Source organism: Vanessa cardui, chromosome 5 (assembly GCF_905220365.1).
Source record: "Vanessa cardui chromosome 5, ilVanCard2.1, whole genome shotgun sequence".
NCBI lineage: Eukaryota > Metazoa > Arthropoda > Insecta > Lepidoptera > Nymphalidae > Vanessa > Vanessa cardui.
In genome coordinates, this window is record NC_061127.1 from 4942511 (window position 1) to 5220564 (window position 278054).

Genomic DNA, 278054 nt, shown 5'->3' on the forward strand with positions numbered 1-278054 from the left:
TCAATTTGAAACTATATGAATTAAAGTTGCATTTCAATAGTGCCTGTAGCTTTAGTAAGAAACGTAGTAAACAATCAAACTTTATTACATAAGTAATATGAATAATAAATATTTAATAATGGGAGTGATTTTGTCAAATATAAGGTACCAAAATAATGAGCGAATAAAATGTTCAATAATTAATAAAACACAAACCCAGATAAGATAGCTTTTCGTAAGTATAAGCTTCTAAAGGCGAATAATGCCCTCTTGGCCAACATTCGGTCAATGACAAGGATTAGTTTGCACAGGAATTATACTGAAAGAGTGTGAGAGCAATTTCTATTTCCTGACTCGCATAGACAACATAACCCGAGAAAAATTAAACTTAGCAAATCCTTTGCATGACGCCCAAAAATATGTCTAATTCAGTTACCTAATTTAATTCAGAGAAAAGTAATTTTATTTTAATTAAGAAAACGAATTCGATATTCGTTTGATTGCAGCCACTCTACCAACTTTTGTAAGATTATAACTACAATAATTTCAGATTTTATTGACGTCATGATTATGTCAGTTACCAAACTTCGGCAAATCATGTATTGAAGTAGATCGACTGGCACACACGTGCGTAAAAGTGCTATAACTTGAGGTATTAACAAAGAGACACGTAATTTCCCACTGCCATCAATTTGTATTCGCTTTTGTTGCTTTACTTCAATGATCCGTACGCTCCATCTCCGTCAATTGAAAAGATCAAACAGGAGAAAACATAATGAATTATTTTCTGTGTCAAATAAACAAAAAAGAATCGTATTGAAATACTCAACCTTGTCATTGATGATTTAAGTGCCAAACGTGCCTCTGGTAACATTTGTATGCTAATCTGCCACTTTGGATGGATGAAAATGGAAAAAGAAATATTAATGGTAGATAAACCCTTTACACATCAATAACAACCAGTCGACCATAATAATCATTAATAATACCTACGAATTCACGGATCTTGAAAAATACCAGATGTTTCTGTAAAAAAAATTGGTGATAAATTTTCGACAGATAATAAATAATGGTCTGTCTAAAAGCGATAATATTTTGAAAGACGACGCTATTAAGTAAAATGCTTCGAGTTTTGCAGTGAATAATAACATCGTTAGGTTTAGACTCTTAGACGTTTTAAGTAGAATTCATCCTTTTGTTGATCCTTCGAAATATCATCGACTTTTCGAACCGATACTGGTTTCGATTGATCAAGTCGTAATACTTAGAAGACTTCGGATAGCAAGTATATTTTCAAACTTGCCTGTTACTTTTATCCAATTGGAATTATACATGTAATTAAAATCTTTACAACAACTACGTACACTTGTTCCAGGAAGAGAGCTGATATAATTTTCCCTCGGAACAAAATTTTACCGGTTTAATTGGAAAATTAATTTTAATTAAATTAATTATGATGTATATATAACACCTCGCCTCATTGCCTCCACTGGTGACAGGAGGGCTGGTTCCTTTTTTGCCCAGAGGATCGGATTTGCGATTAAACGGGGAAATGCTGCTAGCATTCTTACCACCATTCCAAGCGGTCAAGATTTATACAGCAACTAGTTTTAGTTCATATTTGTATATATTTAAGTATTTAGTGATATTAATTCTTATATTAATAAATGTTTTATTATGATGTTCATTATGTTTTTATTTTCGGCCTTTCAACTGTTGCTAGCGCAACACAATAGTAACTACAGTGAAATAACGCTCCTATCTTATCTCAAGAGCATTTTGAATAATCATGCAAATACTGATTTAGAAGTAAACAGATATGTTCGCAAACTTAAAGTTGTTACAAGTATTGATAGATTCGACAGATTTAGATGATTACTCTAAACAGTTTCATGGAGTTCTCCCTATAATAATCCAATTCATCTGTTGTGTAAAATTGCGGTAATGTACGTAAACTTTGAGTTGTGACCTTTGGTAGATAAATAGAGAAATAGTTCAAACAGCGTTTTGGAGATTAACGCGGGCAAACACACAAAATAAATATTATGGCAATATTGATATTTTCGTGTTACAAAAGGTATACTTGAAACAATAGAGAACGTACTTCATTCGATTTTTACTAATTGTGGTAGTGACTCATGAGGAAGATTTAAGAGTATAGATCGTTAGGATTTTCTGTTTATTGGTTAAGTATAATGATGATTGTTGAAGTTGTCAAAAAATATTATGCGGACCAATAGAGATGTACATTATGATATAAATATTTTAAGTAGATCTTTATTGTACCAGTGCGAGGACAGTTTGATATCGGATATAATATATGAATTTCCAAATCTAAACGCAAATTATGTAACAGAAAGTTTAGCCCCGCTATATATTCATAGAGAGTTCATCTCGTTTCGTAAACAAACACCCTATTTTGCTTTCTGGCACCGTAAACAGTGTTTTACATAAATATATATAACAATGGGATTTTAGTTTCTTACATATTTGTATTATTTTGATATTTTAATAATATTATTATCATCTGGTAAATCAAATTTATACAAATAGGTAATTCTAGAATATTTTCAACCGACTTCCAAAAGGAGGAGGTTATCAATTCGTCTGTATTTTTTTTTTTTTTATGTTTGTTACCTCATAACTTTTCACTGGGTGGACCGATTTTGATATTTTTTTTTTTGTTTGAAAGGTAGTGCTTCCCGTGGGGTCCCATTTTTTTTATTTTTTTCCGATGATGGTATCCATATGAAAACGACATAAGTCTTAAATTTGCATTATGTATATGCGCGACAAATAGGTGAATAACTGAAAATCACGTTAACCAATTTTGATAATTCTTTTTTTATTATAAAATATATACTTCAAGGGTAATTTGGTGAAAGTTTGGTAAGGTTCTGAGCACAGGATCCATGACAAAGTAACGGAACGGAAGGGAACGGAACAATTCTGAGGAGCACGTTAGCGATATTCTGTCGAATCTTTTATTTATAGGTTATTTGGATATTTGAGTCACCTTCCTTAATGTGGTTATGTTTATGTAATTATCATAGTCGAATATTATAATCAACTAGCTACCCACCCCGGCTTCGCACGGGTGCAATACTGATACTGAATATACTACAGAATTTGTTTATTTACGACATCACATCGCAAACTTCTAAAATTATCAGTGTTTCTTTACTATATTGTTCATGTATTATATACACAAACCTTCCCCTTGAATCACACTATCTTTTAAAAAAAACCGCATCAAAATCCGTTGCGTAGATTTAAAGATATAGGGACAGAGAAAGCGACTTTGTTTTATACTATGTAGTGATGGAACTCCTATACGGCTCGCAGTTAGGGTGCGATATGGGGCAGAATTTCTTACTATCTTTAATCAAATTTTGTGTATGTGATGTGATGTCATATGATGTACGAAATATAGTTGGTCTTTTTCAAAGTTTTTTTGCTGAGTTCGATTACAGCTCTTTCGAGGGATCCTTGTAGTTTACGCCGCGTGACGTATTAAATCCGCATTTTCGAAAGTCTATTTTTGCTTTATTCGCAAGTTTCTTTTGAAATTGTCCTCGAAGTAGTTTCTGACTCATATAAACGGAACGCTTAATCTATCCATATTAAAAAAAAAATAGTTAGTCAACATCAGCTTCACTTAAAATCAAAAAATAAATAAAAATTTTAACAAAAACAAAAACCGACTTCAAACAAAACACAATTTTAAAACAAATGAATATGCACGAAAAAGTAATAAAAATAATTGCGTATTCAACATATTTTTTAGAGTCTATAGTTGAATTTAACTATCACAGGAAAAGTTAAGCAGCGATAAATTAAACGATATAGTTTTTACACACATATATTTTCACAAGCTATACAAGAAAGATATAGCGAAGGTACAGTTATAGCGTTTTTGTAAGAAAATAGAACAATCAAGAAATAAGAGAAGAATTAAGCGTAATAAGCAAAAGCGTTGCATAGCAACGAGTATCAAACGGTGCGCACGCAGCCTCTCGGCGTCGGTATCAGAAAACGACTGACGAACGGGGTAAAGTCGACGTCACGCATAGCGGTGCTTTGACCAACTATGCATGAAGCGAGTAATGCGTTTATTCAACGCTACATCAGCCCCCCCGGAGACCGTTAAGGTCGAAAAACGTCGGGAAAACGTACTCTTCGACCTGATCGAGTACGGCGATCTTCATTACTTCTAACTGTATTCTCTGTCTGTTTCATCCCAACTTCCGTGCGCGGCGCTTGATCACTCAGTATGTACGCTGGTTTTAATCTGTCTATCGAAACGGTGGTAGGTTTCCCTCGAATGTCGATCTTGAAGAATTTGTCTCCTCGTTTGATGACGGTATATGGTCCAGCGTACGGTGCCTGTAAAGGCTTGCGAACAAAATCTTGCCGTATAAAAACTTGTAGTGCAGATCGCAAGTCCTTGCTGATGAAAACAGGAGTCTTGCCATGGTGAACTACTGGTGTAGGTTTAAGTTTTCGGATGTTCGCTCGTAGTCGTGCGAGAAAATCTGTGCAATCCACGATTTCAGTGGGAGAGTTGTTGAAAAATGCGCCAGGTAATCGTAAGGTCTCTCCATACACTAGTTCAGCTGATGACGTGCTTATGTCCTCCTTCCATGCTGAACGAATTCCTAAAAGGACTAGCGGAAGTACTTCAACCCAGTTTTCGTCATTGTGGCACATTATCGCCGCCTTGAGTTGCCGATGGAACCGTTCCACCATTCCATTCGCAGCGGGATGGTATGCTGTGGTCTGTATATGATTGACACCTATCAGCTTCGAAAGCTCCTTAAATAAAAATGCCTCAAATTGTTTTCCTCGATCCGTTGTTATCTTCTCGGGACAGCCAAAACGTGAAATCCAACCAGCAACAAAAGCATTTGCCACTGTGTCAGCTTTGATGTCGGAGAGTGGTATTACCTCTGGCCAACGAGTGAATCTGTCCACGGCTGTAAGACAATATTTATATTCTTGTGAGGCTGGCAGAGGTCCGATAAGATCAATGTGTACATGGCTGAATCTGTTCGACGGAGGAACAAAATGCTGTACAGGAGATCGAGTGTGTCTGGAAACTTTCGAGCGTTGACGTGACAGACAGCTACGAGTCCAATCGGCACAGTCCTTTTTAATATTAGGCCATACGTAGTTTTGCGTGACCAGTCTGATTGTTGCTTTAACACCTGGGTGACTCAATCCGTGAAAGCAGTCGAACGCTTGTCGGCGGAACTCTGGAGTCAGATAAGGTCGTGGTGATAAGCAGGACATATCGCAGTAAATCGTCTTACCGGAACCAGAAATGTCTAATCTCTGGAGGTCCAGACCAGAAGTATTGCTTCTTAAAATTCCTTGGAGCTCGTCGTCATTCGCTTGCGATAAAGCTAATGCGTCCAAGTCGATGGCGGTGGTAATTGCATCCGTGCGTGAGAGAGCATCGGCTACCACATTGTCTTCACCTGCGACATATTTAATATTAGTTGTGAATTGCGACACAAAATCAAAATACCGAAATTGGCGTGGTGAGCAATTCTGTGAGGCCTTTCTGAACGCCGATACTATTGGTTTGTGATCGGTATATATGGAGAAGTCTTTCCCTTCTACCATATGACGGAAATGTTTAACACCTTCGTAGATAGCTAGTAGTTCTCTGTCGAATGGACTATATTTTCGTTGTGATCTACTGAGCTTTTTAGAGAAGAAAGCAAGCGGTTGCCACACGGAGTCTATTTTCTGCTGTAGTACAGCGCCGATCGCGTTGTCTGAAGCATCTGTCCACAGAGTTAGTTCAGCTGTTGGATGCGGGTGTGCTAAAAGTGTAGCTTGAGCTAGACTTGCCTTACACGCTTCGAATGCCTTCTGAAGCTCGGTTGACCAAACAATACGTGTACTGGCTTTGATAGCTGGACCAGACAGTAGCTCGTGCAATGGGGCTTGTATCCTTGCCGCGCTAAGAACAAAACGACGGTAAAAATTTGTCATACCCAGAAATCTTCGTACTTCCCTAATGGTCTTGGGTTGCGAGAATTTTTGTATAGCTTCCACTTTTTGAGGATGCGGCCTTGTACCTTCTGCAGAGACGACGTACCCCAGAAACTCCACCTGTGGCTCCCCTAATACGGTTTTCGAAGCGTTGATCACGACACCGTGGTCCTGTAAACGCCGAAAAATTTGCTTCAGGTGTTCTCGGTGCTGCGTCTCGTCCTGGGAGGCCACAAGGATATCATCAATATAGGGATAACAGAAGTCCAAACCTTTGAGTATTTCATCTATAAAGCGTTGGAATGTTTGAGCAGCATTGCGTAGACCAAAACTCATATATGGAAACTCAAACATTCCGAACGGAGTAGTTATAGCAGTCTTAGGTATATCAGCAATGTTGACCGGGATCTGATTATACGCCCGGATCAGGTCAATTTTACTAAATACTGTGCAGCCGGCAAGATTATGTGCTATATCACCTATATGGCGAACTGGGTATCGGTCAGGTATTGTGCGCGCGTTAAGTGCACGGTAATCTCCGCATGGCCGCCACTCATTGTTTTTCTTAGGCACGAGATGTAACGGGGATGACCACGGGCTATCGGATCGCCTTGCGATACCTGCTCTTACCATATCCTCAAACTCCTTGATAGCAATCCGGAGTCTATCCGGTGCTAAACGACGAGGACGGCTGTATACTGGAGGTCCGGAAGTCGTGCGTATGTAGTGAAGTGTGTTGTGCTTGACCTCACGCGGAGACAGGTCTCCAGCGGGTCTAGTAATATCCGGAAACTGCGAAAATAGGTCATGGTATCGCGAAGTACCTGTAAAAGATTTAATTTGGTACACAACATGTGATGCAGGTTTAGCAAGAGCACTTAGTGAGGTAATATTGTCTATTAAGCGATGGTGTCTAGCGTCCACAAGCAAATTATAATGCGATAAAAAGTCTATGCCTATAATAGGTTTAGTGACGTCAGCTATGACAAAACGCCACGTAAAAGCACGCCTGAGTCCAAAGTCTAAAGAAAGGTTCACCCAGCCGAAAGTATTTATTGTGGACCCATTGGCTGCGAACAGCTGATAGTCTGTCTTTATACGCTTCCTATCTCGAATATACTTATGTGGATATACACAAAGGTCAGAACCTGTATCTATTAAATACTGCACTTTAGTCTTACAGTCCGTTACGAAAACGCGGCCACCAGCTACACTATCACAGTCACGCGTTGCCGCCTTCACTGACTGCTTGGTTCGTTTCCCGAGTGAAACGAACACGGGGAGCGGCACTTCGTCGACTGGTTGCCGAAACGTCGATGGTACCAGCAATGCCCCGAGCCAGCATTAGAGCGGCTCCGGGACCGTCGACGCCAGCGAGGAGATCGCGCTCGACTTCTCGAACGCGAGCGGGACCTGATGGATAGCTCCGCAACTTGCCGTGACAGGTCGTCGACTCGCTGAACAAGCTTTTCTATGAGTGTCGTTGGACATCCTGACGGTGTTGAAGTCGACGTCGATGTTGCTGCTACCTGAGGTTGCAGAGATACCTCGTGGATCTTATCTACAATTTGCGCCACCGTGTCGAGAGGGAGGTCGGCTTGAGCTGCAATAATCGCCTGAACGTGACTAGGCAATCGGTTTGTCCACAGCGAACGTATGAATTCGTCCGGTACATCAGCTCCAGCTAAACTTCGCAGATGTCGAAGAAATTGAGAGGGTTTCCGATCTCCTAACTCTTCATGGGTAAGTAATTGTCTTACCCTTTGCTCCTGCGACGCCGACAACCGCGAAATTAATTCTGTTTTTATTTTTTCGTATTTATTTTCTGCCGGCGGATTCGTGATTACATCTTTTACCTCGCATACATATTTGTAGTCCAAATTGGCGATAACGTGGTAGAACTTCGTGCCATCCGCCGTTATATTAGACAAGGCGAATTGTCCTTCTAATTGTACAAACCACAATGCCGGTTCGTTCGGCCAAAATGGCGGCACCTTGACGCCGACGCGGCACACTTCTTCCTTCGCGCCATTGTTTGCCATTTTAACTTATTACTGTTAATTGCAACGTACACAGTCTATAATAGTGCGAGTGTTCGTACGGGTCACCACTTATAGTTGAATTTAACTATCACAGGAAAAGTTAAGCAGCGATAAATTAAACGATATAGTTTTTACACACATATATTTTCACAAGCTATACAAGAAAGATATAGCGAAGGTACAGTTATAGCGTTTTTGTAAGAAAATAGAACAATCAAGAAATAAGAGAAGAATTAAGCGTAATAAGCAAAAGCGTTGCATAGCAACGAGTATCAAACGGTGCGCACGCAGCCTCTCGGCGTCGGTATCAGAAAACGACTGACGAACGGGGTAAAGTCGACGTCACGCATAGCGGTGCTTTGACCAACTATGCATGAAGCGAGTAATGCGTTTATTCAACGCTACAAGTCTTCCTAAGTTAAATGAAATGAAAAATATTAGACTACTTAAAAGTCGACTTTTAAGTAGTCTAATATTTTTCATTTACAGACTCTAAAAAATATGTTGAATACGCAATTATTTTTATTACTTTTTCGTGCATATTCATTTGTTTTAAAATTGTGTTTTTTTAAATTTTTATTTATAGGATCGTCATTTCATATTTTTTTCAAAGTTTTTTTTATTATATGTTTTATACTTTAAAGTAACAATTACGACTGTTGGTTATACTTACATACTAATTATATAAGATACATATTAATAATAAACCATCAAGTTACATATAGTTTAGAGATTAACAAGCATTTTGATACGAGAATTTAACTGATGACCGTTGGTTCTGTTAACACAGGCAAGTGCCACTCAATATTTATAATATGTTCGTATATTAAAATCATTTTAAAATAATTCATCTTATGTTTGGCAATAAAACTTACATTTGCTAAATAAACCTATTCTGTAACCAGCAAATATAACGCATTGGAGCTGCGGGAATACTCCAAAACTGCTGCTCAAGACGAGAGAAGACCAAATAAGTTTTTGTATATTATGGAAGAAAAATAATCAAATGTCATGCGTTTGTGAACAAGGGTTATGTTTTTTATAAAATGAATAAAAAAAAAAGTTGAATAAAATTGAAGAATAAGTCCCGTAAAGGCATCACAGCCGCTGAATCTGCTCATACACTCAAGTACCGCAAACACTCGCTCTTATCTAACGAGTATGATTTTGCGGCGTTGGGCTTTGTAACGTTACGTCCATGGTCATCAGATACTGAACGACTATTAAAAGACTTCTACACAACTTGTATATTATACGCGGTAGTGCTAACCTCGCCTGAAGCGTATACTTGAACCTAGAAATCTAGATTGTAAAAACGCCGGCGTCTTGAAGAACAAAGAATAATTTAAAAAAAAGTAAATGTCAAAAAAGATAAATAAGGCACAATAAAATAATTATGTTATAGATAAAAAGCGTGGTTTAGTATTTATTGATTTAGTTTAACTTTATTGACATACTCGGTAATTGAAATCGTGGAAAAGTGTAACTACTGAAGTACTGAGTTTCTTGGCGGTTCTTCTCGTACGAATGTACTTTCCGAACCGTTGGTAACATAACATTTTATTGAACACTATATATTTTTTATGAGTCTATTTGAATAAAGAACATTATTATAATCATTATAAAATATTTTTTTAAATCTTTATCAAATAAATATTAATATTTACCTTAATATTTACTGTACCAAATTTCATCCAAATATCAATTTATTAGATAGAGAGAGTTACTTTCACATTTATAATAATACTAGTAAACATAAGAAATATTTTAAATATATAAAGCTTAGTGATAAGGCTAAAAAGTATTTAGTATAACCAGACCCATTTAAATACAATTGGAATTATTAGAACAATTCAACAAAACAAAACAAGATCTTTTATAATATGATCTGTATGGAGAAGTGAAATACAGTTAGAATATAAATCATTTGAAAGTTTTAATTGAAACTGAACTGTTGAGAAGTTACGCTGGGGTCTGAGTGGTATTACTTTTATAACAATACAATGGATGAATTAGCTTTTATTTAGATTATATACGTAGCATGGTGACATTTCAATAATACTTTCTTTAGGGACTCTTTTGAAAGTACAAATATCATAAAAAAAAGTTACACAAAATTAGTTTCGATATTTTATTTGGCACCCCAGTTTGATCTTCTTAGATCCCTCCAAAATATTTCTTTAATATAGATTATTTAATGTAAAAATACGATACGATACGAATATAATGTAATTAAACTAATACTATTGATTAATTGCAGGACTTTCACATTGAGTTAACTCTTTGGTTCGAGCTACGAACGTGACAAGATTCAAATATTCGTTTCAGTAATCGATTAAAATAATCGATAAAATTTTGCAGTACAAAGTTGTAAGTTGATCTTGTTAGTAGTATGTGGTCAAAGCTTGTAGCTGAATATTAAACCAGTTCTTATGAAAAGGTTATAAATGTAACTGATATTATTAAATAAAATGATATAGTATTTGAGAGCTTTGACGTCGATATGAAATTGGCGATTTTCGACGAAAACTTATCAAAAATATATCAACGACACTTAATTTATGCGAACCAAAGCTCGGCTTTGATAAATTCCGAGATTTCAAAATATTATTCACTTTCAGCATCCGATATAAAATCGTTTATTTTTATTACAACATAAATTATTTTAAATAAACGTGTGTTTTGCAATACTTTGATTGCTTTTATTTATGAGATGAATTTATTTATTTGTTTGTTCGTGTCTGATGTTTGTTATTGAAGTTTGTGTTTTACATTTATCAGTGAATAAATTTAAACCTTATGTTGAACAATTTGAATATACGTATAAATAAAGTTAACAATAAAAGTTCTCTTTTTTGAGTTTCGCTACCAAAAAAAATATCAGAAAAGCGCGGTATTAATATTTAATGATTTTCATAGAGTATATATTATAGTCACTTATTATTTATTATCATTACATGTATATTCGGCAAAGATAATATTAATTTTCTTTTTGTTACATGATACATTTATAACGGCTTATTCTCTTGACGTCCTCTTTTGAAATGAAGTATCATAACTTTTTATTAACATTCTGGATATGCAATGAAAAAAAATTATCTTTTTTTTAAATATTTACTACAAAATCTGAACAAAGTGTCCCAGATGTTCATATTCCGTATACAACATATCTGATAACGATAATGCCCTAATCTATTTCAGCTAGGGCACCGCGATGGCAATGTGTATGTTAACGCAGCTGCACTGTTAATACCATCACTTTAATCAATCTGAGCGGACTGTAACCCATTATGACTGGAACGAGATCAAACAGAATTGGTCAGATGAAATATAATAATATAATAAAGTAAAAGATTTTTTTTGTTACAGTGCCCTAGTCTCTGGAATTATCTGTCGAATTAAATATTATTTATGCATTTATTTATGACAACCTCCGTGGTCGAGTAGTGTGTACACGGGTTTTCATGAGTACGCTGTCCGATGTCTCGGGTTCAATTTCCGGCTGAGTCAATGTATATTATCATTAGTTTTCTATGTTGTCTTGGGTCTGGGTGTTTGTAGTACCGTCGTTATTTCTTTTTTTCCGTAACACAAGTGCTTTAGCTTCTTACATTGGGATCAGAGTAATGTATGTGATGTTGTCTCATATGTTATTCATATTCATATTTAATAGCCGAATTGTTTAATAATATTATAGACTTTTTAAAGTTACGAGCTACTTCATATAATGAGAAAACTGAGTCTGAAAATATATATTAAGAAAAAGTGTAATTCATCTGCATGATATACAAAGCCTGGCAATTATTGTAAGGAAAGCGATTACTTACGCGCGGCAACAAATTTTCACAATGTCCCAAGTGACTCATACACTCGACTGATTTACTCGCTATAACTTACCCTGTCTAATTTTTTATTCCATTCACGCCAGCGAGAAAGGGAAAACAATGTGATTTATAGACAAGGCCCACAAATAAAAGGACGTTTTAAACTGCAAAACGATTCGACAATTCCGTGACCCAGAAACTCTGGGAAAGTTTATACGCCGAATAATAATTGTAACTTACTGAATAATCTGTTGTTAATGTTGCCAAGAGAAAATAAAAAATCATTAATGTTTTCGTGGCAGTATTTTTAAATCAACAGTAGAGATGGCTCAGTGGTTAGAACGCGTGCACCTTAACCGATGATTGCTGGTTCAAACCCAGGCAAGCACCGCTGATTCATGTGCTTAATTTGTTTTTATAATTCATCTCATGTTAAGAGGTGAAGGAAAACATCGTGAGGAAACCTGCATGTGACAAATTTCATAGAAATTCTGCCACGTGTGTATTCCACCAACCCGCATTGGAACAGCGTGGTGGAATATGTTCCAAACCTTCTCCTCAAAGGGAGAGGAGGCCTTTAGCCCAACAGTGAGAATTTACAAGCTGTTATTGTTGTTATTATATATTTTTTAAATCATTAACTTGTTAATTTTTACCAGAATAAAAAAAAGATTCGAACAATTTTCGACATCAATATTTTATTTAAAAAAAAAACAATATATAAATGGATGGAGAGATTTGATTAAAGGAAGTTAAAATATTTTATAACAGGTAGACGGACCGGCAAATAGGCATCGGCGCTCAAAGTTATATTATCTATTTTGCCTGAAATTACATCGGCTCGCCCCTGCGCGGACACTTTTCACTTGCGAGATAAATATTATTCTTCTATTATCGTAATATTTATGTATTCTATTTACTTTAACGTGAAGATATATCGAAGTATATGACTTTATTTGTAATATAGAAAAATTTAAATTTTGTAAAATGTCGATTCAACAGTGCTTACGTAAGTGTTATAGCTTAGTTATATAAAGTATATTAAGTTTTCTGCTATGTTAACATTTTATTCCGTCACAGTTTTATACACATTTGTACTAATATTACAAAGTGTTAAAATTTGTTTATTTGTATGTAAGAAGGTAAAGACTGTGAAGTAATTTTTAAAAAGTTTTCACTGATAGAAAGCTACACTATTCTTGAGTACTTTACGGTGTAAATTGTATTTGTCTGAATCAATTTCTTTGATGTATAAATTAAAGCCGTGCGAAGCCGGGATGAGTTGTTAGTAATCAATAAAAATATAATGAAGGTCACCATGGAAAGATGTATGCCTAATTGACATATACTTAACCTTTACATTTTATAATTAGCCCGCCATTCATTGAATCAGTCAGATAACAAAGTCATTACATACAAAACAGTAGGTATTGTTATAGAGTAGAAGTGATTAGTTGAAATCAATACATAAAGTAAATTCACATTAATTGCCTTTAGGGTGAGTCGTTTCACGGAATAGTTGTTTTCGAATTGTCAAAATAACGTAAACAAAGCTATTATCCAAAGGACGTGTGTATCCAATATCGATCACAGCCCACTATTCCGTGATGACAGATTAAGGCTTTAACTCACAAAGCGTTTGTGACAATTGTGACGGAATTGTTAAACTACTGTTCAAAACCGATGCCCATTCGGAACAGTTGGTTCGAATATGGATTTAGGACGATCATCTGTCTGCGGGTTATGCACAGCTTATGCAAGCGTAACATGCGTTGTTATAGGAGACTTGTTTGATGTACATATTACTTGTATAGCATACTAGCAGCCGCCCGTGGATTCGCTCGTGATTTAGGGAGTTGGTTGTCATGTCTCAGGCAAAGAAAGTAGCCTGTGTCCGTTCTTGGAGTTCAAGTTTGCCTCATATCAAATTTCATCAAATTCAGTTCAGCGGTTTGGTCGTGTAAGAGCGATAGACAAACAGAGTTTCTTTCACATTTATAATATTAGTATCGATTATTATTACTATAGCTCCAGTCTTACATTTCATTATTATTTTTATTAATTTCAATCAACTATTTTAAAATACCGTATTGCACAACACATATTACACAGTAATTATGGATAAATTAAAGAAACGAAAAGTAACAAATGGTCCGCACATACGGTCTTATATTTTATAGCGTTCTCTCAAAAACAAAATTTTGTGAAATATGTAGGTTAAAAGGTAAATTATGTAGGCATACAGGGAAATAGATATCATTGGTCAATAATCATTACTCGCACACATTAGCACTCTGAGAAATATTAATCATTTCCCTACATTTCCAATGCGCTCGGAACTTTTGGAACTAAAATTTTACCTCCCTTGTGCCTACAGTTACACTTCAAACTAGTTGAGTCACCTTTCAAACTAGAACACGACATTAATAAGTATAAATTACTCCTACTGTTTGATAGTAGAATATGACATGTAGAATTGGTGGTACTTTCCTAGGCAGACCTGTGGCTTACAAATCCGTACCATCAAATCAATCGAGGAATGACCGATATGATTAAGGAAGACAATGGTACACAATTCATTACCAATAAATAAGGGTTCTAATATTCTTGTTTTATTTCAATATATTCTTTATTAGCGTTATATTAAATAACTAAATATGAGATAACATCACATACACTACTCTGATCCCAATGTAAGTAGCTAAAGCACTTGTGTTATGGAAAATCAGAAGTAACGACGGTACTACAGACACGTAGACCCAAGACAACATAGAAAACTAATGATAATCTACATTGACTCGGCCGGGAATCGAACCAGGGACCTCGGAGTGGCGTACCCATGAAAACCGTGACCTCCGTGGTTCACGGAGGTCGTCAATATATTATATTTGTGTATCGTTCATGTATCTATTATGTATTTATAGTAAAGCATTTTAAAGCGTCTTTAATCCGCTAACTGGAGTTACAGGATATTATTTAGTAATTGGGACGTGTTATTCAGAAATGTAACACATCTTAAAACATTATTAAATATAAATAAAGTTGAATTAAAAGGCTTTAAAAACATAACATACATATTTTCACAGTGATACGAAGACTAAATAAATTGTATTCAACATTGAATCTTAATAACAATTATCTTGGTGCTGCTATGAGTACATTTCTGCACAACATGGCTCAACATGCCTTCAATTAACTTACTCAACTTTCAAAGCGAAATATAACACGGTATTAATCTCGGGCGGTAGAATAATTCTGTTAATTATCGAGTAACCTAAACAAACATAGAAACAGTCCGCAATTTTGCTTATATTGTATCTATAAGGAAAATTGCGGACACCAACCCGCATTGAAACAGCGTGGTGGAATATGTTCCAAACCTTATCCACTAAGGGAGAGGAGGTCTTTAGCCCAGCAGTGGGAATTTACAGGCTGTTGTTGTTGTTGTTCTATCTATACTAATATTATTAAGAGGAAAACTTTGTGTTTTTGTTTGTAATGCCTCAAAAATTTCTGGACCGATTTAAAAAAAATCTTTCACCATTCGAAAGCGATATTATCCAAGAGTAACATAGGCTATATTAATTGCTAGAAAAGTTAAGGAATCCTTAGTAAAACTAAAGTAACGTAACCCAAGGTGGATAAAAAGTTATGTCCACCTGTGCGAAGCAGGGCTGAGTCGCTATTACACTTATAAACGTTTGTTTTATATTGTACAGAACTTGTACAGCTCTATCTTTACAAGGCTATTTCCTCTGTTCCAAGATTGCTTGGAATAGATTGGTTTTTCTCGATAATCGCCCTTTGTGCCATACATGATTTTCATTTTTGTTATTTTCACTATTTTATCTTGATATACAAACTATATAAAATAAAGTTTATCATTATAATTATATTAAGATAATCATTCGTACATAAATATTTATTTATGTACGAATGATTTTCTTTGAGGCTTTAATTATCTATATACTTATAATAAATCTGTAGGGAGGTCAATTCTGTACATGAAATAATTTTCCAAAATAACTATCAGAGGTTGAAAAGGGGTCGATACTGAGGGAAAAAATGCAATCAGTAAAATTTTTGTCTGTCTGTCTGTCCATATAACCGTTATAGAAACAAAAACTACTCGACGGATTTTAACGAAACTTGGTATAATTATTTTTCATACTCCTGAGCAGGTTATAGTATACTTTTCATCACGCTACAGTCAACAGGAGCAGAGCAGTGAAGGGAAATGGAGAAGTTACTCCACATTTTAAGCTTCTGTCGCGTGTACAACCATAATGGTTAAAGCTACATAGAAAATGTGTATTACGGAAATGTTCTCCTTAAAATTAAGTAAAAAAATATCCTATGGCAGCCTTTGTCTATCTTTTATGGTTGACTCACAACACGTGTCACTGCCAATAGGTTAGTAGTTCGAAGCTTTCTGATTATATTTGTCTATTCCTGCGTTTATAACACTCTCAATCATCCCAAATTAAAACAGTATTAACTATTCCATAAAAAAGAAGCATAGAAATCGGTACAGAAAAACCAAAGTTATACATTAAATACGCTAATAATAAAGCTATCGCACGTGAATACTAAATCTATATCTACAATATAAATCTCTAGAGTTTGTCTGTACACTTATTTTTGTCGTAATTCGTCATAAGTATTCTTTTTTGATTGACTGACATAATTTTTACCATTTTTGACATTTTTGTCTGTCTGTATGTTCTGCTATAACTCGAGAACAGATGCACCGGTCTTTATAAAAATTGGTATACAGGAAAAACATGTGCTTGCGCAAATGATAGGATATCTATATACAAAAGTGGATGTGTTTGTATGTGTGTCATCGATAAACTCAAAAACTATTTGATCGAACATTAAGATTAAATGAATAAAGAGATTATGCTATCCCCATTGATGTAACTCGCCACCAGGTAGCGCTGAGATATAAATATATCTGGACCGTTCAACCGATATTATTTCGCGTATATTTTTTCACGGAGAAAGTGATTATTTCATCCGTATCATTAAAAATAACCAACAGATGGACCCTTACAAGTATCACGTTGCATTTCTATGCCGAACAACCGATAAGTATAAAATATGAAACAAAAAATGCAAATCATTAATCATCATTGAATCAAATAATTTATATAAAAAGAAAATACCATGCCATTGAAGAAACAAAATATCGGAACATCAACAATATATGCGCAGCGTCATCCAAAAGAGCTACGGAAACAACACACCAACAAGAAATACGTTTAGAAACAAATAGAATCCGAATTTCTACTTTGAGAGTTGCCAAAACAGTTAGTCAACGTAATGATCAAGTTCAGATCTTCGAAAAAGCATCTTCATTAAGAGATACTGAGAAACCTGACGAGCGAGCCCAACGACTGGATGATCAACGATTAAAATAGACTAAGTCAAAAACTAGAACCAATCTCAATAAATCCCGATGTGATCATTGGTTCAATAAATATAGTATGCCCATATGTCTCGCTATGATGTTTAAAATAAACTGCTTAGTGCTACTCCACTGGCAAAATGTATTTACCACAACTGGTTGAACCACCAGAACTTCTTCTACAAATTACAATTCTTGCTTTGAAATGAACATCATTTGTACAACAAATATTGTGCAATACAATAATTTCGCTTCTAAATTTAAAGTGTATCATATGATTGGTTCACTTCTTCCAGTATCTAAATAAAATCTCCAGTTTCTGGACATTTATTCCATGGACAACGTAGAAAAAGATTGATCTTCGATGCATGATCAGTACCACAACTAATCGAGAAATCATCGATAAATTTAGGATTATGCTTTATGAAAATAAATGTTTAGTTAAAGATTTTAAAACTGCTTTAGAAGATGATTGTGACAAATGATTCAAAGTCATTATCAATGCAGATAGAACGCCATTGAATGCAGAACATGAAATTCGTTTTAACCGTAGCTCCTGAAGTCACAGCTGTAGTTTTTCGTACAGAAATTACAAAACGAGGTATTGTTATCACTAAGCGACACAAAAACAATCAAGGTGTCGCTGAAACACATCAATCGTATGACAATTATTACAATTATCCAATTATGTTTAAGCAAGCAGAAGATGGATATCATCTCGGACCGTATGAAAATATTCTCACGACAGGCTCTGTGACATCGAAGAGTTAGTTGCTAGATTTTTTTGCCTATCGCAGAATGATTAAAGATAATAAATAATCAATCTAACCATATTCTGAAGTGTCGTCACCGTTTTAACAATTAATTGTTGACATGTACGCTATGGTCGAGAACGAACGATTAAACTACATTCGATACAACCAATTAAAACTCTGAGCCAAAGAGTACATTTATTTACGAGATACAATATCGAATGATATAGTATCTCCTGATATTGGACAAAGATCTTCGTACAGTAGAAATCCAAGACATATGCACGAATACGCTCAGGATGCTTTGACGTACGTTCGCAAGTATTGAGTAGGTTGTAAATGTAATAACATCGATATTCGATAGAACCGGATGAAAGGACGTGTTGGTTTGAACCAAACTTTTACAGACTATAGAAATTTAATTAAAAATTTCATCGTACCTATAGAACATCGTATGAGTTGATTGATGGGTGTTATGACCAATCTGCAGCCTACGAATATTTTTTTTTTTTTAAGAATTTGATTAGATCTCGCATGTTTTTATCTCTTTATTTGTTACTTATTTATTTGTACACTGTTGATGATCAGTAATTAAGTGCAAAATTAAAAATTAAAAATTTATTTTTCTGCGACTAATGCCCAGCGAAGCGGGCGGGTATAGCTAGTAAACAAATAAAATTTATAAATAGTTTTTTTATATAACTATGAATAGTGGTAAGAAATCTAGTAAGCATGTATTATGTTCATAATCTTTACAAAAGCTCTTTCTCTCTCTAAATCGTTACGTATCATAAATATATTTTTTTATTTATTTTATGAATACCGATAAGCATATATTATGTTAAGTTATACACTTCGTGCATAGACATTAGGGAGCAAGAAGCATAATTACACGGTCACTACGTGATCTACCCTGTGACGTAATTTCTCAAACCTGTAATGACATTGTCTCACTCACCCTTCAAACCAATATAGAAATACAGAGTATTGATGTAGATAGAATAATTTATGATCGGAGTCCACCCAGACCTGCCTGTCTGTATAAAGCGTTAGAGCCAATCCAAGTAATGCTCCAATGTCGGACTTTATTTGAAAATATAATGACATCGAAATAGATTTATATGAAATTACAAATAACATATTCTTTATCTCATTACAGTCTCAATCAATTTGTATTAGAATAAAAGAATACGAGCTGCTGTCGTTGTTCGTAATTGAATAAAATGGCTATTCAATTTTTTTTTCAAATTCGAATGCAAACTCTAAATTCAATAGGGACCTTACTGATTTTTATCCGAGTTTTAAAAAGTAAAAAAGTAGTATAAAACGAAATCGCTTTCTCCTTTCTGTTTGTCCGTGCGTTTGCTCATATATTTAAAACAACGTAACTGATTTCGATATTTTTCTTTTAATAGATAGAGTGATTCAAGAGGAAGGTTTATACATATATATTTTAATATAATAGACAAATCTATATACAATGGAGATTTCTATGTAATATCATAAATGAAAACATTTTTGGGCTTACATATCAAATGCTGACTAACCCCTTTGAGATAGATCAAAATAATGCAGTACAGTATTGCCCACATTTAAAAGGTGTACAAAAAAGTCCCCAATTTCACAGGTCTATCTCTTAGGGATAATTCACAATAAACATTTTTTCTCATTGTCTTTTTACGAGAAATAATGGCTTATTTTAAGCAGTACAACATTAATCCTTATTCAATAAAGTACCATAAATACATTGTGCATTTTACAGACTTCTACAGCATGTATTTCAAATGAATATTTTTAAAGATATTGCAGATTTAAAATACAGGGATATAGCGGTTGTTATTATATGACAAAAAAGCTGTTTACGTTGTATATAAAGAGATTATATAGTATATTTATTATTAGCATTGTAACAATGCGAAGCCGATATAGGACGCTAGTAATGTATAATAGTATCATAAATGTGAAATTAATTCCCTCTGTCTGTTACTCTGCGAAATCACTGAACCAGCTTTGATCAAATTTGGTTCAGAGTAAGCTTGAGCTTCAATGAAGGACTGGCTTTTATACCTAATAGCATATCTTCAATCTCCAATCCTGTAACATATACAATCAATTATTCTAAGTGACATTATTTTCAGTCTTCTGAGATAAAGGAAAATACAATACGTTTTTGTAAATAGTGTCACTATGTAAACTCACTAATTTATGTAGGCTTTGACTTATAATAAAACTATCTATACATACAATCAAATTGGAGTGTCTGTTTGTAATATTACAATAATCGCTTATTAATAAATATAAATGCGTCTATATATGTGTACCGATATAAGATATTTTTCAATTTTTGTCTGTCTGTTTGGTCCTGCTAATCTCTGGACCGACTTGGACGTGACTTTCTCTGGTCCAAGCTGATGTAATAAGGAGTAACTTATGATGCAATAATAACTTTTTTGTTGCAATAAAACGCGGCCAAGTCTGAGGTACCAGTATTATATAATTATAAAACATACTAAAGAATACAATCATTGCATGTAACATCCCACATTTTACCATCATCACGACTAATTCCACGAGGCTTAGTAAGAGCAGGAAAGTGTATGGTAACAAGTGCCTATTTTAATGTGTAAAAAAAACAGATCAAAATTACTAAGCGAATACAAGATTTAAAATGAAAACGCTTTTGCTCCTAATACCTTCATATCTATACATATTAAAACGGAAATATAAAATATTCACACCGTAGATTTATTGCGAAATTAATTTCCTCACTGTCTCAAGTGGATATGTCGACCTTCAATGGAATGTCTGCATCTATATGTAGTTGAAATGGGATCCGATTATAATAATATCATTGTGTTTCTAGCTTAACATTTCTTTTACTCAAATGAGTTGAGTGAACCTCCAATAGCGCCGTAGCTAGAAGATTAATCGTTTGCGGAATAACTTAAGGCGCCACTGATTTTTATAGTAGTATGCTATATTTATAAATAATTCATCTGGAGTTAATTGGTAGAGCAAAATATATTTAATCTGTAAGTGTCGAATGGAAACCTCTCACATTTGTATTTAGAACCCGAAGTGAAACAGCGTGGTCAAATAAAAGTCAAACTTTTCTCATCTGATTTAGCTTGGCAATATCACACCCATAGACAATTTTTACTAATTTACGACACTATAAATATTCTTGCATAACATTAACACATTAGTCATATGTTAGCTATTATTATATCGCTCGAGTAACAAATAAATATGATATTACTTCCGTATTATGATACTGACATTTGTGGTGGTAGAGCTGCGATGACTTAGTGGTTACACCACATACATATTTACCGATGATTACGCATTTTAAACCAGGGAAACAACACTGAATCTTCAAGCACTGAAAATTTGGGTTTTCATATTTATCAGCAGTGAGGGAAAAATCACGAGGAATCATAATTTCAAGTTTGGCGACCTGTTTAACCTCCAACCCATATTTTGGAGCCCAGTAGTGGAATATTTATAGCAATATTACAGTATATTGCTTTACGTTCTTTTTATTTGTGGTAGGGTTACTAACACTCATTTGACTCATCTCTCAACATCAAATCTTTTAAATAATAATAATTTGTGTAATGTATTCCAATTTCAAAGTTGAATGTTCCAGAAATATTACATTTACAAATAATATATTATCACTTTAGTGATTGATGGCATATTGACATCAGCCTGCGTGAGGAATGGCTTATATTTCTTTAAGAGCCCAGAGGAATTGCGCTGGGTATCAACCTTTTTATGTCCTCTGTCTCTTCACTTTAAATTATAACAGAAAAATATTTGAAATTTACTGAAGAAAATCACTATGTAAGTATAAAAAATAAATAGATATTCAAATCTTTTCAAATATACATGGTGGTAGGGCTTTGTGCAAACCCGCCTCGGTAGGTACCACCAACTCATCAGATATTCTACCGCTAAACAACAGTACGCAGTATTGTTGTGTTCCGGTTTGAAGGATGAGTGAGCCAGTGTAACTACAGGCACGAGGGACATAGCATCTTAGTTGCCAAGGTTGGTGGCGCATTGACGATGCAAGGAATAGTTAATTTCATTTTACAACGTCATTGTCTATGGGTGATGGTGACCACTTACCATCAGGTGGCCCATATGCTCGCCCGCAAACCTATTCCATAAAAAAAAATCAAATCAATTTATTTGATTTATTGATGCCTTACTATTGACGTTAAATATTTAGTTAAAATCTACACGATGTTTCATTGAACAAAATAAACTGTTCACTATGTATATTTTTATCAAAAAATCACTATTATTTATTAACATTGGAATCCACGAATAGTAAAAATCTAAATTATCTAAAATATTATTTATAAACTAAGCTTGATGTAAGAAATAACACGTATTGACGCATGCATCATACATCTGGTAAATTAAAATCACGAAATCACTTATAATGAATGAGACACACTATGAAACATAATATAAAACAAAAAAAAACTTTTAATTTATCTTGATTTTAAAGACGACAGACGAGTTCAGATTTATTAATGTTTGATTTCTTTTAATTTAATATAGAAACTTTTCATAAATAGGAACTAAATTTTTTATTATAAGTTTCATCTATCGAGAGAAACATATCATGTTTTGGGAAGGCTTCGAATCCCATTATAATGGAGTGGAACAGCTACTTAAGGCAGAGTTTTATAATACAAAAAGGAAAACGCTGTTAGTATTTAGGGTAATTCAACTTCATTTATCGATGTCACTACATATAGCTAAACCGTCGTTCAAAGTATTTGTCAGCTCTTGGTTCAACTTGATGAATAATTTTGACCTGAAATAAGAACCTTGGTGAGAGTGTGAACCTCCAAGGTTCAAGCGTTTTCGCTTCCTTTCATTTTGATTTTTTCCATGTTTAAATCTAAAAATAGCGTCAAAACGTTTATATCGAATACTTTAGCTGGTAGATCGGATCAGAAAGTAAAGGTAAAAAATCGATTAATCTCTGTTCCCTTTTGAATTTAGAAGTACTTCTAATGAAGTAGTGTATCGAGATAACCTCTGCCTTGTCAAAGGACTTCTCGAATTCGGCAACAGAAGCATTTTGTGACAAAGCTATGTCATTGTGTAAGAACAATACCTGAGATAGCATCGCTTCGTTTGTGAAGTGTTCATGTTCAATAATGATTTTGTTATTGAGTTTCCGAATTTATTGCTGATCATTTGTTATTTATTCGTAATAAAATAAATAACTTTTTCTTAATTTTTATTTATTATTTTATTAGTTAAATAATAATCTTTAAGCAAGTCAATTTAGTCTTCTAAAGCAGAGATTCAGAAGACCTTTAAATTTACATATATAAAATGCATTTTGAATTGATTTCATTTGAATAATAAGTTTGGTAGAGTATAATTACAGCAGTCTATGTAATTCATATTTATTACTATTTGATTAATGTAAAACATCATAGTTATCTGTTATTGCTCTAAATTTATTTTAATATTGTTAATAACAAAATAACATAAAAACTTATTCAAAATATATATAATTATGTACTTAGCCCTACATTTGTATCCTTAACTCAATCATGGAACATTTATAACAGACTACAACTAATTATACTTTTAAGCATCGATGTTTAATGTAGACGTCATATTTTAGAAAACTTCATATAATTTCATTAAAACTCATTTTTTATTAAAATTGACCTGTTTATATATATACATAGTACAGCTATGTGACTTATCCTTGATTTCAAACGGTGAAAATAAAATTTCCTCCATGATTAAAATGTTCTCTACTAGCGAGTTTTAATTTAGTATTCTCAAGTTTGAAGTTCAAAGTTTAAAATTTCCAACTACTTAAGGGGAAGTCTTTATTGATATAGAAACTGCTTTGGACAACATAATGCCTTGAAATCTTTTAAAGGAAATTTCAAACGTTAAAACTTTTGAAAATTAATTTAACTTATATTGGCACCGACGGCAGCTCTAACGCTTTCTAACACTACATTGTACCTATATCCACCATTTCTATTTCGCGTGTTTCACCCGCGTTAAATTTCCCGCTACAACCCATGAGGCAATCTTAGGTAGCCTATACGTTCCTTAGGAATTAGACTATGGAATAAAATTTTTTTTTTTTACATATCAGACCTTTACCGAGATTTACCTGTAGAAACATAAAGTCAAAAAATGTTATGTTCCAAATGGTGATATATGACATATTTATATTTAATCTTAGATTTTATAATTTTAAGGTGGGTTTACAGTCGATTTATTTCCTAGTTCTGTCATATATCGAAAGTCTGTCCTACGGGCGTACGAAGTTATTGACTTTTGGTGTGTTCATCGGACCTTTATTGGCGTGGTTTACTCGATAAATCTTTGTATGGATGTATGATATTTGAAAACCTAAAAAAGAGCAAAAAGGTTCGATTGGAATATATACACAGTATTTATGTGTAGTTTATACTTCCATATTGGGTTTTTTTATTCTATTATAAAATATCTTGTAAAAATTAACAAGTACAGCGGGTACTTGTAAATTTTTACAAGATGAACCTATTTTGTGGTATTAATTTCACGATCTTCATAAGAAGATAAATCCCTTAGCCCAGTACTGGGAACATAATATGTAATAGGTTTTTGAGATTAAAAATTCGTAGAAAAATAAGTCCAAATTTATATTTATGATAAAAAATACATAATTATTTATTAATAAGTGTTGAAACTTTAAAAACTAATTGTCAAAATTATTTTAACATCGTCAAAACATTTTTTTAATGTGTCTTGTAAGCGGAAAATTATATTTGTTGATCTTAAAGGTAACCCAAAGCTTTTAAAGTCTATTAAGAAATACAATAAATAAATTGATCTGGAAAAACAATGGAACAATTATTAATGATCAATAGATTTTCAGACATTTCATTCTACTACTATTATTTTGTTTTAATCTACATTTTACTCACGTCAAGTTTGTCAGATGTTAGGTGTTAGGTACTATTTGATCTTTCCTGTACTCCTCAATACGAGTATGTGCAATTTTATGATAATCGGTTGAGTAATTAATACATAAGTAACGAACTCACACGAATTTGTAATATTAAGTGATTAAATTGATAAAGAAGCAATATTTCAACTAATACTATAAATAAGATGTCCCAGTCGTGAGGACTCATCTTAACCGATGATTGCAAGAAACCAAGACAAACACCACTGAATTTCTAATACATACGTACATAATTTTTAATTTATATTTATAAATTAAATTAAATGAAAATTAAAAATTACAGTGACGATATAAAATAATTAAAATTTTGAGAAGTAACAAACTAATTAGAAGAATATTATACTTAGATAGGTATTAGAGTCATTTTACTTAACTTATCCAATTTATTGTACTAATACAAAACAATGAGTATCATAGAATATTAAAAAGACAAAGTGTCCTTTATTTTCATAAGCTTTAATGTATCATATGTAAAGATAATGTACTAAAAATGGTACATTTTGTGGGACTAAGTTTACCGAATTTTTCATTTCTTATTGTTTCGTTTAATCGATGTGATTTTTTTAACGATATCAAGCTCGGTTGGTACCACCCTTAAATTGTAAATTTAATTACAGCAATAAATAGTACCGTTTTGTTTTGGATTGAAGTGTAAGTGAGCCAGTGTCACTAGAGACATATCATTCAGTGTGTAAAGTTCGCCCCATAAGTGATGGTAATTTTTCTGAGGCTGCCAATAGCTATGCGCGGCGCGTATCTGGCAGTTCGTGACCACTTACCATCACATGTAGCCCATTAGTCAGTTTGCTTACCTATTTAAAAAAAATAGAAAGTTATATCTGAGGGTTCTATTTGTCAACTGCGTTTTTTCTATTACGATGTGTGTTTCAGCGAAATATTTTAAAGACAAAAGTTAAATGCACAATTATTAGGAAAATGGAAAGTTAATACCACAATACTTCGGGGCTTACAATTTATTTCATTCCGCACGACTGTATCCATTCGAGACAGATCATACCCTCATCACTTTCGTGGTTTTCTGAACAATACAATAAGGTACATATTTCTGTGTGGATAATTCCAACATATTCAGAGTTGGTGGACCGTAAATGCGATATTAAAAGTATGGGCAATAATATTCTCAATATCATTTTTTGGTATTTTATTATCGACGGATTATTTCATTTAGGGACTTCTTATATATTATTTAGGAAGTATATTATTATTGAATTATATTAACATGTCATATACAAAATGATCTCATAACTATGCTTATACAATTAAGTTACAATTAAGTCTGTTTTGACAGTTGTTAATTGATATAATACTATTTTAGGAATTAAATTTACAACAGTCAAAAATATTTTATTTTTTTATGATTAGTTTCAAAGCATGCCGAAGAAATACAAAAATAGTCTAATTGTTTTAGCGTTAAGTACCAAATTTATATAAAATACAAACTTTAAAACCTCTGTGATTCTTGCTACATAGTTCCCTCAATAAAAATCGTCTGTGAACAATCATAAATTTAAAACCAATACTTATTTTTATACCATAATGTCAGTTGGCATTAGTACCCCAATCCACAGTGCTGACCCTGATGTTTCAACTCGGCAGTCTTTCCGCTGTGTAGAAACTCTGTTCTCTACAACTCGCCAACTCTCAAAGGGATCATAGGTTTATTCCCACTGTTTTACTCTTTTTAACAAAATAAATCACAAGTGGCAGATTTTGAAGAGGAATTATTGTCACGATGACACTTGCTTACATTGTCAAAGGAAGTGACTAACCTATATAACATCGAAAACTAAAATAGGACGTATTTAGTTTGCAAAGTCACAAAACATTAAACAAGTTTTTCAATAATATGTCTTAGTCCTCATACATAAAATTCAATTTTTGTATACCTCCTTATTGACGACCTCCGTTGCCGAGTAGTGTGTACACCGGTTTTCATGGGTACGCCACTCCGAGGTCCCGGGTTCGATTCTCGGCCGAGTCGATTTAGAAAAGTTCATTACTTTTCTATGTTGTCTTGGCTCTGGGTTTTTGTGGTACTGTCGTTACTTCTGAATTTCCATAACACAAGTACCATCCCAATGTAAGTAGCTAAACTACTTACATTGGGATCAGCGCAATGTATATGATGTTGTCAAATATTTATTTATAAAAAGATAAATCGTCTAACAATAATAATAAAATAAAAATGGTATAAATAATACGGATATATAATTTTAGGTATGACACGAATGCTTATGCAACATAGCCCAGTAAATCATGTTGACTGTTCGTATATTATACAAATTTAAATTGGTTTTTCATCATATAATAAATATTACAGGAATAAAACGTCGATTATAAACAGTTCAAATAGCAGTTGCATTAATTCATTTCTACGTTGTACCCACGTTTCGACCAAAAATGCGGTTACGATCTATCCAGGCGAAAGAGTGATTAAGTACGGCCGTTTCAAACAGAATATCCAACGATGTCACTTTATTGCCTAGCGAATGTTATGCGGAGTTACGGCGAAATTTTATAAATTAAATATTCATAAGCTGTTCAGTGACATTTGTTTGTTTTTTAAATATTACGTTTTTGTTTACAGTACTTTTATGTTGTTGTCGTTATTTTTGATGAAAGTCCGTTTAGAACTTCACGGATTTGTTTTACAAATGACGATTTTAGGATTACTTTGTCTAGTCTGAATAACGCGTTATGATATTCGTTTATTAATATACTTTACTATTATATACTTTAAATATTTTCGACTACAACTCAACTTTAGCATACCATTGCATTCTTACCAGCACGAAACGTTTCAGAACAATCATTTGCTTTTAAAACTACGTTTATTGATATGTCAGAAGGCTCTGATAAGCAGCAGCAGAGCAGAACAGTAAAAATCAAATACGTTATAATGTCTTCAGACTACTACTTCTCCTTATACGTAGTTATTATTCATCAGCAGCCCAGGTTTGCCCACAGCTGGACATAGGCCTCTCCAAATGCACGCCACTGTGGTTGATCTGCAGCTACTAGCATCTAGCTCCTGCCTGCGGTCTTGCGTAAATCGTCACTCCACCGTGCCTGAGGACGTCCTACACCACTTTTGCCATTGTATTTATTATTAATATCGATTTTGCATTAATGTTAATCAAAGAATCGATTTTAATAAAATCCTTTTTCATTTATGTTATACGTGTAGAAATTAGAATTGAAATATGCGGTTGTAATAACGGACCCGGGTCAATTAATGTTATTTGTAACAAACATTCATTTGTCAGTTTCAAGCGTGCTAATAAAGGCGGTTTATCGAACCGCCGTCGGCATAATTGAAACACGGCCCAACTCATATTTAATTTTAAAGCTCGTCGATTTATTTCTTGTAACGTTGATTTTTTTCAATGAACGTGAATTAATTTTAATTAACTAGCCCTTTTTGAAATAAATAAATTGAATCGATAATGTTGCATTGCCGTTAAATAAGAAGGCTTTGTATTTCTTCCCTAGGCCCTAATTTTATTAACGAATTGTCTGTTTATTTCAATCGAAACGATACGTTGCCAGCTCAGCATTATACAATTACGATTAAGCTGAAATTAATTTTTGTGAAAAAAAGTCGAAGTTAGATTGGTGTTAAGTTAGTAGAATCGACCCCAGGTTACCTTAGCGAGGTTTCTCTTAAATATAAAGAACAAGTTTAATATTATAATCTATACATATAACAAAATTCGATTATCTGTTTCTAAGAATAAATTCTTCCGTTCTTAAATGCATATATATACAGATACATTTTTTGTCTGTTTGTGCCGGCTACTCTCTAGAACGGCTGTACCGATTTTTACGACACTTTCACTGGCTGAGAGCTGTAGATAAGGAGTAACATAGGCTATTGTTATGTTGAATTACAAAAATAATAATAAAGTCACTCTGGAATGTTCAAATACTATTCAGTAACCCACGCCACTACTGCAGTAGTATAGGCTGGGCAAGCGCGCTTGCCCCTCAAACTACATATATACAAACGCGAGCGAAGTCGCGATCACGGTTAGTCTTAAATACAGTACACGAGGTATTATGATATTCATTAATATGTTAAAAAAAAAACATTTTTGCTTTTGTTTTATGTTATGGTATTTATTATTTCAACTGTATCATGTTTTCACAATCAGTATTTTTCTTTTAAAGATACACAACACCACTGATTCTCAAATTATATAACGAAAATGTATTTATAGCAAAAAGTTTAAGGAGCACTGTGTTTACTTCTTTAGGCGTCGTTCGTTAATTTACTGTTTGTCCGTTCTTGTTCGTACTTAAAGGAAAATATTGGGCGTTTGCTCGTTAAAAATTGTGTATTACGTAAATGTCACGTCAGAATAGACTACACTTCGTTTTTCTCGGAAAAAGTTTTAATTAATTTTAAGGCTTTAATGAAGATATGTAAAAGAAAACAAATTTTAAAACTAATATTCGTCCGCGGCTTCTCTCGCGTTTTAAGGTGTTGGTTGACATGTGTCAGTCAAAAAAAGTAGCCATATCAGAACATATCTTTCTTGGAATTCCGAATTTCATCACATTTGGTTCAGTGGTTTGGTCGTGAAAGAGCGACAGACAGACAGACAGACAGACGGACAGAGTTACTTTCACATTTACAATATTATAATAATAATAACAATGACTTCCTAAAACAAAAAGTTTATGCATGGGCGAGCCGCATCCGTTGGTACAGGCGGCGAGTGGACCGTTATTACTTGAATCGCATGTTCCAGAGCGATCAAAGGTGGGTGTACAGAACGTGGGAGCGACTCGACGAGGGTGTGAGCGATGGGTGTCGCCCGGATGATGATGCCACGAATACATTTTGGCGCAACATCTGATCGGTACCCGTCGACCACATAGAAGGTGACTCGATGCGGGAAGTCAGGCAAGCGTGCGAGCCTTTGGAAATTTCTCCCATCGCTTCTGAAGATGTAGCCGCTGCAGTTCGGTCCGTTCCAAACTGGAAGTCTCCAGGACCGGACGGGCTTCATAGCTTTTGGCTAAAATGGCTGCGCAGCTCGCATGAATGCTTGGCATCTCAGTTCCAGTCTGCTCTAGAGTCTGGGTCGCTACCACAGTTCCTAACCACCGGAGTCACCCACCTGCTCCATTAGTCAGGTAGTGCAACAGATCCTAAAAACTATAGACCGATTACTTGTTTACCGACGGTCTATAAACTCCTTACCTCCATTCTGAGAGATAAGATTAATAGTCACATAGAAAATAATAGTATTTTGTCTGTCTCTCAGAATGGATGTAGGGGTGGATCACGAGGCACTAAGGAGCTACTCCTCATTGATATTACCATTAGCCAACAGGTTCGTCGTTCTCGAAATAGTCTGTCGACATGTTGGATAGATTACTAGAAGGCCTATGATTCCGTGCCGCATACATTGCTCTTGAGGGTGCTGGAGTTGTATAAATTAAATACAACTCTATGCAGTTTCTTGAGATCATGTATGGGGCAATGGCGGACAGTCCTTCGCTATCCAGGATGCCGAACGATTCATAGTAATGACGAACCGATAAGGATTGAGCGGGGAATGTTCCAGGGCGATAGTTTGAGTCCATTGTGGTTTTGTTTAGCATTGAACCCTCTAAGTACTCTGTTGAAGAGCTCAAGGCTGGGCTATTGTTTGCGGAGAGGAGGTAAAGTAATATCCCACCTACTTTACACGGATGACCTAAAGCTCTTTGCACCTTCAGGTTCACAACTAGTGGAGTTACTAAAGGTAACAGAAACTTTTAGTAATTCTATTAGAATGGAATTTGGAGTTGACAAATGCGCGGTTATGCATGTAAAACGAGGAGAGATTATGGAATCTGACGGATTACAACTTTCAGATTGCATAAACTTTAAATCACTGTCCGCAAACGAATCATACAAATACTTGGGTATGTCGGAAGCGTTAGGCATCAATGTGACCGACATGAAACAATCATTGCGGGAGCGTTTCTTTGGTCGCCTGAAAAAAGTACTCAAAAGTCTTTTATCAGGTGGCAATAAGGTTCGCGCCTTCAATGGTTGGGTCATGCCGGTCTTGGTGTACTCTTTCGGCATACTCAAGTGGAGTCAAAAAGTTCGAACAAGACGCCTTGGATAGGAGAGTCCGTGTCCAGCTGACTACATATCGAATGCATCATCCTCGGTCTTCGGTGATGGGATTGTATATCCCACGGAGATATGGTGGCCGTGGCTTTTTAAATGCTAGGACCCTACATAACCGTGAGGTATACAAACTCAGGAAGTACTTTTTCCACACTGACTTGGATATGCACCGAGATGTAGTTATAATGGACAAGGGGCTAACTCCACTCTCCTTAGGCAAAGAGAACTGGCGCAAGCCTGTAGTACTAAGTACTGAGAACCGCAGGGAGGTATGGAAGAGCAAGGAGTTACAACGGACGCTTCTATCGGGCCCTTCATGGACCCGATGTGGACTTTATGGCGTCCGTATCTTGGCTACGGCTCGGCAACCTATTTGGTGAAACCGAAGGTTTTGTCTGTGCGATTATGGACGAAGCTATCATGACGAACAATTACCGGAAGTATATTGTGAGGGATGGCACGGTGGACATATGTCGGGCGTGTCACACTCCGGGCGAATCCCTTAGACATATTATTTCCGGTTGTTCTCGTCTTGCTAACGGAGAGTATTTGCACAGACATAATCAAGTGGCCAAAATTATCCATCAACAACTTGCACTTCGATACGGTCTTGTGGTATCAGAGGTACCATACTACAGGTATGTGCCCGACCCAGTTCTCGAGAATGGTCATATCACACTGTACTGGGACCGATCTATAATCACTGACAGGACTGTTGTCGCCAACAAGCCTGATATAGTGGTGATAGACCGGTCAGAGCGCCGCACGATAATTGTTGACATCACCATCCCTCATGACGAGAATCTCGTGAAGGCTGAGAAAGATAAACAAATAAAATATCTTGACTTAGCTCACGAGGTTGTCGACACGTGGGATGTGGATACAGCAGTTATTGTGCCGATAGTTGTTTCAGCGAATGGCCTGATGGCCATGAGCCTCGACCAACACCTTAAGAGACTCTCGTTAGGTAGCTGGGTCAAGGGCCTGATACAGAAGGCTCCTCGGCACGGCGCGTATTGTGAGGAAGTTCCTCTCTCTGGAGCCCTGACCACCGGTGACTTGGACCCTGTTCCCGCCACTGGTTGGCCTCTGTATCTTATATTTTTAAATATATTTTATATGTTTGTATTTTATATTTAAAAATGTAATATTATATGAGTGAAAATAAATAAAAAATCACAATAATAACAAAATAATAAATATTAATATAGATTCGTATGTGGATCTTTTATACAGTAATATGTGGCATAACGTTTACAATGGAACAATGCAATATACATACATATTTTCAACTCTTATTAAAACTTAGAGAGTAGTATAAAAATTAGATGTCTCCCCGAAATTTGTAGATAAAGGAAAACAATTTAAATAATAATAATCCTTTTATTTACATTACAATTCATGTTTTTATAAGAAAGATAATGTTATATAATATTTATTACTTATATTGGACGCTATATGCTTTGACACGCTAGCCTCTTCTCATATAAATAAGACTAAGAAATGCTAAGAGCCTGAGCCGCCTCGAAAAAAGCTGATGCGAATACACGATCCAAATCTTTGTCCCTTGTTTCAAATGATGTCTTCGTCTAACTTGACTTAAAATTATTTTACAAAAACTTTTATTAACAGTAACACACCTCGCCTAACTTATTTAGTCCCCAACGGTTTCGAATATTATGAAACGAAATATGATAAAAAATTAGCAACATGTATCAAAGGTATATATTTTGTTAATATAATAATAATACATGTATAATATTATCATCATCAATACCTAAACACGAAATGGGACTCACCTCAATGTTGTCTGTGAATAATTTATGTGATATAATAACAAAATATTTGAATTCACATAATATACATACTTTACAAAAAAAACAGCCATTTTTATTGATGATCACGTCCTGACCTATGTCAGCCACGGAAAACTATCTCAAGGGATCAGAGGGATCAGATACACGCAGGATATATTATAGTGTGTGCGTAAACACAGATGCACTTTTTATTCCCCACTTTCATAATACGAGGAGGAAAGAGTTTCAGGACAGGAACGCGATCTGTGGGCTGTTAGTTAGAAATTCCACTAAATATTAATCGGTCGATCCGAGCTTTGATCTGAGGACCATGGAATCTATATCTAGATGAACGATGTAGTCGATTTCAATTTTCATTATAAAGATATTCATTACAAGTTCTATGAACAAACATTTAAATATAATCTCATTTTTAATTTATTATTCATTTTATTAAAAGGAGGTTGCGGCAAAGGAGTTTTAATAAAAGGTATAAAAAAAATTATGATAACTTTAAAAACATGCTACTGGATGACATTTGTTTTTTTAAAACAGTAGGTACTTAAAAAGTACATAATAATAACATGTTTGTTTACTCCAGTTTCGCGAACTGTTCAAACTTTATACGACATTTGGCTGACTCATATGCTATTGTTATTTCGGTCACTGGGTTGCTTCCCTAATAAAACGAAGCATTTTTGTTAGCAATTAAATAATAAAAAGTTTAATTCTAATTAAGGGATTCAAAAAAAATGTTTTAAAAATCCCTAAAATTATTATTTATGAAATTGGCCGTTTTTTTTTTCATATATAAAGTAGGTAGACCGACAGACAAACTTAAACTCAAATAACTTTATTCAATATAGAAGTATTACACTTTCTTATTGATGGTCAATTGAAAAAGTACCACAACTGATAACTGATGGTATATGATCACTTCCATATTGTATTATTATCTGTAAAAAATATTAATATTTTTAGCTATCGGTTACACGTATTTGTAAAAATATTGAAGTCATCGAAATTTTTAACGTCCTACAACAGTAAGTACGACTTGAAATACATACAAGTAATCGAAATATTAAAAATATACCCAAAGAAATAATAAATAAATATAATGTTTTACAAACATTATAATAATTTAAAAACGTAAAGCTGTATCGTAGGAAAAAATTACTTAAATACGCTACATCTAAGGTTTTGCAAAATCCATGAAAAAAAAGGTGAATCATAATTTTGTTTCAGCAAGATACGGATTAAGCGTTTTAATTTAACTCCTGTGGTTAATGCATCTCCGGTGCAGATGTTACGAATCGTTATTCAGCGTTTTGTGATCTCAGTCGCCATAATTGCTGCTTAAAATAAATTACTTCTAACTTGTTGTACAGCAACAATAAAACCGGGTCAGATCGCTCTTTACGACAGATTAACCGTTTTCCATACCTTTTGATCTCATACGAAGGATTTTTATGAATTTATCAATATTCACGTGCCTTAATTTTGTATTTAACTATTTGTGCCTGGGAATTCACCCGCGTTTGGATTTAAAAAAAAAAGTTATTGTTGTAGCCTAAGTTATTTCTTCTTAAATCAGCTTAAAAATAGTGCAGCCATTTCAGAGATTAGCTGAAAAAAAACAGATGACAGATAGACAGACAAAAGTTGCGAAAAATGCTGTTTTGGTATATATATCGTATGTTACATACATTTAGTATAAAGCGGTTATTTTAATATTACAAACAGACACTCCAATTTTATTATATTTGTAGATGTTGATTGGCTATTCCTAGATATAGGATTTTACCTTATAATTGAATATTTTATCTGTGTTATTTTTTTACTGTTCTGTTTTTGTACTGTTCCAATAATCACGTAATCGTAAAATCGTAAAATAACGATGCGTTTTTTGAAATATTTGGTGATACTTATGTAGTAGAATATATGAAATTTTATTCAAAAAATGTCTGCACTTGATACAGAATGGTTCAGATTTAATATAGCGTCAATGTTTACAGGCCGAAGTAACTACATACTGTCAGATGGTTATAAAAAAGGAACTTTATATATTAAAGTATAACTAAAGAGTAATATGTATGGTTTATCTTTATTTAGTCCGTATTCAAACGTTCTCACCGCTAGGCTATGATGCCTTTTTGGAAAGCTTAGGTATATTGTTTGTTTATTCAGCAAATATGCACAGATGTACATCAAGGATTCAGTAATCTGTGAAATTGAATAGCAAACATGTATGTTGTCAGTGTTACGTGTCACATTATATCCCGTCTATTTGCTTCGTCTTACATTATAGATCGATTCACTTACGAAGGCGCGCCCCACCACGTTAAATGTGTATCGACGTGCATTAGCATGTGTGAGTGACACACGTGCGAACATGTCTTAGTGTGCGTGAGGTATCTAATGGTACATATAGATAAAAAATACAATTCGATTGGTTTTTTTAAGTTTAAAGTAAAAAAGTAAAGTAACAGCCTGTATAAATCTATGTTATTTTCTTTATAATATACATAGAGGAACAAGTACATCTGATGGTGAGTGGCCACCATGACGCATATATTGCGGTTGTAAGATATTTATACATATATACATTTTTGGTGGTAGACAGACAGGCACTTGATGGATAGTGGTGAGCATCGTATCACATATATCGTAAACATTTATTATCGTTGTAAAAAATATTAATCATTCTCTAGATCACCAATGAGCCCACAACTTTGAGAGCTAAGATGTTACGTCCCTTATGCCTGTAATTGTACTGGTTTACTCAACCTTCAAACTGGAACACAACAACAACAATAACAACAGCCTATAAATTCCCACTGCTGGGCTAAAGGCCTCCTCTTCCTTTGAGAGAAGGTTTGGAACATATTCCACCACGCTGTTCCAATGTGGGTTGGTGGAATGCACATGTGGCATGTGGTAGAATATATTATGATTGGGTTGAGACGGGCTTGCATAAAACTTGTACCAATTTATTTTAAACCATCTTTGACAATATGAATGCTCCGGCAACCTGAAGAAACCCGAGAATCGATAAAAACAATTCCAAATTTAAAATTTATAGTTAGTGTTATTCACTTTTTGATTACGAATTCTCCTCAATACTTTTTTTATGGTATAGGTTGGCGGACGAGCATCTGGACCACATGATGGTAAGTGATCACCATCACCCATAGACAATGACATGAATCCTTAATCTTAATCTCTCATCGTCAATGTGCCACCAACCTTGGGAACTAAGATGTTATGTCCCTTGTGCCTGTAGTTACACTGGCTCACTCAGCCTTCAAACCGGAATAGAACAATATTGAGTACTGTTATTTGGCGGTAGAATAACTGATGAGTGGGTGGTACCTACCCAGACGGGCTTGCACAAAGTCCTACCACCAAGTGAATCCTTTAATTTAGGAGAAAGTAGGTATTTAATGATATAACAATTAATACTATAATACATGGTATTAGTGGTTAGGAATTAGTAACGCGTAGTTCGTCGATCATATCTACATTAACGTAATTAGATTTCAATTAATTGCAAACGTTTCAAGCTCGGGAATAAATATTTCACAACCGAACGTTGAATTAGATATTAATATAACAACGGCGCAGTTAATTAATGATACTCAATTTTAGAAATGGTTATTTCGATAATTAATTTCCTAAATGCAATGCAGAAGTATTGAGACCGTCTTTTCAAATCCTATAATCATATTTAAATTTCAATATTACAAATGAATTACTATATAATATATATTAATGTAATGATACAAATAAATATGTGAAATTATATTTGACAAAGTTTTACGAATGATGTGTTGATATTCAATCTGTGCCGCAAAAAATTTGGGACCGGATTAAATCAGGAAACAAACTTACTTATACTTTGACCTACATTAATCACCATCAGATAACTTTTCTAACTAAAATATTTTCTAAATAATTTTATACACAAATAAGTAACTTGGTATATGTTTAAAGATCAAATGAGTAGACTATTAAAGTAGTAAATATTAAAATATTGATTTAGAATGTACGCGTTATTTTGAGACACTTTTTTCCTTTAAAAATGCAGTTGGTAATAACAATGAGACCCAGTTATTGCTTTTCATGTTTAGGATTATAGGACTAGGTTTCTGTTTGACCGGTCGTCTTAAATTTGATATTTTATACGGAGAAGGTTTTTATATGTATCATGCTGTAACTCACCACTACATAGCGGATCACATCATTATTAATGTACAGTCAGAGTAAGCAAACCTTCGTCGGTTTTTAAATTCATTTCTTTATCAAGTCTCAAACTCTAGTACCTTTTGAATCTAAACATTGATTCATTGCGACGCAATATGTCATTCTCGAAGCAGATTGTCGCTCATACTGAGCACACGAAAATAGACCTTAAGGTGACGAACCTTTTCTTACCCCGACTGCACTTATTTACCCAAACAGGAGTATGTCAGCTAACAGTATTCTTTTTTTATAGTACAGGTAGATGGACGGGAAAATGTGTGACTTGATGGCAAGTGTTCACTACCACTCTTAGATGTTAAAAGTAAAGTAGTAGTAAAGTAACAGCCTGTAAATTACCCACTGCTGGGCTAAGGCCTCCTCTCCCATTTAGGAAAGGGTTTGGAACATATTCCACAACGCTGTTCCAATGCGGGCTGGTGGAATGCACATGTGGCAGAAATTCTATGAAATTAGACACATGCAGGTTTCCTCGTGATGTTTTCCTTCACCGCCGAGCGCGAGATGAATTATAAACACAAATTGAGCACACATATATGTATATAGTGGTGATTGCCTGGGCTTAAACCCGAAAGCATCGGTTAAGATGCTTTCTAACCACTGGGCCATCTCATATAGATATTAGCTCAATAAAAAATATTACACATTCCTTACATTACTAGTTCGCTACGAACCTTGAGAGCTTAGATATTAGTCCCTTGAGACTAGATACAGCTTCTCAATCTCTCTTCAAATTTAGACATAATTATTGCTGTTTCGTGGAAGAATATCTGATGAGTGGGTGATACCTACTCAGAAGGGCACCTTATCATCTAGTAAATCTTAGTAAAAAAGGAATGTATTTAATGACAATTAATCATTGCTATACTTACTTATATAAAGGTGAACTCTAATTCCTAAAGACAGTTTATTCAGTGATATAAAAACTTACTTAGGTCCATCTTCTCAATCTAATTCAATCAACCTCTTCGAAGTGTTTTTTCTGGTAATAACTCTCAGACAAATAGCCATCGTAAATAGAAATAAAGTAGCACCTGATGATTTTGGAAATAATTGCATTCAAGTCGGCGTAGCCATGGAGGTATCCTTACGATTTTTTCCTTTACTGACGAACATGGAACGAATTGTAAACAGAAATTAAACACATGTCAATTCAATTGTCCATCGATCCTTTGCCTTCTAAAATACTCTGCTCCGTCCTATTCTAACGTATTTCCTTTCATTATACTTTTTTAATTCCAATACGTACATATACACTACCCAAGTAATCTAATTATTATGTATCTGAGTTCTCCAAAACGTCTCGACCTATGTAGATTACATTTTTATATGTGCTTAATTGGGTCTATATTGAACCTTATAAGTGGTGCTGCGAAAGAGCTTAAAAAATATCATGGTATTATTAAGTAAAGAACTAAAAAATATACTGAAATATTTTTGATATTAATAATTTATACTTTCTAGTATAAGTTGACTTTCATAACATGTGGCATACTTTCGTCCTTCGCAAGTAGTTTTCTTTATAAGTTTTTCCTAGACTATACTATTAAGCACCTCATAATTCAATGGCGCTTCCTCCAAACCACTAGGTTAAAATTGCGATTAATTATAATCGTATTGTTCTCTCCAATGTGTAATCAAGTTGACGGTAAATATATGTTGGCATTTTTTAACCGAAGATTTAATTAAACATGAGTTATAAAGGAAACAAGCTTCAGTCATCATACTAAGCGCAACTAATTATTTTCGTAATTATCATTTACTAGCGCCTCACCCGGGCTTGGCAAGGGTGCATTTTATTTAACAAAGATAAATTTATGATATAAATATAATGTACAACCGTACAGCATTTACAGCTTTCAGTTAGTGTTTTTTTTAGATTCGGATCATTGGTTCTCTCAAGATTGTTTTCTGAAGATTGCTGTCAAAACAGCATACAAACAGTACAATTTTATCTCGTAACATACTAGCATAGATATTATCATCGTATAAAATTACTGGTCCCAAAGTAATGGAAACTTAAAGATCTAATATTTAAGTTATTAGAAAATAATAACGTGATGTAATAATCGAGAAGGATTTTCAATTAAAAAATCATTTTCAAACACATGCGATAGTAATGTTTTCTCGTTACGTATAAAACATTCGATTTTATCGAGCAAATCGAATAAATATCGTGATCTTTTATTTAACTCGATATGTCTGAAGTAAACTTTGTTCAAAGGCAAACAAGAAATTGTGACATGCTTCGAATAAGCGTAGCTGGCTAGGCTGGGAGGCGGTTGTCGAAACTCGTTTAATTATTTATTCTACTGGCACAACTTACTTGTTACGCTTTATTCGAAATAGTTGTTCGACTCCAACAAACATTTAAACTTCATTCGTAACTCAATATAGTTGATTGTGATAGCGCAATTAAGTTCTCGTTCTCGTATAACTTTGTTGTACATTAGCTTAATACACATGCTGTATTTCAAATGTGGATCTTTAAAACCCCTGATTAATATAATATTATAAAACATGATAAACTCATAATTTTAACTTTGTTTTTTTTTTTCATGTTGATAGATTTAGTATAACTTAATAAACTTAATTTATATATTTCTCACAAAATTTTAACTTTGTTTTAAATATATGAACTGGTTTTTCATTTTATGAATACAATTGATGACACCTTTTTTTTTTTTCGCTGGAAAAACGCTTGACGCGCTTCCCCCACGTGATGGAAAGTGGGGGGGGAGGGTGTGGGACTCCCCGGTTTCCTGAATGACTAGTGCGCCCAGGTCCAACGGGTTTACCCACTAAAAAACCAGCGGTACCCTCTCCGTCTTTCGGCGGACGCCACGGGATCGCTTACGCATGCTACCGTGACGCCCTGACGGTCGGCCCGCCTATGCGGGCCTCCAATACCTAGGGGGGGTTCCCAGGGTACTGAGACCCCCCTAGTCCCTGCGGCGCCTATTGGGGCGGGAGGAGAAGGTGCGCGTAGCGCCTCTTCCTCCTCCCCGGTCTTCTACGGCGGAGCGGGTCTGCAGCGGCGTCCTCTTCCCGCTCCCGCTCCGCAGCTTCCTTCTGCGACATCACGCTTTCGCAAAAGGAGCGCATCTCCGACCAACACGTCCCGCTGCCGAGCATTTCGTTGACGATGCTCGACAGCGAGAGGTCTCCGCCCATAGACGTCGCCAAGGAGTGCCTCTGGGGCCCCCACGTGGCACACTCACTCAGGGTGTGATGCGCCGTGTCCACTGGCGCACCACACTCGTGGCAGGAGGGTGACATCTCCCGCCGCGCTATTCCATGCAGGTACTTACCGAAGCATCCGTGCCCGGTAAGTACCTGCGTCATCCTGAAGGTGAACGTGCCCTTCTTCCTCGCGACCCAACGACTCAAGTGGGGACGGATCGCCTCCACTGTCGCCAGGCCCGCCGTGGGTGACCCCAGGTCCTCCTGCTATCGGGCAATCAGGGCTTGCTGGGCTAGAGCCCTGATCTGCCCGACCTCCGCCGACCCTGGACGGTCGCCGCGGTTCCTCGCCTCAACCCGGAACCGGTACACCTCCGCGAGCACCTCTGCCTGGAGCTCCCAGGGCGGATCGCCCGCGAGAAGTGTCGCCGCAGTCCACGACACCGTACGGTACCCTCTGATGCCTCTCACCACTATGACCCTCTGCGGCTTCCGCAGAAGAGCCCGATTGTCAGCGGTGAGGGCGTCGATCCAGATCGGGGCACCGTACAGCGCCATCGACCTCACTACGCCGGAGTACAGACGCGGGCATAGCGATCCCGGCCCTCCCACATTCGGAAGGAGGCGGCCGAGAGCGGCGGCGGCGTTGATGATCCTCGGGCCGAGATGCACAAAGTGCTACCCAAAGCTCCATCGACCGTCCAGTCCGTGTTTTGTAGTTGTGAGGCCGTTAATAAGAAAATCTTATCAAACCTTACATCAGATTACTTTGGCCAAATGGTGTCAATAGGTATAAAAAAAAATCAAAAGAAACGAAAAATCACTTGTAGGCCAATTACTGTAAAAGGTTTAATCAACTTTAATAATGCTTTACACTGTAGCCTTCCAAAATTGAATCTTAGCTCAAATGATCCCAACTCTTTATATAATTCTCTTTTACAAGTAATTAATAACGAATTCAATAAAATATTTCAGTTAAAAACCTTTTATCAAAACAATGAAATGCAGTTCTCAGACTGGGCCACTACCGGTATCTATATAAGTCGAAATAAATTGTATGAGCTATATGAACTTAAGAAATATAATCGTGATTGTAAATTTATCAATTTTGTTAAAAAATATTCCAAGTTATTTAAACAAGTTTGTCAAACAGCTCGTTCGTTGCATATTAAAAATAAAATCTTAAAATCTAATAATAAAATGAAAACTACTTGGGATATTATAAGTTCGGAAACAGGTAGGTTGAAGTTTGATGCAGGGCAGTTATCCCTTAGTATAAAAGGCAAAATTGTAGGCAAAGATCTAGATGTGGCCAATGAATTCGAAGAATATTTCTCTAATATTCCTCTGAATATTACTAAAGGACTTAATGCGTCTCCTAATGACGCTTTAGACCTACTCAAATGTTATGTTCCCCAGAATGAGTTAGAATTTTCTTTTGAGAATATAACTCCGTACGAAATATTAAAAATATTTAAAACATTAAATCTGAAAAAAACCTGTGATCTTTGGGATTTATCAGTCACAATTATTAACAATGTAATTGTTGACTTGGCTCCTTATTTAGCTATAATCTTTAATAAATGCGTACAATCTGGTATTTTTCCTGATATGTTGAAATTAAGTAAAGTAATCCCATTATTTAAGTCCGGTGATAAAAACGATCCAAACAATTACAGACCGATCTCTATTTTGCCAGTATTAAGTAAAATTTTTGAGAAAGTCATGCTTAATCAATTGCTATTATACTTTAACTCGAATAAGCTATTGCATTCTCAACAGTTTGGTTTTACTAAGGGTCGCTCGGCTACTGATGCGGGTGTAGCATTTGTTAAGCACATTTATGATGCGTGGGAAAAGTCACAAAACGCTATTGGAGTTTTTTGTGATTTATCAAAAGCTTTCGATTGCGTTAGGCATGATATTCTCCTAGAAAAGCTTAAATATTATGGTATCAGGGGCCCTGCATTGAAATTAATTTCCTCCTACCTTAGTAAAAGAGTTTTGAAGGTTGTGGTTAATGGTGCAAAATCAAATGGCGCTGTGGCGCAAATGGGTGTACCACAGGGTTCAATTTTGGGACCTCTCTTGTTCTTAATATATATAAATGATTTACCTTATTTCGTAAAAAATACTTGCGATATTGTACTGTTTGCAGATGATACATCCCTCATTTTTAAGCTTGATAGAAAAATAAACAACTATGACGTTGTAAGCAGTGCTCTGTCGCGGGTTCTTGGTTGGTTTGACATAAATAATTTAGTACTAAATGCTAAAAAGACTAAATGTGTTTTGTTTTCCTTGCCAAATGTCAAATCAAATCCTTCTGCAATAACTTTGAAAAATGAAAGGCTTGAGTTTGTTGAGTCGACGGTCTTTTTAGGGATAACCCTTGACTCCAAACTGCAGTGGGGCACCCATTTGTATGCCCTGGCAAGAAAACTAAGTAGTGCCATTTATGCAATAAAAATAATTAGAAAACTTACGGACATAAGTACTGCTAGACTAGTTTATTTTAGTAATTTTCACAGTATTATGTCATATGGAATGTTGTTATGGGGTAATGCAGCAGAGATTGAAGTTGTTTTTATTCTACAGAAAGGAGCTATCCGATCTATTTACAATATTAGCTCCAGGACATCATTACGCGAAAAATTTAAAGAAATAGGTGTATTAACGGCTGTTTCACAATATATTTATGATAATATAATCTTTATACAAAAGAATATTAAAAATTATTCTATCAATGCTGATGTACATACTATTAATACAAGAAATAAGAATAAACTTGTAACCCCCAGTTTCCGTTTGCATACGGTAAATAGAACGTTTTTGGGCAATGGTATACGCATATATAATAAGATACCGGAAAATATAATCAATTTACCATTTTCAAAATTTAAAAATATTATTAAGACTAAATTAATAAATAAATCATACTATTCATTAAAAGAGTACTTTTTAGAAAGAAACGCCTGGAGTTAGGCTCGGGTTCCATGATAGGACGCTAATTACTGTCAATAACAGCATTGTAAATGTGTTTATTTGAAAAGAGCAACTATGCGAGTTTCTTGCCGTTTCTTCTCGCTAGAAGCTGCTTTCCGAAACGGTGGTAGTATTTGATTATTGACGATTCAAAAACGCTTCATTGTGAAGTTTACTTGAATAAAATTGATTTGATTTGATTTGATTTGATTTGATCAGGATGAGGCCCAGATACTTCATCTGGGAAGTCGAAAGTCCCGCACGGTCGCCGTGACGAAGGTGTCGTCGGCGTAGCACATCACCCCCATCCCGGGTAGGACGGGAGCTCGTAGGAGCCAGTCGAAACCGACGTTCCACAGAATTGGGCCGACAACCGACCCCTGTGGAACGCCGCAGCCTACCCGATGCCGGACCAACCTCCCGTCGACCCCCGCCCAGAGGACCTCCCTATCCTGGAGGTACGCCTCCAGCAGCCTCCTCAGATAGGTCGGCACCCCATGGTATCGGAGTGCCTCCCGTATCGTCTCGAAAGGGAGACTGTTGAAGGCGTTCGCCACGTCAAGCGACACCGCCAGGACGACCTGCCCCCAGGCCACCGCTCTGTCGTCCGAGTCTTCAGAGCATCCAGGGCGTCGACCGGCCCGCCCTGAACCCGAACTGAGCCTCTGAAAGACCCGGACCGACCTCCTCGAGGTGCTGAACGAGACGGGCTACGAGGATCTTCTCGAAAACATTTCCCGTCTCGTTCAGCAGTACTATTGGCCTGTATGCCGAAAGGGAATCTAACGGCCGACCTTCCTTCGGCAACAGGACCAATTTCCCTTCTTTCCAAGGCTTTGGAAACTGAACAAAGTTATCTTAACACGCTCAGTACACCGTGCAAACCTTCGGGCCAGCATGTTACAGCGCACGGCCAGCGCCCTGCGCTCTCGCTCCAAGTCCTCGTTATCGCTGAGGTTGTCTGAAACCCAGTGACCCAGATACTTAAACCGTTCTACTCTTCTTAAAGCAGTGCCACCAAGATATAAAGGTGGAACATTAGCATAAACTTTCTTACCAGCTTTAAACACCAAGAGTTCACTTTTTTTCGCGTTGTATCTCAGTCCATGAGCATCAGCATACCTCTCACATATACTTAATAATTTCCGTAACGCGCCGATTGAGGGACTTTCAATACCATATCGTCAGCGTAACTGATGTTATTTACGCAGACGCCCTCCACGTGACAACCGATACCGCTATTACCCAGCTCAGCAAGCAGCCCATTAATGTACAGGTTAAAAAGGCGAGGCGAGGTAAGGCCGCCTTGTCTCACACCGCACTCCATCCGAGTGCTCGCCTGCCCATTTTACTACATTGCGTTGGTTGTATAATATTCATATTAAATATTTTATTATTTTTATATTATGTATGTACATTCGTATGAATAGAGTGTGCCATTACAAATAAAATATTAATTATTATTCAATTAAATTCTATATTCCGAAGTTGCCCCCCAAAGTACATCCCTGCATCATTAGACGTTACACTGCCACCGTGTATCGACGTAAACACACGCAGTAAACATTATTAGGAGATGTGAGAATATGAGCTACATAATTATTTGATAAACAAAGGGATTGTTTTCATTTCGCTTTTCACTCTTTCCGACGATATTATATGACTGGTAAGTCGAACAAATTGAATAAGAATTATTATACGAACAAATCATGTAGTTATTGTTTGTTGTGCATTGATTGTGAGTCAGGAAAAACAATCTATACGTTAAGATATTGGACTACATAATGACGATAGTATAACTACTTGGTTTCAAATAAGCAATCAGTGGGAATGCAGATATGCAAAGATCAGGGTTTAATGAATAACAAACGTTCTACACTATTTGCTTTAATATGTTAGTAGGAAAGTGATTATTAGTAATTAAATTAAATAAGTTACTTTTAAAGAAGTAGTCTGTGTCGTTATCTTGAATATAAGCTATTCTATTGTGAATAATATTAAAATAGTTCGGTGGCTTATGCCTCATTGAAATATACATTTTCGCATAAAAAATCCTAGTATCGATTTTGTTATTTGTCAGTTTTCAATGGAAACACGGCCCAGTGTCAACAGAAATGTTTGAATTCATTTGTAAATTTCTGATCATTCTGTTGAAATTAGCAACTTACAAGCTATCTTCTTAAATATGTGTGCTAAGATTTGCATGAGAATGATTAGATACTACGATATTAGTTTTCCTAGTATATTATAATACTTTTTATATGCTATACTAGCAAAGCTTCATAACATTTATATTATTTTAGTAAAATATGATATCAATACAGAGGGGACAGGCAAGACAGCCAGAAAACCCCGTAATCTTTGTTGTCAAGTTACATATACTAAATATGTATATTGTACTTATCGTCATATCACATAATAACATCTTTGAGTGACATTAACATCATATGTTTAATAACCTACACTAAACAGTGACGTGAAATTATCTTCAAATCTACTAAGGCCCACTTTGCCAAGGATTGGTATATTTAGAGGCTACATTTATAACTTTTAATATACCTAAAATTACAAAGGGGGATTTGTTTTATTTGCTATGGATAGCCCCCTAAATTAACTGTGGAACTAATTATAATGATTCTTTCGCCATTAAAACAAAATACAGAAGTAACATAGACTAGAAATACTTCAGTATATTTACTGATACTACTGATAAAGCAGCGGGCACATCATCAATAATCACATTAATAAATGATTATATCCATCGTTAAATACTTATTAAACGTTTAAATAATAAAGCTTAAACCTGTGAGCTATAATGCACAATGAATAAAGTAGCGTGCTATTGTCTAACCAGCTAGTAACTACCGTAAGACAATGGACTACCTAGCAACAATGGTTTTAATCCTCTAGAGACAGTACCGTAAATGTTCACATATAATATATTGCATAACATTTGAATAGAGGATATGGAAAAACAAGGGAACATGTTAATTTAATTAACGTTTTCGGTCATGTTAATGACATAAAACAAAGAAATACATATGTTATTATTTTATGTATATCATATAATTACATATTAATTGCGTAAGCTGGTTTTTGCATCAGTGTTTATGGGACGATAGCTAGACCTAAAAGATCTGTTATGGCCTTATTTTGAAGATTTATTGTTTTGAATCAGCCTTACATGTGCAAAAAAATTAAAGAAGATTTTATTTCGATGTAGTAAATTGTTACGATTTATAAATAATTAGTTTTTGAGTGCTAAAGTTGCTTGTAAAAAAAAACTATTATAAAACGTGTTTAGAATAAAATTAAACCAAAACAAAACCTATCATAGGTTTTGAAACCATCGTTTCGCGTGCGCTCAACATCCATTGTAGATATTATTATTTATAAAATGTATGACATATAATATCTGTAGTTTTTTTCTGAAACGCGTTTTTTTTTGGTATCTGTATCTTTGGTGTATTATTATTTGAATCGTTTTGTTGCTTTTTAAGTTATGTAATACAAAAAGCGTCAGCTTGGTTATTAATTTAGATTACTAACGACCCGCCCTGGCAAACGGGTGCAATTTATACGTTACTGGTTTATAATGTATATCACTCAGGAATAATGTAGCTTTCTAGCCGTTTTTTTTTTAATTGAACCATTAAAGTAAATTTTAAATTTCCAAATTGAAAAAAATTTAAATGAACATATTCCACCACGCTGTTCCAGTACGGGTTGGTGAAATGCACATGTGGCAGAATTTTAGATGAAAATAGCCACGTGCAGGTTTCCTCACGATTTTTACTTCACCGCTGAGCATGAGATGAATCATAAACACAAATAAAGCACATTATGTATGTGCACATTATATAATAAGTGGTGCTTGCCTGGATTTTTACCCGAAATCATCGGTTAAGATGCACGAGTTCTAACCACGTGGCCATCTCAGCTGTATACAAACAAACAATTATATCTCTTTAAACTATTTAAATATACATTTAGATTTAGAATACAGAAGTGAATTGAAAAATCTGCTAACTATCTTGTATATTAATTACGTAAAGCCGATGTTTTGCCCAGGGATTATGGAATCGGTAGCTGCTCGAAGAAGCGAAGTGAAGAACTTCAGCCGTAGATGTGCAGAAAATGTAATATAATTATTCATTGAAATTTATTAAATTGTTATAATGTACCAAAGAATCGATTTTAAAGTTACGATGAAATCAAATCAAAACATTTGGTTTTGAAATTCCTCAAATTATTTTTTGAATAAACGGAAAGTTCCGCGTCTGCTCCACTAATAAATAATTATTTAGCGGAATAGTTATAATTTACGTTTTAAGAACAAAATACGAATTAATAACTTATGTTTTATCTATATTTTATAATTATCGTATCGCTATCTTAAGTTCGATTAAAAAAAACTACTTATTATCTTCTATGTCCATACTAATGGCGGAGAAATCCGTCAAATAATTACCCAGTATTAACATGTAATGATATTTAAATTGCATTGCAATGTGTATACTCGTATGACGTACATAATAAATTAAGCAGGAATAGGAATCATATGAAATGTCGACACACGTCCTTTTAGTTAGCGAGACATCTCATTTAAGCATTTGAGCTAAATTTAGAACTTGTTGAGCTTCTATAAGCACCCTCATACGTTTAAATTTGAATTTAGATATGAAAATTAGTTTGAAAATAACGCTTGACATAAACTTTGTTATGAAATGGTTTATATAATATTTGTTATTCAGTTTAAACACTAAGATAATGTCGTTGACGGTTAGTGCTGGCCACCAATGTCAAATACACGCCAATATACTCACGATCATCGCCAATAAGCTGGTCCAATACCAGCTTATTGGTTTGCTGTGTGCTACGATTAGCTAGCATTTTGAGATTACCCAAACCTTTGTAAGATTACTGTACGTATAATAATATACTGATCAAAAATGTGCGGAAAGAAATAATAGCATCTATCATCATAAGTAGACATTCAGAGCTGAAAGCACTTTGCTATAGTTCAATGGGTTTTAAAATTTTTTTTGTTGTTTTAAAATTTATAAGCATGATATATGTTATGTTCATCTGTTGCAAAACATACGCCCCATTCAAACATTTGGACCTCATATTGAAAACTGCTCTAATATTTAATGTTTTGCATAATGAATTGGAATTTATCTAAATATAACTTGGAGATATTGGCGCCATTTTTGATGCATCACATGTGTACTTAATATGGATGTTAATAAAAGTATTTATTGTTTATTTTTAAATGGAGTAAATCTATAGTTTTTTAGTAATAAAAAAACCTTTCCTTTTTCAAATATTTTTGTATGTAGTAAATTGAAATACAAGTTGTGATCATCTTAAAGAATCGCACAATTCATATGTCATTGTTTTTATGTATAACACGTGTAAGAGTAGTGACTGCTGATGGATCTTAATAAATAAAAACAAAACACTCACACATACGTAAGCAATAATTAATCTTTTCGAATATTACAATGTTTAATCACTTAAAGCCTCATCCAACTTGATAGATAGTCTTCAGTTTGATGGCAGTGTACCGGGAAACATGAAACCCCCTCCCGCCGCACCGCCACCGCCCTGTAACCTGCCCATGATCACGCCTCGTGACAAAGTTATCCGGATTAGTTTATGCGTATGTTTACCCTTACCTAAAACTTGTGGTAAATAGATTTATTATTATTGAATAAATAAAAACAAATCCGATTTGTAATTCATGAGTGCAAAATTAAAAGTAATGAATAATATAGGTCATAATAAATCTAATGTATCCTATCTTTGGCCTTACGTGTCCCCGCTGTTAAGCTTTTCTTGGTAGGGTTTTGTCATTACATATTCTATGGCCTAACAGCAATACGTAGTATTATTGTGTTCAGATTGGAAAGCTGAGTAAGCCAGTGTAACTACAGGCGCAAGAGACATTGTAGTAATTTATAAGATTGGTGGTATTGATGATATAAGTAGAGGTTAATTCTTTACGGCACCAATAGATGGTGGTGTCCACTTATCATCAAGCATATTTAACCGTCCACTTACTTATAATTAATTAAGTAGTAAGTAGTAGTAAGTACTATAAATATTCCCAAATATTAAATAAATAAATAAATATTAAATAAATAAAGCTTTTGATTGCTTTCCCTTTGTGGAAATGGTTTGGGAGGATTTAAGCTAATTACCACGCATGATTCAATATATAATGCTATTGATATTACAGATTTTTATCCAGATTTAAATGTAAGAATTACATATAAATATACCTGTTTTTCTTTCATCTGTATTCCATACTCTATTTAAAACAAAAAAAAGTCACACACTCAAATTAATATGACGTAATTACGTTTCGTAATTACGAATTGGCTGCGAGACTAATACAATGATCGCTACGAACATATTAATTGTGTACGTATATTCGCTGTTCGCCTGTATACGCACGTTCGACCAACGCGCAACGCTTCGGATCAGCGTTATGATTCCAACGAACTGAAATCCTTTTTTATTTATAAAAAAATCCCTATATATATAATATATACACACAGAAATGGTAGGTGAATTTCATTTACCTATCGATGCGTATGTAAGCGAAAAAACATTTCTTGTTAAGTATTTTACGTCGTCATTTTATACAAAAACACTTTATGGTACATAAAAACTCCAAGAAAGAAAGACAAGAAAATAAAGCTTGCAGCAATAGCGGTCTTACGGGTATTAAAACAGCAATATTTTCAAGAAAAACCTTCGGATAACGGACATTGAATATTAAAGTACGCTAAGCAATGAATACATAAAAACTAGTAAAGAAGAAAAAAGTATTATTATTATTAGGTAAATAAAAACAAATCTCCAATAATATCCAACGACGACGGAGCAAGTGTTTTCACACTTTTAAAAATGATTTCTGCTTATTCGATTAAAGTTTTATTAGGTCGATTAATAAAGGTACCATCGTTTATTACAGCACTGTCGGGCCTTGGTGATCACTTACCATCAGATGGCGTATTTGCCCATTCGCCGCAAGTGGTCAATTCGACTATCATTTTTTTATGGTATAGGTTAGCGGACGAGCATATAGGTCACCTGATGGTAAGTGGTCATCATCACCCATACATACATCTTCAATGTGCCACCAACCTTGGGAACTAAGATGTTATGTCCCTTATGCCTGTAGTTACACTGGCTCACTCACCCTTCAAACCGGAACACAACAATACTGAGTACTGTTATTTGGCGGAAGAATAACTGATGAGCGGGTGGTACCTACCCAGACGGGCTAGCACAAAGCCCTACCACCAAGAAACAAAATACTGTTACTGCAGGTATCTCTCTGTCATAATTGAGACGATAACAGTGTAATGTTAAATGTTCTTTGAGCCTTTTGCAACACCGGCTCGATCACCCTTAAAATCGGAAAAAATATCTTAAAATAAATAAATCGATTTACATACATTTTTTAGTGTGTGGTTATAAGTTGTTTTGTTATGTGGGCAACATTGAAAGGGCTTGCAGAAAATACGTGTATACAGTATGTTTGTTAAAAATCATTTACGAGATAAATGATCGAGAAAAAGTTTGCACTTTTTATTGAATGTCAATAAGTTACCTGTACTTATAAATAAACGATAGTCAGAAGGATCAATAAGGTACAGGGTAAAACATTTTGTTCATAATCTATATTAATATACTCTGTCTCTCTGTCTGTCTGTCGCTTTTTCACGACCAAACCACTGGACCGAATTTGATGAAATATGCTATAAAACAGATGACCCAGTGGGAAAGCTGAGATGGCCTAGTGATTAGAACGCGTGCATCTTAACCGATGATTGCGGATTAAAACCCAGGCAAGCACCACTATATATATGTATATGTGCTTAATTTATGTTTATAATTCATCTCATGCTCGGCGGTGAAGGAAAACATCGTGAGGAAACCTGCATGTGTCTAATTTCATTGAAAGTCTGCCACATGTGCATTCCACCAACCCGCATTGGAACAGCATGGTGGAACATGTTCCATATCCTCTCCTTAATGGAAGAGGAGGCCTTATCTCAGCTGTGGAAAATGTACAGGCTGTTGCTTTGCTTTTGCTATAAAACAAACTTAAGCTCCAAGAAAGGACATTGACTTATTTTATTGCCTGACACATGACAAGCAACATCCTAAAACGCTAGTAAAGCCGCGGGTAACTACTAGTAACACATAAATATACCACAGTTGCCGTAGAAGGGAGACCCGAGTTTGAACTTTTGATCCTCATCTTCCATCAACTAACACATTTCGGATAACACATATTCACTCAAAGTTAATTCAAATTCAACAGAATACATCTGTTTCAAAGCAACCATATTCTTGTTCCTTGGAACTGTACTTATGTACTTACATCAGTTTACGTGAAGTAAACTTCGTAGAGGTCCTGTTATTGCTAACATTGTTGAATTGAGTGAATATTGAACAATATTATACTTATACATTTAATAATGCTTAGTTTTTAAGCATTTTACAGTTATATATTTAATTATAATAGACTAGCGACCAGCTCAGGTTCGCAAGGGTACTTCATTTACATAAAATCATCATAAAATATAGTATATGTGTGATTCTCATACCTATATTACTGTAATGTAATGTCATCCAAATCAATTCAGTAGTTTTTACGTCAAAGAGTTACAAATATCACATACATCATTTTTTTTATATAAATATGGGACAACGTCACATTCATTACTCTGATCCCAATGTAAGTAGCGAAAGCACTTGTGTTATGGAAAATCAGAAGTAACGACGGTACCACAAACACCCAGACCCAAAACCACATAGAAAACTAAATGAATTTTCTATATTGACTCGGCCGGTATCGAACCCGGGACCTCGGAGTGGCGTACCCATGAAAACCGGTGTACACACCACTCGACCACGGAGGTCGTCAAATTTCGCATTTATATTATTAGTAGAATTGATGTAATAGTGGCGTCAATGAAGCCTTTGCTTCGAAAGTCCTCAAGAACAGCTCCGATTTTGATGTTTTTTTTTTAAAAAATTTTGTTTTTTTATATTATTTAAAATCAGAAACCTCTTAGAGCGGGGACGGAACAATTTAATATTAAAATAAAAAAAAATTCCTTTTTTTTTAAATATATATGTCAAGGCGATTTTCTTCACTAATTTTTTAAATAGAATTATTTAGCTAAAGAAACAGCGCATCCGGAACAACACATATATAATATTGAACGTTGCATTAGAAAGTTTTGTGAGGTATAGGTACTATTCGTACAATAGAAATTGACCTTTTTGTCGTTTAGGTAGTCCCTACCTGATGAAAGAATTCAAGGTCTGAGAGCAGATGTTTGACTAGTTTTATATTTTTACTGCTTACTTCACGCAGTATTCATTTACTTTTTGGAGTAACTGCACGCTCCGTCAAGTTTAAAGTATTGATTTTTTTACTCACAGTGAATTATTTATAATAAAAATAATTTTTATCGGAGTGAATATTGTGTATCAGCATAATGGAGAAGGTATTTATTTATAAGTTAATACATATAAATATAATTGTCAACAGTATGTTAGATATTTACGTAATAATTATGGCACTAATGTTAAAGATGTATTTGATGGATATAGTAATGATGGAACTAAAGTGTCTGAGAGAAATCGTAGATACATCGGCAATACTTCCATTGATTATTTATTTGAAGAAGACATGCCTTTAAACACAACGAAAGAGAAACTTTTAGGTAATAGCAAAAATAAAAATAGGTTTATTAATCTTCTCTGCAGAAAACTAGGCGAAAATAATATTGAGTGGAGTCAAGCCGAAAGTGATGCTGATCGATTAATTGTGCAATCTTCTATAGATTGTTCCTCTCTTAAAGTAGTTGTTGTAGCTGAAGATATTGATGTGTTAGTTTTATTAATGGTTTTAGCACCTGATGATAAAGAAATGTTTTTTTTAAAACCACTAAAAAATAATATCTTGCAACGAGTTTACTCAACAAAAACAACATTAGAGAAATATCCAAATATTAAAAAAACCCATCTGTTTTTTATTCATGCATTCACTGGATGTGATACCACATCCGCTTTCTATAACAAAGGAAAAAATAGTTTTATTAAAGTTTTTAATGATAATCAAAAATTACATGCAGCAGCAGAAAAATTTATGATTGAAAAGCAAAATGAAGAAGTGCTTTTTAATGATGGTATTGATTGTATTCTTACAATGTATGGTGCTAAAACTGCCAAATGCTTAAATGAACTGCGATATAAACGTTTCATAGCATTAGCTTCAAAAAATAAAAGCGTACAACTTAATTCCTTACCCCCGACAGAAGATGCAGCAAAACAACATATTAAAAGAGTCTACTTACAAGTTCAGCAATGGAAAAATAATTTATCGATACCACCTGAAGAATGGGGTTGGCGAAGAGAGAATTATTTAAAACCAATCAAAATGACACAACCAGCAGCACCTGACAACGTTTTAAAATTAATATTTTGCTCTTGCAAAACAGGATGCGGTTCAGCGTGTGGCTGCAGAAAAAGTGGTCTTCATTGCTCACCAGGCTGCATAGTTTGCAATGGAAATGACTGCAGTAACCACCCACAACTTGAAGAAGATGAAGAAGTCTCCGAAATGCAAAATGATAATTTTTTTGTATTTAACATAATGAATTTTCTATGGTCAATAAAAAATTTATATTTTGGTTCACAAATTAATTCCATGTCATTACTACACAGAACAAACTTATAGATAATTGTTTATAACATTCATTAATATATTTACAAGTTTTTAATGGATATTGTATAGTAGAAATTTTTTTTGTGCATAAATATCGTTGATATTGTTTAAACAATATAAATAGTTCCGTCCCCGCTCTAAGAGGTTTCTGATTTTGAATAATATAAAAAAACAAAATTAAAAAATATATATATATCAAAATCGGAGCTGTTCTTGAGGACTTCCGAAGATTGCCTGTTTTATGTATTCATTGACTCCACTATAAATTAAACTTTTGTAAAATGTTTTTGACAACCATCTTATAAGATGATAAAGAAAAACAAAAAACAAAGTTGTTTATTTTAAATAAAAAATAATTGTCAACAAAACAACTATTAATGTTCGAGTAAATTTGAAACTTATTATTATGTAAAAATGAATGAATGAAATGTTAACTGAATTTTTTTTTTTGTATATTTTTATTTGAAGCAAAACATGTTTGTATCGCGACATTGTGTGTTCAGAAGTAACACAATACATACGAGCGTGAGCAAAAAAATAAAAACAATAAAATATTATGATTATCTTATACAGTAAGAAAGTATTGCTGTTTGTTTGAAAATATGAACACAAAGGTCGAGATAAATAATAAAGTAGATAGAACCCGAATACTGCGGATTTATAATATTAACCTACGAGCCACTTTTAGGAAAACATGTACAGTGGGGTAAGAAAAGATTCGTAGCCTTAAGATCTATTTTCGGGTGCTCAGTAAGAGCGATGATCTGCTTTACCGATTGAGAATGACATATTGCGTCGCAATGATTTGATGTTTAGATTCAAAAGGTACTAAGAGTTTAAAACTTGATAAGGGAATGAATTTGAAAACTGACGAAGGTTTTCTTACTCTGACTGTACATAGGTCGTATATTGCCCTATCGGATCAGGGATATAATAAAACCTAACCTTTTCCTTTAAGACAAGACTTTTGCCCAACGTTGGAACTAATTCGAGTAAAAATATGTGTGTTTGTGTTCTTTTATTTGTCCAAGTCATATCGGAATTAAAGTAAACACCACTTTTTGATTATTACACTTATTAATAAGGGATATTTACGATGTTTTTTTAGTTGGTGAAGTCTCGTGAATAAGACATTCGTAGACAATGTCGAAATATCTCCACCAACTACAAATAATAACGTGGTAAATATCCCGTAATAAATAAATCTAAAAAAACACCTCTTGATTTAAAAATATGGTTTTTACTATAACCAACAATAATTATACAACGTTTGTCAGTGCATTTTACTATTAAAGTACATTCATATAGAGCGAGAAAGAAGATAATAGTTATCTCCTTAGTAGCGAAGTGAATGAGACAGCTATAATCGGTAGTGGCGATGTATTATGCATAAACAGAACTGCTCGTAACCCTGAATAGCATAGTTGTGAATATGGCTCGAGTTTGTTGTGTCCTAGTTAAGCTAGCAACTAGCTTTAAATGAGCATTTGCAATGAAAATGCATTTCTGCGTGACAACCAAGATGTAATAATACATATATATACATGTAAATAACCTTGTATTTAATTGGAGATTTTTTTTTGTTTATTTGCATTAGGACAATGGTTTGGTGAAGGGGCCAACTAAGGATGGTCAGCACCGCCATTCCAAGGCGCCACCAACTTTAGGAATTAAGTATCACATCCCTTGTGCCCAGGCTGACTCATTAACCCTTCAAAGAGCAATACAACAATGCTAAATAGTTCCCTTTAGGGGCGGAATATATTACGTGTTAGTGGAAGACTCCGGAAAGGATTTTCTGGGTACGTACCCAGTACGGCTTAAAGCCTTTTCAAGAAGTAAGTTATTATTAAGAGTGCATTATAATCACTTTCATAGTTGTCGTAATGCGTTTAATAATTAAAAATAAATGAATACCTAAGTCATAAAAACCTATTGCCATGAGTAACTAAATGTAAGTAACGTAAGCCTTCTATATATAATAGGGTAGCGGTTTGATTTAGAATACAATAGAAATCATTGATGTAAAAATACAAAAATGTACGTCTTGAATTTTATTCCTAATACCTACATTGTTCCATTTAAGTTGAGCTGTTATTTATGTATCAAATTATTAGGATATAATAAAATCCGAATGTGAGTTTGTTCGTTACTCTTTTACATCTTACAAAAAATGCATATGGTATCTAACCTATAGTACCGTAGGGGTCCCTGAACATACGGATAAAGTCACGAGTTAGAGAATTGTTTATTTTGTTTTTAAATGGAAATCATAAAAATCATTATCATTCGAAAATGATGTCTTGTAAATGTTCATCAAATGGTCTTCATAATAATCTAAACTAAAATTTAAAAACATCACCCACAAGCGATAATAAACATTGAACAATTTGAAATTCTCACTAAAATAATTAGCTGTATTTAGTTTGAGTTTTATGAATAATATAGCAATTATTTTACAAGCAAACCCGGATAATCTAGTTAGTACACTCATTTTATATCTGTGAAAATTCGGTCAGGCTAAATCCGTAAATAAATAATTAAACTGCACTCGGCAATTGTTCTCTCCTAGGATTTTCTGTCGGATTCTCTAAAACGGACGGGGGTTTGACTCGGGTATGTAGAACAAAGCAGGTTTTTAAGTAATTTGTTTTTTTTTTTTTTTTTTAAAAAGAAAGATTAATGTACCTTAGGGCTTTCGAAATAATTCATTAGCCCATAAATATCTAACTGTTGGGATTAGGCTTCCTTTGTACAGTTGTATTTTATATGTTATTAAGAAAATTAGCATTAAATTTTAATGTATTTCATTTAGGTTCAAAATTAAAATCATGCTTGAAAAAATCGTAAGAAAACTTGAATGTGACGAAACAAATTCTATAATTTATGTATTTGTACAATTGGTACGATATCATGTTTTATTCTTTGTATACAAATTCATAATTTAAAGCATCATTTTCAGTATCAGTTGACATTAAACGTGAAATTGGCTTTTTATCTTCAGAAACTGTCATAGCAAAAATTCAAAATATGGCTTTAATTCGTAATTTTATATTATTTCATTTAACTAAGAGAGAACTTGTCCAAAGTGTTGAAGAATTGTGTTTGATAATATACATATATTGATACTTAGACCCGACAAGTACTTATTGATAAAAACATCTCAAAAATATTTGATATAAGAATTGGGATAAAATATGATATGCTTATTCAAGATATGTATTGCTTATTTATACTATCTAGCTACCATTTCTATCATCAAGTGGCCACAAGAGAATGCTGAGTATTAATTTGAATAGTCAGTGAGCCAGTGTAACGTCAAGCATAATGGGCATAGTTTTAAATTTGATATACATACAACAAGGAGCACTCATTCTCATAAAAATGCGAGCTACAATTTTTCGATTCCATGCAATGGTTATTTTATCGTGTCACACGAAAAGTTTTATGAACACTGGAGAAGCATAAATGAAACATACCAAATATACATTAAAAAAAGTAGTAAAATTACAGTCTGTAAATTACTCACTGCTAGGCCTTAGCCTTCTCTTTCATTAAGGAGAGGGTTTGGAACATATTCCACCACGCTGTTCCAATGCGGGTTGGTGGAATTCACATGAGATGAATTATAAACACAAATTAAGCATAAGCAAGCAACTGTAATTATATTGTGGTGCTTGCCCGAAATCATCGATTAAGATGCACGCGTTCTAACCACTGGGCCATCTCAGCTCGATGATACATTACTTATATATATATATATACATTGTCGCGGGGACAAAAAAAACTTTTGTTGGTTAAGCAAATTTAATTGAGAGAAAAAAAAAAATTTTATAAAATAATCTAATAAACAAAATGATTTTAATTTACATAAAAAATAATCATCAGGGGGTGAGGTCGTTGACGGTATCTGGTCATGAACATCAACAATTTAAAGCTAATATTAATGAGTTGGCATCTCTAAATTAAGAACGGATAAAGCAAGCTCAAACCCACGAATGGAATGCATCAATAAAAGCCGTGCAACCAAAATAGCGGCAGCAGCAGAAGCAGCAGCACTGGACATGCAGCAATTCCTCCGACGAAGCAAATGCTCGAACTCAGAAACAATTCTCAGCTGAGTCCGCCCAGCAACACCGTAGTACTTCAGAATATACTTTATTTGAAAGTATATATGTATATAAATACATATAAAAAAAAAACACTCCCTCAGGAGTGTTTAAATAAATAGATATTCGGCAACGCCTGTCAAATAATGCACGTGGCCGGTATTTTATGACGAGGTTTAGTAGCCTAAACCTCTCAAATATATATAATATAATAGCTTGACGACGTAGGTAACCCTCCGTTTACGTAAGTATATAATTCGTGTATAATGAGTAAAAAAGAATATATCGTTTTAAAATACACAAGTGTCGGTATGCGACCGGCGCCTGCACAACGATAGAATGACGACGCAGAAAACGCAGTGTTGCCGTTCCACGAAATTGACAGATAATAAAGACAACGACGGTTACGGTTCAAAAATCGAAGTTTTGTTTTAAAACCGATAAATGTTTATAAAAATAAATACTATAATTTATTAGAAATAAAATATTGAAAAATTAAAATTTTTAGGGTTACAGTACCCCCTTCCCCTGTTAAAGAATTCACGCAGGGAATTCGTCGGATGCCCTCATCCGCTTCATCACCACAGTGTAAACTGAAAAAAAAAGGAATAAAACACAACATCTTCGAACATCAACATGGAATTGATAATTCCACAAAATCTTCAAACATCAACATGGAATTAATAATTCCATAACATCAACCAACTGAAACAAGTATAAATTCGAAATTCGCTAACGGACTGCGTAACAGAGTGAATTCAACTTAGCCTAAGCACAAGAATAAGAATAAGAACTGAAAACAACAATCATGTTTGCAGTCTTAAGCAAAACAACAATGATGTCACTTTAATACTGTGAACAAGTCTATACATGTAAACAGTTCAAAAGCAAAAAAATACTACCGCAAATACACCTAAATTAAAAAAACAAATTAAAATATGCTAGTCTTCTACACTACAGCAATTTACTTATAAATCTAACAGTTCTACTGATGGTTCCATAACTCACTGCTAGTGAACCATAATCACTGAATTCAGAATAACCTAATTAAACAAAGAAAAACTTACTGCACTATATTCAAAGTAACAAAACCTAAACACAATTCAAACCATTCCAAAGAAACCATTCATCAGGGCAAATCTTACACACTAAAATAATCTTTATAACCCGGATTTACTTTATAGTAACGAAACCTAAAGACAATTCAAACCATTCCAAGGAACCAATCGTCAGGGCAGATGTTACACACCTAAATAAACTCTGCGGCCCGGACTATTTTATACTAACGAAACCTAAAGACAATTCAAACCATTCTAAAGAAACAAAACGTCAGGGCAGATGTTACACTCCGAATAAAACTCTGCGGCCCGGACTATTCTATAGATCAACTACTTAGAATAATAAAAAAAAACGAAACAACTATTCAACTACATCAGCACACTTAAAATCTTTTATATGCCACTTTCCAAGGTACTTTCCCTTATCATCTTCTAGCTCATACACTAAAGGAGATAATTTACGAATAACTTTACATCGTTCATACTTAGGAGCTAGCTTAGCGGAAAAATATTTCGGAGCTGAACTTTGTTTGTATGTTCGCTTCCAAACAAAATCACCAACCTTAAAACTAATATCCCTACGACGCTTATTATAATATTTAACGTTTTTATCATGAGCTTTCTTCAACTCATTTTTAACATTAGCAAAAACATCTTTCAAACTACACAACTTATCAACATAATCGTTACGCGAACCAAACGTCAAACTGTCTAGTTCAGAAAAATCTGAATAAACTTGACCATCAACAATAGCTTCACGACCGTGAACTAACATAAATGGAGTAAACGAAGTAACATCGTTCACTGAAGTATTAATCGAAAATTGAATTTTCGGTATATTGACATCCCATGTACGATGATCAGAACCAACCAAAGAAGAAACAGCAGTCATAACTGTACGGTTATAACGCTCAACAGTATTGTACTGTGGGCAATACACAGGACCTAAATGAATTTGCGGAATATTATATTTATTAAGTAACGATTGTAATTCATTACCTACAAACTGCGAACCATTATCAGCAATAACTGTTTGGGGAATACCATGAACCAGGAAAACATGATCTTCAAGCCTTTGTGCTATAACTTTGCCCGAAGCTCGCCTCAAGGGGAAAAGTAAACAATATTTAGTAAAACAACAGACCACAACAAACAGAAAAGTATTTTGTTGTCGAGACATAGGCAGTGGACCAACTAAATCCATGCTGATACACTGAAAAGGACGACAACAAACCTTAGGGCTACCAAGCAAACCCGGAGTAGCTTGATTGGAATATTTATAAGCTTTACAAATACTACAACGTGACACATAATCAGATACGTCCTGATACATACCAGGCCAATAAAAACGAAGTTTAACTTTTTTATAAGTTTTTTCTATGCCAGGGTGAGCAGCTAAAGTGGAATCATGGTTAGAACGAATGACATCTTCTCTTAATTCTTTTGGTACTACCTCCTTCCAATTAAAATCACTACTAAGAGAAGTTTTACCTTTAGTGTAACGATAAAGTTTATTATTATTAATTTGAAAATTTGGACAAGTCTGAGGACGCTCCTTACAACGAATAAAAATATTATTATACCAAGAATCATTCGTGGAAACAGAAGTAACACTAGAAACAGGAACAGAACGTGATAAAGCATCTGGTACAATATTTTCAGAACCACGACGGTGCTCAATTGAAAAATTATATGGAGATAAACGACATCCCCAACGCTCCAAACGACCAGTAGGATTCTTCAAATTTAAAAACCATTTTAAACTAGCATGATCCGTAATAATTTTAAAAGGTTTACTGCCTTCCAAATAAGGTCTAAAATGTTCCACAACATGAACGACTGCCAAAGCTTCACGTTCCGTAGCTGAGTAATTTCGTTCTTGACTATTTAAAGACCGACTACAATATGCAATTGGATGTTCTTCGCCATCAATATTTTGAGTTAACATGCCACCTATACCAAATTCAGAAGCATCCGTATGAACGATAAAAGGTTGAGAAAAATTAGGACAAGCTAAAACAGGTGCAGTTGTTAAAGCATTTTTTAACGCATTAAATGACTCTTCAGCTTTAGGTGACCAAGAAAAAGGTAATGCATCCTTACGAGTGGATGTTAAAGCATTAAGTAGACCTGCAATATTGCTAAAATTTCTTATAAACCGTCTATAATACGAAGCTGTTCCCAGAAATCTCTTAACATCTTTACGACAAGTAGGAGTTGGAAAATCTATAATTGACTTAATCTTCTCGGGATCAGTTCTTAAACCTTGTTCGTCAACAACATAACCTAAATACTTTAATTTCTTACGAAAGAAACAACACTTCTTTAAATTTATGGTTAAATTACCAGATTTTAAACGATCAAAAACCTTTTTTAAAAGACTGATGTGTTCCTCAAACGTCCGACTAATAACAATAATATCATCTAAATAAATGAAAAGTTTACCATGAAATTCTGGACCAAACAAACGATCCATTAATCTTTGCTGAGTAGCAGGAGCAGAAGTTAAACCAAAACACATAACTTTAAATTGAAACAATCCACGATTCGGGACAGTAAAAGCCGTTTTTTCTTTTGAGGCTAAATCTAGAGGAATCTGCCAGAAACTTGATTTTAAATCGATAGACGAAAGATAACGAGAATCGCGTAAATTATCTAAAATATATGTTATATAAGGAAGAGGATATGCATCATGCTTAGAAACTGCGTTCAACTTTCTACTGTCTAAACAAAAGCGTAATGTTCCATCAGATTTAGGAGCCATTGTAATTGGATTATTCCACGGACTGTTACTCCTTTCTACCACATCCATAGCTAGCATCTCATCTAATTGACGATTCAACTCGGCAAGCTTCTCTTGTGACATCATATAATATCTTTGCTTGATGGGCGCAGCGTCTCCTGTATCAATCTTATGAGTTATAAGATGTGTTCTACCTAAACCCTTCTTCTCCGACGAAATATCTTCAAACATTTTATAAACCATATTAGCCTCATTCTTCTGCTCTTCAGACAAAGACTCGAACGGGTGTAAACAATTAACTGCAGACACAGCAAAATCCTTTGCAGCACAAAAAGAAACAAGACAGTCCTTCTCCAACAAAGCTAATACATCCGGCGCTATATTAAATACTTTCCAAAAATTAATTCCAAATATTAAAGAAGATGATACTTCGGGTATCACATAAAATTTAACAATACGTGTCACATTGTTAACGGTAACGGGCAAAAACATATAACCGGCAACATCTGAATTGGAACCATTTGCCGTAACAATACTCTGCAAATCATCCGAAGGATGTAAAGTACCTAAACCAGAAAAATAATCAACCGCATTGCCTCCTATTATAGAAATTTCAGAACCTGAATCCAACAAACCAGAAACAGATAAGTCATAAATTTTAACTTTAAGATAAGGTCTAACGCTAGAATCATTATGTAATGAATTAAGGACTGCCGACACTTTAGTTCGATAAGAATTGAAAAATAATTTTACTACACTACACCAATCTTTCCAATCCTTTTCATTGAAATTAGGATGACAGCCCTTCCTTACAAGTTTTTTGAATTGTTAGAATTACATTTGGGACAGGTCTTAATCGTCTTCCCCTTTTCTCCGCAACGAAAACAAACAACCTTAGGTGGAGATTTACAATTAGACAAAGCATGTCCCTCCGTACGACATCTAACACAAAACTTTTTAACCACTGAAGTAGCAGCACATGATTTAGATTTTGAGCAACCCTTGTAAGCTAAATCAGGAGCTACCATTTTGTCAGACATACGCGGCGGTTCAACAAAAGCATCTGCACGGTTTTTCGCATGTTCCAAATGACGGCAGTACTTCTTCAAATCAGTCCAACTATTAATCTCAGTAAAGTATAATTGGTTGGTATAAAAAGGTCTGATGTTATTTTTGACATTTTCTAATTTTTCTACTTCAGTGAGCGGCTTTCTTAATCGTGAAAAATAATTTTGCATTATACTAAGGTATACAACAATCCCCTCATCAATTCCCTGAGTCCTAGAACGAATCTCATCCAACACTTTTCTATCAAAATCAGGTGGTAAAAAATCCTCCAGTAGCAAGTCTTTCAACTCTGACCACGAAGTAACAGTGCCACAAATTCCTCTAAACCAAGACAAACCACTATCTTCAAACAAATCAACAGCTGAATTAAAAAGTTGATCAAAAGATATACCACGAGCCTTACATAATTCCTCCACGCGTTGTATAAAAGCAACAACACACGACTTACCATTAAATTTTAAATTAAATGAATTAACGTTTACAGAACGACTGCAAGAAACATTTACTTGAGGTGTAATCGTATTTTCAGTTTGAATACCTGCATTTTCAGAATCAAAATATTTTGCATGATCTTCTTCAGATGGAAAATACTTATTTTCTACTTCTTGGCTACTTTTGAAAATGGTGTATAATTTGTCAAATTTATGTGTTATATTTTTTAACATAGAACTACATTCAATTTTTGCCAATTCATCCTTCTCATTAACTGGAGTTAATCTACCTAACCGATGATAAATATGATTACCCAAAGCGTTAATTCTATTCAAGGTCTTAAGTTGTAAAGGCGACTTTGAAGTGGTAAGACTAAACAATTCTTTTAATTTTAAAGAAATGATTTGTAACTCCGAAGAGACATCACCGTCATAATCAATAATTTCGTCAGTTAGAACTTCCTTAGAAAGCTTGCGAATTTGTGAACGCAATTCATCTACAGTGTCAGCTGGAGTACCACCACGTATTTCAATCTCATAAAATAATTCGTCCTTATGTAATAAATTAAAATTAATGGGGCGATCTTCCATGGTAAAGCAATATTAAATAAATGCAATGTACAATGCAATAAGCCAAAAGCAAGATTAAATGTAATATAGTAAATGTTTAAATGAAATTATTATGACCAGAAACCGCAACACTTATGAATAACGTTCAGTTAGACTTAAAATAAACTTATAAGCTTAACTTAAAATTAACTTAAATTAACATAGATACAAAAATAAATAAATATCTTATATTATAACAAAAGCAATATTATTCAAGAAAGAATGTAAAGAATAAGAGTTTTGTATGCAATTAAGTTATAAAAGCCAACTCAAATAAGTTTAGAAAAAAAAAATTCGAAATAAATTTCTAAGTTCATGACCAAAATTTTTGGGAGCAAAAAGATCACAAAAATGCCTAAAATACCGTCAAAAGCCCCACGTTGGGCGCCAAATTGTCGCGGGGACAAAAAAAAACTTTTGTTGGTTAAGCAAATTTAATTGAGAGAAAAAAAAATATTTTATAAAATAATCTAATAAACAAAATGATTTTAATTTACATAAAAAATAATCATCAGGGGGTGAGGTCGTTGACGGTATCTGGTCATGAACATCAACAATTTAAAGCTAATATTAATGAGTTGGCATCTCTAAATTAAGAACGGATAAAGCAAGCTCAAACCCACGAATGGAATGCATCAATAAAAGCCGTGCAACCAAAATAGCGGCAGCAGCAGAAGCAGCAGCACTGGACATGCAGCAATTCCTCCGACGAAGCAAATGCTCGAACTCAGAAACAATTCTCAGCTGAGTCCGCCCAGCAACACCGTAGTACTTCAGAATATACTTTATTTGAAAGTATATATGTATATAAATACATATAAAAAAAAAACACTCCCTCAGGAGTGTTTAAATAAATAGATATTCGGCAACGCCTGTCAAATAATGCACGTGGCCGGTATTTTATGACGAGGTTTAGTAGCCTAAACCTCTCAAATATATATAATATAATAGCTTGACGACGTAGGTAACCCTCCGTTTACGTAAGTATATAATTCGTGTATAATGAGTAAAAAAGAATATATCGTTTTAAAATACACAAGTGTCGGTATGCGACCGGCGCCTGCACAACGATAGAATGACGACGCAGAAAACGCAGTGTTGCCGTTCCACGAAATTGACAGATAATAAAGACAACGACGGTTACGGTTCAAAAATCGAAGTGTTGTTTTAAAACCGATAAATGTTTATAAAAATAAATACTATAATTTATTAGAAATAAAATATTGAAAAATTAAAATTTTTAGGGTTACAATATATATATATATATATATATATATATATATATATATATATATATATATATATATATATATATATATATATCATATGAATACAATATTTAGATGAAAAAAATTAATCAACAGAACGAGTAGCAAGCATATATATAATAACAAAAAAAAGGATCGGTGTTGCTTTTATCTATATAAAAAAGTTGCATTGTCTATGGTAAGAACTGCCTAGCATCATTTTCCAGTTAAATTACTATTTGAAAAACAAACCATGTAGACTTACTTAATTGGGACTTACTAAATTAAATGATAGGTCATACCAGGATAATTTACTCCAAACAGTGCAGAATCATATTTCTTTAATACTATCGCCACTGACCACATTAAAGTAAAAACAATCTTAAAAGAAAATCTACATTGTCTAACTTAAATTCTTTAAGGTATCACAATGTATCCATTATCTGAAATTTAAAACACGAAGTGTTCATTCAAATTTATTTACCACTTAAACTGTTATATCTTAACTTTGATTAAAGAAACCGTCGACTTTACTGAAACTCGGATGTTTTTTATGTTCCTGTTTTTAATAATGCTGATTACAAGTGCCCTATTAAAACTCAGAGGATGATAGAAACGCTAAGATGTTGAACTAGTTTAGTTAGAACTTTAATTGCTTAATACTTTTTAAGTCTTGTACATTTCGCTAATGAAAACGTTAATCCTGTGATTGATCTTTTGTACGTTTTATGAACGTTTTTTGTTCATATTTAGGGCAAGGTACTAAGCTAATAAATATCGTCAGGAGTGAGTACCACTAGTTCTTTTAATAGGTATTCCGATGATTTTAGATCTTATCTCCAGTCCAGTAGTCTTTGTAATTATTAAACAATGTCTGCTCAAAAAAAATAGGAGCTTATTTGTATTTTTATTTTTAGCATATTAATTTATCTATTCAGAATCATGTGTATTCATTTAAATATAATTAATATGACTGACCATTTGACCGCAGTCATGACACAAATGATGACTGCGGTCAGGTGTTATCATGGCAAATGAAATACGCCTCAATAACAAATAACATCATTAAAACGCAATAATCCAAAAAGGTTTAATATCACCGTTTAGTGAAAAACCTTAAAATAAAAATAGCTTTTGTTTTGTTTAACTTTCTTTATTATAAACTGAACATTCAAACCTTAAAATAGTAATGAACTTTAATAGAAGAACATCTTATCTTTTCATTGATTCATCTTGCAGGTGTCAGGTCTATTGTTAAGTAAAAATATATGCTCCGATTAAGCGTTCAAGGAATCGCAAGTCCCGAGACCTGAAGGTTTAAGGGGTCTCATTTAAAGCACAATACGTTTACCTTCACTGCTCGCATAGCGCTCCCTGCAAAGTGCGGCTTTACTTATTATGCGTTCTAACATTGAACTTACTGCAGTTCTCAAAAGGCCGGTTAAAATGAGATTTCACATGTATTTTTCTCGCTTCAATTACCAAAGCGTGAAAAAATATAAAAGTGACCACATGTCAAGATTACAACATGTTTTTCTTTCTCAAAATTGTGAAAATGAAGACGCAAAACATAAGAAACAACAGTGCGAAATGATCCACGTTATTTTTACATGTTTATTCACGTCTTCTGTTTCTTCACATTTGAAGTAAATCGGCTTACATTTATTATTTAACTATAATTTATTTGTCATAAAAGTATTGCATTTTCTTATCCAATTCAGATGCTGCAGTAACTCTAGCCTCTACTTGCATTATAACACCATGATACTTGCATGAAATGTATTGAATTACCCACAGCTAGATTACGTTGTCACTTAAAATAAACATAATATTTTTTACAAACAAGTGCATAAGACTGTACTGGCATCTCATAGAATATCGTGAACTTGCTAAAAAGTTAAAACCGATACGTTAAAATGCACACGGAAACACACACCTGTAAGAACGCACACATAGGCATTATTGAGTTCTCTGACCTTGGCCTTTTGCATCTAAAATTATATATTTTTTTATAAAAAGTAGCATTTATAAATAAATAAATATGAGACAACATCCCATACATTACTCTGATCCCAATGTAAGTAGCTGAAGCACTTGTGTTATGGAAATCAGAAGTAACTACGGTACCGACAAACACCCAGACCCAAGACAACATAGAAAACTTATGGTAATCTACATCGACTCGGCTGGGAATCGAACCCGGGACCTCAGAGTGGAGTACACATGAAAACCGGTGTACACACCACTCGACCATGGAGCTCGTCAAATATATGTGACAAATGATAAATTTATATGTGAATATAGAATACTGCATTGAAATAAATATATTTCACAAGTTGAGCTGACGAGTAATGAATGTCATGATGAGGTTATACTAACATAAGTGGTCACTCGGTCGTGGAAACGAAGCTCGTGTCTTGCGGTTTTGCTAGTTAATCCCGTGACGTATTGAATTTTTTACTAACTATAATTACTGTACACATAAATTTATGTACACGATGTCTAAAATAATATAAACTTTAGTTTTAATTTAACCGTGAAAATATTCTAATTAAAAACATTAATAAGGCATTACATAATTCATATACTTTTTATTTTGATAGGATGTTATTTAAATAAATATTAGGTATATTAATATAAATATTTAGTAACGACACAAATAAAATGTAGCATCGACAAAATTCGTAAAACCGATCACATCCGAATTGAGTACGCTAGCCCAAATTATCAATATTTATTTCTCATGCGAATATGATCTTTACACAAACGTAATAACTTGTAATATCATATGACCTTAATATATTCGTCAATTTGGCACGTCGATTTACATGCAGTTGTTTTCTCGGGTTGAACTGATGCGAGAATCTATAGCGACAAATAGCGTCGAATGGCGCGATAGGGAGCTATTTCTTTTGGTCGTGTAAATCGGCAATAATCGGTTTTATATTCATTTCATTGCATTTTCCGTTGCTACATCTAATTTGTGTCATACTATATATGGTTCATGAAAAAAAATAATTAAAAAGATTCATGCTAGTTACTCTAAATTTAATTTAGATTGAGTTTCTGTCATCGGTTCTTCTCATGTCACGACATTTACTTTTCAGAACCGGTGGTGGTTTTTGTATTTGACAATCAATAATCATACTTGTAGTGTAATCTTTTTATTTCTAATCAAAGATTTTCATTTGATTTGATTTTAATGACGCCTTCGTTTTTGAAAGCTTACTTGAAATTCAATATAATTAGAATTCCTTTTTATTTCAAATAAGAGACATACTCAATCAAATTACTATAGAAGTTACTTCAACCTCTAAACAAAAGACCCATTAATTATATAATTAAATAAATACATACTATGTACAAATTACTAGGGCGTAAAATTGAGGCTTGTTTTAAATGTAATACACCTATTACATATTCAGGATTTTGATGGATTGGGCAAACACTTTACGTAATTATTAACAATGAAATGAATGACAAAATATTGATTCAAGGATTGCTAAAATAATAGTACAAGCTTTCGAATTGTAGAATAAATTTATATAAATTCACTTGGTGGTAGGGCTTTGTGCAAGCCCTACTAGGTAGGTACCACCCACTCATCAATTATTTTGCCGCCAAATAACAGTACTCAGTATTGTTGCATTCCGGTTTGAAGGGTAAGTGAGCCAGTGTAACTACAGGTACCAGGGACATAACATCTTAGTTCCCAAGGTTGGTGGCACATTGACGATGTAAGGAATAGTTAATATTTCTTACAGCCTCATTATCTATGGGTGATGGTGACCACTTACCATCAGGTGACCCATATGCTCGTCCGCCAACCTATACCATAAATAAAAAAAATTCATATATCATTCGTAAAATTTTGAAAATATTCTATTGCATGTTTAAATATTATTATTATCAATCAAGATCGTGTTCAACTGTGTTTCGAGTTTATAATTACGTAATCGCTCTACGGAACTCTCTCAACATTGTAAGAAAATATCCAGTGTGAAGCTACTAAGTAAAGAATTTAATGCTACAATTTTACATTTTGATTACTCTCTTTTAATATATGTATATTAAAAATAAGAAATTACATAACTAAGTTTCAAGGTCGTTGGGGAGAGTCTTCTTACAATCAAATTTTGATACATAAATTGAAATAAAACTAGTTTAGACAGATGTCTACCCACCCGTGACCACGAACGCTGTAAAGTGCTTGAAACGTCGGGATGTTAAAAACAATTAATATACGCGATTCAAATCCGTTTTAACTAGTTTTATTTCAATGTGTAATAATCGCGAAAATTTAAGACAACATTACATAAATTGAATCTGCTAAAGTGTATAAATACTTATATATACTTTATTATACTCATCATTACATAGTATAAAACATCGTCTGTTCCTATGTATACTTAGATCTTTAAATTTATACAACGGTTTTTGTAGCGTTTTTTTTTTTAATAGATACATTGATTCAAGATAAGGTTTATATGTATAATAAATGCACAATATAGTATAGAATGACGGAAAAACTGTGAACATTGTAAGACATTCCGCACTATATTTTGTATCAGCATTGCAATCGTAGGAAAGCCGGGGCGTATCGCTAGTACCATATTATATTATTAAACAAAATGTTATGTATTATGTGGTATATATCTAGAAACAAATTATTGTGAGCGGGAAAACTAAATAGGTATTAGATAAGTAGACTCTTCCATGCATTTTTAAATAGTTGTTTTACATAAATAAAATTTTAACAAAAAGAAAAACCGACTTCAAACAAAACACTATTTTAAAATATATGAATATGCACGAAAAAGTAATAAAAATAATTGCGTATTCAACGTATTTTTTAGAGTCTTCCTAAGTTAATGAAATGAAAAATATTAGACTACTTAAAAGTCGATTAACGATTATATCATGTAGTTATAGTTATTGGTATATTTTGAGCCGGTGTCAGCCACGGTGCCCTTGCCCCAACAATCAAAAGAAAGAAGCGATACGAGCCCCTTGATTGATCCAGTATATTATTGTGTAAAAAGTAATTTGTAAAAAACATATTTGTCAAAGTATTCTCGTATTGTTTTTTGATAGATATACTGTAGGGTTTTATTGGCTGACACCAACTCCAAATATAACAATAATTATAACTACATGATATAATCGTTAATCGACTTTTAAGTAGTCTAATATTTTTCATTTCATTTAACTTAGGAAGACTCTAAAAAATATGTTGAATACGCAATTATTTTTATTACTTTTTCGTGCATATTCATTTGTTTTAAAATAGTGTTTTGTTTGAAGTCGGTTTTTGTTTTTGTTAAAATTTTATTTATTTTTTGATTTTAAGTGAAGCTGATGTTGACTAACTAATTTTTTTTTAATATGGATAGATTAAACGTTCCGTTTATATGAGTCAGAAACTACTTCGAGGACAATTTCAAAGGAAACTTGCGAATAAAGCAAAAATAGACTTTCGAAAATGCGGATTTAATACGTCACGCGGCGTAAACTACAAGGATCCCTCGAAAGAGCTGTAATCGAAGTCAGCAAAAAAACTTTGAAAAAGACCAACTATATTTCGTACATCATATGACATCACATCACATACACAAAATTTGATTAAAGATAGTAAGAAATTCTGCCCCATATCGCACCCTAACTGCGAGCCGTATAGGAGTTCCATCACTACATAGTATAAAACAAAGTCGCTTTCTCTGTCCCTATATCTTTAAATCTACGCAACGGATTTTGATGCGGTTTTTTTTAAAAGATAGTGTGATTCAAGGGGAAGGTTTGTGTATATAAAACATGAACAATATAGTAAAGAAACACTGATAATTTTAGAAGTTTGCGATGTGATGTCGTATATAAACAAATTCTGTAGTATATTTAGTATCAGTATTGCACCCGTGCGAAGCCGGGGTGGGTAGCTAGTTGATTATAATATTCGACTATGATAATTACATAAACATAACCACATTACGGAAGGTGACTCAAATATCCAAATAACCTATAAATAAAAGATTCGACCGAGTATCGCTAACGTGCTCCTCAGAATTGTTCCGTTCACTTCCGTTCCGTTACTTTGTCATGGATCCTGTGCTCAGAACCTTACCAAACTTTCACCAAATTACCCTTGAAGTATATATTTTATAATAAAAAAAGAATTATCAAAATTGGTTAACATGATTTTCAGTTATTCACCTTTTTATCGCGCATATACATAATGCAAATTTAAGACTTATGTCGTTTTCACATGGATACCATCATCGGAAAAAAAAATAAAAAAAATGGGACCCCACGGGAAGCACTACCTTTCAAACAAAAAAAAATTATCAAAATCGGTCCACCCAGTGAAAAGTTATGAGGTAACAAACATAAAAAAAAAAAAAAAAAAAAATACAGACGAATTGATAACCTCCTCCTTTTGGAAGTCGGTTGAAAACTATATTTATCAAACTTAGTGGTAGAGCTAGTGGTAGATTTTGCAAGCTAGTCAGGGTACTCACCCACTCATTAGATATTCTAACATCAAATAGTATTGTTGTGTTCCGGTTTAAAGATTGAGTGATCCATTGTAATTACATGCACATATATATTCAAGTATTTTTTACAGAATCTAAAAATCTAAGTCTATCGGCAGCGGTGACCACTGAATATTGAGTTATCCATTGTAATTACATGTACACATATATATATTCAAGTATTTTTTACAGAACTCATGTCTATCGGAGCGGTGACCACTGACCATCAGGTCACAACATTGTTGCACAATGTCAATGAAATCAACCAAAAAGGAACCAGATTTTTTTTTTGCATTCATTACAAATAATTGAAATTTATATGTTTTGAGTGTACATAAGCAAATACTAATTTCACTGTTTTTAGATACTGGCCAGTGTAAGCTAAGATTAATCATAAATTTTTTTTATTGCCCTGATAAAGGATCGGCGCAGGGCTCTTTTCTGCCATTAACTTCTATCTTTAATCAGACTTTGAATAACTTGTTTCCGGTATCTCACATCCATTCTTTTGCTCCTTCACTTTATTAACTGATAGCTATACTTTGTATCTTCTTTATTTAATGTCATGAAAAAATATTTTACTAATATTTTAAACGTAAAATTCAGACTGAACTTTAGTTACCTCTTCTAGCTTATACCGCTGAGCAGATTTAGACAAAGTTTGCTAAGAAGATAGTTTGAGTCTTGGATACAGATGTAGGGTTTTTAATTCAACCCTCGATGTGGTAAAATGGTGGAAGACAGTTGTAATTTACGTTCAGGCAAAGCCAAGTTCAGCACTACATACAAAAGATATTAAGATTTTGTTGGTTATGTCATGTAAAATTTGAATAAATGTAACCATAATTACTTCACTATCATATACAACTTAGTATGTTTAGAATCAAAAGAGAAACCTTAAAAAATGTCAACCATATAATATAAAAAGTTTGCTATTTTAAATATTTTTATTAAGTTCTGTGCCATTGAATTCGTACGTGTTTCAATTTAACAAAAAAGTTTGTTCACAGAATGTCGTTATTATCACTTGATATATAATTTTAAATAAAAGCCTGAGTTAGTCTTTATTGTATCAGCTATCTGCCAGTGAAAGTCCTGTCAAAAATGTTCCAGATGTTCCAAATATTATCCGGAACAAGCAGACCGGTCGACGTATCGTAAAATATGTAATTTTGGTATATTATTTACCTTGTATACATATGCGTTTAGTAAAAAGAGGTTATTTCAAATAGAGACTTAAAAAAGAGAGAGAGAGAGAGCGATAAAAAAGTTTTTTCTTGAAGAAAATACATATTTATTATGTTCATAAAATCTCATATAATAAATATTTCCATTTAGAATAATTAATTATTAACGATGAAACTATAGAGCCGGTAAGTCCTTGTGATAACCCCGTTGGGTAGACGTTAAGCTGTATTCTGTGAAAATGAAATACGAATAGTTAAATACTTGAAGCAAAATTTCCGGCATGCAATGTATCTTTAATTTTCCTTGCAAGAAATGTATCTAAACAATATACAAATGTGTAGTACCTTAATGGCATTATTCTGAAATCTTGATCAAAGTATAATAACTTCTCAAATCGTATAAACGATTCCTGAATATATTGCATACGACAAAATACAAGCATTCATTTATTACAGGTAGTCATTATGTCCTCTTAAATAATTCCCGCCGCGATGGCCACTTTTAAGAAACACCATCGGTCTATACGTATAGAACACTTGTGTATATAGAACATCCTTATTCTATTATCCAAGTAATTATGCACTACAGATCGATGTCAGACAGTCTCAAGGGAGATCAGCCAAGGACACAGGTCATACCACAGTGCATAATCGTGTGCACTCAAACTTACTCTCATTACATTATATTACGGCAAATCCGACACTACCGGAAAGAGTTAGGTGTAGAACCGGCGTTACGTGATTTCCAAAGCACGGGAGTTTACCTACAGATGTCGACTTTCCTAACAAAAGGCTAGATCAACAACGCAATCACCATGGGATAAGTAATGTAATATAGATAAGTAAGTAATTGAATAAAATAATTGAACACTTTAATTTTAATAACACTCTTTGAGTTAGTTCACTTGTGGCGGGGCCTTGTGCAAGCCCGTCTGGGTAGGTTCATCAGTTATTTTAGCGCCAAATAACAGTACTCAGTATTGTTGTGTTCCAGTTTGAAGTGTTAGTGAGCCAGTGTAACTACAGGCACAAGGGACATAACATCTTAGTTCCCAAGGTTTGTGGCGCATTGACGATGTAAGGAATAGTTAATATTTCTTGCAGCGTCATTGTCAATGGGTGATGGTGACCACTTACCATCAGGTGGCCCATATGCTCGTCCGGCAACCTATACCATAAAAAATAGGTTTACTTGCACGTTACTTTTACTGTACTGTAACTTAACTATTAGTGGATCTAATTACATGTGGTAACTGTCTATGATATTTTTAACTTGCTTAATTAAAGATAAAGTTAGGAGTGTATGTTTTCTAATTACTCAAAATACTTAGTGGTTAGAAAGTGTGCATCTTAATTAAAGGTGCGGTCACAATCCCAGCTAAGCGCCACTGAATTTTCGTATGCTTAATTTGAGTTTATAATTCATCTCGTGTTTGACAAAGAAGAAAAATATCATGAGAAAATCTGCTTGTGACTGACCAGCAATGGACCAGCGTGGTAGAATAATTACCCTGCTACTGTTTACTCGAATGGCTTGACCGTTTAAGCTAATTTTTTTGTTAATTTTTATCAAAGTACCTAGGTAGTATATATATGTATTTAATTTATTTTCTTTGAGGTTCAATGTAGCGTTTATAAATTTTTAACAGAGTTATTTAATGTATGCTTTCTATTGATTTTGTTATTTAATGAAACAAAAAGCGAATAATGAAAGCCGTGAACAGCTTAAAAAGCAGACATGATATAAAGCACCTTTTTTATAGTTTTGACGCGCAATCAATTAAAAATGTGGAGCTACCGTGCTGAGCCATTATTATTCTGTACTTGCTTTTAATTGGAAAATTCAGTACTGAACTTATTTACAAGCCAAAAAAAGTAGATTAAAAGATTCAAAGATCATACATTTCGATTTTTATTTTGATGTGTCAAAGTAGGTGTTTTGATAATTGGGTCACCTGAGGTGAGTAGGGTATGTGGTCACCATTGCCTTTTTTGTGCTATAGGTTTGCGGACGCATATGGGCCAACTGATGGTAAGTGGAAATATTAATCATTTCTTACATTACCAATGCGCTACCAACCTTCGGAACTATGTCGTTATCCCTCGTGTCTTTAGTTACACTGACTCACTCACTCTTTAAACCGGGACACAACACTACTAAGTACTGTTGTTTGGCGGTAGGATTTCTGGTTACCCAAACGGGCTTAAACCTTTGTTTAAGCCCGTTTGGGTTTGCCCGTTTGGTTAGGGCTTTCCCTATCACCAAGTAAATATTTAGTCATTAGGTATTCCTTATATTACATTAAGAATTAATAATTATCAATTCAAATCGATGTGTAAAATAGTAATCATCATAACTAACATATTATTCTTTAAACACTTTATATATGGACTGAAATACATACTATTGCTGTTTCTCGGAATAATGCATGAAGAATATGCGCTATCTACCCAGAACAACTTTTTTTGCACGAAGCCACCAAAAAAAATCTAAACATAAAACGTCACCTATTAGTACTCGTAAATCGGATATTACGCCCTTTTTCAGCAAATTCGAAGCGCTATCAACTGATAATGCAGCGCTTTTATGGCTTCAACGTGGTCCTTTATGTTGTTTTTATTACAACGAATACTATTAAAAAATAATATATACCTTTTGCCGTATGAGTGAATCATATGAAAATTATAGAATAATCTATGAAGTTACGAAGAAAAATAACTTTAAAAATTGTAAACAATTTTACTGGTCTAATCCAGCTTTATATGAAAAATGTGTGATAATTTATTTATCTGGCAATGTAATGGCGATTATTATCTGTGAGCTAAGGTAGCCATAAGATTTTACGTTACTAGAATAGTTATCATGTCTAATAGGAAGGTTCGTGGGATTATAATTGTATCTTAAAATTCAGCAGATATTTTTAACTTAGCCGATTCATAAATTCAAATCATTTCTAAAAAATAATCTAAGATTATATAGACGATAAAAAATCGTGGAGCTAATACTTGTTGATTTTCAGGCAGGATATATAAGTAACGTATGTGTGGCGCCGTCATATGTATATAATTATATTTAACTAACATAACTTTGTATTTTAAATGTTGGAAACGAGCAACTACTAAGTTACTTGTTGGTTCTTCTTTAACTTGATGAATAAACTCAGCTGTAAATAGTTTTTTTAATGAAAAATAAGTTTAAATATAACATTATTGTGAATTAAACGAAACAAACAATATTGTTCTCATTAGTCATTTAAATAGTAGAATGTAAAATTAACATCGATCGCAATAATTGTACACCCAGCCACACAGCAAGAATAATTTATTAACCTTATTCATTAACAGATAAGAACTATATTTCATTAACTATTGAAGGTATCTCTGAAGCCTGCCGTATTATTCATATCACTAATGGCACTATCCGGTAATGGATTTCTCTTAGTTTTAAAATATGTATTAATGTAAGTGAACGAATCGTGTAATGTTGTGTTTAAGCATCGTGGATGAAATTTTTTCAATGAATTTTATGCAAAAAAATATCTGGCAAAAAAATTTGAATTTTTAAACCTATTGCTGTTTTCGATTAATTAAAAACATTATTAACATATAATGCATGATGGATGAATGAGGAGCATGTTGGGAGGAAGATCTTGACCATGGACGTATGATATGGACGGGGATGACCAAAGAAACGATGAATGGATTGTGTGAAAGACGATATGGCTGGAAAGAATGTTACTTGTGAGATGACGTCATAAATGTATGGAACAAGAAGACATGCATGCACCATATTAAATTGGGGTATGGGCAGGAAAATGAGGATGATTATTAATATATAATGTAAAGACCACAAAAGTGACTGTGTTATAATTAAAACATTTGTTTATAGGAGAATGGAATACTTATCCAGAATAATTTAATAATAAAAAGTCGTTTTGTTTGTAAAGACATTCCAGGACTAGTTTGTATGGACGGATTGCACATCCTTTGTCATTGAAATTGTGAAGTTTTGAAATTCTATTCCCATACAAAGAAAGTCCACTCTAAGCAGATATGTTGGAAACTCATATTTTATTATAAAAGATTCATTTTAATTACTCAGTATTAACATCCGATTCCAGGGCAGATATATTCCATACATACATATGTACTTAACTATTACTGAGTTTATTGCACGTTCTTCTTGGATTTTGTTTTCCAAACCTGTCGTAGGTTCATTTAATATAATTTGTTAAGTGTAATAATAAAGTATATTTTGATTTAGATTTTTGACCCAATAAGCATAAAAATCACGAGAAATATAAAATTAAGGAAACGAGTATCACCTAAGAAAGAGTCTTTTCTTACAACTGTAAACCGGTCCTTTACTGTAAAATTACGATTCTCCTAATATAAGAATCGAATATAATTAATTTACAATTTAACTGGCTCCAACGCAGCAAACTCAGTTTTATACTAAGACTATATTCACAGGATAAAAGGCCTCTGGCTATTTGCATAAAGAAATTTCAATTCTCAAAGAAAAAATGTATAATCTCCTACATTTTCATCATACAAATCAACCAGAAACCGTAATAGTAATCTCGCTGTTCATATACACTAATATAAAGGCTATTTTTGCGTGGAGTCGTTGCTTAACCTAATTTAACAAGTAACACAAAAAGACCACAAGCGAAACCCATTCGTACTAACATAATGATTTTACGTATTTCAGAGCAAAATCGAGTGACCAACTGAATACAAATGTGGCGAGCGAATGTTAAATACCCGACTATTTTCAGTAGAAAGTCTGTAAATTACTTTGATATGACCGGGAAAGAGCTGCGTTGTTGGGGATTGTTTTTTTTTTTACACAATATAGTTACGTACTTCTTAATATAGCAGCATTATTTTATTTCATATGCAAAAAAAACCTTTATCATAAGTTTTAAAACCGATTATATATATAATACTTTTTTTAAAAGTCCTATTTTTATTTTATCCCGTTCTTTAACTGATCTGATCTTCTTCCTAATATTATGATTTGTTATAGGTTTACTTACGTTTATAATGTTATAATTTGTGATGGAAAATATCGAGTAGAAATCAGTATATGCCGTTGGATTTCCCTGAAATCTATTCAACCAACATCGTAATAGAAAAAGCGCTAAAATATGTTTCAATCCTTACCTTTACCCAGAAGCGGGTTTTGCCAAGTTTCATCAGAAAAACGGACCACTAGATTTTTTATAATATAAACGCATAATTATAAACCTGTGTATACTGTGTCACGGCAAAGGTTCAATAAATTAAAAAAATAATATATACATATAATTAAGAATTGAAATATAATAATGGAGATTGCAATACGACTATTTATCTTTTAATGTGACGATTTGATTACACTTGTACCTCCAATTTAAAACATAGCCAAATTATATTACTTATAATATATTATCTTCCATTAAGGAAAAAGTTTAAAAAAGTCGAAAGGCGGCTAAAATATATTCCATTCAACAAGTTACCAACACGAAGAACGTCAGAAAAAAGCTGGTCATATCTTTTCATAGCTCTCCTCTATACATTCGGGCTCGAGGACAGTTTGAAAATTTTAATCGTAGCGTAGAGGAGTCACACGAGCTGTCTAGATTTTAATATCACAGTTCAAATTCAGTGCAGACTAACGACAGCAGCTAAAAGCGATGCGATTTTTATTCTTATTCCGTAAGACAAAGTTCAGCAAAAATGTCTTAATCTGTTATCCTCACTACCATTGTCGTCTACAGCAACAACAACAATAGCCTGTAAATTTCACCTTGCTGGGCTAATTCCTCCTCTCCCTTTAGGAGAAAGTTTAGACATATTCCACCACGCTGTTCCAATGCGGTTTGGTGGAATATACATGTTACAGAATTTCTATGAAATTTGATGAATTATAAACACAAATGACACAAACACATGAATATTCAGCTGTGCTTGCCTGGGTTTGAAGACTCAATCATCGGTTAAGATGCACGCGTTCTAACCGCTGGGCCATCTCACCTCTTTTGTGGTCTACGGAAGGCATTAATCGTATAATAAATCTTTGACGGATAACAAATTGGGAGGAATGACCCCAACTAGCCGGTAATGAGACATGTTGTCAATGTCTTCTGACCAATATAAGGTGATCTATATTTTATTCATCCCAAGTTGACTAAAATGGCTCCTAATAAGATGAACTGATACTGACTTATGACCTTTTTTTGCACCATCGTCTTATGTATGACACGCTCTGATCTGGAACAAATACAATTTACGTAACGTTCTTTTTTTGTGAAATAGCAATGCACTAAGCCATCTGTGTACTCGACTTCTCTTGGAACAGAAATAGATACGCAACTGTTTCTCTAGACAGTCTTGATATCTTTATGTCTATAATTAATTTACAAACCACACCATTAACATTTAATGCTACAATACCTTTGTAATGAAATATTAGAATATATATAAAAAATTGAAAAAAGTTTTAGGTTTATGCTATTTTTTAATAATATTAAAGTTTAAAACATAGTAATTGGTTTTTCTATCTAGATAAAATTCAAATATTTAAATCAAATTCGAAGAACACAAGTAATTTTGAAGCGTCATTTTCATGACTGAATTTAATTTAAACTGGTCCTTAATGTAAATTCTACTGAACTGGCAATCTACTAGTTACTTTCTTTAATCATTCATTTCATAAAAACCTACATACTTTGTTGGCTTTTTAATTTCAAAACATGCCAAAGCTACATGTTGCTAAATAATGCAATTATGTGCATGAATCTGTAAAAAAACAGACTTTTTTCTAATCTTTTTTTTTATTAAACCTTGTTAATAGACAAAGTAAAATGTCCGGTGAAATTACATAAATACTGGTGAAAATCGACATTGTCATCTGTTAATTAATATTTTATTTAAAATTCATTGGTTACTCTAATCTACTACAGCTACTAAATAACTATATACGAGTATAGCGAACATACTTTTTTACGAGATGGAATTAGTCAGAACCTATTTCAGCATAATATATAAAATGCTTCAGTATATTGTCATGTGTACTCAGATCTGAATCAATAAAATTTAATTGGTCTACCAGACCATCTTGACATTATATTGTATAATACTGTTTTCGTAAATTAACTATTTGTTCAGAATAACTTATTAGTTAGGTTCTATATTCGACAAATTGTTCTCGAAACAGGAAACTCGGTCGAAATAAGCATTCATATTCAAGACAAGGCGTCTTGTACAGCTGAAGTGAAGGACAGTTTAAGCATTTGGCGACATATAAGGAATGTCACATAAGCTATTCGATTTTTTATATCTGGATCAAGTAAGGGTACGCATAAACTAACTATTTATAACAGAGTATCTTATAAAAATATCTTACTACAATTTTATGATTACAGTGGTATTTTTTATATTTTATTTCCAAAATATTCAAGGAGGAAAAAAGTACGAATTTTCATAAGACCTAAATAAGTTCACACACTAATTTGTGGAAATGCACTCTTTCAAAAATAAAAAGTAGAAATACTGAACGACTTCGTTAGATTTTTCAAAGGCTGTTTAAAGAAAAAACTTCACTTATTTTATTTTGCCTTAAGACTACCTCAGCCAAGTATGAGTGTGCCCTAAATGTGTTTCATTTGCTGTGGCCAGATGCCGCCGTCAGGTGAAATATTATACGCAATTTGGGAGACCCCCATTTCTTTTCAGTAACCCTTACTTCTATGTAAAGTATTTTGAACATATCTATGCCAGTGAAACAATTAAGACTTAAATGTTTCGTTGACAATTAAGTTACACGTACCAAAGTCTTAAAATATAATGTTCTGAATAAAAATGAAATATATATGTAAGTTTAAAAATTGAATTTAGAATCTGTTCCATTTTTTGTAAAATAATAAGTGTATTGAATATGTGACAGTTTAAATTTAATATCATATGGAACGTGACCGAAAATTCGAATAAAAATGATGTTCGCTTTTCGAATTCAAAAATAGGTTTAGTAACATTTCGTTTTATTTTGTCTCCACAGATTAAAAATATCACGAAGATTGAATGGATAAATAAAATTCTATAAGAAAATATAATACCACTGAATCACATTAAAACTATGAGGTTGAAGGTCATGCTTCAAGTTACCCATTGTCTCTTCCACATATATCTCTTTTCTCTATTATACTATTTCTTTTCTTCAGTAATTTAAGGGTTTGTTTTTAGACTATAGATACGATGTTGATATAAGTTGGCTTTTTATCTCTAAATCCATTTTTTCAGGTCAATTAATATTACCTTGAGTATTTTTGATATTTTATGTACTCGTATGTATAATTTAAGAAAAAGTTATAAATAAGCTTATTTATGTTGTATATATATACAACTTAAATAAGCTAAATATATATATATATATATATTTATGCGCTTCAAATTTTAGTACCCAATAGAGGTTTTGTATACATAAGAATTAAAAAAAGGAAATAAATTAATACTTTCCGACGAAGTAAGGCTATATTCCATTTAAAACAAAAAACCGAAGAAAGTTATTATACATAAGATTTCATTTTGTTGGTATAAATAAATTTTCAATAATTGTAACAATATGAAAACAAATAGATATAAAGGTAAATATAAAAAAAATCATAAATGCGAATCAAAATTTTGCCCAAAATCTACATATTTAACAACGTAGGCTTATTCAACATGCAAAAATACAAATTCGAAAAAATTATCAAATCAATAATAATAAAAGCTCAGTTTTGTACACTTAATATCATAGAAACACACTCATATACATACATATATACAAACAAACTTGTTAATATGTTACAGTCATAAGCTTTGCCGTAATTGGTCAAGAATCAGTGACGTACCCAAAGTTCCCAAGTTCGTTAAATTTTAACGGTTAAGCTTTTCAGTGCCGTACTATACCGTTATACAAAACTCCAGTAAACGATTCAATTCAGCAGCATTGCATCACATATTGCAAAATTACTAATTCGAAATTTCAATATTATTTTTTAATGAATTCCATTCGTTATTTTAGGATGCCAGTTATAAACTTAAACAGCTAATCGTCAAATGGACATGTTGTCCATCAATATCAGCTACTTACCTTACCTGTATCAGGTAGGGGCTGAGGTAGGGCGGGCGGGAGAAGCAGTGCAACCGCTGCCTCGGCGCGAATCGGACGCGTTATAGTGACGATCTAAATCAGTGCCCGTTCTGAAACTGTGTTGTTCAATGCCGTTTTGTTTGGTTTGTTTTAACATTAGGATCCATTTCTAGGTACGTTTTATATTCAATTAATTATAAAATAAAAAAATCTTCATACTATAAATATTTCTAATAATTTAAATTAACAAAGAAACACTTATATTGTACTTAAGCAATTCCCATGTCATATTTATTTTAAGTAATGTAACATCGTTTTTGATTTTAAATTGGTATCATTCTCTTTTCATTTAAAATAGGTAACATTTTAATTCAGTATTGTAACGAAATAATTACCGCCAACGAGGCTCGGACTAACGTGGATTTAACTTGTTGCATACGTCGTTAATGTTCTTCATTTACAAAATTACCACTTCAATTATTTTCAGTTACACTCGTACATTTTAAATGTACGTGATTAATTTAAAAGTTACAATTAACATTTAACACTTACACATTTATTTGTATTATAAATATATTTATAATTTTAATATAATATCTTTTAACTGCTGTGATTAAATTTCATGTGGTTTTTGAAAATGTCCTGAAGGAGCAGTTTTTTTTTAATTCGTTTAAATTATTAATCACTGAGTTGACACGAGACACGAAATAAAAGAAAGAATTAGTTTTAAATATATTTTGATATAGATAAAGTGCTTTTGTTAAAACTTATTAGAAAATAATTTCGAGATTATTGGTCAATTCAATCATTGCACTAGTCCATTGGAATTAAAACACATTTCTTCCCCTTTAGGGCGTATGAAAAAGTTAAACGTAATAATTTTATTTTGTACTAAGAAGCTAATATGATCCGAAAGCTTGTTCCGTAGATTTGTTTGCGACAAATGAAATTAATCGACATTTGTAATCTGTTTTATAAGGAGCTAGAGGGTGCTTTGTTTGCTATTAAATTAATATACAATATCTCCATTATCTCCTTGAATTAATTAATTTTCTGGAATAATAAATATCTCGACTCGAATATCTAATCTTGACTATTCTACTATCAGTCTGGTAGAGTATAGATTTCATGGCTTCAGTAGATACCCCGTGATTTCAGAAATATACTGATAAGGATATTACTTTTTTAATTTTGTTTTATATGGACTTGTTTTGTCATACATTTTTTTTATGAAATAAGTAAGTAGACAGGAAAATAGACTGCCTGATGGTAAGTGGTCGCCACCACTCATAGATCAATGTCTAAAGGCGCTGTGTGAAAAAATCAAAAATCCTTATATCACACCAATGCTCCGCTAACCTTGATAACTAAGATCCCGTGTGTTTGTAGTTACACTGGCTCACCCACCCTTCAAACTTAAACACAAAACTACTTAGTATTACTGTTTTTCAGGAGAGTGTTTTTGCAACAACATATTATTTAAAAAAAAGATTTTTTTCAAAAACTGATATAGAACTGTATTTTTGTGATACTTCACGACGAGTCCTACTGGACTTGGGGAATATGAATTGCACTTACAGATGCGAATATTATTTTTCGATTTTGATTCGAATTCCTGACAGGGCTATCTCGGGGACTATCTATGTACCCAGAATAGTGCATGATTGTGTGCCATTCCGACCGTCTCTCACCGACCAGTAGTAGGATTCTGCAAAACCACTTTCGGATTAGAAATAGTTTTCATATCTGAACTCATTTCGGTACTACCCACCCTAATGTGAAAAAATATTTGTAAATCTTGACAATATATTATATCGGGTGAAGTGAAAACTGTGAAGCGAGATGTTAGTGCAACCACTCGGCAGAGTGAGATAAGATGCAGGATGTTTACGTGTTTATAAATGTGAAAAAAATAGAGCAATGATATTCTTCTCATAAAGTCAATAAAGTCGTAGTTGGTTTACGATTCCAACTTGAAGAAGAAATATTTTATAGTCATTTCAATTGACTCTGGTTTATTCTATATAAAAGTATTAAGAAATAAAAGAAATAAATTATTCGAATAAGAGGGAAATATTTCAGAGACAGTAACTTTATATTCTATGTGATTATGTCTTAAAATATTAAATTAAATATTAAACCGGTAAAATGGTCTTATTGTAATACAGCGTACAATACAAAATGTATTCAGTATGATTCTTTCGCATTTTTTATGTATGTATGAGAGATACGTTATGAGTAAATTAGAGAGTAGAATTACAATATTTAAAAAGTTTGCTCTAGAAAAGCTTAAATAATAAAACAAGCTATTATTGTTTTACTATTAAGGATCGAAGCGATTTACGAATCTAAACACATTGAACTCACATTAAGGTTCGAGGTAGACCTTTGACAAAACCAGTCTATTTAGGTACCGCCCACTCATAATATATTTACCTCCTTTTTCTAGTTTTATGGGTGAGTCAGTTTAATCACAGGTACAAAGAACATAACATCATAGTTTACTTTTAGTAGGAATAATCAATATTCCTTGCAGTTCTAATGTCTATTGGCAGTTGTGACTTTTCGCCAGTTATACCATTACTCAGTCATGACATAAAAAAATAAACTAAATATGACATTACTTATAAAAAATTAATTTCTTAGGTATCCTTTTGTTCCATTATTTTCATTTATTTTTGTGTTTTTTGGTATGGTTGGACGAGCATATAGGTCACCTGATGGTAAGTGGTCATCATCACCCATAGACAATTACGCTGTAAGAAATATTAACTATTTCTTACATCGTCAATGTTCCACCAGCCTTGGGGACTAAGATGTTATGTCCCTTGTATTAGTAGTTACACTGGCTCACCCTTCAAACCGGAACACAACAATACTGAGTACTGTTATTTGGCGGTAGAATAAATGATGAGTGGGTGCTACCTACCCAGTCGGGCTTGCACGAAGCCCTACCACCAAGTACATTTCATATAAAAAAAGAAAAAAGGCACTTTAAATATTAAAATATATGTAACTCATAATTATTTCTTGATTCCCAGGTGGATATTTAGATGATTAATGAAATAACTTCGATTTCATAACTCTCGTGAAAACTTCTCTTAAAATTATTTTGTTTGAAATTATATTGAAGATAAAAAAAGAAGACGAAAATTATAACATCGGAATACTTTTAAATTGAGAGATAAAAGTTCTATCAATTTGAGATGAAGTCGCGATCCACAAAGTTGGAGTTAATTTCTTCTATTTTAAATACCAGTCCAAATTAGTGTTATTTAAAATTTATGTAAATTGTCTGTACTAATATTAAGAGCTGAGATGGCCCAGTGGTTAGAACGCGTGCATCTTAATCGATGATTTCGGGTTCAAATCCAGGCAAGCATCACTATATATATATGTGCTTAATTTTTGTTTATAATTAATCTCGTGCTCGGCGGTGAAAGAAAACATCGTGAGGAAACCTGCATGTGTCTAATTTCATCACAATTCTGCCACATGTGCATTCCACCAACCCACACTGGAACAGCGTGGTGGAATATGTTCCAAACCCTCTCCTAAATGGAAGAGAAGGCCTTAGCCCAGCAGTGGGTAATTTACAGGCTGTTAGTTTGACTTTACTTTGACTAATATTAAGAAAAAACTTAATTGATTTATGTTTTTTTTATTTCGTTTTCTTTTAAGTGTAATAATAACTGTTTGTTTGGGAAATCACTACATAGTATAAAACTACTAAACTTTTTAATAGATAGAGTGATTCGAGAGTAAGGTTTTTGTACAGCATAGTAAAAAAAACATTTATAATTTTGGAAGTTTCTAATAGGATGTAAATAAACAAATTCTGTAGTATATTTCGTATTAGCATTGGACCCGTGCGAAACCGGGGCGGGTCACTAGTAAATAAATAAATAAATAAAACAAATGGAATATTTAGCCCTCTCGAAAATATCAACAGAGATTTTAACGACAGTGTATTCTAACATTTTACATTGTGTACTAAACTTTTCATTCAATAGTTCATGCAGCTTTTTTTATTTTCACTGACAGTGGAAATTATAAAGTAAATATTATATGTTTCAGTTTCATGCCTGTAGTATTTATTTGGACGATTTGTGACGATAACGAATATCTAAAACGTGGAACACGTTTCGATATTAAATGGAAATAAAAAAGGATATATTCACAGTCATAGGAAAATAATAGTGGCAATATATTTCCCAAGCCCTCACTAAAGCTCTCCTGACATCATACTTAAATATCAATTTATGCTAGTGACAGGGTCTTGTTCAAACCCTTCTGGGTAGTTACAACCAAGTCGTCAACAAATCTACCGAGAAACATTAATAATGTGTTGTCTGCCTCAGTTTAAAGGAAGAAGAACATTTGTACAATCTTAGATTCTAAGGATAGCGAAGGAAAGAAATTAAATCAATTGAAATCAAAAATAACTAATAATAATACAAGAAATAGAATGCGTGAGTACACCTCTATATATTATATTTTAAAACTGTATAATGTATATATTTATATCACATGAGATATTAACTCGATCTCTCTATTTTTCTGACGTTATTGACAGAAATAAAAAGAAACCCGAAAATTTCATTGTAAATAGTTCGCTGTAAAAAACCTTAAAATAAACATGTTCTTTCTTGTATAACATACATTCTACTAATATATGTTTGTCTAAATATACTAATCTTTCTTATGTCTTTGTTTGTACTTCTATATCCGCCGGTCTGGGTGTATTAAATAATAAATAATATGAACGTCGGCAAAAGCTCTGCGTGATTGATTTTTATAGGGTTAGTTATTCCTTTGTGTGACTTGCATTCACTTTATAACTGTATCTTGAATATTGTTTATAAAAACAAACTGTTTGAAAAAAAAACATAAACAACAGTTTATGTTAATATACCTCAATATATTGTTGACTACAAATACAATATATGGTAGATTTATGAGTATCAATAAGCAAGTGTTGCTATTTTTCACAGAAAAAGGTTGCTGAATTTGACTTTGATTTTGACACAAAATTATTTTTATTGATTTTAGATGCAGTACAAAACTGATAATTATTGTTGACTGTTTTCAATCGACATCAAACAGGAGGAGGTTATCAATGCGTCTGTATTTTTATACGGTTGTTACCTCATAACTTTTCACTGGGTGAACCGATTTTGATAGTTTTTTTTTATTTGAAAGCTAGTTATTTTTATTACTTTTAAGTGCATATTAATTTGTTCTAATATATGGTTTTTCTCACCTCTCGAGGGGTGAGATAGTACCCTATGACCGTCACCGGGACTCAAACCTCCATAGCAAACTTCATCTCAATATTTTCAGAGGTTTAATCGTGAAGAGGTAACAGACAGACAGAGATACTCTATCTATTTAAAAAAAACGCATCAAAATCAGCTACGTAATTTTAAAGATCTTAGCATACATAGCATAGTCAGCGATAAACGACAGTATTTTATACTATGTAATGTTGGTAAGATAGATATTTGTGTTATTTTTAATTAAGTTAATTTGGTATTTTCTTTCGTTCGTCAGTTTGTCAGTGATATCTGTGATTATACTGATATATCAATGCTGTTTTCGAATGGGTTTAGATTACTATTGATGCATTCGAACCATACAAGCCAAAAATTTACGTGGAAATTGGAATTTACCACGAAAATATTTGCGTTGAATGCATTCAATTCGCAACGCAAACTTTTATCGATAGCTCTAGATCCAACGGTTTGGAGCATATTAACAATGTTATACTAAGTACTTAAGGCTATTCCATATGTTTACTGGTATTTATCCGTATCACACATCACAGTTGTTAAGCATATATAATATGTACATATATCTATAGGTAGTATTGGATTTTTTAATAATATCAATCATACAATCAAATAGAATTAGATGGTTATTTTATTACATATCTTTGTATCTTTTTGTATTATGCATGAATTAATATATATTGTACATATAAAGGTACTAAGAAACCAGTGAAGAGATTGAGGAATACGAATATTATTTACATAGAAATAACAAATTTAATTATGTAAATGCTGCATGTTCTATTATAGATTTATATAATACATGCCGAAGCATGATAATAACCGCCTACATGGCCCGAAGCGTCGTTGTCACGTTCATGCACTACCACACTCGACGTTAAATAATTTTATTGACATTTCAAATATTACATATTGAAATCCTGTTGCGAATATAATATCAAACATTATTAAATTCATCTTATACGACAAGGATTAATGTACTTTTTGTATTATTTTATGGGTAGATAAAAAAAAGGAAGTTTGAGTAAACAAATTTATGCCGTTTTCAAGATTAACGGGCCCGAGCCCTGTGGAAAATTAATTCGTAACAGCTACCTATTACAATTTAATATAATCACAAACAAACATGTTCTGCTGTATATCAAGTTGTTGCGTTTGCTTCCGTGAGCATAATTTAATCTGATAGGAATTAGTCGAAATCGTTTAATTAATGTACATATATATGTTTAAATAATCAATTGATCTGCTTTTAAACGTAATAGTTCCGATAGACTAGGCCAAAGTGCATTTGCAATTTATTAGCGTGCCTTTAATCAACGATAAATGTACTAAAAGAGGTATATACGTGTTTAATTCTAAAGCCAAGAATTTACTTACGATTAACATTATACTCTCGTATCCATTTTATCTCGCTTTTGAATAGGTTTTGCATTTCTTGGCAGACATCGGTTAATTTGGCGTAAACGACGCTTCTCAAGTGCATAAGGTTTTGGAACGTACGCTAATAGTTAAAAAATATATAGTTGAATGTATTAAATTGTGACATACTGTCAATTCCAGCCGAAACACTCAGGCCTCGGAGCAATTTAGTGCAAAAAAAAAGACATAACGCTCCATCTCATTGCATTCACTGGTGACTGGACCCATTTTTCTCGTAGAACATCGGAACTGCGATTCAACAGAGAAATATTAGCATTTTTGTGAGCATTCCGCATGCAGATTTATTCCGTAATTATTGTTAGGTCATCATTTTATTCTTAAATTTTATTTTCTACGAATAAACGTAGACATTTATTTTGTATTTATTATTTTGTTACTGGAAGCATTTAACACTGTTATTAATTATATATTAATATTCTTTATGCTATATGACATATTTATTAACATACCTATAAAATAATAGAATAAAACTATACAGACATCACATAGGTATGTATAACATATTAAAAAAAACCCACGCCTTTCAATATTGTTAGTCAGGCAGCAATATAGAAAAATATTTTCAATATGTCGTTGATCAAACAAAATACAAGAAGTTTTTCAATTTTGTCGTATTATCATATTGACGGATCAATATATGTTGGACGATGGTTTCAAAATATAATTCCAGTTACAATCCATTATTATTATTATTAATCTTAAGCATATTTTTGCGTATAATCTTAATAAGATATTAATTTAGAATGAACAAGGTTTCCAGGTCAAGAATCGAAATGGAATCCACTTGGGACGCGAGTTTTAAACGCAGACCATTCTGATTGATTGATATAGGATGTTTTTTAAATTATAAATCATCAATTTTTTTTTGTAACAAATTATTTGCAGCTTACTGTAGAGTGAAATATAAACTGTTATATACACTCTTAAACCTAAAATTGAAGCTAATTTTCAACCGACTTCCAAAAGGAGGAGGTTATCAATTCGTCTGTATTTTTTTTTTTTTTTTTTTTTATGTTTGTTACCTCATAACTTTTCACTGGGTGGACCGATTTTGATAATTTTTTTTTTGTTTGAAAGGTAGTGCTTCCCGTGGGGTCCCATTTTTTTTATTTTTTTTTCCGATGATGGTATCCATGTGAAAACGACATAAGTCTTAAATTTGCATTATGTATATGCGCGACAAATAGGTGAATAACTGAAAATCACGTTGACCAATTTTGATAATTCTTTTTTTATTATAAAATATATACTTCAAGGGTAATTTGGTGAAAGTTTGGTAAGGTTCTGAGCACAGGATCCATGACAAAGTAACGGAACGGAAGGGAACGGAACAATTCTGAGGAGCACGTTAGCGATACTCGGTCGAATCTTTTATTTATAGGTTATTTGAGTCACCTTCCGTAATGTGGTTATGTTTATGTAATTATCATAGTCGAATATTATAATCAACTAGCTACCCACCCCGGCTTCGCACGGGTGCAATACTGATACTAAATATACTACAGAATTTGTTTATATACGACATCACATCGCAAACTTCTAAAATTATCAGTGTTTCTTTACTATATTGTTCATGTATTATATACACAAACCTTCCCCTTGAATCACACTATCTTTTAAAAAAAACTGCATCAAAATTCGTTGCGTAGATTTAAAGATATAGGGACAGAGAAAGCGACTTTGTTTTATACTATGTAGTGATGGAACTCCTATACGGCTCGCAGTTAGGGTGCGATATGGGGCAGAATTTCTTACTATCTTTAATCAAATTTTGTGTATGTGATGTGATGTCATATGATGTACGAAATATAGTTGGTCTTTTTCAAAGTTTTTTTGCTGAGTTCGATTACAGCTCTTTCGAAGGATCCTTGTAGTTTACGCCGCGTGACGTATTAAATCCGCATTTTCGAAAGTCTATTTTTGCTTTATTCGCAAGTTTCCTTTGAAATTGTCCTCGAAGTAGTTTCTGACTCATATAAACGGAACGCTTAATCTATCCATATTAAAAAAAATTAGTTAGTCAACATCAGCTTCACTCAAAATCAAAAAATAAATAAAATTTTAACAAAAAGAAACACCGACTTCAAACAAAACACTGTTTTAAAACAAATGAATATGCACGAAAAAGTAATAAAAATAATTGCGTATTCAACATATTTTCTAGAGTCTTCCTAAGTTAAATGAAATGAAAAATATTAGACTACTTAAAAGTCGATTAACGATTATATCATGTAGTTATAATTATTGTTATATTTGGAGTCGGTGTCAGCCAATAAAACCCTACAGTATATCTATAAAAAAACAATACGAGAATACTTTAACAAATATGTTTTTTACAAATTACCTTTTACACAATAATATACTGGATCAATCAAGGGGCTCGTATCGCTTCTTTCTTTTGATTGTTGGGGCAAGGGCACCGTGGCTGACACCGGCTCAAAATATACCAATAACTATAACTACATGATATAATCGTTAATCGACTTTTAAGTAGTCTAATATTTTTCATTTCATTTAACTTAGGAAGACTCTAGAAAATATGTTGAATACGCAATTATTTTTATTACTTTTTCGTGCATATTCATTTGTTTTAAAACAGTGTTTTGTTTGAAGTCGGTTTTTCTTTTTGTTAAAATTTTTATTGATTAGTTATTGTCATAATTCACGCATGATTTTAATAAAAAAAATTTAGTCGTTAGATAATTCTCGACAATTCTCAATTCATTTCGTTGTGTCTCTCCAGCCGGGTGTCCCAAGACAATTTTCGTTTATTATTTTTACGATTAATGTATGTATCCGTGGTAAATACCTGAGGGTAGAAGTTTTGTCTCATTTAAAAACATATACTTAAAAAAATGTACGGACTATCATGTCCATATAACCTATAGAGAGTATACAAATGTATAGTATGTAACTTAAAAATAAGGAAGTGAGTGAAAATAGGTTTTAAGGCAAATCTTTCATATGTAAGTGTAATTTCTGAACATTGAAATCGTGACATAATTATTGTTTTTCATTTTGTGAACTTATGCTGCCTTCTTGATATATTTTTTTATACAATGTGTAGGAAATATTACGTACGTTTCTAAATTTTATTTTAAAGCAATTTAGAATTAATGGCTATTGGTCAGTTTAGGTGTGACCCATAAAAAAACTAATAAAAGTTGTAATATAAATGCGAAATATACAAATTCATATTACATATTTCCAATAACCATTGCGGTTTAATTTCATCCAACGGATAAACATTAGGAAGTATTGATGCGCGTTCCATTTCACATATAACGAAAAAATATATAATCATCAATATATAGCGGTCTTTGTTTGAAATACTTTTTTTATAATTTTATCTAGCATGTACTTAATATTGTGTTCCCAATTAAGAAGTTTTCAGGAGTTACAGAGTGTAAATAATTATAGGTTAGTGGCACATTAGCGATTTAAATAATTGTTAATATGTCTTATGAAGCTAATTTATATGGGCGGTGGTGACCACTTACCATCAGGTTAATTCAATACATTATAAAGAATTTTATAAACACCCCCAATCCAAATTTCATACTTAGATTTAAACAATTTTTGTTATCCTGGCAGAATAACAAGTTTTAAAGTTAATATTCGGTCAAGATTTCCATGGAAATAGGTCTCAACATATACTTTAATTTCAGTTTTTTTCTACAACATACAGATTTTGTCATCAAATCTTAATCAATATATTCGTTGTCTTTTCTTTGTTTTTGATTTAGGTTGTCACTGTTCTGACTTTTTCATTTCCAGCCCGCATATTTATTGGACACTTATCTCACAACCGTCATGAGTCGTGAATTAAGTCATCCAGCCCAACCGCCACAAAGAAGAGTAACAAATGAAAGTTATTTACCGATAAAAATGTAAAGCCAATATCTTCTAATAAAATCTCAATCCCTCGCCTCGGATAGGTCTCTTTTCTACCTCATTTGTCGGCTAGATGCCGTTCTGTACCCTTCATGCTGATCTATGGAGTGATCCCATTCACAAGGGGACCCGCTAAGTGAATATATTTTTCCAATTTCGTTCACACGGCAGACACGCTCAAAGGCACGGCCTCTGGCGTTTACCTTGCGGCTTTTTTAGGAATAAATTCTATTCAATTTATGCTGTCCTGGTAGGAATTTGTTATTTTTGCGTCGAGAAGTTTATTTAAGTAATTTATAATGTATTCTTAACTTATAAAGCAACAAAATATTTGTTTTGCATTCTTATATATATAGTATAATATTCATTTATCAAAATGATTATTATTGAATATAATACAAATAGTAATCTTACAGTAATTAATAAGGTCGAGAATGGGTAGTATCTTGTCTCGTAAACATGACATCCGTAGATAATGTCGAAATTTCGAGCTCCATCAAATAAAAATATAACAAACATGGTATATATACCGTTTTTAATATCTCTAATAATAAAAATAACCATTTTCATTTTAAATCTTAAAAAGTAATATTATACTGAATAATTGTCAATTATTTATATCATTAATGTATTAAAAGCATTAACATATCTATTACAATTTATAGAAATATTAAGGTACCAATTTCATTTCGGTGAATGGAATTTTTGTTTCTCTTTTCTGACAGCTTTTTGTGTGCTTTTATTGAATAGTCAAATGAAAGTAATTAAAACCGTGATTGCCGTGAAGGCAAACCATTACGAGTTTGTAGCGTTAACTAAAATGTTTCACTAAAATGCATGTACTGAAAATCATCCATTCTAAAGATATTAGGATATAAAAAAAGATACAAACAAGGAGAAGAAGAAGATAAAGATAGAGAGATTATCTCTCTCCCTTAAGATAAAATACGTTACTGAAATAAAAAAAAATGAAAAAATTCTAATTTTAAGTATAATTGGATAATGTAGTACTACGATTAAAAAAAACAACAAACATGTCGGGACATGCCACTAATATATTATATATTCGATACTGACATACTTATATAAAATAGTAGAAAACGAAATTTTTTGAGTCCGCGGTAAAGGCATAAACAATTTGGCCTTAAATAGGTTTTCTGAGACCAAATAAAGCGTGAAATCAGTTTTACGCTCGAGGGACAAATTTCAACATCGCATCAGTACTTAATGATTGCTTATTTGTAACACACCTCAATTCACCTAGAATTGAGGCGCTGTGACTAAGGGTTGGTTTTTGTAGCAACGACTTTTATTTTAACATATAAAATATGCTTAAATATAATGGACAACAATAAATTAATCTCTACATATTATAAAAGGCCCTCGGCTGTATCTGTCTGTATGTTCGCGATAAATTCCAAAACCACTGAACGGATAACCATGCGGTTTTCATTAATATATAGATTGATTCATAAGGAATGTTTAGACATATAACTTATTCAGGTTTTTCTGTAAATAACTTGAGATAGCATGAGAATTGTTAAAGATGTTCGAAAAAATCAATCCGTCAAGGAGCTTTCATTAGAAAAATAAAGATATTATTTAAGATATAATATATTTCATAAAAAAAAAAACAAAAACAAAAAAAAAATCTTATGCCCAGCACGTACAAGGCCAGGATAGGGCCGCTAGTCCGTAATAAAACCCGAGTGTGTTGCACAATTATTTACTGTCCAAATTTGCTAACTACTTTTGTAGTAGGCCTTGGTACCTGTTGAACTTCATTTTGTGGGAGCGCTTCATGCAGTCCATTGCCGTTTTCAACCGACTTCAAAAAGGAGGAGGTTATCAATTCGTCTGTATTTTTGTTTTTTTTTTTTTTTTATGTTTGTTACCTCATACCTTTTTACTGGGTGGACCGATTTTGATAATTTTTTTTTGTTTGAAAGATAGTGCTTCCCGTGGGGTCCCATTTTTTTTTAATTTTTTTCCGATGATGGTATCCTTATGAAAACGACATAAGTCTTAAATTTGCATTATGTATATGCGCGACAAATAGGTGAATAACTGAAAATTACGTTAACCAATTTTGATAATTCTTTTTTTATTATAAAATATATACTTCAAGGGTAATTTGGTGAAAGTTTGGTAAGGTTCTGAGCACAGGATCCATGACAAAGTAGCGGAACGGAAGGGAGCGAAACAATTCTAAGGAGCACGTTAGCGATATTCTGTCGAATCTTTTATTTATAGGTTATTTGGATATTTGAGTCACCCTCCGTAATGTGGTTATGTTTATGTAATTATCATTGTCGAATATTATAATTAACTAGCTACCCACCCCGGCTTCGCACGGGTGCAATACTGATACTAAATATACTACAGAATTTGTTTATTTACGACATCACATCGCAAACTTCTAAAATTATCAGTGTTTCTTTACTATATTGTTCATGTATTATATACACAAACATTCCTCTTGAATCACACTATCTTTCAAAACTCGCATCAAAATCCGTTGCATAGATTTAAAGATATAGGGACAGAGAAAGCGACTTTGTTTTATACTATGTAGTGATGGAACTCCTATACGGCTCACAGTTAGGGTGCGATATGGGGCAGAATTACTTACTATCTTTAATAAATTTTTGTGTATGTGATGTGATGTCATATGATGTACGAAATATAGTTGGTCTTTTTCAAAGTTTTTTTGCTGAGGTCGATTACAGCTCTTTCGAGGGATCCTTGTGGTTTACGCCGCATGATGTATTAAATCCGCATTTTCTAAAGTCTATTTTTGCTTTATTCGCAAGTTTCCTTTGAAATTGTCCTCGAAGTAGTTTCTGACTCATATAAACGAAACGCTTAATCTATCCATATTAAAAAAATTAGTTAGTCAACATCAGTTTCACTTAAAATCAAAAAATAAATAAAATTTATAATTACAATAAAACCCTCCAGTATATCTATCAAAAACAATACGAGAATACTTTAACAAATATGTTTTTTACAAATTACCTTTTACACAATAATATACTGGATCAATCAAGGGGCTCGTATCGCTTCTTTCTTTTGATTGTTGGGCCAAGGGCACCGTAGCTGACACCGACTCCAAATATACCAATAATTATAACTACATTATATAATCGTAAATCGACTTTTAAGTAGTCTAATATTTTTCATTTCATTTTACCTAGGAGGACTCTAAAAAATATGTAAAATATGCAATTATTTTTATTATTTTTTAGTGCATTTTTATTTGTTTTAAAATAGTGTTTTGTTTGAAGTCGGTTTTTCTTTTTGTTAAAATTTTATATATACAACTGTCAAATAGCAATAGTATTGTGAATTTCAATTTAAAAGGTAAGATTGTGCGCCAAACTTAAATGAACAAAGGACATAACTTACTTCCCTATGGCAAATTGTTAATATTCTAACAACAGTAATGTGAATTGCAGTTATGACAGCTTATAATCAAGTGGCTCCATAGATATCATCATTTGCCAGTCAAACTAATTACTAAAAAAAAAAATCATTGTCTATGAGATTTTTATTACATTGGAGTATATGCCATTATATACATAGTAATGTATATAATGGCATATACTCCTCCATATTCTAATGAGGTATCTTTAAAGATTTTGCATATGGTGGCCAGTGCACGTGCTCTTTGAAAATACGGGTAAACTCTAATTCCTTACTCTCACAGTCCAATAAAATGGTAATCCGAGGCAAGGAAAGTTAGATCACTTACAGCATCATCGACTTTACTTTTGCTTCCTTGCTTTAGAGCGTGAATCTATCCCCTTCCAAGCTCGTGACGCTTACTAAATATTATCCGCAGTTGTTTACTCTTTCTACTAAGACAACGAGGGGGTTTATATGATATCAATACGTATTTGGGTGTAAAAACAAAATATAGCTCTCTTGTGTAAATTTTAAACGCATTTTGGCCCGTCACGAACATCATTCATCGAATGGGTCGACGTAAAAGGTTTAATGATTTGGAAATCTTTCTGATAATCTATCCCGGAGGTATGTTTTTATTCATGTAAACACGTGTCTTTTTCCCGTGTGCTAGATAACGTTTTGATTGGTGTTTTAAAAACATATGTAAATAAAAAAAATTAAAAATCCAATGAATTTTGAAATAGAACATAAAGGTTCCAAAATGATCAAGCACCAAGGAGTTCTCATATATTTAATTTATATGTATATTATAAAATTTGACTGTAAAGAAAAACTCGTAAGTCGTAATAATTGTATGGGGAAGGGTGGTAAAATCTCCAAAATGTACTCCTTAAGACGAGACGACAACTTCATCCAGTAGGATATTTATGGGCTTTGACTTTTAATGAAATACGTAATATCATCCTCTGGATTTGGATGCTCCTTACAGTCACTCTCAAAGTGTCAACGAACTCTTATTAAATTTGGTACAGAAATAAACATTAATTTAATGTTATATTTTTAAAAAAGTACCTAGTATCGATAAAAACACCAACTGATTTATTATTCCCCTAGCGTTTCAGAAAAGCTTTCTTTAAATATGTTAGATTTTTCCACAAACATTTCTTTTATATGATTCAGAAAAAGTAGGAATAAAAATAAGGCTTTTCTATGCTCAAATATTTCGGTATACACGTTTTTTTCGTACTTGGGATGAGGGTAACATTTACATTTCGGTTTCCATTCGCGTCAGCGCATACATACGACGCGTTTTTACCAATTGATATGACCTGAATGAAATGAAAGGCAATATGTGAGATATCCGGATTTTTATCATATTTCTACGAATGGTTGTGTGGTGGTATGATTCACTCAATGGTAGGGCTTTGTGTAAGCCTCTTGTGCCTCTGGCTAGGAACCACCTACACATCACCCATTTTACCGCGAAACAGCAATACTTAGTATATTTGTGTTCCGATTTGAAGGGTGAGTGAGCCAGTGTAAATTCAAGTAATATAAAATTATTTAACGGTAAGTAGTCGGAGAAGCGTGGTGAAATAAACTCTTAACCTTATACTAACGGAGACCTTAGTCCAGCTATAAATCATTTATAGGGAGGTTACTTTACTTGTTAGATGCAGTATGTTCTTGCTGTCCAATAAATACAAATCTAATTATTTATTATTAAGCTTGCATCTTCCTAGCGTTTGACGCTTCCCGGACTACATGTTCTATAAATAAAATTTTAACAAAAAGAAAAACCGACTTCAAACAAAACACTATATTAAAACAAATGAATATGCACGAAAAAGTAATAAAAATAATTGCGTATTCAACATATTTTTTAGAGTCTTCCTAAGTTAAATGAAATGAAAAATATTAGACTACTTGAAAGTCGATTAACGATTATATCATGTAATTATAGTTATTGGTATATTTGGAGCCGGTGTCAGCCACGGTGCCCTTGCCCCAACAATCAAAAGAAAGAAGCGATACGAGCAACTTGATTGATCCAGTATATTATTGTGTAAAAGGTAATTTGTAAAAAACATATTTGTTAAAGTATTCTCGTATTGTTTTTTGATAGATATACTGTAGGGTTTTATTGGCTGACACCGACTCCAAATATAACAATAATTATAACTACATGATATAATCGTTAATCGACTTTTAAGTAGTCTAATATTTTTCATTTCATTTAACTTAGGAAGACTCTAAAAAATATATTGAATACGCAATTATTTTTATTACTTTTTCGTGCATATTCATTTGTTTTAATATAGTGTTTTGTTTGAAGTCGGTTTTTCTTTTTGTTAAAATTTTATTTATTTTTTGATTTTAAGTGAAGCTGATGTTGACTAACTAATTTTTTTAAATATGGATAGATTAAGCGTTCCGTTTATATGAGTCAGAAACTACTTCGAGGACAATTTCAAAGGAAACTTGCGAATAAAGAAAAAATAGACTTTCGAAAATGCGGATTTAATACGTCACGCGGCGTAAACTACAAGGATCCCTCGAAAGAGCTGTAATCGAACTCAGCAAAAAAACTTTGAAAAAGACCAACTATATTTCGTACATCATATGACATCACATCACATACACAAAATTTGATTAAAGATAGTAAGAAATTCTGCCCCATATCGCACCCTAACTGCGAGCCGTATAGGAGTTCCATCACTACATAGTATAAAACAAAGTCGCTTTCTCTGTCCCTATATCTTTAAATCTACGCAACGGATTTTGATGCGGTTTTTTTTAAAAGATAGTGTGATTCAAGGGGAAGGTTTGTGTATATAATACATGAACAATATAGTAAAGAAACACTGATAATTTTAGAAGTTTGCGATGTGATGTCGTATATAAACAAATTCTGTAGTATATTTAGTATCAGTATTGCACCCGTGCGAAGCCGGGGTGGGTAGCTAGTTGATTATAATATTCGACTATGATTATTACATAAACATAACCACATTACGGAAGGTGACTCAAATATCCAAATAACCTATAAATAAAAGATTCGACCGAGTATCGCTAACGTGCTCCTCAGAATTGTTCCGTTCCCTTCCGTTCCGTTACTTTGTCATGGATCCTGTGCTCAGAACCTTACCAAACTTTCACCAAATTACCCTTGAAGTATATATTTTATAATAAAAAAAGAATTATCAAAATTGGTTAACGTGATTTTCAGTTATTCACCTATTTGTCGCGCATATACATAATGCAAATTTAAGACTTATGTCGTTTTCACATGGATACCATCATCGGAAAAAAAAATAAAAAAATGGGACCCCACGGGAAGCACTACCTTTCAAACAAAAAAAAAATTATCAAAATCGGTCCACCCAGTGAAAAGTTATGAGGTAACAAACATAAAAAAAAAAAAAAAAAAAAAAAAAACATACAGACGAATTGATAACCTCCTCCTTTTGGAAGTCGGTTGAAAATAGAACACAACCCTTTTTACTGATTACAAAACAAAATGCTATATAAGTCATTTATTTATTACCTGCAATTTGTACTTATATTTTGATTCTAACATTGTAATATTGATCTTGCAGTTTCAATTGTATTAAGCCCGGCTCACCGAACTCATTTAACTGGATCCGAGCGCACGAAACAGATACATCTGAGAATGCAATGATAAATCTCCACTTTGAAACACAAATACATATTGAATAAACTAAAGCGGAGTGGTGCTAATGGATAACATGATAACTAAAAGCTCGTTCACGTCACTACGTAAGCCCATAGTATGTTCAAGGTCGCTTCGGAGGATAATACACCGTAAATTTTTAACTAGCTCTTATTGATGGACGAATTATTTTATTTATTAAAAATTATAATGCAAACTCTTTTCGTATAAAAGTTATCAAAATATATATTTTTTTAAATGGTAACATCAAAGTCTTTGTTTTAAATAGTTTTATTTAGACTCACTAATAATTTATTATCATAACGTATGGAAATCGAGATATTCCAAGTAATGTATCAGACTTTTAGAAAAACGAAATCAAAATGTAAACAAAAATATCTTCTTTCATTAATTTACGTGTTATTAACTGTTTTAATCAAAGCAAGACAAAATATATTTAGTTATGAAAACCGACTCCAGAACTAACTGATTGGTATATATGAAAATATTTATATTAAATTTTAGTGTTAGAATTCATAGTGGAAAATATTTGAAGTCGGTTTTATTTTTAACGTATGTTCATCTATCTAAACGCTATAATGATGAACTATTTAGGTTACGCGTACATCATTATTTATTAAGAAATTCCCGATATCGTTAGTCAGTTCGATTTCGAGAACTTTTTCAAAATACATCGAGCGAATAACATAAGTAAATGATATGATTTATACTAACGTCATACAACTATACGTTAAGTTTGATGACATTTTATGTTGTGCGAGGTTTTTTTTAAAGTTCATTTACGTATTTCACTCAAATCTCAACTAATTGAACGCCCATTTTGAGCTTTGATCCAGTTAACAAATTAATACATTTTCTTAAAGTACAGTTATGTAGGTAAATTATTTTATTAAGTTCAATAAAAAAAAAGTTGTAATCCATCTCCAATCACAAATCATAATCGCGTCAGTTAAATAAACGCTTGATTTCCAATACGTTTATAAACTTGATAAATATTGTGTTCTTTCGCAAATGAAATCATATCAAATACACATTTATTGTATCATTAACATACTTGCACTGTAACGATTCCTTTAAAAAGAGTTTTATTTGAATACATTTAAATACTATTGATTGTTTGAACGTCCAATCAAATGAAACGCTACACGCTGTCGATTGGCAGAATGTATGTTTTTCGCACTATGCTTTTTGTACTAATGCAAATCCATATCATAAATTAAAATTGAGTGCTACAGAATAAATAATATTGATTTATTTCATTTTCAATATCTATGAATGAAACGAAACAGATTATACGCAAATAAAAATATCTGTCTCCGAATTAAAATCGTTATAAATGTTCTGTGTTAAATTTTTGAAGAAGGATCTTTTCTAATAAAAAATAATCTCCAACAATTTTGACTGCTCCTTTCTCCATAATTTATCATTAATAAAAAGGTAAAAAGGCAAGACAATCTCGAAAATAAAGCTAATCTTGAGTAAAAATTTAGACGTTACTTCTGATTTTTATTTATGTTAAAATCTTTGTTAGCAGAATACAACATGCTCCTTTTTCTTGAATAATTGATTTTCTCATTACGGCTGGAACAATCCTGTAGATACAAAGAGAATTCTTTACACGGGCATGAGATTAGCTAAATTATGATGGAGTAGTGGATTTGTGGTCTAATTTTGTATTCTTATTTGTTTTCAGTTGATCTCATTTAATAAGTTAGTAATTTTCTATTGAAATTATCGTAAATTATTCTCGTATTTTCTCTTTGTTTTTTATGAATTATAACTCGACCAAATAAAAGATAACCCTTCTTGCTTTGAATACAATTTAAACACCTTCTTTTAATTTTTTAACTACTAAATCGCCCTTGCTCTCGTTCTTTAAATAAATAATAAAAATACTAATTGTTCGATACAACTTTTTGCCCTATTTTAAACTTACTTTTTAATACAATATTGTATAGGTTTATTTTTAGTCTGTTGCATAAAATAATATTATTTTTTCTCTGTTACAGATATCCGTGTTCTGTGGTCGTAAAATAGTCTGGTTAATACTAGACAATTACAGTGAAGTGTTTGATATATTTAGTCTTCTATTCCTTCCACTAAATTAAAGGTAAGTTCTGTTATCCATAAAAAGCAAGATACCATTCAGTTAAAATAGTACTAATACATTTTCTTTTATACCCGTATAATTGTTTTATTAACTAGATATTAAATAATCATAAATAATATCTAAAATTGTAAAGATATACGTAAAAACATATATTTTCACACCATCATTCAAAATCTTAAAATATTTATAATATTTAAGAAACATTTTTATTACGAAGTCAAAAAGGGATGTTCTCTGAACACATTATTAAACGTAAACCGCTTTACCTTAATTACGTGTAAACTAAGGGCTTTACCCCATTAATGCGATTACGATCGTTCGTGTCGTGAATGGGGCGGCGCGCCAACAAAAGTGTATTGTCAACTTTATAATCGCTACGGAACCGCAAGATAAGGCCTGACGATAGCGGGGGCTGTCCTATTTTACACGCGACGAGTGAATTGTAAACGTGTCTTGACTAAAGCTGGTTATAGACTATCCTACGATGCAAACAAACGGACTTTCGTGTAATCAAAGCCTTAGTATACAAAAAATATCTTAGATCGCTATAGAACCGCAAGATAGCATGATAACGACGTTGTCTGTCCCAGTTTACACTCGCCGGAAACGGAACCGTGAAGGTTTGTTGTTTAAAACGGGCCACAGACTATCTTACTTATTTATTTATAAGGTAAAAGTGAGTTATAGTCGAATAAATTTGTTGATAAAATAAACCTCAAAAGCTTTCTACCATATATCATATTATATTTAAAGCTATATTTCTTTGAAAACGATGACAATGCAATTTTAAAGGACAACCTTAAGGTTTAATATATAACGTATAAATAAGCTTAAGCAAGCTTACTCATTTTCATGGCAATTATTCACATGCGTCGAAGCAATATATTCAAATGAAAGTAAATATTAGATTGTGCACTGATTATTATTTTCTTACTAGAATAATTTACAGAACGTTTGAATAATGAATTTATATGGACACTTCTGATTTAAAAAATCAGTCGTATTTTTTTCGTGTAGTTATTAAAAATATTATTGCTATTAAATGTTTATTATTTTTGTGACTATGTCATAAAAAAACGCTGCGATATTAATGAGAATTTAACCTTTATGCGTCTTCTTAATTGAAATATATAAAGGAACGTCTATGGCAGGCTTTATTTCAACGCCGACATTTAGCGGTGTATTGTGAAGCTTTCTTGGCTAAATGAATGTGTTGTACTCTGAAGCAGATGCTTGGCAAGACCGTGAATAATGCGCAAAATTCTCAAAACAGTCGGTCGAGATCGTAAATCGTTGGATGAGTAAAGATAACGTTTACACCAGATATTTCGTCGTAAATATGTAGGAACTATTTTCACAATGATATATTTTTTTAAATTTTAGAATACACTCTATTTTCCCAATTGCATTTTTTAAAATATTTCGTTCTTTTTTTGAATATCATGAAACTGAGTTACGTAAAAAATCCCATATTAGTTTTCTTTTGATAAAAGTTTTTACATAAATTTGTTACATAGGCTATACATAATACGCTTTGTTAATATAGATTAAAATATATGATATTAATCTGATATTGTTCATTAAAGTTTTAAAACTTTACGTAAAATTTTTTTTAAGCTATTAATTTTTATACAACAAGGCGTTCATGGAAATTTTTAAATCAAAACAAGAGGATGAATCAGGTTTTATTTCTGTGTCGAGTATGCATGATACACGTCCCAATGTTGTGCAAGGGTCTTAAGGAAATGCTAAGCTTACTCCATGCTTCAATGAAGGTTTGTGGATTTGCCGGATTTTCATTCAATACATAGAGGTTTACTCACAATGTTATCCTTCTCAGCCAATGAGAAAAATATTTACAAATTAAACCCGCAATCTTCGGTTAATATTCCTAACTGTTACATCCAAATGTTCATTCGAAGACTGAAATTAAAAAAGGCCGTTTCGTCGAAAGTGAAATTCTAATTTACGTTACGCTGACTTGTAACTGTTGTTAACTTACCCACTTAACTTTTTATGAAAAAAACTTATGCATGTTGGAATTACTACAAGTTGCTTAAGTTCATTTGAATTGTGCAGCAAAATGTTTAATTTTCTAAACTAGTATGTAGATTTAATGTTATGTTAAGAAAAAAAACGCAATTTATTCGGAAAAACAAATCTTCGAATAATATTAGTATATAAATAGCTAAAGAAAAAACAGTTCTGGGGTGCGATTCTGTGAGAATTCACTTTCCAACTCACTCGTGAAATGTTGACAATCGACCTAGAGTGATACCATCCTTAAAACGTGTATCTTAACACTTATAGAATTATTATTGTCTATGCCGCATATGACAGTTTAATATTTCACGTTCGTGGTATGAGTTTCGAGTTTCTCGTTAGAGAAAACCTTAGCTGGTTTTTTTAATTTTTGTTAGGTTAATATTGACGAGCTAACCATAAAACGTAAATAAAAATTGAATTTATTATTATGGAAATTCAAGCACTCTTGATAATAGATGAGGTGTACAGTTAAAGTCATTTTGAAAGCTGTACTACAAATCCTTTACAACTTTTCTTATCACTTCTAACTAGAAAGTTGAATAATTAAACATAAGTTTATATTCTAACGTGAGTATCACAGAGATAGAGAAGAAAATATTATTTCTTGAATGGAAATTTCAACTTTCAACTCACTAACATTGGATTTGATTTCTACTAAGTCGAAACAGGCAGTTACCAATACGATGATTAAAATGTATTGAATGGTCACAATAAAAAAACAATAGTTCCACAATACCTCAGAGCTATTTCAGGAACATAGCAAACACGCTTCCAAGAATTTATAAATGCGTTTGAAATCCGGAAACATGAAAGTAATACATAAATTATAGACATTGACTAAAACCACAGATTATAGATTTTTCATCGACCCAGTCGTAATCAAGATTACACACGAGATTTGAAACTGTTGATGCATTGTAATAATTCGATATATTATGTGCTGTATTATTTTCGTACATTTATATTAAAGCTCTATAAAAAACCACAACATATTCAAAATTCTATATTAAATATTAAAGAATATGAATTATTAATTCATTTATACTGTACTTTAAATAAATAAAATACTAATAATATCAGAGAGAATGTATTATAAAAGTGCTCCCCTTTGGTTAAAATCAATATCATGAAATTTCGTATTTCGAACAGATTTTTTCATTATATTTTATTTATAATTCTAAAGCCAAATAAAAAAAGACATCTGGTATACGGTATTAAACTGTCTTTCTATAATTACATGACTTATGCTAATGACTATTTCAGTACACATATATCACTGAAAGAGTCATTAGCAAGATTAGTTTTTATCCAAGATACTTTAGTACTTGTGGTCTAAAACGTAACAGTGCTGGTCTAAGGTCTACTTACGTGCCGGTCGGTTATAAATGTGGAAGTATTTTATCATTGAAATTAGATACATACATGTTTGCATGGGATTCTTTAACCGTTGAGTATAATATGAATTAGATACACAAGTTAAGCATATAGAAATTCAGTGGTGCTTCCGTGGGTTTAAACGCCTAATCAGTTACAGTGGACCTAACCACTGGCCATCTATCCTTTTTTTAAAAAAAAAACCAGTTTCATAGCGTCATTGATTTCATTGCGTTATTTCCATCTGATGTTTTTTTTATATACATAATATGCAAAATCTGAAACTGGTTAAATATGTGATATATAATATATGAAATACTGAAGAAGGCTGAGAGGAGTATTTCATTTAGCTGCAAGTTGAATCTTCGATATAGAAATGAATAGTCTATAAATATATTTAAGTGTTGTGTTCACCTTTGAATCGTTAATGATGTTCAACAAAATTAATTATTTAACCGCATTGTCTGAACCAATTTTCCATTGTATAAATCAACTTCGTAGAAACTTTAATTCTTTGCATTAATTGTATTTCTTTGAAATGTTTTAATTTATCTATAAGATTTTCTAATCAAATCATTCAACGAACAATTACTGATATGCTTCATCAAAATATTAATGTACTCAAACAATACATTTATAAACATAATTTAGATTGAGACAATTAATGGGCCAAAAGGTGGAAAGTGGCACCACTGACTAGACGTTGACACTGTACTGATAACTGATATTGCACCAAACTTTGAACTAACATTATGTGCTTGGCTCATCAATCGTTCAAATTAGATCACACCAATATGAACTGTTGATGTTTGGCTTTTGTATATAGTAAGTTTAGTATAATGTAGTAAGAGCCAAGATGGTCCAGTGGTTAGAACGCGTGCATCTTAACCGATGTTCAAACCCAGTCCAGAACTACATGTGCTTAAATTGTTTTTATAATTCGTCTCATGCTCGCAGCGAAGGAAAACATCTTGAGAAAACCTGCAAGTGTCTAATATCATAGACATTCTGCCACGTGTGTATTCCACAAACCCGCATTGGAACAGCGTGGTGGCATATGTTCCAAACCTTCTCCTCAAAAGGGAGAGCCTTAGCCCAGTAGTGGGAAATCTACAGGCTTTTCTTGCATATGGCGATTGTGCAACTGATGTTTGAATGCTAGCAGGAATTTCCCTGTTGAATATCAGTTCCGATTTCCATCACAATAAGTCCGTACGTTTGAAAATCGATTCAATGTAATTCCAAAAGTCATTTATGATTGACTGACATGACATAAGTATAACCATGTATCTCAAACTCCAGAGCACTCAGATGGGAACGATTCTAATTTCGGACCGGAGAAACAGATCATACTGAGATCAAAACAAGTTTAGGATTGGAATTTCGCATCGGAAATCTTATTTAGAACACTATGCGCTTGTATTATCAGCGCTCTACTCACGGCGTCTAAATATATTATATACAGCTAGTGTTCGTACAGTGCTCGAAATACGATCATAGCGATTATTTGGATTTAAAAAAAATACATGATTCGAACATTTTTTTGTTTTTTTTTTTTTTATAACACCAGAGGTCCTTATTAGTTCAGGTATTAACCTTTAGTTACAAACAAAATTAATCAAAATGAAAATATATTTTGAAATGAAATTAATTTAATTAAATGTTAAAGCACAGCTAATCCGCCATAATCTACTGGTTTGGAAAGTAGATTTTAACGAGAAGAAACAGAAAGAAACGGCAGGAATCGGATAAACGCAGGAGAAAATACTGAACCATTTTATTTACATATAGATTATGTACAGATAGGTCAGGCTAGAAGGAGGTTTACATTCAATTTAATACTGTATCGTAAATAATACTAAAATGTAAGCACTACAATCTCTTCTTTATATAAATTTATAAAAAAGTTAACTCTAAAAATTAACGAGTACATTAAAGCCTTTTAATGTACTTAAATGTGAAAATTATTTTCTAAAAATAATTTCAAGTATTCAAAAAACTTGTTAATGCCGAATGTCTTAAAATTTTCATCGCTATCTACAATAATACAAATATAAATAAACATCCCACGCTTTTTTACTTTAATTAAAGTTATATTTTAGTTGATTAAATTTTGTAAAATAAATATTTTATTTACGAAAATTGCGATTTTTTTATATGTTAAAATAAATTATTGTTTTAAATAAATTTGCGACTCTAAACTAATTATTTTTTACTATCGATGTGATTAACCTTCCCTTAGTAAGTTTTTTCTTGACAATTTTCCATTAATACCTACAGTATTTTTTTTAACTTTGTACAACTTTCATATCGGTTTTATGTTTTACAATAGATTTATTTGTACAATGTATTTTGTTTGATATTATTTTTTTATCCTTTTTTGTTTTCACATTGTGTAGTGTGTTAGCATGTAAGAATTATGTATTTTGTAATATTTTTAAGATCTGATAATTATTGTCTTATACATATGCTTCCTAAATAAAAAAAATCAAATAACTATGTAAAAAAGTTTACTTTTAAAAATCCGTCCATATTTCGACAATCTATTTCAATTACGTCCAAAGTAAATTTAGATTTCGTTTTTTTTTTTTTTAATTCCAATTTTATATAGACATATGCGTGTATCACATGTATGCATGTTACAAAATAATTAACCTATAAAAATACACCTACGATATCATTATATTGATAGTGATAATAGCTATACAATATGTAGACTCATTAAATTCACGCAAATTTGAAATCCAATTGTGTATATTACTAGCAATCCACCCTGGCTTCGCATGGGTACTTGATAGGTATGTATCATTATGACCAAATTACATAAAAAGAATTAACAACATTAAATGCTTAAATATATATATACAAATATGAACTAAAACTAGTTACTGTATAAATCTTGACCGTGGAATGGTGGCAAGAATGCTAGCAGCATTTCCCCGTTGAATCGCAATTCCGATCCTCTGGGCAAAAAACGAACCAGCCCTCCTAATTAATTACATAAAATCATTATAAATTGTAGCCTAATTGTATGTATATTCTGATGTATAATCTATATTACTGAAAAATTCCATTCCAGTATGTGTCCAACTTTGCAAAGGTACTCCTCCTATAATGAAGGTTATAATCAGGATTTTAATCTCAAATCTTATAATATAATGAGTTACGAACCTTTGCGCGAGCGTTTATTTCAATTTTATCTCTGAAATTTCAACGAATGTAAAATTATTTTCTAGATTTATTATATGCTAAAATAGTTTCTTCGTAATATATTTCATTACTATTCATATACACTAATTATATATATATATATATGCATATATAATATCATCTGTATGCATTCCATCGTCACGATAGTCTGTATTAATTATAATTTTACAGAAGTCAAAACTTTTTGAAAAAATTGACTAAAATGTAAGAATAAGTTCAATATTCAACTTTAAAAAATATTTCAAATATATTTTTAAATCTATATTGACTGATGCAAAATAAAAAACAACTACAAAATTTTGACTGTATGAACGCTTCAAATGAAAGCTTAACAATGTTCAATATCAATGAAATTGAGATGACTGGGAAATACGTAGGATACCTGCGTTACACAGAACCAAACGATGAAATATCAATTCGCGGACACACAAACAAAATATACCCGAACATCATACATAAATATATAAACATTTTAGTAGAAAAAATTAAACGTTCGATAAAAATTATTAATTTTCTTTAGGTCAGTCATTCTAGTTTTAATAACTGACGTGACTTACAAAAGGCTATTTGATTGGTTTTAAACATTCCATATTTAAATAACGCGCGAAAACGCTACTTGGACAATATGGCGCTGCAATAGGGTCGGTGACGTTTCTTGCCTATATTTTAATCTGTGGTACATATTTTCGCAAGGTTAACGAGCAAGTGACTTCATCATAAGCCTGGCCAATCAGGAGTGCCGTTTTGTGCTACGTGCCAAACGTTTAAAAAAATATATTCATGGATTTTTGAATATTTTTTTTTTATTAAGTTTCATTGATAAATAATCATTTCTAAAATTAAATATACAATACTGATTACAATCATTGACACTCTATTTTTCTCATTGTCAAATAGCCTTAAATAGGCTACGCATCTAATAGCTTCGATCGTGATAAATGTACGTTAAAAGTCACCCCACTAATCATGAAACTGAAAAACAATTTCTACGACATACGAATTACTTGACAATTATCCAATACGATTCGGGGGTCGCATTTAGTACGTGATGGTATTATGTCAGGTACATTCACGCAGCTGTCGATAACAACTGTACAGATTTTCAACTCAATCGGTTGAATCACGCGAACATACATAATACAAATAAAACAACTACTACTTTATTAACAATTTATCAGATTGACGAATAAATGTACTATGCAATAAAACCTTTTTTAATTATCCTATATACAGCCAGTAAGCACATCATTACACTTTTGTTGTAAATTTACCATGCGAGTAATTGTTATCAGTATAAATAGAACGTGTGCACGTAAAAGGGAAAAGTAATAAATAATAAATATATAAATATGGGATAACATCACATACATTACTCTGATCCCAATGTAAGTAGCTAAAGCACTTACGTTATGGAAAATCAGGAGTAACGATGGTACCACAAACACCCAAACCTAAGACAAAATAGAAAACTAATGATCATCTGTATCGACTCGGCCGGGAATCGGACCCGGTACCTCTGAGTGGCGTACCCATGAAAACCGGTGTACACTCTACTCGACCACGGAGGTCGTCAAAAAAAGTCACTATTACTTACTTTCCAACAGGTTGGTAGACCAGACAGTCCATTTGCCTGTCCGTCCCTCCCTCTAGCATAAAAAAAACAATTAGAAGTTAAAATTAATACAAAAAATATATATGTAATCAAAAAGACTAAGCTTGGTAAAAATCTAAAACGTTAATTATCATTTACAGTACTTGTTTTAATTTGTAGAGCGACATGGTCGTTTGAGAGACAAAGCGCAAAACTGTGTCGTACGTATTAAAAACAAAGTTTTTTTATGATGAGTTTTAAAATTTCAAAGTGAAACCACAATGTTCATTATTCAGGTTATTAATAACGCCAGATGACCATTAAAACAAAATTTTATTATCCACTAAATATCATTATTAATCAATGAGTTGGTCTATGTTAATACTAGGATTTTTTATTTATTTCCGTCCATATAAGAGTGGATAATAAACAAAAAAGTTCATATCTGACCGCCTCCGCATCCAATAAATAAGACCAGTATCACACTAGCAGCTGTATCCACAGAGCTATGGACTGTACATGACTAAAAAGAGATCTGTTCATATAAACGCCATACATTCATAAACTGAACTATTACTATAAGCTTCGAAACAGCTGTGTGATACGAGTCTTATTCAGAGCGTGGCTTATAAAGGACGGTTCGGATTTGTACCAGATTTACTTTTCGAATTTCTCTCTTGAGGGATCAAAAATCTCAATGCTAGGTCAAGACAATCTTATATTGGGCTTACAAAATTCAATACTTCGTACACATCTTGGTTTGATCCATGTGCTTTCCAATCTTTGACCTCTACGCAGAATAACTGTATTATGATCTATGCATATAATATCATTGGAGTGTCTGTTTGTAATATTAAAATAACCCATTTTTTCACTGTACATATACCAAAATAACATTTTTTACAATTTTTGTCGGTCTGTCTGTCTGTTTGATCCGGCTAATCTCTGGAACGGCTGGACCGATTTTGACGGTATTTTCACTAGCAGATAATTGATATAATAGGGAGCAACTTAGGCTACAATATCTTTTTTTTTTAAATTTAAACTCGTAGCAACTTGTTAACAATAATAATCGCCTCTAAATGTTCCATTTTTGAGCAGAATTTCTTAATCTCTTTAAACGAGACTTTGTAATTTCTTCATTACCGATCGATAGATACAAATGTGGCAATTTTTCATCCGACACTTGAACGTTTTCTCGTGATGTTTTCTCTAACCGCCGAGTTTGAAATGAACTGAATATAATTAAACAAATTAAATTTCAGTATTGGTTATCCGACTTAAAACCAAAAGATTCTCAGAAGTGTTCTAACTCCCGAGCCACCTCTGTTTTATAAATAAACGTTATAAAAGTTATGTGAAATTTTATTTGTAACAATAGTAGCAAAATTATATCACAAAATAAATATACATTGATGACGGAATTAAATGCTATTTCGTAACGAATTTCATGATATTTTATTCCAAATTTCCAAAACGATGTCGTCAATTTGGCCTTCAAATACAACTCGGTCGACCTTTTTCTGAAATTTATGGCCATTAAATATTCGATAATTTAATGTTACATTTAACATTGCTTGGTCTTTATGATCAAAATATTGGAGTATTAATATTGATTTTGTGATTCAACATATACTATGTAGATGAATTTTATTTTCGTTATATTTGTCGTATTCAATATAGCTTTTCACTTCGACAAAGAATTTACGGTACGGTCACGGAATTGGAGCACGTTTATGCCCGCATCTTGGCTTAGTTGAAACGTAATATTTATTCTGTGACAAAGGAAAATATGATTTGATTCGTAGTTTTGTAAAATTGATATCACTATTTGTTCTCAGAATATGCATTATATTGTTATATTACGAAAGGTTTTTACGTAATTAGATTTCTTCTTTTACATATAATCATTGTAAATGTTTTATTTAAAAACATTAATAAATGAGCTATTATTCAAATGATAAAAATAATTGTTTATGTCATGCAGACTATATTTGATTGTATTTAATTAACATATATTCAAAAGCCAAGCAGTTATAGTTTGTTGTTCAGTTTGAAGGGTAAGTGAGCCAATATAACTCTAGGAAAAAGGGTATGGCCCTTTAGGTCCCATGGCAGTTGACGAGATGTAAATAATAGTTATATTTTATTAAAATGCAAATAACTTGTATACATGTGATGTACAAATTATTTCAGTCAATCTCCACATTACCACATGATAGAGTTATATAATTATATAGTTATATAGGTGATAGAGCTTTATGTAAGCCCTTGTGGTAGGTATCACCCACTCATCTTGTATTCTTCGACCATAGAGTCAGTAATATTTTGTTCCAATTTAAAGGGTTATAAGGAAAAATGCCCCAAGACTCCAAGATTGGCGCATTGGTGATAGAAGAAATGCTTAATATTTCTTACAGGGCCAGTGTCTTTAGATGGTGGTGACCACTTCCCGTCAGATCGCCCACCCACTCGTTGCTTTCTGTTTGAAGGAATTTCTTATATTTTACACTGACAAAGTCCAAAAATCATGCATTAAATTAATAAGTTCGCTTACTGTTCAATAGTATCATGCCCTTGTATGCCAGAGACTAGACCGTGATGGAATCCCTTGCTGGAGACAGGTGTAACGGAACTGCATCCACTTGCGCAATTATACTTAAAGATTGCAGCATAATTTGCATTGCTACAGTTTTTTTAATAGGTGTGATAAATCCAAAAGGTAAACTATAATTCATATATTTGAAAACTATCACTGGTGAGCACACCTTCGTTCATAAAATTGTTTACTAGCTACTAAATGGCACTTTTGCATATTGCGTTAGTGCTCTGTTTAAAAGCACCGTAAAAAAAGTACATACGACCTTAATTTAATTACCGGCTAGGGTTATATCCGAATCGCGCTTTGTGTATATAGGGGTAGTTTGCGTAGTTCGAATCTATTCTAATATTATAAATGTGAGAGTAACTCTGTCTGTCTGTCTATTTGTCGCTCTTCCATTTGGTATGAAGCAAACTTAAACTCCAAGAAGATAGGGAGAAGGGCTACTTTTTGCGGGCAACAACTGGTGTCCTATAAGGAAACCGGACGTGACACATATCTACACCGCCAATAGATTTATATTTGCTTTTTTTTTCAATTCCTGCGTCCTTCAGTTCCAACATAGTGACCCAATAATATAATTTTCTCGTCGAGTAGGATAGCTGGATGTTTGCCATATATTGATAAAACAGACCTTGACTCCCCGAGATTTCTGGTTAAGACACCAAGTCTGATAGCATCAAACAACATAGCCGAAACATTAGAAATATAAAACAGAATTCGTTTTAAAAGAATTCTCTAAGATGTTTCTATTTAAACTGGAACGTAACTGCAGTTTAAATTTTTACTGATGTTATAAACAGATACCGTGTAAGTTTACTTGTTTAATATTTAAAGTAAATACTTCAACGAGTAGTCTCGGCTGAATTTAAATACAAAATTAATAAACAATTAATTAATTCTAATAAACCTATTAACTTAAGACCTTTTCTCCTTTGTGATTTTAACTACATATTATTTAGCACTAGAACTATTTACTTGTATAAAATGAAAATAAAAAATATACATGAAAATTAATATATTGTGCATATATTATACATATTAAACTTCCTCTTGAATCAATATATATTAAACACCCGCATTCAATTGGTATATTTAAAGATCTAAGCATACATAGGGACAGACAGCGGTAAGCGACTTTGTTTTATACTATGTTTTTTTTTTCTTTTTATACTATAGGTTGGCGGACAAGCTTATGGACCACCTGATAGTAAGTGGTCATCATTACCCATAGACAATGACGCTGTAAGAAATATAAACTATTCCTTAAATCGTTAATGCGCCGCTAATCTTGGGAACTAAGATATTATGTCCTTTGTGCCTTTAGTTACACTGGCTCACTAACCATTCAAACCGGAACACAACAATACTGAGTACTGTTGGTTGGCGGTAGAATAACTGATGTGTGGGTTGTACCTACCCAGACGGGATGCACAAAGCCCTACCACCAAGTAAAGTATAGTATTTCTTTAATGAACGTGTGTTAGAGCGAAGATGATAATGATCTAGTGAATAGAATACGTAATTATCATTTTCTTTATTTGTTTTTTATATTTTACACATTACTTGTGTTCGGTGTACAGAATTATTGAAAGAATATGCGCAACGTCAAATAATTTCTACCACATACAAAGATTACAATCATGACGCGAATCAGCGTAGTTAAACATGTTCCAAATCAGTGAAACAATTAGAATATGTTGCTATACTATGTATGTTATTTTAAATGATTAGTATTGTGAAACGTACATCACTATTTTTAAAAGCTATGACAATTATTAAAAAATAGATATGTTTATTAAAATATGTATTTGAACGTCAAAACATTCTTCTCAATAGAAAATGTTGTCGCTCCTTGGAATATGAACTAAACGTAAGTTATAAAGAGTACATGATCTCTTCCATAAAAATAACTTAAATTTGGATCTGATTTTGATGTCTGACAATATTCTTATCACAGACAGCCAAACTTTATTCAGAAGTCATGAAATATCGGCTATAAGACAGTCTTAGAAAGTAATTAAATACTGTCCCACCGCTCAGCAAACTGCGACGGAAAGTTAGAACGATCTCAAACTCGCTCGCGGGTGCTAGTTACTAAAAAGCTTAACTGCTTTTCGCGGTACTCTGTAAAAACTTCCAGAGCCCTCTGTAATTGCCATCACACGTATATTTTTAAATATAAAAAAGAGTGTTAATGTTTGCTTTGCGGGTACAAATAACAATGAAAGTACATATATTTGTTATATGGTAGAGCTCGTTAATGGAAAAATAATTACAATAACTTTTGATATATTTACGTACCGATTAAAACGTTAGATATGAGATCTATATTACATAGAAAATCTTAATGTTTTAGATTTTTTTTATATACATATATATGGCAAAAAATATATAAAAAAACCAATGATCATTAGGACATATCACAAGCCATTGCAATAACCCGAAACGCAGTGCTCGCGTCCATTTCGATGAATATAAAATGCAAATGGAAATGAAAAATTTAATTTTATATTTTCAAAAGTGAACGAGGTCCACGACTCAGAGGAAACATAACACAGTAAAATGGGGTCTTCATCGCGGAAGCTGTGAAGATAAGAGCCGTTACATCTGACTAAACTTTATGGTGCAGTTTGCCTATAAACGTGTTCGTGAATGTGAAGTGGATTTTTTTATCTGTAATTTTATTTTGTTTATGTTTCATTTTAATGCTGTGAGAAATGGTGATCAGGTGGATGATGGAATTAGAGTCAGGTTTTAACCTAACCTTTCATCAATGGTTGAAGAACAAGTTGAAGGGCTTTATGCCAGGTCACCTGGGTAGGTACCATTCACTCATTTATACATACGAGTAACGGCTACTGTCAAGCAGCAACACTTTTTTATCATTAGTGTTATTGTCTTTATATATGAAGAGTCAGTGTGCCAATGTAACTACAGGCACAAGGAATTAGTTGGACGTTCCCAAAACTTATGTCACGTTGAGAAATGAATAATATTTATTACAAAATATCATTTCATTAGTCTATATACATTGGTGACCACTTACCATCGGGTATCGCATTTTCCAATTCAACTATCAACGGCCGTAAGAAGCACTGCTGCCTCTATTGGCGTATAGGCGTATAGGTAAGAAGCGATTCAAGGAAGCAGCATTGATAGGCTTCGAGCCTAATCGAACCAACTGTTGACTCTCAGTCTGTCTTCCGTCCAAAATCAGGTCACCTTGCGAATCCTCCAAGAAAAAAAAAGTTCATTATAAATAACATTTTAAAAAAAGTTTTTATCGATATTTCGAAACTTTATAAATTTGATTAACCGTCGTAAGTTGCAAATTAATATATGTATATTAATGGCTAATATACATATATATATAAGTTATCTTTACCCGTTCTAACCTCATATATTATAAAGACAAAATTGGGCTTATGGTATAATATAGAAAAAAATCCTTCCTAAAATTTTTAAAGACAGTAGGTACTAATGATTGTTTATATAAAATCTTGTGTGTAATAAATAAAGTTTGTATATAAACAGAATACCTAATAGAAATACAATATAAACAAACGAATACAGCGATTTTTTTTAGAGAAACCCATTATATTTGCATAATGAAGATACTAACCTACATAAGTTAATATTGTATGGCTACAAATATTAGAACACATGGTAAAAATATGTATTAATTTCATATCGGATCTATGTATACCTACTTTGTTTACTATTACTTTAGAAATATTGAGTATTATATGCACTTTGTTGCGAAAGAAATAGGTCCTTGCGCTTTCTAAGGGAACACTGCCAAAACGATTACACATACTATAAAATTTTATACCAAATATATGTTGACCTCCAAAATGCCTGAAATAAAAATCTTTCGCATAACGTAAATATTTAGAACACGTTATTGCTTTCGATATTTAAAAAAAAGTGCATAGCCAATATCTACGAATTGATAACCTCCTCCTTTTGAAGTCGGTTGAAGGAACAAGTTTAGGTTAGTTCTAATCTCGACACTTTTATACTATGTAGTACTTGAAACTAGCTTGTGAGATTTACGCTTATTAGATTTTACCACAATGTGAATCGAAGAATATTATATAAACTTAGTTCACGTGAAAATGGTCGTGGACTTATCAATATTTGTCTTAAATATTTATTCCCATTTAATGTACCATTAAATATTTATTTTCATCACTAAATGCCTGAATACTAAAAGAAACTATTCAGTCATTCTATACTATAAATCTAATCCATAATCACAGAGTATGAAATAAAGCGGCCAGAAAAGGAAAATTTGATGGCGCGTGTCACCCTAACGCTTTTGCATAAAACACCCATAGCTTAACATTTAACGATAATACCTATCATAAAATCAGCGTACGAAATGTGATTTTTATCAGCATTAAGAATATAGCTCAGCTGAAGCTATGTCATTATATACTTTTTTTTTAAACATGATAATGATGTACTCCTTAGGATTTCGACTCCGATGGCCATTATTAAGGGGTACGTAATATATGTCATAGTGTAAAAGTTGTCGTAAACACTCCTGACTTTTTCTTCTCATTCATAACCCATTGGAAGATCTGCCGCGACCAGAAAGAATTCAGACCTAAGACAAATTAGAGCCAAATCAAGAATTACTCGGCAAATATATATATAAAACAATATAGCTTTCTGTTGGCCCAAACCAGCGTTCAAACCCAGGATCTTGGAATGAGCGACGCTAAATAATATTGATTGGACATAATTTATCTTCTCTAACAATTCTGATTACAATTTTTTGTGATAAATTTTACTTCTTTCCCTTCATTTCACAAATGTCTTGTAATCTAAATGAGTCGAACTTGAAGAAAATCATTCAGTCATTAATATAATTTGAGTTCATTATTGCAGACATAATGTTGACGATCATGTTGCCACATATAAACTGTTCAGTGTACGAATACTTTTCTTTCGCCTCTGTTCTCACCACTTATACGAAAATATTGAGGTACAAAGTACTTTTATTTTTTCGTGTCATTAGGTAGCAATTTATTCATAAAAGCAAGAATTCGTAAGGTATTTTCTTGGAAAGTTTCGAAAGCGAGTGTTTGATCGAAACAGTTTGTGTTCAGTCACAAGAACAGAAACTTGAACAACGTACTTCAAACGTGAATGAGCGTTAAGCTGTTTGAGAGACTAGGCATTTTAAGGTCTTTGTTACTTTAAGTATCATTTTATAAGTAATATAACTCTAAAATATATTTAAAAAAAAAGTCATTTAAATGAACAAATAGTTTCATTCATTTTTATTATTATAGTGGCAAGGCTTTGTACAAGTCCATCTGGATACCAACCACTCAATAGATAATTCAACGCCAAACCGTAGTACTTAGTATTCCAGTTTGAAATGTCAGTGAGCCAGTACAACTATAGATACAAGGGACACAACATCTTAGTTACCGAGAATATGTGCATTGGCTTACCAGTATATTGAAAATATGCCTTCTTTTATTTAAATTATATTCGATTCATATATAAAAAAACTTGACTAAAGTCACATCTACATCTAACAATCTTTATCTTTTCCTACTTTTAGGAATGCCTACTTTCACTGTAGCTGTCTGGGCTGAAATGGAAATGTAGGCTAGATTGAGTCATGAGTTAAGTACAGCCAATTACATAGTGACTAAGCATCTTTATAGAAAACGATTATCTGACGTTTTCCGTATATGACATCAGATTTGGTTGTTCTTAGAAGGAATCCGACACGGATTACACTCTTTCTGTCATCTATTCTCTCTTCGTAACATTTCATAATGTAAGGTTCTAAAATTTAAGTTCATGCTTTCCTAGAGTCTTCGTAATTTGTTCTTTATCAGTTCAATGAGTCAGTCCGCTTTAATACACATAGCTCGTGCAATTGGCACGTTTCAAGAATATTCAATTGAACATTTTCCTTGGTGGTAGGATTTTGTGTTGTTATATAAATTATAATTGTATTGAATGAGTATAGTTAGTTATTTGGCAGTTAGACACACAGTTCGTTATCCGGGTTGAAGGATCAATGAGCCAGTGTAACTATTGGCACAAAAACATAACGCCTAAATTCTCAAGGTTGATGCGCATTGGCAATATGAGGTGGTTATTATTTCTTACAGTGCCAAATTCTATAAGCCATAATACCTCTTACCAATCACTGCTATCCAATCTGTCAGCCTGCCAACCGTTCGTAATTAAAAAAATACATTTTCCTTTTTGCATAGGTAAAGTTTATTGTAACTCATTATTATACTTTTTATTTCCAAATTGGTAAAGTTAATGAGAAAGAAATTTGCAAATTACTCTTAGAAAGTCAAATTGTCTTGTAAGCTTACAAGCTTAAGCAAGGCACATAATGTAAGATTTCAATAAACGGAACTATTTGTTCTAAATCCACCTTGTTGCCGGGTCCTGCTTTTACTCCCAATAGTGCAATAGCAACATAGTCTTGTATTCCCTAAAGATCAAATAACAGCTACATTGGTACAAACTAGCTTGTGAGATTTACGCTTATTAGATTTCACCACATTGTGAAGCGCTATATAAACTTGTTCGCGTGAAAATGGTCGTGGACTTCAAAATTTGTCTCAAATATTTATTCCTATTTAATGTAGTATTAAATATTTAAAGTAGATTTTTATCACTAAATGCCCGAATACTAAAATAAACTATTCAGTCATTCTAAAAATCTGTTTAATAGTTAGTAGCTATCCGAAACACATTGAACGACTAGAATGCCTTTACATTCAAAAGTTTATTTTGAAGAATGCTTCACCAATATTGCATCACAGTAGGGTGAACACTTTAGAATGCATAGAGGACATACAACAACAACAATAACAACAGCCTGTAAATTTCCCAATGCTGGGCTAAGACTTCCTCTCCCTTTTTGACAATAAGGTTTTGGAACATATTCCACCACGCTGTTCCAATGCGGGTTCGTGGAATACATATGTGGCAGAAGTTCTATGAAATTCGACACTGCATGTGTCCTTTTTTATGGTTAATTTCATAGGTTTCCTCACGATGTTTTTCTTCACCGCCGAACACGAGATGAATTATAAACACAAATTAAGCACATGAATATTCAGTGGTGCCTGCCTGGGTTTGAACCCGCAATCATCGGTTAACATGCACTCGTTCTAACTAACATTCTCAGCTGAGCCGAGATAACCCAAAGGATACATCCATTCATTTTTATTTACAAACTATTTACCCATCAAGGTCATATTGTAAGGACAGGTAATCTATTGCGGAAGATATCATGACACGATTGTAGGAAAAAAACGAATAGACCACAAATACCAGAAATATTTGAGCGACTCGTTATTTTCCTCTCTCCAAAGTCATTAAAGCCGTTGAAGTTGTAATGAGACTCAATTCAAGAACTGGAAGCCAACGTGATTGCATTTTATGACACGGAGTTTTCTGTTTGGACCATTGAGTTCGCACATTGAAAAACAGCTACCTATTCACCAAGTTCTATGTAGCTTTTTTGTACACTTTTATTTCATTACAACGCAATCAAATGATATTTAATTTATCAAATGCCGATTCAAATCACAATATATAAATTCTTCAAATAAAATGTTCAAAGCGAATACGCTATGAATGTTTATAGAAATTTCCCAACTAAATGTAAAGCAATTACATGTACGTGGAAAAACAGTATTCTAAAGAAAATCTGCAAATAGTATCCATTGGGAAAGTCACATGGAATTGGAACATAAGACACCACAACACAAAAAAAAAACAACAACAACAGCCTGTAATTTTCCCACTTCTGGGCTAAGGCCTCCTCTCCTTTTGAGGAGAAGGTTTGCAACATATTCCACCACGCTGTTCCAATGCGGGTTGGTGAAATACACATGTGGCAGCATTTTTATGAAATAAAACACATGCAGGTTGAACCCGTAATCATCGGGATAAGATGAACGCGTTCTTACCACTGGACCATCCCGGCTCAGAATATACGATAATCCAATGAAAATAAAAAGTCCGGATTCTGATTCGGAATTTCAATGAATATCATGTTTAGTATCACTGAGTTATTAATTGACTACGAGTATAGTCAATAGGTTAGGTTAACAAAAAGCATTAACGTTGTTTTACATTCGGCCTTCGCTTCGAACGCTGACGGCCAAGGGATCGGGATCACGATCATGCACGGAAACACGTGTTCATTTGCTGAGAATATCAATATGGTTACAACTGAAACACTAACACTATAAATTACTTGTGTGTAAACAAATTTATTTACGTTATACACTAATTAATTAACCGCATCTGATTACTGTAATATATGGACATTTGTACAAGATAATTTGTAACAATGAGTGTAACATTGAATCGTTTAGCACGCTTTACTTCTGCTAATTCTCGATATCATTCGTTGCCCTTTTTGACGGCGAAATACGTTTCTACCGTTTATCTTAATTAATTTAATTATATCATTTCTGTTATTAGAGTATTATTGCATATGCCATCTCTACACATTACTAATGTAATGTTTCGTTATTTTCGACGAATGTTTCTTTTTACATCCATCCACACAAACCTACTATGTACTATCGAAATGTTCTTAATAATAAACGCAATTCAGCGTTATCACACACATATTTGCTAATTTTTAAGTGTTATCACTTAGATAACCTATTTGACTGCCTATGAAACAATAAATTTTAACAAGGTGTCATGGACTTCTGATGAGAAATTTTTTTTCGCATTTAAGCTACAAGCAAACGTTATCTACAATATTTTTTTTCAAAACTGCTTTTAGCGCGAATTGAAAACATACAAAACGTAAACAATGTGATAATAATTATTACTGAAAACATAAAAAGACTTACTTTCAATATATTTTTTTACTTGTAATGTTTTTTTTGGGGTTGAAAGTTGGAAACATATCTTGGTAGCATTTACCTGTTTTAATTTTTTTTTGTAATTTAAAGTTACATATTTTGTATGTGTACTGTACATTTTCTATTTGATTTAAGTTTATACCAATAAGGTTCTGACGTGTAAGTTTTCTTGGAGTTACTGCTTGCCTTAGTAATTAACATTATTAATGAGTTTGTTTAGTAACTTAACTTTTTATATAATCATTTGAAACAAAATAAAATAAACAATAAGCATAACGCCATTCAAAGTTTTTGTTTCAGGTTTTAGCTCCCTTAAATAATAGCATTTCTTAGTATAATGATAGTTATTTAAATACATACTTAACTATATTATTAATCATTAGTCAATAGCTTTAGGTATTTAAATTGTTTATATAATAATCAATTTATTAGTCAAGCATACAAATATTTCGAATTTGTTTTGCTGGTTACTAAAATTGTAAAATATAAAAAAAAAATTACCAATGATAAAAAGGTCAAAACTCTGCGATATTTAATTGGATATTATAAAACTAAAACATTGTCTCAGTAGCTACAACGAAGTCATTATTAGAGATCATAACAGATAAGCTCTTAAAGAACTCAAGCTGTAAACAAAATATTTATTTTTATTTTATTAAAATTTATCTTGATAATACTTATTTAAAATACAAAGTCTGCTTTATCAAAATGTATTTCGAAACCAAGATCGTTTATTATTCAAATATTACACGTTAACTTGCAATATCATACCCCACGTAAACCTGCATTTCACATTAAATACAAATAAGCGAAATATTATGTTCATTAATTATTCCTTTTAATCTTTTGTAGTTGGTAAACTGAAATACGTTGTTATTAAACTATGTTTGTTTTATAACGTACAGAAGGATTTGAGTCATATTAGAATTAATAAATAATTTGAATAAAAGCTATCTATAAATACCTTTATAAAAAAAATATTTGCCTTCACTGGAATATACAGAACCAATTGATGAAGTTTTAACATCGAATCGGACATATCGAATAAATATTTTAGGAACGCATATATAACAAAAAAACTAACGTACTTTTTTTTAAATTAATTTATATGTTTTGAGGTTTCTGTTTCTCAAATTATATTACACATAGAGTAACGAGTAATTTCTATACTTATTTTAACACTCCTATAAAATTATGAAATTCGTTTAATAAAGGTTTTGCATGAAAATTATCCTTTTATTCACGTTTAAATGAAATCCTTAGTTTTAATTAATTTTTAAATTATATTCACGCTTGGCTTAAAATAGATTCAATGATCTGGTGAACAAAGAAGTAAATTCTCCGTTTCAATAATATTTTTCTTCGCTGTATAGCTTAAATCTATTTTATAAATTAAAAAAAAAATGAGGTATCTTAAAAACCATTTCATAGTGCTTCAACATGTCAAGACAAGTCTTAAAGATACAATGATAAAATATTTTTCTATAACAAGAGCAACTTGAGAAGCCTTATTATCTATAACAACCCTCGAAGTCACGTTGGAACTTAAGAAGCCAATTATTGCACGCGGAGCTTTTGCATCTATCTCTAAACTTCATATAGGAACTACTTAAGCACTTTCAACCACTTAAGTAATACGTAGCTTTAAACTAAACCTGACGATTTATGACACTATTCTGGGACCTTTGCCAATACATTATGGACTATTTTCGCGTGCGAATTCGTAATGTTATTGCTGTAAGAATTTGCTTCACTGTTCCCTTACTTTTAAAGCGTTGGCTATTCTGCGGAGCAATCAAATGGAATGGTAATGAGCTGTATTCATACACCAGATGAAAATAGTCACTCATACAGTTTCTAGTTTCTCCATTTGTGTTGGATAACGATAGGAAAATGATCTCATACCTTCGGAATGTTGCATGCAATATTGTATCAATACACGTTTCGGTTATAGCACTAGTGTTTTCTGATCCGAGAATATCAAAATAATTTATTATTTAATAGAGCACCTATGTTCATAAATCAAATAATCATATTATCATATATTTTTTAAATCTGTATTTAATTTATTCAATAATTGTAAAACCGTTTTTTATTTAAGGATTTTTCAATATTTTTTTAATAATAAACTAATCGAAGACATTTCTGTTGCAATGCTTAAAGAAATTTTGTAGAAAATAATATCACATTATCCCACTTCATAAAAAGTACAGTTTAAAGAAATAGGATAAAAATATCTGCATTTATATTTTAAATTCAAAGCACATTATTAACGTTTCATTATATTATTCTTGAATAAACCCAAAATACTCGAAGTATTTTGGGTTAATTCAATTCGAAGAGAAACAATTATTGACGAGTGCAAAAGTAACCGCGCAAGTTACGGTGAAAATGTTTCGATTGAATTGATATGGCTTCAACCTTTTCTTTTTAAAATGTATTAATTTTATTAATGACAGGGCGTCACGAAATAATACGATAATGACTTCACATATATCTTTGGAATATATCCTAACATAATTACTAATACATTAAAATGTATAATGTATGTAACTGATTCATCATTAAGATTCTGTCGAAGAGAATAGATTATGTATTTAAATGACAATTATGTTTCGTGAAAGCCATGGACCAATCATTAATATTCAATATTATATACGTTATAATAACATTAAGTGCTTAAATATATACAAGTATGAATTAAAAATACTTACTGTATAAATCTTAACCGCGAGAAATGATTTAATTTCCCCGTTGAATCGCAATTCTGATCCTCTGGGCTAAAAACGAACCAGCCCTCCTGTTACCAGTGAAGGCAATAAGACGAGGTATTTTACATTTATATTATATATAATTAAATTACAAATTAAAATTGAATTAAATGAATAGTATAACAAAGATAAATAGCAAAAACGAAATAGGTTTTTGTAAATGTATGTTTAATAAACTTTTTAGCTTTATCATTGCTCGGATTAAAAAGCCAATTAGTATTTTTTAATCTGTGTTGTCAGTGGGTAGAGCTTTATTTCTTTATTTATTTTGTTTTAGAGTAATGAGCTAGTGTAGTAAGCGTGTCGTCCAACAAGAGCCATCTGTGCTGATATTTTGCAAGCTATTATAACTGATTTTTGAAAATTATTATATATGTAAGTTCAAAAATAAATAATTAATATAATAAAGGAATTCTTTTATTAACATAAGAATTAATAACATTAAATGCCTAAATATATACAAATATGAACTAAAACTAGTTACTGTATAAATCTTGACCGTGTGGAATGGTAAGAATGCTAGCAGCATTTCCCCATTGAATTGCAATTCCGATCCTCTGGGCAAAAAACGAACCAGCCCTCCTGTCACCAGTGGAGGCAATGACGCGAGGTGTTATACTTTTGATGAAGCTTTTTGCACCACTACTCCAAGGGCCAAGCGTTTCGACAACATATGGAACAAAAAGTAGTTAGACATAAGACAAGAATATTTAGATCTTTTTTTGCTAACAAATCTATTCATATAATAAAATTGGAGTGTCTGTTTGTGTTTTGGTGTGTATTTATACACGGCACATATACCAAAATAACATTTTTTACAATTTTTGTCTGTCTGTCTGTCTATTTGTTCCGGCTAATCTCTGTTACTGGCAGATGGCACTGACTTAATAAGGAGTAACTTAGTCTAAAGTATTTTTTGTCAAATTTAAACGCGTACAAATTCGCGGGCATAGCCTGTATAAAATATAATAAATATTTATAAATATCGAACTACATATTAGAATAAACACATGTTCATACATACATACATGTAAAAAGTTTTAAAATATATGTAACGTATTTTCCAGTCGTTCCAGTTAAAAAGCAGGAATCAGGCCACAGCCCTTACGGAGCATCTTTTATGAGCACGCCTTCTGCGTTTCCATTGTATGCGTTATTCTGATGCGGCATAAAATAGGTAAATACTAAATATGAAAATCAGGTCGAAAGCTTATAACAATGTTTGAACAATGTTCGCGATTGTACCTCCCGGTTTGAAACCAGTGTGAACTTTTCAATTCGTATTTACAATTTTTTTTATTAATTCATTTGTGTTTTTGTATTTACATAAATATTGCTGCCACTAAAAATATACGAGTTAATTACATTTAAACATTGTTCCAAACAAAATGAAAATAAAATGTGTGGGTATTTACTCTCTTTATTGTGTTCATAACAAAAAAACATCGTACACAAAGAGTCGTTAGTGCTATTTTAAATTAAAAGCATATTTACGGATTGAACCAGTCAATCGATCATTCTTTTAAATAATATATTTTCTCTTTTTTCTTTTAAATAAATATTGAACAACATCACATACATTATACTTCTGATTTTCCATAACTTGTGTTAACTTGTGTTATGGAAAATCAGAAGTAACAATGCTACCACTAACACTAAGGCCCAAGACAACAAACATAGAAAACGAATTAACTTTTTTTACATCGATACAGCCGGGAATCGAACCCGTTCCCATGAAAACCGGTGTACAGACTATTCGACCATAGAGGTCGTCATCAGATATCAGTGTTAGAGTACTAGGGGGTACCTGGCTGGTTTTTTGAGCGGTGACACATAGACACATCCTGGCCCCCTTTTCATGAGGATGAAATGAGGCAAAGCTGTGTAGATGGAAACACAAATTATACAAAATTTTAAATGTCTTTATAACTTAAATGTAAGCCCAAACTGCCAAAGTGTAATTGCGTGGCTATTCCGTGCTAATCCTCGGTTGTAATTACCTCTAATAATTTGCAATGAAGAGAGAAAAGTGATTATTACGAAGCGTTGTTTTCATACTTAGCCTTAAAACTAGCTATCATCTATTATTTCGAAGTATTTCCTATGATTTTTCTTTGAACAATATTGTGACAAAGTTTGCTTATTACTTTAACCTCATAACTTTGTAATAATATTTCTTTTCAGAAATGAATTTACCACGCTAAGTATAGTCATGTGACAAATAGGCATATTTTCTTGAAACAAACTTGTATTTTTACGGGTATTATTTTAAATATTATACAACATCTCATTTATTACCTTGATCTCAATGTAGGTAAAGCTAAAACACTTGTGTAATGGAAAATCAGAAGAAACGATGGTATTACACAACAACCACCCAGACAGAAAAGTAATGAACTTTTCTACATCGCCCCGCCTGGGAATCGAACTTCGAAGTGGCGTACCCATGAAAGCCGGTGTACACACTACTCGACCACGGAGGTCGCCAATTTTATAGTTAAGCAATCAACTTATTAAAAAAAAATCAATATTGAACAAATCAACAATATCAAGTTATTGAAAGATACCATGCGTATTATCGCGATGTGCGGTTTATTGGCGCTGTAAAGCAAACACGCAGCCTATAAAAGGCTCACTCTGATTTTGATTATTCATAATGATAACCTCTTAAACTCTGTACACAATTTCGAAGCAATGTAGATATGTACTACATACATATCTACCAATCCAATCCAATCAAGTATTTTTATTGGCTGCAGATATTTTTCTTAGTTAAATGTCTTAAACTTAATGTGGCTCAGTTTCTTACACGGTAATTGAATACCGACACTCAGTGGCGTTTAGTCTCTAAAATATACCCAAACTCTATTTAGACACGGTAAACGAAAAGAATAGCCTAAGGTGGTCTTGAAGTTGTTATAATTATATTTTCAAATATTTTAACCAGTAAATAATATAAATATGACATTGGCTCATGTGCTATTCTTTGGATAACAAAAAAAAAAGACCAAAATCACGACTTGAAAAATACCCGACATAAAAACTCACTTCTGGATCGTTTCTCTTAAGGGCAAGATTTAGAACTTGTCATATCACGTTGCTACGCGGCAAATTTTCATCCGAGATCTGCAATTTTCCTTATGTTATTTTCCTCTACCGAACTCAAGATAAACTATGAACACAAATTATTTATTAATAGGAAAACTCAACGACGCTTGACGGATTCGAACTCGGAATTTCGCCATTAAAATTATTTTCTGCTTACTGGATTATCACGTTCTCTATTTGTTACATAATTGGTAATTAGTCGTAAGCCCTCCCATTGTACTATACATTAATTAGTTCTAAGCATTTTCTAGGGATGTACAATAAAGAATAAATAAATGAAATAAACAGGTCAATGGGGTCTAGTGATACTTGTACTTGCAACACGACGATTGTTGCCGTACATTCGTTTTGTAAATACATTTCATCTCTATGCTTATATAACCTTTTATTTATTTCAAATATAACTATACTTTTCATGTAACATGTACTATATTAAATGTAAACGTATGAAACATATACATCTACGTTTAAAAATTCGAAATTAAGTTAGTATTTAAGACGACGGTAAGACGATCACTATAGAAATTTCAGATACAATACTTACAAATTTGGAATGAAGCTTCTACCCACAAAAAACTCATAAATAAATATACAGTTAAATATAATTACATGTATATGTTTGATTGAAAAACAAGGAACACAAACTATGCACATTTTAGTCATTTGTCTTCTAATTCACCTACAATGTAATTGAACTTTGTAATTTTTTTGTTTGAAAGATAAAAAATTTAAACTTTATATTTTATAATCTACTATAGAAGGATAGTCACCTAGATTTAATTTCATTCTGCTTTTCCCTAGAGTTTTTGGAATGTAATATTTCGAGGCGACACTGTTTCAGGAATGCGGGTTTTAATATTTGAGGCGCCTTTCGTACTCCAGTAGATTACCAAAGTAAAATTTTATGAAGTAACGCACCAGCTATACTTATGCAAAAAATGACTTAAAACAGTATGAAGACTAAAAACCTCATAAATTTCACAAACAAGTAACGACTGATGGTAACTGGCAACCTATTTACTTAAAACTATATATCGTATATTTTCAAACACATTTATTCCTCCATATTAGTTAGATTATATTCCAAGAAAACTATTTCATATATAATTAATCTATAAATTACTAACGGTACGATATTATAAATCTGTACTCTAGATTAAGCCGAATATTCCTTATGTGAATAGATATTAATTGTCTTTATATAACAATAAATTTATAGATTTGTAACTGTTACGGCTATTTTACAGAATTAAAAATACCGAAAACACAGACAACGAACATACTCGTAGAGTTACCATAAACAGAAATCTACATCCTTTATGGACGCGAACGTGAGTCGGAACAGACGTATAGACGGTAGTCTACACCTTTCCACTGTTTATCTCTGCCGGTCGTTACCATGATTCATGGCGGATTCGGCTCATGCCAAACTTTCGAAACAAAATGTGCACTCGATAAATCACGCATCATAACAATTGGTTTCTACGTCAGCTACGTGTTCCGTGTAAATTGCCGACGAAAAATTGTTTGGCCCTGAACGGCTCTGGTTTTCAGTGGATTTAAACAATACTAAAAATATATACTCTAATCATCTCGTCTTTTCGAAGCGACAGAATTATTTTTTTCCTTTTTATTCTAAACTTGTATCAAAACGCACAAACATAAGATCACCTGAAAAACAACAGTTAATTCTGTATTCATTGTACTGTAACTTTTATAAATAAAAAGGCAGTCTAACACGAAAACTTTTATCAAATCGAAATGGTAGATCCTAAAATTACCATTTTCAGTCAAACAAATAAACTTGTCAGCTTGATAATTTTAGTACAGATATAATCTTTGATGTTAATGACACAATTATCATGTTTATCTTCCAAGTTTTGTGCCATAAAAATGAACGAGATGCGTACAACTTTTCCAGACTCCGAAAAATATAGGTCGAGAATGGCTAGCGAAAAAATAATCTTTGCTCCTTTATACAGGCTCGACGTAGAGTCAAATATTTTTTATTTATTTTCATATTCGTATTATGAATCGTATTTAAAAAACCTCGTTTAATACTGATTTGAGTATTCCGTAAAACGACAAATAAATGCTGGTATAATGAACGTCGCATTCAGAAATTGTTGCAAACTCGGTCAACAATTGAGGTTTATTGGAAAGAGAAGTTTTCTCCTCCATTAAATTGAGTCAGATACTTTTCTATCATCTATACATTGAATGCAATTGTAAAGTATCCATTACAGACACATTCTTTTATTTTATTTCTAGAACTTTTGATCGAAGATATGTCCTGAATTATAATTACAAGATACTGATATATTATAACAAGGTCTAATGTTGTTTTTATAGATAAATGTTTAACAGAAAATCATTAAAAGAAGATCCAATAGGATGCATATGACTAAAGACTGACAAAAGATCTATGGGTAGCGGTACTTACTACTACAGTTTGCCCTGCCCTATTTTGACATGATATAAAAAAGAATTAATCGCACAGAGTCGAACAGACCACTTATAAATATATAAGTAAGACAACATAAAAATATGAATCGGCCTTCTCCGAATACGCTAAAAAATTATATCAGTTTTTTTGTAAGAAGATTCAAACATTAAACTCAGGAAAAGTAATATCATTGAAATCAACTATTTAAAAGCTAGGCCGAATATCACTACTCTTGCATTACATATTGTATATGAATGAAGGTATCATCTTTTCTTCCTAAAAGATATTCGCAAAACATACAGGAATCACTTGAGATTCAATAAATATTTGTGTTTCTGGTGTGTAATGTTCTAAGAGTTTTACTTTCCAGTCCGTCGGATTGCATTTCGGCAATTTGCCAAATGTATACGTATTTGGAAACTTTATAACAAACTTTAGTCACAGCCATTCGAAATCTAACAAGATTGACAAAATACATGTAGAAAAACACGATACCAAAAATGTAAAGTTAAAAAGGCTGTAAATTACTACTGGGCTAAACCGCCCCTTTTTTGAAGGGATGCATTATCACTTTTTCCACCTCCTTCACGTATTGCCTATACGTGAATTCTCAAGAATTATTACATATTTTTTCCTTATATGCGGAATGAGAGAAAAAAAGAATGACCTTCAAACAGGTCTATTAAATATAGTTTTAACTATGATCGCGTTCGATATAAAATTAAAATTTTGATAAAAAAGTATCTTAGTACGCAATCACTGGAGAAATTACAAAAAAACGATAAAAATATTTACCTTAAATGTATAACGCGTACAGTTGGTACCTATAAAAGTTTGCACCGCAATATTTATTTGCACTTCAAACATTGGAAGAGTTGCAAGAAAAGAAGGAAAGTTTTGTTGAAATTGAAAAGTTGAAAAAAATAAAATACATCTGTCACGAGAACAACACAAAGTAAAAACAAAAAATAAATGGAAAAATTAAATTATTTAAAAAAAGGATATATCACCGAATAGATCAAGGAAGACAAAGAACTAGCTTCCGTAATTTCTAGATTAAATTCAAATATACAGACAATTCTATATCTTAAACTTACGATATAACAATCTTGATAGTTTTTGAACAACTATCAAACTGTCCATATCAATGTTAGTAATGGTATGAAAATTTCGACGGTTTAAAGGATTTGGTTTTGATCCTTTGACCAAAGTTAGGGACCAGATTCTCTTGAGGGTATCTTAATATCTGATTCATCCGTCTAATGCCTCAAAAGGCACGTTTAAGTTTGTATCGATTTTCACTCTAATAATGTCAATTTTGAATTGATAACTTCGTAATCTATAATAACTGTCTGATACTAATTCAACCACTTCCTACAAAAGGGTAATTGACGTATGATTTATAACTAATGTTTGTCAATCAAAGGATATAAATGAATGGTAATTGAAGAATTGATATGATTGATCAAGTATAGGATACGTTTTATTTATTAATGCTAGACAATTTAATAGCTCGTTTACCTTACCAATCAAGTTTACTTTGAATTATAATACATAATTTTAATATATCATGTATCATTAGTAATAAAGACGTAAAAACCTATTTAGTCGCTTGGCACTTACGATTTAATTCATGATTGTTACTTGGACCTACGTAGTATGGTAGATAAAATAATTTTCTCCTTCGTTGAAATTTCCTGAAATTCTCAACATTATCAAGATATAAGATTATTAACACTTGAGTGAGTACCTAGTCTTAGGACGGCCACGAGTTATAAAAGAAAAACAATATTGTTCCAGAATCCAGATTTATTTTGTTAACGTTAGTTTCTCACGAATCGGTGTTTCAAATTATACATCTCGTATTTTATATTTTAAATCTAGTCTATTGTTTACATTATTCAAGAATGATCAACATTCTATCCAAACATTGCCGCCGCGTTCGATTCTTATGACATTCCTTTTCCTTACCAGCCAGTACCAGACATTCGGCCAGCATTAATCGTGAAAAGTTAAAATATTACATTACCACATATTCTTAAAAGAGTCAATCGACATATTATTAAATAAATTATTCTAATAAATTGTAGTTATACAATGTGTAAAAAAATAATAACTAACACTAGCTACAATGTTAATAAATTTAAAGGAACGAATAATATAATAATTGTTTCTTTAAGCTTATACTATTTTCAAGTCAATAACGTTTTCTTTCTTTTTTATGAATATATATTTTTAAACCTAAAATAAATACTTACGTATTTTATGTACTTCATATTAGCCAAATATAAGTTATGTACGTAATAAAAGGTCAGATGGTATAGTTTGGAATGCTTAAGATAAATTAAGTCTGATATGTATTTCCTTTTCTGCAAAACAATGAAGTCACATGTGAAAGAAACACGAATGTATCAAGTAAATAGCGAACGGAACAGACTATCTCGTACTTTGTGATAATTATATAAAGATTTTTTTCTAACAATTATTGGAACCTTGGAAAGTTGAGTTAATCCACTAGCTCATCTTTCAGGCTCAGACCACAACGTATTAATCCCATAATACTACCAGTATTAGCTAGTTGACAAAGTAAGGAATACAAGTCGTAATTGTAGTTAATTTTTACATTTTCATTTAAGCATGATATATAAAAACTATTTTTTGATTGTTACATTTTGCTGCTCAATCGCGGGTATTCATTTATTCGATGGCTTTTTAACTATAGCTAAGAAATTAATTACGAATAAAACATAAATTACAAATAAATACCGTGATTCTTATATTCTTCGCATCATCTTCGGTTAAGATTCTTCTCTTGATATTCATTGAGAATTCTTGTTATTATTTGTAAAATATCTAAGATTATATTGTTATCTGTAACATCAAGTTCGACCCAAATACGCATGCGCTGATCCACTGAGAGCCATTCGGTGTATGCCGAAATTAGATGACTATCTGCCTGTTCACATTAAACCACATCGATGATGATTTTGATATATTTCTATACTAAATCAATAAAAATTAAATGTCATAAATTCAACGGACGGACATATTTGATGTTTTCAAAAGCATAGGTGTTGCAGAAAGTTAGACTCGACGTAAACTTCTCCATGATAAATTATTGATTAAAGTTTATGAAAAAGTTACATCTTATATGAAAAGTCAAGGATAAACGATATTTGATTAGCTTTATTTATTTTACATCATCATCGAGTATATATATATTTAATAACGATTTCATAAATAAAATACTTAACAATCACAAATCACAGTGTACTAATAACAAAATCGATATTATTAATGTAAACAACGTTCCCGCAATAAAAGTAGAGCTCACTACAATGGATTATATCTTTCATACAAACAATAACAGTTCCTTCAAATAACGGAAGAATCAAACGAAAGCGATCAACAAACAAACGCCATTGAATGAACATGAACTGCTACATAACATTGCCACATAACATCATAATATACAAATATGTAGTCATACACTTAAAAAAAAATAACTTGCATTATGAAATATATTTATGAACCGCACATTTTACCTAACATATAAAAACGAAGTATTTTCTAAGTTTCCTCAAGATGTTATGATGAATATGTCACACGCCAATATTTATTATTTAGATATAAATGTAATGTAAAGATTCTACCGCTATCCCAAACTTCAAATGCTGTTCAGGCATTTAAAAGTTATGCGTGTTAGAATAAACAAATGGATGCAAGCTTGTAATGTTGCCAATACCAAAAATGTGTTTGGGGACCAATTCTTTGCAACTGGCTGACTTTGGTCCAAAAAATTGTAATATATGTATATTTCATAACTACTAAAAACTTAAACTGATAGATATATAATACCTTAAACTTATGCAAATAAATATAACGTATTCAAATTTATAATGTATTCAAATAATACTAATAATATATACCTATATATATTATTAGTATGTGATTAAAGATACTCACTTTTACTTAGCTTTTACCCAGATATTTAAAATTATTTTATTTCACCTATCATCTCGACAAATTCACATCGGCTATATTCCATTTAATGCTCATGCCTCTTGAATTAGGTTTTACTTTTTATGGACGTTATAGATCTGTTCAGTCACAGACCCGCCCTTCTACTTATCGAAATGCATGTGTGACGTAGGAGCATAGGTCTTTGTGTGTGTGAAACGACTAATATAAGAATAAAAAACAGAAAATATTAAGTATATTTGTTTATGTACGCCGATTCAAAGTGAAGGGGCGAGATCTTCGCGAGTAAATAGATTTATAGCTTAACATTATATTAATAAAGTAGTTATTCCTTTATTTTTTTTGTTTACTATTCTCACTGAATGCTCATTGGACAAGAGAGCTCAAATGCTTTGTTAATACATTTTGCTTTAATATTAAATATACCTGCTTAAATCTATTTAGTGCATAACATTTTTTTTGTTATTTTTATTAATCTAGTATATAAAAAATAGTTCACTAAACATAATTTATTGCTATTGCTATTTTCATAATGTTATTTGAAATTTATCGCACAAATAATGATTTTCTGAGAACATCTTTAAGTTGTATGCGTGCTGAACACGACTTTGATGTTAGTTTATGCACCGTTGTGATTATGTTTGAAACTTTTAAAATAAACGAATTTCGTACAACCACATGTAAAAGATTACTAATAAGAATTACGTTTGTCGAATTAAAAAAAGGTTTGAAAAAAGGCCATTTTAAAACACAAGCTTGAGAAATTGAATTAATTAAATTTTTTACATATTTTTTTCATCAGACTTCATTGGTAACGGTCCTAACTTAGTATAAAGGCGTTCGTATAATTAGTGACTTTAATCTATATTAATATTATAAATGTGAAAGTGTTTGTCGCTCTTTCACGATTAAACCAAACCGTTATGTAGGGACACAATAATTGTAGTAGTGTGTGTAGTGTATCACGTATGTAACAAACACTACTTGACAAAATGTGCCTATAAAAGTGCATGCAATACGAAATGTGTATGAAGTATTCATTGAATATTCAGTTAGTATTAAGAAGTCATAATGTGAACACGCCAAGTAAAATACCGAAACAAACAATGACTATTATTTTGTCTCCCGCTTAACCTCCACTTCATAAAGAAATAAATTAGGGACTAAATATAATGATATAGCCCCCTAAAAGCTACTTTATTCCTTAACACAAGAAAGGAGTTGAGCTACTTTTTTCCTAAACACATGACAACAAACATCCTTCCATAAAACGCGAGCGAATCCGTAGGCGTCTACTAGTTTCGAATAGTTCTTAAGGCATTTAAAAAGCCGAAGTCAGCTTTTTTAGTTACAACCTCGACTAAATGATGAATCGAAGATGTCAATTCTCCAAGCTGCTCAGTTGCAATTGGGTAATCCATTTCAGATAGCATCTATTGAAGCGTATTACGCTCTTTATTAAATGGGATATAATTTAACACCGGTGACGCAAGGCGATTCGTTTTTCGTCCGGAGAATCGTAATTGCAATCCAGAATTGCAGCAAGGAAATGTTGCTAGCATTCTTGTTACCATTTCTAGCAGTAATTATTTGTACAGAGTAATTATCAATAATAATTAATGTATTATATATATACTTAAGACAACAATAAATTTAAAAAAGGAACTTTTAATTTTTTTTACATTAAAATATAGTTTATTTTTGATACTTTAACAAAGAGTGGGTTCTTTACATTTTAGTTAAGGAGAGTCGATATTATTTTAAATTTAAAATAAATGTTTTTCACGTAAGCAACCATTTGATTTTCCGATTCAGTATAACACATTTCTATTCCAACTACACACAGATTCATTGATACTGCGTATATATTTACAATTCCAACGCCTGGGAATGCAAACTTGATTTTGTGTTTTCAGTATTTCCATCCTGTGTGGTTGTATTAATATTGTGATCTAATAATACAGCTAGCTCGCTAAATATACAATTTACCAAATGATTTTATTAAGTGTACCTCTTGGAATACGTAAGTAATATTCTGTTAGGGATAGACCCAAATTATTCTTTCTTGTTATATTCGCTAATTCTTATATAATACAGAGTCTTATATAATACTGATCCTTATTATGTTCAATGATTGAAGGTTAAAGACAATTTACAATTATTATATACAAGCCGATTAAGATCATGATACGTGTTTAAAAATAATTAGTAAAAAATTAAACCGATTTCATAATTAGAAACAGACTAAAAAGAAATATCTTTGACACTACTAGAACGATTTTAATTAAACTTACACAGTTAACTTAGATTAAAAGTGATCATCTCAAAACGAATTTTAGTTTTCGAGAAATTCGTGGTCAAACATACAGTCATATAAACATATACTTACGAAACTAAGCAATCATACTCATATAATTTAATTCTATCAACGTTACATACGTACATACACCTCGAACTGATAACCACCTCTTTTAGAAGTCGGTTAAAAACGGCAGAACAATAAGTATGTCAGTGGTCAAGATTCCATGACACACGAAGATAATTCTTACAAAGTCGTACTTGAAACCGATTACTAATCATGGATCAACTACAGACCTTGTCATCAACATTCTTTATTATTTTCAAGCTGAAACAAATTACTATTAAGCATCACAAAAACAATGATCTTAACCAATAATTACGCATTAACACGAAGCTAATCAGACCACAAAAGACACGTAAGACCACAAGCATGTGCCACAGTCCGTCCAATGCGCCGTAAACAAACTAACAATGGCCAGATGTAACAAAAATAGACGGATAACGTAAACATTGCGGACAAAGCGATCGCTGGATGAAACAGGCCCCACTCTTGACCTTCTACATCGGTTTATAATATACTCGATTTTATTAATAACTAATTAATTACATCTCATACGCATGCTACACGATTACGGTTTCGCAAAATGATATATAATGTTTTAAATGTATTTTAGATTTTGTTTACATATGGAAAGCCAAACGTCGTTACTTGGTCTGGGCCCTGATTCTGTATGCCACAATTCGTAACGAGTCAAAATGTGTGACGTAATAACAAACTAAGAAACGCAAACGTGTTTTCTTAACACGCCGAGTTATGTTTTCTTAAAATGGTATTCTGTATGCCATAAGAGAATTTGTCTATGCTTTTTCGAGAGATTTCACAAAGTACATTCCAATTCATTTCCGTTATCTTAATAAAATTTTACCGGTTTTTTTCTACGTAAATTTATTGATTTTTATTTATCTAAAGATATATATTTTAGCAAAAAATACTACCAAAACTTTTATATTTATAAATGCTATCGACAAAAACGTAATTTATTCAAATTAATACAAATATTTAAAAAATTAAAGCAATAACATTTTTTAAGTAAGTTGTTCGGAACGTATTGAAAAGAAGACAGACGTCATTGTTAACAATAATTGACAAATTAAACGTAAACATGTCATAATAATTATATTTATTTACTAAAAGAAATGTTTTCTTAAATCTTCATTAAATTCGTCATAGCAAACGATCGAATTGATCGGAGCGATAAGATATTGACATGAAATGGATGGACAGTCGATTCGAGGCACATCTTTAACTTTTCAGCTTTACGTTAACGTATTGAATATTATTAATTCGTTTTCCAAATTATACTGAAATACGAACTTAAAATATTTCAGTATATTGTTTAAAGGCAGCACTATAGCAGCAGAAACATAGTTATCTATAAAGGTAAGAGATATTTTACCTAGAATTCAATTTATTGAAGTGCCTATCTTAAATCTAACCTTAATATAAAGCACATTTCTTTAAGATACTAAACACTATTTTTTCTGAATAAGGACTGTAATCAAAGGATTTGGCAGTGCCTGCTAAGCTTTCCTTGGACACACTAACATTAGATGATGAGTTGAAGAAGGGAAGAACAACTACAGAATACTCAAATGTCCAAAGCCAACCTTACACATACCTTGGTATGAAATCAACTGAGAATGTGAATAAAATGGAAGCAATTTTAAATTAAGCATTTTTTAAATAATTATGTAACTTCTAAAGAACTGAAAGATTACTTTGTAATGTAATAATATCACAAGTATTGTTTATGATATATTAAGTACCAAATCATTTCAAAAAAGGATATTAGATGCTTATATCAGATTGTAAATCAATTAGTTTTATGAATGTTATTCTTATGCAAAATTGCTTTAGCAAATAAATATATTTAAAGTCGAATATATTTTTTCTTATTGTTTCATTAATATGTTTTAAATATTTATCTTATACATAAGTAAAATAAAAGTAATAGCTTATTAGAATTATTTTATTACTTCTCAATATGTTAATAATTAGATAAATAGGTAATGTGAAATTGGAATTAATCCATACAGTAACAAATTTTAAAACAGAAACTTAATTAGTATTTTATTAAGCAAAGAAAATCATAAAATATGTACAACACAAATATATCGAAATTTATAAAATGACACAGTGTAACATATAGGTATGCTTTATTTTCAAATTTAGCATAATGTTTCTATCAAAATATTATTTATCTGATAATAAACCATAAAAAATAAATAATCTTATTAGAAATGCAGAATTATAAAATATATTATTAAAAATCATATTTATCTAGCACAGTGAGCTAGCAAATTATTAGTTTAAAACTAAAGGAAAAGACTATATAACACAATCCTTATTATTTCATAATATTTGCACGGGCAGATTTTACATAAATTTAAATTTATGGATTATTTAAAATATTTCTATACAGTTACTTCAAATAAACAATTTACAGTATTTCTATTTATATATATTAAATTATGTATACATTTAAAACATTCTTCTCATTTTAAAAATCTAAAAAGGCAATTATAATTGTTTGAAAAATAATAACATTTGAGTCTTAATATAACACAATTTTATTTTAATATCTTATAAAAATTAATTTTTGTTTGAGGATTTATTTAGTTTTATTATGATAGAACTTTAGTGGCTAAGTAAACACAGATATTTTTTCTAGTAATACTAGTCACCTTTTTATGAGTTTAATGTTAAAATATTTATTCACTTTCACACAGTTGTTTCAAAGTTTCTGGTATTCCTTTTTTCTGTCGATCACCACCAACTCTTATAAAAATAGTTTAAGTTTAACACACTGCCTATTGTTGACGTAGAAAGCCTTCTTCAAAGTCTCATCTTAACATTCTTGTATGGATATTATATTGTTTAAGATTCTTAATGTTTTGATATTATTCTTCTTTTAATCACTCAATTTAGATTACAAAATTGTTAGCGAGCATTGTTAAATGTCGCATATTAATGCACACTTCATTTTTAAAGCGAATGTAGGATTTTTAAGTCTCATACACACATACGTATGGAAATTTTTTTTATTCACCTTTATGTTTTTGTAGCGTAATATGAACCAGAACGCTTTTTTAACTAAATATAACTCTAAAAACCAACAAAATAATTTAGTAATCACATTGAAAACATTAAATTTAGTGTAATTTTTATGACATATGACAGCCACGTTTTCAAAACACGAGGATTGAAAGCGTGTAATTTTGACATTTCAAAACGAGTTAAAGACGCGATTTAAACAACCCTAGGTATAGTTTTTGATTTGACAGTGGCATTCGGAATACCGTTTTTAGCCAAAAACGCGTCGCGAGCTCGTTACAAGCGCGTTTGCGTTTTCGGTGGCATACAGAATCAGGGCCCTGTAAGGTTTTTATCGTGCACGTATATTACTAACAGTTAGCGTTAAGGCAAGTCATGATTTATTTAGTTGGTGGAATTATTTAAAAAAAGAACATCCACTAACAACAGACAATAGCCATCTCTAACTTACTGACTAATCATGATAGTGCTCATGTAACTAGCCATAAACCACTCTAATTCTACCGCCGAATAGCAATACTTGATATTTTTTTTTTGAATTTGTAGGGAACGTTAACATCTCCTAAAAATTTTCAAGGTTGGTCATGCATTGGCGATAAAGAATAGTAATATTTCTTACATCGCCAATATTGGTTGGCGTTGGTGATCACATACCATCTCTTTATATTATAAAAAATATAAATTACTTACATAACATTAAAATACGCAAACACTAGAAGAGTGAATGTTAGTTGTAATAAACTAAATAGCAAAAGACTAGTAAACATTAGGCGTTATTGTACTAAGACGGGATTTGAATTCGTAGCCTCAGGATTTACAGTAATATAAGATAGCCATTAGGCCAAGCTGTTAATTAGTTAGATAGTAATGGTAGAAAGATAAATCTTTCTTCATTACAAAGGGACTCCTATCAAGTAATGTAGTGGAAACAAGATAACAATCAGTCACAATATTCGAATGGTCGGTAACAACGGAAAATGGAACTGCTAATTACATTTCTCTTATTATCTGATAAATTTATTCGAAAAGACATTATTATATTGGCTGCTTATTATGTTACTGGCAGTCAAGATAAAAGATAATACTCTGTTCTATATTTAAATGTTAATCTATCCAACTATTATTACTAAGATGAAAATGAAAAATAAAAATCTTTAAATTAGTCTTAATTTTTTGGAGTTAATTGTGTATAAAAAAAGGACCAGTAATTAGTACGCGAAAAGCTTTAAGAAAAACGGATACGGGTTACCAGGACAACCGACAAAGAGTTTTCTTGTTAATTTTTGTTTAATTTTTAAATCGTGATTAGAATCCTCAACATCGTAAAAGACATGAAAACAGGTGTAATTCTACCATATGCATAATCACCAACAGTTATTTAAGTAACGTTATAAAATAAGCCCCAAGCCTTTTCTCCTCAATGGGGAAGCTTTCCAAGCCATAGGACATTTATTGGCCGTTACTTTCTATTTCTATTACAGACTAATAAATACATTCAGTAAATTCATTATAATAATTACTTAACGGAAAAAAGCACTTATTTCTTTATGGATTGTAATATTACATTCAACAGGTAAGCCCAAATGGATTTGTAATTTCTCATTTTATTCATTACCACCGACAGCTGTCAATACCGATCACAGCGGCTTTGCCCGAATTATCATAGCCTGTGTACACAATAAATCAGCCTATGTTAGGATTTACTGTCGGTTGCTATGCGATAAAGTTTGAACGGTATAGCGACGTCACAATAAATATACGCTATTCGAGTCATGAAGTTTTCAATAAAACTGCTATCGTTTTAGTTACAAATAAATATTTTGACGTAGTTATTACTTTTTTTTTATTATCTGTGAGATAAAATGCAGCCGTTCTACTTTACGTGTTCGGATAATAAATAATCCTGTTAAAGATTTTGATCCGAATTTTTCTTTATCATTTTCATTATAGATCAAAAATATGCCTATAATATAAATTGAAATGTGTGCAAGTTATAAATATTTAAATGACCATACAATAAATTAGGACCATTAAATATCCTTCAAATCACAGCGCAGCTTTCTAATGGAAACTGGTAAAATCTTCGAATCGTTTTCAGAATAAAACCATTTTTATGGTATTAGTTGGCACACGAGCAAATGGTCCATCTGATGGTAAGTGGTCACCACCTCCCAAAGAAAATGGCTCTATAAGAAATATAAACCATTGCTTACGTCAATAATGCATCACCAACATTGGGAACTAGGATGTTAAGTCACATGTGCCTGTAGTGACACTGGCTCACTCACCCATCAAACTGGTACTTACCCACAAGTGATCCAACCAACCAACTCTGCTCAAACACTTCTGTTACATTTTAGTTTTTACCTCAAATTGTAATATAGTGTAGTATTTTTAAGCAAAAGTAATAATTCTACTTAATGATTAATTTGAAAAGAAAACAGATAAATTACGCTTTCCAACTTCTCGTTTCAAACATATTTCAATTCACAATTGAGCCATTAAACAACTCGTAAGGATGAAAATATTGACGTTCGCGTTATGAAAATAAACGTTCTGACATTGTTGGAAATAACCCTATTATGAAATGGTTATTTTCAACGTAACCAAAAGTTATATTTGTGCGTGCTGACAGAAGTGTTTTACTCTTAGCTAATCATGGGCATACAAACTAACAATTATTACTACTATTTAGTAATGGCCTAACTTGGAAACTATATATATTATTAAGTAGATATAAAATAACATTTAAACATACACGTTAAGAAAAACTTGGAACAATTGTCTGTATTAATCGTAACTTTATATAATAATTTAAAAATGTTTATGTTTGTATTTCGTTATAATTTAAACGTATCATTGCTTTGGATAAATCCCAGTTTGACTGATTGACTTAACACCCAACCCCTAAAACAGCAACAAAAAGTACTTATGTTGGGTTATAGAATTTATATTGATAGGAGAATGGCTTGCAAAGCAAACAATACGTATATGTTTGTCTGGTCTTGAACCCGTAGCTTTCGATTAACATCCAATCTCAGCTCAACCAGCTATCGTCTCCTTTATAATTTTTTAAAGTAGGTAATAATACTCACGTATCATTGCTTGCACCTAGTCAAGCTCACGTTAAACATTTATGACAGCAATTTATACGCACGTGTATATTCGTGATCAGTCATTTGAGTAATTACGTTCAAAAGTGGAGCGAGTGAATTATGAAATGTGAAAATTTACGTCGCCTTATTTTGTAAACAGTTTTAGTATTGTTTTAATACTTGCTCAATGAAATTAGGGCGAAAATTTCAATTTGTTTTGGTACTTTGACAAAAGTAAGTCTTTAATATTTGCTGATCGTTAATATCGTTTTCCAAAAGCTTTCTTCAGACTAATGTAACTTGACTAAAGTTTTAAATATTTATGTTGATTACATTGCGTTCAAATCAATGGATGCGGTTTTAATTTTATTCGGATAAAGCACTACACATACTTTTATTTCACAACTAATTTTAATACCGGGTGAATACTTTGCGGACGGATATTATATTGAACCATTCTTATTAAAAATTAGAAAGAGCGTCTTACAACTACTTGAATACAGTATATTTTAATTTAACTTGACATATAATAATGACGTCCTGACTGATTTCGGTCATGGTGGACAATCTCTGGGGAGTCCTGCCAACTACGCAGGTCAAACTATAATGGACGAGTGTGCCAAGCAGATGCACTTTCATAACCCGATGGAATCGACCCAACCAGAACGAGTTCAGGCTCAGAACCAACAGCTTAATGTGCTTTCTGAGACAGGGGAGAGTACATACACCCATCTTCCAAAACACCGGGTTGTTACTGAGATTTTTTCTACAAAAGAACTCAATAACTATTAAATAGGTCTGAACTAGAGTTTGAACCAGAGAAACCTAGAAATCTGTGGACTTATACAAAGCCAGATCAATTAGGCAACCGTGATGTGACAAGTGATATTGCCGAAACCTGACAGGTTAACGCTGCAAACAAGTGCAAACACCATTAAGATGATAAAATATTTTATTAACAATATGTTCGAACATATTCTGAAAAACAAGTGAGGAAGCTGGTTTAAAAAAAATCTAGACAGCTAAGAATCATTATTCGAGACCCAATTATTATAAACCTTTTACGAAGTAAGTTACAATACGCATTATGTGAGACCTATTAAATTGTAATTTACGTTATGACATTGCGTTTATAAAGACAGTTCTAATAGGTACCGCAGACTTCATAAAATAGTATATTTACGCGTGTATTATCAATTAACATGAGCATAATCAGTTATTTGACTAATGTCGCTCTAAAGCTGAGCCGGGTGAGTTATGACGTCAAATCATTATATTACGCAACAGACGTACCGCCTAATTAATGAGGGTGGGTAGCTTGATGAAATAGGCATTCAAGTTATTAATACACTCAATTAAAAGAGAAAAAAGTTTTATTTAAACGTACAGATAATTAATATAAAGTTTGTTTTTATAATTTATATATGTATTTGTTAATCTGACTTTGTTTGATACCCTTACCTATTTCATTTTATAAACCGATCGTCATTAATTTTTGTACAAGCTTTGTCAGGGCCGAGTTTGGCCAGGGGTTAGAACACGTGCATCTTAACCGATGATTTTGGCTTCAAAACCAGGCAAGCACCACTACATATATGTGCTTAATTTGTGTTTATAATTCATCTCGTGTTCGGCGGTGAAGAAAAACATCGTGAGGAAACCTGCATGTGTCTATTTTTCATAGAAATTCAGCCACATGTGCATTCCACCAACCCGCATTGGAACAGCGTGATGGAATGTGTTCCAAGCCGTCTCCTTAATGGAGGCCATAAGCCCAGCAGTGGGAAATTTACAGGCTGTTACTTTTCTTTATTTTACTTTTTGTCAGGGCTATAGAGATATATTAGAAAGTGAACATCTAACACCTGACTTACTCAAAGTCAAATGTGGGCGAGCTGCGGTCGGAAACTAATGTAGTTGAGCGGTCGGAAGAAATGGTCATCTGACGTCAAATCGTCACCACTATCCAAATATCGCCGTAAAATGTTAATCTTTTCTTAATACCAATGTCCCAACAATCCTGGGAAATTAGATGTTATGTACCTTGTGCCAGTAGTTACACTGGCTCTTTAAACCGAAGCTCACCGGTATTAAATATTGCTGTTTTGTGATAGTAATACAATATTTTCAAGTTATATCTTAATATATAATAATAATTAATAGAGGTGTGAATACTAAGCTGTATCAAAAAGGTAATATAAAATCAACATTTGTGCTTCCAATTTCACGAGAAATATTAAAAGCTAAACAAAGTTAACAAAATGTAAGACTATTGCCGGTTCGTGACATAGGTTATACCAAACTAAACTTAATAGTTAATATTTTAGATTAATTCATTATTTACTTGATGGTAAGCTTTGTGTATGCTCGTCTGGGTTACCTACCCACTACTACCAATTCATCAGATCAGAAGAAATTCTTAGTATGATTGTGTTTCGGTTTGAAGGATAAGTGAGCCAGTGTAACTACAGGCTCAAGGGTCATAACATAACATCGTAGATCCCAAGGTTGATGGCGCATTAGCGATGTTAGAGATCAGTAATATTTCTTGTCTATAGGCAGTGGTGGCTACGTACTGACTGTTGACCTATTTCGCCTTTATTTATGTCCTTTATTATATATATGTTATGAAAATATGTGTACTAATCGTGCAGTATCACTATTAGTTAGTGGTCTAATTTATTACACCGCGTATATTGCGGTGCTCAGTCATCCTCTTAAAAATGATAAACGAGGATACCGCTGAAACTCAGAATCTAAAATGATTCTTAAAAATGCATTAAATTTGTTGCAGAGACTTGTTGAACTAGTTTCCATTTAGTTAAAAAATTAAATTAATTTCGCCGTCATTATGTATCACTATATACAAACGCGTTTCGTGTAGAATGCAATAAAAGCCTCAAATAAATGTTTTATTCGTTGAAAATGATGCACTAATGACTAAATGACATATTTTTTCGTATATCACGTGATTTATAACACAATTACATTGTAAATAAAAAGTAATATTGTTATTGTTACTAGTTATTTTATACAATATGTTATTTATTTATAACTATATTAACTACAATTGAAGATCGTATTCTCGATCGATTCTCGTATTGTTTTTTGATAGATATACTGTAGGGTTTTCTTGGCTGACACAGACTCCAAATATACCAATAACTATAACTACGTTATATAATCGTAAATCGGCTTTTAAGTAGTCTAATATTTTTCATTTCATTTTACTTAGGAGGACTTTAAAAAATATGTTGAATACGCAATTATTTTTATTACTTTTTAGTGCATATTCATATGTTTTAAAATAGTGTTTTGTTTGAAGTCGGTTTTACTTTTTGTTAAAATTTTTATTTATAATAATTATTGTTAGATTACACCAACTAAATATAACATAGTTTGAATATATAATATAATAATCATAACTTTACAGAAAAAAAAATTGAAAAGTAAATGCTAAATCCCATTTTTGTTTAGTTTTATTTAATTTACCCGAGCCGGATTTTTATCTACTATCAAATTAATATCGAAAACGTGACAGCGCTTTAATTATTGCGTAATACAATAATCAAAACATTTGTACAAATATATATATACTTGGTGGTAGGGCTTTACTTGGTGGTAGGGCTTTGTGCAAGCCCTTCTGGGTAGGTACCACCCACTCATCAGTTATTCTACCGCCAAATAACAGTACTCAGTATTGTTGTGTTCCGGTTTGAAGGGTGAGTGAGCCAGTGTAACTACAGGCACAAGGGACATAGCATCTTAGTTCCCAAGGTTGGTGGCGCATTGACGATGTAAGGAATAGTTAATATTTCTTACAGCGTCATTGTCTATGGGTGATGGTGACCACTTACCATCAGGTGGCCCATATGCTCGTCTGCCAACCTATAACTATATATACTATTATATTATATAATATATATAATGTAATGCAAGAGTAACTCTATCTGTTGCTCTTTCAGGGACAAAACACTCAACCAAATTTGATGTTTCTTTTATGAAGCAAACTTGAACTCCAATCGGCTGACAAGTGGTAATTAATAATAAAAAAATCACTGCTTATTAATAAGATACACAATTTGAATTATTATATACTAAAGAGTATTTATATTTAATTAATACATTTTATCGTCTGAATGAATTTGTAAATAATCGTAATGAAAATTAATAATGAATCGTTTTAAATTTACCTACAGGTTGGTTCATTAAAATTTAAATATAATGTGTAATTCTCATTAACGATATCGAATAGGAAATTATATATAAATTGAACGTCAAGATCTTTCCGATCAAGCACGAACTAAATCTGAAAATTTGTTTCAATTACACGTAATTTATGATATTATTAATATTTCAAATATGAAAGTAATTGTTTGTCTGTTGTTGTGTAACGACAAAACCTCTGAAATTGTTTAAATTTGGTATAAAGCAAGCTTCAACTCCAAGGAAGGGCATAGACTAAGTTTTATTCTTAATATTTAATGACCAAGACTGGAGATTTACTTATAAATTGTGTACTTAGGTAAATTTTATGTTAGATCACTCTGCATCTTCAACCTAATATTTCACGGGGAATGTTCCAAGGAACTATTTGGATTAATCCTGGAAAATCTGCTGAATTTCACTTTCAGACATCTCGTAATATAAGTTTCACTTGCACCACCTAGATGTCCGAAAATCTACAACAGTCCTCTTCCTCCCACAGCCACTCTGTGGAACTAGCTTTCGCCGGTGGGTTTTCCGAACCGATACGACTTCGGAACTTTCGAGAAAAATCTTTCAAGATCATACTCATTTATAAAAGGTCACAACGCATCTGCAATTACCCCCCAGTGTAACAGATGTCCATGGCCGGTGGTTATAGATAGTTATATATAGATCTACCTTGTTCATAAAAAGTATCTCACTGATATATCACAATTTAATGCGACCTCATCATAATAATACGATCTTAACCTTTGTCTTAACCAACTTATCAAATACTTCTCTTAAAATGTTTATAACTAAGCAATTGAATATCGATATAATTCCCTGCCATCCAATTTGTATGTCCTTGTCGAAAAACATAAACCCAGTCGAGATATTTTATTACTATTCAATTAGGTCAAGATCAAACTGAGATTTGAATGTCTAGTTGCATGTTGGTAATTCCATGGAGTTGTTATTTAAACCTTTGACGTATAGTTCAAGATATGGTTACGTTTACTATCTAGAATAACAGACACCGCTCGAGAGCAGTACTAACCTATTGTAACTTACTGGGTGCTGGTATAATATATTCGCATATCGATATATGACGACCAACAACAACAACAACACAACAACAACAGCCTGTAAATTCCCACTGCTGGGCTAAAGGCCTCCTCTCCCTTAGAGGAGAAGGTTTGGAACATATTCCACCACGCTGTTCCAATGCGGGTTGGTGGAATACACATGTGGCAGAATTTCTATGAAATTTGTCACATGCAGGTTTCCTCACGGTGTTTTCCTTCAACGCTGAGTACGAGACGAATTATAAAGACAAATTAAGCACATGAATCAGCGGTGCTTGCCTGGGTTTGAACCCGCAATCATCGGTTAAGATGCACGCGTTGTAACCACTGGGCCATCTCGACTCAACGATCCACGACGACGACCAACGCTTGGCGCTATATATCTGATATTGTCGTGTATATTTTAGACCCGTATTGCGCCATAAATTCGAAATAATTTCAAATACATAATAAAAATCATGCAGTATAATATTATTAGATATGTACATTATATTTTAATACTTTGAGAGAAAAAAATAATTCGTTAACTGTTACCCGAACAAAAAGTACACTCAGTATGTCAAACTCTTTGGTAAAATTAAACATGCATGCATATAAACACAACACGCACACAGAGGAAAATACAGTACAGTAGAGAGCGTGCATGATGGTATAAGAGAGCCTACAAGCGACTGATATGATATGTAAGGTGAGCCGTCATGACATACGATTCGGTCTCAATCCCAAGATTAAAGAAGAAGTGTAATGCTTGTAAATCTAGTGCCATTTTAGTTCTTACTCTGAGATTTAGCATTTAATATCCTTCATACAAAGTACTAGATCATAATATATCCGCACAAGTGTGACGTCGACTGCCGGTTCTCTTACTAATTCTCTTAATATTAGAATTTTACATGGTTCAGGTATTCATCGACTTTACTTAGCACGGACAACATTGTCAACTAATAAACTCTGGCTTTCTTTTCGTGACCAAAACAACAGTTCCATTTTACTAGCCTGTCATAAAATTTGCACCCAAAAGTTTTGGAATTCATGCAACTAGAACAATGTATTCTCATATCAATACTATCAGTAAGAACTATATTTGAGTCCAAGACATTGTCACATCATTCACCGTCTGGAGTCACAGACACCGATCAAAAATAACACTAACCTATTGAGCCTGTTAGCTATGCTGGTACATATATAAATATATATATCGGTATGCGGTAACCATCCACGTAGGCGGTCATTCAAGACACGTGCTTCACTCATTTATAACTAAAATAGTGCACTCGATACTATTTAAATAATAAATAAGATTCGTATATATTTTTTCCCTGAATTCTTCAATACACTAAAATTATGAAAAATAGTTTTATTATTTAAACTAACGTAATAATGAAATTCAAACTAAATACCTAATCCTGATAAGACATTAATGTAAGGTTACAAATTATTTAAAAAAAACAAAGTTTATTTATTTTATTTTGTTTATTTAAAAAGAGCATCGCAAATATTGGCGATCTAATGTAGTTACGTCATTTGTGAAATTTTTGAATTTCTAGATCCAGATTGAATATTAATATTATATTATTGTTTACACAACAATTACAGCTTTATTAAATACAATAACAAAAATATAAAATTCAAATGTTGTTGCAAACGGTATCTGTAACCCATTTGCACACGTGACCTTTAAAGAGAATGTTTTTGATGGCTGGCGTTGGCTTACTATACTAGTAATGCATAAGTCACTGTTTCTATTGATAAAGTGTTCATTTGCCCTTTAATCACACAATAAAACATAATAGTCGTTTGTAAATTATTACCCTGCAATGAATTGTAATAGACACTAAAATTAGTTATATTATACACACATCGAAACATATTCTCATCCGTGCATTCATGCATAAATATCATGTAATCACACATTTACATATAACACATATGTTAAAGTAAAGAAAGTAAAGTAAATGTAAATTTCCCACTGCTGGGATAAGGCCTCTTTCATTAAGGAGAGGGTTTCGAATATATTCCACCACGCTGTTTCAATACGGGTTGGTGGAATGCACATGTGGCAGATTTTCGATGAAATTAGACACATGCAGGTTTCCTCACGTTGTTTTCCTTCACCGCCGAGTACGAGATGAATTATAAACACAATTTAAGCACATATATATAGTGGTGCTTGACTGGGTTTGAACTTACAATCATCGGTTAAGATGCACGCGTTTTAACCACTGGGCCATCTCAGATCTTACATATGTTAAAATTGACTATGTAACAAAAATAACAATTTGGCCATATAAGCCATAAGGAAGTTTAAATAAAAATGATATCCTTCACCAGCATCAGTGAAAGTATAATCTGTTTTTCTAAGTTTTTCTCAGAGTGTACGTACTTTTATGGTATAGTTTAGAGGACGAGTATATGTACCACCTGATAAGTGGTCAATATCACTCATAGACAATGGTTCTCTAAGAAGTATTTATAATTCCTTACATCTCCAACGCGCCACTGACCTTGGGTACTAAGATATTATGTCCCGTGTGCTTGTAGTTACACTCATCATCATCCTCCTGCCCTTTTCCCAATTTTATTTGGGGTCGGCGCAGCGCGTCTTCTCCTTCCATACTTCTCTGTCAGACGTCATCTCTCATAGACAATGGTTCTCTAAGAAGTATTTATAATTCCTTACATCTCCAACGCGCCACTGACCTTGGGTACTAAGATATTATGTCCCGTGTGCTTGTAGTTACACTCATCATCATCCTCCTGCCCTTTTCCCAATTTTATTTGGGGTCGGCGCAGCGCGTCTTCTCCTTCCATACTTCTCTGTCAGACGTCATCTCTCATAGACAATGGTTCTCTAAGAAGTATTTATAATTCCTTACATCTCCAACGCGCCACTGACCTTGGGTACTAAGATATTATGTCCCGTGTGCTTGTAGTTACACTCATCATCATCCTCCTGCCCTTTTCCCAATTTTATTTGGGGTCAGCGCAGCATATATTCTCCTTCCATACTTCTCTGTCAGACGTCATCTCACAAGTAACATTCGTTCTTACCATATCGTCTTTCACACAGTCCATCCATCGTTTTCTTGGTCGTCCTCTACCTCTATATCTATCCACATCCATGCTCAAGGCCTTCCTCACAATATGTTCCTCATTCCTCCGCATTACATGCCCATACCATGATAGATACACTGACTTTCTTAATACTTAGTATGGGCATGTAATGTGGAGTATTTCTTAATACTGAATATCCGATAAGTGGGTCCCAGACCGACTTGCACAAAGCCCAACCAGCAAGATAAAAATATTGAAGTAGAATCATAAAAGAACTTTTGATGTTCATGTGACACAGTTGGACCTAATTTACAGCTACCATCAAGCTACCACCTACCTATACATTATTTGTTATCTCATTATATGTTCAAGCAACCCTAAATATTGGAATAATAAAACAAAATAACTTGTTCCTCAAATTCAAATTGTTTTAGACAGGAATGAGAAAAGTGATAGAAAAGAAAAGGCAATAATTGAATATAACTTATTGTAAAAACGGTCTATTTTTGTGATAAAACCGTCGTATTTCCCAAATAACTGGAGACCAAAAAGAATATCGTCTGAAATTTTCTTTTCTTATAAATATTTCCCGAACTTTATAATCAGAAATGATTGAAGTTTGTAATAAGATGTCATCCCTGTATACCAAAATAGAAAAGATAAGTAATATCGTCCAACTTTTTCTATAAAAAAATAATGTACAAAATGTAGTTATTTTCCTTACAACTTTTATTTACTTTTGGAAAAGATTATGTAATGGGATTTTTGCACTTTTTAAACATTATATAAGTCACAAATTAACGAAAAATTTACATCCACAATAATACTAATATTTTTTCGATTATATAATCTACAACAATTTTTTTTTCATAATTTACTATATTATATATATTTTGTACATTTGTTACAGTGTGAGTGAGTGTGTGTGTGTGTGTGTGCTACAACTGTGCTATTTTGTCGAGTGTACAATATGTATGTACAAATTTGTATATAAACAAATTATTTATTTATTTCTATTTTTATTTATAATTATAATATATTCTAATTATTATATCTTATATTATATACATTTGAAATTTCCGTTTTTGTAAAATCCTCTTTTATCTATTCTTACTATAATTAAGGTTCTACCACACAGGTGGCCTGATATCGCTACGGCGATAATACCTCCTTAACACGATTTTATTTTTCCGTGCGATTATGATGTACTGCTTTCTCGTGCAAAAAAGTTCATTAAACTAATAAACTTCATGATAGCATAGATTCTAAAAATACAATCTACCTAGGAAAAGTTCACAGTTACTTTTTAATGGATTTCATAAATGTGTGTTGTATACGTGATATAGATTCAAGGAAATATACTTAGTTAAGATTTTAAACTGTTGATCACATTATATACCATTATATTTTTACAATGTAGATAGTTTATGAACCAGGAAGACACAGTGAATAGGCCATGAATATTTTTACAACGGATCATGTGTTCACATTCGGACAAGCAATATGTGTTAGATTTTTAAATTTGATTTTGGCGGTGACAAATACACCTTAAGGCATCTTGTCGTCGAAAGAAATACAAACTCATGTTAATACACCAACTTACTTCAACTGACATGATGAAAATAGTTACAATATTTTTCCTTTAATGTTGGACTTTTTTCCATCTTTGGCTTTCTTGGAGTTATAACTAACTTCTTATGGCAACAGTCTGTTTGACTTCCCCTTCCATAATTATACTAATAATGTACATACACAAACTTCCAATAGGTATACATATTCAAGAATTATAACTATGAATAAAATACCTATGTTTTATAATCATACTTACTTACTAACATGTACAATTTTCGCACAAAATTTATGGTATAACCTAAACCGTTCTTAAATATGGATAAGCTTAAGATCTCACATAAGAGACAGACGATTTTTTTTAATTATTATATTTTTCCGATTATTTAAGATGTAATCTAGACGTGAATCATTCTATAACTTTGAACTTAGAAGTTTAATGTGTCTGCATGTTTGACAAAAACAACCTGTAAATTTCTCATTGCTGAGCTAACGCTTTACGATTACGAACGAATACTAACGATTACGAGCACACACTGTGTGGATTCAAATGTGGCATATGGTTACGATGTTTTTGTTTGAATTCCTTATACCTATTTAATTATTCTTGTATTGAAGGAACTCTAGCTAGCTAGATAGGCTGGCCTATCGTGATGGGATCATCCATATTATGAAATACATTTTTGAGCTTGTTCTCTATTTGTATTTAATGAAACTTACTACTAATCTATTACTAAGAATTATTCCCTAACAAACTCTTAAAGTAAAGTTCAGTAGACATGTGCCAGATACATGTAAACTTATGATTTATTATATCTACGTGTTCGACTGACTCGATTGGTATGGAGTTGTTAGTTTGTCACGAATGATTAATACTTGCTACGCGGAGTCCATTTATATGCCCTCTTTAGCGTGATGGATTGTTCAGTGTGTCGTTCCCTTTCTAAATCATAGCATGTAATATACTTCGAATTATGATATAATTAGCATGTATCATTATAGTGGCGCCTTAGAAAATATTATTTATTCATTCAAAACGTTCATACGTATTAATCTCAATCTTCAGTGATATTAATTCTTTGTTGCGATTTTAAAACTTAACGTCTCAACCAATCATTCTGACACTTGCTTTCGCTTTTTCAGGCGTAAAACAGACCATTGAAATATTAAAGTACACCATTTTTGTTATCAAACTAAGGAAACGTTACGAATTTTCGTCGTACCTTGAATTTGAACTTTACTGTAAAAAAAAAACCTTGTTTAAAACATTCGAGTTTATAATATGGCCACAAACCTTTATGGTTGTCATTTTGAGCGTATTCCTCGCTCACATAAACCCGTATCGACCAAGGTCCCGCAGTAATGTTAATTGCCATACCTCCTCGGTGTCTGTAAAGGCACTGCGGGTAATGAGATACGGTGCTATATGTATTAAGGCAATTCAATGTAATAGACAAAATATTATTGTACAATTAGAATATTTCACCAGGCCGACCAAAATGTTAATAGTTCATGTCGTGTCTATTATAAAACTGAAATTTGTATTAGTCAACTAAAATACACTGAGAATATTAAGGTTTTTATTTATTCTCATTATATACGTAACACTTGGAATATCATGCTTCACGTAAGTGGTACTTAATTTACATAAAGTACAATAATATTTTGCAAAAAAAAAAAAGTTGCAATATCAAAAAAGCCTATAACACACTAAATCTTTCTAATCCTCAAATTACAAAACAAATGGCGGATGGGGCGCAGAACATTATATAATTTTGAAGCAATAATAGCGAATACAAAATAATTAAAAAATCACAACATATTATTCCCTGTAGTGCGAAATGACGCATCCATTAGTACCTGAAAAGTGTTGTCAATTTAGTTATCATCTATTTTATTAAAAAAAAATTTAATGCTGTCTTTATTACTTACTCTTATACTCTTCGTACAACAAATATATCACACGTTGATATAATTCACTTTTAGAGATTCCAATTTCAAAAGCTTGGACAAATTAATAACTTGTTTATTAGAACTGTGTAAAACATATTTGTCACTGTCTAACATTATAAGAGACAATTAAGCAAGAAAAAGATCGAGTACGTACTATATAGGTCTGTGTAGTATATGTATTAGTAAAATTAGGTTTATAGATAGTTAACTAAAGACAACAAACTATTTGATGATTTTTAACTATTTAAAACTTTTTACATAGTGCAAAGAATATTTCGTTATAAGAATATATGTAGAGTAATCTTCTATTTGTATAACTATAATAAAATATTTTTTTTGTAAAAAATAACACCGACTTCAAAGTAATCACTAAAAAGTAATAAAATAATTTGATATAAACACGTATTATTGAAATCGGTCGATCGTATGTAAATATTTCTAGAAAAAATATTTTATTTTACTCTTTTAAGTGTTATTTTCTCAAAATAGAAATTAATAAATATATGTATATATACGGGTCAAATTAAGAACACTCCTTTTTTTGAAGTCGCTTAAAAATAGCTTTATTATTATTAAATGTAACAACAACTGTTAATGATATAAATGCCTTTTGATGATAAATTACGTTGATATCCCCAAAACTGTGCATATTTTATTTTGAAATAGAAACTACGGACTATTTAGGTTATACATAACTAAAGATATGTTAATTTTACGAGAGTAAGAACTCTACTTCAGCAGGATGGATAGATGTTGTAAGACAATATACATAAATACATAATTCTTATGTACTTTACTGTATATACAGATAATTCGGTACTATACCCGTACCCACAGGAAAAAAAACTACGAATGCACCAATATCGATCAGTTTTATTTTAAAAAATAAATTAAACCTAACTTCACCTATATTGGCATATTTGCAGATTTATTTTTTTATTTTTTTTGATGCGGTGGCCTTAATATTTTACTACCAATATTTCTTGTGGATATTACAAAAAGTTAAAAAAATCACCAATTAACCCCAACCAAAATACAAAATGCTAAGAATAATATAATGTTTCACGACTTTATAATAGCTTACCTGTACGTATTTAAATAATAGCTTAATTAAAACTCAACCCTTTCTAAGATATAACATTTCTTGTTTAATTATATTGTTCGCTCAAACTTCTATTAGTAAGTAATATAACAATGAAATTATTGCTATTTTCCCTCTAGCTAATTGACGTAGAAAACTTATACAATTACCTGTACGTCTGGTATAACATAAATACTTTAGTTGTTACTAAAAGTTCACAAAGTAATCTAATAAGTAACCTCCCAAACTCCAATATGTATTACATAATATTTCGAAGCTATAACGGCGTCATAAAAAGCTGTATGGGCTTTACTTTATACATACTAAAGAAAATTATGATACTCAAATAACATTCATCGCGGATACGAGTATGCAGGCAATCTTTATTACCTCAAGCTTTAATATATACCAGATTGAGATGTTAACATAAATTCATACTGGTTACCGTAAGACGCTGACTTAGTTCAATGGATTGAACACGTCGATTTTATTCGAAGGTCGTGGTTCAAATCCAGGTTAGCACCGAAAATTTATGAAATGTTATAATTTATCTCATGCCATTCAATTTATCAATAAATAAATCCTTCAACTGTTGTCTTAAAAAAAGGTATGTGTTGAAAATAAAAATATTTGAAGGCTTACTACATACAAAGTGAAATATGAAATACTTACGTTATCATATTTATTCTAAAGCGGTAGACAAGCAATGCGCATAGGAATTCCTGTTCCTAAAATTGACAATGCGTTGGCAACCCTGTAATACGTTACATTCCTGATATCTACAATTATTTCAGCTCACTCACCGTTGAAATTGGAATGCAGCGACACAAAGTATTGCATTTTAGCAGTAGTGAATTAGACTATACAAAGTCGTGAAAGGGCCGCACTGCTTGCTACGTCATAATAAAGGACAACCACTAGTTCGTTGTTTTGTAAACAAAAGCGACACACATCGACACGATGCCATAGAGCATTTTATTTCACATGCATTTTTTTTTCAATACCATTTCATTTCATCTTTCGTAAAAGACTTTTCCTATGCTATGATTATAATTTTACTAAATACACTAAGATTAAAAATGCCTTCTCATTTTGTAGCCATATTACTATATTTGTGTTTATTAATTCAGATGAGTTTTTAAATAAGTTATTTTAAGCATCCACATATTAATACACGTGTATTTTACATGGAGTGCAAAGTATAAATTTAAGTCCGTGACTATTTTTATATTTATTATTATTTGTTACATGAAATATCAAACACATTTTTTTGGCTGTGTATTATTTAAAATGAAATACGTTAAAATTGAGACGGAAGTGTTTTAAACATGCCTAATTTTTTATTTTACTGCTCTTTTCGATACATCGTCACATTACTTAAAATATTTTGCATAGTTTGGCGTCCGTCCATACCATTAAGTACCATAAAGAGGGTAACGAAATATGCATAAAACATAACGACGTAGATATGAACTCGCAAGTTACACCATATTTTATTGACTTGATGATTGCGTATCTTTGAATTTTATGCGACTCTGGTATCGAACCGAAAAACGTCATAGATCGTTTAACGTAAATCGGAAGGTATAAATTTTTCCAACATATAAGACGAACTCTGTATATATTTGCCTAATTATATCGGTAATCATATGGGATAACAAATATACCATATTAAGTAATAACATACACTCATAAGGCTTGTAGGAAAATACATTTTTACTTGGTAGAACATTGGACAAACCCATCCGATTAAGTACACCACTCATTATATATTCTACCAAGAAGCAATATTAAGTATTGATTTATTCCGGTTTGAATGGTGAATGACGCAGCTAAAGACACAAGGGATTTTAGTTGCTAAGGCTGGTGCATTGATAATGTAAGGAATAGTTAATATTTCTTCCAACCCCAATGCCTATGGGCGATCACATACCATCAGGTGGCTCTATATTAGGTTCGTTATATGTATACATAAAAAAATAATATAATTAATAATTTTCTACAACATTTACGCACCGCCGACCATGAAAATATAATATGTAGAAGGAACAAACCAATCGATCGACATTAAATCAATTTACTTCTTCGGTAAATTAGCTTATTCATGTTATTTTAGAAGTAAAAATTTGTTTGGAATAAAAATGTCAAATGGTAAAGGAGTAGCTGATTGAAACTGAATTAGTATTCATTTTTCACATTTAATTCATCACACTATTTTACATAATCTTTTAACATTTTGATTTAACATTTTAACAGCTGTCAGTCTATTAACATTATCTTAAGGGTAAGATTTTAAATTAACATGGTTATTTTTATTATTAAAGTTATTCATTTCGGGATATTTACCGTGTTTTCTATTTTTGTTCGGTAGAGTCTCGTGAACAAGACATTCGTAGATAATGTCGAATTATCGAGCTCCACCGAACAAACATAAAAAACATGGTAAATATCCCGAAATGAATAACTTTAATCTTTAGGCTACTTCAGCATTCATTTAAATATTATTGTCCCATTGGAAATATGAATATCATGTCATTTTTTTGGATAAATAACGCATATCAATCAATACATTATTATATTAGAGACAAAAAAATCATGGAATTCTTTTATAGATTTGTTTTATTAATTTATATGCAGGATATACATAAATTGTACATTATTGCTATTTAATAAAAATTACGGGAAAGAATAACAACTGAGTTTTTTGGAAATTTTCTTGGTGCAATACATTTAATTCAACACTGTAATACGACGATTCAAAAGTGCTTCTATAAGTATACTTGAATAATGAATATTTTAATTGTTTGATCTTGATTTACCCTTGTTTATATTTATTAGGGTCAGCGTGTTCTTCTCTTCCATTGATCTCTATCTCAAACACTCACCTTTCACCACCATCTCATCATACTTCATTAATTTTCTGAGTGTAACTCTTGTTTTATACCTTCGCATATATATAACACATTTTTATTCTCATACAGTGATTTTTAAAGTGTCATAAAAATTTATGAATATCATGTCATATTTTTAAAGTGTCATAAACATTTTTATGAAATTTGTAAATAAAAACACTTTTTTATTATGTTTTAAAATTAAAAAGTACGAATTTAATAAAGTAAGAAAGCAAATTCAAAGACATTCATAATGTACAGGGTTTCACACAACGTAAAGTAATTTCTCAGTGAATTCATTTTATTCAAAAAGTCTTTTCACAAAAATGTCCCGATTTATTTCCTGCCATTTCTACCTACGCCGCATCCTGTATAGGCTGTGGTAATCCAAATCGTATCAGCTGATCCATCTATCTGTTTCCGATTAGAAATCAAATATAAATGATCTTTTATTAGATAAAACAACAAACAAAGGCGTTTGATCATTTTCAATACAATGTATATTGTAATTGATGATGTATGTATATTGTAATCAATGAATGAACTTGATGATTGCGGGTTCAAGCTCAGGCAAGCACCACTTAAGGAAGGAAACGTCGGGAGGAAACCTGCATGTGTCTTACTTCATAGAAAATCTGCCACATGTGTATTTCTGTGAACAACATGGCGAAATATGTTGCAAACCTTCTCCTCAAAGGAAGAGGAGACCTGAGCCCAGCAGTGGGAAATTTAGAGGCTGACGTTGAACTAAATAAGACCTTATTATCATTAAATAAAATTTATTGACATAAGAATTAACAACATTAAATGCTTAAATATATATATACAAATATGAACTTAAACTAGTTACTGTATAAATCTTGACCGCGTGGAATGGTGGCAAGAATGCTAGCAGCATTTCCCCGTTGAATCGCAATTCCGATCCTCTGGGCAAAAAACGAACCCTCCTGTCACCAGTGGAGGCAATGAGGCGAGGTGTTATACTTTTGATGAAGCTTTTTGCACCACTACATTAAGTTGGTATGTCACATGAACTTTCCTATGTAGCTCATGTAATTTCATGACGCGGCCATCAATTTTCATGCAAAGCGTACACTCCGGTAATTTGGCAGCGCCTGCCTCTGAACTCAAGTTAATTGTTGGCTGTAAAATTTTTGTTTGTGATCAAAATATTTCAACATCCGTCGAGCAAATGAGGATTGCCCTCATTGCGCCACAAAGCGTTCTTTTTATCTTTCAAGTCCTTAAAATCAAGACTATTTTTTCTTGAGTTTTTTTTCTTGGTATTTTAGCATATCCTTTATTGAAGGGACGGCATCTTTTAAGGGTTTCATAAAAACACGGTTACGAAATTTGATTTATATTTTATATACGCCGTTAAAATTATTTCTAAAGTATAATAAAAAATTCAAACGAAAAATTCATGTTCCATTTAAAAAATCTGTACTATCTCTAAAAGGTTACTCGGCTTTTATATAACGTCAAACTTAATATATTTTTAAAACGTTGACATAAAATTTGTATTGTTGATTACTATATGCTTATATCAAAATTATATATTGTCATACAATTTATGGATTAAAGCATTGTATTAAAATTAATAAAAACAAACTTAAAAATATTTTTCTTATGATATTATTCCATTACATATATATGAATTACGACATTATGCCCAGAGGATCAATATTGTGATCCAACGGGGATATCGTTGGCTGTCTGCTAGTATTCTTGCCACCATTCCACGTGGTTAATAATATATATATACAGTAACTATTTTTATTCATATTTATATATATAAATGAATGATGTAATTGTGAACATACATATTATATAGTATACTTATAAACGCGTCAAACGTTTTTGATATCAATGGTTTCGAAACATATTTCTGGAATTATCGATACTCAGTAAAAGCACTTATAACTTAAATAGCGATCATTAAGCAATAAATTCCAATTATCAAAGGAAATATCTCCAACTTAGCAGAAATTATCAATAAATAATTTACAACTTCCTTCATTCATTAGTCCTTTTTAAACTTCAAAAAGTCGGTTCTCAATGCGAACCGTACATATATATGTACAGTCGAGGTTTGAGAAGGTTCGTCACCTTAAGATCTATTTTCGTGTGCTCGGTATGAGCGATAATCTGACATTACCGATCGAGAATGACATATTGCGTCGCAATGATTTGATGTTTAGATTCAAAAGTGACTAAGAGTTTATGACATGATAAAGGAATTAATTTGAAAACTGACGAAGGTTTTCTTACTCTGACTGAACGTAAAAATATTTGCAAACCCGCGATTATCGAAAACAGATTCGAATTTGATGATTCCGATTTTCTTCGATCTATTTTTAAAGAGTCAAGAAGTTTAATTACCTTTCTCCTTTTTCATAAAGTCTGCTCGTCAGATATAGCAGAGTCAAAATCTTATACATTAATAGCGCAATGCTAGGGCTGTATATGAAAACGAATGAAAAACATAAACAAAACGAAAGTGAATTGTTACCGACATACTCCAATTCTAACAAAAATAATGTACAACTATTTGACATTAAAAAACAATTTAAATAAGGTTTCATAATTTTGCGACCCAATATAGATGAAAGAAGTGCTGTCATAGGTTTCGAAATTTCTAAAAAAAATTTTTGAATAAACACGAAATTTTACGAGCGACCCCATAAATATAACTTTAGCGTCAATAATTTATGGGCACCGTCGTCACCACTCCTATCACAAGTGATAGGCTTAAAAGGAGGGGTGAATAGGAACATTAGTAACTCCTTAATTAATTTGGATCATATTATTCATAATATTCGTAAAAAAAAAATAATAATAACTGTCTTGTTGAATTGAACCCTTAATAAAAATTGGGACGGCACATAAAGTCTGTTACTTTTATAAAAATGCGGAAAGCTTTTCCCGTATTAAACTTCTACATTTAACTCATGTTTTGCTTTTGAGTATCTATAAATAAATAAAGTTTTTTATTTAGATTTATTTATTTAGATAACCAACGCATATAACTTATACATTAAATGGTATTGAATCTAATGTATTCTTTCTTTGTTGCAGGTTTTAATCTTCACATTCCAAAATCATGGAGCTCTCTTCTCACTCCCTGGTAGAACAGTGTACGCACTCTTTACCAATCCAAAGCGACACCTATCTGTACAGTTGAAGGTCTTCCGAAGATGGTGAAATAATAGTGTAGTGTAGAATAAGTGATAAAATGAGCTTATAAGTTAAGTGAATGTCGGGAGAAAGGGAGATGCCTTACTACGGGTACCGCGAAGGTGGGTCGGACTCGAGTGGGGGGTGTTCAGATTCTGAAGGGGGGGAATCGGACTCAGAGGGTGGACTGAGCACGGAGAGTACGGTGGGCCAAGGCCTGCCCTTTCCCGGCTTCACCCCAGTAGCCCTCAGGTATTTGACACAGGACACGCGACCCAGAAGTTGGTGCCTCAAACTCATCACAAATCCATATCCTTTTCAATATATAATAATATTTACAGTAAAATAAATTCGTAGAATAATATTTTGTATAATCATTAATTTTCTGTGTAAAATTTTAAGCCTGATTCGTAATTCCCTGGAATTCGTTCGGCAATAAATTTTATTTATATTTAATGGTTTATAGGAAAACTTTAGGACCTTTTGCGATTAATTAATCTGTGTTACTGTTTCACAGTCAAAATTATTATGAAATATAATACAATTTTAGAATATCAATTTTATTATAATTAATAGTAATATCATAACAAATAGTTTGGTTTATGTTATTTAGTAATACTATATTAAACAATGATAAATATTTCATTATTATTACAGTTATTAAATACGGGATATTTAACATGTATTAATTTTTTTTCGGCGGAGCTAGATATTTCAACATTATCTACCTATGACTTGTTCACAAAACTAAATTTTGATGGTAGATGTTGATAATGTTAGAAGTGTCCATATCGGACTACCTCTTTTCTCGTACGTTTGCTGCGTAAACACCGGTCATCACTACTATTGTCACTTTCACCCCTACCATTGTCACTAGTTATATTTATTTTATTTAAAAGATTCCATGTTTTACAAACGAAACTCACCGTATCGATTCGATACAGTGAGTGAGAAAATCTTATATTTCATTATTATTTAACTTCATGTATCAATATCAAAACTCTTTTTGAATACTAAGTGATTATAATGAATATTTTAATAATAATAGATTTGATTGATTATAGACTTTATCATGAAAGGTTGATAATGTATTCCACACGGCATTTAGTCATGAATAAATGATAACGCTAGATCAAAGTACGACTCCATTGGTCAGGTTTAATTGCGTACAGAGGCTTATGTAAATTTATAATCAAAGGTACCGTAAAGCGTTTTCGGAGACTTTGTTGATGAGGATTTGGAAGGCACATCCTTACAAATCCTTCGACGTCGCGGGATTTCGTGTCGAATGATGCTAAGTTAGCATGATCATTAGCGTATATAGGTTGCCTTTATTTAAGCACACTACCTAAAAGAGAACCTTATTCCATTTAAAAGATTATCGTGAATTCTAAGAAATATTATATTATATATTTTACAGGAATATGTTTATAGGAATATTTAAATCGTTTCATAACAGCAGGCTGTAAATTTCCGACTGGGCTAAGGCCTCTTCTCCCATTGAGAAGAATGTGGCAGAATTTCTATTGAATAAGACACATGCTTTCCTCACGATGCTTTCCTTCACCGCCGCGCACGTGATGAATCATAAGCAAAAATCAAGCAAATTAATGTTCAGTGGTGCTTGCTTGGACTTTAGGCCATCTCGGCTCTTGACATAATCGAAAGCTAAAGCCGAGCACACAATTTTAATCCGTGCCATTATCCTATTTAAATATATCTGTATAGTATACAATAAAGGCTAAATTTCAATGACTATGTGTATATGAATCGTTACTAATTCGAACTCAAATCGAATCTAAAAGAAACACCGAACAAAATTGCAAACCGTACATTACTATGGGAACTAACTATCGTATAAATTATGAAAAACAAATCTGGCTTGTTTCAATCTAACAACATGTGTACAATACCGACATTTTTCATGTAGTAAAAGAGGCGAGTCTACAGCGAAAAATCATTGTAGGTAATAAAATCAAATACAATACTGCGTCTAAATGGAAAAAAGAGATCATACGTCTGTTGGATTTTACGCTATTATTTTTTCGTTCAGCGATACTTTCAATTCCATTACATAGTCATATCATTGTTATAAAACGAAATAGCTGAGATGTTATGTAATGTGATTTTAGATAAAGTTCTTAAAAAAATTCTCAGTAATCTGAATACTGAATTACTAATACTATTCTATATAATCTTCCACGATTCAAAATAATCTATTTGTTTATAATGTTTTAATCATTTAACAGTGGAACCAATATAGACAATTATTTTTTTTTATTTAAATGTTAAACGGTAAAAAGGTAAACGTTCCTCTTTGGAGATGCTGTGAGAATTAAATAATAATTTGGTTTTAAACCAACTTTATTAAACTGAATATAAATATCATCCAAATAAAATAAATAGAGTAATATTTAAAAGATAGCACTCACCAAATTTTTAATAAAAAAGAACAGATTCAAAATATCGAAATCACAAAAACCATCTATATAAACGCAAGAAAAAGGCGGTTAGCCACGCTCTATAGACGACTTGATTGAAACCGCAATTGAAAAAAAAGAAAAACAAATTCCAAGCCTTCAAATTTAAAAGTGGAATGGTTTGAATTTAGAATTAGTTCTACCATACCATGTTGTGAGCAATTAGGATATACGGGAACTATTAGCAAAACAAAAGCCAACGAGATCGTACAAACACAACTATACAACAATGGAAGTAGAATTTGTGTTTTTATTGCTTCCGACCTACATTTACATAAATTAAACGTCTGTTGTATTAGTGTATATTTTATTCGAAAGAATGCCCTCTTAGGGGACAGGTTTGATGATACACTTTTATATAGCTTTATTTAACTTTTGAATGCTTGGGTATGCAAGATTATTGTTTCTCAGGTTTGATTCAAAAGATATCTTAATTTAGCGCATTTTTAATTTTAAAAATGAATTTTAAATAGAGCACGACTATACAGCATATTATTCTGCTTTATTTTGCTTTATTTTTTGTGTATGATTTCTTAGGTTTATAAGACAAAATAATTAAAAGCTGAGTAAATCTACTACGCGTTTCTTACTAATTAATAGTGATATTACTTTAAGTTGAAGGGTCTTAAGTTGATAGTCAAGATCTTGTTAAATTTTGTGATACAGTTTTGGATTTACTTCTTAAAATCCACCAATTCGTCTAAAACGTCTTGTGTACTTTGACTTAAGTTGATTTATAATTAATCCAGCAATTTGTTTCTTTTCAACGAACGCGAATTCAGAAATATATACAAAATATGTATAGTAGTAAAGTTACCTTTACAATTTTATATTTAAGCCTTGCGATTATTCGAGCGGTAACGAAGTCTAAATCTCGTTTAAATTTCATCTAATTATTATTATTATTAAAATGATTATTTTGAAATATATAACATCAGGAATCAGGACAAATTACAGTAAACAAAATATATATACATATAATAAAATTGGAGTGTCTGTTTGTAATATTAAAATAGGCCTTTTGTACTGAATGCATATGTATTTATTTATCCTTAGGGTTAAAATTTGCTTCATACCAAAGGTTTGGTAGTGAAAGAGGGATTGACAGACAAGGTTACATTCACATTTAAAATATTAGTAAAGTATTTGTATAGATTAGATATAAGGCCAAGATTTAACAATCACCGGAATAAATGTCAGAACTCAGATCGTCAGTATTTTTATCAAAAATAAATACGTCCCGTTCATTGATTTTTCTCCATCTCTTTCCCTTATATAAAGTATCTTCCGTGTCAGAAAAATAATACAATGTGATCAACAATTAAAAATCATCTTCACTAGGAACAGCTGAATGACGAACAATGATGGAATTTCCTTGTATTTTTGTAATAATGTCGTGAAGGTAAACATCGTGAGGAAACCTGCATGTGTCTAGGAAATTCTGCCACACGTGCATTCCACCAACCCGCATTGGACCAGCGTGGTGGAATATGTTCCAAACCTTCTCCTTAACTGAAGAGGAGGCCTTATCTCAACAGTGGGAAATGTACAGACTTTGCTTTACTTTTTTACTTTACTTTTGTAATGACAGGGATAATAGGGATGAAATAGTTGTTGACATAAATAATAATGTTATAATAATCAAATAAGGTTCTGGCTAAGGAAACGTTACATAAAATGTCAACTGGAAGTAATGTAATGATACAAAATATAAAATTAGAGGGTCCATTAATGACTCCCTAAGTGCGTAATTAAACAAAAAACATGAAAGCATTTTGTGAAATACAGCGAAAACTTAAAAGCGTGAGGATGATTACATTTTTCCATTCATATTAAAAGTACTTCTACCATATTATATTTTATTCGGGTTAGAGATGTCGCTTTGTTTTACCAATTTTATGTGTTTGCGTGATTTTTTTCAGATTTTTCCCTATCTGATATCCCTCAATACTAACTAATTGAGCAGAACTTAACTGCAAAAGTGTGTTCACAAGCACAGGTCCGATTAGAAGGCAAAACGCCATAAGCGGACTGTTAATAATACCGACGGCATCCAAAACCACAATCGTAGAAGTCAATTTTCTGAACAGATAAATTCCAAATATTTTCCAACCCGAGGTACCAATTCCGGGAATAGAATATATCAAAACTTTGTAAAATAACTATTAAACCAAGAAAGCGGCAGATAAAATAATCTATATTAATATTATAAAGCAACTTTGTCTGTCTGTCTGTCGCTGTTTCACGAACAGCTGAACCGAGTCTGATGAAATTTAGTATGAGAAATACTTGATTTCCAAAAAACGACATAGGCTACTTTTTTTGCCTAACACAAGCCAACCAAGATTCTAAAACGCGAGTGAAGACGCAGGCGTCTACTAGTATATAATAGTTAAAAAAAATATCAAATATCAAGGTCACCAGGTGGTAAAGTGGTCACTCTATAATATATACACTAATATTATATATAATGTATGTAATATAATATTTATACATAACATTGTTATAGCGGTTTCTAACATCTAAGATGTTCCCTCACTTGTATTACTAACCGAATCTCTACGTTATAAAAAAAAACACTTTTACAATCTTGACTTTTGAACTTTTGAACTGAATATCAAAATAACAACAACAACAGCCTGTAAATTCCCACTGCTAGGCTAAAGGCCTCCCCTCCCTTTGAGGAGAAGGTTTGGAACATATTCCACCACGCTGTTCCAATGCGGGTTGTTGGAATGCACATGTGGCAGAATTTCTATGAAATTTGTCATATGCAGGTTTCCTCACGATGTTTTCCTTCACCGCTAAGCATGAGATGAATTATAAAGACAAATTAAGCACATGAAACAGCGGTGCTTGCCTGGGTTTGAACCCGCAATCGTCGGTTAAGATGCACGCGTTCTAACCACTGGGCCATCTCGACTCAATATCTGAATATCTTGAAACATAAATCGATCCCTGCTTTAGCAAAATATTGTATTCGACTTAGCAAATAATTTACATAGGATCACAATAAATTACGGAATATTTGAATCTTGTTTAATTGTAAATTATAATGTAGGTGCCCCAAAGAAATATTTGCAAACTCTTATTAAATCGTTATGATTATGAATTATGTTAAATCAAAATAAGACGTAGAAAATGTTGTTAGCGATTTTTAATTGCATGAATTATTAATTAGCTTAGAGATATGCTTGAAACGGGGTTACATAAATCAGAAGTTGTATTTAATTAGAAAAAAATTACGACTTCGAAGTAATCGGCATACGAGTTACTGGTATTAAAATAGAAATTATAAATAAAATATATACTCATATATATTATATTATAGTTACATTCTTCGATTTTCATTAATAACAAATTATGTAATAAAACAAATCTCGGGAAACTCTGACACTCTGACACTTTTCTTCAGATATTTTATGATTCACGGTCACCGCTATCCGTCTCTATACATGCTTAGATCTTTAAAATTACGCGACGGATTTTGATGCGGTTTCTTTAATAGATAGAGTGATTCGAGAAGAAACTTTTGTATACTATGTATTACACAAAATTTTCATGTGAACAATATAGTAAACACTGATTGTTGTTTTTTGACAATTTTAAAAGTTTTTAATGTATAATAACTAAACGAATTTTGTAGTATATTTAGTATCGCACCCGTGCGAAGCCGGGTCGGGTCGCTAGTTATTCATATAGTCAAAATTCCTGACTTTCGCCCCCCAGCAACAATGGCATTCTAAACACGTTATAGATGATTTATCTCGTATTTTATTTTTACTCGTCTGCTAGCTCTATAAAATTGTAATAATAAATAAACAAACGCGCTTTGGCTTCAATCCAAGAAAGTTTTAACAAAATGTTAAACCAAATCACGTCGTTGACGCAATATTTACTATCCTTTCTGATTAAGATATCGACGCTAAGTAAAAGATACAATCTTTATTATCTTGGAAAATATTTAATTCAAAGGAAACTATCATGAAAGATTTTATATTAACATGATTGTTTTTATTACTACAAGTATTTAAAGCTCTGTCTCTTGAACAAGACATTCGTAGATAATGTCGAGACATCGCACTCTACGAAATAAAAATAAAAAAACCTTGTTAAATATCCGGTTTAATTACTTGTAAATGTCACGAAATTCGAAAATTGTGAATATAATTTAAGCGATGAATTAAATTAACAGGGAAAGGAAGTATTTTAGACACATCGTGATTTGACTTTAAAGGCAATGGGCCAGTGATATTAATACGTATTATTAAAATTTATAGAAAACTGAAATGTATTAATACCTTTTGCTGATTTGTATTAATATTATGATTGCATATTAATTGTACGGCATCGATTTAGAAATGGTTTAAGATGAAATTGTATGTCTTGACTATTTTTCCAGCATCAAAAACAAAAAAATTATAAGACGAATTATTTTATAAAAAAAAGTTGATACAAAAAATTGTCCTTCTTGAAGAGTCTTCAGCGATTTATGTATTATTAAATGATACATTTTTTTAATTTATAAAATCTATATTCTAATACCCATTTCTATACCGTGATGGCGACCAACACACCACACATCGACGTTCTCTTATGACGCCAAGCCTTCTCCTTGCTAATGATACGACAATAAACTTCACTATATACATTATTATATTTACAAGAAAATTAAGTATATTTTACAAAATAAACTTTTAGCTTTTGTACGATAATTTTTACCCATTAATCATTGACCTTTTTTCATATCAATTATAACACAATCAGCGCGGAACTAGCCAGGGTTCTGATTGTTTGTTATTACACCTCGAATACAAATCAAACCGGAACAAAGAAATAAAAAGTATTGCCGTCTGGCGGCAGAATTACTGATGAGCGGGAGATACACGTATATACATTTGCTACATAATATATGAAGATATTGTGAAACCATATAGACAAAAGCCGCTCAAATATGTACTTACCTACACACTTACAGCGAAATTCAAAATAAATATATTTTTGATAAAAACATTACCTTGTTCGTAAAGCCTAAAACGATGTTAGCGTTTCTCTTTTTGTGTATTTTTATTCAAAAGAAAGCCAACAAGGAATTGTATTTTTGTTCTTTGTCTAGCAATTCTATTCAAACGTCTAACATGATCCTAATGGCCTATAATCCTTGTTCCGCGCCGAATAAATTCTCTTTATACGCGTATCCTTAGTCAAACGGATTACGAAGACATCTAAAACTACGAAAATGATAATTCAGTGCTTTTCGGGCGGACGAGATACATTTACATTTCAAACGAGTAATACTTGAGGATTATATGTCAAAAATATCAAGCGGTCGTTGTATTATTTTTGGGAAAGTGGACACCATTATGCAAAAGCAATAAATAAAAATGATTTAAAGTGTAATATCTATCTAGCAATATCAGAAGTTATAAAAATACCTTTTTCGCTGGAAAAACATTTTTACGTGTTTCCACCAGTAAGTGGGACTGTCAGTACTGTAAATGTACTGGAAAACCTACTAAGCCAAGCTGTACCCAATCCGACCTTTCGGAGTTCGCCACGAGATCGCTTGAGCATCCTATCATACCTCAGCGCAACATCTTTATACACTCTTTATATCAACCACAATCAAAATATCATACTTTATAAATAGGCCCAGATTTAAGACATTTATAACTTTGCCGTTTCGTAAATTCAAATCGTTTGTAAAAAAATACATTGTTAAAAAAGGCATATTATTCGATACAAGATTTTGTAGATGATAAAAAAGCGTGGAATTATTACCTGTTGACTTCCAGGCAGGATACTTTACATATATAAATCATTGTATTTAACTAACATGATTGTATTTTTTAAATGTCGAAAAAAAGTAACTACTGAGTTTCTTGCCGGGTCTTCTCGGTAGAATCTACTTTCCAAACCGGTGGTAGCTTCACTTAATTGTTAAATGACGATTCAAAAGTGCTTGTAAAAGCCACTTGAATAAAATTTATTTTAATATTGGTTTTAAGTAGGCACCATTGAATATATTTATTAAATTTTAATTTATTAAATTAAAATTTAATATTTTTTTTTTATTAAATTAAAATTTAATAAATATTAAACGTGTCAACAATTAATCCGGAATGTAGAATCTACCGTATAGGATCGACAGAATAACTCATCAGTAACTTTTCTCCACTATTTAACTTATTATATGTAAGTTATTCAATAATATGTTACGTAGTTCCATACATTTGCTTATAGTGGTGTATCAAATAGCACTTAAAACGAGTTAAAGGTAAACAGTACAAGTAAATGCCATTTAGTCTAATAGGAAAGTAACAGGAATTGTCTAACATCTTGGGGAACATACATATTTGTTATGAACATACCTTTTGCATTAAAAATAGCTCTGTCATTTCAATAGTTTAATTTCAATAAGTTTAAATTTATTTAAAAAAAAAACACTTACCTCCTCCTGAATTTGTCCAAGTATAGGGCTCGCACGATAAAAACGTCACAAAAACTATAGCAAACGTAGCGACTTGAGCCTCTTTTTGCGCAAATACCATTGCGTGTAGTTAGACAATATAATGGAAATCTATATGCCACGCTTCCCATTATTGATACGATTGTTAGCACCGTACATGTCTTCATTTAGACTTAACATGCCACAAGCTATTTACGATAACACTTCGAATCCTTTTATGCAAGAAACATATGAGCAAATAATACATATACAATTCCAAGTCTTTACAAATATTCTATACACGTTTCAAAGATTTGAAAAATCAGTTCTCTTCATGTTTGGACTAATCCACTTAATGATAGTAAAATCAATGCCTAAACATTTCGAACGTTCCTTAATAATTGATGAAACAAGAATATTACCGTTCAACGGTACAAGATTCAAATATACAAGCTGTTTAAACTACAGCTGAATTGGGTGAATCGTATTTCCAAACCCTGTTCGATCTTCAATGAATATTATTGAATGTTTGATATCAATTGAGAAGACCTAATACCAAGCACAATCAACCAATGCTAATAATTTAACTCTTTCTATAAACAGTCGTACATATAAATATTTAAGGGGTGGAAAGTTTTTTTTTATGTTATAGGTTGGCGGACGAGCATATGGGCCACCTGATGGTAAGTGGTCATCATCACCCATAGACAATGACGCTATAAGAAATATTAACTATTCCTTACATCGTCAATGTGCCACCAACCTTGGGAACTAAGATGTTATGTCCCTTGTGCCTGTAGTTACACTGGCTCACTCACCCTTCAAACCGAAACACAACAATAGTACTGTTATTTGGCGGAAGAATAACTGATGAGTGGGTGGTACCTACCCAGACGGGCTTGCACAAAGCCCTACCACCAAGTAAAATAATGTTCAATAATGTTGTTCCCGTCTTTCAAATATCAAATCAATGGTGACAGAAAGAGAGCAATCTTTGTTCAACATCAATCGTTAAATCGTAAGATACAAGAAGCAAAACCAAGCACTCATTGAAAAGTGTTGAAAATCGAACTCATTATAAATAGAAAAACCTTGTATTGAAACATGCCAATGGCTTTGAAAATGTTGTAATGTATTCGTTTAAAAATGTTATAAGGATTGATGTCACTTCCGGCGATGAACCGCGGCTTCGCCACGACATCCGACTGACATTGATTCTATATCTGCGAACGGTTCCGGAAGCCGCGAATTTAAAATAGTGTATTATATAATAAAGTTGAGGTTATGAGAGTTATTTACACAAACTCTTTAAGATTCGAGATTATTGACATTTCGTATGTATTCAAAAGAACCTTGATTTAATGAGATATTTGGAAATAATGTATGTCTGATTTTCAAATGAAATTTTGTTCTTTTGTTAAATATAAAAAGGTCTCCAATAAATGAAAGGGTCATATCTTGATGAAACGCAAAGTAGATTTCGTATAATATTAATATCTGAATAATGTAATAAACCTAAAATTTCATTTAAATATTTATTCTTTTATTCTTTTTCTAAAATATTCAGCCATAATATATTCCTTCAGTATGTGAACAATTGTAGAGGCTTTTGAAAAAGAGTACAAAATATTGAATCGGTGACTTCATTAGTATTTTCCTTTAATTCGCTTAATATTTTTCTTTGCTAAAATGTCAAGTTCAATAACAATCAAACCGGCTTAATAAGGAAGAGGTAACAAAGAGACAGGCAGACTTAATTTTACATTCACAATATAATACAAGATACCTGACCCAGCTTAGCACGGATATAAAAAATATTGTCGTTCAGACCACCTCAGTAAATTTTCATCATAATCAGATCAATGTTTTAGGAACGCATAGAAAGAGAAGAGACAAACATATTTATTATTTCATTTTTTAAGACTATAATTTGAATATAGATTGATCATTGAATCAATCTTAACTGACGATTGAATAAAATATGTAGATTCCTTGCTATTCCTATCAAACACCGCTGTATCCTTGTGAATTGAATAATTGGCCGTTAAATCATTAAGAATTTACCTTCATTTATTCAATAAATATGTACAACACGACCTCATAACACAGTCCCGAACACCTGCAAACAATTTTAGAGTGTAAAATATTTGTCAATAGAGTGCGCTATGGGCCGCCAATAAATAATAAATTATAGCATGCTCGGCAATGCTATTTACAAATTCCACTCTTCGTACAGAACAAGAGAATTTATTTTATGTTAAAATATGATAGTTATGAAATAAAATGAATATTTTGTTGACCAAATTTCAGTGGCATGGTATTCAATTTTACGACAAGCAGACTATGAAAATTGCTGAATCAAATTATTGTTACTTTAAAGGTTATTTGGTTTATTTTTAACCGACTTCAAAAAAAGGAGGAGGTTCTCAATTCGTCGGGGCCTTTTTTTTTTTTTTTTTTTTTGTTTTTTATGTATGTTACCGAATTACTCGAAGATGGCTGGGCCGATTTTGACAATTCTTTTTTTGTTTGAAAGGGCATGTTTTACAGGTGGTCCCATTGTCAGGATATCAGGATCTGATGATGGGATCCTGGAGAAATCGAGGGAACTCCTCAAATTTTATAGGCACACCTATAGTGATTTCGGTTTTATTCAAAGTGCCTTGGTCATATGCTCACGAAAAGTGACATTTGATGAATTGGAACTGATGATGAAGACCACAACTGGTAATCAGAACCTATTAGTAAGTAACTATTTTACGGGTTTAGTTCTATTTCTTTAAGATAGTCGTTAAGCAATTGATGTTAGTAAACATGCCTATGATGAAATCTAGCTGATGGTGGACTACCAGGAGAACTCCTCAATGATTAATGGCATTGTATCGGGAAAAATGGTATTGTCTAATTGGCGATGAGCAGTTAACATTAGGCTATTGTAACTTAGGTAACGCTTAATTTGAGTTGCAGTCCACATCGCATTGAAACGGCGTTGAGTTATGTTTAGAGTCGAAAGCCAAATAATGGGATTCTTTATGAACAACTATTATATATAAGAATAAGAATGTTTACCAACTGTAATTATAAATAATAATACAACACTGAAAAGCAGTAAATAAATTTTTATAAATAAAAAAAAACCGCCTTCAAAAATGAACTAAAAAGAAAAAAATAATCAGTTACATCCATATCCAATTTACGATTTTTTAATCACCTTTTGAAGTCGGTGCCAACAAAGTAAATAAATTCCTATATTGAAATCATTTAATTTGTATCGATAGTAAGGTTTGTCTAATGGTGTCATCTATACAATAAATAGATTTAGTTTTTGTATGTATGTATTATGTACCTATATTAGCAATAATGGCACCGACTTTGAGAGGTGATTAAAAAATCGTAAATTGGATATGGATGTAACTGATTATTTTTTTCTTTTTAGTTCATTTTTGAAGGCGGTTTTTTTTTATTTATAAAAATTTATAATATGATTATTTTACTAAAATCATGTTTAATATTTAATGGCTAATCGATTCAAATATCTATATCTAAATTAAACAATGAACTTTACATCGAAATTAAATCTAGTAACTTATAACCGGTTACTAATAGTCCACCATCCAAACAATAAAAATCGGTTTATTTTCAAGAAATTCTGAATACCCCCTGAAGATAGGTAATTGATAGAAATACACTTCCGTGCCTCGACGCATATGAACGTGCTCATTACAATTATTTGAATACTCTATAGAATGTACACGTCGCTGTCGCTGAGGTCTAAAAAGCATTAACTAGCTGTTCCCTGCGTTAAATTTTACATTAAATATGTCGTTTCATACACGTGATACTTGCATAATTTTGTCAGATTTGCTCGTAGTGTGAAGTTCATATAACCAGTCTCAATGGATGAGCTATCTGACCTTAACTAAAACTATATTATTGAATAGGTATATATTAAGTTTACAATTTTTAGTGACTTCACCGACGTAACAAATTCATATAAACTAAACGCCTTTTAATAACAGACCAAAGTAGTTAATTAATGCTTAGAAACTGTAAGAAATTTTAAATATTTAAAATAAATAAAACAAAGTCTCCTACCGCTGTCTGTCCCTAAGCATGCTTAGATCTTTAAAATTACACAACTAATTTTGAAGCGGTTTTGTTTTGATTGGTAGATTGATTCACCAGGAAGGTTTATATTTATAATACATGTACAATATAGTAGCGAATGAATGAAAAACTGTGAAAATTGTAAGCCATTCTGCAGTATATTAAGTGTCAGTATTGAACCGTGCGCAGCCAGGGCGGGTCGCTAGTTTGCATATATTACATAAGTAGCAGAAATTCAACATTGACGCTGCAAGAAATACCAATTTTCATCAACACAGTGCCCAATTCATGCCATTCAAATAAAACCATAAAATATTAATAGCGTACTTACGTTCAATTCATTCAATGGCAAATATAATCCTAACTGGACAATATTTTACCATCGTAAAGCTGAAGCGGAGGTTTGTTTATACACACGAACATACATGTTTGAAGTAGACGCTATCATTTTAATTGACTTCTGTGTGCAAGCATTAATCAAAGCAACTGGACCCATATTATCGATATTTGATTCCCTCATTTCCAAATTACATGCAAATACAATTAGTACAGAAACTATCAATAATTGAAAATCTTAAAAACGCTTGAAAGATAGGTTACTCAGATTGACAAACTGGCCACCGCCGCCATCACCTTCTAACTGTTAAATCAATTCCATCGTCCACGTAGAAATTTGGCAACTCTTATTTTTCTCGAATCCAAATTCTCTAACAGCACGTGTATTCACCTGCTCCTATAAGCATTAAAGTGAGTTGTGACGAGGCAGGATTTAGCTAAGGCTGCTAGGACAGTTCATTCTTCCAGACTATACTGATCGTCTTCGCATTTGGATACTACTTACCATCACGTGGAGTTGAGTCATAATCTACTCGGAGTGCGTGTTGTTACACTGGACAGTTATGTTTGAAATTCATTTTAAAATATCTAATAGCAACAAAGAATTTGGCAACAACACAAAAGAACACTTTGTATGTAGCATTACGTTTTCCATTGCATGTCATTGCACTTAAAGGTCAAGCAATTTTATAAGACGTCAGTTAACCTTCAATTTAATATTTGCATAAAACGACTGCCGGTATTTACTCACAGTTTTTCATTTCAAAAGGTTTCTACTTAAGATGTCAGACAATTTCTATAGAATGAAATATTAATGTTGAGTCGATGAAACGATGATTTCAAATCAGAGTTCCTGTCGTCCGCTCTTGAGAATAGCTTCGCTCTTTATAAAATGTTTTAAGGCTTCTTGCTCACAATGCGGTGGAGTTTCAAACAAGTCGTCACGAATGAAAAACTTTAAGAAAAACGAAAATTATTTCACTTACTTAATTTCACGTGAACACATAAAATTAGTGTTTGGATTAATGTAGACTAGCGACCCGCCCCATCTTCGCTCGGGTGCAATACTGATCCTAAATATACTACAGAATTTGTTTATTTACGACATCATATTAGAAACTTCAAATATTATTAGTGTTTTATTACTATACTGACAATGTACTATATAGAAAAACTTTCTTCTCGAATCACACTATTAAAAAAAAACGCATGTGTCGTATAATTTTAAAGATCTAAGCATACATAGGGACAGACACCGATAAGCGACTTTGTTTTATACTATGTAACGATTAACAAAAAAGGAAAACAATAGAAAATATTGCTTAAAATGTAACATTTCATAATTCAATCATTCGACTAATCATAGTCGAATGATTGAATTATGAAATGATATAATCATATCATGATATGATTATATCATTTCATAAGAATATTATCAGTGTTATTTTCAAGTGTAAGGTGTAATTATTATGTACACTTGACACAACCGTATAAAGTATACTCAAATATAGACATGACTTACACAAACAAATCACTATAATCACTTGTTTGAACTTTCATTCGAAAAATGCTTTTAAATATTCAATATTATAATCGAATGAGAAACGAACGATGCCTCGTGTTGTATACTTATATTTCCCATTAAATTGTCGACAACATCTGGGTTGAAACATTTGCAATTCTTCAAAAAGCGACGAACAATTGCCCAACATTTTATCAATTACGTTTGCCAACTTCAATTAATTACACAAACTTTTGTTGGTAAAACTCGATAACACAAGTCGTTATTTTTCCTCGGGTGGGGACGCAGCTTTATAAGCATTCCTTACTGAAAGAAAGGGTATCTTGTGCCTGAGGTAAGATTCTTTATTTATATTTGTACAGTAATTTATTAAATTATTATATTTTTCCGGATCATTACTGTTATTTGGCTTTAATTTAAACTATTTAATGAAATAAACCGACTCCGGTAGGAAGGGTGTGAGCCAGTGTAACTATAGACACATATTAGCTTACAAGGTGGCTTGTGCATTGATGACGTATACGTTTTTTGTATATTTCTTATAACGCCAATATATGTAGACAGTGGCACCACTGTCACAATAGATGTCACACACTTACTATCAGGAGACCCATTTGGAAAACCTACCTTATGATGAATAAAAGTGTCAAATGGATACATCAAAACATATAAAGTGTATTCACCGTAGTATTGATATAAGAATACCAAGATAATGACATAATATCGATTTTTGTTCATTTATATTCGAATTAAAATATTCGATATAAATTCGAGGACAAGAATATATTTTAATATATTTTCTTTGTACTTCCATCACCGAACATTTGCTTATAAACAAATAAATACACGTTTTATTAGAAGTTTATTTATTTTATTATATTTATATGCAGTACATCATTCCTGAGTCGTAAAGGCTCTTCGATAAGCATATAAAATAATTTTACGTCGTATACAAATCTTCAAAGCCATAATACCATCTGGGGTTAGTTGATAGTCATGATGAATATCGATTTTTGTTTTATATTTAGAATGAAATAAGAAAGCAACTTTAATCGTGTACCATAAACTAAGTACTAAAGTAAGTAAATAAACCGTTTATATTAAAGTAGACACATACAAAGAAGTGACCTAGGTATTCTAAGGCATCCTCCATTATTTGGCTACTGCAATTTTCTTGCATTAGATTTCATATAAGGTAGGTAGCCATGTTATTGTTGATTCGTACGAATAATGACCTGTTTACCTAATAACTGATCACGAATAATCAGTGGTCCTAACGTCATAGTAAGATGCTACATATTGTTTTCGTATGCTTTCGTATTATTCCGACGGTCAAAGGTTCCGACGGCCTCAAGATACTGAGAGCACCCTGATCATGGTTAGACTCCTCTATGGAGGCGAGAGGGAATGCGCATAGCGCGGTCTCCTTCTTTTTGATGCATCTGTTTCACGGTCCTGCCCTGAGGCGTCTTTCAATGACTGCCTCGCAGAAGTAGGCCACAGCGTTCGTCGTAATGCGTAATACTTAACATACAAAGCGGGTGATTCCTATAGCTATACTATCTAATGCTATTGGGCTAATCCACGTTCCCCAAGTCTAACACATAATTGGTCGAAAATTATTTATAATGACGCATAAAATATACGATTATTAGGAGTTTGTAATTTGTTATTAAGCTGATGTTTCTTACATTAGCATCAAGTACATTTAAGCTTCAATATAAATCTCAGTTTTTATCAATTGAATTGGATTTGATCTTAAACTTGCAATATTTTTGATCCATTAAATTCAATGATCTTTTGCACCATCAAAAAGGATTGGAAGGGTTCTTATGAAATTGAATAATTAAATTGGCTTTCAGAGAACTTGCCTTGTATACTGGAACAATTCAAACATTGCTTCAGCCGCTTAGTAGAACAAAAGCGCGGCTGGCTTTCGGTATTGGGAAACAGCCTTTTGTGATCCTAGACAAGCCCACTTGGTATAATGTTAAATATTGTTTATTGAAATTGCCGAATTGATTTAGTTACAAATTATTTTATAAGTTACGTACAGTACGAATAAACTTTAAAACTAAATTTAATCTTTTAATACCGAGACGAATATTTGATTTAAATTTATTCCAGCTTAGATTTATTATAAGATATATTTGTTTTATTTTAGTTAATCTGTTTCACCTCTGAAAATGTAAAAAAGTAGTGACATTTAATACACGATTTTTAGAAAAAAAAAAAAATTCGATTTTTGACATAAGATCCTCTATTCCAAACGAACCCCGATGAACTTTCAGCCTCGTTTTCTCACCTGCATGCCCCCTGGTGTTGCAGATGTCCATGGGTGGTGGTAGTCACTTTCCATCATGTGAGCCTACTGCTCGTTTGCCACCTATGTCATAAAAAAAGAACTGAATTTTTTATATTGGAATCTATCATTGCTAGAAAATACTTAGCGAAGATTTATACAATATAGGAACTATCGATCGTAATTTTTAACGCGAGGGTACGAGTATAGCTGAATACGATAAACCAAAATTTCCGTATAATCATGTGAGAAATGATGAAAAGCGTTTGAGGCAACGTAACGTTAAGGTAATAAAGATTATACAAAGTGGTATCGGTTCGGTCTCTGGGCGATTATTTATGGTAATATTTATACACAACAAACAAATATTTATCATTCGCTTTCTCATATCTGCTATATTAAATGCAAATACATATACTTTGGAGGTTGAAACAACGAACGGAATTGTATAAAACAAAGTCACTTACCGATCTCTGTCCCTATGTATGCTTAGATCTTTAAAATTACGCAAGGTACTTTGATGCGTTTTTTTTTGTAATAGATAGAGTAATTCGAGGAAATGGTTTTTTGTATAAAACACATGGACAATGTAGTAAAGAAACACTGATGGTGTTAGAAGTTTTTAATTTGTAGTATATTTAATATCAGTATTTCACCCGTGCAAAGCCGGGGCGGGTCACTAGTATTCCTATAAAATATTTGAATTAAGGTAACAATATTTTTTTAAAGATATTCAATACACGAATTAAACATATTCTTAAGTTAGGCCTTTAAAAATAAGTTATATCTAATGAAAATGATTTTATCTTTCTTGTTAATAGTTTAAATTTGCTAAATCTAAAACATCAATGAATTTCTATATTAATAGTACGATAATAAAGTTATGTATATAAAAAATATCCGAAAATAAGTTAAGGTTAATTTCTTGTTTGTTTGATCACTAAATTAACCTAATTTTTGAAGCATTGTAATGAATTTATATAGAAAGGTAAATTGTTTGGACTAGTTTTCAAATATTACAACAACAGATTATTACGATGTTTCCTTATTTTAATTATAATATTAAGACAAGCAAGCGTTTAACATAATGTGCCGGATGTTATAAGCACTTAAGGTCTTCAAAAAGGTCTTCAACCAAAAATATAAGCGAAGGAGCGTATGTAGCGTAGCCAAGACAATTATCTGGCTTTTCTTGTGCATCTATCTTAAGAAAACTAAAATTATTCATTAAAACCTCAAACTTTTTTATAAAAAAATACTCTATTTAATTATATATACCGAGATTGTAAAGTATCGCAGGATTGTGATCCGTAACACACTGTTAACAATTTAACGCATTAATCGAAGTGAAATTCAATTAAACTATTAAAACTCAAACTCAAATTCCTTTACTCAACATAGACGTAGTACACTTATTGATGGTCAAATTACCTGAGCAGAACCGGCGAAAGAAAATCAGCGGGTCTTTTTTTGTCAAATTAATTAGATACATAATTGTATATAAAAAAAGAAACAGCTAGGAGGCGATCGTTTTATTTCCAAGGTGTGCTATCAAACATAAACTCACTAATTATATAGTACACAAGTTTAACACCTTTAGCACACAAGCGTTCTTTAACATTTTTTGTAAATTTGACTGTAACCTAACCTAATCGAAAGATTAAAATCATCAAAATTGTATTAGTTTCCAAACTCATACATATTTTTCGAAGCATCAAAAAGTTTTAATTAGATTTTTTTATCAGTAACGAGGGGTTGGGCATAAACTCGTAATCAGGCATAATGACATCCGAAAATGTAAGTCCAATCGTTGACATTTGTAGTATATTTTCGATATTCACATCAACTATGAAACTTTTTGGCTGTCTCGTGATCTATGTATATCATACTGACGTTGTTAGCATGTACGATAAAAAATAAATAAATCCTAATGAATCTTTTTGATGCTTCGACACATTGAAAATCAGTTTTTATACATAAAGTATTTATTAATGTTTGCTATTCTCCTATATAAATTTTTCCCTTGTTTTTTTTTTTAATTGTTAACATAAAAATATAACACAAGAGCAGGATCGCTAAGTCTGGAGATTCACTCTACATATATCTTTATAGGTAAATATATGTTACATCTATTTACGTAATTCAACAGATATTAATAGCCTCTTATTGTGATCTGTGTCTGCTAACGAAGCTATATAATATGATCAATCGCAAGCCATAAATAAAGGCCACATGATTAATTAATACTAATAAAATCTATAATCATGATAACATAAATACTGCAAATAGTGTATTAAGTATATTCCTTAATCTTGATTTTATACGATATGCGTAAATGTATGAAAAGTAAGAAATGTAGATAAATTTCGTTAATTTATTGATTTAATTTCTATTTTATTTCTATTAATTAAGTCTACTAGATACTTTTGTTACTACATAATCATACGTTAATATCTTTGTTAAAATCTCGAAACGAAAGGTCGTATTTTTTACAGACTCTCAACACATACATAATAAAGAAGTTTCAAAGGAAGATAAAAGGTTGCGTAGTTATTTTTTTTCACGGCTGGTTCGTGAAAAGGTACGTAAGTGGGAGTAGATTTCACAGGTCATTAGAGAGAACTAGGTCAATGACCTTCTTAAATTTATGTCGGACGCTTTTTATTTCTAAAATTTTAAAAAGTATTTCGATTATCATATTAATTTTTCAACCTTTAACGCACAGATATTTAAATTTTTATAATCGTTTATGTATAGTAATAAAATATACTTTGTCGACGTAACACAAATATATGCAGAAGGCTCAGGCGATACAACTAGCTCAATATACTTCTAAAAGTCTACTATTACTTGAAGAATTAATTAAACTTATCCTATCACGATATATGTATATGTTCTTAATACCAAATAAATGTATTGTATTGTGCGTATAGCTGCATATCGAATATTGGTTATGGTCTAATTTTGAAGAGCTCTAGTCATAGATAAACAGAAAAATAAAGAGGATTCTTGGTTGTAGTTTAAACTGTTGTGATTCAATAAAGGTTTTATATCAAAGTGCAGAATATAAGAAAATAATTATCGACAAATTCCAATTCTATTGAATAAACGCGAAGTTTCGCGGAACCCACAATTTTTTATTAATTGTCGTTATAAAAATTAAATCCGGTTCGCTTGTTCAAGATTAAGCCTGCAATCTTTATTAAGATTAACCTATTTTATCTACTAAGACAAATCAGTTATCGTTGATTTAAAAGCTAATAATAAAAATATAATAGTTATGAGAAATTCATTAGGTTTGCTAGCAGGTATAATATTCAGCATACCTTAAGAGCTTGTTATTAACGTGCATAAGGGATGCGATGCAGTGGTTCGGAAGTAGTCCCAATGGCCAGTAAAATTTATGGTCACTTTGTAAAGCACAAGGGAGATAAACATTTACCTTTCAAAGTATGCACTTGGTGAAATACATTGAATATTTTGAGCCAACTATACATCGCAATGTTATTTGAATATCCTGGTATAAAATTAATATATTTAAATTTTGAAGCATACATATCTTTTGATTTAGAACACTGTATAAATATAGTAAACAAAAAAATAACAGCCTGATTTTTTTGAGATAAGCTAAGAAAATACGGAACGAAAATCTTATTGAAAATTACAAAAAAGAAATAACAATATTTGGTGCAGCCAAACATACAGGCTGGTTTTATTTAAGTCGGATATAACGGAGCAGCATGTCCGAGCCCGTTTTTAAAACACATGACGTCAGCATAGCGTCACGAGTGTTAGGGTTTCGATCTTTATCCATCCTCGGAGGTTTGAAATTAAACTCAAGGAATATTCTTCTCTGATTTATTCCAATATGGGGCGGTCCGATTGCTCCGACGGCTCGACCAAGCCTGTCGATACCGGCGGGCGCTTGATCTTTTATAACAAAAATTGGTGGGTAAACTTATTCACTCAACATAAAAGCTGTTTATCAACACTAGAATATTTCAGACTAATTTAACATTTCAAAATTCACTAAAATTATTAATTTAACAATCAAATACTTTTAAATTATTAAAATAATCATTTCTGGACACGTGTTTTTCTTAAATTCGTGGTTTCGCGCCGACAGATATTATCACTAACAATAGGCAGAATAATACCAATAATTTAAAATACCAGATCGTAGACTCGAACTGGGAACCTAAGGATCTGCAGTTAATTTAATAAGGCGTCTCGATCTCACTTGGAAGCATTCAATTACTTTAAAAACTTCCAACTTATCGGAAAATGCTTCATAACCAGAGATCTATTATTTAATTATTGGGAAAACGAGTTTCAGACACAAATTGCTTAATGAACTCGGCGAAAACAAGAAAATCGCAATCGTAAATCACAATTTTATAGCGGCGACGAAAATATCAATTTCATATTTAGAAATATATATATATTTGTTTTAGTTGTAATAAAACTGCGTCCGGGAAAAGTAATTTGAGCAGATCGCTAGAGTATCACCGCTTCGCGTATGTTTTAGCCCGCATGAGACGTAAACTTCCGCCTGAATAATAATCTGGAAAGATTTCAAATACCTATCGTTTTCGTAAATATTATAGTGCTTAATTCGACCTGCGGAATTTTAGAGGCATGGTTCACGTTGCATGTACTGGTCATGTACATACTTTCGTCTAATGATTTGAAAAATACTTGAAACATCACAAATAACTATTATACGTGAATGACGTTTTTAACGTTTTATAAATGTGGAATGGCATTTATATAGCAACTCATTATTACAAACAAAACTTTCATGGAATGCTCACATATTATAAATAATAAAAATAACGTATAGCTTTTTTTCTTTATTAAAACAAACATTAAACAAATATAAAGTTTGAAATTACGTAGTTTTAAAACATTCGTAATACACGTGGTACATTAGAGCGTGAAATGAAAAAATGTGCAAAAAACTAATTGTGAGCTCTGTAGTGTGATTTCTATGTTTGCTATATTCACAGTTGACCTTACATCTTCGTTCCCAAGGTCAGTGGTGCATTGACGATGTAAGGTACGGAAAATATTTCTCACAGTGCTATTACAGTATCAATGTCTATGCGCGGTGGTGATCATTTACCATCAAATAGCCCATTTAATGGTAACTTACTGCTTTAAAAAAGCTCAATCGCACTTATCAGAGATTTTATGTGATTTAAGTGACATAAAAAGTCAAAACGATACGTGCGTATGCCCACAAAGAAGCGATTTAGTTTAAACGTAACACTCAAAGAGATTTACTGTTTCATAAATTCAAATAATTTCTAAAAAAAATACAGTGGTAAAGAAGGCATTTTATTCAATACAAGATTATACGGACGATAAAAAAGCGTGGAAATAATACTTATTGACTTCCCGGCAATATATGACATACATAATTATGTAACTGTATTTATCTAACATGACTGAATTTTTGAATATTGAAAAACACTAACTACTGAATTACTAGTCGGTTCTTCTCGGTAGAATCAACTTTCCGAACCGATGGTAGCTTCACGAAATATAGTTTTTTTTTATGATATAGGTTGGCGGACGATCATATGGGCCACCTGATGTAAAGTAGTCACCATCAAGAAATATTAACTATTCCTTACATCGTCCATGTGCCACCAACCTTGGGAACTAAGATGTTATGTCTCTTGGCCTGTAGTTACACTGGCTAACTCACCCTTCAAACCGGAACACAAAAATACAGAGTACTGTTATTTGGCGGTTGAATAACTGATGAGTGGGTGGTATATACCTAGACGGGCTTGCACAAAGCCCTACCACCAAGTAAAATAGTTAAATGACGATAAAAAAGTACCCATAAAAAGCCTACTTGAATAAAGTATATTTTTATTTTGATTGGTCGAAATAGCAACAATCGTGTGGAACATGTAACTCGCGGCGAATATTTCGGCTTGCGGTACTGACTGCAATTCACTTTGAAACGCGTTGTACACGTTTAAATAGTACAGATTAGTTTCGAACTTAAGACTGCAATGCTTTCAACGATTTCAATTATCAACCGTGACATATTAAAGTACCTACTAGAAACGCAACTGAATGTGCGTTATGTAAACCTTGCTACGGTTATTTAACGACTATTTTATGAGGTAGTGGAGCCGCTCTGACTCAATGTCACCATGCGTCTGAGATTAATAGAAGCTACTGCTATGTGGATTAGTTAGCTAGCCAGATTTAACTTTTTTATCGCAATGTAAGTAGCTGAAGCACTTGTGTTATGGAAAATCAGAAGTAACGACGCTACCACAAATAGCCAGACCCAAGAAAATTATTGAACTTTTTCTACATCGACTCGAACGGGAATCGAACCCGAGTCCTCGGAGTGGCGTACCCATGAAAAGCGGTGTACACACTACTCGATCAATGAGGCCGTCAAACTTATCATCATAATTACTCATTACATAGTACAAAACAAAGTCGCTTACTCTGTCCCTATATTCGTTCCTATATCTAGATTTTTAAGCGTTTTTTTTTTAAGAAATAGAGTGTTTCGAAAGGAAAGTTTTTGTATATAATACACGGAGAATATGTAAAAGATATTCTCCGAACACTGATAATATAATTTTAGAAGTTTCTAATGTGGTGTCGTAAATAAACAAATTCTGTACATTTAGTATCAACTTTGCACCCAAGCGAAGCCGGGGAGGGTCGCTAGTTCTGGTATAAAGTAAGTAAAATAACTACTTCATAAGATACATATGTGTATGTATAATGTATAATATTAAGTTGAGTGCTACAAAGCATTTGAAGAACAGTTTCGTCTAAAGTTTCATATCAAACGCAGTTGTATCGCTATAAACTTCCAACCCCCTTTTAAACGCTTGTAAAGAACTCATAAACGCTACAATGTTTACATTTTAGGATCTCTTAAAGAATTTAAGACAAATTGAAGTAAGCGCACTTATTCGTCAGAGGAAAATGTATGCCATAGAAACTAGTTTAAAACTAGTTTAACGAATTGTACATGTATTTTTACTTACAAACCAGACAAAAATAAGTATAAGAAAGAAGAGAAGAAGAAAAATATTATGTTGCACAAGTTTATAAGTATTATATATGTATATACATTATATGTACATATACAAAAGGAAGTGCGTTTCTTTCTATCTATTACAACAAATCAAATTCCAAAACAGAGGAACAACGTGCTTCCTAAAGTACTAGTAGACAAACTCATACATTTTTTAACTTCTCGAATATTGTACTGGTCGCTAGTGGAACTTCACGTTTATTCAAAATATTTATTACGTACTAGCTATACCTGTTATTATATGATGTTACATAGGTACGATGAAATTTTTAATTTAATTTCTATAGTCTGTAAAAGTTTGCATCAAACCAACACGTACTCTTTTATCCAGTTCTATCGAATATCAATGTTATTACATTTACAACCTTGTCAATACTTGCGAACGTACGTCAATGCATCCTGAGTATATTCGTGCATATGTTTTGGACTTCCACTGTACTAAGATCTTTGTCCAATATCAGCAGATACTTTATCATTCGATATTGTATCGATATTGTAAATAAATGTACTCTTTGGCTCAGAGTTTTGATAGGTTGTATCGAATGTAGTTTAATCGTTCGTTCTCGACCATAGCGTACATGTCAACAATGAATTGTTAAAACAGTTGACGACACTTCAGAATATGGTTAGTTTGATTATCTCTAATCATTATACGATACGCAAAAAAATCCATACAACTAACTCTTCGATGTCACAGAGCCTGTCGTGAGAATATTATGATAAGTCCGAGATTATATCCATCATCTGTTCGCATAAACATAATTGGATAATCGTAATAATTGTCATACTATTGATGTGTTTCAGCGACACCTTGATTGTTTTTGTGTCGCTTAGTGATAACAATACCTCGTTTTGTAATTTCTGTACCGACAACTACAGCTGTGACTTCAGGAGCTACGGCAGCATTAAAACACCTTTCATGCTCTGCATTCAATGGCATTCTATCTGCATTGATAATGACTTTGAATCATTTGTTGTTTCACCTTCTAGAGCAGTTTTAAAATCTTTTACTAAACATTTATATTCATAAAGCATAATCCAAAATTTAGCGATGATTTCTCAATTAGTTGTGGTACTGAACATGCATCGAAGATCAATCTTTTTCTACGTTGTCCATGGGATAAATGTCCAGAAACTGGATTTTATTTAGATACTGAAAGAAGTGAACCAATCATATGATACACTTTAAACGTAGACGCGAAATTATTGTATTGTACAATGTTTGTTGCTCCAAATGATGTTTCAAAGCAAGAATTGTAATTTCTAATATGTTGAAGGAAATATTCAGACTCCTCAGTAGTTCCCGTAACGTAGATAACAAGAGGTTCTGGTGGTTCAACCAGTTGTGGTAAATACATTTTGTCAGTGGAGTAGCACTATATCAGCAGTTTATTTTAAACATCATAGCGTGACAATACGGGCATTCTATATTCATTGAAGCAATGATCACATCGGGATTTATTGAGATTGGTTCTAGTTCTTGACTTAGTCTATTCTAATCGTTTATCATCCAGTAAATGGGCTCGCTCGTCAGGTTTTTCAGTATCTCTTGATAAAGATTCTTGTTCGAAGATCTGGAATCTTGATCATTACGTTGACTAACTGTTTTGGCAACTCTCAAAGTAGAAATTCGGATTCTATTTGTTTCTAAACGTATTTATTGTTGGTATGTTGTTTCCGTAGCTCTTTGGGATGACGCTGCGCATATATTGTTGATGTTCCGATCTTTTGTTTCTTCAATGTCATGGTAGTTTGTATTTATATAAATTATTTTATTCAATGATGATCAATGATTTGATCATATTTTATACTTACGGGTTGATCGACATATAAATGCATCGTAATAGTCGTAATAGACATCTGTTGGTTATTTTAAATGATACGGATGAAATAATCACTTTCTCCGTGACAAAATACTTGTACGTACTTATTTTCATGACAATCGGTTGAATGGTGTAGATATATTTATATCGCAGCGCTACTTGGTGGCGAGTTACATCAATGGGGATAGCATAATCTCTTTATTCATTAGTTCTTAATGATCGATCAAATAGTTTCTGAGTTTATCGATGACGCACATACAAACACATCTACTTTTGTATATAGATAGCCTATCATTTGCGCAATCACATGTTTTTCCTGTATACCAATTTTTATAAAGATCGGTGCATCTGTTCTCGAGTTGTAGCAGAACATACAGACAGACAAAATTGTCACTAATGGTAAAAATTATGTCAGTCAATTATAAAAAGAATACTTATGACGAATTACGACAAAAATAAGTGTACAGGCAGACTCTAGAGATTTATATAGTAGTACAGATTTAGTATTCACGTGCGATAGCTTTATTATTAGCGTATTTCATGTACAACTTTGGTGTTTCTCTACCGATTTCTATGCTTCTTTTTTATGGAATAGTTAATACTGTTAACTTTTTTAATCTGGGATGATTGAGAGTGTTATAAAAGCAGGAATAGACAAATATAATCAGAAAGCTTCGAACTACTAAGCTATTGGGAGTGACACGTGTTATTGTGAGTCAACCATTATAGATAGACAAAGGCTGTCATGTGATATTTTTTACATAATTTTAAGGAGAACATTTCCGTTATACACAATTTCTATGTAGCTTTAACCATTAAGGATGTACACGCGACGGAATATTATTAAATATTTCATGTACAGAATTGACATCCTTACAGATTTATTATAGGTATAGATTTCAAATCCTATGACAGGTTTTGTTTTTATTTAATTTTACTGAAAACTGATGAAACCTGTTTTAATTCAAAATTCAATAGTTCTCTATTAACGGCCAGTAACTTTTTTCTGCTCTCTAAAAGTAATTCTTTATTAAATTGTAGCAATTGGTACAGCGTCCCATAATCACAGCGACAAAATTCGGCTTGCGGTAATAAAATATGAGATTAGGGTCATATATAATAAAAAAAAACATAACATAGTTATGCTTTTCATATCAATAGTCTGACAGCGGGTGAATCCGAGAAGCGCACCTACTTATATAATAATATTATATATCATAAAATATTCTTCGAAGCGAGCTACTTTTAAAAAAGGGTTTCTGAACGATGCGCGCCTTCCGTACTATTTAGACCTGTAATGGCTTGATTTGTTTTGTAAGTTAAATAATTTTAATAGTATTTCAAATGTAAATACAATAATTTGGTACCATTGATATTAGTTCTGATGTTGGGTCCAGGAGGTGGAAAGCAGATTTAGGTAATGGAGAGTAAAGCCATTGTACATCAAAGTTATTTGATCTGTTTTAATGAATTCGTTTATTCCATGAAGACCCAAATTAGTTAAGGAGAATATACGTTTCTTCGATGCAATGTACTATTTTTATTTGTATGTTTAAAGATTGGGTACTAAGGTAATAACGACACCGCAGCAAAAACAAAAAAAAGCAAAACTGCGAATGCGCCAATATCGGTTAGGTTAGGCTACGATTTATTTTTTCTTTTAAATATAAATATATAAGAACCTAAATAAATAAATAAAACCTCACCTATATTGGCGCATTCGCAGTACCTACTTTTTTATTTTTTTGCTGCAATGTCATTAATACGTCAGTACACATTGTAAATGTAAATAATAATAATACAATTACGATAAGATTGCATCGATGTTCTTTAATATTGAAGGGTAATCAAATTTAAATTGCTTCGCTTAATACATTGCTAAGCGCTCTTAAGCCGCTTGCATTTTACGAGATAATGCTTTCATTATCAACTACTCTCGCCTCCGTTATAAATGATAACAGCTTAATATTAAAGTGAAGATGTAACTTATATTACGGGTGTTTTTCTTAAGCTTGAATTTCGCGATTACGCTGGGGAAAAGCCGAATAAAAGTTTAAGGTGAGGGTCTATGAGGAAATTGACAATAAAAGCAGGGATCAACAAAGGCCATGAATAAAAAGTTAGCCAACGATTTTCAAGATAGTCTTGAGTGTTGAATGTTTTATTTTAAATAATATATACATAGAATAATATAAATATACCGAGCTGATAGGATTGAAGACTAAACTAATGTTAAATTAATAAAACAGGGCTTAATAAATGGCTTCGAGCTAAATACATTTTTTAGATTTATCTTTTTGCTAATTAAAACTTTAGTGGTGTTAAATTTTTGAGATTATAGTTTAAAGTTTTACTAAAAAGATACGCAAAAGATATTTATGTATTTTATCCTCTGTTTCTTATAACTGCTGTCACAAGGTCACAGATCCAGAGGCCTTGGGTTCAAATCCAAAATTTGGCCGATAAAAGTTCTTGGGTATGTGTGTTTATCTCCCGTTCTTCAAGAAGCAGGAAAATCCGTTGGTTCTGAGCCTGATCTCTTGCGGACGTGTTGAATTATTTATCCAATCCGATTATGTGTGTGCATCTATGTCTGTAAATACCTATGTGCACATTATAACCTGCGTAGTTACCATATTTGTGAATACCTACGTGAACATTATGAACTGCATAGTTAGCTGATCTCACTTCAGTTTGCCACCTTGGTTGACATCGGTTAGGACGATTTCATTATACATACAAATCGGTATAACTCATATTTTTTTGTTTAGAATTTTTTTTCCATCAGGAAACAAAAATGACAATTCATATATAAAAAGATATTTATGTTAATAATTTCGTGAGTTTTCATTTACTGGGTAAATACATATATCTAATCAAAATTATATTGTCAAATAATAATTAAATAATGTTATAATTAAAAATAAACTTTCAAGTTAAATAATTTAACATTATTACGTTCAATCTAGTGTATTATATTCTAGTGATAAAAATTGCAAGCTACGAACCCTTAATGTAAGGTGTGTTGCGTTGGTGAGTGCAAGCCCTACTCAGTATCACCATTTCCCATTCATCTCTTAATCTGTCTATAAACAGATGTTCGTTTTGTAGTTTTCTAGTTTGAAAAGCCAGTAAGCACGAAGGACATAACATCTTAGTTTCACATCTTATAAATGTTACGGTGTCAATGTCTTTACAGTACTACCACCATTTACCACCAAGTTTCCTGTTATGGCTCATCTTCCCACTAAATTACAATAAAAAATTATTTAAAAGTAATCTGAGTCGAAACCTTTCAATCATCTAACAAAATTATAAAAGCATTTATATATTTACGACAATATTGTCTGGCTCATCGATCAGCTGAGAGACAATAATTACGATGGACCGAGTTGTTTGTTCTGCCCATACTATCCGGAATTACTGTTTGTTCGCAAAAATAAACGCGGTATTCTTCTTTCTCGTGACGCAAGCTATAAACGCGCGTTTTCTGATCTATAAAATCTGATTTCGTGGAATAAAACATTCAAAAGACGGATCAATCGTTTGGTTACTATTGGTATGTTATTTAAGTGTAATAAAATTATAAAAAAGATAATACAGTTTTACGTCAAATTATTCTAGAATAATCAACTAAACAACACATAACTTCTAATTGTTCAAACATATTTACTTTTATGTATAACATTATTTATTTTGAATATAAAATTAACAAATCCGCAACTACTGTTAGTATATAGCGATCTAAATCAAAAACTACTTTATTCAAGTAGGCTTTTCCAAGCACTTTTGAAACGTCATTTTACAGAACTATATTACGTAAAGCTAGCACTACTACGAAGGTCTTACCAGCTGTAATATTCTCGCACAGATGTACCGTATTTATGCTGTGACGTAGGTCAGGCGTTTACTGGCGCTTGAGCCATTTGATACATTACATCATAGCATACGTATTTCAATTCAAACTTATATTTACCAAGTTTTGCTAGAAATAATATTTAACTATTTAATTTGAGCTAAATATACGGCAATAAATTATACAGCTACATTATAAAAAATACGTATTTGCTGCGGAATCGTAATATTAATCTGTTTTATTATTACATAAATATATTTAATATATAAATATACTGTTAGGCCTTCTGACACATTTGAAAAAGACAGTTTCGTGCTTAATCCTCCATGCAGCTTAAATGCCTGTTGGTGGATAAAATCAAAAAATCAAAATAATCTTTATTCAAGTGGGCTTTTACAAGCAAAGGCTTTAAGTGAAGCTACCACCGGTTCCGAAAATAGATTCTACCGAGAAGAACCAGCAAGAAACTCAGTAGTTACTCTTTTTCAACATTTAAAAAAAAATAATGTTAGTTAATACAATTATTTAAATTAACCTATCATGCGTAGAAGTCAACCGGTATTAATTCCACGCTTTTTTATCATCTACAAAATCTTGTATCGAGTAATAAGCCTTTTTTACATAGACAAGTGAAGATTCTAAATAGATATGAACGTGCAACTCTCTCAGTTTGTGTAAAGGATTGTTATAAATTTAGATTAATGCTTACACATAGTCTTCTTAATGCATCCTAATAAGTAAGTACTTGAATTATAATCCTCATTATTATTTCGTGTTGCTACGCTGGTACATACATTATGTTCGTATCGTAGATAGGGCTTGACCTAATCCAGTGTTATTACAGGCATAGGATTCCTTTTTACAACTTCAGCGAGTCTGAACAGATACATTATCAGTTCAGCACAGTATTTGTATATATGCCGTTCCGTTCTAATTTAAAATAAATATTTTATGACATATTCGTAATATCTGAAAAATGAACTAAAAGCTTGGTTTAAAATTTCATCGTACATCTAAACGATACAGAACACGATACGACTATATAAAATTCTCTCATAAAATTCGTGTAATGCTAAAATTGTTGCTTCGAGCGTATGCAGAAATTTCCATTCTCTTAGCAACAAAAATGTAAACCAGTCTTGTCTCAAAGTTAAGCTAAGGCCAGATAGATAAAAATCATTATTTTATTTTGATTATCAATTCGAAGTACTGCCACGACACAGACATACTTTCAAATTTATAGTATAAGTATAGATAGTCAATCATTTTCAAATGTAAATTATGTAGCAAGAGCATTTAAAGTAATTTTCGTTTAAGAGCTGAGATGGCCCAGTGGTTAGAACGCCTGTATCGTAACCGATGATTTTGAGTTCAAACCCAGGCAAGCACTATATATATGTATATATATGCTTAATTTGTGTTTATAATTAACCTCGTAGCGTAGCCTGTACATTTCCCACTGCTGAAATAAGGCCTCCTCTTCCATTAAGGAGAGGGTTTGGAATATATTCCATGCGGTTTAGTGGAATGCACATGTGGCAGAATTTCGATGAAATTAGACACATGCAGGTTTCCTCAAGACGTTTTCCTTCACCGCCGAGCACGAGATTATATTATGAATTATAAACACAAATTAAGCACATATGGTGCTTGCCTGGGTTTGAACCCGCGGTCATCGGTTAAGATGCTCGCGTTCTAACCACTGGTCCAACTCAGCTCCATAATTAATTAAATTACATACTACCCTTATGAAGTACTCTATATTATAAAACAATGTCTCTGCACGGATTCCTAAATTGAATAAACTCAAAATACACCGAACGGATTTTTATACAGTTTTCACCAATGAAATCATTCATCATATTTCTGGAAATTTTAGTTTTACAATTCATTACGGTTTTATGTAAATTGGCTAAAATATGGCGATGTTAGTTGTAAATGTCGGTAAAAATATTCCAATCGGGAGCTTCACTAACGAGCACCCCTTAAACCAATATTGTAGTTATATCGATTACAATATCAACGATTTATCTTGACCCTTCTCGTTCCAAGCCAGGACTGGTATAGAATATGAATTACGAGTATTTTCAATTGGGTATTATAATGTTATCTCAGGCCTGATTTCATGTAAAAGTCTATTAATGTATACCTGTAATACCTTAATTTAATTAATCCTAGGAAATTTTATAAGCATGTTTAGTTAAATTCGTACTTATGTGTGCGTGTGCCGCGTGTATTATAAATCGAAGTATTAGGTTGCTTTTTTATCGATATTTTTCAAATATTACTAGTTATTCTGTACATAGACACAAGATATATTTCTAGATCTAGGATACTATAACCATGACATCATCACCAAAGTACTCCGCTAAGAAAGGTTATTTAATAAATAATATTACTTCAAGGGTCCACCCCGCTTATTATTAGACTGATAACTTTGTATGAATTCTACTCATATGAGCGAACTATATATGCATGCGTCTTTACCAACAAATGTTAAGGCAGTGTTTAATTAAACTATACTATATATTTTTCAATCGAATGTTTACATAAACACATATCGCTCTTTCTATCATATTTACAGCGTTTATAAATAAGGCCGGAAGAGTTTCCAGAACTATCTGGCTAATTAGTTTGTGTACAGGGTATCCAGTACGTATGTCTTCCAACTTTGTAACCGCTGTTGGTTGGAAGTTTGTTGTCTCACGGAAACGTACGTGGCTAGTATAAGCTATGCATATACGTTGATTAAAACTAAATTAAGATATGAAATAATGTAAGATAACAACACGAACATGTTCATTTATACATCTTGGTTACCTAAACTTTGAAATGGCGGCCAATAAAACGCACGTCATGGCCACCTCAGTCTTCAATAATAATAAGAAGAAGAAACTGTCAGCCAATCGTCTTCTATTTCAAGCTTGAGTTCAGTTCCAATACCTTCTTCAGATATTAATTTACCTGGTGTCATGATCTCCACTCTAGATCATGTCTGTTTTGACAGTTAACAGTCCATCACAATACTTCACCAGCCCTATACCACTTCAATGTAGTAATTTTGCCAACTATGTCGGCTGTCGTAACTCCAATTGTTTTCCTTATAATAACATTTCTGATTTTAGCCTTTAAAGATACAATCTGATTGGTTTAAATTCGAACATAGCTGGGTCCATAGCACGCTGTCCGACCTCGAATTTGTGGACTACCTGCAATTATTATCCACATTTCGGCTAAAAACATATTTCCAACAGAATAATGATTTTGACATGAGTTCGATCTACTCTCAACTCGTTTCTCTAGGATAATAAAAGTCCTTCTTGTGTTCTATTCTATAATGTTCCATTAGCAGTTGGCAAGGTTACCCTAAAAACATCCTCAATGTACGTCAATCTGATACTAAGTAAGAAAACTTATTTAATAATTTAATCAAACATTGTCCGCAGACATTTTTAACTTTGCCGTTACGTGAATTCAAATCCTTTACAAAAAATACGTTGGTAATAAAGGCATATTATTCGATACAAGATTTTGAAGATGATAAAAAAGCTTGGAATTAATACCTATGTTGACTTCCAAGCAGGATACATTATATACATATATTGTATTTAACTAATAACATTGTATTTTTTAAATGTTGATAAAGAGTAACTTCTGAGTTTTTGCCGGTTCTTCTCGGTAGAATCTACTTTCCGAACGAGTAGTAGCTTCACCTAATTGTTAAATGATTATTCAAAAGTGCTTGTAAAAGCCCACTTTAATAAAGTTTAGTTTGATTTTGATTTTTTTAAACATAATGAAAAGCTGTCGGTAAAACAGTCAAGCTTAGATTAAAAAGAAAATAGTAACAAACGTCTAATTAAAAATTTGCTACCGTTCATAAACACAACAGTACAATATACGCACCTCATGCAGTTTCACGTGTAGATAGCAAAATGAATTCGCAAGCTTCACAATTGAATTCAGTTGTTAGAAACTGTTAATCAATCACCGGTTCTCCTCTGGGATTAATTGGAAATTGTAACTGTATTCACTGCTCTGAAATCCTAATTAAGCCACGTCCTAACAAATGACCAGCCGCTGAACACAGATAATGAAATCAGATTAAATTTTAAATATGTAATCCACATAACAAAATCGCATTTGATTTTATTATGAGGTTTATCCGTTTAATCAATATATCATTTCACTTACTGACTGTCAATTTCTGAAATGATGCCAAGCCAATTAGCTAATCCGCCTAAATGCTTAACGCTCATTGGTCGCTCATAACATCATCGTCTGCTAAGCCAATGGCTACTCAATTTAAAGACAAATTAGTCAATCGTGAATAAAATAATTCAAAATTGAATTAGGAAACGTCGAAATCAAATTTCGAAGATATTGTAATAGGGCCGAATTCTTCCCGTAAGGAATTACGAAATTATTTTTTTTTAATATATAAATTATACCCTTTATAGAGTTTCTCGGTATAGTATATCCAACATAGGTGTGTATTATCTACAACTACTGATTATTATATACTGAATATACTCAATATTGAACATTAATATTATATAATGTGTCACATAGTGGCATTAAACCCCTTTCTATAGATTTAAAATAAACATTTTAAAGGCCTAAAAGTATATTTATATTTTTTTCTGTGTTGAGTGTAACAATTTTAAATACATCACTACAGGTGAGTTAACATTAAATACAAGAGTACTATTAAAATTCCAGATTGAACCAGTTAAATCGTTCATTACCCTTGTATAAATAAAATCAACAGCGATAAAAACTCAACATGTACTATAATTTATGTTGTTTGATTTTTTAAAGCTTTCGCACCTTTACCTATTTTTATTTGAAAAATTTTAATTCAGGAGTATTATTCGTGAAACATTTTTAACCTCGCAGGATAACCATACTTGTTATAAGACTTTTCTCTGACATCCCTTAATACATTTAGTTATAAGTAATTACGTGAAGTCTAACGTGAGTTTAAGATTAAGTTTTTCATATGAAAATTTCTTAAATACTTTCGTATTTCTTACATACTTGATAATGTAATGTATGTTATAATTGTTATCTATATACGCAACTAAAACAAGTTACAAATATAAACTTCTTACAATACTGCTTTTAAAACTGAATACCAGAAAACGTATACTTTTCTATTGTGAGGTTAAACTCTCAAGAATTTTATGTGTCCTAATGGATATTAAAACACTAACGACTATGGGAACGTCTTGGAAATCAGCTGATCACCTTTACGCGGTTCTAAAATTAATTTTTTAAATTTATCATTAAAAACAAACATTACTCAACAAAAATACGCCAGTTATTCAGTCTGAGGAATTTCGTAGGTAGAATTTTAACAGTCAACAAGAAAGTGTTGCTTCTATGTTAAATAAAATTGCTGTATTTATAATCGGGAATCATTTTCTATAAATAAATTCAGAAAGAATAAAATTAACTTTTAAATGAGTTTTATACGGCATGAAGAGGATTTCATTTTGAATTATTGTACAGTTAAGTTTTTGTGCAGTGAAGTGTATTTTTAGTTAATTAATTTAATTAAGCTGCGCTATTTTATTTCACATTTTTCACTCGTTTGAGTTTTAATCAAATCAAGTGGCGTTCAGCGTTCTCGTATAAAGTTTATAACTCAACTTTAGAAAAACTTCAGAAAAAAGAAATTACGTAATTGAAGAACTACCGAGGCGTATTTGATTAAAGAGCTCGGACTCCGATTCAACTTTTTTTTTACACAAAAAAGTAATAAGTTTTTATTATCAAGTCTTTTTAAGGTTCGTCTTGTAATATTATTAAAATTACGAAAGTACATTCGCAAACGAAATTCATATGGCTTATAATTTTTTTAGTAATATTTAACAAAAGGCTAAGCACGATTATTTTCAACACTATGCCTTAATCGAAATTTAATTCATTCTAAAGTCGTTTTTTATGTCAATGCCTTATAATGAACAAACTTCAAGTCTGAGAAAACTAATTTCCTTAACGTAAGCTATACATGGTTCGAAAGAATATCAATGCTGGTGATATTACTGAACTGCGTCACACTGGGAATGTACCAGCCCTGCGTTGATGACCAATGCATCACCAACAGATGTAAAATTCTACAGGTAAGCGTTTAAAATCATTATATTATATACATATTTTACTAAAACATAATGCTGCTTATAAACATTTTTCCTATAGTGAATAGATAATGAGGCGTTACATCATATGTCGCGAGGATTAGATTACTTTGTACATCCTTCAAGCAAAAAAACATAAAACAATATTTTTTGCATTACGTTGAATATAATTGATGGATGAATCAAACTATCAGGCTTAAAAATAATATTTGTGTAATATAAATGTGTGTAATTTATTATAATATTGTTTTTATTATAGTAATATTATTTTAATCATTTTCATGATAAGTGTACATTTGTTTTTATATTTAAATAAGATGCTAATATTTAGTCTGATGGTAAACAGCTTGTTTATTGTTAAATAAAATCTTAATACAATCTTCATCACAACATTGAAAATTTTGCTTATCTTAATTATAAATATTTATAAATTATCGTCATAATATACATATATTGTCATTTATAATGTCGATAACGATAATGATTTCTTGCAATCTGATTGGTTTAAATTTGCCATGAAAAATATAAATCAATCAATGGAAACAAAGCTCATAATATCTCTTGATAAAAAAAATAGTTGTAATTACTTGAGCAATGAATAATGATTTTGTTATATTAATCGTGTATTAATGTTTCAGGTTTTCGATGACATAATATTCGCATTTTTCACCCTTGAGATGACAATTAAAATGGTGGCGATGGGTGTTTACGGGCACGGCACGTACCTTGCCGACTCTTGGAATAGATTAGATTTCTTTATTGTTATGGCTGGGTAAGGCATTATATTATACACAGGCTGAATACTACTGGTAATAAAAAGTAAATAGCATAATAGGTAGCTTTGAGGAAATTACTTATTCCACTAACGGTTACATTGTTTTTATTATATAAGACCTACTGGTGACTAATCTTGAGAACTTTGATGTCATGCCTCTTGTTTTTTTTACGGTCGGATGAGCATATGGGCCACATGATGGTCACCATTACCCATAGACAATGACGCCGTAAAAGATATTAACTATTCCTTAAATCGTCAATGCGCCACTAACCTTAGGAACTAAGATATTATGTCCCTTGTGCCTATAGTTATACTAGCTCACTCACCCTTCAAACCGGAACACAACACCTACCCAGAACGGCTTGCACAAAGCCCTACCACCAAGTTCACTAGTAGTACTCATTCAACGCAACAACATGCTTTTTGGGAGAAGAATATTTGATGAGTGAGTTGTATCTACTCGGACGTACATATGTGTACGAAACCCTGTCACCAAAGTATTGAGTTCGTATTACTTTGTTACTGTTCGAGGCACGAGTGCGCCAATTACAAGCACAAGGGACAAAATATCGCAGATCAATATTGGTAGTACATTGAAGGTGAAAGGAATGTTTTAAATTTCTCACAGTACCTGTCTATTGCGTATGAAATTAATATTGACTTACTTTTAATTAAGTAATTCCCCACACTGCCTAAAAAACAATGACTAAAACCTATTTTTAAGACTACGATGAATAATTCTCCCCCGTGATGTTTGTGAATTATTAGAAAAAGTATATTTTGTATTAAACAATGAAAGGCAAGAAAACCTTATATAAAATGGTTGATTATGTTTTAATTGAGGCACGTCTTAGACTTTCGAACTATGTTTATTATAATTTGTTTCGAAGATTAAGTGTCATCATACTGACGTGACCTGATTATCTAATATGTTTACTACTAAGGACCAAATTCCGATAAAGAATTCAGTAAACATTTTTATTGCTTGCTTATAATTCGAACAGATCTCATAATAAAAAACTGTAATGTACTTAACTTATAAGTGATCGTTTTATTTGATATCTTGATTTAAAACTTAGAATAACTTTTAATATATTTTCTTTAGAAATATTACGCTTGGATTGTTTCAGGGCTCTAGAATACGCTTTGAACGTGGAGAATATTAATTTATCTGCCATCAGGACTATAAGAGTGCTCAGACCATTGAGGGCTATCAACAGGATACCTAGTGAGTATCTTCACAATATTTTAGGCAAATTTTTTATCACGGCTATTTACTAAATTAACTATTACATCGTTTAGTAGAATAAAATAATAATTAATTTAGTAAAACAAACGAAAATATACTTAATTCAAATTAACATTGTAGAAGCATTTTTGAATCATCATTATAAAGGAAAAAATTAATGTAATGTTACCACCGTGAGCTAACTGTAGCACGCCATTTGATTTAAAATCCTGTAAATATCTCGTTCCTAGGCAAAGGCTCCTTTCCTTTTGAGGATAAGGCTTTAAAGCTTAAACTTATCCAGTTCAGACTGGTGGCATGTAGCAGATGAATTATGAACCGTAAATTAAGCACATGAAAATAATTAATTTATTTATTATTACTCATATCAATCTAAAATGATAAAGACTTTTAATAAATTGCATGCTTAATACGAGAGATGAGATGAGAGGTTGAAACGTGTTTATGTTAACCAATGATCACAATTTCAAGCCCGGACATGTATCACTGAATTTTCATGTGCTTAATTTGCATTTAAAGTGCATCTCACTAATGCAAAGAAAACGCCATGAATAAACCTACATATGTCTAATTTCAATGTAATTGGAAACAGTATCCACCCGCATAGAAGCAGCGTAGTTAAGTAAGCTACTAATATAATCCTAAAAGGAAGAGAAGAATTTACCTTTAACCCATAGGAAGTTTACAAGATGGTTCCTTAATTTATTTTAATCAATCGATCACCACAATGTCGACCTCCGTGGTTGAGTGGTGTGTGCACCGGTTTTCATGGGCACGCCACTCCGAGGTCCCGTGATCGAGTCCCGGCCGAGTCAATGTAGATTATCATTAGTTTTCTATGTTATCTTGGGTCTGGGTGTTTGTGGTACCGACGTCACCGATTTTCCATAACACAAGTGCTTTAGCTTACATTGGGATCAGAGTAATGTATGTGATGTTGTCTCATATTTATTTATTTATTTATAAGGACATTATTGGTCATTCAACAGTTGAATGATCGACAAAATCCCTCCAAACACAGTTATTGTCGCTACCCAACAGGCAATTTGCCTGGTTTTAAAGAAAATCCCCGTCGAGGTACTTACAGAAATTAACCCTGAACAAAATTGAGAGCGTGGGCGGGCGATCGATGCGCAACAAGTGAACCCACAAACGTGGATACGGAGAATATTAGATCAAGAGAGCCATTCTACAAGCAAATTTACATTACCCTCGAACGAATCTCACACAAACTTCACCGCTGTATATTTTTTCGCTGCATTAACTATCGACCGTTATAGTTCGTATACAATCACCATAATTTCCAAGAAAACATCCTCGAGTAAAGAAAGAAATTTCGTTTTCGAAATCAAATCAGGAAAGTCGTTATAATTCCGTCGTAGGGACTTTGAGACACGCATTGTTTGGTATGACGATTTCTTTTATAACTTCACGTGAAAGTAATTTATTTGTAAATTTGTCCATACAAAAAAAAAACACATCATAAAGCTAGTTCCGAGCAGAATAAAAGAAAGGCTAAAGATAGAAAAACCAGCTGAGGAATTGAATTGAATCCAAGCCATTCTTAAGGATTTAAATAAGTTGGATCTTGTTAATGAGTGACTGAAAGCGCCTTTAATTTATACTACCTGTGCCCGCGAACTAGTACGCGTTTGAATACAACAAAAAAAATTTGTAGCCAAAGTTACTCCCTATGATATCAGTTATCTGTCAGTGAAAGTGCCGTCAAAATCGGTCCAGTCGTTCCAGAGATTAGCCGGAACAAACAGACAGACAGACCGACACAAGTTGTAAAAAAAAATATTTTGGTATATGTACACGTACAGTGTATGATATATATATATATATATATATATATATATATATATATATATATATATATATATATATATATATATATGTATATATATATACATATGCATGGAGTAAATAAGGGCTATTTTAATATTACAGACTCTCCAATTTTATTATATGTATAGATTAATAAAACAATAGATATCCCCTGTGAAATTTCTAAGGCTTGTGCTCTTATGTTATACTGGGGGTAGGGAAATATTCTTTCCGGCTGACGTTTTCTTTGGACCCTTCGTATGCGGAACACTAAAAATTATCCCACAAGTTCTTTGTTCACACGCACTAATGGATGTTTCTCTTGATTGCGAACTTCATTTCGAGGAAACAAAGGCGAGGCTTAATTAAAAATATCTTTCATTCTTAATTACATGTATAGGGACTAGATTTCATGTTATTGTGTCAAAAAAATCATAATATTTCTTGTCTTTAAATAACTAAAGAAAATATTCATCGTTTGTGATTTTAGAAGTTGTACACATTTTTGATGTTAGTTCGTACACCGTCTTGTATTCATTCCACTTATCACAATAAAACCAACAGAATAATAATCGCATTGCGAATATAACCTGCCTGGTATCTTGATGCTATTCTCGCTAATAGGTTGGTACATTTGCCTTAACGCCTCATAGTTAGTTTATACCGTAGACTAGGTCTTGGGAACAAAACATAACCTGGGCACTTGAAAAGGTATTGGGTTTTTTTGACGAGAATTTTTAATCTGGATTTACTGTCCAAACAATGAATATTGGTATATTTTAAATTGAAACTCCCTGTATATTGGTTGCGTTCGGTTTTTATTGACCTTACACAATGTCTTGCAAAATTATTTTCGTAACTAAAATTCGGCTATTTTAATAACTGCTCTATTGTACTTGGAACAATGCAACCGAACAACAAATTAACTTCTCTTGTTTTAAAATTTAGTTTAAAATATATTTTTCAATGGTTATTTTTTTTTACAGAATGTGAATAAATGTTGTATCACGGAAGTAATACCTTTTTAATGCGTCATATTATAAACGTCTATTAAACACTCACACATCCAAAATATATCTGTGTGGTTAATAGATGTTATATGTGTGGGAATTCAATTAAATATAATTGATGTTTTTAAAGTTTGTAATACTCTAGTAGCATTCAACTCACTTGTATACTTTGAAATAAATTAATTGATTCACACACATGAAATGTGACAAGGTTTCAACAAAGTCGCCATATGATTTTTACAAGATCTAAATATCACAATAATACTACGATCTGTTAAAATAATAATCAAAGATTTGTATTATAGGTGTGTACAGATGAAAAAACTCGCCGTCAAAAAGGCGCCTCTTTACGTTAAAATATCGTCGTGCATTAACAGATACATATAATTTAATTTACTTTTTTTCGCTTCTTAATTCTCACATTCGTCATCTCAAGCACACTAATACGTTTTGAAAACACAAGCGACTCTCATAATAATGTACGCTAATAATTTATCATGAAGGGAGTGAATAGATTTATACCATATGGGACAGTCAATTTAATAAGAGTTTATTTTTAATATCTCCAAATATCGCAGAATATTTTAGTTATTATATAATATATATCTACTACAGATAACACGCGATATAAAATTCGTCTAATTATTGAAACGGAAGGTGGGCGAAGACAGCATAAGAATTGTTGTATAGTTATAAACAATATTTATTTAATAGTCAGAGTAACCAGGTATATAAGGGGGCGCAAACTACACCTTAGTGCTCCAAGCCAACCTCACCTGCCTGTGGTGCATCCTGCTGACCAGCAAACTAGGCTCTGGCGACCGACTGATGGTGGTATTACCATCAACAAAATAGGCGTAGTTAAATACCACAGGCCGATGACGGGCCGCAGCGTCACCGGTGCGAGAAGCTATGTCCTGCGATCGCCAACCTAGCGTGGCGATTATGGTCAATATCCTTCATATGCAGACCACAGTGGCGTGCACTTGGAGAGGCCTATGTCCAGCAGTGGACAAAAACGTCCTGATGATGATGATGATGAGAGTAACCACCGCGCTCAAATTCAACAATATCGATATCGTTCATTACAAATACATCCGCTATTTGAGCAAAATTCAAATCACATTTAAGTAGATCAGTTGTAAAAATCGTATCGCGAAATTAAATAACATTGAAACATAATGTAAAATATAATATTATTCTAAATTATATACGCGTTAGTCGTAGCGTTGAATTTAACATTATAATATATTATCAACTAAGGCCCATATAAATTATTCATCGTTTAATTTGAACGTTGTTAAAGCATTGACATTAGAGATGATTCGTCTTTCCCATTGCGTACAGAACACTATACGGAATACTCTGTAAAATCAGAGACAAAGCATTCAGTTTACAAAGGGGTAAAAGCAACGAAATTGTATAAATCACACCATCTAGTTGCACTCTGAGGTCGTTAGTTGAACTCAACAAAGGTTAGCGACAAAGTTTTACAAAACACTCGAGATAAACCAGGACAATAGTGAATGATAATAAAGACAGATAACACTAGTTTACGCTATCTTTTATCTATCTATATATTTTTCAACGAAAACAACAACAGCCTGTAAATTCCCACTGCTGGACTAAAGGCCTCCTCTCCCTTTAAGGAGAAGGTTTGGAACATATTCCACCACGCTGTTCCAATGCGGGTTAGTGGAATACACTTGTGGCAGAATTTCTAGGAAATTTGTCACATGCAGGTTTTCCTCACGATGTTTTCCTTCACCGCTGAGCACGAGATGAATTATAAAGACAAATTAAGCACATGAATCAGCGGTGCTTGCCTGGGTTTGAACAATCATCGGTTAAGATGCACGTGTTCTAACCACTGGGCCATCTCAGCTCATATATTTCTCATTATCAATTAATTGTAGTTAACAACATGCTCACATGACTTCAACAGCGTCTACGAATATCCGATAGTGAAACTAAGTATCCTTGAATTCACAAATTTGATCGGTCAGATTCAAAGTTATGAACTTGTCCTAATTACTTTGTTTCCGCATCGATAGTCATATTTCCGCCATTTATAATATATGTTACAGAGTTACCCTAGCCATCAATACGGTGTTATGACATTTGATTCTATATCATAATTTATATCACATTATTATTGCATATTATTAATATAGCAGGGACTATTTAATTCACTTTTTTAAATACAATTAATTGATCAATAATTTGTAAAACTGTAATTGATATTATTTTATATGGCATAGTATTTAATACTGGTATGTAACACTATTTCTTATTTTAAATATGATTGAGCTGTCATGAGAAAACAATTGGACGATAGCGGGGCATTCGAACAAAATATAGAGAGATTGGAGCATCATTGTAAAACGATAATGTTATATTGGCCATCCCGAACTACTGAAATTACATATATTAACTATAAACTTTAATTATATAAAATAATAAACTAAAGCCTAATACTATGACACTATGACATAATCATCATCATCGTTATCAATACATAGTATACAAAGTCTCTTACTGCTGTCGGACCCTATGTCTACTTAGATCTTTAAAATTACGTTACGGATTTTGGTGCGGTTCCTTTTAATAGATAGTGTGATTCGAGAGGAATGTTTTTGTATATAATAAATGGACAATATAGGGAAGAAACGCCGATAACTTAAGATGTCGTAAATATACAAATTCTGTACTATATATAGTATCAGTATTGCAACCGTACGTAGCCGGGGCGGGTTATCGTAGCCATAATATTTAAACTTGAACTGAATGTACATTACATTATCATAATTATTATTGAAAATTAAAATATACCTTACAATAGAGTTGTTGATCAAAGGATTGACACCAAGAGATAAAATATAATGTCATTTTACATACATCAACACAACAACGTTTGACATTTACAAGTTTATAAATATAAAATACTAATATTTAAATATAATAAGCCCGTTTGAAATCATCGACGCGTTCACTTCTCTTGATCGGCTTAATAATTTAATATAAACTAATAAATCAAGATAAAAGAAAGTCCACAATATATATAGCTCCGTATAAAAGAACAAGCTCATCAGCATCCTTGCGTATAAAATGGCTAAATAAAGACGCAAGTGCCCTTCAATCTACTTATTTATGTACAAATTAATGAAATATCATAGGTTCGCTTCATATAATTGATATTAGCAGTATTTTCTTGTCCTTTTTTTCTATTGACAACACGTAATAATTAAAAATCAATAGCTTGTATTAAATTTCTCGCAGCTGTATCATATTGTATTTATATCTGCAGGTTTACAACAGGGTGTAGAAACCATACGTATTTATAAATCGTTAAAATATAATTATTTTTAATTGACAAAATACTTCTATAAATATAAATTCGTGTAAACGAGATACTTCTATATTAAATCCATAAAATTAAATGACATGATACTTTTACGGGCGGCCATGTTTGACGTTTACGGGTGCGTTCAAAAAGTGTGTTCCAAAAAAATAATATAAAGGTTTTCATCCAATGAATTGAATAAAAAAAGCGTTGAAATAATATTTATTGATTTACGTATAATGTAAATAACAATTATATTATTTTTAATGAAATTAAACAGTAACTACTAGAATCAACGTACCGAGCCATCAGCTGTAGGTGGTAGCTTTTACATATTATTTTATTCCGCAATATGATGATTCGAAAATGCTTGCTGTCTAAAGTGTCAATATATTACATAAAAAACGTGTTATTATTAATGTATCATTACAGAGAGCAATATTTTCTTCATTAATTTATATTTAATAATTTCTTTCACAGGCATGCGTATCTTGGTGATGCTTCTTCTGGATACTTTACCAATGTTAGGAAATGTACTTCTTTTATGTTTCTTCGTGTTCTTCATATTCGGAATTGTTGGCGTTCAGCTCTGGGAAGGCATCTTGAGGCAGCGATGCGAACTTGTCCTACCGCCGAACGTACTACGACCTAAGTATGTAATCTTGTTATTTGCACGTCATTTAACGTATTGTTTCATATCGGATCCTGTTTATATTATGGTTAAGAGTATTGAATTACGATTGTTTACATTTGAACATTTAAAATTTAGTATAGTTGTCTTAAATTTATCTGTTATGACGTTAAATTTTATCTTGGATTGAGACTTTGAAATTGTTATTTTTGTTATCGAATTAGAAAAAAAAATACAAAAATAAAGTATTATTATAGAATACGAATTCGTAAAGTGCCTTGGATAAAATAGCAGTATATAATGACATTTTTATTTTGTACCATTGCTCGAGATTCGCTCGTTTTAGAGGCACGTCCCATTGCTCAAGTTGACTGCATGCAATATTTAACGCTTACATCACAAAGAGCACATCCAGGGCTGCTCCACGTTATTGCGATATTATAATATATTGACAGACTCTTTCTCACATCGACATCACAGACGCGCATGTTCATATAGCTAAGCCACACGTTAATATTGCATTCCGTCGATACTCACACGAGACCCAGGTCGGATACACGCATGACGATTCGTTAACGTTGTTGCAAAACTAGACGTATCATGTAGTTATCAATGTCATGCAAATCTGGTACATAACATCGTTCACAAAGTAACAAATCTAGTCTCACTTGAATATAAAACAAGAACTTACAATTAACACAATAATTACCAAGTCTAACATATAGATTGTCGATGGAACACCATGTGTAAAGTAGATTGTATTGATAAGAAACCGAACATGTAAACATATCTATTATAGTTGTAACAAATAAGTCTTTACATTTTTGGTTTCTACATAGGAGTTACAGAATAAACCATACATATAATTAGGAAACATAACACCCGTCATTGCTTCCAAAATTTGTTTTCCAGAGACCTGTCTGAATGGTACAGAGTGCGCGTCAGAGTGAACTCGTAAGAATTTAGGATCACAATAAGTGTTACTATTGAGAATATGAAATCTGTTGTAACGTGAACCTTTACACATCTGCCGTCCAGATGTGCTATTTCTGTTGTTTTTTTTTTCTTCGCGAATTGGCAGTTTTATGACCAATGTTAGGGTTTAAGCGATTCAGCTAAATCCCTAAACTATTTACATTCTACGGACATGCATATGAGTTTGCCAGAACTTTGTTTTACAGAACTGCCAGTTTGTTCAATATTGATTACAAATATGATTAGATCCTTCGGTTACTTCTAAAATTTTCTTTTATTTATACATTTTTATGTTGATACAACTATTTTATTTCCAAGCCCATATTTTTTTGAATAAATACAAGCACTGTATAAAATAATGAACACCACACAGATTGTCGAAAAAAAATACATTCCTTTCCTTGCGAAATTAAGTAATGAAATCGATGTATACAGAGAACACAGTTTTAAATTTCTCTCAACATATATACGAATCATTCTCACTTCATTTATTTAACAATAAATAACGTCCTAATAAGTTAATATTTTACATTTTTCGGTGAGATTATCACAAAAGGTAAAACCACAATAAGCCTTATGGCGGTCATCAAAAGGACAAGTATCGTAACGATCGAGGACCTAAATGATTTGGGTTTCAAACTCCATATTCCATTTGCGCCGTTAACGGATAATGGCCAAGGATCCATTGCCGTTAATCTCCTCCATCCACTAATGTTCACCTGACTCTCCCAGTATTCCTTTATCAGCTCTTTTATTAAGGGCTATTGCTAATTATTTTCACCGATTTAACCCTTTTGCTTTCATTGTCCGCATGCTATATTTAATGTACCATTGGTTCTGCATTAATTGCATGACTAACAGTACCCGCTGGTATCATTATCTGCTTTCATTAGAGCTTTATATAGACGTAATTAGTGAAATGCCTTCAATTAGCAACTTAGCCATACAAACCTAACAATAAAACATTAGTTTCCTTCATAACTTCCCTTTGCCATATAATATTCGTCAACATTCAAAATACATAACGATCATATTATTTACTTGTAACTTTTAATAAAAAAAATCTTTTGTCATTGAGTCTTACTACAATAGGAATTGACTTATAGAAATTAGGTTTCATTTTTCCAGTACCAAAATTACCTATATATACACTCATGCTAATGTTCAATGATCAAACAAAAATTTAATATAAATAGGTTTTCATCAAATATTCTATTCTATTCTTTGCAACTATTTAGTGCAGATTATATACATATATTTCATTGTATATAGCATCTCGTTTCACTACGAGTTCTCGAAAGAGTTAGACTACATATGCACAACGCCGGAAGACAGTGGAATGCACCTGTGCGGAGACTTCCCACCGTATCGATATGGACCTCTCGTTTGCAACGAGTCTGCGAGACCATTTTCCTACAACCATCCGACAAATAATTCATGCGTTAATTGGAATCAATACTATACGAACTGTACCCAGAGGGGCTCGAATCCTTTTCAAGGCACAATATCCTTTGACAATATTGGTCTCGCTTGGGTTGCCATATTTTTGGTAAGTTTTCCTACAACTGTTTTTGTCGTATGAACTATATCATAAGAAATATCACTGTAATAATGAAATACTTCTTGTAGGTTATATCTTTAGAAGGTTGGACGGATATCATGTACTATGTTCAAGATGCTCATAGTTTTTGGGACTGGATATATTTTGTTCTTCTAATTGTGGTAATTTTTCATTAATACTTTAAAATGGTTGTAACTTTAAAGTCTTGATATATGTTAAGTACAAATTATATTTTTTTAGATTGGATCATTTTTCATGATAAATCTCTGCTTAGTCGTAATAGCGACTCAGTTCAGTGAAACAAAGAAACGTGAAATGGAAAGAATGCGAGCTGAGCGTGCACGCTTTACATCTTCATCAACGCTAGCTTCGTCGACTAACAATAGTGAGCCAGCTACTTGCTACGCTGAAATTGTCAAGTATGTCGCGCACTTGTGGAGACGGTTCAAAAGGCGGATGGCGAAAAAAATCAGGTAACAAAGGAAACATAACCCTGAGTTGTTGTATATTTTCTAACTACAATTTATAATTGGCAAAATATTATAAATAAAATATCATTTGAGATATAATTTTGAATTTTATTTCAGGGTATACAAATATCAACGAGCTCAATTGCAATGGCGAACAAGTCGAGAAACACTTCAATTACCATCGAATCGTCCGAAACAGCATCATCCTTGCTGTCCTCGTGTACATCCACAGGTATATTTTATTATTAAATAGCAGTCATTTTATTTTAAAACAAAATTCTAAATCATTACGTCGTGAAGACTTTAGGAGTAGTAGCAATCGGTGGAAATTTGCTTCGCTTTTTCCTATTATACTCCAATTATTCTACCACCAAACAATAACAATGTATTATTATGTTTCATTATGAAGAGTGAACAGTCCACTCATGTTTTCAAGCCTTCTTTTGTTCCTGTGCCTAGGTAACATAAGCCTACGTTTCAATTATCTCTATTTTCTAATTTATAGTAATCAGAAGTTGTTTTGTTATTATGAACAAAACAAAATATTCACCGTCTATTTTATACCGTATTCAAGTTATGTATTGTTTCAATCACAAACTAGGGTAATGGAAAAGGTGTTGATGAAGCAGGGGACGAGCCACTTAGCAGACCGAGCTTATTACGAGTGCCTTCACTCTCTGCCGCAGATCTTGAGGTACTGGAGTAAAACTAATTTATTGAAACAAACCGCCTTACATTATATAATTATTCACTACCTGTTCTATTTTATGTTTAACAGAGTAGACAAAAATAGTACCAATGTATTTGAAATTGGGTAATTTTCGAAATAAGAAATTCGTCTTATTCTTATTTTAAGTTAAAACAATAATTACGGTATATAGATATTATGATTTTTTTTCCTAATACAGAATGCATCCAATCTGTCACTCTTGTCGCCTCCGTCCCTTGCTCGAAGACGATCTTCAGTAATGTTTAGCGACACGGTTCTTCTACATGTGCCGAACGCACAAAATCTGGCTCATCCACATAATGTCTGCTCATCTGAGAAAATGACACAAACTGGTAAGAACAACAAATGCGATGAAATTAGTTATAAACATTTGTGGTAAACATAACATCATTTTGTTGATTACCATCTTAACATAACCTCAGGCCGCACATTCTTAATTTATCTTATTTCCTATTCCAAGTTCTTTAAACTTACTTTTTCTTATAAACAAATCATGTAATTTTTTAACAAATGAAAAAATATTTATAGATTCATTGTGTCAACGTGACTGGCTTAAGTGCCAAAGTGGTGAGTCTAGAGAGGTAGATCTAGACATGATGTTAGACGGGCATGCGCAACTATACTTAAACTTTACTATTTTCTTGCACTTCTTACGATCTTCGATGAAAAGATATTATTAAACATAAAAGTTAATTTTAAAAAAAAACTTCTACGAAAACGTTATTTAAATACGTATGTGTCTCAATGATAATTCTCACCTCATTTCGTATTGAAAAATATCAGTGGAATAATAAACATTTTTCAATCTGTCAATGTTATCCGATGTTTAGAAGCTCAAGAGATTTGCGTACAATACACGGATTTCTGTTACAAAATATCTTTACTCTTATATCAACTTAATGATTAATCCTTTCTTTTCTTACATAGATGTCACTGCTCCGCTTTTATATATTAATGTGTACCTTCGTAAAACAATCGAAGTTCCATATCGTTCACTTCAGATGTTAGATTTAGTTTCATTATAAGTATCATAAGATGTAAATACTTTTTGGTTATAAAAAAATATAATCAATCTAATGATACTTTTAATAATTTCCTTTAGATTATATATGTGTAAAATTAGTATATCTGCACAGTAGTGACTCTAATTTTGGGCATAGAGTTCGACCTGCCAGCAGGAGAGACAGCGGAAGAACGCGCAGCTGCTGGTGGAACCATGTCATGTCAAGAACTACTAGCATTATCTGGAGCTTTGTCAGCCGCCTTACCAACTGGGCAAGTCGCTTTAGATTCATTCTTCGAAGAACTAACCAAAGGAATTAGCAAACGAGCTGGTGAAGACAAATTGGACGCGAAGGTATTCATAATATTAATGTAAATAAATATTAAGTCAGCATTCCTGCTTACTTTACTCACCACGTAATTTTTTATTATTGTTACAGATTGTAGAAATAGATGATTTTTCATGTTGTGCTGAACTAATAGCAGCTGAAGCAGCGGCGGCTGAAAAAAAGAAAGGTCGACTTATCAATGCTTGTGTAAGATTATGGCGGTTGATAATGAAACGGTTTTCGTTATTGAGAAAACATATTAAGCAAATTGTAAATCACAAATATTTTCAACAAGGTATTTATATATACATCAACAATAGGTAATTATTCATTCATTCATGTAAAAAAGGTACTAATGTAGCATTTAAACGTTTTAAAGGTATTTTGTTGGCAATTTTAATAAACACACTATCGATGGGAATTGAATATCATAACCAACCAGAAGAATTAACCGTTATCGTTGAATATAGCAATATTGTATTCTCTGCTATATTCGCAGTAGAGATGCTTCTTAAAATTATCGCTGAAGGACCTTTTAAGTATATATCAAATGGATTCAATGTGTTCGACGGCGTTATTGTGATCTTAAGGTGAATATTATCTTACCTATAAAATTTGACATATCCGTTCTTGGTAATACATTAAAATTTACTTTTTTATATAGTGCATTTGAACTAGCGCAAAGTATGGGTAACGAACATGATTTAGCTGGAAGTTCAGGACTATCAGTGCTAAGAACGTTTCGACTCTTGCGCATTTTAAAGTTAGTGCGCTTCATGCCCAATCTTAGACGCCAACTATTTGTCATGTTGCGGACTATGGATAACGTCGCCGTCTTCTTCTCGCTTCTGGTCCTATTTATTTTTATATTCAGGTAAATATACTGACAATTTCGTATATATGCTTTCATCGATATCAATGATACGGTTGATTTTATTATTTTTCGGGCAAGGTATTGGGGTAATCATATCAAATTTAAATTAGGTTATTAAAAAATATCTAAAACTTATAAAATTAAAATGCATGAAGTTAAAAAAGTTATAAAGGGAAGGATTATAAAATAATAATCGGTATAAAATTGAACATAATAATAATAAATATATCTATTTTTTTGTTTTTATTTTTTTTATCTAATAATCTTAAAGACCTAAAGTGATTCTCTGTCAACTTTGCGACTAACTGCAATCTTCTCTTAACTTGTCTTAATCTGATAAACAGGCTTTGTTTTTCTTGTTTTGTTTTCTGTTATCTACAAATTTATTATATATCTATGATATTATTTTCCGCTCTTGAAAATCTTAAACTTTTCGTCCCTTTATTGTAAAATGAGCGTTACTTATTTCTACAGTAGCCCTAGTAGTTTCAGTTAGACTACTATAAAAAATATAGCGATCAAAAAATGTTTGATTTTATAATATTTTTTTTCGTAGACAGTGAAGATTTATACGACACCTCATAAAATATAAAATAGTTTCTACTTAACTGTCACACCCGCATCCTAACCTGTGCACTATCTAACTGTGAGTGATTTCTCCTGTTTTCATTTCTGCCTTACCCTTATCTGTTAGCCTTTTCTACTTTTGACATTTAACGGTACATACACCACCACTATCCACACTCTTTACAACTTTTTCTCTTCTTCTTAATCTTATTTGTAATAGACTTTCATGCTTCCTGCTTCTTGTCCACTCGGTTAATTTACACCTTGCACTTTTCACATATCATCTTAGATTTAACCTACACTTATATATTTAATACAGTTATGAATGTATCCTCCTATAACATCGAAAGGACTGTAGTAATCGCACTTTTATCTAATCGTATATTGCGTGATAACGTTCAGCATCCTCGGTATGAACCTCTTCGGGTGCAAATTCTGCAAGAAAGATGAAGAGGGCGATGTAGAGTGCGACAGAAAAAACTTTGATACGCTCTTGTGGGCCTTTGTCACGGTGTTTCAGGTATTGCACATTTTAAATTAAAGTACCTAACAGACAATCCAAAAACAGACAGAACTTGCAACATTACTAAACGCTTACTTACGGGTCCGTTAGCAGTAAACACTCACGACAGAATGACAATTATTTTCATTGACGATTGTCCTTGTGACGGCTTGTCGACTAACCCCGCGAGTACACAAACGACTTGTCACTATGCTGCAAGATATTTGGCCTTAGACGAAATTTTGTGCACATGTTGTATTGAAGCAATCCAACTTGCAGCTCAGTGCGTTGTCAAACAGGCGTTCAGACGCGTAACCGCTATTCTAGAACCCGCGTAGTACAGAAATAGTACCATTGGTAACAGATAGTTCGAACATCATTTAGTATCACGATTCACCTATGTTGTGCCGTACAGTATTCCCATCAAAAGTTGTCGAAGCACATTCTTAGTCTGAGAGCTTGGTTAATTCGTAGGGTAGATTAGGTTGAAAGAGCCGAGTCGCGGGTTATCCCTCGTCAGTTCCTCTGATTCCACTACAGCTGTACTCAGTTAAAACAACTCTCTATCACTTTGCATGCTGCTTCTATTTAGGTCTGTATGAAACAAGTTATTTTGGAAGATTTTAGTCAATAATTTTTCACTGTTTTGCTACTCCTTTTTTTCAGCAATTTCACTTGTTTCGTCAGGATATCCTGCATTTTTCCTTGTTTCAACGTCGACCTTATTTCCGATTCTTTCCTCTACTTTAAGAATAAAATAATTTTTAATTCCTTAATTAAATAAATAATTGTTTTTTATATTTTAACAAAACTTATAATTTATACTATTGATTTTTGCATCGAGGCATCATTAATGCATTTAAATGAATGAGTCAATATTTACATTCAATGAATCATAAAGTATTTGAATGACATTTTTTTAAATTATATTTTTATGCACTTTCGTTTGCCTATTTTCTCTTTCAATTTTTATTTTATTGCATTTGATTATTCAGAGATAACGAGGCAGTATATAAAGATGAATGCTAATTAAGATAATACTTTATGGGGAACTTGCACTAAATAACGATATATAAATACGTGATTTAATTTAGATTTATTAACATGCCCGTTGATGGTGGCGTATCAACGGCGATAACACTGCTTAACTAATTTGACTGTAATATGTTTTGTTTCGTTCATGTTTATTTAATTTACGGTGGAGACAATCATAATAGAAAAATAAATTAATTTTCATATATTATGATTTTGTTACATGTTTTTATCTTGTACGTAACGACACCTCGGTTTTATTCAACTCTCGACCTTAAATTAAAGTATGCATCGTTCAAAATGGGGTTGCAGTGTTAGCGTCGCGTACGCACTTTACATCGTCTCGACGACTCGGTCGCGTATGCGCATAGCATTTTGTTTTTCTTTCATTTTTTCATCGGGCCCACATCATGCAGTATTCTCGGCATGTATCTATTCGGTGGTAAGTTTTGCAAGTACGTCGAAGATAACGGATCAGAACGGGACTGTACCTGCCCAGAGATCGTCTCGCACCATCCCAAGTGTGAGTGCGACAGGAAACATTTTAATAATATTCTCTGGGCAACTGTCACCGTGTTCCAGGTAAGTCTTGAGAGACTAATAAAAAGTTACATTGTCGATTTATTTGCGATCCCGTTCGAACTTGGCTTTTAGAGGGTAGATATCGCGTGTTTCTCGTCTTGAATACGATTTCTAATATTCTTGGAATATTGTCTTCATAAATTGGTTTAATATATTGCAGTTAAAATCTTTGGGAATGTTTACAACGAGAAACTCGCTTAAGTAGTTCGTTTATCGAGTACTTATTAGTTTTATGCAGTGCATTTATAACAAGCAGTTAGAATTTAGTGCATCTTGCTTATAGAATATTAGTAATGCTGGACCCTTTTTGCTTGTGTACTCCAACCGCCGTCTGTGTTACCTTTCATTGATGTGTAAATTGTTGTGAACACTAACACGACGACATGAAACTTATTAACACTAACACGTTCTTAACTTACAATTGTTTTTGTTCGATTCGTTTTTTTCTTAACATTTATACTAACAACTTTTCCACAAAGTTAAGGCACGACTTATACACAATACGACAGCACACCTCGCTTATTATGATTTATTACGGAAATATTTGAAAATACATGTTGTGGTAGTTTGAATCGTTATTTATTTTATAAATTTTTAAATACATTTCCGATTTTACAGGTATTAACGCAGGAGGATTGGAATGTTGTATTATTTAACGGTATGGAAAAAACGAGTCACTGGGCTGCGTTGTACTTTGTAGCTTTGATGACTTTCGGCAACTACGTTCTATTCAACTTACTCGTAGCTATCCTCGTAGAGGGCTTTAGCTCAGAGGTACATTACGTGAAATGTAAATGTAGTTTTGAATTATTGAACAATATTCGAAGTGATCATTTCAATGTTCGTTTTTAGAGAAATGAAAGAAGGGAACGCGAGCAACGCGAATTGGCTAAATCAAAATTGTCTAGCGAATGTTTTTCTGACAACAACGAATTACAATACGATGAATCCAATTCAGGATCTCACTCCAGTGACAGTTTTTCCCAGGTGACTTTATTTTATTCAACACACGATTTTTGTCGAATGTATACATACGTACTATTTTATACGTGTATTGATTTCTGAAACTTCAGAGTATCCACTATAACGATGTTTATGTAAGAATTATCCAACAACAACCTGTAAATTTCCCACTGCTAAGGCCTCCTCTGCCTTTGAATAAAAAGTTTGAACATATTCCACCACGTTGTTCCAATGCGGGTTGGTGAAATACACATATGGCAGAATTTCTATAAAATTAGATAAATGCGGGTGTCCTCACGATGTTTTTCTTCCCAGCTGAGCACGAGATGAGTTATTATCACAAATTAAGCACATTAATATTCAGTGGTGCTTGCCCTGGTTTGAACTAGCAATCATCAGTTAAGATGCACTCGTTCTAACCACTGGGCCATATCGGCTTATCCAACGTTTAATCTTAATTATAATTTACGCAGAACGAAATAAAGAACTACTGGAAATCAGCAGACGATGTGAGGAAAGCAAAAGACGACGTAAATGGTCACAAAGATAAGACCGCGAAAGCTCGACGTAAAACTAAATCATCTGCTCATCATCCATCTCTGTGCAAAGATTGCGCGCAATCCAATAAGTGTAATATACAAAAGGTAAATTTTTAAATAATATAAAATACCTTTTTTTTGTTGAAACAGTGATTCTCACAAAAACGAATAGTTTCAGTATCCTTTATATTGAAACTCGTTTTTGTAAGAATTAAATCTTTACCGTGTACCTAATTTCTACTCGAAAATACCGTATCGTTATTTTTTAAATTTATAAACAGAAGATTAACATCGATTTCCAACGCAAAAATGTGTGAATTTTTTTTTAGAATTAAGAAATTTCTGTACAAGATTTATTTTAGCGGTTTGAGATATGTATTGTACGTAAATGGCAATGGCGATGGTACTCATGTATAAAATATGTTAAGTCGATCTTTGTGAGATTAAGATTTGACGTGTGTACCAATAATACTTCGTGTTTATTTAATTACATCGAAAACAGATTTACAATCTTTATATAATACAACACAATAAACAAATTCTGAAATCAATAGGAATGTATATTCTGAAATAATAAAGTATTTCATTGAATTCATTTATATATTATATAAATATATATTCATTATATTCATTATAGGACTTCGATTTTATACTTTTATTTTTAAATCGACTTCCGACCGTCGATTCGGATACATGTGCTACAAAGAAACACCTAGTCGCATTAAGTCGAGACTTTCTATAAACGAACTGTTTGAAAAGGTATTGAATCAGAAGAAAACGGTTTCAATTCAATCCAATCCATTCGCACTATTCTCAACATGTTTCAACTTAAGGATCAATTACCTTCATCCAATAAGACTGAAGAAAGAAAATTGAGGACAGAATTTAAAAGAAGAATGTGATTTAAAAAAAAAAACGAATTTTTAGTCGTCATACTACGTCACCAGAAAACTATATTAATCAACAAAAGTATATAATATAAATTATAATATGTAAACTTATTTATAAAATCAATTATACAATGCATTGTATAATTGATATAAAAAAATCAATAACTAGGAAATTATAGATAAGATACTTCTCTAAATATTATTTCGCTAATGATTGTAAATACTTTTAGGAATCAAAAATGTTAGCCAACACTGAGAACAGCACAGTTGTACCGATGATTACTCACACAGCGGCTACACCACAAGATTCACCATCGACAACTTTGGAACCTGGAACGACATTCAGGGACTTTAATGTAGCTTTGACCTTAGAAAGATCAACAATGCTGTCGAGTTTAGATTCTATTGACCGGAGTTCTGTACGTATACTATTTAAAGGAATAACTTAGTATTAAATATACTGTTCAATTTTATATATACTTTTTATTTGTTTTCAGTGTACCAGCATACCAGGTCTATTAAAACCACCCAATAGTTACACTCTGACCCTTCATTCTGCAGCAGCTCAGTTAGGTGCTGAGAAAGCCAGACTTCCTCCAATGTCTCTTGCCCCACCGCCCTTGTCCCTCGCTCCTCCACCATCCAGATCTACATCGCCCGCATCCACTCCCACAACACCAAGATCCGTACCTTCTCCGATGCTTCCAGAAAAAAACCTACAGGTGACTATTGCTAAAGACGATAATTGTCTGAACGTAAGTGACAAGTCGAGTCTGCTGAGTTCACAAAAGTAAGTCAAAATCAATACAGAGTCAGAATGACAATGAAATTTTTAAATGAATTTTATTGAATACAGTACCAAGTATTATAAGCTCGGTTATTCAAGTATAAAGTAAAATTACAGAAGTCTCGCAATAACTACTCCGACTATAAATGGAGATGACAAATGCAGAGTACAGCGGGGGTACAGCTGGCGTCTATCGAGACCAAGCTTGCGACGCAAGAAGCAAAGAACAGGATCTGATTCAGACGCTGTTATACTAAATAATGGCCGTGATCACACAGCTTGCAATGGTATGAAACTAAACGGTATTTTATAATATTAACTCAGAATTTTGTCTAACATAAAGGGATAAAAACAAGTACTAAATAGGCATTATCAACTGACATACAAGCATGGTATAGTTCGACATTTTTCTTCATCGATGTTATAAAAAAGCAATTTATGTTTGGTTGTCCATAGGATCAAATTTAAGAAAGAACGAACTACTTCTCTCATCTTCGATGGTAATCAAGAACGATACACAGTCAGAATTCCCGAATAATCGATCCAAAGCACAGTTGCCGGCTCCAAGAGTTCTTGCTCCACCAGCGAGAAGAGTTTCAGCTCATACTACTCCAATACTACCAGATGTACGTAAATCATATAAAAATGTTTCTATTATTAAGTATAGGTCGGTAAGCAAATTACCTGACAATGACAATTCAAACACCACTAAGACTCCAACTCTGAGGATTAAGACTGGATCTTTCAAAACAAAATACAGTAACACAAAAAAATAATCTTTTCAACCCCTGCTATGAAATATTTTTACTAAAAGCCATAAATGTCTAATGATTAAACCAATTGGTAAATTTATTTTGAAATTGTTTATGATTCGCACAAATCACTGTAAAATTTATGTTAATATACACATACCACTATTTTCTCTCTTCGAACGTATTACAAAATAATTTTAAACATAATATTAAAATATAAAAATATGGTTCATTTCAAATGAAACAGATTATTTAACATATTTTACGTTGAAGGTATCCTGGAAAGCACCAGAAGCTGGATTTTCATCAGACTCAACAGTGAGACTAGACACCGTTAAAGCTCCACCACATAGATTATCTCTTACAAATGATTATTTAACAGGTAAGTTTGATAAACTTAGTATAATATTATTTCACCCAATTAATAGTTTGTTTTAGTTGTGTTATAAAATAATAACGGAACCATGTATAGCTACATAAAACTAGAACAATCAACTTTTTAGGTACAATTATATAAATATTTGTTTCAGTAACGACGGTATCCGAAGTAAAAGCTAGTAACTTAACGCCGACAACGCCACAACTCACTCCGATACCACCGCGACCACGAAACGACTCATTACGGCCAAATAATCAAGCCTTGCCATTGATCAAACAAATCAACGAAGATGTAAATGTTATTATTATTACTTTAAATAGTAAATTAAGTACAGCAATAACTGAAGATTTTATATTCCCCATCAAAATAGTTGTTTTTATTTCGTCGAAAATATGACTTTATTATTATATCATAGATTATTATCGACCACACTTATTATATTAAAAACAAAATATATTCAATAATGGCAAAAAGTAAAAAAGAATATTTAAAACATACCCATTTTCAGGTCACAATAAACAACAATATTTGTATTTTCTCATCGAGATTCGATCGACGGCAGTTTAGATTTAAGGACCTTTTTCGATTTATGGAGCCGACGGGGTGTCTTAAGGAAAAAGAGGATTATTCTCTTTACATATTTGCTCCAAATAACAAGTAAGGAATAAAATATGGATACATTTTTATTGACTTGGATAATCACATTGTATACAAAACATTAAGTAAATATTGGTTAAAGTGACGCTTATTGAATTTGTATTATTGCCTTCGAAACTTGACATCAATCCGTCTAGGGAATTCCAATTAACGTATCAGAGGAGATTGCGAATTCTCGGAGGATTGCTATTATACTCACGGAGTGCAGCGAGGTGTCTAATTGATTATAATTTATCGGTCTTTGAAAAGCCGGAGTTAAACTTATATTACCTTTCAAATAATAAAAGATTGATATATTTTTTACCTTATTTCAGAAGATAAATAACTTAGTCATTTTGGGTATCGTAAATAACACGATTTAAATACATCATTTTTTTTAATCTCCGTTCTTAGAAATTTAATATTATCTTTCAAGTATAAACTCCCTAAAACGTGATATTTTCTAGGATAAGGAGATTATGTACGTGGATGGTTACGAGAAGTTGGTTCGACAACATAGTGCTATTGTTCATAGCTTTAAACTGCATAACACTAGCCATGGAGCGACCTAATATTCCTCCTGATTCTAAAGAGAGGTCCTTCCTATCAAGTGCTAACTACGTTTTCACCGTTGTATTTGCGGTCGAAATGTTTATTAAGGTTAGTTTTATTCTTATTTTAAATTTAATAACTTGACATTCTTTATATAAAATGTTTTTCTTTCTGTTCAGGTGCATTTAAATGTAATTTTATTTTATTCAGAATAAGTCTTTTATTAAATTCATTTCATTCTATTCTATGAAGGTGGTGGCATCTGGAATGTTTTACGGATCGGAAGCATATTTCACTTCAGGATGGAACATAATGGATGGGTCGCTCGTCATTATATCTATTATTGATCTATTAATGTCTTTAGTATCTGAATCCAGTCCACGAATATTTGGAATTTTAAGGGTAGGTATTTGGAAAAGGTAAATCACATGACCCGTTGCATACTTCCAATCTCTGCTATGTGTATATCTACGAATTATTTTGACCGCACACTGTGTGTAGAGTTATTTAAAACTTACTATTTTTCCTTCTCACATTGTTTTTTTTAAATATTAGATATTTTATATTATAAAAAATTGAAGTCATTTAATTGATCATTTATTTTAGGTATTTAGATTATTAAGATCATTGAGGCCTTTGAGAGTAATAAACAGAGCCCCTGGTTTGAAGTTAGTGGTTCAAACATTGTTATCATCACTGAGACCCATCGGGAATATTGTACTTATATGTTGTACGTTTTTTATAATTTTCGGTATACTGGGAGTACAGGTTGGTATCACATTATTAATACAATAATAATGCCATCATCCATTTGAAGATGTATTTTTGTTCATCATAAGGATTTTTTTTTTATTTTCATAAATGTTATTGTATTTCATGTTGTCATATAACTATTTATATGACAACATGAAATACACACCACACAAGCTTACATAAATCGTGTTTTTTTAGTTATTCAAAGGGGCGTTCTTTTATTGCGAAGGCGCGAATATAAAATCTGTTAGGAATAAATCCGATTGTCTGGCGATAGAAGGCAACGTGTGGGTAAACAGGAAGTATAACTTCGACGATTTGGGTAAAGCTCTGATGTCACTGTTTGTCCTTAGTTCGAGAGATGGTTGGGTTAATATTATGTATACGGGTCTCGACGCTGTAGGAGTTGATCAACAGGTACGTTTCAACAGCTACATATATACCTATATATTAGAATAACAGAGTGAAATAAAAATATTATACGAACAACTTATCTACTTTATTTGTTTCGTCGTTACATGAAAGTCTGAAATAAAAAAAATCTGTCTGTTTTCCATGACTATATTATATGTATCTACAATATCATTAGTGTATATTTATTTTTTACAATTAAATGATGTATTTAAATAATCGATGAATTAAACTCGTTCTCGTGATCCTCACTAATTAATGACTTTCCTTTTCAACAGCCGATAATAAATTATTCGGAATGGCGTCTTCTTTACTTTATCGCATTTATACTACTGGTGGGTTTTTTCGTACTGAACATGTTTGTGGGAGTCGTTGTGGAGAACTTTCATCGATGCAGAGAAGAACAGGAGAAGGAAGAGAGAGTTAGACGTGCTGCTAAACGAGCTCTACAAATGGAGAAGAAAAGACGAAGTAAGAAATATGTCGCAGTTACAATTTTTTGAGAGTAAATATCTAAAAGAAACTCTCACCGGATATAGTACCAAAAACTTAGCGTGATAGCTTTGGAATTATTGAATTATTCTATCTTTCATTTCTATAATAATCATTGAATCCGTAATGTAATGGACCTTGTAGTTATTATTTTACAGTTATTTTTTAGATGTCTGTCATCATTATGACACGATTATAATACGTTTTTGAAAAAAAAAATACAGCAAAAATAGTCATATTTCGTGAATCTCATAAAAAAAATTATTCACATATTGATTTTGTTACAGAAATGCATCAACGACCTTACTATTCAGATTACTCCCAATACCGTCTCTTTGTACATAACGTCGTCACTTCCAAGTACTTCGACTTGGCTATTGCAGGCGTTATCGGCCTCAACGTCGTCACCATGGCTATTGAATACTATAGAATGCCACCAGCTTTGCAATACGCATTGAAGATCTTTAATTATTTCTTTACGGCCGTATTCATACTAGAAGCAGCTATGAAACTTGTAGCGCTCGGTTTCAAAATTTATCTAAAAGATAAATGGAACCAACTTGATGTTATAATTGTAATACTGTCAATTGTGGGGATAGTTTTAGAGGAACTGGAAACGAATATAATACCAATTAATCCAACAATAATGAGGGTTATGCGTGTGTTGAGGATTGCCAGAGTGTTGAAGTTGTTAAAGATGGCAAAAGGTATAAGGGCGCTGCTAGATACGGTCATGCAAGCGTTGCCGCAAGTCGGAAATCTGGGCCTGTTATTTTTTCTTTTATTCTTCATATTCGCGGCCTTGGGTGTTGAATTGTTCGGCAGACTCGAATGCTCAGATGAGATTCCTTGTCAAGGTTAGTAAAAGTATAGAAATATATTTAGATCGGTCCATCAGGTTTTAAATAGGTATGTTTTTTTTATAATAATAATAATTGTAACATCATTAGGTCTCGGGGAACACGCCCATTTCGCTAACTTTGGAATGGCGTTTCTCACATTGTTCCGGGTAGCGACGGGTGATAACTGGAACGGCATTATGAAGGACACTCTACGGGAAGACTGCGACAGTTCCGTAGATTGCGTGAGGAACTGTTGCGTGTCCACTATTATTGCGCCGATATTTTTCGTCGTATTCGTCCTCATGGCACAATTTGTCCTCGTCAACGTTGTAGTAGCCGTAAGTTTTACTTCGTTTAAAGTTAATTACAACACCAATAATACAAAAAGACATTGTTAAATATTATATTTTTATGCATTATTTTCTCGTTTATAGGTCCTCATGAAACACCTAGAAGAATCCCATAAGCAAATGGAAGACGAAATCGATATGGACGTGGAACTGGAACGCGAACTGGAACGAGAAGCTGACGATGAAGAAGATAGAGCGTTGTGTCGCGCACTCGAGCAATGTACTTCACCACCTCGGCCTTTGAATAAGGTACCCTCCCTTCCGGCAAATTTCACTTATAGTGAGCCAAAGCAACAGCCGATACCCTCACCCGCACGCAGACGACGCACACTACATTCGCACCATGCTTTACTACCAGCGGCTCTACCGCAAAGACGAGCTTCTCTCTCGCCTCATGCATTCGGACGACGTCGGCAGGACTCCGCTGAGACTCCGGCCGCACTCTATGAGGAGGACGCTCGTTTCATCGATGCCGATGATGTCGACGAACTCGAACCTGGAAGTCCACCGCGAAGAGATTCATTCGCACAGAACAGAAGACAGCGGGCTGATAAGAGAAACTCACTTCGTGGCGAGGAGACGAGACTCTTGCGACCAGCTCCGGTTCTGCTCGCGGTCCCAACTACCAGGCAGAGCATCCGACGAGGCAATTCTAAGCGAAGGTTGTCCACGGAGTCAGGTGCGCCGAACGACATATCGCGTGCATCCTGCACTTCTCCACAGCTTTCCCCTGATGATCCGCCAATAACTGAAGAGGAGGAAATCAGGATCGTCATAGCCGAAAGACGGAAGATCGATTCAGTTAGGCCGGAGTTGGAAGACGTGGAGCTATCGGAGCGTGGCTCCTAGTCCAGGCGGGGCCGGCCGCAGCAACACCACGAAGTCTACATCTGAATCAACCTAAATCGAGATTCTAGGTGTGGACCTCTTCCCTCTCCATACGACTCCCCCGCTTTCCTTCCGCGAGAGTGATGTATCGTTCAAAAGTTTGGACTCGGTTGTAAAGTGACAGTGAACGATTTTAATACAATTTGGTGACTTTTTCAAGGATGAACTAAACTTTGATCACTTTTTTAACCGATTGAGTGTGTGTTCGTTTTGTTGTTCGGACCTGTTTTATTCTTTTCGTCTGATCTATTCCGAAATCCTTTATTTTCCACTGCGGCCGGTTCGATGATTTTATCGAGAGACTTTAATAAATTTAAGATTTAATTTTTAACTTAGTTAGGTAGCCGTTAGAACTAGTCAATTTTGTGGTGGTGGGATGTTTTCTACGAGTGCTAATACTTCATAACTTGTTTTAGTAATTTATTCGTACGGTGCTTGCTGTTAATGTTTGATTCGTTGTGTAAATTTTACTTTAGGACTCTGTAAATCCTCAACGAATAATCTGTTTGCGTGTGATAATGTTTAGTTTCAGTTGATGTTTGTAGTTATGTTTTAGGTGTCGAATGTTAGGTTTAATTTAAATTTTAAGTACGGGTTTCGAATCATTGAAATTTAGATCTATATAAGTTAACGGTTTGAAAAGCCTATTATAATGTTGTTTTATATGTTAATATTTAGTTTTTACTATACCAATATGTAGTAAAGGACTGTTTAGGCTCGTAGTGAACTATATCTAGTTAAATCTATGTCAATCTATTAGTATTAAAAACAGAACCAAAAGTTCGCGAATTGAGTAATCTCTTTTAAGACAAAAATAATATTTTCTGAATATAAATGAATCCTATTTTCATACAAAAACATGTACTTATTTAGATTTTAACTGGCAATACGCACATGTTAGGACGTAGAATTACATTCGAATTGTAAAATACAATTCCGACAAAGCAGATACAACATAAAACGATTTCGTGAACCACTTGTCGAATTCAGTAGGTTTGGATAATCCTAGTGTTTGTATGTAGCGATGTATTTTAATAGCGGTGCCAAATTTACAGATGTTTTATTACATTTATTTACATATTATATTCTATTGTGTATTGTCTTTGAAATTCTATTTACTCTATGCTCAGTATCGGTTTTTAAGTAAATTCGAAAGACACCACCCGTGTTTCTTCTCAATATATGTTATTTTATTATAACGTGTGTAGTTCGTTATGAAAGATGTCATTAGTTAGGGAAGTCAGCAATAAATTTTATACTTCGACTGTGCCTTTCCTATTTCTAATATATTAGCTTGTGAATCGATGATAGACTCAAACTTGATGTATATTGTAGTTCTAACAAATTATATACCTAAAAAATGTTACATTTCTTTAAACATTTCACTTTGTACTTCAAATATTACTTCCAAATCAGATACTATCATTCCAAATTTTCTTTCATTATAAAATATTTCAGCACTATTGTTATTAATTTCGTTATAAAAAGGTTTTTATATAATTCTTTTGTAGTAATTACGGGAAATTCAACTATTGCATTTCTGTTTCGCATTGTTCTTGCTTTTATTTCTTTTTGTATTTTTTACTTTTTTTCTTTACATAAATTGTCTTCCACGCTCCTTTTATACACAGTATTTTCAGATACAATTCAATAATCATTCTTAATGAAACTGTAGGTTTTTCCATTAACATAACATAACATAAAAAAAAATATATTTCATGTAAAATGAATTGATTAAATGGAATTTAGTAAAATTAAGAATAGTATTTTCGTGATAAAAGCAAATTTCGTGATAAAATGTTTAATTGTTTTTTCGGTACTGACTGTATAATAAGTTTAAGAGGTATGAACAATGTTCATTAGAGTACACCTGTTACATTTAGCTGGTGATCTGTGGAGTTATGGAAGTTACGAAATGTTAGGTTGAAAAATAAATTTGAAAAATCTCATCTGTGTTTTATTGACTTAAGCCCTAATCAGAACCCAGAAATATATTAAAACTGGATATTAATCAACATATTATTTTTCGTCATATGTTTCCCGCATTGGCAAATAACATGGCGATTTCTTTTTGCACACAATACGTTAACAGTGTATAATTATTTTATAAAAAACAGTTTTAGATCTTATTTGTTACTGTGGCGAAAGGGATTAGATATGAAGTGATGTCATCTATCTATTAGCATATTTTAAATTTCCTTTTTTCTTTTCTTCTATTGGACATGATATATCTTATGATCATATAGTGAAGAAGGTCTAGAGCCTGGATTTTGATGGATATAGAGGTAGGAGAGGACCAAATAAACGATAGATAGATTGTATGAAAGACGATATAGTTAGAAAAAAATTTACTTGTGAGATGACGTTAGACAGAAAAGTATGGAAGAACAACACATGCTGTGTCGACCCCAAGTAAAATTGGGATAAGGACAAGAGGATGATGATGATATGATATATCTCATATATTGAAGCAACAACGACGGACATTGTAATATATTAGTGATTTAACTATGAATAGAATGATAATCGGTACTATTGTTACAAACATAATAAGGTTTCCATGAAAAAGTTTTTATATCAATGTCAAATTAGAAAGCAATGAGTGTCACCTCAATAGACACAAAGGATTCGCAAGAGTCGGGCAAAATTGAATTAAGTAACAATCTTTGCCACATCGTACCTTGTTAGCGAGCGCTCATAATCTGATTTGCATAATTTCTCTAAACGAATTGTAATAGGTTCTTCATCGTGTTATACAAAATAATTTCATTTTATGGAATTTATTTTAAACTTTTCTATACGCTCGTGTGGAATAACTCTTATGAGTAAAATATTTGATACATAATTTAATACGAAATGAAAAACAAATAGTGGTTTTGCATATAACAACCATAGCCGTGTTTCCGTTAACTTTTTATGTCAAAAGGCCAACCTACCAATGAAATAATTTCCAAGGGTTAGGTCTGTAATTAACAGTAACAGTGAGGCTTAACTAATCGATTACAAGATATATAATTATAAACTAACCCCTTAAACAAAATCACGTTACTTGCGTAAGTAAACATAGCAGTTACGTCATCGTTGACGTAATACCCGGAAAAAACTGTTTTTATAACAAAAACTTTATGTTCAGAGATGAGTCGAGACTGTCTGGAGCCCGAGCGAGGTCACACTGACCCACTAACTGTAAATTCGCTCCAGTCGCAGCCAAAACATTTTTATGATTTCTGAAAGTTGGTTGGTAAATATTTAATAAATTTATCCCAGAATGTGTCAATAAATAAGAATTATATATGGCGTTGGGTTCATATCATATAAGATTTATGAATTAATTGGAATTATCTTGGAAGTGACATACATTTTAAATCCTGAAAAATTTTAAGAAATTTATTGAATTCTTCGACTAGATTATGAATTATAATGGCTTATAATGAAAAAATAATGTGCTATAAAATATTTTACAATTTTTTACAAATGAACGATTATCTGGGGGCACGGCAGTGCCCCAGCCAAGTCTCGAGCAAAACGGGCACGGCCGTACCATCTTTTCTCGAAGCGATTTGCGGCTGTTTCGTTGTTTAATTCGTCTGTTTAATTCCAGGCAGCAAGCAGCTTTTAATTTGTGCTCATTGCCAAGTCACTATAATTATAATATAAAGAAAACTATTGATACAATTACTAAATATTGATTTATAACTACATAATAATTTGAATTGGACTTGGCTTCTATGAGATCTCAAAACTTATTACGATGGAAAGACTGCATCGAGAGACTTGGCATTTTTTTACATTCAATGTTTTTGGTGGGATTAATTCTACTAAAATCAAAAGCATAGAGAAGTAAAAACATAATATAATAAATTGATTTCTAGATTTACCTTTTATTTTATTTGGACTTACGTAATATATTAAAAGCATTATTGATTTGTCATATATTATATAAAAAATATGCTGGTAATTAATTACGCATCAGATATTAAGATTTGGACAAAAACGACCGACATTAATCCGCTTGTTTCAGCGATATCGCATTGACCTACATAAGTCTCCCTTTCTTAATGAATAACAAACAAACGGTTAATTTTTTACGACAGCGTTAATTTGTAACGCCAGATTTTAATTAATAATTTGATCTTTAGATTGACTACGAATTGTTATCCTCAATAGAGTACCTTCAATTCTAATTAAAATATAATTTAAGGATTCATTAATTTCAAAGGAATTAATTAATGTTCAAACGTACTGCTAGGACAAATATACTGTGGACAAAATTAAAGCTCCTTCTGGGTCAGAAACGCTTCAATTGCTTGATTAACACGCATTTAATCTTAATATTTGAATTAAGTTTATTTGACTATCGCGTATCACATATTCTACCGCTAAGCAGCAATGCTTGGTATTGTTTAAAGGGTGAGTTTAAAAACAGGCAAAATAGACATCTTCCTTCTCGAAGTTGCTAGCACATTGACGATTTAAGGGTTGGTTTATATTACTAGAGATGACAGAGATTAGAACATACGTACATGTTAACTGATGATTATGCAAGCACCACTAATTTTCGTGTGGTTCATTTGTGTTTTTATTTTATCTCGTACTTGGCGGTGAAGGAATCGTGAGGAAACTACATGTGTCTAATTTCATCGAAATTCAGCCATATGTGAACCTTCTACTCAAAGGGAAAGGAGGCCTTAGTTCAGCAGTAGGAAATCTACAGTTTATGGTTATATTACTTACACTGGTAACGTTATATTGATGAAGATACATAACACGTGAAAAAGTCAACAATGTACCTCTATTATAAATTAATATATATGGTTATTTTTCTTAAGAATTACACTTGACTTATTTCATACATACATACCCCAGGAATCCCCCCTAAGTGTTGGAGGCCAGCATAGGCGGGTCGACCGTCAGGGCGTCACGGTAGCATGCCTAAACGATCTCCTGCCGCTCGCCGTAAGACGGAGAGAGTACCGGTTTTTTAGTGGGTAAGCCCGGTGGATCTGGGCGCAATCCCACACACACCCCCACATTGCATACATACATACCTGAAAGCACTTATACTTTTGTATAATTGATCCAATATTTAATTTCCGTCTAACATAAAAAAAAAACAAGCAAAGAACAAATGTCACAACCAGTTGCCACGAAATCGCTTTAGCTATATAAAATGACAAGAAATAAGATCGTTATTTATTATAACTTGTGAATTATAACAACAACAAAAAAAATTTATATTACATTAATAGAATTTTCTCATAAGTACGCCTCTGTTCTGTAATATAAATTGAAGATATACGTTAAATTTATTACTATACATATTTATTCTTTATTCATATGTAGGTACGTAGTATTACTTTCTGATTGAATGAAGACATTTTTTTATAAAAATTTATCGTATATATGAAGTAAAATATTTTTTTTCTCTTACATAAATAAATTCAAAACGTTTGAAAGAAACGAAGAAAATAGCTTTGAAATTAAAACAAACATCAAGTGGAAAGGTATTCAGAAACGCCTTTTGTAACAGAAATTATTTTGCTTATTGTGGACGATCGAGCTATTCTTGACAATTTGTATCAATCTTACGAAAATGTTAAGTATAAAACAATCAAATCTGAGCCGAAGTTGCCCAGTGGTTAGAACGCGTGCATCTTAACCGATGATTGCGGGTTGACCCCAGGCAAACAACAATTAATATCCATGTGCTTATTTAGTGTTTATAATTCATCTCGTGCTAGGCGGTAAAGGAAAACATCTTGAGGAATCCTGCATGTGTCTGATTTCATGGAAATTCTGCCACTTATGTATTCCACTAACCCGCATTGGAAAAGCATGTTGTATATGTCTAAAGCCTTATTTTCAAAGGGAGAAGAGCAATAGGAAAATTCTTCATAGGAAGAGAAGGCCTTACCCCAGCGGTGGGAAATTTACAGGCTGTTGTTGTGTTGTTGTTGTTATAATCAAATAAATTGTTTGACTGCCCGAGTGAACTAAATTTTTGTGTCTTAAAGTTATTTTTAACGTTTCACGGGTGAAATATTAAGTAAGAAACAACACTGCAGCTATTAAATTCAAACGAAGCCCCCAAATTCAAAAGGAATGGTACCCTTATTTAACATGTAGGATGGCAACAGTTTGCTAAAGCGATTTTCGTGTTAAAAGTTTATAAGACGTCTTAAGGGCACCAAAGTTTCAGATTATTTTAAATTCCGAATTCGCCTTAAACATACATTGAACTTCACGCTCAGATATAAAGTAAAATCTTTTTGATGTGTAACGTGAAGTTTCTTAAAATAAATGTTAATTATAGAAATAATTTAACGTGTAAAAAAATTAAGATTTGACAGATAAATAATTAGTAACAGACAATAGCACTGTGAACACTATATATTAATTTGATTATTGATTAACAAACACTGCTGCATATGACGTCATCTGTATTACTGGGTCCGAATCCGTAATTCATATGCAGCGTGATGTTTTATAAACATCAAACTTTTCTCTAACTTATCAGTTTTAAAATATAAGTACAGAAATTTTCATTTGTGACTCTTGTAATTGTGTATGTGTTGTCTCTAATCAATGTTTAGCGCTTTTTATAAGAACTACATTAAACTTTTATATTTTTCAACCTGCAAGTTACATAAGTTAAAATGATTACAGTTAAATGAAAACACCAAAATTGGGTGCAAATTATGTGAAAATAATAACAAGTATAGTATTATTATGGCTTGTATATAATTGAGTTAATATTTATCAATAAAGTGTCAACATACGTGGAAACGTGAACTGGTTAATAAAAGTAGTTTTTTAATTTGCAAGCGACAAACATATGAACATTTACAGTAGCTTTGTTTGCGCGGCGCTGCAGACCACTAATGGATGCGCTAACTTAGCATGGACTACGCCTATGTATGCTTTGTATGTATTGCCTTCATGCGATGTTGTTCTAGATTTTCAGACAAATTTATTTTATGTTAGTAATTAAATCAAATTAAACTGAAGTTAATTTAATGAAATTCAGTATCAAGCAACCTTAAACATAAAGGAACGAACATAACTTTTTTATACTGAATCAATTAACTACTGAACCGACCCTTAAACGCAAGTGAAGCCGGGTGTCATCTTTAGGGTACTTTTATTGTAAAAAATCTGTTGTGAAATTTGTTAAAAATTATATAAAAATTATATTTGTTAAAAATATAATACATGTTGAATAAAAGCAATTCATTGTTCCATATTAAAATTAAAATTCGTGATTTTTAATCTGTATACCACGTGACCGTGAATCGTGTTTTAACACGAGCCGCCATGAAGTGGCGCCAGATAGGTGAAAACTGTCATTTCAATATCATCTGGCACTTCGATAAACAACTTTACTGGAGTTTAAATACTGTTTGTACATTACACATAGCGATTTTAATTCATTATTTTTCCAAAAAACACCAAATATTTATAGCTGTGAACGTTGAATGAGTGCCAGTCGTGCATTCACAACTGTTTTTTTATCAATGTGACGTCACCAAAATGATTGACAGCGTTTTTGCGAATAAAAAAAGTTTAAAATTTAATTTAATTTTATCGTAAGAAAACTTGCTTATTTTGTGGCTTTTTATTACGTAAAACTACATTCTGAAGTTTTTATTTCAAACATAGTAGAATAATAAATAATAGGGTACTTGATACGGACGCAAAAATCTGTAAAAGTCCTTATCGACAAAGTTTTATTTTCGTATGGTAGTATTTTGGAGCTAATACACTATGATGCTCTACTACGAGATGGTGTCTGACAGAATTTCATCTGACAAAGTTTTTCTCTTGACGAAGAATCTTCCTCAGTTTTCATCGCATGAGTTAGTTGCACTGTGTAAAACTGTAACTTGTAATGATTTAACAACAATTGAAAATCAATTCACTCAAGATGTCGCGCAACTCATCACCAAACTAAAAAATAATTGACGTCGCATAATAATTATATACTTGTTAATACCGACACTTCAACGAAATTAGATTACTTTTGTTAGTGAACAGATCTATTGAGTTTAGTAATTAACTATTAAGAAATAAAGGCTTGACTTGTACGAGAAGAGACTTGTTACTGTTGTCACTCGCTATTGTGCCGAAATAAATTAAATTCAAAAAGTTCAGCTTTATTTTAAGAGGTTTAAACAGCTTTCTCATTGTTTCTCTTTTGACATACACAAAGTAGACGTTTGTCTTGTAGTTGAGACTCTTTACGGGCTATTACTTTGCTCTTTTTGTACTACACAAGGGTCACGTGAAATATTATGAAGGTTGAAACCTTTTTTACTTGACCCTGTAAACAACGGCCTTTACAATCCTAGCCTGTTGTTTATTTTAGTTTAACCGATGCGAGTTTGTTGAGTAAATACATCTCGAAATACAAGCAGATGCGTCTGTATATCTTAGGTTACGATCGATTTTCTATAAGTCACACAACGCAGGCCTTACGCCCTAAACCAACTTCTTATTCACCATTACGGCTGTCCCTGTCCCATTATCGCACCTATTTCGTAGCATCCTCAGAGAAAAGGTCTCGAATAAAACCATGTAATAGCTCCTTTATAGACTGCTTTTCTGTTTACGAGCAAGGACTAATCTATGGACCAGCTGCCAAGATCTTATATAACCTCATTGAGTGGTCTTGCTTTTATAAGATTATGTTATATTTATTTCTATATCAATTTCTTCTTTAATAAATAAATATCTTACATATTGATGTATACGAGGAATTAAAATTTCTTTGTTACCAATATGTAAAAATATGAAAATCAATGTAATGTTTATAGTTTCTGCACGCAGCTTTGACCAAATGTGAAGAGGGAGGATGTAATTAGGAAATATGATCAGCTGATTAGTAGCCAATTAAAATTAACAAACAAACGAAAGACTTTTATAATATTGGTAAGGAAATAGTAGTTTCAAAGTATTAAAAGGCCTTTCCGTGCACATTGTACGTTACTCTCAATTTAATTTCAATCTTGGTAAAAATTCTGTCTCTTGGTCGATCGAATATTATATCATTATTCCATCCAACCAGCGAATATTTTTATAACAAAATTTAGAGAGCCGTTACAACAAATGCCGAACATAAACAAGTTTCATATAAACTTTAAAACAAATATCAAATAAACTTTAACTAACAGTATAATGATTATATTTTTTGAATCTGTGAGTATTTTTATTTTCTATTAACTGGACTTAATAAACTAAATAAAACTTCAAGAGATAAGTTTCTACGATTTAGTTCGCTTTTGAGATAGTCATAGCTGTATTTTATTTATACTAAATTAATTAACATTTTTGCTTCTCCTCAATACTTCTAATTAATTGTGAGAAAAAAAGTCTTTTTTATGGGCCTCGAATTTTACGACGCAGAATTATAATAACCTTATGATAACTTACATACATAGAAACATGTATTAGCTCCTTATTTTTTTACTCGCTAGTTTTAAGTAGTAGTAGTACTTACTACCATTCATATGTCTCACTCAGAGTTGGAAATATTATGTAATGCTTTTAAACGGCTTGATCGATTTGTGTAGATAGGTCGAGCACAATCGGGTTCCAAATTTAAAAAAGACATATTTATGAGTCTCTATGTGCATAGTTTGGAAGAATAGCAAATATATTGGTTCGATAAAGTCTCTATAATGAAAATTAGAAGTGTTAGACACTTCAAACGGAATAACAACTATGGCATATAAGGTAGGGTAGTTAGGACAGATAAACATTTAAATTAAAAGTAACAACAGCAATTAATGTAATTATCCCTACAACAAAAGGCAACCGTATTCTTAGGTAGGTTTAACCCGACTAGAATATAAGATAACGGATGGTTAAACTTTAAAGCTTAGCCGACCTTTAGTGTGTTTTAAAGCGGTAGAGTTTCAAGTTTGTTTTAGTTGGAGGAAGTTAATTTTACGGAATTTAAAGTTTAATTTGGCATTTTATAACATTCATAACCATTTTGACCGCCGAACTGATTCCTTGCCATGAAAGTTTTTTTAGTTCATAACTGTTTCACCAGTAGATCTAATTAATGCTTAAACAGAAACCGCGGAATGTCTAAATTGTCGGGTTTTGAAAGTATTTATATCATATTATAATAAAATAATGAAACACATGAACACACTATTCTAACAGGGCTGTCAAATAGGAAATCTGCTCCTCTAATTTTCAAATAAGGCTATTGACATTATGATTCCAGTTTTAGCCTGGTTGAAAAAGCTATTCCATTGTCCGTAGCAGCCCTAAATTTGGAATTTAGAAAAAACGCTGTTGATACCGCAAGAATTGAGGTAGGTAGTTATGTGTAAGCAAGTAGATAGTGCACCAATTTTAACGGACAAGTTTATGCTCTTTTATTCCCTTATTTTCTCGCTGGAAAAGCACACTACGCGTTTCCCCCACGATAAGTTAAGGATATGTGGGATTCGCCGATGCCCAAGACACCGAGTGCGCCCCAGCACACCGGAATACCCGCTACAAAAACCAGTGGTACCCTCTGCGCCTTTCAGCGGACGCCACGGGATCGCACTATAATGTCTCCTGTACTAACATGAGATAGGTCAACTTTTAGCTATAGAATTCCTTTCAGATAATGTATCTATAACCTATTATTCGGTCTATATTACCATGTATAAAAACGAATATACTTATTACAAATAATGAACTTAGTTAAACTTCCAATTTGTTGTCTAATCGCTATCATACAAAGTTGAGTTATATAACAGGACTTTGTCAATAGAAAAAATACAAATACATTATATAACGTTCAATTTTCAGGTTATGTAACCACAAAATTTGTTCAACGCGCAAATTTCGCTTTGGTCTGGTTTACGAGCTACAAATTAAAACAAACATCTGAATTAACTCAATCCAAAAATATGATTGTCCAAATATTTACCTACAACCTCATATGTACAATTTGTGTGTTTATTTGAACACTCAAAATTAATTACAGTTTTTAAAACGTAGCACAAAGTGTATTGCTGACGTGAATACAATCATGTATGCTGACTTTATGGTAGTATTTATAGTTTTCATTTATCTTTTTATCAGTAAAGGCATTAAGGTTAATTTTCAGAATTGATATTTTAGGGACATCTCATACCCTAAGTTACACAAGATCATTACCCTTTGATGGAAGAAAACTATACTAAATAATAGCGTTAAAGGGTATGAATGAATGATATAAATGATGAAATCTACTGAAAACGGGTGTAAACTTCAAAGAAGGGTTGAAAAAACTCAACACCATACGATAAGTTGTTGATGAAATAATGTATTACATATTCCTCATTAATTATATGTTTTATGTATGCAAAGATTCGAGATCGTAATTTTTGATTGATATTATATTTTTTATTACTAATCAAATCCGGTGTACAACATTTTGTCAATTATAATTAAAATACCTAGTGTCAAATAAAAACACAAGTAAGTTAAACGTAAAATTCTACTGTATATTATCAGCAACAAATACAATTTCCTATGTTTAGGGGTTTTTATTTTATAATTAATTTAGAATACGAATATTTAAAACAAAAATACTTCAATTATCAAACGAAATATATCATATGAAACATTTGTATTTAAATATGTTTAGTAAGAAGCCTTTGACCACATCTTTGCAACTTAATAATACTCAGTTTAATCTTGACTGAAACCCCAACTTCAAACGAGAATCTTTGAAATTTGTCGCTTAAAGATATTATGAATAATGGTCATTATCGTTTGTAGCAACAAGTTAAGGGTCTCGACAATCTATTGAAATCCTTCAACCTAACCTCAATTTGGATAATGGTTAGTACCTGATAGTATTCTAAGAGATTTCACAGAACTCTACAGTAAACGCTGTATATGGATAATGCTATAATAATATTAAATTTAAATTTTCATAGAAAGCTATAATACATCTAGATTGTATTTATGGTTTATTAATTAAAAATAAAAAACTTAAGGTAGATGTTGTTACGAATTATTGATTATATCCTAATTACTTTCTTAGTTGTGACGGCTTATCAAGACTAGTTCACTCGTAATCTGATCGGACGGAAAATCGGACACATCCGGAAACGTTCACGCTTAGAAATAGAATCAAAAGCTGTACATGCTTTCTGAGGGTACGGAAGCGTGAACATTGTCAACTTCCAGATTTCGGGTTACTGATGACTCAATAACTTACTATAAGCCGACCTTCAGTTGAACCTAGGAGAACGAGGCCTTTGTTGGTCTAATACCAACCTTATGTTGGTAGATAACCAACGAAGCAATAGACGAATGATATGTCCTTAATGTATATATGTCTTTGTCTTTTTTACATCTTAAAAATATCTTATGACATGACTTATCTGTTGACAAAATTTGCTCATAAGACCAATGTGGTCCTCTACCGATTGAATTGAATTAGATATGTTTATAAGTATGTGTTTGTTTGTAATGTGTTTTTTCAAGAACATGTTTCCTAACGATTTATTCAGACATACAATTTCATTTCTAAACACGCTTTATATGCGTCAAAATGCAATGGATAGAAACAAGTGTTTGTATAACTCATTTCTTTGTTTCTCTTCGAATTGTGATTGAGCCTGTGTAATTAAATACACAGGATATATGACGTATTATATCACGTGTATTAGTGCATTGATCGTGTTAGAAGTAGTTTAAACATCTTCAAGAACATATGTCAGGTAACACATAATAATTATTAATTCTTAAACATTAATTTTAAAATTTTAATGATTAAATTTAAACATCATATTTGTCCTACAGTAATTTAAAAAAGACTTAATAAAGTATTCTTGCCACCATTCCACGCAGTCAAGATTTGTAAATTAACTAGTTTTAGTTCATTTCTGTATATATTTAAACATTTAATGTTATTAATAAAGTGGAGTTTTATAAAAAAAGAGTTAATTAATTTTAATAATAATAAAAAATGTCTTAAATAATCAAATTGTTTGCTAGAACACCAAAACATATTATTGAGGAAAAAATATTCAGTTCAGCGGTATTGAACTTGAGTAGAAGTTAATTTCGATATCAGTAAAGTCACGTGAACTATCCTGAAATGCACTTCAGCTAATGTTATTGAGAAATAATATCAATCGGGATTCGATCAGGTCGAGCGGATATTACCTACGACTGCTATCTGCCCGATGTCGGCAAGTTGACATCTGCAAGCAAGATAGACTACCGCTATATAACCAAAGAGAATTATATTATTGTACTTTGTGATTAAAACTATAACGCCCCTCGTAACGTGCTTTCGTGCTTTCGTAAATAAATATATATGAGACAATATCACATACATTACTCTGTATCTGATCCCAATGTAAGTATCTGAAGCACTTGTGTTATGGAAATCAGAAGTAACGACGGTACCACAAACACCCAGACCCAAGACAACATAGAAAACTAATGGTAATCTACATCGACTCGGCCGGGAATCGAACCCGGGACCTCAGAGTGGCGTACCCATGAAAACCGGTGTACATACCACTCGACCATGGAGCTCGTTATCCTTTAAAGAAAAAAAGGAATCAAATTCCTTACTGTTTGGATTTTGGACTTACATATCTCTATCAAAACATTTCAATATATAAATATTCATAATTTCAACTGGTAGAAATTGATATACATTGTATAATGAGTAATTATAAGTTACTTTGTTGAAAAGGGATTTTTGTTTGAAAGGTTTTAGACAACAAGTAACATTATAAATTTAAGTAGATAACGTACAAAACTTTTGGAGGCCGAATACTGAAACATTATTTAAATATCCAAAATAATTAATTTGAGGAGCTAGTCTCAATTTGCGCATATTCAAATGGAAATATTTTAAAATTATATTCACGGGCAAATAGGAAAATATAGGTACATTAAAATTATTCGATTCTGTAGTCTATTAAGCGTCATCCATTTTAGTCCTTGGCTATTCATGGACACCAACTCATTCAAACAAACTAAATCTACTAACCAGTATCTATATCAATGAGGCCTTAACGGGCTAGATAGCCCGGTGTACCAAACTATTCTATCTAAGACTAATCCCCTTTAAGTCATTCATCCTGTTAAACTGCTTAGCAAAGATTTGGATAAAATTAAATTCAATTAAATGATTGAATACTAAACGAATTTCTGAACAGTTACTATCAATATTTCAATCAACGTAACAATGCTTATTCCCTTGTTGTTATTTTATCGTAAACCTTTAATAGTGGTTTTATATTCTCCTGTACGGCCGATTGAAGTATAAAAGTTGTTTCATGTCCTGTCACTGTTGGCTCGTGCGTAAAACATACGCTCAAAAGACTATTGTGGAACAATTGCTTTGTGAACGTTGCGCCTAAAAGCTAAAAAAGAATGAAGTAATGTACCTACACTATAATACGATTCGAACTTTTGAAGTTGCTGCATCCATTCTATTGGATTTTCATAACGATTTATGAATCAATAAACATGTTGATTAAAATCTTAGTAATAATCTACAACTTTTTCTGTTAACGGTTGTTTAAATATATTTTAATCTCCTTTAGTCTTGAATAATTTATATATTTTTTAAATAATTTAAGTTGGAAAGCTATTTACCGAGTCTTCAAAGTTAATTAAATCATAGAATGATGAAGCAAGGCATTTTTATTTACATATCTGAAAAATGCAATGTTGCTCGATTTTAAAAATCCACAACTTTTAGATTTGTAATATTTTGGCTACATTAATTTATTGATATCATTTTTGTCTCATTTATATACAACATTTATTAACTTGTTAATTCTTACTATTTTTAATATTATACATACATTACATTATACACATTAATACTTTCATACTAATTTTGTCTGCCTCGTACCTCATGAGAGATTTCCGAATGCTCTAGTATCCTAAATATTATGTATTCTTAGTAGATACTAACTGTATTTTATCTGAAACCAAAAATGAAATAAATCAGAGATTACAAAAACAGATATATTTATTCGAAGGAAGCATTCGGTCGAAATAGGTTTTTGTAAGGCTCCTTACCCGAGGGACATCCATGCAGATCAAAGAACATATTAAGAAATCCAATTTTCTACGCACTTCGATAAATACGTAATTCAATTACCCGACTTTACGTTGTAAAATTCTACTGAAGACTCCAAATCCTTATTAACCCAATCCATATTATTTTTAAAAAGTTTTATGTGACTCGTTCATGTAAGGGATATGGATGTGTAAGTAACTAATTAATTTAATTATTCTATAACAAACTCCTTAATAAAAACCTTTTTTATCACATTCATAAAATTTATTCAGAAAATTACAAAAAAAGGTTCGCAAATTATATACGAACGTTTTTACTTTTAAATAAATATTTTATTTAATAAGTATAAGCTAGCAAAGGTCTTATGATAATGATCTTGTGTGTGAACTCTATAGCTTGAAATGTTTTTACTTGATAAATAAATCATGCACTCAAGAAAATAATTCTAGAAGTATTTAATATTCAAAGAACTTTAGTACTCAACTGAAGTTGTCTGTAAGTATGTTCGTTGCGAAAAAGGTTTTTAAAATCGCTTTAAGAGAAAAGTTTTTAAGATTATGAAAATGTACAATGAATACAAATGTAAGCCAGTTCTTAAGGGTCAACATCATGTAACGTTGTTCTGTAGTTACACTATCATACTAGCGATGCTTCGTGGAGTCACCCGCATTATATTTGTATTATTGGTATACATTATATCAACATCGTTTAGGTGTTTATTACAATTCGAATTCTTTAAAAAAAAAAAAAATTATCTGTGGTCAAGAGGAAGTCTCATTTCCCTTGGGTATATTTACATGACCTTCGCTCCCCCACAGACACAGTTACTCGCAGAGCTCAGACAAGTGATTCTGAAGACGTTATAAGAGGAGCAAACACCTCTCAAGTTCTCCTTCCTCCGCTTTATACTCGAAAAGTATAAACTTACGCAGTATTAATCTCGGCTATAGAAAAACGCTTCAAACAATACAGAATATTGAGAGGCGATGGCACGAATCTTTTGTATGAAAATTTTAAGGAACTCTTAATACAAGAAACTCTTCGAATTTTTTTTTGCATGATTTAGTTTTTACAAATAAATAAGATTTGTACTTTATATATTTGAATAATAATAACAATAACTTATCTACTAAATTTAACTTAAAGTTAGTAATAATATATGTATATCATGATATTGGAAATTATTTAAACCATAGTAATAATATAAAATAGAAAAAAAAATCAGACATACACAATAAGTTTTTTTTTATAAATAAACATTACTGCTTTTACTTTGAAAGTACAGTACAGTAAAATTACATAAAAAATATTATTATCACGAAGGCCTACACGATATACAAATAAGATTTTAAAATATATACAAGATCAAGATCCAATCGCTAATTAAAAAAATAACCTAAACAAAAAATAACCAGCTCACCTGTCACCAGTAAAGGCAACAAAACGAGGTTTTACTTTAGTGGACTTTTTATGAAGATTCTTGCACTAAAACCGGTAATAAAACATAAAACCAGTACAAATAAAATTCACTGTAATATTCATATAACATTATCGAGTTATGAGTATAAAAAAAAAATTTAAACGGAATAAAATATATTTTGAAAGAAAACCTTTTTGAAAGTGTAATATATAATAACTGAAAATAAGGTACACAGTAAACTATAATAAAGTTTACATATATTTAAAGCATTTTCAATTTAAAAATTTAATATTCTCTCTTATAACTGAACGCAAATATCAAACTATACAGGCCGAAGTCCATTGGGGAAAATAAAGTATAAATCATTTCCGACCAATAACATTTTTCTCCCTTACACGGATGCAGGGAGATAATTGGCGGAAAACTGCTGAGAAAATATTTATTACAGACTGCACATCACCTTCTAGACATATTAAAAATGAATAACTTTTATAAACTTATGCATTTTTATTTATGAGGTGTCTTCTCTTTGAAATCATCGGACTGTGAAATGTATGATATGATTTTATATTTTTCTTTATTATATAATAAAACAAATTCTACTATTTATTTTAAGTTTTATTTAGAACTAGCTGACACCGGCAACCCGCGGCTATACCCGCACGAAATTTATAAAACTTTATAGCACACACAACCCAACAACACAAACATTGATTGATTCCTCATACAAATTTCCAACGTCCTTTTCACACCTTTTAGAGATGATTTTCGTGATAAAAACTATCCTATCCTTGCCCGGGGCGCAAACCTTACCAAATTCTATCGGTTCAATCGATTTAGCGGTTTAAGAAGGGTAACAAACAAAGATACATTCGCGTTTATAAGGTTAGTAGGGATGTTTATATATTGCAAAATTTTCAAGATTCTTATTATGTTAATGTAGTCGGAGAGGAAACCGTCGATTCTGGCACTTTTCAAACGAACGCTGCCAGAACTGTAACGGATGCACGAAAACTTTATACGAGAGATTTGTCGACGCCAATGTATTCTTAAAATGTCTAAGGAAACGTCAATGAATGTTCAATAATTCTTTCTTTAATAGAAAAGTCACATTATATTACATTACAATAAGAAATAAACAAAACATTTAGTATACATTGTTTAAGTATGAAGTCGGGAAGGGTATAAGCTACCTATGTGATTGATGATGTCCGCCTGATCAATTTCGGTCACGGCGGCTATTCTCACCGGAGACTAACTAACTGTGCAGAGATTTATATAGAAAAATAAGAGTTCGCAAGTGATTTGTTTATTGTATTTTATAACATAGCTAGATCGGGCTAGTGGGCTACCTATAAATAAGAAACTGTTAGAAACTTCCTTACATCACCAAGCTAGCTAGAACGAAAATTTTGTCCTTTGTGGATTTAGTTACAACAACAACAAGAGCCTGTAAATTTCCTACTGCTCCTCTCCCTTTTAAAATAAGGCTTTGGAACATATTACAACACACTTTTCCAATGCGGGTTGGTGGAATACACATGTGGCCGAATTTCTATGAAATAAGACACATGCAGGTTTCCTCACGATGTTTTCCTTACTGCTGAATTATAAAGACAAATTAAGCACATGAATATTCAGTGGTGCTTGCTTGTGTTTAAACCCGCAATCATCGGTTAAGTTTAACCAGTGGGCATCATCAAATCAAATCAAAATAAACTTTATTCAACTTTTTACAAGCACTTTGGAATCGTCATTCTACAATTAAGTGAAGTTACCACCGGTGCGGAAAGTAGATTCTACCGAGAAGAACCGTTGTTACCCTTTTTTACATTTAAAAAATACAAAGTCATATTAGTTAAATACAATTATTTAAATTAATATATCCTGCTTGGAAGTCAACAGATATTAACTCCACGCTTTTTTATCATCGCCGGTTTATTTACACTGGATTACTTATCCTTCAAACTGGAACATAACAGCACTGATTACTCTTCGGCAGTATATGTATACTAAAATGGAACCAACACAGATGGGCTCGCACAAAGCCCTGCTACCGAGTTAACGTATGTACATAAATATAAGAGTATTCTCCATTATCACTCAAGATAAGCTGGCTACTTAACGTTATTGGGTCATCGTGACATCGTGTTTTCCTTTAACGATCTCGTATCCGATATCATTAACTTTATAAGTGTTATGGTGTACCTTAATGTTAATCTATAGTCTAATCAAACATAAACAAAAGAAAAGATTGACGTATTCCATACGATTTCTTAACAGCTCAACTATTTTGTACACCACAAACGATTCTTGATAATCTTCTTTATAATACAGCAATTTTCGACTTAACTACCAATCAAAATCAAAAATCAAAATAAACTTTATTCAAGTAGGCTTTTACAAGTACTTTTTAATCCTCATTTTACAATTAAGTGAGGCTACCACCGGTTCGTAGAGTGGATTCTAGAGAGAAGAACCGGCTAGAAACTCAGTAGTTAATCTTTTTTAACATTTAAAATACCTAATATATAGGTACATATAATTTAATTTAAATTCTTGACCAATAATATCGCGTCAATTTGAAGTGAAATATTGTTTGAAAGAATTGTTGAAGAGCGTTTATAGGCTAAATGTGTATTATATCATAGTAAACCGCCCCAGTTTCGAATTGGTAGCGAAGAAGATCGAAATATAATATCGGGGACTTCTCTTTGAGACTTTGAGATAATCAACTCAAACCAACACGTTTTACAAAAAACTTAATTTTTCAAAATCAGTCTATCTATATCGCGAACACAAACTACGACAGACACTCAAGCAGCGCCTAAGATTTTATTATTTATATTGTTATGTATCTTACATAGCTATAAATGATATTAGTTTTACCATGACAATATTATATCAGTACACCGTTAAGCTATAAACCTATTATTCGATAATTACTCAGTACAAACTGAAGCATGTAATGGCACCGTTATAATAGACAGGCATTATGTTATATTATATAATGGAAAACGGCCTTATATTATCCAAAGGCAAAGTTTATTGAGGGGCATTTGTTTATGTTGCGTAATCGCGACAGTTTTAGTAGGAATTAAAGGAAAAATAGTCATCAAGTTGTCTGCCCGAAAGAACCCCAAGCCGCCCAAATGCCATACGTTATTTCACCAATCCATCGCTCACTGTGTGAGGTTTATTTGTATATTTTATTTACTATTCTTAAAATGTTCATTGACTGACCAAAAAATAATTTTCGTCAGTAATAAATTACAAACAAAAATCTATAATGAATAATACGATGTTTTTGGTAATGCAGTAGAAGTAAAGTCAGCAAGGCAAAGGTCTTCTCGCTTTTACTACATACTACACGTGTAACAGAAAATCAGTAGACGCATCGCACAGGGTTTTTCATAATTTTTTCCTTTATCAAGAAACAAGAGTTTGCTTAGAAAACCTCAGCTTGTACAGATTTGAAACGTCAGTCATTCATTAAAATCCACATATCCTTATGATATTAAACTCTATAAAAAACCGTATTTTTTCATAGCAGTCAACTTTTTGAATATATTCTGTTTCGTAGCTGTTGTAATATTTGGCGTTGATGCCAAAAAGTTTTTGAATTGTTTTTAATTGTTGCCTTGAATAAAAATCATTAGTTAAATCCTAATTATAGGTACAATTCATGTCTCGATAATAACAAAGAGACTTTTAAAACAATTATTTATCCTAAGTTTCTATAAAAAATGTTGTAGATACTCGAAAATTATAAAATGTTCAATAATTTGAGCCTGATTTAATCGAACTTGGCGTACTGTGCAGCGGAAACCCTGTAACGTGTTACCTGTAATGCTTATGTGTTTTAGCAATTTAATTCCTAATTATTAAAGTTTAACAAAAATACGCTCATAAAGTTAGATGAAATGTCAATCATAGTTAAGCCAAATCGATCGGAAATTACCACTCCAACCCGTAACCTGCCCGCAACACAGCCGTTACCATAGACTTGAGAGAACATCAGAAATACCACAAATTAATAATAGAACATACCACCGGTACATAAAACCCTTGTAAATATTCTTAAGTCTTATTTACATTGTTTAAGCCACTTCTATTACTGTGTTATGTCTGTAACAAACGTCAATAACAACAATTAAGTGACGAGAAGACAAACAAAAGTTTATAAAAGGCCTTTTTCTCCTTAATTGACAGAATGATCAATAATGTCCATGGATTTCAAAAGAAAACTTTCTTATAACTTTATACTAAAAAAAATATTAGAACACAATTTCCTACACAAATATTTTATATAAGATTTTAAATTAACATGGTTATTTCTATTACTACACGAGTACACGAGTCTCGTGAGCAAGACATTCGTAGATAATGTCGAAATATCGAGCTCCACCGAATAACAAAAAAACATGGTAAATATCCCGCAATTAATAACTTTGGTAACAAATATTTTAATTACAAAAATACTTATTATTTTTGTATTTTAGCTACATAAAGTATAATGATAAAAATAAGGGCTTAGACCCAAAGCCACTGCAACATCATCATAAGTTTGCCCGTTTTAAAAATCGGTGTGTTCAGAAGATACTCTTAGCCTCAAAGAAAAACAATTACCTGCAAAGTCCATACACGCAGTCTGATCTCCATATACATCAACATCTCAACTCTTAAGTTATTTTGATGTCATTGTAACTCACTCGTTATCTCGACATTGACAAGACAAACAGTAACGTCTGTCACAGATAAACTGGGAACTAACACGTGGTAATCCCTAAAAATCAGTCTTCAAAACTGACCGAAAAAGCCTACAGCAGCATTTCTCACTTGAATAAATATTCAATTTCCATAACTTGTCAGAGCAATAGTGCTACTAACAGTTGCAATAGAAAAAAAACACAGAAAAATAATGAAAGTAATACTTTGTATAACACACGAGTATTTTACAATGAAATAAAAACATATGGACAAAAAAATAGTCTAAATTTTGAATACTTATTCTGGATAAAAAAAAAAAACAATTTAATTGTTGCTTTTTATCCAGAATAAGCATTCAACAAAGTGAGGCTTTTTTATGTTGTCATAAAAAAGCAACACATACACATATATACACATTCAATTGTATGTATTAAGATAAAAAACAATCTTCAACATTTCGTAGCTATATTAGTAGTAATATCTAGTAAATAGTACTAGTCAATTTTCGTACACGTATTTAAGTGATATAGAAGCGCTGAAGTAACCCATATTAAACCGGCAACTAAATCTCGAAGAACGTATCAGATACGTAGGCGGAATCTATTACACAGCCTTCGCGCCGTTGCACTTCCCGATCCGGAAATTATAACTCGATCGAATAGTTTTATTTATAACCTCTAAGGTAACAGTCCATAGATACATAGTATTTTATTTGACTGCCTCGTTCGTCTTCTATGTAACCTAAGGAGATCTCCGCCATAGCACAAGCGGAGCACAGCACGGTTGGGTCCACGAATGCGGTATGTCAATACGACTCCGCAAGTTTTCCACTCTGTGGCAAAGACGACAAGTGCACTGGTTCTGGTGATTAAGAACCCCACTTCGACCATCCGATTTATGAAAGTAAACCATTAGAGAGTAGTTCTTGTGCACATAATATCCTGTGCAGTAGGATGAGTAATTTCTCGAGAATTTACAGTCGCCGTTGTCGCTAATAGTCAGGCGGACTTCATATTACCAATTACCACTTCATTTGATCATCAAACAAAAACAGATATTTTATAACGATATTATTATAAGTTATTACTCAAATGAAATAAAATATTGTCATATTTTGTTACGGTGCGTATCCTAGATGAAACATGTTTTTCGATTCAATTGTTTCGATTTACTGAATCAAATCCAGCATATTTTTTATTAATTCCATTTTGTAAAACCTACAATGCTAACGAGTTATCAATCAGATTAACAACTAGAAAATGAATGTTTCAATTTTGTTGAATTCAATTTAATTAACCCACTAGCTGCCCGTTCCTTCTTCTCTTAGGTAAAATTAATATATATTTATAATATATGCTCCCCAAATACTTTCATACCTTATGTTCCAATTTAAGCTTTCTAGACTCAATACTTTTTATAGTCAGTCAAGATACATTTTATAAGTACAGATATTTAGATAAGCATAATAGATACATGCAGGTCTCCTTGTGATGGGGCCTTAAACAAAATAAATAACTATGACAATAATTTCCTGCTAAAACAAAACATCGACTCAGACGAAGTTGCAGTCTACTTAATAGAAATGATAAATATTATAATAAAACAAGTGAAAAAAGGTATTTATTTTAATACTACCTACTAAAGAAATAAAGCACAGATAGAAATAATGTTGTGTTTTTATTATTGATATATGATTTAAGCTTTAACTTTTCGTAAGAAGCTTTTTTAATAAGAAGCGGCCCCAGAGACTACCTTTGTATTGGAGAGCTTATTAAGATAGGTAATTTTCTACTAATACCTAGAAGTCGTACCAATATCTGGCCGTGGTCGATCATGCGATTTCATACAAGCCTATTCTTATAAAACTGATATTGATTCTTTTATAAGAATAATTGAAACATATTTTTATAAACCTTAAAGAATACGTTATAATATGTAGTTAACGTAATGTTGTACATCGTAAAGATTAGTTTTAAGTAATAGTCGTTATTGCCGCACTTTTTATTTATAAACATTTTTTTTTAATTCTTTAATTAAAAAATATATAATTTATTTAAAAAATAAATGTATGTGAAACAATAGTGACCAAGGAAAAATATAAGTAAATAAATTTACCCATAAAACATAATCTATATACTGCACTGTTGCTTACGAACTTTTGCACCGTCTTTACCAATTTGTGGTACCTTTAAAATCATCATATTGTATTTTTGAAGTTTCTTTACAACCTCAGTAAAAGTTATGATATATTTTTTTATATCTTATTTTAACCTAGCTTTAAATATTGCCTGAATCTTAAGTCATATTAAGGGTACTGAAAAGAGAAAAGAAAAACTTAATGATAAGAATTGTTTTGAAAATCGAAATGAGAACAAAATAATTGACATTATAAAATAATATATATTCTAACAAACCCTATGATTAATTAAATAAAAAAATATTACACGAATGATTAACCTATACTTTTCAGTTCTTTATTTATTTATAATTGAACACAATTACCATCACTACATAACTTTAATCGGTTACAAGAATATTTCAATACATAGTAAGAATATATATACTAAAATACGATATTGTAAATTAATAACCGTTATTTATTATTAAAATATTTACAGTTAAGAAAATATTGTTAACTTAATATCGATCGCATTCGAGTCAAGAAAGGTAAAGTAAAGATTCCTTTCCACGTCACTTGCGGTCAAAACAAAAGCAACAAAAGCTACGATCGCCGATTCTTGAAACGTAAAAAAAGAATCTTAGATATTTAGTTACATTTTATCTCATAATAATAATATTTATAATAATGCTTACGTAAATAAATAAATTGCTGTATTTACATTTCATTTTTTCAAATCCACTCTGCCTTGGCGTAATAGATCAGTAGTATCTTGTTATCGGTATAAAAACTACTCCAAGCTCTGTACCGTCTACGTCTTAATGATCCTATTCCTCAAATTTCGATGCCCAATATGGCCCAGTGGTTAGAACCCGTGCGTCGTACCGATGATTACGGGTTGAAACGTAAGCAATCACCACTGAATATTCATGTGCTTACTTGTGTTTATAAATTCATTTGAAGGAAAACATCGTGAGGAAATCTGCATGTCTACTTTCATAAAATTCTGCCACATGGTCATTCCACCAACCGGCATTGGAACAGCGTGAACAAAAACCTTCTCCTCAAAGGAAGGAGGTCTTAGCCCAGCAGTAGGAAAATTACAGGCTGTCGTTGTTGTTGGTGTTCTAATGTCTATTAAAATTATGTCAGCAAATCCTCTGTACCTTGCTATTCTTGATTATATAGAAGCAAGCTATATTAATTTGCCTGAGTTTTAAGTTGTTCTCATCTGATTTGTATTCTACCTTTGCAAATAAAACCATTATTCATTAATTGCGTGAAAAACTCAAGAGGCTTCCTATACGTTGTCGCCGGGATTCGCATGTTCTTCTCCTTATACATGTCATATAATCCTAATTAAGTTTCTTATTTGAATTATTAAAAATCTTCGAAAATGTCTATGCGTAAAATTAAACTTTATCATTAATGTTTCATATTGAAGCAAAAATATAATGGAATAGACATATTACCCGGGCACATAAAATAATCTAAGTCACTTTTGGAATTTGATAACTCCATTACTGTCTCAACACAGGAGACGACTGTAAGTGATTATATTACAAGATATAGTCAAAGGACTGCTACATAGAGCTATTTGGAATATTATTATTATACATTAATATATAATAAGTACATAGTATGTTGGTTAAATTTTTATTTTATGTATGAAATTACATTTTTAGTATGATTATTGATTCGGTTATCGACACTGTATAGTGGGATTGCCGTCACTTCCTTTAGGGCGAGCTGGTACTGCCTGGCACGACAAAAACAAAAGGCGGTGAATTTTGAACTTGCAGGGAGAAGAAAGCTACATTCGGTGTTGGGCGGTAAAAGGATATATTTATATACAATAAGCGGATAAATAATATATGCATCGATTGGTAAAGTAATATAGTGACATAAATTAATGTTATGTGAGTAGTTTTATTGCACACTAGCTATACCCGCCCGCTTCGCTGAGCATTAGTCGTAGAAAAATATTTTTTTAATTTTTAATTTTGTAATTAATTACTGATAGAATGTACAAATAATCAAATAGTCAAGAAACATGCGAGATCTAATCAAATACTTAAAAATTATTTCATTTAATATTCGTCAATGATGTTCTCGATAGGCTGCAGATTGGTCATAACACCCATAAACTTATTTATCAAGATTATATCTTCTTTTTTTTTGAATCCGGAAACAGATATGATTTATGTGAATGGTTTTGTTGGTGTAATCTGGATGTAAAGTTGGTACGATGAAAATTTTAATTAAATTCCACCAAAACGTCCTCTATTATGCGGTTCTATCAAATATCGATGTTATTACATTTGTAAACTTGTCATCTGTATGTATCTCGTAATTAAATGTACCCTTTGGCTTGAAGTTTTGATTGGTTGCATCGAATGTAGTTTAATCGTTCGTTCTCGACCATAGCGTACATGTCAACAATGAATTGCTAAAATAGTTGACGATACTTCAGAATATGGTTAGATTAATTATCTCTAATCATTATACGATACGCATAAAAATCCAACTCTTCGATGTCACAGAGCTAGTCGTGAGATTATTTTGATACTGCTCGCATAATCATAATTGGATAATCGTAATATTTGGCATACGATTGATATTTTTCAGCGATACCTTGATTGTTTTTGTTTCGCTCAGTGATAACAATACCTCGTTTTGTAACTTCTGTACCGACAATTACAGCTGTGACTTCAGGCGCTATGGAAGCTTTAATACGCCTTTTATGCTCTGCGTTCTATCTGCATTGATAATTACTTTGAATCATTTGTTTTTTCACTTTCTAGAGCAGTTTTAGGCATAATCCTAAATTTAGCGATTATTTCTCGATTAGTTGTGGTACTGAACATGCATCGAAGATCAATCTTTTCAACCGACTTCCAAAAGGAGGAGGTTATCAATTCGTCTGTATTTTTTTTTCCGATGATGGTATCCATGTGAAAACGACATAAGTCTTAAATTTGCATTATGTATATGCGCGACAAATAGGTGAATAACTGAAAATCACGTTAACCAATTTTGATAATTCTTTTTTTATTATAAAATATATACTTCAAGGGTAATTTGGTGAAAGTTTGGTAAGGTTCTGAGCACAGGATCCATGACAAAGTAACGGAACGGAAGGGAACGGAACAATTCTGAGGAGCACGTTAGCGATACTCGGTCGAATCTTTTATTTATAGGTTATTTGGATATTTGAGTCACCTTCCGTAATGTGGTTATGTTTATGTAATTATCATAGTCGAATATTATAATCAACTAGCTACCCACCCCGGCTTCGCACGGGTGCAATACTGATACTAAATATACTACAGAATTTGTTTATATACGACATCACATCGCAAACTCCTAAAATTATCAGTGTTTCTTTACTATATTGTTTATGTATTATATACACAAACCTTCCCCTTGAATCACACTATCTTTTAAAAAAAACCGCATCAAAATCCGTTGCGTAGATTTAAAGATATAGGGACAGAGAAAGCGACTTTGTTTTATACTATGTAGTGATGGAACTCCTATACGGCTCGCAGTTAGGGTGCGATATGGGGCAGAATTTCTTACTATCTTTAATCAAATTTTGTGTATGTGATGTGATGTCATATGATGTACGAAATATAGTAGGTCTTTTTCAAAGTTTTTTTGCTGAGTTCGATTACAGCTCTTTCGAGGGATCCTTGTAGTTTACGCCGCGTGACGTATTAAATCCGCATTTTCGAAATCTATTTTTTCTTTATTCGCAAGTTTCCTTTGAAATTGTCCTCGAAGTAGTTTCTGACTCATATAAACGGAACGCTTAATCTATCCATATTAAAAAAAATTAGTTAGTCAACATCAGCTTCACTTAAAATCAAAAAATAAATAAAATTTTAACAAAAAGAAAAAGTCAGCCAATAAAACCCTACAGTATATCTATCAAAAAACAATACGAGAATACTTTAACAAATATGTTTTTTACAAATTACCTTTTACACAATAATATACTGGATCAATCAAGGGGCTCGTATCGCTTCTTTCTTTTGATTGTTGGGGCAAGGGCACCGTGGCTGACACCGGCTCCAAATATACCAATAACTATAACTACATGATATAATCGTTAATCGACTTTTAAGTAGTCTAATATTTTTCATTTCATTTAACTTAGGAAGACTCTAAAAAATATGTTGAATACGCAATTATTTTTATTACTTTTTCGTGCATATTCATTTGTTTTAATATAGTGTTTTGTTTGAAGTCGGTTTTTCTTTTTGTTAAAATTTTATTCTACGTTGTCCGTGAAATAAATGTCCAGAAATTGGGAATTTTATTTAGATACTGGAAGAAGTGAACCAATCATATGATAAACTTTAAACGTAGACGCGAAATTATTGTATTGTACAATATTTGTTGCTCCAAATGATGTCATTTAAAAGCATGAATTGTAATTTCTAATATACTGAAGGAAATATTTAGAGTCCTTAATAGTTCCCGTAACGTAGGTAAGAAGAGGTTCTGGTGGTTCAACCAATTGTGGTAAATACATTTTACCAGTGGAGTAGCATATACCATCAGTTTATTTAGCGTGACAATATGGGCATACTACATATATTCATTGAACTTAATAATCACATGGGAATTCATCTTGTTATCATAACCTATATAGTAATTGAAGGCTGATTTATTGAGATTGGTTCTAGTTCTTGACTTAGTCTATTTTAATCGTTCATCATCCACTCATTGGGCTTGTCAGGTTTATCAGTATCTCTCGATAAAGATGCTTGTTCGAAGATCTGGAACTTGATCATTTCGTTGACTAACTGTTTTGGCAGCTCTTAAAGTAGAAATTCGGATTCTATTTGTTTTAAACGTATTTGTTGCTGGTGTGTTGTTTCCGTAGCTCTTTTGGATGACGCTACGCATATATTCTTGATATTCCGATCTTTTGTTTCTTCAACGGCATGGTGGTTTCTATTTATATAAATAAGTTGTTTTTTTTTTGGTTATGTGTCTTACGTTTACATTTTATACTAAAGATTCATTGTTATTGGAGTTATGAGTATACTTACCAATAATGATTATTGTTTACTTTCTTATAATCAGAACAGCTAATCACTTCTTCCCATATATGTAATTTATAATAATTATCCCATTTTAAAATGACAATTATTATTGTTGTGATTATTTTATGTTTATTGGCATATGACGGAAATTAAATTAGTTGTTATGCTATTTGAATAGATTTTCATTTTTTATTTCATATTTTATAATTATCGGTTGATCGGAATATAAGTGTATCCTATGGCTATCTATATATACTTTTGTATGTATAGATCGGCTATGATTTGCGCAAGTACATGTTTTTCCTGTATGCCAGTTTTTATAATATATATATATATACAGACACCCAAAAATTTCAAAAATGGTAATTAATTAGGAAGGTAATTAAGTCAGTCAAAGAACACATGACCAATTACGACAAAAATAAGTGTACAGACAGGCTCTAGAGATTTATATAACAGTATGGATTTAGTACTCACGTGCGATAGCTTTATTATTAGCGTATTTTATGTATAACTTTGGTGTTTCTATACCGATTTCTATGATTTTTTTTTATGGAATAATTACTGTTAACTTTTGTAATTTGGGATGATTGAGAATGTTATAAACGTAGGAATAAACAAATATAATCAGAAAGCTTCGAACTACTACGCTATTGGGAGTGACACGTGTTATTATGAGTTAACCATAAAAGATAGACAAAGGCTGTCATGGGATATTTTTTGTATAATTTTAAGGAGAACATTTCCGTAATACATGATTTCTGTGTAGCTTTAACCATTAAGGCTAAACACGCGACGGAAGCTCAAAATATGGGGTAACTTCTCCCGTTTTTCAGACATTTCCCTTCACTGCTCTGCTCCTATGAACTTTAGCGTGATGAAAAGTATACTATAACCAGCTCAGAATTATGAAAAATAATTGTACCAAGTTTCGTTAAAATCTGTCGAGTAGTTTTTGTTTCTATAACGGTTATATGGACAGACAGACAGACAGACAAAAATTTTACTGATTGCATTTTTGCCATCAGTATCGACCCCTGATCATCCCTTTTTGGTTATTAGGTAAAAATATTTCATGTACAGAATTGACATCCCTACAGATTTATTATAAGTATAGATGAAAACTACAATTTCGCAATATAAATACTTGTATAATAAGACGCCGACTCCGTTATTTTTTCTGGATTTCAGCACCTGTGAAATCCAAATAATGGCCTTGGCCATAGACATTAAATTACGAAGCCAGTCAACCACCTGCTCTTATAAAATGCATAACCTCTTATCTATTGCTATAAAAAATAAACGCTTGAAATGTGTCATAGCTTACTATCTTTTTGAGGAGAAAATTTAGAGCATATTCTACGACACTGCCTTAATGTGTTTAATGCACTTGTGGCAGACTTTTATTAAACATAGGTTTCCTCACCATATTTCCTTCCTTAAATTCAAATTAACCTCATAAAAATCAGAGGTCACTTGGGTTTGTACCCACTATCTTCTAATAAGAGTCACGTGATAAAGCACGAGGTGATTCTGACATTGTAATCCTTCAAATGGGTTATTACAAAGTCACGAGCAGCTACGTAACAGACGGCACTCCAGAATGTAGTAAATAATACATAATAAATACGCACACATGAAATACGCAAAAATATTGCTCAGATAATCCAACGTTGCCTGGAGAAATGACTAATGAGCCATAAGACCGACCCTTGTTATTAGTTCTAAGCATTTTTCTGTTCTCATTTCATGTGTTATACAATAAAATACAAAAAATAAATCAACTTTACTTTTACTATAACAGTTTTTTATTAGTAAAAGTACTTTCATATATTAGGAACAGGATTGGTTTAAAATTTTGATGACGTCAATATTTTAATTTAAAAAAAGCCTAAGGCAACTGGTTGGTTTAAAATTTTGGTGACGTCATTAGGTACTTGATTTTTAAAAAACATTACTAAGGAATGAAGCTTCGATATTCCCATACCGAACCGGTCCGAATAAAGTTCAGCTATATTTTAATATTTAACAGTAAGATAATAATATACTATCGTTATATGGAAACTACATACTTGTATAAAACCTCTACGGAACCTGAACATTTTCCAGTACAATATTACAAGATGCGCTTTCGTATACATTCGGGTATAAAACGAAAAATTTATACAAAATAAAATAATAACTACTGCAGTTTCCTCAATTTACTGTTTTCATTCGTAATGGTTTAATTTTAATTACATTTCGCAACGATTCAACGATTTAAACACTTAAATAGTCATTAAAATTTCCAAGTACTATGATACAATTTAAACTAAAAAAAATAAAGCGCAGAAGGCTCTTGAAAGTAAATTAATTAAAGCGACGAGAAGCCCAAACTTGCTGCCAGTATTTATGTTTTATATTCATCTCTTGCAGCTGGTACATATAATAAACAAGATTTAGTTATTTACTAAATCAACAATATTTCATCTGACGAGAGTGTTTGTCAGACCGTCAATAATACTCTGTATTGATATGTTACAGTTCGAAGGGTGAGATCCATGTTATTACAGTCACAAGGAATATCATATCTGAGATCTCGTTGGCATCGTATTGGCAATGGATGGCTAAAGACAGGCAAGTTCTTACCTGCCGGACAATTTATTTGGCTTCCTGTGAAATAATTAAAAAAAAAACAATCAAGGCCTCTAAAAATATGAAAAAGCTGAGATTCTAAGAAAAATAATGTGTGTTTGTGCGAGTGGCAAATACCACAGCTATTGTGTGTTGAAAATCAGAATTAACACAGTCTTATTAATAATCGACATATTTGCCGTCTTCAACGTTCGTTGGTACGTTCGAAATATATAAACAAAAATAACCTAGCATATCAGGCATTGTGTATTTACTTAGATTCAGTAATAGTCATATGAGTACAACACTTACAACAAGTAGGTTATATTTCGTGTAAGGAATGTTGGCTTTTACTATGACGAAAGGCGTTACCAAGGAAATGACAAAGGTTAAATAATTATAGGAGCCGAGTCGGCCCAGTTTGAACACGTGAATCTTAATTGAAGATCATAATTAATATCGTGCTCAGCGTTTGAAGAAAAGCATCATGAGAAAACCTATATTGAATAAATTCCACAACGTGTGCTTTATATGCTGTAAGTCCAAACGTCCTCAAGTAAAAAGAAAACTTTTATGCAACAATGGACTCTATTTACTTTACTTTAAATAATTATTTGGTAGAGACATTTAATACCTAATAAATGTTTGAAGTAAACTAGCAATTTCAGTTCACAAAAGCGATAACGCCATGTACAATGACTTTGTAAATAGAAAAAAAACATTGTTTTTCAAAGACCCGGTGCAATTTTCAATAGCTCTTTGTCCTGCGTCCCTAGAGTTCGCTACTTTTAACATAAATAACACTGCAAATAACATTATTAAACATTTTTATTTAACCACAACTAGTAACGTATGGATTACCTATTAAAACTTACCTTACTTACATACCGGTTAAAATATTTACTGAATAATTCGTTTTAGTTCTCGACTTGTATAAATACTATTATTAATTTATAAGTTGGTTGACTATAATCAACTTATATTTATATATGTATTTTGTTATACATATGTACATTCTATATTAATTCTCTCAATCATCCTCTCCTTATGATTCCCAGGATCAAAATTTGGGTATAACTACTACAAGCGAATTAAGATTTGTAATTAATGAAAAGAAGATCTAATTAATTTTTTTCCTAAATCCATTTGCCGGTAAGCCGACGAAATGAAACGAGTAATACACGCAGTGGTGCCTCGGGAATTGAGATGTCGAAAGGAGCAATCTAATTTTATTTTTACTATGGTTTACTTGTACATTCATGAATATTTATTAAGCCTCATTTCGCATTAAATGTATTGTAATCATTTTTACTTGTAAATATATTTTATAATGTTGAGAAATATTTTAAAAGAAATTGCTAATATTTTCATTACAAAATTATATAAATATTTAGTATACAATTTATAAATAGTAAATTGAATCATAAATTCGTCAATTTTGGTTTCTTTGCCATATTTTTTTCTATAAAAAGGGTAATAGCCTGAATAGAATAATATAAAAATACGTAGCAGACAATTCGCTGACGAGACCTGTTGCTTAATCGATTCCCGCTCCGTGCGGCGACTTCGCGCAGCGCTCTACGCTCGTTCGAGAATCGGCCTCATCGAATGACTGAATGGCGACTTTATTTACCTGCTGACATAGATATATTTTTTCAAAAATGGAACGACCACATTTTATTTCAATTTTTTTTAATAATGTAAAATCTTACATAGATGAGTTGGTTATTATTCCTAAACTCCGCAGCGTTAGCCAATCCATTAACGTAATTTAATTAATCAATCAGACATCATACATTGATGTTATTCTCCGATTTTTTTTTAATAATCTATGAACTAGATAGTAAACATGACAGCCACTAGCTACCACTACAAAAAAAATAGATCATTATGATTGCCGGTTGGTATAATTATTTATTATTATTTTAGTTTTGTTTTTTTATTTCTTAACTTTAATGTACAATATGGGACAAATAAAAAAAAAAGTAAAAATATATAATATTTAACAAAAGGCAAAAGCAGTCTTATCGCTTATAGAAATTCCTTACAGACAAGCTTTAGTGAGAGAAGCTTAGAAAGACAACACTACATTTATGAGAGAGGAAATAATAACTTTAACATTAAGATATTTATGTGACAGTATAACAATAAACAAAGACATCCTAATAATACACACATAAATGTAATATGTTTTACTCATGTTTATAAAGTAGTTACTACCTAGGATAAGGACTGTCCGCTTATATCATATGTATGTCGGAGGAACAGGATACCGAACATTTGGAATCGGGGTTTGTTCTGACATTTTGAAGACTATGTATTATAAGAAAAACCAACGCTTATACATGTGGTACAATCAAGTATTGATCTCACATATATAATTGTTATTGGAATTATAAATCTAATATATGAAGATAGGAAATCCGAACGCGTATCTCATCTCGATTCCGCATCACGCTCCAGCATCACGTGATATGAGCGACATCATATATCTGAGGTGAATACATTTTACCAGACGTTAATTACTCAACTCATTAACTAGATTAACAAGTTTCGAGACGTTCGACGGGGAACGGGGTAACTCGAGATCTTGGAAAATAATTTATATAAAAATATGTACCGTACTATTGCCCTAAGTTTCTATGCTTTTATATATCCTATGTACATAAGGAAAAAAAGAGCAATGGTTTTTTTTTATTAAACATTTGTAATCAATATTAATCCATATTGGTATTATACATGTGAAAGTAACTCTCTGTCTGTGACTCTCTCACGACCAAACCGCTGAACCGAATTTGACGAAATTTGGTATGAAGCAAATTGAACTCCAAAAAAGGATAGGCTACTTTTTTGCCTAACACATGACGACAAAAACCTTAAAACGCAAAATAAAACCGCGGGCGACTACTAATCATTTATGTTGTAGTTATGTTTTGATATCTGGCTTGTCATAGAAGAATAAAGTTAGTTGTCAATGACGTGATGTCTTTAATTTACAACATGGTGGCAGCGGTTTAAAAAAATATTAATAAATAATATTTAAAACGCGAGAAATGCGCTAAATATTTATTTATTATATAATTATTTGTTTTACAATATACATACAATATGGAACACGCGCGACCGCCATCTGAGTTAAATATGGTCGGAGTCGGCGGACCTGTCGGCCGAGCTGAGGTATGGAAAAAATGGAAGCAGCAATTTTTATTATTTTTGAAAGCTTCAGGAGTACATGCTGAGTCAATGACTGTTCAAGCTAGTTTATTGATTAATCTAATAGGTTCAGACGGATTTGATATATATCAAACTTTTACATTTGTTCAAGAACAAGACCGTGATGATGTCAATGTATTGTTAAAAAAGTTTGATAGCCATTTTGGTATTAAATCAAATGTCACATTGATGAGATACAAATTTTTCTCAAGAAACCAAGAAATAGGTGAATCCATTCATGAGTATGTCACAGCGCTGCGCCTTTTAAGTAAAAATTGTGAATTTTTCACATTAGAAGAAGATTTGATTAAAGATGGAATTGTATGCGGTATGTATCAAATTACGGTCAGAGATCGTTTACTGAGATGCGAAGAGTTAAATTTAGATAAAGCAATAAAGATTTGTGAGGCAGAAGAAATATCAAAAGAAAGTGAACTTCAAATGAGTAGCAAGAATGGTGTCGGGAGTACTGCATACGTCGATGGCGTGAAAGTGAGAGGTCGTGGCCAAGATGTAGTACCAGAATGGAGAGCTCAAGCGCGGATTAGTAAGGCTACAGGCACTTCAATTCAAGGACGTAAAAATATTAATGCTGGTAAAAGTCGCTGTTCAAGGTGTGGTTTTACACAATGTGGTATAAACGGCGATTGTCCGGCTCTACATCTTCGGTGTTTTTCATGTGGTAATCAAGGACATGTTGCGCGAATGTGTAAGTCGTATCGTTTTTCAAATAGGTCTGCTCAGAATAAGGTCAATCAAGTATATGAAATTGAAGATGACAATAATGTTAGTAATAGTAATTCTGTTGATAATAATTTTTTAATTTCTGTAGTTGAAAATATAAAAAATACTTCAGAGGACTGGAGTCAGGAACTTATCTCTGTAAACGGAAAGGAAAATTTTAAGTTGGATACAGGTGCTGATTATAACGTAATGTCTTATCGTAGATTTAAAGAGTTAGGTTTTAATGATAATATTATAATTAAAAAACAAATACCTTTAGTGTCATATACACGTAACACGATACCGATAAAAGGAATTTGTTTTCTGCCTTGGTCTTATAAAAATGTGACTTATAAATTAAAGTTTGCGATAGCTGACATGGAATGTAATAGTGTGCTAGGTCAAAAATCATGTGTGGTTCTAGACTTAGTTAAACGTATACGAGCTATTGAAATATCAAATTATAATGATGTTTTTGAAGGATTGGGATGTTTACCGGGGAAATATCATATAGTCGTTGATCAATCCGTTTCACCGGTCATATCGGCATCCAGAAAAATTCCTCATGGCTTACAGAATCGATTAAAAGAGGAGTTAGAAAAAATGATACAGTTAGGTGTTATTAGGAAAGTTGCATATCCTACACAATGGGTTCATCCATTGGTACTTGTAGCAAAGAAAAATAATGGCATTCGTGTTTGCTTAGATCCACGTGAGCTGAACAAAGCAGTACAACGTTCTCATTTTCAACTTCCGACTGTATCCGAATTGGCATCCAAGCTGCACGGTGCGCGGTTTTATTCTGTGTTAGATGCTACCGCTGGTTTTTGGACTGTGGCGTTGGATGACGAGAGTGCAGACTTGTGCACATTTAGCACCCCTTTTGGTAGGTACCAATTTCTTCGTCTTCCATTTGGTATCAACTGTGCCTCAGAAGTTTTTCATGGTAAGTTAAGACAATTTTTAGAAGATCTAGATGGTGTAGAAAGTTATATTGACGATGTAATTGTTTGGGGTGAAACAAAAGAGATTCACGATAAGCGTTTAAAAGCACTATTAGAGAGAGCTAGAGAAATTAATTTAAAGTTTAATAAGGATAAATGTAAATTTTGTGTGGAAGAAGTTAAATATTTAGGACATGTTTTTAATTCCAAGGGTATTAGTCCGGATAGTGATAAAATCAAAGCAATTAAGGAGATGCAAACACCGAAAGATAGAAAAGATTTAGAAAGATTCTTAGGTGCAGTTAATTATTTATCTAAATTTATTCCTAATCATTCAGAGATAGCTATTCCTCTGACAAATCTTTTAAAAAAAGATAATCAGTGGCGCTGGGAAGAAAGCGAACGTATAGCATTTGATCGATTAAAAGAGGCAGTCACGAGCGCAGGTGTTTTGGCGCTTTATGACCCATGTCAGCCCGTTGTAATGTCAGTAGACGCGTCATGTAATGCGTTAGGAGCTGTACTACTGCAGGGTGGTCGCCCTGTGGAGTATGCATCTCGAACCCTTACTGACGCACAAATAAGGTATGCACAAATCGAAAAAGAAATGTTGGCGATCGTTTTCGCATGTGAACGATTTCATCAATATGTTTATGGTCAAAAAGACGTAGTTGTAGAATCTGATCATAAACCTGGAGTTGGAGTTTTTTTTAGGGATAACGTTGTACTTGTTCCGAAAGCATTGAGGAATGATATGTTAAAGATTGTTCACGAGGGACATTTAGGCATTGATCGTTGTAAAAGGAGAGCAAGGCAAGTGATTTTTTGGCCCAGTATGTCCCGTGATATTGAGGAGTATGTAAGGCGATGCCGTACGTGTCAAGAACATACAAACGCACCTTCAAAAGAACCAATGCTACCAATAGAAATACCTGCACTGCCTTGGGCTAAAGTAGGGTCAGACATTTTTGAATTTCGTAAAAAATATTATCTTATTGTAACAGATTATTATTCTAACTTTGTAGAAGTTTGTAAATTGAATAATATCACATCTGGTTTAATTATAGAAAATATGAAGGATATATTTTCGAGACACGGTATTCCTACGGTTTTGATAACTGACAATGGCACGCAGTATGCTAGTCGAGAATTTAAAAAGTTTGCTGTTGAATGGGGATTTGATCACGTTACATCTTCTCCGAATTATGCACAATCGAATGGTAAAAGTGAACGCGCGGTACAAACTATTAAAAATATCTTAAAAAAATCTATCTCGAGTAAAGAAGATTTTTCGTTAGCCCTTCTTAATTACAGAAATACTCCTAGAGATGATGAGTTCTCCAGCTCAGTTACTAATGGGTCGAACATTACGATGTAAATTACCTGTACATCCTAATGTATTAAAACCAAAGCCTATTGATCCAGCTGAATATAATACTATGATTAAGAAACAAAACAAAGCTAAGATGTATTATGATAGACATTGCAAAACTCTACCGATTTTAAAAGAAGGTGACCCTGTAATTTGTATTGATGGAAAATATAGGAGTAGGGCTAAGGTAGTCGGTCCTACCAATGCTCCTAGATCATACATTGTACAAAATGATATAGGCCGTAAGTTTAGACGAAATCGTCGTCATTTGATAAAATGTAAGTCTAATGAAAACTCTGATAATGACAACAGTTTTGAAGTGCGTCACTAAAACGCTAACGAGTATGTAAGTTCATCAGAAGATTTGCCTTTACTTAAAGATGTAGATATTTCAAAAGATAATGTAAGCATTGCAAAACCTACATCCCGAGGCCTTTTCGTAGAGCCAAAGAAGTAGCAAAGCAACGTATAGCTCAGAATATATTTAAATAGTTTCTTTATATTAAGAAATATGTTGTGTAATATTTGTCTTTTTTATTTTTCATTTTTTTTTTAAAGGGGAAGTGTTTGGTTATGTTAGTTACTTTAGTACTTATTTTGTGTTTTGTTTATTAGTTGTTATTTTGTGTGAATAACATGTTTGTTCAAGTTTAATTTTAATACTTATTAAAAGGGGAAGATGTTGTAGTTATGTTTTGATATCTGGCTTGTCATAGAAGAATAAAGTTAGTTGTCAATGACGTGATGTCTTTAATTTACAACAATTTATAATCCTTGATTTAAAAGTGACAATTTCACAATCTTATGAGTTGTATAATAAAGAAATATTTTTTTTAATTTTTGTACAACGTTTTATTTAATATTTTATAAAGCATACCTACATTCACACTATAAATGAAATTGTCAAACGAAATACCGAAATTATGTTAGCATTACAAATTGATTAAAATGTCAAAAGATATTAAATTCCACGACCGATATTCGGGCGTGCTTACAGTTTTTATTACGAACGAAGTAATAAAATACGCTAAAACAGGGAATTTTTCGGGCGAAATGTGTTCAGATTTTTACGACTATTAGGAATACGAAGGTTCGTGTAATTTTTATACCTTTTATTCAGATTTTTCGCCATGTTACAGCAAAGTAAAGTAAAGTAATTGTTCCAATAGTCAGTAAAGGTCATTTCATGGATCGACGCTTACGGATTTTGCTCGTATTACACATTTAAGTGTAATTCAAAGTTATTGACTAAGTTAATTCATTAAATTTTATTTGAATTTGAAATATTGTATTTGTTAAAACTAAGGAACTATCTGAAACTACAGATATTATAGTAGTATTTTCTTTTATACAATAGATAGTTTATAATATACTCTTGAGCTAAGGCCTTCTCTCCTTTTGAGGAGTAGGATCGAGCATAGTCCACCACGCTGCTCCAATACGGGTTGGAGAATTCACATGCAGGTTTCCTCACGATTTTTTCCTTCGCCGCCGAGCTCGATGAATTATATCTACAATATAAACTCATGAAAATTCAGTGGTGCTTGACCGAGTTTGAACCCGTAATCATCGGAAGATGTACGGCGCTCTAACCATTGGACCATCTCGGTATCTATATCACATATCAAATATACTCTGTCAGTCTAGTAATTCACTGTCTGTCATTCCGTGTATTACGTAGTTGCCTTTGTAAATGTCTCTATTCACACTTTATTTTTCTCGCAATTTTATGTATATAAGTTCTAAATACGAATATTTAAAAACTGGGCTTAATAGAAATGTCAGACCAGCATAGATGTATGTATACAATATATGAATGCACATTTCTATTGAATTTTACCATAGACTTGGTGTGAATAAATAATTATTTATATAGTAAATGGATAATCATAATTCTTAGATCGAAATCTCATATTAAAATCCGAATAATGGTTTTATTATCGATATTTTTAATCTCGATGACTCGAGTTAAAATCCAGGCCGGCTCTAAAAAAATCATGTACTCAATCTCGGTGTCGCAGGAAATTATCGTGTTCTCCATTACTCGGATAAAAAATCTACCACATGTAAAATTAGCGATAAGACAGTGTAGATAATAAGGTTCAAAACTTATCGACGGAGGGTAAGGCAATCATTAACAAGGTGTTGCCCTAAATAACAGGGAGTCAATCCTATATACATAACTTTAAAACAATCAAATGAGAAATATTTCCTTTCGTAATTCTCGATAAAAATGTACAATACAACTTTACAAAAACACAGTAAGCAATCCTAAGCGATATATCAGAATCACGCGATATATTTCAGCGATTTAACGATCGTAACTTGGAGATAAGAATTATATATTATATGAGTTATCGACATACGAAACAATGAGATTTCTTTAATAATAATGTTAACTTACATCATATATTGAGTAACTTTAGTAATTAGTAACTTTCGAAGTTGAGTTTGAGACGTACTTTTTGCTTGAGGTTGTTATGGAACGGTGCGGAATAATTATGATTTTATTCCTAAACTCAATGTATGTATATTTCGAAATAAGCAGAGCTATTTCGAATCATTCTGGGGCTCTTGGGCGCACAAGAATTTAGGGACCATTTGCTAGATATTTCCTAAAATTAAATATGTATGATTTTTTTATATGGTATAGGTTAGCGGACGAGCATATGGCCCACCTGATGGTAGGTGGTCACCATTACCCATAGACAATGACGCTGTAAGAAATATTAACTATTTCTTAAATCGTCCATGCGCCACTAACCTTGGGAACTAAGATACTGATATGTCCCGTGACTGTAGTTACACTGGCTCACTCACCCTTCAAACCGGAACACAACAATACTGAGTACTGTTGTTTGGCGGTAGAATAACTGATGAGTGGGTGGTACCTACCCAGACGGGCATGCACAATGCCCTACCAAGTGATTAGATTATTTAAACTCTCTAAAAATTATATCGAATTTTGTTACGATCGATATATTGTTTATTGTTTTGTCTTCTTGTGGTTGTAATAGACTATGATTTTGACAGATCACAGTTTTGTTAGAATAGACAAAGTAACATTAATTTTCGAATAAATAATGCTTTGTTGAAGTATCTAGTTACCTAGTTACCATCTTTGTGGTTTCTCTGGATTCTGAATGTATCGGAAAAGTCAGAACCTTTACTTAAAAAAATGCAGATCATTTTATCTGCGAATCCCTGTCAATTGCGGGGTCCTAAACACTTGCCCACTGGGAAAAATAATTCCGTATATAAATTAAAATATATATTATATAATTTAGAGCGCTACGGATTTAGTCGTAAGTTAAATTATATTTAATAGTTTTGTCACCAAATATAGAATAGTATAGTCGTTATAGTACATTTAGCCAAATTGTTAGCTGTCGACGTATTTTGAGCAGAAAATTAAATTTACATTATAGCGGATACATTTTAACTAAAAATGTACCGCAATTTAAAATAATAACATAACCACAAGTTACATTTCATATTTTGAAAATGTATTTCCGTTATAAAAGTATTTTTTATGTATATTCAAAAACGTACCGAAATAATTAATCTTCGAATACTCCGGAAAACAAACAGACAACTATGATTGACGCAACAAGAAATGAAATGTTTAATAATATTTGATTTTTTAAATATAATCTGAAGGCTTATGAAAAAAATTATATAAAATACATATATGCCTTTATTTGGCCAACTAGTACTTACAATATATTTTATACACACATTGTATAAAATATAATCTACTTCGTGCGCCGTTGGCGTGCTACAGACTACGGGATCTTAAATTTTATTAACCCAAAGAGGTTAGGCTTACCCACCATTCATACTGAAACACATGTATGTATACATACCAAGTATCACGGACAAGCCTACCTAAGGCCAAGGTGACGATTTCACTTAAAATATGTTTATTTTTTATATTCTTGTTACAAGATATTTTTATTCCAATCTGAAATAATATTGTAAGAAATGTCTTAAAAATATTAAATAAATCTCTACTCTGAATATATAATAAATGCAAAATTAACTCTGTCCGTTACATATTCATTTTCATAAATCGCTAAACCGATTAAAATGGAATTTTCGTATGAAGATAGTTTAGCTGCGGAAAAGATCATAGGCTACTTTTTTAATCCGCCCCTCGAGGTACAAAGGTAAAGCCGGAAGCTTGGCCAGTATTTTATAAATAACAAATAATTTGTTTTTCTAATAGTGAAATAATAAGTATGCTTAAATACTTGGTCTGAATTAATAAAAAAAACTTTAACCCTTAATACTAACAATTCCTCATATAATTTAAACGCATACCTCAATTATTATATATACAATAACGTTTACTTGAATATGATATATTATTCTCATGTACATTTGTCTATTACTTAGACACTGAAGTCCAAACTTTAAACAATAAAATTGCATTAAAAACTAGTTTAATCTTGATATTATTGCGATATCATTATACATTGTTTCGTTGTCATTAGTAGTTAGTAAGTGAATAAAAAAAGGCAAAAGAAGGTCACAGAACAGACATTTTTACACATTACTTTTTCTTTTTGAATGTTGTGAAAAAAGGTTTTATATATGGCAAAATACTGATAATTAAGATACAAATATAGGGGTGTGATCGCTTAAAAGTATTACGTTACGTATGTATGTAGGTAAAATCTTCAGCGACCTGAATCAGGCGTCTCAAAAAGTTTTTAATCTGGTTAAGGAGTTGAGTAATTAGTGTCTGGGGAAATTTTCATCTGAACTGTATGTCGTAGCTACTTGAAATGGATATGAACATTACTTTTGCTTTATAACAAAAACTTATCTTATTATATGAATTCCATTTGCAACGTACTTTCTTGGAGTCTTATGAAAGTCTTAAAGAAGTTACAGAAGTAGGACAGTATTAATACTTAATGAATCATTAAATCTTATTATTATTAAAAATATTATTATTAAAACCTATTATTTAATTAGTTTTTTTTTTTAAAACAAATCTGCGAACTACATTTTACATCTTGATTCAATTAAAAAATAAATAAATTTAATCAATTTAATTTAGTATTAATCAAATAAAATACCTCATTCAGTTATGTTATTACATTATATATTTTTACACGAATATATACCACTGAGTACTCGTATAATTTCTTCCGCTTGACGGCAAACAATTGAACGAATGAAAAAAATCTTCTTTGTATTTACTATATGGTAATCTTGAAGTGTGTTAAATTAAAAATGCATAGTAATAGTATCAGTCAAACTAAAATAAAATTCAAATATATCCCAGAAATATTTTTCTCTGAAAACAGAATTCAAATAAATAAAATCGTGCAGATTATCATTCATACTATACATATATCAAGTTATTTAAACATAAGGGCGAAGCTATTATCCAAATGAGTTTTGGTTCGCCCTAAAGGGACATGTTCTACTGACCTTTCGTCTAATTTCTAAGGGATATAAATTAGTGTAATATTTCCACCATAGAAATCGTAACTACTTATGTCAAGGTCCCTTTAGTCAATATCACAAAATTGATGACATAGAAATTAAGAACTCATTACAACTATATTATGTACTAATGCCTAAATTGCTCGCAATTGGTGTCAAAAGTGCCCTGAAACTGAAATGTAGTATTTCTGTTTCAGGGAATTGAATGGGAATGGAAAATTTATTTAATGAATAAGCGTAGGTACTGTTTATACTTGGATTTAATCCCTTGTTTTCATAGTATAATTTTGTTGTTAAATTTAAAAATGTTTTTGGTATTAAGTGAGATACAAATATTTATTTCCTTTTAATAATTTTTAATAATTCGATTTATTTACTCCTATAACCAGCGTTTATGTTTCCACAGCCCCAAATTAACTTCGGACGAAATAACCCAGAGGATAGAAACTGTACATCGTAACGTAATAATCTTAATTTGTTTTTATAATTCATCTTATGCTGGGCGGTGAAAGACATCATTGTGTGGAAAGCTGTATGTACATAATTTTAACGAAATTCTGCCACACGTATATCCACCAACCCGAATTGGAACAATGTGGTATATGCTCCAAAATTTCTCCTCAACAGGAGAGAAGCCCTTAGCCAAGCTGTGGGTAATTTACAAGCTTTACTTTAAACAAATTTTATTTTACAATCAACAAATGTAAGAATTACTATTATTTTACTAATATACTTACTTTATATGAATACTTTTGTTAAGAGTAGTTTTCTTTACAAAATTCACCAATGTTTTCAACGTAGTAAAGTTTAAATACAAAGAATCGTAGCAGTTTACATTGGGTCTTTGAGAAACAGGGCTTTTTGTTAACGCTACGGTCTGCACCTGTTGAACAGTGTTTTCGTGTAGTGTTGTGTACACGGGAATTGCTAGCCCTTTGCAAACATTATGCTTGGAAAATTGCTCGGTGGAATACAAGTTTTGCGTGTAAGCGAAACTGTCTTTGTACTGATGTTTACATATGTATTCTTGCATAGTGTTGGAAATTTTCTCAGTTTTTCCTACACTATTTTTAACGCATTTATAATATAGTGTGTTGTAAGGGTCTACACGTTCTGTTTTGAAAGGGATTGTTCTGCTAACAAATCAAAACATCCTCAAAAAACATGAAAATATCCTGCTATGATATAATAAATATATTTCGAAGAAAATTCACTCTTCCAACTCCAACTTCCACTCTTGGTTCAAATCGGTCATGAAATATTAAATGATAATCAGTGACTTGTATTAATATATCAATAATTTAAAACTACAGTTTTCTACTACAGAGAATTAAAAAATCTTTTTAAATCATATTAACATTAATAGTTTTAGTTTTCTGAATGCTTATTGAATTTCTTACTTTTAATCTGAATTTATTTAGTTTCATCTTGTGACATCCATTATTTTCTTGTTGATGTAAGGATTAAAATTACAAGACTAATTTGGCAAGGCTTTCAGTCGTTTGTAGGTTTTTATTATTTATGTCAAACAAGTTCTTTCTACGATAAAATTAAATGAACGTCAAGTATCCTAAGATTAAAGAAGGCTTAACGTTTAAGCTTGTTTCTTGTCCCAGCTTTCTGAACGCGGCTTTTATTTTAAGCTGATAGTGACTCGGAAAAGAAGCGTTTGTTCCACTTAAATTTATAAATAAGTTTATACTTATTTATTAAAATTTTATTTTATTAACAATTTATTTTATTAACAATTTTAATTTATTAACAATTTCACAAAGTATATTTATTATACTTTGTGAAATTGTTTCTAATTCCGTAATTTCAAATGGTATTTTTACTGTCGTAACTACGTATTTCGTCGATCTTATTTAAAAATCAAAAAAGTTTATAAGTAGATGAATGGTTGATTTTTGGTTGAATATTTGTGGTTTAAAAATGTATTCAAAAAATATTTTTTACCCGTGGTACTTTTTACATAAACAAAACACTCAGCAACTTTCGCGCACAGCGAGGTCGAGGTCGTCAGTAGATCCCAGCGATCACCCGTCAGTCGACCCGTAACAAGGAAGCGGTTATGGCTGCGTGAAGTCGCGTCTCTTGGGTCATCAAGAATCTACATATGCAGATCTCAAGCTATCACTGTTTTCCTCACGTACCAGGGTCTCCGGTGATGGTCCGTAGCACTGGGAACTGCAAGGATACAGCGGCAAAGTATTTCGGCTTGTTTCTTGCTTCGCTGGTCAGTGCGAAATCGCGAACCACGCTGCTGAGTCGCGTGCGGACGTACGATTTCTATTCGCACAGAAATTGAATTAAATTTTCTAATTTGTTTTCAGACATATGGTATTTTATAATACATAACGCTAGCGCGATGTAATAGCCTACTAATGCCACCTATAATTCAACAAGGGAATTATATTAATACATCTATCTTTACTATAATTTCACTCCATTAATCAAATCAAGCCAACAGGATTACAGGATTATCATGGAATGAGGCAAAAAAACTTTATTAAGACTCCTTGTTTTAGGTGCCAGTATTAAATAAAAATAATCTTTACGAGTCTTAAATTACTCGTTTTGTTACACAATAAAATTTTCAGAGCTTCAACAAAGTTAACAGACTGTCAAATAATCGTCTCAGAATTAAAGGAAGCATTACATTTGAGCCGCTTGTTACTTCTCTTGAATTACTTGCAGTTAAATTTAGAGCGTCGTCTATAAAGCAAGCGACTCGTAAGATATTTTATAGTCCAAGACAGTTTAAAGTATCTAAGAATAAGTTTACTATTAGCGCTTATTCACTTTAATAAATATTAATTCCCTGTTAATAATCGCTTGGTGAGTTGGAGGAAAAGTGAAAAAGTGAAAAGTGTGTTGGAGTATCGTAGGGCCTCTCTTTAGGGTCCCTGACGAATTTTGAAAAAATTGGATCTTTCGGAAATTCGTCAGGCATCTTATATTGATTTCCTAAACTAAACAACAACATATAAAAATGATCGAATTTGGAATGATTTTACCCAATCGAAACAATTGTAGGGTGTAAAAATAGTTACGGTATTATATAATCAAAGTAATGTGCTATGCAAAAACGCTATATCTATTTAGTAGGAGACACATGCTCAGAGGCATTAATATATATATGAATATACATATATATATTTGTACGACTATATATAAGGAATTGTGTCGTATGACGTAACCAGAATTAGCTCTGTCAGTTAATGAGGATTTTCGACTTAACTTCCAGAAATTGCATGCTAGTATGACTTACAAAATGAAATAGTTTTTAATATAAAAAATTACAATTTTATTATCTTAAAAATGAATTATTTTCTCACTTTCTAGCTATTATACATTTTACGTTTGCCAAGTCGAAGTCATCGGTTCTGCGGAAGACGTGACCTACCCTCTATCGCTTCCACTTCGGCTTGTTAGTTATCTGATAAATGCCGTTTATTTTTGTTATCTGTCGAAGCATAGCCTTTCTATAGTTCACTTTGCAAGCCTTAATTGGCAAACGACACTGAGAATGTCTTGGTTCCGTAGTTACGGGCATCTCACTGATTGCGGTCTTTTATCTTTAGGCTTTTTGAAATGGACGACGAAAAGTCACTGAGTAATCCTACAAAATAGTGAAGGAATACGTAAATGAATAAATCACTTTTCAATCATATAGATAAATAGGTAGTTCAATATTTTAGATAGACAACCAATCACTAATCCAGTCGTCTAGCCATGCATGAAAAAACACTCCACTTATCGATCTGTTTTTCCTTTTTCAGGTATAGGTTAGTGGACGAGCATACTGGCCACTTGATGGTAAATGGTTACTACCGCATATAGACAATGGGGCTGTAAGAAATGTTAACCATTCCTTAAATCTCCAATGCGCCACCAACCTTGTAGATTGAACTAAGATATTATGTCATTTGTGTCTATAGTTACACTGGCTTACTCACCCTTCAAAATGGAACACAGTAAAATTAAGTACGGTTGTTTAGCGGTAGAATAGAACCATTAAATAATTAAATAACTTAAGGAAATTGTAATAACCATTTAAAAAATACATATTATTTATATTTTCGCTGTAACTAATTAACAACATTACCTACTTAATTATTTTAAAATTACAATTGTACAAATCCAAATCGAAACTTAATTAATGCGACAACGACAATGCGTTGTGTCCAACGCTCTGCGTCCAAATCACTTTTCTCATTAATCACGTGAGGCATGTGAGCTTATTAAATATATACTTGTGGATTCCATTCCGTTGGTAGATTAATGGATTACAACTCAGACTATTAAACGAAACATTAATTAAATTTTCATACAACATTGACATTTCAAATTAATTAATAAGTGCAACCGCAATTAAAGCGAACATTAATTTCGAAGGCAATTCAACAACATAAAGTATAATTTATTGTATGAAACGCTTATAAAGTTTTTATTGCACTGTTCTCTAATCCATGATATAGTCCAATGGGATAGCAATCTTATGACCGGAAAGCATAAGATTGCTATCCCAGGACTGCAGGACTAGGTACCCAAATACCTACCATCAATTAGCAATAGATAGATGTTTTTTCCTTGAATATAAACGTGTTTTTAAGATAGATTATTATACCCGAGAGGAAAGTCAAATCAAAGTCAAAAATCTTTATTCAATATAGAAGTGATTACACTTTCTTATTGATAAAAATCTATCACCGCGGTTCGGAATTTATCACCTCGAACCGGTGAAAGAAACGCAGCGGGGTTTATATTTCTTTTTATTTCATGATACATGGACAATAATAAAAACCTCTCAAAATCATCTCTTCCCAATGTGTGTCCAACTCAACTCAAAAGTCATTAGTGTTGTAATGTCCTTCAGCACACACACTCTTTAATGATTCTTTTAAATTTTACACTTGAATATTTTTGCACCTTTTCTGGGATCCTTTTGTCATAACGTTTACATAGCCCCAAAAAATAGTTACTAACCCTGTGTAAGCGGGTACTTGGAGTAATAAGTAATTGGAGTAACGAAACGTTAAGTAGTATTCAATAATAATTTATGATGAACAGAGAGAAACAAATGAATAGGAGGTACTTTTGATGTTAATTACGTAAGTAACATAGTTCTTAAGTTGATGCGATAATTTACTTGTTGAGTAATTTATTTAGACAATTACTAGGCAGACTAAGTTTGGAATTGTTTAATATAATTAACACACCCTTGACTATGAAGGTAATGAATACTTTTCAACCGACTTCAAAAAGGAGGAGATTATCAATTCGTCTGTATTTTTTTTTTATGTTTGTTACCTCATAACTTTTCACTGGGTGGACCGTGATAATTTTATTTTTGTTTGAAAGGTAGTGCTTCCCGTGGGGTCCCATTTTAATTTTAATTTTTTCCGAAGATGGTATCCGTATGAAAACGATATGTCTTAAATTTGCATTATGTATATACGCGACAAATAGGTGAATAACTGAAAATCACGTTAACCAATTTTGATGATTCTTTTTTTATTATAAAATATATACTTCAAGGGTAGTTTGTTGAAAGTTTGGTAAGGTTCTGAGCATAGGATCCATGACAAAGTAACGGAACGGAAGGGAACGGAACAATTCTGAGGAGCTAACGTGTAGCGATACTCGGTCAAAGAAAGACCGACTTCAAACAAAACACTATTTTAAAATAAATGAATATGCACTAAAAAGTAATAAAAATAATTGCGTATTCAACATATTTTTTAGAGTCCTCCTAAGTAAAATGAAAAATATTAGACTACCTACTTAAAAGTCGATTTACGATTATATAATGTAGTTATAATTATTGCTATATTTGGAGTCGGTGTCAGCCAAGAAAACCCTACAGTATATCTATCAAAAAACGATACGAGAATACTTTAACAAATATATTTTTTACAAATTACCTTTTATACAATAATATACTGGATCAATCAAGGGGCTAGTATCGCCCTCATATCTTTCTTTTGATTGTTGGGACAAGGGCACCTTGGCTGACACCGGCTCCAAATATAACAATAACTATAACTACGTTATATAATCGTGAATCGACTTTTAAGTAGTCTAATATTTTTCATTTCATTTTACTTAGGAGGACTCTAAAAATATGTTAAATACGCAATTATTTTTATTACTTTTTAGTTCATATTCATTTATTTTAAAATAGTGTTTTGTTTGAAGTCGGATTTTCTTTTTGTTAAAAATTTATTTATAGCAATTTATACATATATATATCTATACTAAGTAAAAATTTTAATTAAATGTCATAACAAATGCGACACAAATACAAATATCATTTCTTTTCAAGGATCTCAAATCTTGATTAGATTCAATCCATTCGGTTATCTATTTCCTTATTGGTTTTGCTTAATGAGATTTTGATTGACCCAAAACTCTGATACTAACTACTTTTCCTTGTGAAATTGAGAAGGATCTTAAGGAAAATAGAAGTGAACACCAAAAGCATACATTTCGTGATAAAATTCCGAAAGTGTTTCAAATATATTTATTCGCTGTTCGATTTCTTAAATTGTGACCAAACGGTGTGCAATAAATTTCTACTTCCGAATTTTCCGATATTTTCCTTTTACAGAATATCTGAAGAAGCTTTGTGTGATATAATTTTAAGTGTCGTAAAACATTTCAATAGCGAGGGAAGCTTCTAAATAAATTAAACGAGCTTGTAAATAACTGTAAATAAATGAGAAAATACTTATTCTTATCAGATTTTCTTGTTCTAAAAACCATCAAGGAGTCTTGATATTGGTTCATCAATGTTAAGACTAGAGAGAGAGATTGGTATGATACTAATCTGCATTTTAAAGCCTAAGACAAAATCTTTGTACAAAATACAAACATTACACTTACATATTGAATGTGAAAATTCTCTGCCATAAGTACAAAAGAATAACAGTTTTTAGAAAAAACCGCCCAAAGACACTCAGCATGTTTTTTATCACAATACCGACAGTGTTTCTAAATAACACAAGTGAGATAATTGATGTGTTATCTATGTTTAAATAATATGCAATATTAAATAATACTTTAATTTTAACTTTAATAGAATATACATTTGAAAGGATATGAAAATTAGCTAACTACATATATCATAATAGTATTGATATTTAAAGTGGATCTATTCTCATAACATGTTTCTTAGCAAAATAATCATGTATATTAAATCATGTATGTCAAGTCCTTTGTCTATCTGTAGTGAATTATAAGTTGGAAGGTTTATTTTTCTGTTTGAACGCGTTTATCTGATCTGTCAATCCGATTTGAATAAATACGTTTTTCTTTTGTTTAGCCCGTTTATCGAGAGAAAGGACTATTTCATTACATTAATATAAAACTAGGAACTGAAATTATATAACTTTATGTGAATAATGTATATAAATAAACAAATAAACTTACACAAGAGCATGTCCTAACCACACAAACAAAGAACGCTTTATAAGAGCTATTTTATGTTCATTGACAACGTTATCGGCTGAAAACAAGAACGAACAATTGTAATAAGAATGACAACAGAATTCGATCAATAAAAATACTTTGCCATCGTTACGGTATGCAAGTTACACACCTAATAGTCGTTTTAAGGATATCATCAACCCTATTTGCATAATGGCTATCATTAGACAGGGCTTGGTCGATTTACATTTTATTTTTTAAGATAAAAATTATTACTTGTATTACCGTGCATATTTATACTATACAAAACATTAATATCAAACTTTCTCAATGTACATATATAGGTTCGCTAGAATTATATTCTCTATAATATGTTAATCGTAAGTTACTTGTTTTCAAACAAACTTAAACAATATCCGACCCGAAATCTCCTGGAATCTGAAATTTATCGGATCTATCTAGTCAAAGGAAAAAACCATACGACCTACTTTACTTTCGACCTTAACTTAGTTTCAAAATTACATTCCCAGATGCCAGAATATTCTGGTTTTATTATTGAACCCTAGTGCAATTATGCTTATATAAGTAAAAAGTCTGTAAGAGATTTTGTTGTGTTTTGACTTACTCAACGAGACCAGACTCACAGACCCAGACTTTTTGTGTGTGTGTGTGTGTGTTATCAGTAAAGCTGACAATATTACAAAATTGGAAATAAATGAGTCAGCTAATTATAAAATAAAAATAATCAAATGTTAATTATAATACAGAATAAATAGACATAAGGGAAAATATTTATTTGGAAGATCCAACTGACGATAAGCGTTCACCTTACATTCGCTCTGCGAAAAGTATAACCAAATTCTTACGCTGTCAGTGTATTGCCAGTCTTGACACCTTAGATATTACATTCTATGTGGCTGTGATAACACCGGCTTTTTCTTAAAACCTGAACATTGCCATGTATTGCAAACAAATGATCGCCGTATAACTCAGAGAGTTATGTTATTTTCTTATTTTTGTGTGAAATTCGCGCGCCTTGAGGGTGAAATCGACTGCCATGTCGTGAGGACTATAATCGAAGTGAAGACGTACCGAATAGTGTCGTAATGTTGCCAACTCTCTCTTCTCCTTTATGTGTTTATGACGTGTATACTAAATACTTATATTATTATAAAAATATATTATTATTATAAAAATGATATTAACGAAACCGTAATTATTATTTATTTTATCGTCGTAAATATAATGGCTTTCTGCAATTACAAATTCTATTCAATAATCATAAATTTCTATATTTTACATTGAATATATTTATTTATTAATTTACGACCTTGCCTTTTCAGTTTCTATTATGAGTAATTATACAGTTAGCTGCAAATATCTCCACAGTACCCAACCCGATGAGATTACATAAAAAACGTTACCCTGCACTAAATAATAAATATATCTTTATAGGTAATAATATAGCAATATTAATTTCAGTTCGAGCAAAGTTTATGGAACAATTTCCATTTACTGTGTTTGATATTGATCTCATATTAAAACTTTGTAATATCAAGTTATAACTTAGAGATATTAGAAATCCACGAGCTACAACAGGTGGCAAGATTGTTCCATCGACGCGACGTAGACCAACTTACATAGACATTGCGCTTTTTGCTGGAAAGATAAACTTGAAGTTCCTATAAATATATAAAAATTCATATTTTTTTATGTTACTTATGCGTTATATAAGAAAATAAATGGTAGGAATCCACGATTATCCAATGTATTGTACGTTGGAATCATTGCTTTGCTCGTACATTCATTGTTCTGTTATCAGCAGTCATTAGTGGAATAAAACAAAGTCGCTTACGTCTGTCCCTATGTATGCTTATATCTTTAAATTTTAATAGATAGAGTCATTCGAGAGGAAGGTTTTTGTGTATAATACATGGACAGTATAATTAACATACACTGATCATTTTAGAAGTTTCTAATGTGATGTCGTAAATAAACAAATAATGTAGTATATTTAGTATCAGCATTGTACCCGTTCGAAGCTGGAGCGGGTTGGTAGTTGTAAATATTCCATTTCAAGGCCAAAGCCTTGCCCTCTTATTAAGCGTAATATTTGGAACTTATTCTTTATTGATACGTATGTAACTAAAATTCATACGAGACATGCTGATTTAATAAGCATATAACAGTGCAGCTGTAATTGAGTTTGAACTCAGTTTTCAATTAAGATCCACGTGTATAGAACACGTCACCACTGAGTCACCTTGGGTCTATAAGCTGGGAATAATAGAATCGCCATCAATTGCTTCATATGCTTTCACCAAAATATCTTAATCTCTTCTTAAGCAACAAGTAAATGTAGACACAGAATTTCCATAAATTTTCTCATTAAAATTTCCTGCTGCCAAGATTAAAACAAATTTCCTACTCATTCTAAGCGAATGAGGGTCTGGAAAGCTAGATTTCCCACGACGAATTCTCTACTACTTAACCCTCGTTAGCGTTGTCGGCTGGTCTTTAAGGCTCCGTTTAAAGGAAAACTGTTTTTTATTTTTTTTTATTATTCACTTTAAAACGTCAAGGCAGTAAAATAATTATATATTGTGTACTTTTTAATGTATTTAATTTCAAGTAGCTCAATATAAATGTTTTTAATTACACTAAATCCAATTACTTATGAAATGTTACATAATATATTACATTGGTGTTTACAATCGTCATTTTATACTCGAGTTTTAGTTAGTAGAGGGTTACCATCTACTTATCATATAATATCTTACAGTACGAATGATTATGGACAGTGGTGATCACTTACAATCAGGTGGCCCATTTACCAATCCGCCAATCTACGTACAACATATAAAAAAAACCATAGAACTACATAATAGAAATAATATATAAGACTAACTACATAAGATAATAAAACTGCATATATTTTTCGAGTCTAAAGCAAAATAAACCAATATAAAATATTCTCTATCACTCAATCCATAACCTTTTTACAAGAAATTCATGAAAATAGATTGCTCCTTTGATTTGATCTCTTTTGTCAAATAGACTAAAATACTTCATCATTTATAATGGTTTAGAAATTGAAATGCTAAATAATCCCGTAGATCAAACAATGGAAAACATATTTGCCGTCTAATATTTTGTCACTGGCAAGATTCTCTCCTCAACAAAGCTATAATCTTAATGGATTTGTCTCAAAGCATAAATAGACTCGGTACTTCATAATACAATATTAAATTAAATTTCCTAGTTCTCAAAGTTAATATTCTTCAGCGAAATGAAATTGGTTTGTAAGCCATTCGAGAATTCCGTGAGTATAAAACAAAGGTCAGGTTGTCCAGTGGATATATAAAACGGAACATAAGTTATGAATTCCAATCCAGGTTCGATTTTATTTTTACAGTTCATCTCGCGTTCGTCCATAAACAGTTCGAAATCGAAAGAAAGTTAGTTCAATTGCCAGACCATGTGACCTAAAGATTAAATTCCCCTATTTC

The 278054-nt window shown here is 32.2% G+C and overlaps 1 protein-coding gene across 5 annotated transcripts; it reads left to right on the plus strand.

The window, feature by feature from the left end:
- The first annotated feature begins 82322 nt into the window (after positions 1-82322).
- On the plus strand, positions 82323-226351 carry LOC124529793 (voltage-dependent T-type calcium channel subunit alpha-1G-like). Of its 5 annotated transcripts, XM_047103710.1 has the most exons (38): positions 82323-82435; positions 102002-102102; positions 161533-161940; positions 197606-197717; positions 198371-198504; positions 199641-199738; positions 206423-206594; positions 208821-209097; positions 209178-209270; positions 209350-209582; positions 209697-209811; positions 210181-210273; positions 210488-210641; positions 210838-210876; positions 211470-211666; positions 211752-211935; positions 212020-212230; positions 212305-212514; positions 215032-215197; positions 215816-215971; positions 216050-216184; positions 216634-216804; positions 217820-218008; positions 218087-218379; positions 218494-218663; positions 218833-219002; positions 219402-219510; positions 219659-219798; positions 220016-220164; positions 220611-220803; positions 220948-221097; positions 221302-221463; positions 221647-221865; positions 222138-222330; positions 222639-223208; positions 223302-223531; positions 223628-223792; positions 223961-226351. In XM_047103710.1, the coding sequence occupies exons 3-38, from the start codon at positions 161711-161713 to the stop codon at positions 224390-224392; spliced, it is 6714 nt and encodes a 2237-aa protein (XP_046959666.1). In that variant the 5' UTR covers positions 82323-82435; positions 102002-102102; positions 161533-161710; the 3' UTR covers positions 224393-226351. The 5 variants fall into 5 exon arrangements, with proteins under 5 accessions (XP_046959666.1, XP_046959664.1, XP_046959661.1 ...); XM_047103708.1 differs by lacking the exon at positions 215032-215197 and adding an exon at positions 213484-213601 and having other exon boundaries at positions 223628-226351; XM_047103705.1 differs by having other exon boundaries at positions 223628-226351.
- Positions 226352-278054: the final 51703 nt, after the last annotated feature.

Bases quoted from the DNA above. Each gene is read 5' to 3' on its own strand.
- LOC124529793 (XM_047103705.1), top strand. From the start codon at position 161,711: ATGTCGGGAGAAAGGGAGATGCCTTACTACGGGTACCGCGAAGGTGGG. The intron at 219,511-219,658 runs GTAAGTTTGATA...TATTTGTTTCAG, and splicing joins TACAAATGATTATTTAACAG to TAACGACGGTATCCGAAGTA. The intron at 220,804-220,947 runs GTTAGTTTTATT...TATTCTATGAAG, and splicing joins CGGTCGAAATGTTTATTAAG to GTGGTGGCATCTGGAATGTT.